Genomic DNA, 288,358 nt, shown 5'->3' on the forward strand with positions numbered 1-288,358 from the left:
TCTTCTTGTTTCAGTTTTGGTAGTTTAGATGTTTCTAGAAATTTGTCTAATTCTTCCAGATTGCCCAATTTATTGGTGTATAATTGCTCATAATATTCTCTTATTATTGTTTGTATTTTTGCAGGGTTGGTTGTGATCTCTCCTTTTTCATTCTTGATTTTATTTATTTGGGTACTTTCCTTTTTCTTTTTGATCAAACTGGCTAGTGGCTTATCAATTTTGTTAATTCTTTCAAATAACCAGCTCCTGGTTTCAATGATCTATTCTACTATTTTTTTCATTTCAATAACATTAATTTCTGCTGTAATCTTTATTATTTCCTGTCTTCTGCTGGTTTTGGGTTTTATTTGATGTTCTTTTTCCAGTTCTTTAAGATGTAAGGTTAGGTTGTATATCTGAGACCTTTCTTCCTTCTCTAGGAAGGCCTGAATTGCTATATACTTCCCTCTTAAGACCACCTTTGCTGTTCCTAGAGATTTTGGGCTGTGGTATTAACATTTTCATTGGCTTCCATGTACTTTTTAATTTCCTCTTTAACTTCTTGGTTAGCCCATTCATTTTTCAGTATGATGTTCTTTAGTCTCCAAGTATTTGTTGTCTTTCCAAATTTTTTCTTGTGGTTGATTTTGAGTTTCATAACATTGTGGTCTGAAAATATACATGGTATAATCTTGATCTTTTTGTACTTTTTGAGGGCTGATTTGTGTCCCAGTATGTGGTCTGCTCTGGAGAATGTTCCATGTGCACTCAAGAAGAATGTGTATTCTGCTGTTTTGGAATGAAATGTTCTGAATATATCTGTTAAGTCCATCCACTCCAGTGTGTCATTCAAAGCCATCATTTCCTTGTTGATTTTCTGTTTAGATCATCTGTCCATTGCTCTATGTGGGATGTTGAAGTCCCCTACTCTTATGGTATTATTATCAATGAATTTCTGTATGTTTGTGATTAATTGATTTTTATATTTGGGTTTTTCATGTTTGGAGCAATGTTTACAATTGTTATATCTTCTTGGTGGATAGACACCTCAGTTATGATATAATGCCCTTCTTCATGTCTTGTTACAGTATTTTAAAATCTAGATTGTCTGCTGTAAGTATGGCTACTCTGACTTTCTTTTCATGACCATTAGCATAACAGATGGTTCTCCATCCCCTTACTTTCAATCTGATGGTGTCTTTAGGTCTAAAGTGGGTCTCTTGTAAACAGCATATAGATGGATCTTGTTTTCTTACCCATTCTGTTACCCTATGTCTTTTGATTGAGTACTGAAAGATATGAATTTATTGCCATTGTATTGCCTGTAGAGTTGGAGTTTCTTATGGTGTTCTCTGGTCCTTTCTAGTCTTTGCTGCTTTTGGTCTTTTTGGGATTTCATCTTTTCTTCCATCAGGGTCCCTCTTAAAATTTCTTGTGGGGCTGGTTTAGTGGTCATGACCTCTTTTAGTTTGTTTTTATTTTTTGTTTTTTTTCTGGGAAGCCCTTTCTCTCTCCTTCTGTTTTGAATGACACCCTTGCTGGATAAAGAATTCATGGCTGTGTATTTTTCAGATTCAGCACATTGAGTACATACTGCCACTCCTTTCTGGCTTGACAAGTGTCTGTGGATAGGTCTGCTGTGAACTTGATCTGTCTTCCCTTGTAGGTTAAGGACTTTTTTCCCTTGCTGCTTTCATGATTCTTTCCTTGCCTAAGTATTCTGTAATTTTTACTATAATATGCCTTGTTGATGGTCGGTTTTTGTTGAATCTAATGGGAGTTCTCTGTGCTTCCTGGATTTTGATGCCTGTGTCTTTCCCCAGGTTAGGAAAGTTTTCTACTATGATTTGTTCACATAAACCTTCTGCCCCTTTTTCTCTCTCTTCATCTTCTGGAACCCCTATGATTCAGATGTTATCCCTTTTTAATGAGTCACTGAGTTCTCTAATTCTTATATCATGTTCTTTTGCCTTTGTTTCCCTCTTTTTTTGGCTTCATTATTCTCCATGTTTGTCCTCTATATCACCAATTCACTGCTCTGATTCATCCATCCTTACCACTGTGGCATCAATTCAAGATTGCATCTTAGTTATAGCATTTTTAATTTCATCCTGATTAGATTTTACTTCTTTTATCTCTGCAGAAAGGGATTCTAATCTGTTTTCAACCTCAGCTATTATTCTTATTATTGTGATTTTGAAGTCTGGTTCAGACATCTTGCTTGTATCTGTGTTGATTAAGTCCCTGGCTGTCATTTCTTCCTGTTGTTTCTTTTAGGGTAAATTCCTTCATTTAATCATTTGGAAGGAAGAAAAAGAATTAATAAAATTAAAAAAAAATAAAAAGTAAAAAAAAATTTAAAAAGAACACAAAAATATTAAATAAAGGATGCTAGATCCTAGGTGTGGTTTGGTCTGGTTCTTGAAAAAGGCTTGATAAAATAGAGAAGAAAGGGAAAGAAGAAAAAAAAAGGGAAAAAAAGGGAAATGTTTGAAAGTTAAAAAAGTAAATATAATAAAATAGAATAAAATGAAATTATGAAAGTAAAATATACTTTTAAAAGTTTACAAAAAAGTAAAGAATATAGTAGAAAAAGTAAAGAAAAATTGTTATTATATAAACAGAAAATAAAAATTAGTTTTTTTTCTCTTTTTGTATTCAAGAATAAGAAAAGAGAAGAAAAAGAAAAAAAAATGAATACATGGACCAGCTATGAGAATGAAATTGATTAAAAATACATCAATTTTCCCCTAGAAGTCAAACTATGAAACACTTTATAGTTCATAAACTAAGCAGGTGGAGAGACTGTGGTGTTCCTCTAGAGCGAAGTTGGATGAGGCTTGGTGTAGCGATTCTGTTCTACACTAGATGGCGCTGCTTAGTTGACTGGGGTGGATCTTTGTGGCACATGTATGCATGTATGTGCATGTGCAGGAGGGGTCAAAATGGTGTCATCCAGTTACACAGTCTCTAGTATCAGAACTCTGTACTCTTGCTGACTGGCAATCCAACACCGCTCTTTGTCTCTGGCTTCCATCCACTACCTGTTTCTACCTTGTCTGTGACCATGCTGTCAGCCTGCCAGGCAGCACCTCCCTCCTGAGTTTTATTTCAGATGGGGCTGTGTTTCCAAACCCTTCACTTCTGAGAGCCGTGCAGCTCTGAGCACTCAGACCCTCTAGGGGAGGATCTCCCTGAGCAATGGCCGGATACTAGCTTTCCCCCAGGAATGTTCATGAGACCATGCTGCTGCAGATGCCCAGAGACTCTGGCCAGGCACCAGTCTGCTCCAGAAAAAGTTTGCATGATCATCTAGCAGCAGCATTTCAAGGATTATGGAAAATCACAACACACATCTGGTGACAGTCTTCCCCTTTAATGTTCTTGTTCCAACACCAGCAAATGTGGCTGTTCTCCAGGGTCCACTGGGACATTTGCCTGTGGGGAGGCCATACAGCCTCTACAAAATGTCCTCCCAACAAGGGAACCACCTCTCCCCATGTGGCCTGAGGGCCCCTTGGACCTCACTGTCTGCTCCTGGGGATTTGCCCTTTCCACAAGAGCTGCAGAGTTTCAGATGATGTGCTCCTGTTTATAGAGTCTTAATGGAATTTAAACCATCTCCTTTCTCCTTTCTCCCTTTCTTGTTCAGTCCTTTTTAAATGTTTCCACTCTTTCTCTTTCTCTCCAGCTACTTTCAGGGGGAATGCTTTTCCTGTACTCTTTCCCTGTCTCTGTCCTCTCTCCACAAGCAAAAATAGCTCCCTGCCCTCTGCGGCTTCTCTCTCCCCTAGCTCACTTCTCTGTGCCACATTCCTGCCAAATTCTGTGGTTCAAGTTGTGCAGATTGTTGTGTTTATCCTCAAATCAGTTTTCTAGGTGTTCAAGATGCTTTGGTCTGATCAAGCTGCATTTCAAGGACGAGAGAGGCAAAAAAACCCTTCCATGCTGCTCCACCTTCTTGGCCCTTCTCCTAAGGTTTTTCAAAAAAAAAAAAAAAAAAATCTTTTCAAAGAACCAGCTCAGTTTCATTGATCTTTTATATTGCCTTTTTAGTGTTAATTTTATTTCTGCTCTGATCTTTATTTCTTCTACTAACTTTGGTCTTCATTTGTTCTTCTTTTTCTAGTTCTTTTAGGTGTACAGTTAGATTGTTTATTTGAAAATGTTCTTGTTCTTTGAGGTAGACCTCTATTGCTATAATATTCCCTCTTAGAACTGCTTTTGCTGTACCCCATAGATTTTGGTATGTTGTATTTTCATTTCTATTTTTCTCAAGGTGTATTTTGATTTTTCCTTTGATTTTTTTCATTGATCCATTAGTTGTTCAGTACATGTTGTTTAGTCTCCACATATTTGTGGCTTTTCATTTCTTCTTGTAATTTCTAATTTCACACTATTGTAGTTGGAAAAGATGCTTGATGTAATTTCAGTCTTCTTGAATTTAAGACTCATTTTTTGGCCTAACATGTGATCTATCCTGGACAGTATTCTATGTGCAAATGAGAAGAATGTGTATTCTGCTAGTTTTGGATAAAATGTTCTGTATATATCTACTAAGTCCATCTTTTATTGTGTTGTTTAAGGCAAATGTTTCCTTATTGATTTTCTGTTTGGATGATCTATTCACTGATGTAAATAGGTTCGTAATGTCTCCTACTATTATTGCTGTCAATTAGATCTGTTAATATTTATTTTATATTTTTAGGTGTTGCTATGCTGGGTGTACAAATATTTACAAATGTTATATCTTCTTGTCTAATTCCCCTTATTATTATTAATTAATGCCCATCTTTGTCTTTTATTAGTGTCATTGTTTTAAAGTATTTTGTCTAAGTAAAGTTACCCCAGCTTTCTTTTGGTTTCCATTTGCCTGAAATATCTTTTTCTTTCCCTTCACTTTTAGTCACTTTGTGGTCTTCCATCTTAAGTGAATCTCTTATAGGCAGATATAGGTGGGTTTTGTTTATTTAATCCATTCAGTCACTCTGTCTTCTGAATGGATCATTTAATCCATTTACATTTAAAGTAATTATTGATAGCTTCATACTTATTACTATTTTGTTAATTGTTTTCTGTAGATCCTCTCTGTTCCTTTCTTTTTCTCTTGATATCTTTGCTGTGGTTTGGTGACTTTCTATAGTGTTATGTTTAGATTTCTTTTGTGTTATCTTTTGTGTATCTAGTGTAGGTTTTTGCTTTGTGGTTACCCTGAGGGTCACAGATAAAAGCATATATATAAGAGTCTATTTTAAGTTGATAATCTAAATTTGAAAACATTCTAAGACTCTGCATTTTTACTCCCCCCACCCCTGCAATGTTTTGTTTATAATGTCACATTTTATTTATTTTTTTGACTACATTAATAAAAGAAAGGATGAGAACCATATGGTCCTTTTAATAGATGTAGAAACAACATTTGACAAAGTACAACTTCCATTCATGGTAAAAACCCTCACTAAAGTAGGGTTAAGGGAACATACCTCAACAAAATAAAGGCTGTATACAAAAAACCCAGAACTAATATCATCCTCAGTGGGGAACAACTGAGAGCTTTTCCTCTACAGTCACCGAACGAGAGAAGGATGTCCACTGTCACCACTGTTATTTAACATAGCGCTATAAGTCCTAGCCATAGTAGTCGGACGACAAACAGAAATAAAAGGCATCCAAATTGGTAAGGACAAAGTCAAACTTTCACTATTTGCAGATGACATTATACTCTATGTAGAAAACCTGAAAGACTCCACAAAAAAATTGCTAGAGTGGTGCATGAATTCGGTAAAGTTGCAGGGTACAAAATCAACATACAGAAATCTGTTGCATTTGTGTACACCAATAATGAAGCAGCAGAAAGAGAAATCAAGGCATTGATCCCATTATAATTGCACCAAAACCCATAAGATACCTAGGAATAAACCTACCCAAAGAGGTAAATACTTGTATTCTGAGGTCACATTTTAAATCTTTTTATTTTGTGTATCCTTAGCTAATTAGCTAATTATTATGGTTATATTTTATTTTTACTGCTTTTGTCTTTTAACCTTCATACTAGCTTTATATGTGATTAGTCCACTACTTTTACTATATATATATATATATATATATATACACACACACACACATATGCATATATATAGACACACACCTTTATATATAGTATAAATAGTATAGTATATACCATACACACACACACACACACACACACACACACACACACACACACCTTAATCAGCAAGGTTTTTCCTTCCATATGTTTTCTTTTTCTTTTTTTAATTAAAAAAAATTTTTTTTAACGTTTATTCATCTTTGAGAGACAGAGACAGAGCATGAGCAGGGAAGGGGCAGAGAGATGGAGATACAGAATTGAAAGCAGGCTCCAGTCTCCCAGCTGTCAGCACAGAGCCAAACGCAGGGCTTGAGCTCATGAACTGCGAGATCATGACCTGAGCCGAAGTTGGACGCTCAACTGACTGAGCCACCCAGGCATCCCCCATATGTTTTCTTATTAGTAATTATGGCCCCTCTTCAACTTAAAGAAATCTCTTTAACATTTCTTGTAAGGCTAGTGGTGACAAACTCCTTTAGCTTTTACTTTTCTGTAAAACTCTTTATCTGTCCTTAAATTTTGAATAATAACCTTGGTTGTGTATTCATGGTTGAGTTTTTTCCTTTTCATACTTTGAATATATTATGGCACTCACTTCTGGCCTGCAAAGTTTATGCTGAGAATTCTGCTCTTAGTCTTATGAGGGAGATCTCTTATATGTAACAAGTCATTTTTCTCTTGCTGCTTTTAAGATTCTCTCTTTTATCTTTAACTGTAAAGATAACTTTAAAGTCTGGGTGGCTCAGTCAATTAAACATCCTACTCTTGACTTCAGCTCAGGTCATGATCCCAGGATTGTGGGATGGAGCCTGGAATTGGGTTCTCATAGCATGGAGCCTGCTTGGCATTCTTTCTCTTCCTCTCTCTCTGCCCCTTCCCTGTTCTCTCTCTCTCTCACTCCCTTTATCAAAATAAATAAATAAACATTAAAAAAAAACACCCATGCTGCATAGATAATGCAGATAGTTCTATTTATCTGCTTAATGGGATAAAAGCAAGCACTTAAGGTCTTCAGCTCTAATCTTTTGTTCATTTCTTAAATCTTTTTCTTTTTTTTAAGTTTATTTATTTGAGAGAGAGAGAGAGAGAGAATATGAGTCATGGAGGGCAAGATAGAGAATCCTAAGCAGGCTTCAGTGCTTCCAGCACAGAGCCCCATGTAGGGCTCTATCTCAGGAACCATGAGATTATGACCTTAGCCAAAGTCAAGACTCCCATGCTTAACCAACTGAGCCACCCAGGTGCCACTCATTTCTTATTGCAGGGATTTCATATTGATTTTTTCTTGTTGGATGACTAAACCTGATCATGGTAGCAATGGTAAGCCGCATTTACTCATCCCCACTGTGCTCAGCCTTGGAAGCTGACGAAATCTCAGCTGGTGGATCCACTGCTTTGCCATCTTGTGGTTTAGAGTTTTCTGGGCATCTGCCTCTGTAATTGAAGTTGCTGCGGTACCCAGGTTGAGGTGGCTGGTGATTTTGGGTCTCATTTCTTTGATTTTTCCTTATCTTCTTCATTGTTCTCTGGACTGTCTTTAAAAAATTTTTTTTTGTTAATATTTATTTTTGAGAGAAAGAGAGACAGAGCACGAGTGGGGGAGAGTCAGAGAGAGAGGGAGACACAGAATACTAAGCAGGCTCCAGGCTCTGAGCTTCAGCACAGAGCCCGATATGGGGGTTCACACCCATGAGCTGTGAAATCATAACTTGAGCCGAAGTGGGATGCCCAACTGACTGATCTGCCCAAGTGCCCCTAGGCTGTCTTTGGCAAGGAGGACCCCTTGTGGAATCATGATCTATAGCCCCAGTAATATTCTGTCTCACTTTTTTATCTTCTGTTGCAGCCTGCTTGGATAGGGAGGTTGAGAATACTGTGGTCCATGCCCATAGGGCCTCTGCACATAGTAAAGTGGAATCCAACCCACCATCTGTGGTAGGGCCTATGCTATGTGGCCTGGCCTTTGGGAGCACCTCCAATCCCTTCTTCTTTTCCTACTCTCACTATTTTGGTAATTCTGTGGGTAAATGCATGAAGGACCCCTGTGACATGGATAGCGCCTATAATGGTTATGGTATGCTGCATTCTTACTGCCTTGCAGTGGAACTCCACTGAGGCCTGTCACATTAGCTGCTTCTGAACCCTTTTCTCCTTTGACAACATCAAACTCCAGCCTCTCTGTCTCCTGCACTGGGAAGATACTTCCTGGGTTCTTCTTTATGGTAAGCTGGTGTACATTGTCCTCTGTGTCATTCCAGTTGATGAAACCATATCCGTTTCTTCCATATCCGTTGAACCATTTTACTGTTCCCAAACCTTCCATTGCAGTGATCTTGTGGCTGCTGGCTAGTGTCCCCCATGAGGCCACTGCCCATCGTACCGGGCTTGGTGTCAGCAGTGCTGAGGGCAAGGACTGCGGTTGGCTACTGGGTCTCAGCCTCCGTGCTTACAGCTATGGTGATGGTGACTGGGGCCAGATTAGGTAGCTGGGCTCCTCCTGGGGTGTGATGATAACTAGGCCTGTGGAGGCAGTGGGACTGCTCAGGGCTCTCTGGGGTCCACTCTCTTTTCCTACTTCTGATGGAACTCCATTTTAAATTAATTTTTGTGAGTGGTGTGAGTTAGGGGTCCAATTTCATTGTTCTGCATGTGGTTCTCTAGTTCGCCCAGCACTATTTATTGAAAAGACTATCTTTTCCTTATTGGGTGTTTTTGGCTTCCTTGGCAAATATTAGTTGGCAGTATATACTGGTATTTAATTCTGGGGTTTCTACTCTGTTCCATAGGTTGTGTCTATTTTTGTGCCAGTACTGTTTTGTTTTTGTTTTTGTTTTTGTTTTACCATGGCTTTGTAGTATAGCTTGAAATCCAGAAACATGGTACCTCTGTCTTCGCTCTTTTTTCTCAAAATTATTTTGCCTATTTTAGGTCTTTTGTGGATCCACACAAATTTTAGTGTTCTCTCTTCTGTTTCTGTGAAGAATGCTATTGGTATTTTGGTTGGGGTTATGCTGAATGTCGAAGGCTTTTGGTATTATGCCCATCTTAACAATATTAAGTCTTTTGATCCATGAACACAGGATATTTTTCCACTTTTTGTGTTGATTTCTTTTAGCTAAATTTTGTAGTTTTTGTTGTATATATCTTTTACTTCCTTGTGTTAAATTTATTCCTAAGAACTTTATTGTTTTTGATGGTGTTGTGAATGGGATGGTTGTATTTATTTGTTTTCAGATTCTTTATCATTAGTGTAAAAGAATGCAATTGATGTCTATATGTTGATTTTGTATCCTGGGATTTCAGTGAAATTGTTGATGGATATTTTTATTGTTGCTAGTAATTAATTTTATAAATAATTTCACAATAAATAATGTTTGTATATCATTTTGTACTTTTCCAGTGTATATTCGGGATAAATTCCTAGAGGTAGAAATGTCAAGGGTAAAATCATGTTTTTGGGTAAATATGTTAACAGACTTTAAGTTTTAGAATGGTTTTATATTCACAACAATATTGAACAGAAGGTACAGAGATTTCTCCTAAACCCCCTGCCTCCACACATCCACAACTTGCCCTTTTATCAAAATCCCTGACCAGAGTGGTGCATTTGTTGGCAGTGACGAGCCTACATTGATACATTATTGTGACCCAAAGTCCATAGTTTACATTAGGGTACAGTCTAATTGGTTTTGTGAATTCTATAGATTTGGACAAATGTATAATGACATGTATCCATAATTATAGTATACAGGGCATTTTCCCTGTCCTAATAATCTTCTGTGCTTTGTCTATTCATCCCATGCCCCCAGGCCCCTAGTGACCACTGATCTTTTTATTGTATCCATAGTTTTGCCTTTTCCAGAATGTCATATGATTGGAATCATATAATAGTACTTCTTTTACCTAGTAATATACACTTAATTTTCTTTCATGTCTTTTCATGGCTTAACAGATCTTTCTTTTTAGTGCTGAATATTAATCCACTGTCTGGATGTATCACAGTTTATCCATTCACCTATTGAAGAACATCTTGATTGCCTCAAAGTTTTGGCAATTATTAATAAAGCTGCTACACACATTTTTAATGTAGATTTTTTGTGTAGACATACATTTCCAGCTCCTTTGAGTAAATATCAAAGAGTGAGATTGATGAGTTGTATGGTAAGAGTATGTTTATTTTAATAAGAAACTGCCAAAGTATCCTCCAAAGTGGCTGTAGCATTTTGCATTCCCACCAACAGTGAATGAGAGTTCCTGTTGCTCCTCACCCTTGCCAACATTTGGTATTGTCAGTTTTTTCATTGTTAGATCAACTGATTTTGATAATTTCTAATAAGTGTGTAGTGGTTTCTCAGTTGTTTTATTTTGCGTTTCCCCAATGACATCTGATGTGAAACTCTTTCATATGTTCATTTGCCATCTGTATATCTCACTTGGTGAGATGCCTGTTGAGGTCTTTGGCCCATTTTTTAATTGGGCTGTTTGTTTTCATGTTGTTGAGTTTTAAGTATTCTTTGTATAGTTTGGGTAACAGTCCTTTATCATGGGTTTTCTGCAAATATTTTCTCTCAATTTGTGGCTTGTCTTTGCTTTCTTTTGATAGTATATTATGCAGAGCAGAAAGTTAAAAAAATTTTTTTTAAGTTTATTTATTTTGAGAGAGAGAGAGAGAGAGAGAGAGAGAGAGAAAGAGAGCAAGAACAGGGGAGGGGCAGAGAGAGAGAGAAAATGCCAAGTAGGCACTAAGCTGTTAGTGCAGATCCCCACATGGGGCTCTATCTGATGAACCGTGAGATCACGACCTGAGCCGAAATCAAGAGTCAGACGCTTAGCCAACTGAGCCACCCAAGCGCCCCAGAAAGTTTTAATTTTAAGGAATTGCAGCTTATTAATTATTTCTTTCATGGATCATGCCTTCACTGTTGTATTTAAAAAGTAATTACAGACATAAGGTCATCTAGATTTTCTCCAATGTGATTTTTTAGGAGTTTTGTAGTTTTGTATTTTACATTTAGCTCTGTGATCCTTTTTGGGTTGATTTCTATAAGGGTGCAAAGTCTGTGTGTAGCTATTTCTTTTCCTTCTCCTTCTTCTTTTTGGTTTGGATGTCCAGTTGTTCCGGCACCAGTTATTTAAAAGACCATCTTTTCTTCATTGTATTGCCTTTGCTCCTTTGTCAAAGATCAGCTGGCTGTATTTATGGGGTCTATTTCTCAGCTCTCTATTCTGTTTCATTGATCTGTTTGTCCATTCTTTCACCAATACCACATAGTCTTATAGTAATCATGAAGTCACATAGTGTCAACCCTTTGACTTTGTTCTTTGCCTTTAATATTGTGTTGGCTATTTTGAGTCTTTTGCCTCTCCATTCAAACTTTAGAATCGGTTTGTTGATATCTACACAATAACTTGATGGAATTTAGGATTGTACTGAATCTGTAGTTGGAGTTGGGAAGAACTGACATTTTGACAATATTTGAATCCTTCTATTCATGAACATGAAATGTGGTGTCCATTTATTTACTTTTTTAATTTCATTGACCAGAGCTTTGCAGTTTTTCTCATATAGATCTTGTACATAATTTTGTTAGATTTATACCTAAGTATTTCAGTTTTTTGAAGGTGCTAATATAAATGACAATGCGTTTGTAATTTCAAATTCAACTTGTTTACAGATCGTTGACCTTTTAACTTTCTATTCTGAAAGCTTGCTATAATCACTTATTAATTCCCTATTTTTTCTATATATTGCCAAACTGTTATCTTAATGGCTGTTCCAGTTTGCATTTCCACTAGAAATTGAGAAACATTCCCATTCCTAACATTTTCCCTGACAGATTTATTGTCAAACTTAAATATTGCCAATCTGATAGGCAAGCAATATTTTGTCACAATAGTGGTATTTAGAATTTTTCTTATTAAGGGAGATTGGCCATTGTTTTCTTATCTTTAAGAGTCATTTCTGTGTTCTTGTTCTGTGAACTACCTGTTCATATTCTTTAAAAATTCTTCTGTTGGATTGTTGGTCTTTTTATTTGAGAGTTTGGGGAGCTCTTATTATATCGTTTATGCTGGCCTTTGTTCCACTTCCTTTTATTAGTTATAAGTAATTTCTCCAAGTTTTTATGTACATTTTAACTTTGTTTACAGTGTTTCTGCTCTGCAGGCTACTTTTAAATTATTAATTATTCATTCTTCTTTCTTGAATTGTAATTGGGTATTGAGATAGTTGGGAAGTTTCCCTGACCCCAGGTTGAAAGGTATTCATCTATATCATCCTCCAATTCATGTAAAATTTTTATTAATTTTTTCAAGATTTTATTTTTTAAGTAATCTTTACACCCAATGTGGGGCTTGAACCCACCACCCCCAAATCATTGCACGTTCCACTAACTGAGCCATCCAGGTGCCCTGTAAAATTTTAATTTATTTTTTTACTTTATTTATTTATTTATTTATTTTTTTACATTTTATTATTATTTTTTTATTTATATATGAAATTTATTGTCAAATTGGTTTCCATACAACACCCAGTGCTCATCCCAAAAGGTGCCCTCCTCAGTACCCATCACCCACCCTCTCCTCCCTCCCACCCCCCATCAACCCTTAGTTTGTTCTCAGTTCTCAACAGTCTCTTATGCTTTGGCTCTCTCCCACTCTAACCTCTTTTTTTTTTTTTTTGTTCCCCTCCCCCATGGGTTTCTCTTAAGTTTCTCAGGATCCACATAAGAGTGAAACCATATGGTATCTGTCTTTCTCTGTATGGCTTATTTCACTTAGCATCACACTCTCCAGTTCCATCCACGTTGCTACAAAAGGCCATATTTCATTTTTTCTCATTGCCACGTAGTACTCCATTGTGTATATAAACCACAATTTCTTTATCCATTCATCAGTTGATGGACATTTAGGCTCTTTCCATAATTTGGCTATTGTTGAGAGTGCTGCTATGAACATTGGGGTACAAGTGCCCCTATGCATCAGTACTCCTGTGTCCCTTGGATAAATTCCTAGCAGTGCTATTGCTGGGTCATAGGGTAGGTCTATTTTTAATTTTCTGAGGAACCTCCACACTGCTTTCCAGAGCGGCTGCACCAATTTGCATTCCCACCAACAGTGCAAGAGGGTTCCCGTTTCTCCACATCCTCTCCAGCATCTATAGTCTCCTGATTTGTTCATTTTGGCCACTCTGACTGGCGTGAGGTGATATCTGAGTGTGGTTTTGATTTGTATTTCCCTGATAAGGAGCGACGCTGAACATCTTTTCATGTGCCTGTTGGCCATCCGGATGTCTTCTTTAGAGAAGTGTCTATTCATGTTTTCTGCCCATTTCTTCACTGGGTTATTTGCTTTTCGGGTGTGGAGTTTGGTGAGCTCTTTATAGATTTTGGATACTAGCCCTTTGTCCGATATGTCATTTGCAAATATCTTTTCCCATTCCATTGGTTGCCTTTTAGTTTTGTTGGTTGTTTCCTTTGCTGTGCAGAAGCTTTTGATCTTCATAAGGTCCCAGTAATTCACTTTTGCTTTTAATTCCCTTGCCTTTGGGGATGTGTCGAGTAAGAGATTGCTACGGCTGAGGTCAGAGAGGTCTTTTCCTGCTTTCTCCTCTAAGGTTTTGATGGTTTCCTGTCTCACATTCAGGTCCTTTATCCATTTGGAGTTTATTTTTGTGAATGGTGTGAGAAAGTGGTCTAGTTTCAACCTTCTGCATGTTGCTGTCCAGTTCTCCCAGCACCATTTGTTAAAGAGACTGTCTTTTTTCCATTGGATGTTCTTTCCTGCTTTGTCAAAGATGAGTTGGCCATACGTTTGTGGGTCTAGTTCTGGGGTTTCTATTCTATTCCATTGGTCTATGTGTCTGTTTTTGTGCCAATACCATGCTGTCTTGATGATGACAGCTTTGTAGTAGAGGCTAAAGTCTGGGATTGTGATGCCTCCTGCTTTGGTCTTCTTCTTCAAAATTCCTTTGGCTATTCGGGGCCTTTTGTGGTTCCATATGAATTTTAGGATTGCTTGTTCTAGTTTCGAGAAGAATGCTGGTGCAATTTTGATTGGGATTGCATTGAATGTGTAAATAGCTTTGGGTAGTATTGACATTTTGATAATATTTATTCTTCCAATCCATGAGCAGGGAATGTCTTTCCATTTCTTTAAATCTTCTTCAATTACCTTCATAAGCTTTCTATAGTTTTCAGCATACAGATCCTTTACATCTTTGGTTAGATTGATTCCTAGGTATTTTATGCTTCTTGGTGCAATTGTGAATGGGATCAGTTTCTTTATTTGTCTTTCTGTTGCTTCATTGTTAGTGTATAAGAATGCAACTGATTTCTGTACATTGATTTTGTATCCTGCAACTTTGCTGAATTCATGTATCAGTTCTAGCAGACTTTTGGTGGAGTCTATCGGATTTTCCATGTATAATATCATGTCATCTGCAAAGAGCGAAAGCTTGACTTCATCTTTGCCAATTTTGACGCCTTTGATTTCCTTTTGTTGTCTGATTGCTGATGCTAGAACTTCTAGCACTATGTTAAACAACAGCGGTGAGAGTGGGCATCCCTGTCGTGTTCCTGATCTCAGGGAAAAAGCTCTCAGTTTTTCCCCGTTGAGGATGATGTTAGCTGTGGGCTTTTCATAAATGGCTTTTATGATCTTTAAGTATGTTCCTTCTATCCCGACTTTCTCAAGAGTTTTTATTAAGAAAGGGTGCTGGATTTTGTCAAAGGCCTTTTCTGCATCGATTGACAGGATCATATGGTTTTTCTCTTTTTTTTTGTTAATGTGATGTATCACGTTGATTGATTTGCGAATGTTGAACCAGCCCTGCATCCCAGGAATGAATCCCACTTGATCATGGTGAATAATTCTTTTTATATGCCGTTGAATTCGATTTGCTAGTATCTTATTGAGAATTTTTGCATCCATATTCATCAGGGATATTGGCCTGTAGTTCTCTTTTTTTACTGGGTCTCTGTCTGGTTTAGGAATCAACGTAATACTGGCTTCATAGAATGAGTCTGGAAGTTTTCCTTCCCTTTCTATTTCTTGGAATAGCTTGAGTAGGATAGGTATTATCTCTGCTTTAAACGTCTGGTAGAGCTCCCCTGGGAAGCCATCTGGTCCTGGACTCTTATTTGTTGGGAGGTTTTTGATAACCGATTCAATTTCTTCGCTGGTGATGGGTCTGTTCAAGCTTTCTATTTCCTCCTGATTGAGTTTTGGAAGAGTGTGGGTGTTCAGGAATTTGTCCATTTCTTCCAGGTTGTCCAATTTGTTGGCATATAATTTTTCATAGTATTCCCTGATAATTGTTTGTATCTCTGAGGGATTGGTTGTAATAATTCCATTTTCATTCATGATTTTATCTATTTGGGTCATCTCCCTTTTCTTTTTGAGAAGCCTGGCTAGAGGTTTGTCAATTTTGTTTATTTTTTCAAAAAACCAACTCTTGGTTTCGTTGATCTGCTCTACAGTTTTTTTAGATTCTATATTGTTTATTTCTGCTCTGATCTTTATTATTTCTCTTCTTCTGCTGGGTTTAGGCTGCCTTTGCTGTTCTGCTTCTATTTCCTTTAGGTGTGCTGTTAGATTTTGTATTTGGGATTTTTCTTGTTTCTTGAGATAGGCCTGGATTGCAATGTATTTTCCTCTCAGGACTGCCTTTGCTGCGTCCCAAAGCGTTTGGATTGTTGTATTTTCATTTTCGTTTGTTTCCATATATTTTTTAATTTCTTCTCTAATTGCCTGGTTGACCCACTCATTCGTTAGTAGGGTGTTCTTTAACCTCCATGCTTTTGGAGGTTTTCCAGACTTTTTTCTGTGGTTGATTTCAAGCTTCATAGCATTGTGGTCTGAAAGTATGCATGGTATGATTTCAATTCTTGTAAACTTATGAAGGGCTGTTTTGTGGCCCAGTATATGATCTATCTTGGAGAATGTTCCATGTGCACTCGAGAAGAAAGTATATTCTGTCGCTTTGGGATGCAGAGTTCTAAATATATCTGTCAAGTCCATCTGATCCAATGTCTCATTCAGGGCCCTTGTTTCTTTATTGACCGTGTGTCTAGATGATCTATCCATTTCTGTAAGTGGGGTGTTAAAGTCCCCTGCAATTACCACATTCTTCTCAATAAGGTTGCTTATGTTTATGAGTAATTGTTTTATATATTTGGGCGCTCCGGTATTCGGCGCATAGACATTTATAATTGTTAGCTCTTCCTGATGGATAGACCCTGTCACTATTATATAATGTCCTTCTTCATCTCTTGTTACAGCCTTTAATTTAAAGTCTAGTTTGTCTGATATAAGGATGGCTACTCCAGCTTTCTTTTGGCTTCCAGTAGCATGATAAATAGATCTCCATCCCCTCACTCTCAATCTAAAGGTGTCCTCAGGTCTAAAATGAGTCTCTTGTAGACAGCAAATAGATGGGTCTTGTTTTTTTATCCATTCTGATACCCTATGTCTTTTGGTTGGCGCATTTAATCCATTTACATTCAGTGTTATTATAGAAAGATATGGGTTTAGAGTCATTGTGATGTCTGTATGTTTTATGCTTGTAGTGATGTCTCTGGTACTTTGTCTTACAGGGTCCCCCTTAGGATCTCTTGGAGGGCTGGTTTAGTGGTGACAAATTCCTTCAGTTTTTGTTTGTTTGGGAAGACCTTTATCTCTCCTTCTATTCTAAATGACAGACTTGCTGGATAAAGGATTCTCGGCTGCATATTTTTTCTGTCTAGCACACTGAAAATCTCGTGCCAATTCTTTCTGGCCTGCCAAGTTTCAAAAGAGAGATCAGTCACGAGTCTTATAGGTCTCCCTTTATATGTGAGGGCACGTTTACCCCTTGCTGCTTTCAGAATTTTCTCTTTATCCTTGTATTTTGCCAGTTTCACTATGATATGTCGTGCAGAAGATCGATTCAAGTTACGTCTGAAGGGAGTTCTCTGTGCCTCTTGGATTTCAATGCCTTTTTCCTTCCCCACTTCAGGGAAGTTCTCAGCTATTATTTCTTCAAGTACCCCTTCAGCACCTTTCCCTCTCTCTTCCTCCTCTGGGATACCAATTTGCGTAGATTATTTCTTTTTAGTGTATCACTTAGTTCTCTAATTTTCCCCTCATACTCCTGGATTTTTTTATCTCTCTTTTTCTCAGCTTCCTCTTTTTCCATAACTTTATCTTCTAGTTCACCTATTCTCTCCTCTGCCTCTTCAATCCGAGCCATGGTGGTTTCCATTTTGTTATGCATTTCGTTTAAAGCGTTTTTCAGCTCCTCGTGACTGTTCCTTAGTCCCTTGATCTCTGTAGCAAGAGATTCTCTGCTGTCAGCTATACTGTTTTCAAGCCCAGCGATTAATTTTATGACTATTATTCTAAATTCACTTTCTGTTATATTATTTAAATCCTTTTTGATCAGCTCATTAGCTGTTGTTATTTCCTGGAGATTCTTCTGAGGGGAATTCTTCCGCTTGGTCATTTTGGATAGTCCCTGGCATGGTGAGGACCTGCAGGGCACTTCCCCTGTGCTGTGGTGTATAACTGGAGTTGGTGGGCGGAGCCGCAGTCAGACCTGATGTCTGCCCCCAGCCCACCGCTGGGGCCACAGTCAGACTGGTGTGTGCCCTCTCTTCCCCTCTCCTAGGGGCGGGATTTACTGTGGGGTGGGGTGGCCAGTCTGGGCTACTTGCACACTGCCAGGCTTGTGATGCTGGGGATCTGGCGTCTTAGCTGGGGTGGGTAGGCAAGGTGCACAGGGGCAGGAGGGGCAGGCTTAGCTTGCTTCTCCTTAGGTGATCCACTTCAGGAGGGGCCCTGTGGCAGCAGGAGGGAGTCAGATCCGCTGCCGGAGGTTTGGCTCCGCAGAAGCGCAGAGTTGGGTGTTTGCGCGGAGCGAGCAAGTTCCCTGGCAGGAACTGGTTCTCTTTGGGATTTTGGCTGGGGGATGGGCGGGGGAGATGGCGCTGGCGAGCGCCTTTGTTCCCCACCAAACTGAGCTCTGTCGTCCGGGGGCTCAGCAGCTCTCCTTCCCTTTGTCCTCCAGCCTTCCCGCTTTCTGAGCAGAGCTGTTAGCTTATGACCTCCCAGATGCTAAGTCGCGCTTGCTGTCGGAACACAGTCCGTCAGGCCCCTCCGCTTTTTGCAAGCCAGACTCGGGGGCTCTGCTTGGCCGGCGAGCCGCCCCTCCGCCCCGGCTCCCTCCCGCCAGTCCGTGGAGCGCGCACCGCCTCGCCGCCCTTCCTACCCTCTTCCGTGGGCCTCTCGTCTGCGCTTGGCTCCGGCGACTCCGTTCTGCTAATCCTCTGGCGGTTTTCTGGGTTATTTAGGCAGGTGTAGGTGGAATCTAAGTGATCAGCAGGACGCGCGGTGAGCCCAGCGTCCTCCTACGCCGCCATCTTCCCTACCTATCCTATTTTTTTACTTTAAATATATGATCCTTTTGAAGTTTATCTTAGTGCATGGTGTGAGGTGCAGATCTAATTTTGTCTTTAGCCAAGAGGCTTTCCAGTTGTTCTAAAGCCAATTAAAAAGTTTGCCAGGTAGTGAAGTCTTTTTAACTTTCCCCCATACATTTAATTCCAAGTTTGGCAATTCATAGGTTTCTGGAGAGTAACATTTTCTTTCTTGTTAAAGAAAAATAAAGTTGACAATTGATTTGTGAAAACACAAATCGTAATTCTCTATGTATTCCATTAAAGACTTTTCAATAAATGAAGATCAAATATAAAGTGGCTAGTTTATTTTATTTTTTTTTTACTTTTTATTTTTCTTAAGTTTATTTTTGAGAGAGAGAGAGCGAGCAAGCAAGTGGGGGAGGGACAGAGAGAGGGAGAGAGAAAATCTCAAGCAGGCTCTGCAAGATCAGTGCTGATCCAGTTGTGGGAGTTGAACCCACAAACTGCGAGATCATGACCTGAGCCGAAGTCAGACACTTAACTGGCTGAGCCACTCAGGTGTCCCTAAACAAGTAACCAGTTTTTAATAAGCAATTGGACATATTTCAAGCTAAAAAATTCCCCCAGAAAAAACCCAAGTTTTTCTTAAAATAACAATTTAATCCAGATACAATGTTGTTATTGATTATAGAGTCTCACAATGTGGTTTAAAGCAAAGCTGTTTTCATCTACCCACTCTGAAAATCAGCATGACTACAGGAGATTAGAATCAAATAGATAGTCTGTATTTTCTGAGGGTACAATTATTGCCCGTATTGATGCTCTCCAGCTAAAGACTACTAGGAACACACCTGTCGTTGGACAATTTAGATTTCTGCTGTCATGAGCAGTTGAAGGAGGCCACACAACTGGTGCTGGGAAATCACAGGGCATCTCAGTAAGTGTTGGAAAGGACTTTTAAAATAGGATTTCAGTGTTGGTTAGGTGATTTGGGGGAAGATATAAGGAATTTTAAGTCTTTGTTCTGAGGCTTTTTTTTTCTGGATTGCATGCTGTCAGGAAGCAGGGTTTCTCCTGATTGGGTATTTAGAATATCTGACTTAGAAGGAGGGAAGACTAGAGGGAAGCTAAAATGAGCAGCATTCATTCATGTTACTCGAGATAGGGAGATGTTGAATTGAATTGTTTGGACAACATTTACATTTTTCTCTGTCTTCACACATGATTACAGAGTGGTCTGGTTTCTGTCTTTATTTTTATAAATTTGAGTATGGTTGACACACAATGTTACATTAGTTTCATGCATAGAGCATAGTGATTCACCATCTCTGTAGGTTATGCTGTGCTCACCACAAGTGTAACCACCATCTGTCACTACTGAGTACCATTGACTGTGTTCCCTATGCTGTACCTTTGATTCCCCTGACTTATTCATTGCATGGCTTGTTTCTTTCTTGATATCATAGTCTGAGAATGCTTTGTCCAATGTTGGTGTTCTGTGAGAAAGTGTTCAGGATAGTTTCCAGGTGTCAGGAGCTGCTTTTTTTTTTTTTTTCTTTTATGCTCCAAATAATGCAGAATTTTCCTTTTTAGTTCAATTTGTACACAATAACATATACCTGTATTAGTCAGGGTAACTAGTTCCAGCTGCTGTAGCAGATAATCCTCAAATCTCTGTTGCGTCATATTGGGCCAATCTTCAGGCTTCATCCATCTTGTGCACCACATGTAGCTATCCTCCACATGTGGCTTCCAAATATGCCACAGGAGGAGAAGACAAAGTGGAGAGAGCACACCAGGTAATTAGATACCTCACTGCAGAAGTGACACGCTTCACTTATCCATTGGCCAGGATTAGTCAATCACTCCACATAGATTTAAGGGGTATAGTAGTTAGGGTTCTCCAGAGAAACAAAACAGCTGAGGGTGTGTGTGTGTGTGTGTGTGTGTGTGTGTGTGTGTGTGTGTGTGTGTAGAGACAGAGAATGAGAAAAAGAGAGAGAGAGAAAGAACAAACTTTATTTTAAGGAATTGGCTCACATTATAATAGAGGCTGGCAGGTCCAAAATCAACAGGGTAAGTCCAACAGGCAGGACACCCAGGGAAGAGCTGAGGTTGCACTTGAAGTCTACAGGCTGTCTGCTGGCAGAATTCCTTCCTGTTCTGGGGAGGGCAGTCTTTTTTCTATTCAGGACTTCAGTTGATTGGATGAGGCCCACCCACACTACAGAGGGCAATCTGCTTGACTGTAAAGTCCAGTGATACAAATGTTAATCTCATCCAAAAAACACGTTCATAAAAACATCTAGAAAAAATGTTTGACCAAATATCTAGACACCAGGACCCAGCCAAACTGACACATAAAGTTAATCATCATAGGGAGGTATGTGATTTCCATCTGGATTTTCTGCCAAGCCACTTAGAATTGGCAATTTGCAGCATGAGTCTTTGGTTCCCAGCCAGTTTTCTTGCCAAACAGTCCTTTTACTAATATATATGTTTTCAATAAAAATGCATATTTTATAAACATATGTTTATTAACTCAAGGCATTTTCATCAATGCACAAACCTTACATTTATCTAGCACTTTACAATTTTATATTCTGTGTGATAGGTAGGATGTGTATTGTTATTTCCATTTGACAGATAAAAATCATGAAACTAAGGTGACTTATGCAAGGCTGCATCGTAAGGAAGTGAAAGGCCCAAGACCAGAAGTCCAGTCCTCGTTCTTTTTATTTGCCACAGACACATATATAACGAAACATACCAAGATAAAACAAATCAGTCTTGGAACTTTGGATTTATGTCATCTGCTAGTAGGGAAAAATGTCTGTAACCTTGCATAGTTTTAAGAAGTAAAAATAACTGACCTAATTTCAGTTTTTTAAAAAAAATGTTTAAAATTTTTAATGTTTATACATTTTTGAGAAACAGAGAGAGATTGAGCAGGGGAGGGTAGAGAGAGAGGAATCCGAAGCAGGCTCCAAGCTCTTAGCTGTCAGCACAGAGCCTGACGCGGAGGCTCGAACCCGCAAAGTGGGAGATCATGACCTGAGCCGAAGTGGGACGCTTAACTGACAAAGCCACCCAGGCGCCCTGACATAATTTCAGTTCTTATAGTGTAATGGCCATATCACGAAGGAGCAGGCTTTCTGTAGTATGTCACTGTGAGGAATGGTTAGTCCAAAAGGTGACAAGGTGGCATGGTGTTGTGTGTTAATTGTAGTTTGGTCTTTTAATAATAATTGAGCTCACTAGCATGAGATTTCTAAGAGGTGCACAGTTGTGAGCAAACTCAGTGGACCTGCCAGACTTTCTAAAATAAGTACTAGCCGATTGCCCACTTCTGAGTTTAAGAGCCAGTGGCAGAATTATGCGGATGATTCCTGTGTTGCGTCTAGGAGACTGCCAAGAATCATGCAGCCTGCAAAAACTAGTTTCAGGAAAACCACAGTCTTCATAGCAGTTTCAAGAATACGTATTATATACACGTTAAATACAACACAGTCTGAATTCATGGTGATCACCCTTTTTAATTCCTTTAAAGATGGCATATCCCTGGCATACAGGAAGGTAATGCCAGTGAATCAGAAACATGCCAGCAGGAGAAGATTTGGTTCAAAATAAGCCCCTGGGGCATTTTGGAGAAAATCACATTTAATCACGATGACAGCGATTTAAAATAGCCTCTTTTCATCGTACCAGTCTTCTACCTCATATCCACCTTTTACTAACAAGGCCAAGGAGTAGGTCATTGACAAGAGACTTCTGTGACTTTAGTAGGAAACAGATGTGGAAGTACTAACCCTACTTTTTCTGGCACCCGAACGGACAGTCTACGGGAGGGAAGTGACATGGAGAAGCCATGGGGCTGACTATAAGAGTGAGCAGGTGCCAGCCGGGCAGAGCTGAGGGGAACGCCAGGCTCACTGGATGACTGCATGGGTATGAACTATAATACATCACAGAAATTCCCTAAATTGTTCTCTCTCTCCCCAGTCTTTTCTATTGATTCATGTTTGTTCTGTATTTATTTCTGCTGTTAAGAATGACACAGAAAAAAGGGGACTGTGGGTAGAATCAGTACTTGGGACTTAAAAAAAACCTTAGCATTATTTTCTTGGCTGTCACGTTTCACTGATTCAGAACAACTGGTGATTTCTCTCTCTATAGCTTTAATTATGTTTGCTGTCAGAGACCTAAGCCGTAGGAAAGGACAGGACAGCAACTTTATTTTAAGCTGGATTGAGTATCACTAAATCTCCCCAGTTCCTATCAGCTTGAGAATTATAGTTCTTTTCTCTAGGAAATATTATATACTTAAGTTTTTTGAAGTTTAACTTTTGTGTTGTAAAGTAACCATTTTACTCTTAAAACATTAGTCAGAGTGGGGATAGAACTATAGTAACTACGTAATATTTTATAAATATATACCAAGAGGGTTTACTGTTGTGGTAGTAAATCCCCAGATTAAAAACTTTTGAGCATCTGTAAGGAGTAAAATATATGTGTTAAACACTCTATTTACATGTAATATGCAACAGACTTTAAGCAACTTCTATTTAACACTCACAAGGGAATCCTTTCCTTATATATGGAAATCCATGGGACTTCAAAGTATCTACCCAAATAGATAATGTGTGATAAATACGTATTTAAAATGTCTAATTTCCTTCTCTGATGTAAGATTGAGATGAATGTTCATATTTTCTTTTTTCTTTTTTTAGGGATTTTAATACTAGTATTAGTATCTTTTCTTTTTTTCTTTTTTTAAAAATTGAGATATAATTGACATACGACATTACATTAGTTTCAGGTATATGACATAATGATTTGAGGGCTTGATAAAATAGTTTCTCTTGTGGACAGGCCTCATTGAGACGAACAGAATACTTTGGGCCTATTACTTTTCCCCTCCCCTGCCGGAGGTGAAGCACATTTTCTCCAGTTTTCAGTGTGAGATTCTGGTGGGGATCCTGGACAAAGGTTTGCGGTATTTCATTCAAACTGAGGATGGCTTACCACCCAGCACTCTGTCACAGCATTTATGGGGAGTGTGTCACTGGTTTTCCAAGTAGGGCCATAGGCACCTCCTTGACCCCACTAAGGAATACACTAGCTGTCTCTGCATAAGCGAGGACTCAAGTCTACGAACACGCAAGGCCCTGAATACCTTTTTTATTTTTTAATTTTTATTTATTTTTCAGAAAGAGAGAGAGAGACACAGTGTGAGTGGGGGAGGGGCAGAGAGAGAGAGGGAAACACAGAATCTGAAGCAGGCTCCAGGCTTCCAGCTGTCAGCACAGAGCACAATGGGGGCTCAGAGACTGTGAGATCATGACCTGAGCCCAAGTTGGCTGCTTAACTGACTGAGCCACCCAGGCGCCCCAAGGCCCTGCGTACCTTACCTGAAATAAGAGCCCAAGACCCTATCCAGTTTATGCTGAGAGCCCCATCTCCTTGTTTTAAGATAACCTCCTGAATTTTGCTTTTTTCTGATGGTAAGTTTCCACCCCCAAGTGAAAGTAGGATGTCTGTTGCATATATGTTTGCTCAATGTGTATGTTCTGTCTTTCCTGTTGAACTCAATGAATAGTCATATATTCCTGACCTTTTCATCAATTTGTATGTAATGTCAATCTCTATGATTATAAAAAATCTGGAAGGCAGATTTGGGAATGCTCTCCAGCCTTTTCATTAGGCTTCCCTTCTGATAATAAAACTTTTTGCTTCAAAACCAAACAGAAATTATAATGATTTGATACTTGTATATAATACAAAATGATTACCACAAAATATATAGCTAACATTCATCACCATACACAGTTACAGAATTTTTTCTCATAATGAGAACTTTTAAGATCTATTCTCTTAGCAACTTTTAAATATGTAATACTTTGAAATATGCAATACAGTATTATTAATTGTAGTCACCATGCAGCACATTACATCGCCATGATTTATTTATTTTATAACTGAAAATTTGCACCTTTTGACTTCCTTTATCCATTTCACCTCCCAGCCCACCCTTCACCTCTGGGTATCACCATTTTGTTTTTTTATGTTCTCTGTATCTACAAGCTTGGTGTTTTTGTTTTTGTTTTTAGATTCCACATATAAGTGAGATTATATGGTATTTTCTTTTTCTGTCTGACTTATTTCACTTAGCATAATGTCTTCAAAGTACATTAATGTCACAAATGGCAAGATTCCATTCTTCTTTATGGCTGAATAATATTCTAGTGTGTGTGTGTGTGTGTGTGTGTGTGTGTGTGTATCTCACATTTTCTTTATTCATCTGTCAGTGGACACTTAGTTTGTTTCTATGTCTTGGCTATTATAATGCTGCAGTGGACATAAGATACATGTATCTTTTCAAGTTAGTGTTTTCTTTGAATAAATACCCAGAATTGGGATTCCTGGATCATATGGTGGTTCTGTTTTCAGGTTTTTTGAGGAAGCTGTTGACTATCTGTATGTTTTTTTTGGAAAAATGTCTGTTCAGGTCCTCTGCCCATTTTTTAAATGAGATTGTGGTTTGTTGTTGTTGTTGTTGTTGTGTTTTTGCTATTGAGTTGTATGAGTTTCTTTATATAATTTGGATAGTCACCCTTTCTCAGATATATGATTCATAAATATTTTATCTTATTTAGTAGGTTGACTTTTCATTTTGTGATTGTTTCCTTTGTTGTGCAGATTTATGTATTTATTTATTTATGTATTAATTAATTCATTCATTCATTTATTTTTAGTTTGATGTAATCCCACTTGTTTATTTTTGCTTTTGGAATCAGTTACGAAAACTCATTGCCAAGACTAATATCTTCTGAAAAACAACTTCTGTGATCCAATTGGATGCCAGTGGGTATGCAGAATTGTGCATTCAATGTTGTTTTATAACATTTTTCCTCTTTGGTGATTTTGTTTATTTGTAGGAGATTCTCATTCATTTTTCTATCATCTAATAAGAGGACTTATCACTCTTTTATGTACTACTTATGCCTGAAGAAGTGTTACTTGATGTTGTTGTTCAAAGAGAGTATCATACAAAAGAATTCTATAGCACATGACTTCACACAAAAGCACTGTGGTATTTAGTTTGTAAAACATAAATCCCATTTTGTTAATGCAAAGGCTATGTTCAAAGAGGAGCAAGAAGCCAGTGTGGCTTGAATAGAAGTGGGAGAGGTTGAAATATATAAGACATTTAGGCCATGATTAGGAGTTTGAATTTTCTTTTGCATAAGTTGAGAAGAAGAAAGACATTGGCAGATTTTAAGCAAAGGAGTGAAACTATCTGATTTTTATTTTAAAATGTTCACTGTGTAGAAAATTGCCTGAAGCACAACAAAAGTGGAAGCAAGGAGAAGCAATAAGAGGTTCCTGGAATAGCCTGAGTTATGAAGGTGGCTCTGTGGTGATATGTGCTGTGTTTGTGGTATTTTTTAAAGGTTGAACTCTCAGGACTTACTGATGGATTAGATGTGGGTGCATAGGCATGAGAACAAACAAGATGACTCCTAGGTTTTGAGCTTGAGCAAATATATGGAGTGTGGTACTAATTATCAATTATAAAACTAGACTAAAAACTTAATTGACTTAAATTTATTAAAACATGCAAAATATAACATTAGTCATTCAGTACCATTACCTTTAAAAGTCAGAAAGGTATATAATGTATGGTCAACTAATTATCCTGCATTGACATTGAAAAGTATATCGTTAGAAATTTGAAGATAAAATATCTCATGGAGTTCTAAAAGACCGCCATGCTTTCTTATAACACTTCTGTTTGTGACACAGTTGTAGTAGATTCCTGGGTAGATGGGCAATAGGATTGAGTCAAATTACATTACAGACTCTATTTCTATCCTCCACTAGCTTTATTTTCTTCTTTGTGGGATTTTTACATAATAAGACAGGTAGGTTTCAAATAGGATTCTGTTAGGTTGAATCTTCCAGAAAGAGTCATAAAATGCTAAGTGAAGGCAACTTTCTATTGCATTTCAATATTTCCTATCTGATATTGAACTTGACCAGAGATGGAAACAAATTTAGAGGCATTGTCAGGGTCCTTTGCCCTGTATTCTTAGATAGATCTTATATTCAAAGAACTGAAATAGAAGCGTATAGGTCTCTAATGTTTAATTGCAGAATGAAGTAGAGTTCTGCTCCGCTGAATTGGTAAATTTTTATTTATGTCATCCAATTTTACTTTTTATTGGAAGAAAGGTGACACATAATATGGTTGGCACTATGTGTTCTCTTCTGGGCTTTCCCCAGATAATGAAGAACAACAAATAGTTTATCTGATTTTACATTGTGATAAAGATGATACACATTGCCTTGTAGTCTAAACATTGATGTTCAGAGCTGTAATCACATCTGACTGGTAGGCAGACCAGTTGTCTTTGTCTTCAATCTCTCCTGTTGTAATGCTATGAAGTGCTGTCACAATGACTGATAGGGGGATTGAAGCTGTAAATTCAGGAGAGTGATTCTGTTATACAAACAGAAATGGTATCTTTCTTGTAGAGCAATCCTTATGCGTAAGTAGGGTGGAAACCACCCACATGTGAGTGGTTTCAGCTCTAAGGGGAGACGGCTTCAGTGTATTCCAAAAGCTCTCTCTTATTCCCTTGATGATGCCCAAAATGACAAAGATGAAACTATAGTCTTTAATTCAAGCTTAAGTAGGGATGTGGATAACTTAAATAGGTAATGTGTTAAGATCAAATGGCTGCCATGCGTTTTGAGATCATGGAGAAGAATACAAATTCATCAAACACTTGGAGCTGGGGAAATGGAATTGTTATCAGAGCAAAAGGAAAAAGGCATTGAAGAAGAAAAATTGCCTATATCACAGTTTTGTCTTGCATTGACCCTATAATTTTTCTCCAAGTAGTAGGTTGCCCTATGAGTTTAGCTGTCTATATGCATCTGTGATTTTCTGTCATTGCTTTCTTTTAATTGTACCATGTATCCAACAGAAAAAACATTAGAAATCTTTCCTATCTCTTCAACTTAGTTGATTACTACTAATTTATCTGTTTCTGACATATTCTCTTAAGGAGGAGTCTTTCTAAACATGTAAAGTGTTACACCTTTGACAAAATATTTGATAAAATTGCTACCTGGCTAGTTCTGGCCATGTTTGCAAAGTTCTTGAACATTTCCAATGCAGAATAAAAACACATGGGGCGCCTGGGTGGCGCAGTCGGTTAAGCGTCCGACTTCAGCCAGGTCACGATCTCGCGGTCCGGGAGTTCGAGCCCCGCGTCGGGCTCTGGGCTGATGGCTCAGAGCCTGGAGCCTGTTTCCGATTCTGTGTCTCCCTCTCTCTCTGCCCCTCCCCCGTTCATGCTCTGTCTCTCTCTGTCCCAAAAATAAATAAACGTTGAAAAAAAAAATTAAAAAAAAAAAAAAAAAAGAATAAAAACACAGGATCACAGGATTTTAGAAAGTAAATGAAATTCATTGAACTCTTTCTCCAGACTTACTCTACCACAGAGGCAGCTTGAACTGATGAGACCAGTTGGTTGGGGGACATGTATTCTATTTTTTGCTATACAATTTCCATTTCTACATTTAACCTGTTTCATCTTATTTGAAAAATGGGAATAATATCAGCTACTCCTCAACTCAAAGCAAAGTTATAATCAAGTAGATTTTTAAAGTTTATGCAAAGGGGGCAGGGACTTTTAGAATGGCAGAATATGGGTCTTGGTAGACTCTCTTCTTAAGAAACAACAATTTATTGATGAAAATGATGAAAAATTAAGGCTTTAACTCCCTCTAGCTCCCAGTCTAGGGTTAAAGTTTCACTTCTGGAGGGAGAGGTTGCCATTTCTCATCCCTCCCAGACAGAATTGGATGTCCCTTTTCCTACCTAGCCACTGCTCAAAGGGCAAGAGCTCCACTTCAATCTGATCCTATTAGTCTTATGAAAATGTAAGAGAACCTGAATAGCCAAAACAATTTTGAAAAGGAGTATGGGAGAATTCACAGTTGATGATTTAAAAGCTTACCACAAGCCTATAGTACTCAAGACAGTGTGGTACTGGTATATGGACAGACATATAGATCAAAGGTATAGCATTGAGATTCCAGAAAGAAACTCGCATTTACAATCACTTGATTTTTGACCGGGGTGCTAAGACAAGTCAGTCAGGAAAGAATAATGTTTCAGCAAATAGTACTGGGAAAATGAATATCCAAATCAGAAGAATGAAGTTAGATCCCTACCTCATACTATGTCCAAAAATAGTACAAAATGGATTATAAACCTAAATGTAAGAATTAATGCTTTAAAACTCTTAGAAGAAAAAAATCTTCATGATTTTGCTTTAGGCAATGTTTTCTTATATACAACAGCAAGAATATAAGCTACAAAAGAAAACAGGTAAATTGGATACATCAAAATTTAAAACTTTTGTGCTGAAATCAATGTATCAAAGAAGTGAAAAGATAATCCACAAAATGAGAGAAAATTTTTGCACGTCATATATCTGATAAGGCACTTGTATTTTATCTATCTATCTATCTATCTATCTATATTATAATTCAATGATAAAAACACTCAATAACTCAATTTAAGAAAAATGACATAGAATTTGAATAGTCATTTCTTCAAAGAAGATTCATAACCAGTAAGCACTTGAAATGATGCTCAGCATCATTGATCATTACAGACCTGCAAATCAAAACTCCAGTGAGGTAATAATTCATATTCAATAGATCTAATAAAAAAAGACAATTGCAAATATTAATAAGAACATGAGAAACTGGAACTCTTTTATGTTGCTAGTTGGAATTTAAAAAGCTTGGCATTTCCTCAAAATATTAAGCACAGAGTTTTCATATGACCTAGCAGTTCTACTTTTAAGTATCTACCCAAGATAGATAAAAACATATATCTACACACACACACACACACACACACACACACACACACACACACACACCTGTACACAAAAGCTCAGAACAACATTACTCAAAATAGCCAAAAGTAGAAATAAGCCAAATGTGCATTCACCGGTGAATGGCAAAGGAAAATGTGGTAGAACCATGTAATGGAATATTACTCAGTAATAAAAAGAAATGAGGTACTGATACATGCTACAGAATAGATAAAACTTGAAAACATGCTACGTGAAAAAGCCAGTCACAAAGACCTCATGTTGTATGATCCTATTTATATAAACTGTCCACCACTGGTAAATCTACAGGGACTGAAAAGGGGTAAGTGGTTGCCGAAGGCTGGGATGGAGTGGGGAGGGGAATAAGGGCAAAGGCATTTTTTGTTTTGTTTTGTTTTTGAAGGAGACAAACTTGATCTAAAATTAGATTGTGATGTGGCTGCATAACCCTGTGACTACTGTAGTAAATAAATATCAAATTGTATACTTACAATGGACAAATTGTATGTTAATTATATCTCAAGAAAGCTTTTCAAACAAGTAAAAAGGTGAACATTTAAAAAACATTTATGTAAAAACACTTAAGCTTTTAAAATTGATGTACTTTTTGATATTTATGTTTTTCTTACAAGGAGAAAAGGCAAAGCCTTTGACTCCAAGAAATAATTTAAAGTTATTATACTATTTAACTTAAAGAAGTTAATTAGAACCTAACATGTTTCCTCCTTTGGCATATTTCATATTTTAATGAGAAAGTAAGTTCGTGGTAAATGTATGGAAGAAAATAAATCCATTTTTATTGTATAGGAATTTTTATTTAATTAATTAATTAATTAATTATTATTTTTAACAGTTTATTTATTTTGAGAGAGAGACAGAGATAAAGCATGAGTTGGGAGGAGCAGAGAGAGAGAGAGAGAGAGAGAGAGAGGGAGAGGGAGAGAGAGAATCCCAAATAGGCTGTGCACTGTTATATGTGGGGCTTGAACCCATGACCCATAAGATCATGACCTGAGCCAAAGTCAGATGCTTAACTGAGCCACTCAGGCACCCCTGTATAGGAATTTTTAAAGATGCATCTACATCTGTGCAACTTGGTAGAAAACAGATTTTCTCTTTACCTAAGACATTTCAGTGAAAAGATTTCCTAAGAAAAAATTTTTTTGAGCAAGCGAGTAACTTTCATCCTATAAACAGCTTTATAATTTTCAGTACCAAGGCTATGTTTTTACAAAAGCTCAAATCGACTCAATAGTTAAAAATGAAAATATAAATTATAATTCTTATATAATATGATGCTTGCTATTATTGAAATATGTTGGATTTGTAATTTCTTTAAATCTTACCCATCATTTCCATTCCAAGACCGTTTGACCTATGGTTTGTGTCAGCCACTGCGGCCAGGTAAAAGTGTCTTGAAAATGAACTCAAGAGCAGGTTCTTTGCCAAGAAAGACCAAATGAAGACTTGAAAAGAGTGTATGATCTAGTTGAATACATTTTTAATAAAATCAAATAATTAAAGTAGTAGATACTAAAAATAAGAGAAAATGTCACTTGAAGAAAGATGATCTGAAATAAACTCTTTAATCTGCAAATGTTTTTTTAAATAAATTAAAAAAAAATTTACTTTAAGTAGGCTCCACACTCAATGTGGGGCTCAAACTCACAACCCTGAGTCAGCCAACTCTACCAACTGAGCCAGCCAGGTGGCCCTCTGTAAATGCTTTTAATAACCACCAATTAACTCATTCTAACTTTGATGTCTTCTCAATCTGATGAGAACTCAGACTGAAACTTTGGCTATTGAAAAAAGAGTTAGTTTTAGGCCTGCTCAGACTTTCTTGTTTCCTAATTCTTTTGTGTTCTGCTGGTCAAAGTAGCCTTCAGAGTAAGAGTTGGCAAACCTTTTTCTATAAAGGATCAGGTAGTAAGTTTTTTTTTTTTTTTTCCTCTCTATTCTAAATTGCTCTTTCCTAGAAACTTAGATGTGTCTATTAGGGAGAAAGTTGATTCCTTTGAATATGAGACAGGAAGTTGGCCTCATGATGACGTTCATCCAGTCAGGAAAACTACCATCACTATGTAAAAACAAACTGTTTTTTGGTGTTCACCAAAAGTAAGGGGAACTCTTATATCAGGGTATTTCCTTTAGAATGTTTGTCACCCTGTTCTTCATTTTAGGTTATTAAGTGAACTTTAAAAACTTTAGCAATTATAATTTCTTACTTTTGCCCAGAAAGTTTGTATTTTGTATTTATCTTTCAGGTCTTTAACAATTGATTTATACCTGGGTTGCCATATTTAGCAAATAGCAATATAGGATTATCAGTTAAATTTAAATTTTAGGTAAACAACAAATAAATTTTTTGGGTATTTTAAAGTTATTTATTTTTATTTGTTACATTAGTTTCAGGTGTAAAACTTAGTGATTTGGTGGGTTTATACATTATGCTATGCTCACCACAAGTATAACTATCATCTGTCCCATTACATTGTTATTACAATATCATTGACAGTATTCCTTATGCCCTGATTATTATTTCTGTGACTTATTCATTTCATAACTGGAGGCCTGTATTTTCCTTTCCCTTTCACCTGTTTGGCCCAACCCCTTACCATCCTCCCCTCTGGCAACCATCACTTCTCTGTTTTATAGTTCTGATTCTGCTTTTTGTTTGTTTATTTTTTTAGATTCCATTTATGAGTGGAATCATATGGTATTTGTCTTTCTCAGTCTGACTTATTTTACTTAGTACAATACCCTCTAGGTCCAATCCATGTTGTCTGAAATGGCATAGTCTCAGCCTTTTTTATGACTGTGTAATATTCCATTGTATATATCTACCACATTTTCCTTATCCATTTGTCTATTGATGGACACTTAGGTTGCTCCCATATCTTGACTATTGTAAATAATGCTGCAATAAACATAAGGATACATATATCTTTCAGAGTTAGTGTTTTCATTTGCCCTGGGTAAATATCCAGTAGTAGAGTTACTAGATCATGTGGTATTTCCATTTGTAATTTTTTTGAGAAATTTCCATATTGTTTTCCATAGTAGCTGTACTGATTTACATTTCCACCATCAGTGCATGAGGGTTTCTTTTTCTCTACTTCCTTGACAACACTTGTTGTTTCTTGTTTTCTTGATTTTAACCATTCTGACAGATGTGAGATGGTCTCATTGTGGTTTTTGACTTGCATTTCCCTGATGGTTAGTGATGTTGAGGATCTTTTCATGTGTCTGTTGGCCATTTGTGTGTCTTCTTTGGAAAAATGTTGACTCAGGTCCTCTGCCCATTTTTTAATCAGATTTCTTTTTTTTTTTTTTTTTTTTTGATGTCAAGTTGTATGTATTATCTATTTAGGATACTAACTCCTTATCAGATATATCATTTGCAAGTATCTTCTCCCATTCAGTAGATTGTCTTTTTGTTTTGTTGATGTTTTTGTTTGCTGTGCAAAAGCTTTTTATTTAGATGTAGTCCTAATAGTTTATTTTTGCCTTAGGGGCAAAATAGTTTTCCTTGCCTTAGGGGATGTATCTAGAAAAATGTTGCTATGGCTGATGTCAGAGATTACCATCTGTATTCTCTCCTAGGATTTTTGTGGATTCAGGTGTCAAATTTAGGTCTTCAATCTACTCTCAGTTTATTTTTGTATATGGTGTTTAAAAGCACTTCAGTTTCATTCTTTTTTACATATAATTGTCAAGTTTTTACAGCACCATTTATTAAAGAGACGAATTTTCCTCATTGTATATTATCATCTCCCTTGTCAGAGATTAATTCGACATATATTTGTGGGTATATTTCCATGATCTCTACCCTGTTCTGTTGGTCCACATGTCTATTTTTGTGCCATCATACTGTTTTGATAACTACAACTATACTACAACTGTATAGTGTGTCTTGAAATACGGAATTGTTATACTTCCAGCTTTGTTCTTTTTTCTCAGGATTTCTTTGACTATTTGGGATCTTCTGTGGTTCCATGCAAATTTTAGTATTTGTTCTAGTTTTGCAAAAAATGCTGTTGGCATATTGATAGCAATTGCATTGAATCTATAGATTGCTTTAGTTAATATGAACATTTTGATAATATTAATTCTTCCAATCTGTAAACGTGGGACATCTTTTTATTTGTTTGTGTCATCTTCAATTTATTTCATCAGTGTTTTATAGTTTTCAGAGTAAAAGTCTTTCGCCTCTTTTGTTAAGTTTATTCTTAGGTATTTTATTACTTTTAGTGCAATTGAAAATGGTGTTTTTTAAATTTCTCTTTCTGTGACTTAGTTGTTAGCATGTAGAAACAGTACTAATTTCTGAGTTAATTTTGTATCCTGCCACTTTACTGAATTTGTTTATTAGTTTTTTTGGTTGAATCTTTAGGATTTTCCTTGCATAGTGTCATGTCGTCTACAAATAGTGACAGTTTAACTTCTTTACCAATATTGATACTTCTTGTTTCTTTTTCTTGTCTAATTGCTGTGGCTAACTAAGTTCATGCAGTGTTTGGGACATCAAGATAGAAGTCTGTTGCTTATCTGAAATTAAAATTTAACTGGGCATTCTACATTTTATATTGCAATGGTAGTTTATCTTCCATCCCAACACTTTCAAAACATTCAGAAAATAAGTTTTCAGTTACCATTATAGGGGTTATATCATTCATCATTATTAAAGTTTGCTCTAAATGTCCTTTCAACTACTTTTCATATATTTTACTAATGTAAAATATATCTCTTTTCATAATGTATTTATTTTTCAAAATATATTTGATTTCGTATTAGTTTCAGACTACCTACTGTAAACAAAGCAAATTATACATATTATTTACTGTCAAGGAGTTTAGCAACAATTTCCTATGTAGATGTTTATTTTGTTTCTTGTTTCCTAGTTTTCCAAACTACCCAATCAACCAACCAAATGCTCTCTTACTTTATATGCACCAATGTGCTACAATCTCCTTTTTATCAACTTATTTACTTTTTTTCTAGTATTTTATTTTTTACTACCTAGGCAATGATTTGCACCTCATACCACCTGCATCTAGACAAAAGCAAGACACATAGTTTTAAAATTTTATTACCACTTAATTTTTTTTATCAAAATAGTACCTGTACATTATTTAACAGGTAAACCTAGTAGGCTAGTATTTTTTTAAAAAATTTAACATTTATTTATTTTTGAGAGACAGAGAGACAGAGCACAAGCAGGGGATTGGCAGAGAGAGAGAGAGGGAGACACAGAATCTGAAGCAGGCTCCAGGCTCCAAGTGCTCAGCATAGAGCCTGATGCTGGGCTTGAACTCATGAACTGTGAAATCATGACCTGAGTCAAAGTTGGACACTTAACCAACTAAGCCACCCAGGCACTCCGAGAAGACTAGTATTTAATAATGGTCATGTGCCTTATTCTCTTCTCTCCTGGTTTCTACTACCTTTTGATAGCCATGCTCACATATTTTTAGTTAATTATTCTGAGAAATGTCCTCTGTTTATGTTGATATTTCTTGATTATTCGGTTTTACATATTATTTATTAACCTTCTATTTCTCTCATTTATTCAATACAGTTACGTTACAATATTTGCTTATATCGACATTCAGTATTTACATTTTTATAATAACATAACCATTATTTACTGATGACTCAAAAAGTATTCTATAATTATATTTCTTGTTAATTTTTTGCTTTTCCTGGAGTTACTTTCTAATGTTGGAATTTATCTCATTTTCTATGTATTCTTTGGTAATTAATCTGCACTTTGTTTGTAAAGCCTTCTTCTAAAGTTCTTTAAACACAGTTCATATTTTACCAGTTTCATTTTCATCTTGGATACCTTTCCTTCTGCCTCTGTCTTCCCATTTCGGTTGGGTAGGCTGACCTCTGTTTTTTGCACAGATTCATCTTATGCACTTCCTTAACCATCAACCTGAAAATTCCTTATGACTTAACGTGCTCTATTTTTTGTTTCTTGGATCATTTTGGTTTATTCCAGAAGTTTAATCTGTTTAGGTTGTATATGATATTCCTTTGAAACACCTGCATCGAACTGTGTAGTAAGCAGTTAGAGGGGGCTTAGGAGTGAGGTCTGTTCTCTAGGTAAATATTTGTTAACCATTAACATATAATCTATGTAGATAGTAGAGGTCATTAATGTATAATGTGACCACCCAGAAAGAGTGTGTGGATTAAGAAATTTTGCATTCAGAATGAAATCTACATGTATATTGACAATTAAAGAACTGGAAGTAGAAGATGATTTTGTAAACTGGGCTGAGATAACACAGGCAGAAATATTAAAGGAAAATCAAGAAAGTGTGGGACAATTGAAGCCAAGAAAAAAAGTGGTCACCTGTATAAAAATACTGTTGGATGATGAAGTTTGTTGCATTTAGCAGCACTCAAGACATGGATGAAAGTAATTTAGGTGGAATTATAAGAGATAATTTTAGTGGTTAGGTAATTATAAAGTAGGAAAGAATTGTGATCATAGTTAAATGCTAAGGAGGAGTTAGAAAAGGGAGAGTTTGGAGATACAAGGAGGAGGAGAGAAAAGCAACAGAGTAAATGACAAAGAAAAGGATGACTGATTATTAATGCTTATACTTTGTAGGTTTTTGTTTGGGAACATGGCGGGGGGTTCTCTTCTTATCATTTGTATGATAAAAATAAGAAAGGGTCAAGTTGAGATTTCAGGAGAATGGTGAACTTTTGTGAAGAATGAAAGAGTGAGTTAAAAAGAACATTAATATTTCTAAGCAGTAAAGGAGGATCCAGTTGATGTTGGTGAGCACAAATTTATACTTGAATCAGTTTATCCAGTTATAGATATTTTCTAAGGTGAAGATACAGAGAAGACAGACATTTTTGTTAATTCAATGTAAAGTGTTTTGGGGTGGGGGCATTAGGAAGGAAAGGAAAACAAAGGACACTGAGAATATTTGCAAAATTATAAAAATTAGAATTACTAAGGACAAAAAAAAGCCCATAGGGTCAATAGTCACTATGATAAAAAGGTAAAAGATAAAAGATAAAGGTCAGTATCTTAGGAGTGCTGATGAGATTAAAGGATTGGTATCATAGGAAATGATTAAGTGAATGAACTTGGAGGGTAAAAGGCTGTGTTTAGAAAGTGAGATAAATGAATCCATTATCAGTGGAAACCCTGATCCAGGTGATGAAAATATGTGTGTACACTTATGGAATGTGAGGATGAAGTGGTATTGAGATCACTGAAGTGGGACAGTGAAACAACTGATTGGATGAATTGGTGAATTGATGATACATATGAACACTGAAAGCATCCAGGTTGAATATAGGTCATGTAAGAGATGAAATTCCAGGGCTTGTGTCATCAAATGGCATGATTCTCAAATGAGTATGGTATATGAGGAGCAGGGAGGGGATGGTAGATTTGGGATCTCAATTCTGAGGCATTTATGAATACATAAATGAATGCACTGCTCAGGAGAGAACTCAATAAGAGATGTTTTTATTCAAGAGTGTATTAGTCAGGATAGGCTAGGTTATGCTGCTGAAACACACAACATCTAGGTCTTAGGTTTTACATAACAAGAGTTTAGCACAGAAAACTCACTGTCAGGTTGAGTGACTCTCTAGGACAGCTGTGCTTCATGGGGTGGCTCAGTATTCCTGCATGTTTTCATGTTATGTAACCTGAACATCAAGATAAGCTTCCACAAATACCACACTAAAGGAAGAGAATAGAGAGAGTCACATACTGGCTTTTAAATGCTCATCCAGGGGCACCTGGGTGGCGCAGTCAGTTAAGCGTCCGACTTCAGCCAGGTCACGATCTCGCGGTCCGTGAGTTCGAGCCCCGCGTCGGGCTCTGGGCTGATGGCTCAGAGCCTGGAGACTGTTTCCGATTCTGTGTCTCCCTCTCTCTCTGCCCCTCCCCTGTTCATGCTCTGTCTCTCTCTGTCCCAAAAATAAATAAACGTTGAAAAAAAAAATTTAAATGCTCATCCAAAGAAATGCAATGTCTCTTTGATTCACATTTCACTGGACCGCAAAAATTACATGGTCTATACCTAACTTCAAGGGGGTACCCATACATAAACATTCAGGGAGGAGAAGAAAATAGGAAATGTTGATGATCATTAGTAATGTCTACTTCAAGTGGTAAACAAAGGTTTCAGTTAAAACCATGTAATAAAAGGAAAATTCATTCAAGGGGTGAAAGATTTTGGGAAGTTTGTTAATCATGGAATGCAAGTTCCGGGGTACATAGTAGATGGGATTGGAGAGGGGTAGTTAAAGACTGTTACAGAAGATAAGTACCCAGCAGAATCTGGACGAATGTATAGTGAATATAAATGGCTGGATGGGCTTATATTAGGGTATTGACTTAGGAATATAGTAATTATATAAGTAAGGAAGGATCAGCTGGCCATCACTTTGCCAAAGATCAAATGTTATGGCTTCTCAAATTTGTGCACTGAGGTTGGTTTGGGGACTTCAAGGGATGGACAGATCCATTCAAATATAATACACAGGGGTAAGGTGGGAAGTTTTCAATGTGGTTCACAAGAGTGATACAATTGGTAGCTTAGTAGTACTTTGTTCTCAGGATTCCTCCATGTTTGTATTTCTATTCTGTATTTTCTTTTTTTTATGTTTATTTTTGAGAGAGAGAGAGAGAGACAGAGTGTGAGCGGGAAAGGGGTAGAGAGAGAGGGAGACACAGAATCCAAAGCAGGCTCCAGGTTCTGAGCTGTCAGCACAGAGCCCGATGTGGGGCTCAAACTCACAAACTGAGATCATGACCTGAGCTGAAGTAGGATGCTCAACTGACTGAGCCACCCAGGCGCCCCTATTCTGTATTTTCTAATTCGTTTCTTTATATATATATATATAAACTGGGGTGCCTGAGTGGCTCAGTTGGTTAAGCATCTGACTCTTGATTTTGGCTCAGATCATGATCCTCAGATCATGGGATCGAGCCCCATGTAGGGCTCTGCACTGAGTGTGGAGCATGCTTGGGGTTCTCTCTCTCTCTTCCTCTGCCCCTCTCCCCACTTCAGATTAAAAAAACATACTAATGTTCACTTATTTTAATTTATTATTTTCAAATTCAATCTTTTTCAGCATTCTTATTCCTTAAATTCTATCATTCTCTATTTTAGTCTTTCCTTTATTGAGTTTCCTTGTATCATTTGGTCTTGCTTTCTAGAACTTATTTTCTCCCCTTCTCAATGACCCTAGGGAAGTTTCATTTCTTGAATTCATAAAGAGTGAAGTATTTTTGAAGTTTCACTTTGAGGAGATAAACAGACATGTGAAAATAAAAAAACTTGAAACCTATAGGTTGGCTAAACACTAGAGAATTAGAATCTAGTATTTAACTGTCTTTAATCAATGTGGCCTCAATTGTAAGCTTTTGGTTTGAAAATACATTCATAAGAAGTTTACACTTTAAGAAAAACATTTTGAGAAAAGAACAGTTATATGGGTCATGTGATCACGATATTGTCATCAAAGTCCTTGAGAACCAATATTGCCCTGAAATTCCAAAGATAATTGTATGTGGCCTACCCCACACTTAATTTAGTATCTCAGAATTTCTAAAGTGGTTTTCAACTGTGACAATGTGCCATTTTTAGACTGTCACATTGTTAAATGTTAAAATATAGAGTATATGAAAATCAAATGGCTTCTAAACTGCACACATCTTCAATATGCTTTGATAAGAAATAATTTCATTGTTTTAAAATCCATTAGAATAATGGATGCAAATGACTTGTGACACTAATTTTTTTTCTATATCCACTTTAGTTCACTCTGTAACCCAGTTCAGTCACCCTAATGGTTTAACACGTTACAAAGACTTGCTGATTGGGGAGAACACTGTGGTTAGCAGTAAACAGCAAAGCTGAAAGGGTCGCAAGACACATCTGTGAAGCACCTCGTGGAAGTAAAGAGCTGTTTCTAACTCAAGAGAACTGAAGTCTGTGAATTCAGAAAGTTTCCTGAATTATAAGGGAAAAATGGTGGAAATTGAAGAGACAGAAATAGTTCAGTTGTTTTTTATATTTGAAACCAACTCAGTATAACTGTCTAATGGAAACAATTAGAATTGATATTTGATGTCTTGCCCTCTGATACCACATCAGATTGGTGGGAGGCTCTTGGAAAGGGTTAGATGGTGTGTAATACATAAACTTTCACCTTAGTGTCTCAAAGCATTTAGGAACTTGGATACTTGGAATTTAGGTCTAGCTCTGCCATTGACCAGTTCGGAGACCTTTTGGATCTTCACATAGCTCATATAATTCACCAGGGAACTATGTGATAATAGCTACAGTTTTCCCACCAATACTCTTTGAGCCATATCCCATGTGAAATGCACACAGAGCTGACCTTTCAGCTGGTCAGACTGATCTGAAAACATTTCTGGTCATTTTTCTTTCCTTTTCCCTTCCCTTTTCTTCTTTCTTACTTTCTGCTTCCTTATCCTTTTATTCCTTTTCTCTTATACAAACACTTACGGAATAGGTATTCTGTGGTAGGCATTGTGCTAGCCTGTAAATACTACATTGTTTCTGAAGAAAAACATACCATTGAACACTTATAACACTAGTTACTTTTACTTGAAAGGACTTTATAAGGTGGATGGCAGCCCCATTTCTCTTTCTCTCTTTTCCTCATATGCATGTGTCAGTGCACACTCACATGCACACACAAAAAGAGAATTAAAGGCCCAGCTATGCTGTTCCTACCATGCAATCCCATGTGATTTATGGGAGTATATGGTAATGAGAGATTGTTGCTCTCTCTGCAAGGTAACAGGATTTATGTAGGATCGGCTTCATATTTGGCACTTAAAAAAATGAGAACGGGAGGATCCTGGGAAGATGGCGGCATAGGAGGACACTGGGTTCACTGCGCGTCCTGCTGATCACTTAGATTCCACCTACACCTGCCTAAATAACCCAGAAAACCGCCAGAAGACTAGCAGAACGGAGTCTCCGGAGCCAAGCGCAGGTGAGAGGCCCACGGAAGAGGGTAGGAAGGGCGGCGAGGCGAGGCGGTGCATGCTCCACGGACTGGTGGGAGGGAGCCGGGGCGGAGGGGCGGCTCGCCGGCCAAGCAGAGCCCCCGAGTCTGGCTTGCAAAAGCAGAGGGGCCAGATGGAGTGTGTTCTGACAGCAAGCGGGACTTGACATCTGGAAGGTTATAAGCTAACAGCTCTGCTTGGAGAACGGGAGGGCTGGAGGACAATGGGAGGGAGAGTTGTTGAGCCCCAGAGAACAGAGCTCAGCTTGGTGGGGAACAAAGGTGCTTGCCAGGGCCATCTCCCCGGCCCATTCCCCAGCCAAAATCCCAAAGGGAACCAGTTCCTGCAAGGGAACTTGTTTGCACCGCGCAAACACCCAACGCTGTGCTTCTGCAGAGCCAACCCTCCGGTGGGTCTGACTCCCTCCTGGTGCCGCAGGGCCCCTCCCGAAGCAGATCTCAGAAGGAAAAGCGAGGTGAGCCTGCCCGTCCCGTCCCTGTGCACCTTGCCGATCCACCCCAGCTAATATGCCAGATCCCTAGCACCACAAGCCTGGCAGTGTGCAAGTAGCCCAGATGGGCCACGCCACCCCACAGTGAATCCCGCCCCTAGGAGAGGGGAAGAAAAGGCAGACACCAGTCTGTCTGTGGCCCCAGCGGTGCCTGGGGGCAGACATCAGGTCTGCGGCTCCGCCCACCAACTCCAGTTATACACCACAGCACAGGGGAAGTGCCCTGCAGGTCCGCACGGCTCCAGGGACTATCCAAAATTACCAAACGGAAGAATTCCCCTCAAAAGAATCTCCAGGAAATAACAACAGCTAATGAACTGATCAAAAAGGATTTAAATAATATAACAGAGAGTGAATTTAGAATAAAAGTCATAAAATTAATCACTGGGCTTGAAAACAGTATAGAGGACAGCAGAGAATCTCTTGCTACAGAGATCAAGGGACTAAGGAACAGTCAGGAAGAGCTGAAAAACGCTTTAAACGAAATGCAAAACAAAATGGAAATGACCACGGCTCGGATTGAAGAGGCAGAGGAGAGAATAGGTGATAGAAGATAAAATTATGGAAAAAGAGGAAGCTGAGAAAAAGAGAGATAAAAAAATCCAGGAGTATGAGGGGAAAATTAGAGAACTAAGTGATACACTAAAAAGAAATAATATATGCATAACTGGTATCCCAGAGGAGGAAGAGAGAGGGAAAGGTGCTGAAGGTGTACTTGAAGAAATAATAGCTGAGAACTTCCCTGAACTGGGGAAGGAAAAAGGCATTGAAATCCAAGAGGCACAGAGAACTCCCTTCGGAGGTTACTTGAATCGATCTTCTGCATGACATATCATAGTGAAACTGGCAAAATACAAGGATAAAGAGAAAATTCTGAAAGCAGCAAGGGATCAACGTGCCCTAACATACAAAGGGAGACCTATAAGACTCGTGACTGATCTCTCTTTTGAAACTTGGCAGGCCAGAAAGGATTGGCACGAGATCTTCAATGTGTTGAACAGGAAAAATATGTAGCCAAGAATCCTTTATCCAGCAAGTCTGTCATTTAGAATAGAAGGAGAGATAAAGGTCTTCCCAAACAAACAAAAACTGAAGGAATTTGTCACCACTAAACCAGCCCTCCAAGAGATCCTAAGGGGGACCCTGTGAGACAAAGTACCAGAGACATCACTACAAGCATAAAACATACAGACATCACAATGACTCTAAACCCGTATCTTTCTATAATAACACTGAATGTAAATGGACTAAATGCGCCAACCAAAAGACATAGGGTATCAGGATGGATAAAAAAACAAGACCCATCTATTTGCTGTCTACAAGAGACTCATTTTAGACCTGAGGACACCTTTAGATTGAGAGTGAGGGGATGGAGAACTATTTATCATGCTACTGGAAGCCAAAAGAAAGCTGGAGTAGCCATACTTCTATCAGACAAACTAGACTTTAAATTAAAGGCTGTAGCAAGAGATGAAGAAGGACATTATATAATAGTGACAGGGTCTATCCATCAGGAAGAGCTAACAATTATAAATGTCTATGCGCCGAATCCCGGAGCGCCCAAATATATAAAACAATTACTCATAAACATAAGCAACCTTATTGATAAGAATGTGGTAATTGCAGGGGACTTTAACACCCCACTTACAGAAATGGATAGATCATCTAGACACATGGTCAATAAAGAAACAAGGGCCCTGAATGATACATTGGATCAGATGGACTTAACAGATATATTTAGAACTCTGCATCCCAAAGCAACAGAATATACTTTCTTCTCGAGTGCACATGGAACATTCTCCAAGATAGATCATATACTGGGTCACAAAACAGCCCTTCATAAGTTTACAAGAATTGAAATTATACCATGCATACTTTCAGACCACAATGCTATGAAGCTTGATATCAACCACAGAAAAAAGTCTGGAAAACCTCCAAAAGCATGGAGGTTAAAGAACACCCTACTAAAGAATGAGTGGGTCAACCAGGCAATTAGAGAAGAAATTAAAAAAAATATATGGAAACAAATGAAAATGAAAACACAACAATCCAAATGCTTTGGGATGCAGCGAAGGCAGTCCTGAGAGGAAAATACATTGCAATCCAGGCCTATCTCAAGAAACAAGAAAAATCCCAAATACAACATCTAACAGCACGCCTAAAGGAAATAGAAGCAGAACAGCAAACACAGCCTAAATCCAGCAGAAGAGAAATAATAAAGATCAGAGCAGAAATAAACAATATAGAATCTAAAAACACTGTAGAGCAGATCAACAAAACCAAGAGTTGGTTTTTTGAAAAAATAAACAAAATGGATAAACCTTTAGCCAGGCTTCTCAAAAAGAAAAGGGAGATGACCCAAATAGATAAAATCATGAATGAAAATGGAATTATTACAACCAATGCCTCAGAGATACAAGCAATTATCAGGGAATACTATGAAAAATTATATGCCAACAAACTGGACAACGTGGAAGAAATGGACAAATTCCTAACCACCCACATGCTTCCAAAGCTCAATCAGGAGGAAATAGAAAGCTTGAATAGACCCATAACTAGCGAAGAAATGGAATCAGTCATCAAATATGTCCCAACAAATAAGAGTCCTGGATCAGATGGCTTCCCAGGGGAGTTCTACCAGACGTTTAGAGCAGAGATAATACCTATCCTTCTCCAGCTTTTCCAAAAAATAGAAAGGGAAGGAAAACTTCCAGACTCATTCTATGAAGCCAGTATTACTTTGATTCCTAAACCAGACAGAGACCCAGTAAAAAAAGAGAACTACAGGCCAATTCCCTGATGAACATGGATGCAAAAATTCTCAATAAGATACTAGCAAATCGAATTCAACAGCATATAAAAAGAATTATTCACCATGATCAAGTGGGATTCATTCCTGGGATGCACGGCTGGTTCAACATTCGCAAATCAATCAATGTGATACATCACAATAATAAAAGAAAAGATAAGAACCATATGATCCTGTCAATGCATGCAGAAAAGGCCTTTGACAAAATCCAGCAACCGTTCTTAATAAAAACCCTTCAGAAAGTCGGGATAGAAGGAACATACTTAAAGATCATAAAAGCCATTTATGAAAAGCCCACAGCTAACATCATCCTCAATGAGGAAAAATTGAGAACTTTTCCCTGAGATCAGGAACACGACAGGGATGTCCACTCTCACCGCTGTTGTTTAACATAGTGTTGGAAGTTCTAGCATCAGCAATCAGCCAACAAAAGGAAATCAAAGGCATCAAAATTGGCAAAGATGAAGTCAAGCTTTCACTTTTTGCAGATGACATGATATTATACATGGAGAATCCGATAGACTCCACCAGAAGTCTGCTAGAACTGATACATGAATTCAGCAAAGTTGCAGGATACAAAATCAAGGTACAGAAATCAGTTGCATTCTTATACACTAACAATGAAACAACAGAAAGACAAATAAAGAAACTGATCCCATTCACAATTGCACCAAGAAGCATAAAATACCTAGGGATAAATCTAACCAAAGATGTAAAAGATCTGTATGCTGAAATCTATAGAAAGCTTATGAAAGAAATTGAAGAAGATATAAAGAAATGGAAAAACATTCCGTTCTCTTGGATTGGAAGAATAAATATTGTCAAAATGTCAATACTACCCAAAGCTATCTACACATTCAATGCAATCCCAATCAAAATTGCACCAGCATTCTTCTCGAAACTAGAACAAGCAATCCTAAAATTCATATGGAACCACAAAAGGCCCTGAATAGCCAAAGTAATTTAGAAGAAGAAGACCAAAGCAGGAGGCATCACAATCCCAGACTTTAGCCTCTACTACAAAGCTGTCATCATCAAGACAGCATGGTATTGGCACAAAAACAGACACATAGACCAATGGAATAGAATAGAAACCCCAGAACTAGACCCACAAACGTATGGCCAACTCATCTTTGACAAAGCAGGAAAGAACATCCAATGGAAAAAAGACAGTCTGTTTAACAAATGGTCCTGGGAGAACTGGACAGCAACATGCAGAAGGTTGAAACTAGACCACTTTCTCACACCATTCACAAAAATAAACTCAAAATGGATAAAGGACCTGAATGTGAGACAGGAAACCATCAAAACCCTAGAGGAGAAAGCAGGAAAAGACCTCTCCGACCTCAGCCGTAGCAATTTCTTACTTGACACATCCCCAAAGGCAAGGGAATTAAAAGCAAAAAATAACTACTGGGACCTTATGAAGATCAAAAGCTTCTGCACAGCAAAGGAAACAACCAACAAAACTAAAAGGCAACCAACGGAATGGGAAAAGATATTTGCAAATGACATATCGGACAAAGGGCTAGTATCCAAAATCTATAAAGAGCTCACCAAACTCCACGCCTGAAAAACAAATAACCCAGTGAAGAAATGGGCAGAAAACATGAATAGACACTTCTCTAAAGAAGACATCCGGATGGCCAACAGGCACATGAAAAGATGCTCAACATCGCTCCTCATCAGGGAAATACAAATCAAAACCACCCTCAGATATCACCTCACGCCAGTCAGAGTGGCCAAAATGAACAAATCAGGAGACTATAGATGCTGGAGAGGATGTGAAGAAACGGGAACCCTCTTGCACTGTTGGTGGGAATGCAAACTGGTGCAGCCACTCTGGAAAACAGTGTGGAGGTTCCTCAAAAAATTAAAAATAGACCTACCCTATGACCCAGCAATAACACTGCTAGGAATTTACCCAAGGGATACAGGAGTACTGATGCATAGGGGCACTTGTACCCCAATGTTTATAGCAGCACTCTCAACAATAGCCAAATTATGGAAAGAGCCTAAATGTCCATCAACTGATGAATGGATAAAGAAATTGTGGTTTGTATACACAATGGAGTACTACGTGGCAATGAGAAAGAATGAAATATGGCCCTTTGTAGCAACGTGGATGGAACTGGAGAGTGTGATGCTAAGTGAAATAAGCCATACAGAGAAAGACAGATACCATATGGTTTCACTCTTATGTGGATCCTGAGAAACTTAACAGAAACCCATGGGGGAGGGGAAGGAAAAAAAAAGGAGGTTAGAGTGGAAGAGAGCCAAAACATAAGAGACTCTTAAAAACTGAGAACAAACTGAGGGTTGATGGGGGGGTGGGAAGGAGGGGAAGGTGGGTGATGGTTGGGTGATGGGAAGGAGGTTGAAGGTGGGATTGAGGAAGGCACCTTTTGGGATGAGCACTGGGTGTTGTGTGGAAACCAGTTTGACAATAAACTTCATATATTGAAAAAAAAATGAGAATGTATATCATTAATCATCCTGTCTTCATCTGAACAGTCATTAAAGATGCGATCGGAGGTGCCTGCACAATCCCTAGGTGCATAGTGTGCACGGTAACTCTACTTAAACACAATTACTCTGTGGCTTATATCTGTATACCATGCTGCTCTGTCAGCTGCTGCAGCACCCTGATCAACTATGTGGTGCTTCATCATTAATTTTGATGCCATGGGGGTTTTGCTATGATGTGTATCACATTTGTCCTGGTAAGCTTGTTTATTACTCATAATCTTGTGCTTCTACATTAGGTTCATTATGATTTGGAGGAGTTTGAGAAGCTTTTTGTGTTATTGATGGTTGATCCAGATCTCCTAAACCGGAAACATTGTCTTGGGTTTAGTTTGGGATATATCGATGTTACCAGAATCACTTTTTAACAAAAGCCTTTACTTAACACAAATTTTTAAATCATGATACCAGTGGAAAGTGTTTTGCCCCAGAAGCTTAGAATTTAGGGACAGTGTTTTGCATTGGGTTTTAATAAAAATTTTAGCTTCTATGGACAATTCCCTTAATGTGTTATGGTATGAAATACCTAACTGGCACTTCATACTACTGTATTCAACTGTAATATTGTGCATGATTAATTGCACATCATGCACTCTCTTTTGTGCACCTGGCCAAGTTCCCAGGTGAGTGGCTTCATGGTTCTGGATACTGTCCTTTGCCTGCTGACTTAGAAAATGGAGATGAAAAACAGCACAGAGTTTTCTTTTGAGTCCCAGGTGTCTGTCAGGGCCTGTCCCTCTCCAATGTGCTCTGGTCCTGCTGGAAGGTCACTTAGGACATACAGGTTTGGAAGGATGTAGTGGTGCTTACTGATTTCTCATGGCATGGACAGGAGCCAGGCAGAAGGACTGGCTTTGGTACAAAGCAATCCACAGCTTTGAGAGCTTGCTAATAAACTGTGAATAATAATAAAAATGATCCTGATGATATCATTTCTTGAATATTATTTCTATGCGCTTTACATGCATTAATTTATTTAACACACATGTTACCACACATAGACCTTATGACAAATGTAGTATCTTCATGTCCATTTTGCAGATGAGGAAATTGAGGCACTTGGAGTTTAAACAACTTGTCCATGGTCACAGTGTAGTGAGTGGCTAGATAGGAATTTGAGCTGAGGCAGTCTAGGAAAGCAGCAACAAGATGCAACATTCTTCGGAGACACTCGAGTATCCCTTCTCTGCTCCTTGTCTCCTGCCTTCTCTTGTCCCATTGGCCTGAGTCATTTTGTGAGCTGGTGCCTGACTTGCCTGCTTCGTTTGTCATATGTTTTCCTGTTCCTTCCTTCTTGTGTTGTGTCTTATTTCCAGGTCTGGCCTCAGGGTTAGGACCCCCCACTCACCCATTAACACCTCTGTTTGAATTAGAAGAGATTCGTTTTTTAAGTCCAATTTCTTTGACAATATTATTATCCAATCTGCAGAGCCCTATGTGGGAGTAGCTGGTTGTGTGCACACACCCACTCCCTTACCCATTCATGCCCTTCTAACTTCCGTGTGTACCTGCCACTAGCACTGCACACATTCCTGACACCCCTCCTGCCACCTTCTTTGGAGGTCAGGAATTGAGTTCTCTGACCTTTAGGGCAGGTGAGGACTGGCCAGGACTTAGCCGTGTGTGTGTGTGTGTGTGTGTGTGTGTGTGTGTGTGTGTGTGGTGTGTGTTTGAGCATGTGTATGAGATCCTATGTGCAAACTTTAAGGGTCAGTGCTTATGTAGGAAGGTTTCTTTTCCTCTTTCCAAGACTCATTTGGAAGCCTCAGGACCTCTATTCCTTCTCTTCCACACTCATGTAAGTTAGCAAAAGTCTAACATGTAGGGAGGTAGTACTTTTGAATAGTACTACCTGAATGCCTATATGCCAAGCCCTGTACTGCCCTCCCTTTGAGAACATGCCCTAAGTGTAGCCTAGAAGACAAAGTCTGTGGCCTGGTGGTGAAATAGGCTTAAATTTTAGGTACTCCTTTGATTTTTAACTTATTTTTTATTTTATCCTTTAAAATTTTCTACTTTTGTATCTGTTACATAATAAATACTCATGACAAATGAGTGTACAAGAGCTTTTTGATTACTAATTCAATCTCTTTACTAGTTATTTCTCTGTTCAGATTTTCTATTTCTTCCTGACTCAGTTTTGATAGTTGGTGTGTTTTTAGAAATGTATCCATTTCTTTGAGGATAAATTTTATGTAATTTGTTGGCATATAATTATTTATAGCAGTCTCACGATCTTGTATAAGTTGCAATGTTACCTCTTTTATTTATAATTGTATTTATTTGAGTTTTCTTTTTTTTTCTTAGTCTAGCTAAAGGTTTGTCAATTTTTATCTTTCCAAAGAACATCTTAGTTTTGATAATCCTTTCTGTTGTTTGGGCTCTTTCATTTATTTCCACTCTGATCCACAGCATTTCCTTTCTTCTGCTACTATGGGCTTAGTTTGCTCTTTTCTTGTTCCTTAAAGTGTAAAGTTAGGTTTTTTAATTTGAGAACTTTCTAATTTCTTAATATATGCATTTGTTTTTATAAACTTTTTTCCAAGAATTGCTCTTGCTATATGCCACAATATTTGATGCACTCCCATTTTCTTTTTTTTTTTTTTTTTTTTTTTTTTATATAGTAGCTCTGCATTGTAGAGCCATTTTGTTTTCTTTTTTTTTTTTTTTTTCAACGTTTATTTATTTTTGGGACAGAGAGAGACAGAGCATGAACGGGAGAGGGGCAGAGAGAGAGAGGGAGACACAGAATCGGAAACAGGCTCCAGGCTCTGAGCCATCAGCCCAGAGCCCGACGCGGGGCTCGAACCCACGGACCGCGAGATCGTGACCTGGCTGAAGTCGGACGCTTAACCGACTGCGCCACCCAGGCGCCCCGTGCACTCCCATTTTCATTTGTTTTGAGATGATATTTTTATTTTCCTTTCATTATGTTTTCTTTGATCCAGTGGTTGCTTAAAAGTGTGTTGTTTAGTTTTCACGTATTTGTAGATCTTCTCATTTTCCTCTTGTTAATTTCTAGTTTCATGCCATTGTGGTCAGAGAAGATAGTTGGTATGATTTCAATCTCCTTAAATTTGTTAAGAATTTTTTTTCTTTTTGCCTATTATATAATCTATCCTGGAGAATGTCCCCTGTACAATTGAGAAGAATGTGTATTCTGCTGCTGTGGATGGAATGTCCTGCATTAGGTCCATTTGTTCCAAAGTGTGGTTCAGTTCCACTGTTTTCTTTTTGATTTTATCTGGATGATCTATCCATTGCTGATAATGGAGATATTGAAGTTCCTACAACTATTTTATTGTTTTCTATTTCTCCCTTAAGATCTATTATTACTTGCTTAATATATTTTGGTGCTCGTGTGTTTGGAGTGTATATGCTCATGATTGCTATATCTTCTTGATATAATGACCCCTTTATCATTATAAAATGACCTTCTTTGTGACTTATCACCCTTTTTGGCTTGAAGTCTATTTTGTCTGATATAAGTATGGCTAAGTCTACCTTCTTTTCATTTTTGTTTGCTTGGAAATCATCTTCCATCCTTTCATCTTGAGCCTTTATGTGTATTTAGAGCTGAAATGAGTCTCCTGTAGGCAGCATATAGTTGGGTCTATTTTTTTTTTTTTTTAACCCATCTAGCTACCCTGCCTTTTGACTGGCGAGTAAAATCCATTTACATTTTGATTATTGATATGTAATGTTATGTACAATGATATGCACATTGATATGTAATGTACAGAGATAAAATGCACTGCTATTTTATCTTTGCTTTCAGGTTGTTTTGTCTCTCCATTGTTTCTTTTTCCTTCTGTTTCTGTCTATCTTTGTAAGTTGGTGATTGTCCATAGTGATTTGCTCATCCTCCCTCCTTTCTTATGTTTTGTGTGTCTGCTCTACAGTTTTGCATTGTGGTTACCATGGGGTTTGCATAAAACATCTCATAGATAAAATAGCATTTTTCTGTAGATAGCAATTTATCTTCATTTGCCTTTAAGGTTTTCATCCTTTTACTTTTCCCCTTTTATATTTTTGAGGTCAGATATTCTTTTTTTTTTTTCTTTTTTTTTTTTATTTATATATGAAATTTATTGTCAAATTGGTTTCCATACAACACCCAGTGCTCATCCCAAAAGGTGCCCTCCTCAGTACCCATCACCCACCCTCTCCTCCCTCCCACCCCCCATCAACCCTTAGTTTGTTCTCAGTTCTCAACAGTCTCTTATGCTTTGGCTCTCTCCCACTCTAACCTCTTTTTTTTTTTTTTTTTGTTCCCCTCCCCCATGGGTTTCTCTTAAGTTTCTCAGGATCCACATAAGAGTGAAACCATATGGTATCTGTCTTTCTCTGTATGGCTTATTTCACTTAGCATCACACTCTCCAGTTCCATCCACGTTGCTACAAAAGGCCATATTTCATTTTTTCTCATTGCCACGTAGTACTCCATTGTGTATATAAACCACAATTTCTTTATCCATTCATCAGTTGATGGACATTTAGGCTCTTTCCATAATTTGGCTATTGTTGAGAGTGCTGCTATGAACATTGGGGTACAAGTGCCCCTATGCATCAGTACTCCTGTGTCCCTTGGATAAATTCCTAGCAGTGCTATTGCTGGGTCATAGGGTAGGTCTATTTTTAATTTTCTGAGGAACCTCCACACTGCTTTCCAGAGCGGCTGCACCAATTTGCATTCCCACCAACAGTGCAAGAGGGTTCCCGTTTCTCCACATCCTCTCCAGCATCTATAGTCTCCTGATTTGTTCATTTTGGCCACTCTGACTGGCGTGAGGTGATATCTGAGTGTGGTTTTGATTTGTATTTCCCTGATAAGGAGCGACGCTGAACATCTTTTCATGTGCCTGTTGGCCATCCGGATGTCTTCTTTAGAGAAGTGTCTATTCATGTTTTCTGCCCATTTCTTCACTGGGTTATTTGCTTTTCGGGTGTGGAGTTTGGTGAGCTCTTTATAGATTTTGGATACTAGCCCTTTGTCCGATATGTCATTGGCAAATATCTTTTCCCATTCCGTTGGTTGCCTTTTAGTTTTGTTGGTTGTTTCCTTTGCTGTGCAGAAGCTTTTGATCTTCATAAGGTCCCAGGAATTCACTTTTGCTTTTAATTCCCTTGCCTTTGGGGATGTGTCGAGGAAGAGATTGCTACGGCTGAGGTCAGAGAGGTCTTTTCCTGCTTTCTCCTCTAAGGTTTTGATGGTTTCCTGTCTCACATTCAGGTCCTTTATCCATTTTGAGTTTATTTTTGTGAATGGTGTGAGAAAGTGGTCTAGTTTCAACCTTCTCCATGTTGCTGTCCAGTTCTCCCAGCACCATTTGTTAAAGAGACTGTCTTTTTTCCATTGGATGTTCTTTCCTGCTTTGTCAAAGATGAGTTGGCCGTACGTTTGTGGGTCTAGTTCCGGGGTTTCTATTCTATTCCATTGGTCTATGTGTCTGTTTTTGTGCCAATACCATGCTGTCTTGATGATGACAGCTTTGTAGTAGAGGCTAAAGTCTGGGATTGTGATGCCTCCTGCTTTGGTCTTCTTCTTCAAAATTACTTTGGCTATTCGGGGCCTTTTGTGGTTCCATATGAATTTTAGGATTGCTTGTTCTAGTTTCGAGAAGAATGCTGGTGCAATTTTGATTGGGATTGCATTGAATGTGTAGATAGCTTTGGGTAGTATTGACATTTTGACAATATTTATTCTTCCAATCCATGAGCAGGGAATGTCTTTCCATTTCTTTAAATCTTCTTCAATTACCTTCATAAGCTTTCTATAGTTTTCAGCATACAGATCCTTTACATCTTTGGTTAGATTGATTCCTAGGTATTTTATGCTTCTTGGTGCAATTGTGAATGGGATCAGTTTCTTTATTTGTCTTTCTGTTGCTTCATTGTTAGTCTATAAGAATGCAACTGATTTCTGTACATTGATTTTGTATCCTGCAACTTTGCTGAATTCATGTATCAGTTCTAGCAGACTTTTGGTGGAGTCTATCGGATTTTCCATGTATAATATCATGTCATCTGCAAAGAGCGAAAGCTTGACTTCATCTTTGCCAATTTTGACGCCTTTGATTTCCTTTTGTTGTCTGATTGCTGATGCTAGAACTTCCAGCACTATGTTAAACAACAGCGGTGAGAGTGGGCATCCCTGTCGTGTTCCTGATCTCAGGGAAAAAGCTCTCAGTTTTTCCCCATTGAGGATGATGTTAGCTGTGGGCTTTTCATAAATGGCTTTTATGATCTGTAAGTATGTTCCTTCTATCCCGACTTTCTCAAGAGTTTTTATTAAGGGTGCTGGATTTTGTCAAAGGCCTTTTCTGCATCGATTGACAGGATCATATGGTTTTTCTCTTTTTTTTTTGTTAATGTGATGTATCACGTTGATTGATTTGCGAATGTTGAACCAGCCCTGCATCCCAGGAATGAATCCCACTTGATCATGGTGAATAATTCTTTTTATATGCCGTTGAATTCGATTTGCTAGTATCTTATTGAGAATTTTTGCATCCATATTCATCAGGGATATTGGCCGGTAGTTCTCTTTTTTTACTGGGTCTCTGTCTGGTTTAGGAATCAAAGTAATACTGGCTTCATAGAATGAGTCTGGAAGTTTTCCTTCCCTTTCTATTTCTTGGAATAGCTTGAGAAGGATAGGTATTATCTCTGCTTTAAACGTCTGGTAGAACTCCCCTGGGAAGCCATCTGGTCCTGGACTCTTATTTGTTGGGAGATTTTTGATAACCGATTCAATTTCTTCGCTGGTGATGGGTCTGTTCAAGCTTTCTATTTCCTCCTGATTGAGTTTTGGAAGAGTGTGGGTGTTCAGGAATTTGTCCATTTCTTCTAGGTTGTCCAATTTGTTGGCATATAATTTTTCATAGTATTCCCTGATAATTGTTTGTATCTCTGAGGGATTGGTTGTAATAATTCCATTTTCATTCATGATTTTATCTATTTGGGTCATCTCCCTTTTCTTTTTGAGAAGCCTGGCTAGAGGTTTGTCAATTTTGTTTATTTTTTCAAAAAACCAACTCTTGGTTTCGTTGATCTGCTCTACAGTTTTTTTAGATTCTATATTGTTTATTTCTGCTCTGATCGTTATTATTTCTCTTCTTCTGCTGGGTTTAGGCTGCCTTTGCTGTTCTGCTTCTATTTCCTTTAGGTGTGCTGTTAGATTTTGTATTTGGGATTTTTCTTGTTTCTTCAGATAGGCCTGGATTGCAATGTATTTTCCTCTCAGGACTGCCTTTGCTGCGTCCCAAAGCGTTTGGATTGTTGTGTTTTCATTTTCGTTTGTTTCGATATATTTTTTAATTTCTTCTCTAATTGCCTGGTTGACCCACTCATTCGTTAGTAGGGTGTTCTTTAACCTCCATGCTTTTGGAGGTTTTCCAGACTTTTTTCTGTGGTTGATTTCAAGCTTCATAGCGTTGTGGTCTGAAAGTATGCATGGTATGATTTCAATTCTTGTAAACTTATGAAGGGCTGTTTTGTGACCCAGTATATGATCTATCTTGGAGAATGTTCCATGTGCACTTGAGAAGAAAGTATATTCTGTTGCTTTGGGATGCAGAGTTCTAAATATATCTGTCAAGTCCATCTGATCCAATGTCTCATTCAGGGCCCTTGTTTCTTTATTGATCGTGTGTCTAGATGATCTATCCATTTCTGTAAGTGGGGTGTTAAAGTCCCCTGCAATTACCACATTCTTATCAATAAGGTTGCTTGTGTTTATGAGTAATTGTTTTATATATTTGGGCGCTCCGGTATTCGGCGCATAGACATTTATAATTGTTAGCTCTTCCTGATGGATAGACCCTGTCACTATTATATAATGTCCTTCTTCATCTCTTGTTACAGCCTTTAATTTAAAGTCTAGTTTGTCTGATATAAGGATGGCTACTCCAGCTTTCTTTTGGCTTCCAGTAGCATGATAAATAGTTCTCCATCCCCTCACTCTCAATCTAAAGGTGTCCTCAGGTCTAAAATGAGTCTCTTGTAGACAGCAAATAGATGGGTCTTGTTTTTTTATCCATTCTGATACCCTATGTCTTTTGGTTGGCGCATTTAGTCCATTTACATTCAGTGTTATTATAGAAAGATATGGGTTTAGAGTCATTGTGATGTCTGTATGTTTTATGCTTGTAGTGATGTCTCTGGTACTTTGTCTCACAGGGTCCCCCTTAGGATCTCTTGTAGGGCTGGTTTAGTGGTGACAAATTCCTTCAGTTTTTGTTTGTTTGGGAAGACCTTTATCTCTCCTTCTATTCTAAATGACAGACTTGCTGGATAAAGGATTCTCGGCTGCATATTTTTTCTGTCTAGCACACTGAAAATCTCGTGCCAATTCTTTCTGGCCTGCCAAGTTTCAAAAGAGAGATCAGTCACGAGTCTTATAGGTCTCCCTTTATATGTGAGGGCACGTTTACCCCTTGCTGCTTTCAGAATTTTCTCTTTATCCTTGTATTTTGCCAGTTTCACTATGATATGTCGTGCAGTAGATCGATTCAAGTTACGTCTGAAGGGAGTTCTCTGTGCCTCTTGGATTTCAATGCCTTTTTCCTTCCCCAGTTCAGGGAAGTGCTCAGCTATTATTTCTTCAAGTACCCCTTCAGCACCTTTCCCTCTCTCTTCCTCCTCTGGGATACCAATGATGCGTATATTATTTCTTTTTAGTGTATCACTTAGTTCTCTAATTTTCCCCTCATATTCCTGGATTTTTTTATCCCTCTTTTTCTCAGCTTCCTCTTTTTCCATAACTTTATCTTCTAGTTCACCTATTCTCTCCTCTGCCTCTTCAATCCGAGCCGTGGTGGTTTCCATTTTGTTATGCATTTCGTTTAAAGCGTTTTTCAGCTCCTCGTGACTGTTCCTTAGTCCCTTGATCTCTGTAGCAAGAGATTCTCTGCTGTCAGCTATACTGTTTTCAAGCCCAGCGATTAATTTTATGACTATTATTCTAAATTCACTTTCTGTTATATTATTTAAATCCTTTTTGATCAGCTCATTAGCTGTTGTTATTTCCTGGAGATTCTTCTGAGGGGAATTCTTCCGCTTGGTCATTTTGGATAGTCCCTGGCGTGGTGAGGACCTGCAGGGCACTTCCCCTGTGCTGTGGTGTATAACTGGAGTTGGTGGGCGGAGCCGCAGTCAGACCTGATGTCTGCTCCCAGCCCACCGCTGTGGCCACAGTCAGACTGGTGCGTGCCTTCTCTTCCCCTCTCCTAGGGGCGGGATTCACTGTGGGGTGGGGTGGCCTGTCTGGGCTACTTGCACACTGCCAGGCTTGTGATGCTGGGGATCTGGCGTCTTAGCTGGGGTGGGTAGGCAAGGTGCACAGGGGCAGGAGGGGCAGGCTTAGCTTGCTTCTCCTTAGGTGATCCACTTCAGGAGGGGCCCTGTGGCAGCAGGAGGGAGTCAGATCCGCTGCCGGAGGTTTGGCTCCGCAGAAGCGCAGAGTTGGGTGTTTGCGCAGAGGGAGCAATTTCCCTGGCAGGAACTGGTTCCCTTTGGGATTTTGGCTGGGGGATGGGCGGGGAAGATGGCGCTAGCGAGCGCCTTTGTTCCCCACCAAACTGAGCTCTGTCGTCCGGGGGCTCAGCAGCTCTCCTTCCCTTTGTCCTCCAGCCTTCCCGCTTTCTGAGCAGAGCTGTTAACTTATGACCTCCCAGACGCTAAGTCGCGCTTGCTGTGGGAACACAGTCCGTCAGGCCCCTCCGCTTTTTGCAAGCCAGACTCGGGGGCTCTGCTTGGCCGGCGAGCCGCCCCTCCGCCCCGGCTCCCTCCCACCAGTCCGTGGAGTGCGCACCGCCTTGCCGCCCTTCCTACCCTCTTCCGTGGGCCTCTCGTCTGTGCTTGGCTCCGGTGACTCAGTTCTGCTAATCCTCTGGTGATTTTCTGGGTTATTTAGGCAGGTGTAGGTGGAATCCAGATATTCTTTTTATGCTGTGATTGTGTTAGCAAATTATAGTAGGTAGCTATTTGTAATACTCTTTTCCTTTAATTTTATTCTATAGTTAAGAATTTAATACGCTATTCTAAAAAAGAGTCAGAGTATTCTAATTCTATCACCTTTTTTTTTTAATTTGAGAGAGAGAGAGAGAGAGAGCACATAAGTTGGGGAGAGAGGCAGAGGGAGAGAGAGAATCCTAAGCAGGCTCCATGATCAGTGTGTAGTCTGACAAGGGGCTCAATCCCATGACTCTGGGATTATGACCCAAGCCGAAATCAAGAGATGGACACTCAACTGACTGAGCCACCCAAGAACCCCCTGACTATCATCTTAATCACAAAATCAGAATTTTGTATACTTTTGTTTTTTTGTTTCAGCATGAAGAAGTCCTTTAAACATTCCTTGTAATGCAGGTCTAGTGGTGGTGAACTCCTTCAGCTGTTGTTTGTCTGAGAAAGCCTTTAGTTACCCTTCGTGTCTAATTTTTTTTAATGTTTAGTTTTGAGAGAGAGAGAGAAAGAGAGAGAGCATGCAAGTAGGGAAGGGGCAGAGAGAGAGAGGGAGACACAGAATCGGTAGCAGGCTACAGGCTCTGACCTGTCAGCATAGAGTCTGATGCAAGGCTTGAACCCATGAACCATGAGCCAAAGTCGAACGCTCAACTGACTGAGACATCCAGGAGCCCCTACCCTTCATATCTAAAGATTGCTTTTGCTCAATAGAGTATTCATGGCTAGCAGTTTTTGTCTTTAAATATTCTGAGTATGTCATTCTACTCTCTCCTGTCCTATAGGGTTTCTGATGAGAAATCTGCCAATCTGCCAATAGCCTAATAGTGGCATACTGGTTTGTTTGTAGATTGCTTTCTTCTCTTCTTTTTTTAAATCTCCCTGGCTGCCTTTAAGTTTTTTCTTTATAGTTGATTTTTGACAATTTTAATATAATGTGTCTTGGAGAGGTATTTTTGTGTTGGGATAATAAGGTGTTCTATTAGTTTTGTGGACTTGTATATCCGGTTCTTTCCCCAGGTTTGGGAAGTTATCACCTATTCTTTTTAAAAATAACCCTCTCTTCCCTCCTCCCTTGCTTCTCCTTCTGGAATACCCATTATTCTTATGTTGTCTTTTTAAACGAAATCAGATAGTTCTTGTAGGGTTTCTTCACTTCTTAAAAATCTTGGTTCTGCTCTCCCACCTGAATTATTTCTATATTTCTACTTTCCAGCTCACTAATTCTCTCTTCCATGTTATCTTCCCTATTTCCAATGCATCTGATGCACTCTCCATTTCATTTATTGAGTTATTCAGCTCCAGTATTTGTTTGGTTAAGTTTTAGAATTCCAGTCTGTTTGGTAAAGTACTCCTCCTGTTCACTGATTTTAGATCCATGAGCATTGTATTGACTTTCTGAGTTTCCTTGTAGCTCATTAGATTTATTCATAGCAACTATTTTAAATTATCAGTTGGATTGTAATATTCCATGACTTTGCATTCAGTTACTAGAAAATTTTCATTTTCTTTTTGCGATACTATATTCTGATGTTTCATGGTATTGATGAAAAGTGCCTCTGCCACTACATTTGAAGCAAGAAAGACCTTTATTATTTAGGCAAGATTTTTCTTTACTTTGATTCAGAATCAGTTTACCAGGTTGGTAATTAGAAGCCTTATTTTTGTTTTCCAGAAGGTGGCGATATAGCAGAAGGTTTTAGTTTCCCTGACAATGTGACTCACTGCTAAGATTGGATTAAAACAAACACACATACACACCACAAAGGGGCAAAGAGTGATGGCAGAGTTGGAACAGAGGTGTGCAAGGAGGCATATGCTTAGCACTTGAGGCTTTGGGTGTGCCTACTGCCTGCTACAGGTATCCTGAAGGTGCAGGAAGGGTCCCAAAGGTCTAGAGTTAGCCCTCTTGTTTCTAGAAGGAGACATCTATCTCCAGTAGGAGACTCTTGTTTTCAGCTTTTTTTGCTTTTTTCCTTTCCTTTCTCTCCTGGCATCACTGTGGCCTCTCCTCAGAGATAGCGACTGGTATCTCCAGCTACAGTATGTATGGCAGGGCAGATCCCCACTCATGGCCTTCACCTTCCAACCTCTTTGCAGAAAGATCATGCCTGCTTGCTGCCAGATGGGCTGTAGCCTTCTTCGCCATCACCACCTCTGTCACCACCTCCCTTGCTCTGCTGTTCCTCTGCTGTCCAACCCACCCACTTTTGGTGAACAGATGAATGGATCTTTGAGGTGTCCTGGTATGTTGTACAGAGGGACTTTTCTTTTTTCAATTATGAACGTTGGATTAGTTGCACATCAAAGGGGAGAGAAAAAGGAATGACTCATGCTGCTTTGATGCTGATGTCACAATATGATATTGTCACCATCATTGTTATTGTCATAAATAGTTCAATTTACATAGCTGTTATCTTACATGTACCACACCATTTAATTTCCAAACTAACCCTGTGGCATAGGAGTTATCTTCATTTTACAGATGAGAAAATTGAGGCCCAGAGAGGTGCCATGAATCTCCCAAAGGTACACAGCTAATGAATAGTGGGGCAATGGCTGGCCCAGGTTCATTCAACACCAAAGCCTATGCTTTAAAATATTATATGCAGCTGCTTCCCAGCAGGGTTATTATAATAATGTACACAAATTGGTTAACTTCCATTTGAATTTTGTTTGCACAAATTTAAGGAAGCTTGTTGTTTTTTTTTTTTTTTCATTATATGTCAATCTAAGAGATGGGATCGCTAGTTCTTCCATTTCCCTCAAAAGCAAGTCAATAGAACTATGGGATGAAGGCAGTCACAATATATTGAGACATTATCAAGTAATTGTATAAGTGCTCTTACTATGACTAGTAACTCCTTATTTGAAACAACAAAGCAATTTTGCTTTATTAGTAAACAAAAACCTCTTATTAGGAGGAAAAATTTAAACTTACAATGTCTTCCTCATGACAGAATATCACCATACCTGGATAACACATGTTAACTGCAACTGTAACCTCATAACAACCCCCCTTTCAAGTTCTCTTTTGCCCATTGTCTCTTCAGAATATCATATCACCCTGCTCATCAACCTTCTTCCACTATAGCTCACATTTTACATGTATGTGCTAGCAAAACTTTTAAATTTATTTTTATTATACTGTATGAGTTATAAATCTTCTCCCAGACTCACTTTAGTATCAGCTTTGTCTTCTCTGAGTGTGTTTCCTATCACCTTTTAATTTTACCTCCTGTTCAGTTACTGTAGTTTTTCTCTACTAACCTAAGTTTGCTGCTTAATTACTCCATCCACTGATTTCCAAGCCACTCATGTCTGAAACTAAAACCCATTTACAACCCAGAGGTTCACTTATAATACAAAGTTACTGGAACTATAATAAAGAAAAGGATATATCTAATTTAAAAAATTATTTATTTATTTTGAGAGAGAGAGTACATGAGTGAGGGAGGAGCAGAGAGAGAGATAGGGAGAGAGAGAGAATCCCAAGCAGGCTCCGTGCTGACCCCATGAACTGTGAGATCATGACCTGAGCTGAAACCAAGAGTCAGACGCTTAACTGACTAAGCCACCCAGGTGCCCCTGGGTGAATCTCAATTTAATCTGATATTTATTGAGTATCATATGCAAAGTAGTGGGTGCTAAGTACCATCTGAGAAAGAATAAATAAATGAGCAGGGGGCTGAGGTCAGGCAAGAAGTGCTGACTTCAGTGATTAAGTTTTGCAAGAAGACATTAATCTTGAAGGTTGCCAGATGTTCCTAGAAGTGAGAATGTGGCTTGGATAATGTGACTAATAATTGCAAGGGATTCTCTTCTATGTTGCTAGGACTTAGAAAATTAGAACTAAAAGTATATGAAATAATCTCCAAAGGTGAAATTGTAAAGGATTATGACAGTTGGTGGGCTGAAAAAGAGAGATGATGTAATGACTATAGCAAACAATAGAGGGAATAGAGGTGGAGAACTCATGGTCCACTATTCCCACCACTTTGTCTGGTGCAGGTGCTGTGTTTGGTAACAGGAGTCACCTGGTATGAAGGATATGGATTTGGGAGAAATGATCTTATCAGACAACTTGACCTGATAAACCAAATGGAGGTATACTGAGAAACTCTCATTTTATATTCCTGAAGTGATGCTTTCATGATTAATTATTTTTCTAGATATCTCTATGAGTCATACAAACAAATGTTTTCAGAACTAGTTAACCTGGGGTAAAAAAAATGACTAATCAATTATAAGTATAAAATTGGGAGTTAGGGGTGAAATGCTGCTTTTACCATTCTTATTAGAGAAGACTTACATTAAGGTATGATCTCTATTTTTTTTTTTTTTTAATTTTTTTTTCAACGTTTATTTATTTTTGGGACAGAGAGAGACAGAGCATGAACGGGGGAGGGGCAGAGAGAGAGGGAGACACAGAATCGGAAACAGGCTCCAGGCTCTGAGCCATCAGCCCAGAGCCCGACGCGGGGCTCCAACTCACGGATCGGGAGATCGCGACCTGGCTGAAGTCGGACGCTTAACCGACTGCGCCACCCAGGCGCCCCTAATCTCTATTTTGATAAAGCTGGTTGACGATTATTGTCCCCTGTGGTATTGACATGCTTCACCCATAGTTTCCAGCTAAAGAATATTTGCCAATCTGAGGGTATTTACACTATGGTGTGGTTTCAAAAAATTATTATTATTTTTTAAAATTTTCTACTCCACTTTTACCCTCGTATATTTTCTCCCTTTAAAGAACATGAAAAATGTACCAGTCTAATATTGCATCTTAGTTTTAGTATTGAAATTATAAAGCCAGTAGACTATTAGTTTAACAGCGCTTTGTCCCAAGTGTCTTAGAAAATATTGATGTGTAATTTGTAAGAGCTTTCTAAGGCTAACTGCAGGCTCTCCCCAGAAAAGTTTGAGAACTTACTACAAAGGAAGAAACATTTCCCCTCATTGATTAACAAATACCAATTCCATTATAAATATACATGCATGTTGACCTTTTAGTTTGTTTTCCAGAATACAAATTCAGTAGAGCCCCCATACTGTTGCACATGCTGTGAAGGTATTTTGGGGGCACTGAAACACAAGTGGGGACATCAATCTACCCACTCTATTTTGGAGCCCCTATATGAAGCCTTATTTCTTACTCCTCTGTGGTACTGGAACAGAGCTCTTGCTAATCAGTAGGCCTGGGGTTTAAAGATTTCTTCATATTGGAGCTCTGTAAGCTTAAATGAAGAGCAGAATAGAGTCTTACACAAATAAGATGAATACTGACTGGCTTATAAAGTCTTCCCCCTTTGATTTGAAAAACAAATATGCTTGCATTGTTAGACTGTATGTACATTGACATAGGCTTATATAATACAGCTGGTAAGCTAAGGAAACAAACAAAAACAAAAATGAAGCCCCAATTATTTTTTCCATAGATAGAAAAGACTAATTCTCATTTGTGTGATTGTGAAGGACTGCCTTAAGTCTGGTACCACCAATCAAAACACAAATTGGGAGATTGAATAACACAGCACTTCCATTTAGAAAGGTATTTTAAGATTCCTTATACTAAAGTTTACTCTGTATGAATAGTTGCGGTATAATTATTGCTTCCACGTACATACTGACTTGCCAGAGTTAGACACTGTGCTATTGTCTTTATATTTTGTATATGTTATCTATAATTTCCACAAGAAAATTCTTATTTTCCTGATTTTAACAGAGGAATCAGAACCTAGAGAAGTAATGTATAAATTCCATGTTCAGATTCTGATTTCCTACATACTCTCAGTATAAGAGTTTCTTAGCCTCTTTGGGCTGTAATTTCTTCAACTCTAAAATATAGACAAAAGTCTTACCTACTTGTAGATTCATGTGGAAATGGAGATGAAATGAGTCAATGACATGAATAGACATACATAAAGCCCTTAATACAGTGCTTGGCACATAATAAGCATTATACAGTGCTTATTATTATTATCATTATTATTATTATTATTAACAACACTATAATAGACTATGTTATATATTTCCTGAATATCTATGAGTTTTTCATGTTTTAATAATTTCTTTGCTTTAGGCACCTGAGATAGCAGAGAATAAAATGAAACTAAAAAATTCTTCTTCTCAAGAAGCTTCATCCTAATAGAGATGGACAGTTAATGAAGAATGTAAGTAAAATAATAGTATGTTATATGGTGAAAATGCAAAAGAAAAAAGCTGTGGAGGAGGACGGAATATGAAAGTTGGGGTTTATAATTTTAAGTATTGTGATCAGGGAAAATCTTTCTGAGAAGACAGTACCTGAAAAAGACTATATATACATAAAGAGGTAAAGGACTGAGTCATGTGGATATCTGGGGGAGGAACATTTCAGGACATGAGGGCAGCAAGTGTGAACACTCTGATGTGAAAGCACACCTGGCAAGTCTGAGGGGGAGCAAGGTGCCCAGCAGGATGGAACATAGGGAGAGTGAGAGATTACAGGACAAAAGAGTGAGCAGGGAGCAGATCCTATAGGGCTATGGAAGCTATTGTAGAAACACTGGTTGTTGTTTTTTTTTTTTTTTTTAAGTTTATGTGTTTATTTTGAGAGAGAGAGAGTGAGTGGGGAAGGGGCAGAGAGAGAGAGAGAGAGAGAGGGAGACAGAGAATCTCAAGTAGGCTCTGCACTGTCAGTACAGAACACATTGTGGGGCTCGAAATCACAAACCATGAGATCAAGACCTGAGCCAAAATCAAGAGTTGGATGTTTAACCAACTGAGCCTCCCAGGAATCTCAGAAACATTGTTTTTGTTTGTTTGTTTGTTTTTAGTTTTTAAAAATGTTTTTATTTATTTTAGAGAGAGGGAGGGAGAGAGAGAGAGAAAGAAAATGCACATGGATTGGGGAGGGGCAGAGAGAGAGGGAGACACAGAATCCCAAGCAGGCTTGAGTCTCGGAGCTGTGGGGCTCAAACCTGCCAATTGCAAGATCATGGCCTGAGCAGAAGTTGATGCTTAACTGACTAAGCCACCCAGGTGCCCCCAGAAACACTGGTTCTTAATTTGACTGAGATATCAAAGACTTCCAGCAGAAGAGTGAAATGATCTGTCCAATTTATACATGTTTTCCTGGGATTCCTGTGGCTACAGTGTTGCAAATTCATGGAAAGAAACAGGGAGGGAAGCTAGGAGGCCTTTGCAAAAATGTAGGCAAAATGTAATGATGGCTTGGACCAGAATAATAGCGGTGGAGGTGGTGAAAAGTGGTAATACTCTGGATATATCTTGAAGACAGAGTTAATAAGATTTGGTGTTGGATGGGATAAAATAGAAGAGTGTATATGTGTGAGAAGAAGAGTCAAGAGTGACTCTAAGGCGTTGGCCTGAGCAACTGGAAGAAAGGAATTGCTCACCCCTGAGAAAGTGTTGGTGGAAGGTTTGGGGAAAAGAACCAGTTTGGGAATTCAGTTGAGGTATTTTATGCTGGAGATGCTTATTAGACATGCATGTAGAGGCACCGAGTGGCAGTTTGAAGTGGAAAGGTAAGGTGCAGGCTGGAGATTAAATTTGGGAGCCATCAGCATAGTGGGAATAATTAAAGCTTGGATGGAATCACCAAGGAATAGGTGTAGCGGGAAAATAGGTGAGGTTTAGGGATCACCAAGTCCTGGGTTATTCCAGTGTTAAGAGCTTGGTGAGCTGAGGAGAAACTACCTTAGAGAGTGAAAGGAGTGCCTGGTGAGTGATGAGAAAGTCATGGGAGTGTGGGGTTTTGGAAACCATGACAAGGAGGAGTAAATGATCAAATATGTTAAATGCTTGGTGAAGTACGTTGAGGATTGAAAACTGACTCTTGGATTTAGTAATGATGAAAATGTGTTGACAACCATAAGAAAAAGAGGACTTTCCATGGAGTCGTGGAGGCAAAAACATTATTGGAAAGAATTTAAAAGAAAATAGGGAGAGAGAAACAGGACACAAGTAGGCACAGGGACTTCTGTATAGGTATTTGCTACAGCGGGAAGGAGAGAAAGTGGTCTGTGGTTGGCAGGGGGGGTGAAGTCCAGGGACAATTTTTGTGTATTTTAATGGGGGAAATAATACCATGCCTGTGTGTTGATAGAAGAGAGGTACCAGAAAAAGTAGCCTTCATAATGCAATAGAGAGAAGAAATCAGCCATACCAATATTCTCAAGCAGGCAAGATCTGATGATACTCCTTGCTAAGTAGAACAGTTAAGCTTAGCCAGGGACATTGACATTAGCTCACTGTAATGAGAGAAGAAAGAGAGATAGGTGGGAGGATATAGTAGTGAAACTTGTGAAACTCATCTGATTGTTTCCTTTTTCTCAGGGGAAAATAAGAAGATAGTTCAGGGAAGAAAAATGACCAAAGAGTACAGGGTTTCCTGTGATGAAGACAAAGAAAGTAATGAAAGGCATTGTGAAATTAGTCCCAAGACTAGATTGGACCATCAGTGTTGAGGCAGGACAAAAAAATGGCAGTCTTACCTGGAGTTGTAAAGTTTCGGTGCTTTAACCTGACACTAAGCAGTGAAGGTGTAAAAGACCAGGGGTGTTAGGCTTACTATTAGCACTTGGGGACCCCTCTGGACCCTGTAGATGAAAAGCTTGGGGAGGCCAGAGGGCGACCTTACTTTGAACATGAAGGTCTCTCTGTGCAAGCCTCCCTCTTGACCCCTGTTGGTGGAGGGAGCTCTCCCCCAGCCCATTGCTCCATAGTTCCTCAGCACTTGGTGTTAAAGGCAAAAGCTTTAGATCTGAATAAAACATAAAGGGATTTATGTAGTGAAGTAATGCTACAATAATAATATTGAATAGTCAGTGTCCAAGGACTAATAAAGTATGCAGATCCAGGGAGCTTATGTTTTGGATTAGTTTCTCATTTGTACTTATTTGATCCATAGCATGAGGTCAGTCCTTTCCTGTTTAAATTAAATTGATTTCCATCATTTAAACATTATCTAAGTAGGACAGAGAATTTTGAAAACTTAGGGAAATTATCCATCATTAATGAGGGACTTCAAGGTTTCCATTGAAAGTGGAAAGGTTTGATTTCGTGAGGTAAAGCAGTATTCAAAGATTTAATTACAAGTAACTATAAAACAATCAGACTGATTTTCTTATACTGGGCCAGTGTCACTTTTTTTAATAGGCAGAGATATTATATTGTATATTCATTTTTTAAAACAGCAAAGCTTTTTGTAGTCTCCATTTGAGAGTGAAACTAGCATCATTTGATTTTAAAAATGAAGTTTATCATTAAGTTCCCAAAGAAGAGGTAGTAATAATGATAGTTAGCATTTGTTACATGGGTACTGTGTCCCAGATATATTATCTTTTTTATTCTTTAAAATAATTGTGGGACATAGGCACTATTAATTCCACTTATAGGAGAAAATTTAAGATCAGATGAGTAAATTGCTCAAAGTCAAACAGCTAGCAAATTGTAGAACAGTGACTTAACTCCACATCTGTCTGCTTTCAAAGTCTGTGCTAATATGGCATTCTTTCAACTCTTCTACCTTGAACTACTCACTCTGGACAAATCAGCCAGGACAGCTTTATGAGTAATCAGGGTAGATGATTGCTTAAGCTCAAAAAAATTAACTCTACTTCCTTTCAGTTCATCATTATAATTTCAATCTTTTGGGTCATAATGTGTTAGTCTTTGAGAGTCCATTTATGTTTAAAATGCTATTACTTGTGGGTCATTCATTCAGCCATTATCAACTCACATCTTTATTACTAGTCAACTATGCAGCATTAATTACCAGAGAGTTTGACTGCTGAAGAGTGAAAATATTCACCCAGGATAAGATCTGGAGGCTGGAGAGAATTCTGGGAGGAATGTGCCAAGAGGAGAGAAATATAAACTGATAGGGAGGTTGTAGGCCAGAAATTGATTGAGTTTCCTCTATCAGGTCACAGTAGAGAAATTTACAGCTTGAATGGTTCTTACAGATCAAGCACTTCAATACTCTTATTTTGTAGATTACAAAGCCTAGCCCCCAGATCACACAGTGGGAATAGAGGTAGAGGTAGGATTACAATCACAGATCAGAGTCCTTCCCATTATAAGGCTGCCATACTAGGTTGTTGTCAAACTATAGCCTTTGAATCTTAATGCATTCACCCTCCTTCCCTATTTTGGAATCTGAGTCATGTACCTCTCTTTCCTCATTTCCTTCAATGTTTCTCTGACATGTAAAGCACTGAATTGCTGTTTAGTTCCCAATTTCTCCTACTTCTGGGTGTCCCCAAATCCAAGGCCATTAATATATAAATTTTTACCCCAGGAGCTGCTCAAAAGAGACTCAATTACTGCCACACAAACAGATCTAAAAAAAGGATGCAAAACTATGTTGCATGATCTTACTTGAAACAGTTCCCACTGTCAGTATTAGGGATCCTGTTAGCAGTAAGAAAATGCATAAGCAGCAATTCCAGAAATGCTCAGAGGCAATTAACTCATAATCAGTCACCTCAAACGATTGTCTTCCAATAAAAATTCAAAATCTTCTTTGTTCTCAATTTCTGGCAAGGTTTTGATTTTAGAGTATGAATGGAAAATGAATAGACAGTAGTAGGTGTTAAATATACAGAGAATCTGCTTTTGCTTTAGAAGCTATACAGGGAAGCCTGTGAAATCTTTTTAACCAGGCAGCTTTAACTGTCCACGTCCAAAAGAATCCTCTGAATACTCTAAATTCCTGCACATGATTCTATTAACTTCCAAACTTGATGTGTTGTCCAAATTCTACCAAATAATAGAATTGACTCCTACAACCAACCATCATTTATCTAATCATTTCTAAATCCTTCTGCATCTACTGTGGATACTCAGCAGTACAGAAATGAATAGATTTAATGTCCTTTGAGGTTATGTGGTATTTGAAACTATTGATGGGAATTTACCTAAGAGTTAGTCAATAGGTCATTTGTCTGGGAGAAGTTGTAACCAGACAGATATTGACCTTTGTATCTACCTCTGGTCCTCAACTTTGAGTCCAGCTCAAGTCAGACTGACCAAATTGATGATAGTCTAGCATCTCATTGCCATTTTATATAGGTGGTTGGCCTGTGCACAGAAGGAAAGGGGAAGTCTGGATGTGGACAACAGGGCTTAAAAATATGCTTGTAACTTGATCTGATCTCATTCTTGAAGACATTCTTGAATGTAGAGAAGAGAGAAGAAAGGTTTCTTCTTTGTCTCTAGGGAAAAATTCTGTTTATTTACTAATATTGGTGGAAAGGCTGTTTCTTTACATGGCTGAAATAGTTATATAAATGTAGTTCTAGTTGTGGTCATAAGCCAGAGTGTTTCTGCTTACAGTGATTTCCTATTTCCTAGAGGAGTATTTATGTACGATGTGGTAGGCAGCTTGTGACACAGCTCTCAATGAACACTTCTTCCCGACTCTGTCTCCATAACTGTTTCAAGTAGGGGGCATGCCCTCATGAAATCCCCTCCCCTTGAGTGTGGTTGGTCCCTCATGACTTGCTTCTAATGAACAGAATGTGACAAAAGTGATGCCTATCACATGTGTGATTAGATTACAACAGGTAATCTTGGTTTGATGAAGTAAACTACCATGTTGACCATGTGCAAAAACAGTAACGACAAAATAACAGTGAAGGAGGTCTCTGGCCAAAAGCTCATTAAAAACTGAGGTCTCAAACAAGCTGTAAGAAATTAGATCTTGCTAACAACCATCTGAGAGAGTAAGAGACCCTTCTCAGTTGAGCCTTTAGATGGCTGCAGCCTTGTGAGAAACTCAGAGCCAGACAACTCAGCTGTCACCCAGGTTCTTGAATCACAGGATTCTGTGTCTTTTTGAGCCGCTAAGTTTTTGGGGTAACATTATCTAGTAATAGGTAAATAATGTGAATTGTGATTAGGACACTCTTATAGTCATAGATTTCTTCAGAAAAATGTGGAAAGTATAGTCTCTATCAAAACACACTTTAATTCTTCCATTTGAAAAATATTTATTGAACACCTATTATGTGCCAGCAGTTTTGGAGGCTGGGCTGAACCTGTGGACACAGACACAAATCCCTGTAGACTAGGCATGATCTATGTAATCCCAGCTGATAATACTAGTCATCAGTGTTTTTCTAGATAAATTAAATTTTTCATTATTCATCCACCAAACCTTTATTGGATGCTATTTCTAGGAAATCAATGATAAACTTACTATATCACATGAGAAATAAAAATCAGCACACAAATTACTTTAAGACAAATATCATTATAAGCAAGAGGTCCTTAATCTGTTATGGCCCTCTGTTAGGTATTCCTGACTTTTGTGACTAAATAAATGCTATTTCTGCAAACAAAGGAAGGAAGGAAGGAAAAGGAAGGAAGGAAGGAAGGGAGAGAGGAAGAATGGGTATAATTATAGATAATTTGTAGGTGGAGGATGAGAAATTGAATGGATTCACTTCTCATTCTCTTAATTTTCTGAGAAATGAGGAAGGCAGGCAGGCAGGCAGGCAGGAAGGAAGGAAGGAAGATGTTATTTTTCAAAGATTAAGTAAAAGAGGAAGAGTAGATTTAAGTTTAAAGAGGATGAGTTTACTTTTCAATTTGTTTGAATTTGGGGATATCCAGGTGGACATATCAAGAAGGAACTTACAAGTGAGTTTTGGGTTAGAAGCGTGCCTGGGTGGCTCAGATTAAGTGTCTGACTCCTGATTTTGGCTCAGGTCATAATCTCATGGTTTGTGGGTTCGAGCCCCACGTCGAGCTCTGTACTGACAGTGCGGAGCCTGTTTGGGATTCTCTGTCTCCCTCTCTCTGCCCCTCCCCTGCTCACACACTCTCTCTCTTTCAAAAATAAATAAACACTAAAAAAAGAGTGAGTTTTGGATTGGGAATAAACATTTGGAAGTCATCAGCTTGTAAGTGGCAATTGAAACCATAGATTTAGGACTTGTCCAGGAAAATGTATAGAATGCAAAGGAGCACACATATTTAAGGAGGGAATTCATGGCTACAAGGAAGTGTTGAATAGGTAGGAAAATGGACAGGAAGGGTGTCTTTATAATATACCAGTGGAGGAGGGGATTTCATGAATGGGAAAATCTAGTGTTCAATCACATCAGAGACTATAAAATAAAGGCTAACAGATGTTCCTTTCATATAAGAATAAGAAGAGATTGATGGCCTTAACTGAGAGTAGCTTCAATGGGGTGGTGAGGGCAGAAATGAGAATGGAGTGAGTTGAAGCACAGACATATATGAAAAAGGAATTTGCAAGATGAAGCTCAGAAACGTTGGATGTAATAGTTATATGTCTTTTCATTATATCGTGATGGAAGTTTTTCTTTTTATTTTCTGTTTGGATGAAAATATGTTCTTTTTTTAGTTGTAGAACTAAATGGAATATAACATAAATTTTACAATTTCATACAGTAAATCTCATGTCTTTTTGAAGTTTTATCTTTTTCCTGACAGTTGAAATACAATATTTTGGTTGGTGCTTGTGTTGGAACATTACAGTGAAGTTTAGGAATGTTATTTTGGCATACAGAGGATGTATGGGCTCTCATCTATTTCCCTGGTTCAGCGCTTAATGATGAGTGATAGGAAGAAGAAGGGAAGTCAACACTGTTGCCTACTTTTGTCTGTGAAAAGATGGTGATTAATGAAGATGCAACTAGTGGAGACGTAGGTCTGAATATGAGATGAATATGTATGTAGAATGAGGATAGAAGTAGATGAAAGTCAAAGTTTGAGAGTTTAGGGAAGAGAGGGACATGTGATTGAAAATCAAAAGCAATGAGTTAGCATAAGATCTGAAGGACTTATAGAAAGAGAGACACTTCTAAAACTGAAGGTAGTAGATAAGAATGGGTGTAATTATAGATAATTTGGAGGTGGAGGATGAAAAATGGAATGGTTTCATTTCTCATTCTCTTAATTTTCTGAGAAATAATGAGCTCTTGGGCAGTCTGAACCCATGCAATTTCTCAATTTTGCAGCTCAAGATTGCCTTTCTTGTTTAAAAAGTTTTTTCCAATTCAAGGAAAAATGTTGCTAAACTTGGACCAATTTTAGGGGAGTACTTAGCTTGAGCCCATCCCCAAAGTACTTGTTTATAATAAAATAAGTTGAGTATTACACTAAGGAGAACCTGGGAGATAGATTGCTAGATAAAATATAGGTAACCTACTTAAATTTGAATTTTAGGTAATAAAAACATTTTTTTTAGTGTTAAAGTATATATGAATACTGCATGGGACCGACATAAAAATATTCATTATTTATCTGAAATTCAAATTTAACTTGTAGTCCTATATTTTTATTTTCTAAATCTGGCAATCCAACTTCAAATAAGAAGGGAAGCTCTTAAATACTATCTTGAGCATCCATATTCTTTCTTTTTCCTGTCTTTCTCAATTAAACACTCATTCACTCGCTCATTAGGTTTTAGAAACAAAGTGTGGTGTAATCTCATCTTTAAAAAATAAATCTGGTTTCCTTTTTGAGTCATGCTTTTCCAGTTCTGTGAAGAGAGGGCACCATATCATGCCTGAGGGAGGAATGTGGTTGGGCAAGAGAAAGTGCAACTTTGGGAAGAAAACTCCTAGAGAAAGAATATGCAAAAAGATTGTGTGATGTGCATTTAAACTGATTTCCCCAATACTGCAATTCAACCCAGATGGTGACAGAGAAAATTCATGCCATTAGACTAAGGTGTGTTTTGTTTTGCAGTGAATCTAATTATGGCCAAAGGAATTTAAAAATAATGCAAAATGTATTTAAAAATTATTAGAACAGAAGGAGAGCATGCTCTCAAACAAACAGGTACTGATGTATTTCTCAGAGGCTTAGAAAAATACTACACACGGCAAACAGCCTAGAGACTCTAAAGTCTTCTAGTTTGTTCTAATTTTTAGTATGTATCTTACAGCTGTTTTAAAAGGAGAAAGTGAACCTGACCCTTGAGTAGAGTCTACTGCTCATAGAGAGTGATGTGTCTAAAATAAGCCAATCTGAGTAATAGGAGGTGGTTTAGCTTTATGATGTTGACCTTATTTTTAAATTTTATTTAGTTCTTTGTTATACATCTATATCCATATCCACAATAAAAATAATGACTTTATATTTACAAAATGTTTCCAATTATGCTTGTTATTCTTGTCAACTGGAGAGTAAGAAGCATGAGTACATGAAGTTGAATCATTGAGCTCATTAGTATAGTTGCTTGGGAGTTTAGATATATGTTTTTAGTATTAGAGTTGTTTCTTTAAATATTAATTATATTTTAATTACTGTGCTGATATAAAATAAACTTTGCTTTAATTATGGTCCACTTAGCCTCTTCTAAGACTTCTCTCCTCCTCTATAAAATTACCAAGTGTATTTAAGAAACTCATACCAGCTTTTAAATCTCTGGGGTATTCTTCAGGTATGAAACAATGATTTAAAAATGAAAAGAATGAAGGATAAATTATAAATTATTAGGATAAATTTTAAAAAATAGGCTGACTTTAGTCTTTTTATCCATCTTTAACAAACCTGAATTCATCTCTCTGGACTTATTGAAATAAACACATCTAGAATAGAAGGTAGACAATTCTTAAGGCTCAAATAGAATTCGTGAAAGATTTCTGTGTTAATTATTGTAGATAGAATGTAATTGATTTGGCAATGGGGGAATGGTGGTAAAGAGAGGAAGTAAACCTGTTCGAAATAGATTTTTAGAAATAAAATACCATTGAGTGATAAAGAATAACACTTAGGAATAGTATGTGTAGGAACCATCTGTACTCATAGACGTATGACTCACTGTTCTACAACCAGTTGACATCTAATACCTAAATACAAAGTGTGGCACAAGAACAGACACTCAGATCAATGGAATAGAATAGAGAATCCGGAAATGGACTCAAAAATGTATGGCCAACTAATCTTTGACAAAGCAGGAAAGAATATCCAATGGAATAAGGACAGTCTCTTCAGCAAGTGGTGCTGGGAAAGCTGGACAGCGACATGCAGAAGAATGAACCTGGACCACTTTCTTACACCATACACAAAAATAAACTCAAAGTGGATGAAAGACCTCAATGTAAGACAGGAAGCCTTCAAAATCCTCGAGGAGAAAGCAGGCAAAAACCTCTTTGATCTTGTCCACAGCAATTTCTTACTTGACACATCCCCAAAGGCAAGGGAAACAAAAGTAAAAATGAACTACTGGGACCTCATCAAAATAAAAAGCTTCTGCACAGTGAAGGAAACAATCAGCAAAACTAAAAGACAACTGACAGAATGGGAGAAGATATTTCCAAATGACATATCAGATAAAGGGTTAGTATCCAAAATCTACAAAGAACTTCTCAAACTCAACACCCAAAAAACAAAGAGTCCAGTGAAGAAATGGGCAAAAGACATGAATAGACACTTCTCGAAAGAAGACATCCAGATGGCCAACCAATACATGAAAAAATGCTCAACATCACTCATCATCAGGGAAATACAAATCAAAACCACATTGAGATATCACTGCACACCTGTCAGAATGGCTAACATTAACAACTCTGGCAACAACAGATGTTGGCGAGGATGCAGAGAAAGAGGATCTCTTTTGCATTGTTGGTGGGAATGCAAGCTGGTGCAGCCACTCTGGAAAACAGTATGGAGGTTTCTCAAAAAACTAAAAATAGAACTACCCTACGACCCAGCAATTACACTACTAGGCATTTATCCACAGGATACAGGTGTGCTGTTTCAAAGGGACACATGCAACCCCATGTTTATAGCAGCACTACCAACAATAGCCAGAGTATGGAAAGAGCCCAAATGTCCATCAATGGATGAATGGATAAAGAAGATGTGGTATATATATACAATGGAGTATTGTTCAGCAATCAAAAAGAACGAAATCTTGCCATTTGCAACTATGTGGATGGAACTGGAGGGTATTATGCTAAGTGAAATGAGTCAGTCAGAGAAAGAAAAATCATATGACTTCCCTCATATGAGGACTTTAAGAGACAAAACAGATGAACCTAAGGGAAAGGAAACAAAAATAATATAAAAACAGGGAGGGGGACAAAACAAAAGAGACTCATAAATATGGAGAACAAACTGAGGGTTGCTGGAGGGGTTGTAGGAGGGGGGATGGCTAAATGGGTAAGGGGGATTAAGGAATCTACTTAAATCATTGTTGCACTATATACTAACTAATTTGGATGTAAATTTTAAAAAATAAAAAATAACGTTAAATCAAAAAAAAAATACAAAGTGGTAGTTGCATGTTGGGTGTGCTCTTTAGAGCTAATGGGGTGATTCTACATTACTAGAAATTAAGGGGGAATGTTGTCTCTAGAATGAGGTTGTGAAGGTTGCTATCTGGTCTGTCAGCACCATTTACTGGTGGGGTGATACCCCTCACATCAGTGTAGTACAATAAGAGCAGTGAGCAGAGAAACTAGTGAATTAGTATATTTGTTGAAAATACACCTTTTAATTTTTACATGTTTGTGAACAGGAATAGATTTTGTGCTGAGAACTCTCCCACATCGTGCTGGTAGACACAGATTCCATGACTAAATAACAGAGGACTTTTGCGTTTGTGCAAGGTGAGAAAGAAATCTCTATCATTGTGTCTTACCAAAGAGAAAGGGGAAAGATAGTCATGTTTCTGTAAAAGTACACAGGAACACTAGTAAATTGTGGTTAATAGTATAATCTTTTAGTACAGAAGGGAAGAATGTAGCAAACATTAAAAGATGGATTTTTGACCATCTGCATTTGCTATAAAGGTACTTACTTTTAATTACACATAGTTTTCTTAAATAAAGAAAACAACAACCACTTCTCCCTTCTTCCCTTCTGTCCCCTCCTCTCTCTGTCTCTTCTCCTCCCCCCCACCCCCCGCTCTGTTTTTGTTTTTTGAAAGTGGGGGTGAAAGAGGCATTGAGGCAGTAGTTGTCAAGATAAAACATACGAGAGGGCAGATATAAACTTCTTTTTCTCTATTTTATTTGACAGAAAAAAATAAAAGGTAGTAAAGGAAGGTAATAATTATTGACCCTCAGTATTAACTTTGTTCTCTTGGGTAAGCACATAATTAGGTTGTTCTTTAAAATGCATATTATGTAGTCGGCAGCCAACTCTGGTTTAGATCTGATAACTCCTTATGCAGGCAGCTTTTTAAATGCACATCATGTACCAAAGGAACTTTTCTGGTCTATTGGGTAAATATGTATTAAAGTAATTTTTAAAATACTTATGTACTCAATAGGCTGGAAGTGGTCAATGGTTTAATGAATAGTCATGCATTTTTAAACATGTATTATTATTTATGCACTGACCCAAGTGAGAAAGTCTTTTAAAAATGGCATATTCCTGATGACTGTGTAATTTTGCAGTAAAATCTTAAAAGTATTTCAGGAGAACAGAAGCCAATTTTAAAATTACATTATCTCATCATCCCTTCACCTCATTTTTCCTGGCTGCTCTTCCTCTTATGGGATGTATTATAATAGGCTCATTTATGGCCTCCCTGCTGGCCTAATTTCATTTTCATATTAAAGCTGATTTACATTTGAATTGCAATTTTAGTGCTGAATTTATCCTATGTTGACTCAGTGTCTGGCACATAGTAGGCACTCCGTCAATATCTGTGGAATGAGTAGTTTTTATATTTTTGTGTCATTCCTGCAAGAAAACATGTCTTATGCCTGCTGTATGCTAGGCACAGTGTTGGGTATCAGTCAGCTTAGCACAAAGATAAGACATCTATGGGTCACAAATGGATTCAAGCCTGACTTCCAGCCTCATCACTTACCAGCTGCCTCTCCTTTGACAAAGGAGCTCCCCTTCTCTGGAACTCAACTACACAAAGGGGAACAACAGCTCCAATCTGGCAGATTTCTTATACAGTGCAGTTGAAACTTCATATGGAAGACACCAAGCATAGTACCAGGTACCTAGTGAGCTCTCAGTCAGCACTTTTTCTCTCTTGACCTGTTTTCCCAGCCAGAAATATGAGAAACATTCATTTCTAGACAGCAGAGGCTTCCAAACTATACAGTGCTCTCATCACATATATCAAGAAGAAAATTTTAATACCCATAACAAGCCTCATCCTCTGGTGTCAGGAACACATTCACTAATTCTTGAAGTTCCCTTTCCAGATGGGGGCCTCGTGTGGGCACTGACTTCTGTGCACCAAGACTTACCTGGGCATCCTCAAACCCTGCATGCTCATTTTATTCCTGCCTTCTGTGATGGCTCCACCCCGGTATTTGGGTTCTTTCCCTCCCATGTTCACAATCTTGCAGGATCAGAGGAAGGCAGTCCTCAAGGTCCCTTCTGAATTCCAGAAAGTTCCACAAAAAACCCTCCAAAAAGTCAGATTTTCTAAGAGCAAACAGGGGTAATGATATCTCCTGCAGCACAACGCGGTAAATAGGGTCTTGAGAATAAGCATTATTAACATGCTCACTGAGCTGCCTCAAATCCTATTTGGAGGGAGTCATGGTATAAATAAATAAACATGCTCCCTGGATCTTTACAGTCTGAGCTTTAGTGAGCCACTTCAATCTCAGAAAGGCATTAAAATCGCTGGTACATAATTGGATTTGTTTTGCTATTAGGTGCAGCTCTCTAACTTTTCCTTTGTAGGCCACATTCCCAAACAGGAGAGTCTCATCCTGATGGAAATGCTATCAATGATATGACTCCTGGGATCACCTGAAGGGTAGAGAAGGAGAATCAGGGGACGCAAACTCTTTTGCTCCCTCTCATTCTCACTGCATACCTGTTTTTTCAGCAGATGCTGGGTAAATGGACAGTGCTCATCACTATTGTGTAGGCATAGGGTCTCTCTTCATTATGAAGTTGTTGATTCTTTATGGTATCCATGGTCTTGGATTAGAACCCTTTGGCTTGTTAAAAGACTTAATTTGAAATGGAAATCTCATGTTATTTATTTTTTGCCTATTGGAAGATTATATTTTAACATGTTTAATCTGAAGAAAATATATATATTTAATCTGGTGTGCCGTTCTAAAAATCTGTTGCAAAGGTTATACGTAATGGTTTAAATAAATTATTATAAAGTAGTTTTCTTTTCCTAGTAAAAAATGGAGAGACAGAGAAGAGTTGGACGTCTTTCCAAATGACTATATGAAGGAAAAATCAGATGTATCTAGGGAAAGTTGATGTTATACTGGAGGGATCCATTTAGAGACAAATTTGGGTCCTGTCAAAACTTTGGGGTGTATACAAATATTGACACAAAGAGCGCAACCAAAATGGATTCAGGGAAGAAAGAACCCAGAGACCTGAGAGGGAAATTATAGTTTTGAGGTCAGTTCTGAGCAGATTTATAGGGAAAGAGTGATTATAAGTTTGAAAGGAAACCTCTCAAGTTCGAGCTCTGGTTCTCCAAATGAGGGAGCACAATTTCATTAGTGGAACTATAGTTCAATCTGGGGATAGCCAGGAGGACACAGTCTGCCCTGTTTGTTAATAGAATAGCTTATCTCTTTCAGAGGAACTGAGAGGACAGATATAAACTAGATTAGGTAAAGAATGCATCACTGCAGCCATGGACACTGATGTACCAGAAACTTTGTCACTGTAACTTCTGAGCCTCTTGCTTCAGGATAAAAAAGGGGCTTTTACAGAGGGCGCATTGAAGAGTATGAGTTGAGGTGGTAAGATGAAGTTAGCATGCATGGCATGAATTGTTTAAAAATGGGGGCATGTAAAAGAGACCTAAGGAAAGTCCAGAAAAGATTGTTTTACAAGAAAGGCAGATGCATGCCAGAGGCAAGGATATTATACGATAAGCAGGTATGACCTAGATGCACTCAAAATCTATAATCTCAGATAAGAAAGGTGGTTCTGGAATCAAGACCAAGAGGTCACAGATGGGCCTAGGAGACCAAGATTCTTATGATAAATATGAACAAAATAGCAAAAATGTGGAGACGTGTCTGTTAGTGGAATACTGATAGGCACACTTCAACACAACTTGCAGAGTCTTTAGGGAAAAGCAAAGACTAAATGCACAATTGCTGAAGAATAAAGCATACCTTGAATACCCTGCTTGGACATTGCTGGAATCAGAATCTCTTGTCTCTTTTATATTCATTTAGAGCACCTATTCGTTAGGCAGTACCTTCTCTCTTGGTTTCTGCCTGGCTGTGGGAAGGATCAAGTTACAATCTTAGATCTGATTTACTCCTCCCTTCCAATTAATGTAGTATTACCAAACCAAAATTTCTACCACTAACCACTTAAGAAGAGATTACCTTTGTAGCCAAGGAAAGAAATTGTACCAATAGGACTATTGTCTTCACATGGGTTGAGCGGACTGCCGTCTGTGTCTGAACCATCCTTCACCTCTCACTGCTGCAGGCCTCAGGCCACAGGGATGCTTGAAGACAGGAAAATAAGGGCCTGGCCTGCTGGGGAAGAGAATTCCAGAATATTTGTCCCTGGGCTGGTCCCTCGAACAGTCTTGTTTTTATAGTGTTCATAGTTTCTTAGGACTAGAAGACTGATACCCAAATAGCTTCTGGCTTACTTACTCTTTGGTAAGTCTGAGAATGTAAAACAAAGTTTTCTCTAATCACTAGAAGGCAAGGGGGCTAGTTGGTGAAGTCAACTATTAAGTAAACCCTGGGATTGATGGTAGTTCCTGCCATCTTCAATGGCATGCTATTGCTGAAATTGAGAAGGCATAAACCAGCCCAACCCAAGGAAGATGTAGGGCAGTAATCTTTGTTCTTGATCTTTGCTTCTGTCCTTTATTTATTATCACTTAGGGCTGTGCCTCCATAATAGAAGAAAAAGAACAGGGTGAGCATGGTATCCTGTGGATTATAAGAGGTTACAGGTATCTTAGTGAGTGGATTTAGTAAGATCAAAAGTTGTAGAGCATGGGAGTGAGTGGTAAAATGGCAGTAACAGGCCTAGAACTTCCTTTAAAAAGAATGAATGGAATGGAAACAGAGGGAAGGTGTGACAAAGTCTTCTCCCACCTTTTTTTTTTGTTGTTGTTGTTAATGTGGGATCCTTTGTGTGTTTAAGGACAGAGTAGTCAGTACATAGGGTGTGTATGAAGGTATTAATGTGAAAGGGGAAAAGTAAGTCCTGACTGCTAGTCATTAGCACTGTGACAACAAGAAAGGTACTACTCTTACATAATTCTATTTTTAATTTTTATAATAAAATTGGTGGTTAGTTTAGGTCAGGGGTTCATCACAGTGGTAAACATCAGAATTCCCAAGGGGCTTTTTCATAATACTCTAAAAGTTGAGGTTGGAACATGTATATGATTACAAAGCTTCCTGGATGATTTGGATATACAGTTTCTGTGGCTTAGAAGTCAAGGCACAGCTTAGCAGAGTCACTTCTAAGACTGAAGTCAAGGGGCTAATTGGTGAGATCTCATCTGAGGTTTGATTGGGGAAGGATTTGCTTCCAAGCTCACATGATATTGGCAGTATTCATTTGTGTGTGTGTGTGTGTGTGTGTGTATGTGTGTGTGTGTGTGTGTGTGTGTATGTGTGTGTGTGTGTGTGTGTATTATTGGCTTGAGAATCTCAATTTCTTGATGACTGTTGATTAGGAGCTGCCCTCAGTTTCTTGCCATGTAGTTCTACCCCAATGATTTCTTCCTCAAAACCATCAATGAAGGGGGAGTCTCCTCACAAGATGGGCATTGCAGTATTATGTAATATATTTATATGCTTGTAAACAAATATATCCCGACACCTTTGCTGTATTCACTTGGTTAGACATAAGTCACAGGTTCCATTTATATCATGGTGTAAAAACCAGATGGTAGGAATCATAGGTGCCACCTTAGTCTAGTCTTTCCACTACACCTGTTATCTAAAATCTTGTTGAGGCACCTGGGTTACTCAGTCGACTGAGTATCTGACTTCAGCTCAGGTCATGATCTTGTGATTCGTGACTTCAAGCCCTACATTGGGCTAGCTGCTATCAGCCTGTCAACACAAAGCCTGCTTCAGATCCTCTGTCTCCCTCTGTCTGCCCCCACCCACTTGTGCACTCTCCCACCAAATAAATAAATATAAAAAAAATATATAAAATCTTGTCAATGCCTCCATTTTTAATTACTATAAATGACTGAGGGTTTTTCACTTTTTCATTCAACAAATACTTCATATGTCAGGCATGGTCCTTAGATACAGCTCTTGCCTTCAATCACAGATACATGAATAATTATAATATAGTGAGAAGAAACTGTAAGAAACATGGGGAGAGCCTAGGTATGCCTGATGTTGACAGGGGTAGGTTTTTATCATCAAATTTGGGCATGACTCTAGGCGAGATTATTAAACGGATAGTTTGGTGCACCGTGAGTAGAAAAGCAGCATTTGTAAAAGCTGTCAATTGTCAGTGGGCTGAAGTTGAACCCTCATTTGTTTTTTTTACAGTAAGAGTTATAAGGATAGTATGGTAAGCTTAGAATGTTTGGACCAGAATGTTTGGAAAGCTCTTGCTATGCCTGTTTGGAAATCATTTGGAAATATGGACTAGAACCTAGTACAACTAAATAAATTAATTGCTATTGAAAGAAACGTACTCAAAGGATACAATCAGTGCTGCTCAACCAATGAACCCATGTCATTGTCTGGAGGAAAATTCCTGCTGTCAGTGCCAGAGCTCCATCTGAGTCTTTCTTCTCTTGAGCACTTTTATTAGTGACGTGAATGAATATAGAGAAGGCACAGAAGCAGAGAGGACTAGAAATGATGACAGAAGCAAAATCCAAAATGGTAATGCAGTAACAGTTGATCAACTCTAATTTGATAGATATTTCTAGTAACAAATGCAATGTCCTTTTCTAAGAGCCAAAAGTTGGCAGCAGTTATAAATTTGTGGAAAGCAAGTTGTTCATTTAGGAATTTTAGGTTACCTAGGTTAAACGTGAGCTATTTGTGTGATAAAAATGCCACAAAGAGCAGTACAAATAAAATATTAAAATACAGTCATTTAAGTATAGCATCTAAATTGAGTGAAAAGTAGTTTTGATCTCCCAGGTTCTGAGATTTCATTTGAAGGATTTCATCTGTTCTGCGGATGCCTTTTAAGAGCAGATACAGACAAACCATAATGTGTTCAGATAGCAAGAACAGAGCTGGTGAGATGGATTGCAAATGTTGTAATACAGGAAAAGCTTAAAGAGATGAAGGTGTTGAGCCTGGAAAAGGGTGTGTCAGAAGTGAATCTAGTTGAAAAATTCGAAAGGCCATCTTGGGTGAAGTGAATTGGACTTATTTTCAATAGCTTCAATGGAAAGACATCAGACCAATTTCTGAAAGTCACCATGAGACTGATTTTGGAGGAATTTCTTGGATCCTGAACTGTCTAAAGTTGGATAAGGTTGCTTTGGAAAATGTGTTCATTGTCATTGAGGGGGTTCAATAATATGCTGGACAGCTTGATAGGGTGTTATTGATTTGATTTAAGAATTAGATATATAATTAGGCACATGAGCTCCCATCACAAACCATAATTACAGTTCCATGTCACTATCATCTGTAGAGTTTTAAAACGGGTATACACATCTGTGTTCCACTCCAGCCACATTGTATAGTCAGAATTATTCTATATCTTATTTCTATAGAATTATTTCTATATGTTGAAGAAATTCCATACGTAAATTTGCAGGTCAGTCAGAGTTGGCTGGAGAAGGATACAAAGGAGCATTAAAAAAGTGTTTCATACTTTCTTTACTCTTGCCATAATTCTGAAATACAAACACCATTAACTATTTCATCCCTTTTGCCCCCCTCACTTTGGTGGTAAACATTGTCTAATCACGTGTTGATTCTAGTTCTCCCCTACAGAAGACAATAATGATACAGGCATTTAAACAAAGAGGCTTGGATTGAGAAGAAAAATATCAACTACTGAAATTGTCTAAGAGGAAGGAAAAAGGAATTCAGAAGCTAATGGATGAAGAAGATATCTTGAGGACAGACCACTTTTCCCTATAAAGTGTTTCTCCAGAAAACACCTATTAGAACAACTTGCTTAAGTAAAATAAAGTTGTGCTGATTTTCTGGGTTCTTCAATTAATCAACTAATACTACTGTTTGTTTTTAACTGGCTTCCCTGTGCCCCTGGGACACAGAAATGATAATGTGCTTTATTTTCTCTAACTTATATCTTCTTTCTTCTTTCCTCTTCTGTAAAGATGACTCATAATCAATGAAAGTATTGATATGTGAAAGACTAGAGGAAAACAAAATTGTTAAAATAACCCATAAAGAATCAAAGCACTTTCAGAAATTTGAAAAATTAATAGAAATAGCTTTTTAATAGAAACAGTTAAAAGGGAATCTAGAAATCATTTCCAATAATTATGTGGATGTTTTTTCTTCTTAGAAGACTTCCTTGATGAAATAAGAACTCTGTAGGTATCTCATCTCCCTTTATCAGTGGAATCAAGTCATGACCAGCTATTTTGACTAGCACTGAGATAGTTTTTGCTTTATAAATGAGAAAACTAAGTGAAATAGATCTTAATTTCCTCCAAATAAATCTTTAGTCTTTATTCAAGTATGCAGCACCTATGTAAAACCTAATTAGACCATTTTGTCATTATCTAAAAATTTTTGGGGGTAGATGTGGGATATTGTTTCCTATTTCTGCTTTTTGAAGAAAAAATTAACAAGTTTGTGAATGAGAAAGCTTAACATTGTAAAGATGTTAGTTCTTCCAAAACTAATCTATAAGCATAGTGAAATTCTACTTAAAATTCTAATGTCATAGTTTTGAGAATTAAACAAAGTAACACTAAAATTTATGGAGGAGCAAATGTCAGTTGATAGTTAAGACCCTTCATAGCCACCAAAGTAAAGAGAGAGGATTTACCTGATCAAATAATAATATTATTTTTCCAGATAGATAATCAGATCGTGTATATGTATAAATATACACATACACGTACATACACATATATGTATCAAACACTCATATGTATGTATATTGGCACATCCACAGTAGTGATGTAAGTAGAAAAATGATTACTTAACAAATACTATTGGGAAATAGACTTCATCCTTGCACCTATAAAAAAATTAATGTCAAAATTGATTAAAGACCTGTGCATAAAAGGAAATGTTTACAGCCATTAGACCAAAATTCAGAATCTCATTATGACCTTGGGCCTGGGAGATATTTTTTAAATAAAAAACAAATGGATTGATCACAAATAGGGGAAAAGTAATAGATTTGGTTATAGTAATATTAAAGACTTCTGTTTAACAATGGGAAGCAAATATAAACATTAAAAAACAACTGGAGAATATTTTTTTAAATATGTGAATGAAAGGGGATTAATAGTGTAAAGTGTAAAGAACCTGCGAGTCAAGAAGAAAACTGTCAGGCAACCCAGTATAAAAGTGAACAAAGTGGGGCATCTGGGTGGCTCAGTCGGTTAAGCGTCTGGCTTTGGCTCAGGTCATGATCTCAAGGTCTGTGGGCTTGAGCCCTGTGTCGGGGTCTGTGCTGACAGCTCAGAGCCTGGAGCCTGCTTCGGATTCTGTCTCCCTCTCTGTCCCTCCCCCACTCACACTCTAGTCTCTTTCTGTCAAAAAATAAATAAACATAAAAACATTTTTTTTAAAAATTGAACAAAGTGTACGAATGGATAATTCACAGGGAGAAAACTTGAATGGCTAACATTATAATAGATGTGTAGTACAATACCATTTCGGTAAATTTAATTCTCAAGTTCAGGTTGTTGGAGTGGGGAAAGGAATAAGATGGGAAATTGTGGCTGTGGAGATGAAAGAAATGAAAACATAAAAAAAACATTAATTGATTATTGAAAATAACATGACACAAATGATATTTTATAATCCTAAGAGTGCAAAAGTTCTCATAGGGCCTACTCTCTGCAAGAATTTTGCAGATTCTAGACCCTCATTTTAAAGAGGAGTTCTTTTTATTTTTTTAAATTTTTAAAAATGTTTTATTTAATGTTTATTTATTGGAGAGAGAGACAGATCATGAGAGGGGGTGGGGGGCAGAGAGAGAGGGAGACACGGAATCCAAAGCAGGCTCAGAGCCTGACGCGGGGCTCAAACTCACAGACCATGAGATCATGACCTGAGCCGAAGTTGGACACTCAATCGACTGAGCCCCCAAAAGAGGAGTTCTTTTTCTTTTCCATAGCCTCCATGACCATGCAAGAGTACCCACGGTTTCAAAGCTCACAGCTGTTTTGAATCAAGGAAATAGAAGAATCTCATCCTACAGATGATCTTGGTGGACTTTAGGTGAAAGGATATGTGTATGGAGGGTTTCGAAAAATTCCACATTAGCTCACACAGGAACAAGGAACAGAATTCAAGAAGGGATAGTGACAATCAGGCCAATAACTGGCCTAAGAAATATGTTTTAAAACTTTGGAGCCTCTGAACAGAGGGTAGCCTATTATAAGGGTCACTGCCTCCCCTTGACAAAGACTTTTTCCTTGACAAAACATTTGGCATGCTCCTCTGAGCCCTTTTTTTTTTTTTTTTTTTTTAACTAGGTCTCATCCTTGGGCCCTCCCTTCAGTCTACTGAGTCCACTTTTAGGGTGAATGCCATTAAGTCAGTTTAGTGAGAACCTGCTCACCCTTGATCCCTGATTACCCTGGCCTGCCGTCAGCAATTATCCTGTTAGGTCAGTTTAGTAGGATTCTCCCTACCATACTTGTCTCCTCTTAGTATTTTTCCATCCATGGACACCCTCACTGGGTATAAATCCCCAGCTTTTTTGCTGTATTCAGAATTGAGCCTGATCTCTCTCCCCTATTTTGAGAGTCTTGACATCTATCACAATAGTCTTGAATAAAGGCTTCCTTGCCATTTTAACAAGTGTCAGAGCAATTTTTTCTTTAACGACCTGAAACAAGAAGATTTAATGGTAAATAGTAATCATGGGAAGGGAGGGTAGGATGTCTTGGGAATGTAGAGGATAAGGTCTTATTGTTTACTGTATGCAAAGGATCTAACAAACTCCAGGCAAATGCCCCTCTTTAAAGGGTGCCAGTATTAAGCCATATATGCTACAGCTATAAGGAAATATAAATCACATCAAACACAGGTGTAGTTCTACCCCCTCTGACCTCTGGAGGAAGACATCTAGGCATGACTGGTGATGGAAAGCACTGTTTCCTCATTCCTTGTGCATCAGAAGCATATGCTGTCAGTAGTCTCTGATCACCATGATTTTGTCTCCATATGTACAATGATAGTAGCCTCTTAAAAGGAAGCAACTTTTGAGGCAGTTGTGAAGCCTGCCATTTCAGTAATCTCCAGAGGCATTCTTTGACTTTTTCTGTAGTGCTGTGGCATGTTGACAGGGAGTCTGAAAACCAAGAGATGACAGGGAAAGATTCTGCTTCTCATCATCCTCATCATCTCTGTGTCAGAATGTTTTGCCTCTCTAGGAGTTCCTTATTTTGAGCTTTACCAGTGGAGCAAAGGGCTTTGGCTCTCCACAAAGGCTGTGCATCTTCTGGCCAGATGTATGCGCCTGTCTGTATTGCCCTCCTTCTGGAGGTGAAGAGGAAGGTAAGCACTTCTGCCTACTGAGCCTGTTTATGTGATTGATGCTGGGACTTCCAATTTTGAGGACAAATGATCCATTAGTAGAAATGGGCACACAGGAAGCCTCAGTGCCAATAAGTTAAGTGCCCATCACTGTACTCAGTGAACAGTCTGCTGATCTCAATTGTAGGCAATTAACAGTGATTAGCAAGTGCGTGCTTGGTGGGTGGCACAATGAGATTCTTCTTACTGATGAGGCAAACTCACAAACAACCCAGAGAGGTATTGCTATGAAAATGCATCAAAAAAGCTCAATCACTGTGCAAGGGGGTCTGACCAAAGGAGGACTCTTGTGAATGTTTTAATTTCTCCTCTTAAACCTCTCATTAACTCTCAGACAATCCAGTAATATGGGGGGAGGGCCGGATATTCGTTTAGAATCAGATACTCTTTATGCATCCTGAGTTAGAGAAATTAGAACGAGAAGAAAATAAATCCCCACAAAATTGTGCAACCCTGGGGAGCACAGCTATTTCTTACTTCTCTTGTATTTCCTTCCAAACTAGCACAGTGCCGTGCACCTAGGACAGCTCAGTAAATGTTGGTGAAAGTGAATTGAAATCAGGTCTGCTTGTCCTAGCTACCTATAATCATGTTAGCCTTTTCTTGTCTCTTCCATTATTTTATGTGTTGCTTTTTAAATTAGTTTTTTGCTACCCTTTCTTTCTCTTCTCCCCTTTTTTAATCAATTAAAACTATATTTGTAATGTGTTTTTGTGTTAGATATATATTTGAGAGGTTCGCAAAGTAGAAATTCAATATAAATTTTTATTTTCCTATTGACTTTTATTATAATTTCATAGTAGTAGTCTCATCAATATATTTGGACTCAAAGGCATGGTGAAGAACAACAAATATCTGTTTCAAATAACTTTCTGCTAGTGGCAATTATCAGTGCCCACAATCAGTGGGCAATTATTCTCCCCTATAGCAAGAAAATAATCAAGTAGACAATTAATTTACATTTTCTTTAAACACCCATATATTAAAACACATTATACAATTTCCACTTCCTTGGGAGTTCTCACTGACTTTATGAGACTTGCGTGTCTAACTAACCACATGAGTTATACCAGGTATTCAGAGAAATTCACTAAGTGGAGGAAACTTAACACTGTTTTCAAAAATGTGAGCTATATTATTCCACCATTAAGTGCAGAATGATCTATGAAGGCAAAGTCTACTTCTACACGTTCACTCTAAAATTCCCAGTGCCTAGCCCTAGCACAGTGCTTGACGAGTAGTAGAGTTGAAAGAATAAATTATTTAATTACTCAATACCAAAGCAAAACAAAGATATTACTTCATGAAAACCAAAATACATCCATTCTTATTATTCCTTCTTAAAACTTAATTACCACCTTAAAGTCTTATTTAAACCTATGTACAGCTACATAGTAGAAAACAATACGTTATGCCACTGAAATCATCGATCATGCTTGAAGATGGAGAACTTTATTGCTTAAAACGTACCTTTGCTCAATGTGTAATTTGAATAAGTGATGATATGACCTGCAAGTAAACTATGCATCTTAATATTTAGGGCCAAGGTAAGAAAATGCCTTAACTAATGTTAACAAGAATCAATGCCTAATGGATGGAACTAATTGTAACCTGACTTTTGTTGCAATGTAGGTCAAATTATCCTTACTTTAATGAAACACAGTCTTGCCTGTATTCTAACTATAGTTTTACCAAGCAGTCCTCTGATTATGAATCCAGTTTTTTTTATTATTTTATTTATTTACTTAATTTTGTTTATGTAATTTTATTTTTTAACCACTTTAATGAGATATGACTGACATACAAAAATCTGTAGATAAAAACTGAGAATAAACTGAGGGTTGATGGGGGGTAGGAGGGAGGGGAGGGTCGGTGATGGGCATTGAGGAGGGCACCTGTGGGGATGAGCACTGGGTGTTGTATGGAAACCAATTTGACAATAAATTTCATATAAAGAAAAGGAAAAAAAAAAAGGAAAAAAAACCCCAAAAGCTGTAGATATTGAATGTATACTACTCAATATTTTTAGAGATAAGTATATACCTATGAAACTATCATCACTATCAATGCCATAAACCTATCTGTCATGTCCAGTTTCCTCACACACCCCTTGGTTTTTGTTTCCTTTCATGGTAAGAGCACTTAACATAAGATCTACCTACCCTCTTGGCAAATTCATAGCTATATAATACAATATTATTAATCATGTGCCCTGTGTTGTCCCATAGAACTCCAGAACTTACTTATTTTGCATAACTGACATTTTATACCCTTGGATTGTCACCTCCCTACATCCCTCTCTTTCCAGCCACTGACAACCACCATTCTACTTTCTGCTTCAATATGTTTGACTATTTTATTTTTGAGAGAGAGAGAGAGAGCAAGTGAGGGACAGGCAGAGGGAGAGGGAGAGAATCTTAAGCAGGCTCCATGCTCAGCGTGGAGCCCAATGTGGGGCTTGATCTCACAGCTGGAAGATTCTGACCTGAGCTGAAATCAAGAGTCTGACACTTAATTGACTGAGCCACCCAGGTGTTCCATGTGTTTGGCTGTTTTAGATTTCACATGTAAGTGGGATCATGCAGTATTTGGCTTTCTGTGTCTGACTTATTTCACTGGCGCATAATGTCCATGCATGTTGTTGCCAGTGGTAGGATTTCCTCCTTTTTTTAAGGCTGAGAAGTATTTCATTGTATGTACATAGCACTTTTCTTTCTTCATGTGTTCATTCACGGACATTGGGTTGTTTCCATATCTTCCCTATTGTGACTAATTCTCCAATGAACATGGGTGTGCAGGTATTTATTTGAGATTCTGATTTCAATTCAGAATATATACTCAGAAGTGGGATTGCTGGGTCAGATGGTGATTCTCTTTTTAACTTTTTGAGGAACCTCCATACTTTTTTCCATAGTAGCTCCACAGATTTACATTCTGATCAACAGTATACAAGTGTTTCTTTTTCTCCATATCCTTGCTAACATTTGCTAACCTGTGGTTTTTAGATAATAGTCATCATAACAGGTGTGAGTAATATCTCATTATGACTTTTGATTTGCATTTCTCTGATGATTAGTGATTTTGAGCACATTTTCATATACCTATTGACTGTTTGCAGTCAATTGTCTATTCAGGTCCTTTATCCATTTTTAAATTGGATTATTTGTGTTTTTTATTTGCAATTGAGTTGTATGAGTTCTTTATATATTTTGAATGTTGACCTCTTATTATATATGTGTATGATCTATTTCAATTTTTTTGAAAATCTTCTTAGTGAAAATGTAAATCTTAGCATTATGTTTTATATGTTATCCAATTTTGAACGGGCTTAGCATTAACTGGTTTTCTAGACATCAAATCATCCCTGAGTGAAATGATTACAATACAGGTTTTTGTTTTTGTTTTTGTTTTGTATGTGTGAAATTGAGGAATAAATGTACCAAGACACAACTAATTTATTATTCTGTCCCCAAATTATCCAGAATAGACTATCTTGCCTTTTACAAATTATCCATCTTAACCATACTCAGTAACCCTTGATCATCATTTAATACAAAATCATTCATGCCTAAACTATGTAAAAGTCTAGGTTTTCTCTGACTTCTGCAAAGCCCTGATTTTGAATAATCTGAGGCCAGATTAATGAGGATTAATTGTATGCCTTCCCTGATGTTCTTTTGACCTTTTCATGTGAATGAATCACGTTAGCCTTCAGCCCTTCTGACTGCTATTTATAGAAGTCTGCAAATATCTAGTAATGAGGTGATTGAAATTGAACAAAGAGTGTTCCAGAGCTCATCTTATTGGGGACAATTAATATCTCCCATCATTATCACCTTAATAACATTTAAATATTAGATCAAAGATTTCTTTCTATGTGCTTTAGAGATGCCTATTTGATTGGTGGGCTTAATAAAAATGGTCAAGGATAACAAAGTACATTTTTACTTGCTCCAAACAGACTTTATATCAGGAAGCAATAACAAAACTATAACAAAGCAAAACAAATAAAACTTCATTATCATCAAAGATATGTAGGTTTTTTTTTTTTTGAATTTGAAATTTAAAATGGGCACTTTGGGTAGCTTCTGTTGATGTTCCCTGACGGAGGACCCTTTTGGATCTGTTATTGAGCCAGGGAGTCAACACTTGTCTGAAGAGGTCCAAGAAGTCTAGTTTTATACTAACTCAAACTACAAAATGTCCTAGGGATTGGCCAATTTGGGGGCTTCCTAATAGGTTACTTTTTTAAACTAAGGAAAAGTTTTTTTCAGACCAAACTGTGACCCAGTGAATCTAAGCTGCAGGTGAATTTTTGGCCTTGCTATAATTTGTTTCTGATGTTTCTGACGTTGTTGCTGCCTGTAACAGCAACAATTCTTGCAACATGAATATGAATACCAGTTAGGGAAGTAGATTTGTTTGGCCAATGTCTCTTGAATGTCATGGCTGGAAAAAACTAATCAAAACAGTCTCTTTGATTTTTGCTTGCCCAAGCAAAAGAAGAGTATTGTGAAATTTTATACTTTAATTTAAATGGAGTGCCCATCATATACAAGTTACCATGTACTCTGGAGGACACAGAGCACAAGACCTTTTCCCCCCAAAACTCACAATCTATTATATATATAAGATATGGATAGATAATTACAATGGGAAGTGTTACCTTACATTTGTGTTCACCAGGAAATAACATAAAAAACAACCCAGTGAATTATGAGTGATTTTGAAAATACTTTCAGTGTTTTCCTGGGGTTGAATATTGTAAGTACGGAGAACTTAACACATTAAGCTTTGTTTAAAAAATTGAACAGCTTCTCTTATATCTTAAATATCCATTTTGTTTTATTTTAACAAACCCAGATATTTAAGTAGAAATTTCATTATGAAACAGAATTTTCACTTATGATGAAATTTAGAGAGGTGGAGAATGGCCAATGAGCACTAATTGTTAAGTTATTATAATGAAATGAAGACAAATTGTTCTGACACTTTAAAATAATTATAAAGCTGACTCATTGCTGTACTGAAAAAGCTGAGCCTACATATTGCTTCGTCTTTTTGTTCTAATTAGATTTTATTTATTTCCAATATCTTTGTGAGAGACTGAGAACAGATCACAAAAAATGGTCCATTATGCACCTACAGCATTTGAACTTTTTAAAGACAAAGTAATTCTTGATATGGCAGAAATCCATATGACGCCCAGGCTTTCCTCAGTAAACTCATAAACAAATGGCAGCAATAACATCTTTAAATCACTTTCTCAAGTGCTTCTCAGCTGCAGTTTCGACAAATACACATTACACCACTGGATGTGTAATAACTGGGAACAGTATTTCTAGGAGGAAGAACAGGCTCATCAAAATTCAATTCAGAAAAATGCAAAACAAAACAGAAAGAAAAAGAAAGTCCACAAACTCAAAAACAATCTATGAGGAATCAAATAAGAACTTTGGGGAAGACTTTGTTGATTTTATTGTTGAATATGCTATAAACAAATATGACCAACATTCTGTACGCACTCTTTCTGGTCCTTGGTTTAGAATAGTAAATTGGCTTAGTGTCTATTGTTTCCTAGCATATTAACTGAAAAGTCTTTAACTAAGACCCTTATTTGAAAGCGCTGGGTATTTACATGCTTAAAAAAAGCCTTGGACTGGAGAATAGTGAGATGGGTGAGTGGCAATATATTCAATAGCCGTATGGAATGGAGAAGGACCAGCCATAATACGAATATGGCGCTCTGGTGCATACCAGCTGGATGTCAGGTCTCATTGTCTGGTGTTTGTTAGATTTTGCCTTGAGGTGGCATTTACTCAGGAGAATAAGAAAAGATTAGATTAATGGGAAGCAAATCAAACTGTCCTTTTGCACACAGAGGAGCAGTATGTCAGAGGCTCTGGTGATTGCATCGTTGCACGCATATAAAGGAACAGCTTGGAAATCATTTTAGTTGTTTAGCAAACACCTATTAAATAACTATATATTGTTAACATGGGAGTCTATTAAAGTTTTCCCGTTACATACTCCATTTTATTCAAAAGAAATGATGGAAGTGGAAAGAAATTTGAAGGTCATCTAATAAAGTCCTTTTATTTTACAAATGAAGAAACTGAGGCCCAGATTGATTAAGTAACAAATATTTCTGGAGCATCTACCATGGACAAAGCACTTTTTTAGGTGCTAGGGGTAGAGTGGGGAACTAATGAATCACGGGAAGAACCCGTCCTCTCACAGAGCCTATATTTAGGAGCAGAGAGAGGAAAAAACAGAAGGCAAGATTTCAGAGAGTGATGACAGCCAAGAAAAAGAGGAAATAGTGGAAATAAAGTGACTGTTTGGGGATTGGCCACTTGAGAGTTAGTGTTTAAGGAATTCTCCCTGAGGAGGTAACAAACTGAGACCCGAAAGAGGAGAAGTCATGCTTCCAAAGATATGAGGCAGAACACTTAAATCAGAGGGACAGCAAGGGTAGAGACTAGAGTTTGCCATGCAGGAGAAACAGAAATAAGGCCTGTGTCTCTGGAGTGTGAAGAAATTGAAGAGGTGGGAAGGGCCAGATCGCTGAGGCCTTTCAGGTATTAGTGAGTAGTTTGATTTTTAATTGTGGAAATTTGTTTATATTTATACTCACATTTATTGCATAGTATACACAGCATGTGTATGGACACATATGCATGGTGTGAGAATAAAATCTACTGTATATTTCTGAAATACCATTCTGGCAGAGGGAAGATAACCTAGTAGGTTATTATGGTTGACCCTTGAACAACATGTGTTTGAACTGCCTGGGTCCCTTTATAGACAGATTTTTTATTTTCAGATAAATATAGTACAATACTATAAATGTATTTTTTCTTATGATTTTCTTAAGGCTTTCTTTACCTTAGTTTACTGTAAGAGTACATATAACAAACTATGCGCTAATCAACCGTTTATGTTCTCAGTAAGGCTTCCAGTTAAAGGGAGGCTATTAGGAGTTCAGTTTTGGGGGAGTCAAAAGTTATATACATGGACTTTCAACTGTGTGGGGACTGGTGCCCCTAACCCCTGTGTCGGTCAACTGTATGGCTAAGTGAAAGGTGATAATGATAGTGGGAGATGTGGATTTGAGAGAAGAGCATGGTTATCATATATTTTGAATATCAAGGTGAGGCAAAAGAGAGAAATTAGGTTACCTCCTAGTTTTTTGCTTGATTATCTAGGCTGATGGGGATGCTGGTAAGCTGAGATAGGTACACTGGGGAAAGAATAGATGTATTGGGGAAGACACTGAGAATTCTCTTGTGGACACATGAACTATGAGATGCCTGTGAGATATATCCATAGAGATTTTCAGTAGGCTATTGGGCTGTTAGAGTGTATGTCTGGAGCTGAATGAGGTCAGCACAGCAGAGAGAAATTTGGGAGTCATCTGCATGCTGAGGGTATCGGAAACCCTGGGGCAAGATAGGGTTTCTTAAGGAAGGAGAGCAGATGGAGTAGAAGACTGAAAGCTAAGTCCTGGGCCCCTCCAAAATTCAGATTTTGGAAAGAGGGAATAGACAGGAATAAAGGCTGAGGAACAACAGACACTGAGGTAGAAAGAAAAACAGGGAAGGTAATGTCAAGGAGGTCCACGGGCAGGCATTAAATCCTAGGTTACCTAACTTTTAGACAAGTCGTGTCTATAATGCCATGCTGCCCTTTTCCTAATTCTTAATAATGGTTAATATTTTACTGCAAAATAAAAAGTGAGAAGCTGAGGCAATCAGTGTCTAAATCGAACTTAATCTCTTGCCCGGTGTTAATGCCTGATGTGCTTGTTTTTGTTTTGGTTGACTTTGGTCATATTTTTGTCACATATTTGAAACTAGATTTCTTGAATTTGGAGTGCCGTCTGGTCTATTTTTGATGTGCCTATTAAGGCCTGGTGATGGTCAATCTGGTGATGTTTGGAACCAGGGTAAGATGCGATTTTTTTCCTTCTTCCTGTCCTTCCCACTGTAATTATCTCCTTAATAGTATTTCACAGGAGGCAGCAGCTTCGAGTTTTAGTCTTTCTGACATCCAAACCCCAAACCTCAGCGATAGCTTTATATATCTTTGCCCTTTACTTGTTGCATTGATTGCCAAATCTCACTGCTTCCCTTTATATTTGTAGCTTTTTTCTCTCCCTCCACTGCTGCCCAGCTCTCTACCTGAATGATTCTCTTCACTGAAACACTTTGCTTGTAAGCAGTCCATCTGTTCCATTCCTGCCTACCGCCAGTGTTCAAATGATTCTTTCTGAGGTTCTGGCATTTCCATTCTTACTCTTAAATCCCACAGCGGCTTCCCATTCCCTAAAGAATTAAGTTCACAGTCTTTGCCCTGTCAGGTGTTGGAGCTCTGAATGATTTCCTTTCTCTCGTCCCATTCAACATGTCTGACTTCTTTCACTTTTCCTAGGTTTTCAGAATTCTTTTGTTCACAATTATTTTGAATTTTCCTTTCATCAGGCCTATTTTTTTTTTTTTAAAGAGCCACTGGAAATACAAGAAAAACAAGATGACTTTTGTCATTTCTTGCTGAAGTATAATCTGTTACGATATGTATTTAATGTGTTAAATTTTATCTAATAAAGTTAATGTGCAGCACAGCTAGAATTATCTTACCTCATGGCTCCTCTTAGAACTGACTTAGTTCAAGCCAAAAAGGACCTGACAGAAAATGACCTAATGATGCCTTTCAGGAAAGTACAAATAAAAGCCTTGCACAAATGTGGGGCTCTGAAATGAGCCAATAGGGTGAATGGAAAAATGTTCTCTCTTACAAAGTGCCTATTTTTACTTTATTTACTTTGACCCCGGTTCCTGTTAGGCAGCATTAATATATAGGCAGTAGGGTGCTCAAAACGAAAAGAGGAACTGAGTTAGTAAGCACCGGTTGCCATGTGGGTAGAGACCTGTTTGTGTCACAGATCTTGGCAAAGATCAAACCGGAGATCAAAGGCTTTGATAAAATATGACTGAGCTTAGCAGCTTGTCACCTCTTCCCACAGCCATGGGGAGTAGTTTGTGACTGTGACTGTCTGCTGCCTGAGGTGTGCCTCTGACAGGGAGTCGCATGAGAGCTGCTGGCTGGGCCTGAGGTCAGCCTGGGTGGTAATGATGATGATCTGGGCTGATAGAAGAGTTGAGGTGCCAGGTTCCAGCAGGAGTTAACAGATACCAGGGTATTAAAGCAGCCGAGCTTACTGTGATCTCAGACAGATGTGACAGCAGCTGGAGAAAGCTATAGGAGCAAAACAAGCAGCAGTGGCTTCAAAGAGAGCTGAAAGATTCCAGCTTTATGTTCCCTTTCCGACAGGAAAGGCGTGGGCCTCCAGTTTTCTATCTCTGCCACTATTTTTAGTGGGCTTACCGTTTGCCGGCTCTGACTATTCCTTATGCTTATACACACCACCTAAACCCACCCCTGAAAGGCATGTGTTTCCATGGGCCTGGTATAGATAATAAATACTTGGCATTCACCATAAACATCTGCTGAAGGAAGGAAAGAAGGAAAATGGGAGGGAAGTTTGGATGGAGGGTAAAACTTATGTGTAAATTTCCAGCTAAGTAGTACTCAGGAGACCAAGACTGGTGTAGTGAGTAGGTTGCAGGCAAAATGGCAACATCTGAGGAAGTAAACTGTTTCTTCATTTTCTCCACAATACCTGCCTGTGAAACTTCCACTGTTACATATTTATTCCCAAATGGCATAAACCTCTTCAGACTTCAAGAGTTTCTTATAAAAAATGTAAATAACTCTTGTGATGGAATGCACTTAACTGTATGTTTGGCTGAGAACTAGTTATGCGCAGGGCCATTTTGGAAAGGAACACAGATGGGATATCTGGGTAGGTGTACTTCAGATTTCAAGAGGAGTGTCGATTTCAATCCAACTCAGAAGAGTTAGGAGCAGCTACTCCCATTTTACAGTCTGGATACAGCTAGCATGGACAAAAAGAATCTGGTCTCACCTGCTGTCACTATAGAAAGAGACCTGTAACCTTATTTCAAATGGTACATCTGATTCATTCCATAGAAGTATTTTTGTCTTAGAGCAAAGTGCAAACTATACAAGCAAAGGTACATATATATGCAAAGATATACATGAAAATGAGTTTGTGTGTGTGTGTGTAGTTGGGGAAAAAGTTCACAGGGGTTTCTTTGAGCTTGTTAGTCTGACCGATAACTCACAGAGCCCAGATACAGAGTTTCAGACACTGCCACATTACCATACTATATTATTTACCCAGGAAGTAAACCTGGAGGGTCAGCACCTCCAATGACATGATGAGCCACCGATCTCATTTATCAACCAATCAATATCAACCAATCTCATGTATTGGTCTTACTCTCACCTTTGAATAGCTATAGAAAACAGTTCAGATTTACAAAATGGGTGACAGAATCATATTCCACTTCTAGACGCTGATGGGTCTCTAAAGCAGCATCAGGGAATCTGGTTGGATTTCACTGTCACTATTATTTTCTAAAGGCAATTTGCGAGCCTGGTAAAGTGCAGAAATTAACGTGCAGTGAGTGTAAATTCAAGTTTCAAATAATTAGCCTCCTGTGGAGCAATTCTTCACCTTCAAAAAGTATTCCTGTACTCTCCCTGTTATTTTGACGAAGGCCAATTGGCCAAGACTTTGAATTGCTTGGAAAAATTCCTCCCGGAATGAAATGAAGAAACTGTGAGAAATGAGTAATTTGTATTCATTGTTTTGGTACATGTTTGTGACACAGTGCTTTGGGAAATATTCAAACCTATGCTAATTTGAGATTTTGGTTGCTCTGTGACCCTGCCGGTTATTTCCCACTGTTTTGCCATTATCATACTCGGCTGGCCCAGTCTGGGTTCTGTTTCGGAAACAAATGAGACTGGATTTTGCTCAACTTCTGCCTGAAGTTTTTCATTGTTTGTAATTGGCTAGATGACTTGGACTATGTTAAAAAAATAAATTTTTGAGCATATTTGATCAATAATTTTATAATTCAAGGGTGGTAAGTATCCCAATCAATTATTCAATATGGGCTTTGGTGCACGTCCTATCTAAGTATGAATCTCAGCTCTATCACTTGCTAACTGTGGTTATTGGACAAGTAATTTAATCTTGCTACACCTCAGTTTTGTCATCTGTAAAATAGGCATGGTACCTCAAGAATCTGTGTTGAGCACAAAATGAAATAATGTACATAATATTCTTAGCTATTAACATTTTAAAACATATTAGGTGATGGGCTAGAACAGCTGTGTCTGGTAGAAATATAATGCAAGGCACACATTTAAAATTTTCCAGTAACTGCATTAAAAAGTAAAAAAGAAATAGATAAAATTAATTTTAATTATACATTTTATGGACTCCACTATGTCCAAACATCATTTCAACATGTAATCGATAAGAAAATTATTAAAGAGCTATTTTACTTTTCCCTCCCTTATTACCAAGTCTTCACAATCCCATATGTGTTGTATACGTACAGCACATCTCAATTTGAATGGTAAATTTTCAACAGAGTAAAAAGTAGTCCTGGCAAAACAGTAAAGTCGTATTTAATGAAAAACTATTTTGCTCTGCTTCAGTTTATAAATTAAAATGAATTAAAACTAAATAAGATCAAGAGTTCAGTTTCTAGTTGCACTGGCTGCATTTCAAGTGCCTAATAGCCACATGTGGCTGGTAGGTAATGGTATTGGACATCTCAGGGCTAGAAAGTAGGTGCCCAGAGCCTGTGGACCTCAGCATTCACCTGTTTAGTTTCATTAAAAGCCTTAGCTACTCACTTGTCTCTGCTCTACTTTTCCTACTCATGGAGAAAAAAAAAAAAACAACAAAAAACAGAAAACGAAAAAAGAAAGAAAGGAAAGAATTAAGTGGTTGCTCCTTGACAACCATCTGCGTCGACCAACTATTGGAAAAGATGGAAAGAGAAGTTGAATTTCATGGCAACGTTTGTTGTTTGGGCCAGATCTCCTGCCTTGAGAGTCTCTCCTTGGAAGGTGGAAGCAGGAACATTAGTGACGCAAGCAAGCTCAGTGATCATGGGTAACCCTGTAATATTAACTGTGGCGACAACACAGGTAGGGCCACAAAGAACGAAGTGAGTCCTGGAAGAAGCCCAGGTCAGAATGTTATTGTGATTAACTTTTTTTTGCACTTGGGAGGCCAAGCTGAGCTGCAGTGGGTTGTGACCATGAAGCTGAGAGCCTTGCTGCAGAGCAGATTTACAACGGTGTGGTGATCACAGCAGTAGCAGGGAGATCGATTCAGTTGTTTAACAGAGCCTTCTACCACCCAGTGATGAAGGAAATGCAAACACCCCAAAGCCACAGTCCCTGCTATCTTCCATTTATGGATAGTATAGGTGGGGAGATCAGACATAAGCAAGGGAAGATTTTAATTCCATATGGGATAAAAATGCACAACAGAATTAGAAACATGGTTAAAAAACCAAGAATACTATTAATTACTAAATTGATGGTATCAATAGTAAAGGATGTTGGAGTTCACATGTAAGGAGATTAAGACTGGGTTCATCTAAGAAGGCAGGCAAAGCCTGAGGATTTTTTTCTCTGAAGTCAGACTGAGCAAAAGCACTGGTGAAAGTACTTTGTATGCTGGTATGGAGAATTCAGAAGCGAATAGTCGGAGCTAAAAATGTGAATAGGTGTGTTCAAGATGCTTTTTTTTTTTCCCCAGACAATGGACAATCCTTGAATTTACAAAGCATGAGTGATAGGATCAAAGAAAATTGATTTTATTTTTTTAATTTTTTTTTCAACGTTTATTTATTTTTGGGACAGAGAGAGACAGAGCATGAACGGGGGAGGGGCAGAGAGAGAGGGAGACACAGAATCAGAAACAGGCTCCAGGCTCTGAGCCATCAGCCCAGAGCCTGACGCGGGGCTGGAACTCACGGACCGCGAGATTGTGACCTGGCTGAAGTCGGACGCTTAACCGACTGCGCCACCCAGGCGCCCCAAAGAAAATTGATTTTAAAGGAACATAACTGTTATATACGTTGGTACAGGATTGCATAAGTTTTCTGAGTGATTGAATTTATAATTTATCAAAATCCTCATTAATAATTGTGTCATAAAGACAAGCAGGTGTAGTTATCTCCATTTTTATATGAAAAAAATACTCAAGATAAAGTGGTTAAGCTAATTGTCCAAAGCCACAAGACTAGTGAGTGGTCACTAAGGACTAGAATTTGGATATCCTCATATTCAGTCTAGGGCTATCTCCATTATATATCAGTATGTCTTTTAGAGGTAGAGTTTCTTAACAAAGGTGACATCCCTGGGTAATTCCTGCACTCTTTGATCTATTAAAAGCAATTATTTGGACTATCGTCAGACAATATTATCAATATGAAAATTTGGCCATTAGTGTTCTCCTTTCAGTTTTTCAGCCTCCCTCTAACCCTTCACTAAGCCCAAATTCCTAGTGTCTTCATTGTATAACCAGAATGGTTAAGATCTTCTGCTCCTGGGACAAAAACCTTGCTTCTTGACCATCTTGCCCACTTAAAATGTATCCGTCTCTTATTTTTTCTGGAAGTGCCCAACAGTTTGTAGCCAAGTGTAGTTACCAGGCAATGTACATTAACCTCTGATAACATTTTAATCAGCGAATTTGTTGCTTTTCCTTTATAATAATGCTTAGACTTGTTTATGTTTATGATCAGGACTTTATCATTTCAAGTATTGGGGTATGAGTCAGTAGAAATACTTTTACCCCTCTCTTCTTTCTCAGGCTGGCCTCCTTTCTTTCTTGCATGTGCCCCATCTTACACTGCTTACTGAATTCTGGCCAAGTGCTAGCCTGTTCAAGCTCCATTCAAGAAGCTTTACACACATTTGTTTCTAACCCTGTAACGACCCGGCAAGTTAGCTGTGATCAGCTGGTATTTATCTGGGTTCAAAGCCCAGGCTTTCCCCCTATGTTAGATTGCTTAATGAAATTTCCAAATGGCAGCTGCTCCGGGATCTTGTCTGCCTGATTATTTTAACTCAAAAGGCAACAACCCAGCTGTCAATTCCTACTACTAATTTCTAGGGCAATATTCAAAGCTGCCAAATCCTCATGTGATCTGATCTACTCTGGAAACTTTTTTCCTTCTCATGGGCAATATCCTTTAACGATAGATATGAAAAGTCTTTCAAGTCCAAAAATTCCTGCCCCAGTGTTCACTATGCTCTAACCTCATTGGTGCCGAACTGATATTGTCCATTTTTAAGCTAAATTCATTGATGTTGATGCTGGTTGACTAGTAATGTTTGCCACCCACTGCGGTCTAATCAGTGGTTTTGCTTTTACTCCAGGTTTAACACTGATGCTTCTTGTCAGTCCTCCTTTCCTTTTGCCTTCATTTCATTGGTGTGCATACAAATAGATGTGCAAAATTCTTGTTCTAGGGTTATAATTCTACCAAGCTAATCAAGAATAGATTGGCACCAGGGCACCCGGTGGCTCAGTTGGTTAAGTGTCAGACTTTGGCTCAGGTCATGATCCAGCGGTTCGTGGATTTGAGCCCCATATCAGGCTCTCTGCTGACAGCTCGGAGACTGGAGCCTGCTTTAGATTGTGTTTGTGTCTCTCTCTGTCCCTCCCCCGCTCATGCTCTGTCTCTCTCCCTCTCAAAAATAAATAAATAAATAAATAAATAAATAAATAAATAAATAAATAAATAAACATAAAAAAAAAAAGAACAAATTCTTTTGATTCAGAAGTAGATGAAACTTGTTCCAGATATGTTTTGTTTGACTCACAAGGCATTATTTATGCATTTGAAAAATTAATCCAACACTACAGACATTTGACAAATTCACAAAATACTAAGGATTTTTTGTTTGTCTTGAAAAAATGGCATGTTTGGCCACATTGAACTCACATTTCCAAACGATAACATTTGAATGGAATTGAATATTAACTATCCCCTTTGTCTGATCTATCTGGGCTTCTATTACTCATCCAATATATTATGCATTACAAATTGTATGCAGTCTCCTTCACTCATTATTATTTCTGTGACTTTCTTAGGTATGTGAGATTGTAACCTTTTCTCTAGACATTTATTTACGTAGCAAAAAGAATATTTTGCAGTTAGATAGATGGATATCCAAATCTAGGTTTTGCTCTTTATTAGCAGGACGCGTAGAAGTTATCATACTTTTTGTAATCCAGCTAGGGTTCCTAACACAATATCTGGCACGTAGAAAGTGTTTATTACTTGGTAAGTGGTTTTACTGCCTCTGCTACTATTAAGTACTGTTACTATTACTGTTGCCATCATTACTACTATTGGAGTCACATTTCCTAGATTCTGAACAGAGGAGTCCTACCCTGATAATCCTCAGAGTTCTCTGTTTCCAAGAGACATCACCAGGTTAGTAACTCTTACGGGGTGCAGTAGAGGTGTTAGCCTGGTCGTCCTCGAACTTGTAGATGATGCCCTGTGCTGATCTTGAAATGTTTGTCCTCAGAGAATAAGGTGGCACCTGTCACTTGCCATCCACACTCTTTCATGTGATATTAGGATATGGTGAGAAGTTGTTTTTTTAACTATTTGAGATCTTTCATTACCAACCTTATTTTCTATGAAGGAATTGCCTCTTGCTTGAAAAATCAGAATTTTGTCATCCAAAATAAAAAGTTACCATGGTTTAACAGGGTTTTAGCTTTAGTTCCTTAATAAAAAGAGACAGTATTAGTTGTAAAAATGTCTTTCTTAATAGGTCATAATGAGCAACGTGGACTTTGTTAGCAAAATTTCATTAGCGTAGTATTATTAGTTTTGTGAGAAGGGAATACTCCACTTACTTGAGTAATACCAGGGTTATATTTCCTGGAAATTTTGGGCTTTATTATAAATGGCATTATTTGAAATAATTATCCATGCAAACAATATTGCAAATGAGAACTTGGTCCCAAGAGAAACTCATTTTTATTGTATCATAAAATAAAATTTTACTTTCTCATTCACTGTGATAATTACCTCAAACCTCCAATTCAATCTTTTCTCCCTTTCCTCAGAACTACCCCATATTTTAGCCAAGAAATTTCCAAAGTACACCTGCTTATGAACCCACACCCTGGCTTTCTTCATATCAGATTCAATGAATTCTCTTTGTTATTGCCTGTGACCAGTGTCTCTGCTTGGTCATGGGATTTCGTCACTCTTGCCTACTTAAGGTCTCTGCTCTGGTAGTTCTTCTCCCTTTCCGTCTCCTCCCTTAATCAGTTTCTCCTCTCCTGAAGAATTCTTATTAGTACACGTCTTCCATTAAGGAAATCCTTCCTTGATCCATTGTCCTTCCCGTGACTGTCACATGCCTCTGATCTCTTCTAAAGCAAAAATCCTGAAGGAATTGTCTCTACTTACTTTCTTCACTTCCTAATTTCTAGTCATCTCTCTAGCCCATTCCAGTCAGTATTTTGTCTTCACTAAAAGTCCACTGAAACTGGACATATCTATTGACTGCCATCTTGTCAAGTCCAATGACCCATTCGCTGTCCTTTTCCTACATAAGGTCTCAGCAGACTATGACATGGTCCAATACAGTTCTTCTATAGAAGGTATAGAATCACTCCACATTTTCTCTCTACGGTTCTGCCAGCCTTTTATCAGCCTCTTTGGTAATTTTCCTCCTGTTACAGTCTCTAAATGTGCAGTGCCGTAATTCAGCTATAGGTCTCTTCTTTTCCTAGACTCTCTCCTAGGTCATCTCATTCAGTTCTGTAGCTTTAAATTTCATGTCTCTGCTGGTGACTTCTGAACTATATGTCCATCTTTAGCTTTTCCTTTGGTTTGCTCTATATTCAACCTCTGCTTGAATGTCTAATAGGCATCTCGAATGTTATGTGTTAAATTGAACTCTTAATTTCCACCTTATCGCTTCTCCTCTCCATGTTGAATTACTTTGAGTAAATGGTACCACCATTCATGTATCCCTACATGTATCCCTACACCATTTTTATCCCCACAGTCCCTTCTCCACATAGAAGACAGAGTGATTCTCTTTTAAACATAAATTAGATCAAGTAAGTTTCTCTCTTAAAGCCCTTCTGTATCTTTACATTATATTCAGAATAACCTCTAAATTTCTTATTCCTCTGATAATATCTTATATGATCTGGCTCCTGTCTCTCCAGCCTCATTCTACCACTCTCTCACTTGATCATTCTATTTTAGCTATACTGGCCTTCTTGTTACTTAGACACTCTAAGCTGGTCCTTGCTTTGCTTTATAACATAGGCATTTTCTATGCCACGTGGAATATTTCCTCCACCTGAGCTTGCCTCATTGCTATCATTCAGGGCTCTGCTATGGACTGAATTGTATCGCTTCCAAATTCATACGTTAAAGCTCTAATCCTCAGTGTGGTGGTATATGGAGATGGGACTTTTGGAAGATAATTATGTTTAGATGAAGTCATGAAGGTGGACCCTTATGATAGGATTAGTGTCCTTATAAGAAGAAATACCAGAGAGCTTTCATGCACTTACTCTTTCTCTCTCCTTACCATATTAGGGCACAGTGAGAAGGTGCACATCCAGAAGCTAGCTATGTGCCAGAAGCTGACCTCACTGGTGCCCTATTTGAATATCTAGCTTCCAAACCATGGGAAACTAAATTTTTGTTGTTTAAATCACATAGTCTATGGTATTTTGTTAGGATACTGTTTAGATGATGTTTAAAGAATGCATAGGATGATAATCCATATCAAGGTCACATTAAAAAAATCTTACAATAATTTAGTTTTAATATTTCCGTTGGGTCCATTATCAGCACTCAGGAGTCTATTAAAACTGAATCCTTTTTATGCCTGAGGGGCTTACGTTAGACGTGCTGTGGAGGGTTGACTATGCTCCACGGCTGCACAATTAGTTAATTCATGGAGATTTTTAACACCACACCAAATCCTATAATGTCAGGTCTAAATCTTACCAAAAAGGACCAAGACATTGCAATATGAGAGCATAAATTTGATGAGTAAACACAGGATTTGTTCAATTGTTAATATTTCGGTGTGAATTATAATGGCAATATTTAGTGTTTCTGTATAGTTGTTCTAGAATTATGCACAAGCAGATCATCAATTTCTAATTAAATACCACACATAAGTTATCTTTTTAAGTTCAAGGTGACTGTGAAATTCATGTGTTTTTCAAGTATTTCATTAGTAGAATGGACAATGTTTTGAAGTTTGCATTTGAAATTACTTATATTGCTCATGTATTAGTAAAACAAACATACATACTGAATTTTGAAACTTTTTGTGTTGAGATTAGATATGGCATTTCCATTGTCTTTCCATTCAAACATTTTGCCTTTGGTTTTTCAAAGACCATTTCTGAAAGGGTTGCCCATTAATGGTGGTTTAAAATGAAACAAAACATCAACATTGCTCATTGGTTTCTCTGGTTTTCTTTTTCCTTATTTCATTTTTAGTTCTTTTCTACTTGTTTATTGTAGTGACCATTTTTTTTGGGGGGGGGGCGATCTCCAATTTGCCAGCCTCTGCCAGAGGTCAGATGCAGGATGCAGTTATATTTTCTGGATACTTACTAGGGACAGGAGGAGGCATGAGGAGACTCAGTGGTATTCCAATGGCCATGGAGATGGATCTGGGGATAAATGTCATTATCTTTGTTCTCCTAACACCACACTTATTGAACAAAATGTCTATTTTGAAGGGAATAGAGGAGACAGGAATTAAGCTATTAATTGAACTCCTTTTCTGGGACTTAGTTATGACTCTATGAGATTGCGTGTTACCTATCTCCCACTTATAATTGTTAGGGCTCAGAAATGAAATTCAAGTAGCATCTCTGATAGTCCCAGAATTCCCTTAGTATTTTTAAAAAATGAGTTGCCTGTTTGGGGAGACAATTGCATAAATTAGATTTTGCAACTATGCACTCAGTGTAAGAGAGTCAGGATTTGTACACTGGGCTGGCCATTTAGTAGCAGTATAACATTAGACAAATCACTTTATTATTATGGACCTCTGTCTGTAAAATGAAAGTAACATCTGTCTCATTTATTTATTCCATCAACATTTGTTGGATGTTTACCTATGAAAAGATTAAGTTTGTGGTGGGGATTAAATAACCCAGGAATGTGTAAATGTTTAATGTAATGCCTGTCAGATGAAAAGTGATACATATTTTCATGGTATTAGCATCGAAAAAGGACCAACATGTAACTAATAATTATATTTTTTTAGAGTCTTATTCTGATTGAAAGTTAACTTGGAGTAGATAGTTTAGGGACTCTAGGAGTTCTGAGTACCAAAACTAAAAATACTCCCCTAACAGATGAATCAGCTACTGGGCCTTTGCTGAGATACTACATCTTCTGTTATAAAAATATGTGTATTTTCTGTTCATTCTATATTTTAGTCACTATCTCCTTCAGAAACAGAGGCCTCCAACAAAGTTAAATTGTGGGCCATCTGGCTTCTGGATTGTGAAGAAAATCCTCTTTCTGAACTTCAACCCAATTCTGCTCTTTCTGCTTACTTTATAGTATTGTTTTATGTGCCGGCTGCAAGAGGCTAAAAACTGAAATCTCTTCATTGCTGCAAAAACGAAGGACAAATAGCTTACTAAAGATATGCATAGGTTTCTTATAGTTTGCAAACGGTCAAATTTCAATTGGTTTAAAGGGCTATCAGTGTCATGGTGAATGTTCAGTTGATTAGCTCCAGTGGCTGTTACTGAATGCTCAGTTGATCCTAAAAGGATGAGGAAAAGTTGATTCTTCGAATGGAGGCTCTGAAACTTTCTGTATCTGATTTTCAGTGCTCAGTCTATACGGTCGCTTTTCTTTGAGACTTGAGAGAATCTTAGACTTATGGCATGTACCAGATTGTTTTATTTATGATAATGTTTTAGTAATGCAGACACAATTGTTGTTTTGCTTCACATAGTTTTAAAGTGGTAAAATCCTGAGGCTTAAACAATAAACATAAAATAGGTCATAGAACGGACAGGTTTCCCCTGCTCTCTGAACACAGAGCTTTCATATGAAACCTCTCTCATAAGCCAAGATGGCAGAAAGTGAAGTAGCAATTCACATTAATTATATGGCAAGTTTTTTGAGCCTTCTCAGAACCCCCCCAAAATAACCTCTCTTAAGCTTTTGTGATACCTTAGGACACATCTTGCTAATGGACACACAAAAATAAAGATAAAGCCCAGATACTCACAGACACAGTTCAGAACAATGATGGCTGGATGCTGAGATGCTGAGCATAGTTCCTGGAAAGGAGCCTAGTGAATGTGCACTGCCTCTGGAGGAGCTTGCTCCAAAACCAGTGATGGATGCCATTTCACTTTCTGCCTTTTTTCATAAAAGTGAAAATCCTCTTCTGATTTCATTCAGTCAGAGAAAACAGGTACAAATGTTAGGTCTTTCATAAAAAGTGAAGTGGCATAATGCGAACTTTTGAAAAGTGCTGGGGTTACCTGTATTGGTTTATTTGTTGTCTCTCAAATCTTTTGGAATAATTCTCAAAAGCCTTCCTAAGTTATTACTGCATTTTACCCTTTGAATTCAAAGTTGGAATTTGGTCCAAAAAACAGTGGTCAACCAAGTGGATAAAAAGGAATTTATAGATCATCTGAAGATATGATACATCCACTTTCCCCATTATCTTGTTTATTAGTTGATTCCAACTGATTACTGCTCCCTGAACAATCTCATGCAATTACCAACTAGGAATATTTCGCAGTTTCATATACAGGCATTACCACAAATCTTCAAATTTTAACAATTGCTATTTTATTTAAAAATTTTTTTTAACATTTATTTATTTTTGAAAGAGAGCGTGAGCAGAGGAGGGGCAGAGAGGGGGAGACACAGAATCAGAAGCAGGCTCTAGGCTCTGAGCTGTCACCACAGAGCCCAATGTGGGGCTCGAACCCACAAGCTGGGAGATCTTGACCTGAGCTGAAGTTGGATGCTTAACCTACTGAGCCACCCAGGTGCCCCTAACAATTGCTCTTTTAATCACAGGATTGCATTGAGTGATAGGAAGTCTTGGCTATATTGTTTTCTCCAAAGTAGTTTACTTGGTGATCCCAGGCTAGTCACTTTTACCCCGTTTTCCTTATTTGTGAACCAGGGTAATGCCACATGCATGTGGTGAGGATTAATTAGATAAATATCAGTGGAGCCCTCTGAGCTCTTTAGGATTGAGGTGTTTATCCATCCGAGGTATTATTATCATTATCATGCCATTCTACTTTGATCATAAATAAAACTCACGGTTGATAAAGACAGAAAAGGTTTTGTTCGCTTGCCAAATCCCACCCACCACCTCTCAAACTAGCCGGGCAAGACCGAGTGAGTCCCTTGACAGAAGACATATAATGGATTAAACTGATACTTCACTTGATCATAGCCAAAAGGTTTGTGTTAATGAGCTTAATAGTATTTACTTGGTGGGTATCCAGAACAGCTGTCCTCTTTTGTTGCAGGTGCCAGAACCAAAGCCAAAGCAAGTCTGGATTTAGCAAATCCAATTACTTTTCAGGATTTGTTCCCTTCCAAGACAGCACTTATCATAATCACTCGTTGGTAATAGATACCCTGTTAAATTGATAGTGGATACCCATAACCAGATTCAGGGATCTATTTTCTTTCTTAAAAACACTATTCTAACTACACTGTTCTAACTATGTAATAAGGCTTATCTAGACATGTTTTACATTTAGAGTGAAAGTTTGGCTTTGATTATGATAACACCAAACAACTAATTCCAGATTTTCTTGATTTGATAACACCCCTACAAGAATTGCATTTTAATTGTTTCTGAGCTTCCAGATATTTCTTGATTGATTTTTTTTTGTCTGCAGGAGCAAAAGGGAATTCAGAGGACATCCTAATTAAAAATGAAAATGGATCATCACACAAGTAGCTTATTATGAGATGTAAAACTCCATGGAAAATGAATATAATCTTTCTCAAGCAGGGTAAGCAGTGTGTATGTTTTAATAATCCAGAACACCTGGACATTTCACATCCAAAACGAAGGCAGAAATGGAAGGTGAAAGTGACCTTGTAATAAGGAAGAATTCGCGTATGGAAGGAGGATGCCTGAATGAGCAGACTAACTGGTGACTGAAATTAGAAAGCCCTTCCAATCAGTGTGAGGCAGAGAAAGCATATATTGGTGGCATGACTGAAATGACATTGACGACCATAGCTCTCTGGCTGCACACACACAAGTGAGCTTGTGAGGGTGCCTTTCTTAAAGAACCTGCTTTTTCTATTCATTTTTTTTTTCAGAGAGAAAGGGCAATGAGAAAAGGTGTATTTGGTTTGAGAATGTGCAAACTCCATTTTAAGCCTTGTCTTAGCTAGTTTACATTTTCTGTCATTAGCCATTTTCTTTTCTTCTCTAGGTGACACAGCCTTGCTTTAGTGGATTAGTTAGACAAATGCTTCATCCATAAAATCATGTTAGTGTTCCTAGATAAAAATCCCTCTGCCCATTTGTGGCACAAGAGATATTTCAGTAATTGATTTGGTTAATTGCAGGTTTCCCAAGGTAACACATTTTCAGAACATTAGAAGACTTTCAGTATCTAACTACTGATGTTCCAAAGCTTTTGAATTAAAATAATATCATTTTCCTAGTCAGTTCTCTGACTCTTGAATTTTATTTTTTCCTTATGCCTCTCCTTGCCATGGTCTCTAGCTTTGCAATTTCCCACAGTTGTAAAGATCATATATCCCAGACTTTCAAAAACTGTCCCAATTTTTCCCTGCAGGTTCACAAATCACTGAAATGTCCTAAGCATCCAAATAACATTTGCTATACTGCCTATCCCATCAGGAAGCTGTACAAAATTCCTGAGTCAGGTGTGTTCTGATTCCATTTATAAGGAAAATATAGTCTCTGTCCCTGTGTAAGGCATGAGCTTGAAAACTTCAGTCGATCCACCCACTTGTAGGTTGTGGATGCTTTACTTCAGCCAATAAGTATGTGTCCACCAACATAATAAGTTTGGTGGTGTCTGGGTTGCTCAGTTGATTAAGTGTCCGACTTCAGCTAAAGTCATGATCTCACAGGTTGTGGGTTTGAGTCCTTGAACAGGTTCTGTGCTGACAGTGTGGAGCCTGCTTGGAATGCTCTCTCTCTCTCTCTCTCTCTCTCTCTCTCCCTCTCTGCCCCTCCTCAACTTGCACTTTCTCTCTCTCTCAAAAGTAAATAAACTTAAAAAAAAAAGTTTGTATAGCACTATCTTCAATTAGGCCTTCAGTGTAGGCTCTCTTTCCTTTCTTAGCCACAGATTCAGTTCTGAGTTCCTAGAATAAAGAGGTCAAGATGTGGGCTGAATGGCCCATGTCTTAACATAGTCATCTCAAAGATTTTTTTTTTCCCTAAAAAAACCAGTAAGAAAAACTTGAAGGAGCATAAATGCCATTATGTACCTGACGAAGTCCAAATATCAAAAAGTCTGAGCCTGGAGGAAACTCTTTCTAAATGGAATTTGCTGAAAGAAGGTAGGAAAGGGTAGAAACTAGTGATGGTTTGGGGACAGGGACCTCCATCCTCTCCTGCTTGACTTTGTTCTCTGTTTGGCAAACGGTATGTTATTTTTAGAAATCTAGGTAAAAAGAGGACACTCTGCTAACAGATTAAGAGCTTTCACCAATTTTGATCTTATGTCTTAATAAGTATTTGTTGACTTGCTTCCATATATGACAATGATTGTATTGCTTTTTTTGAGAATTTGTGAAGAAGGATGCTTCCAAAATCATCATGTTCTAGCCATTTGATTATTGCTTTTGACATTTTTTAGTACCTGGAAACTGAGATTGGCAAATGAATATTGTTTTTTTTCCCGCATGGATTCTACTCTCCTAATCTTGACTAAACTAGAACTTTGGAACAGGAATAAGCAAAAACATTCAAGAATATAATATCTTCAAGAACATAATTATCTATCTATGTATCTATCTATCTATCATCTATCTGTCTATCATATATCATCATCTATCATCTGAGAGCACTAGCTAATTAGATTACCCTGGATTCCTATCTGATATTGTCTTCCATGATGGAGTAGATGGAGTGATTTTTCTATACATACTATGCCCCATTCCCTCCTGAATTATTTATGAAATTGATCCTAGCATATTCTTTTGTCATTTCTATCTCATCTGGTCTGCCATGTGCATTCACATTTCCCTGAGTATTTCTGCCTCTTTAATAGCAATTTAAAAGTCTAGCAGCATAGTTGGTGGTGGTAGAAAGCAGATTTAATTCCTGGTAAAGTATTTCTGGGTGCCATTAGTTCTGCCCAAGGTTGCATATTATTTTCTTATTGTATTGTTACTTCACGGTTTCTACACATATGCTCATAACTACATTAAAGATGAATTACCAAGAAAATAAGTCCACCTATTTGAGGACCCACATTCATTATAGTTTTATTCATAGATTCATTTTATGTTCTTGTGGTATTCAACATTCATCTCTCACATTTGAGAAATCCAAAGTTGGAGTGATTCAGGGATTAGTATAATTCCATGATTTCCAACTTAAAAAAAATAAATCCTCCTCTGTGGACTCTATCTCTCAGACAAACTGTCTTTATAAACTAATAATTAATTTGTAGTCCCATATTTTTATCATTAATAAAATAGCAAACTTCCAAGCAGAGCTTCTGATCAATCTTAATAACCAGATTGAAAAGCAGTTTAATTTATTATGTTTTTGTCACATGTCAGGCACTGAGAATGTAAAGGTGAATAAAGCATATTCCTTCCTTCAAGGAGTTTATAATCTAGTGGGAAAGATATACATCAATGTACTCTGAGTTCATACAGTGTAGTCCCAAAGTAAACTCATTAGTTTTAAGATGTTCTATAGCCTCTTATTAGATAAATTTGATTTTCATTAAATTTTTGAAATTAGGTCAAAGCTCTTCATGTCTGTTTTTGAATGGGTTGTTCCTAGCCACACTGTGATGAATTATCATTAGATGAAGTAGGTTTGCATTATGGGGAAAACACTGGAAAGGCAGTTTTTGTTTGTTTTTTACAGTATTTCATGCAGTGGTGATACAGTTGAAAATATTAGATTTGCTCCCAGTCTGTCAAATGTACCCAAACCACAGGAGGGAGAAACTACTGTTTTGCAAGAGGAATTCTAGAAGCAATCTCTTTTGTGAATGCTGGTTGGCATTTTTTACCTGGGCACAGCCTCAGGGGAGAGTATTCTCTAGTGAGCAATGCAGCAGAGATGAACAGTGAAAATCTGAGATTTATTACAGTCAGGTAAAATATAACTCTATGTGTTCTAGACTCCGATTTCTTTTACTGGCTAATACCAGAAGTTTAGGGGGAAAAAGGGGGAAAGTTTCACTCCAAGGCCTCTGTTAATATACATGGCTTGTCTTTCTCCTTCACACAAACACACATAAGCACTCATATTTAAACACACACACATTTATACACAAAGCCTCCAGTGATTTGGACAGAGCTATTTATGGAAGTGGTAGGCTCTGGTTCCTAAATCCCACAGTAATTACTTTATTTCTTGAAGCATGAGATTTGATTACCCATATATTATTATTATGCATGCTGTGTAGTGTTTTTGACTGTCACTTCATGCAGCTCTTCTTAAATAAGAAAGTCTCACAATTAGCTAAGGAAGACCAATGTTTTGCATAGACAGGGCATATAATGGCAAGCTGTACCAAAAAATCCATAGGGTTTTAGGAAGCCCTGAAGTAGAAGCGTTTTCCAAGGGGAAGAAGTTTGGACATATGAAAAGATGAGTGAATTTGAGGAGGGGAACAGGTAGCTACTAATTAAACAACACATATTAAATGTAGTTTCTATAGCTTAAGTGAAGGTTGAGTCCCAAATGAGGAGACGAAACGTAGGCTAATTACTTTCCTTTACATACGATGCAATAGCCAAGACTAGGGCTAGGGCTAGTGGCTCGGTGAAAACCTTGTACCATTATGAACTCCTCCCCCACTATGAAATCTGTGTATTTTGGGAATATGATGGATAATGAAAATGACCAGAAAGCAAGGGGAAGGGACAGTTACAAATGGCATTAGAAAAGTCTGATTTCCGGGGCGCCTGGGTGGCGCAGTCGGTTAAGCGTCCGACTTCAGCCAGGTCACGATCTCGCGGTCCGTGAGTTCGAGCCCCGCGTCAGGCTCTGGGCTGATGGCTCAGAGCCTGGAGCCTGTTTCCGATTCTGTGTCTCCCTCTCTCTCTGCCCCTCCCCTGTTCATGCTCTGTCTCTCTCTGTCCCAAAAATAAATAAACGTTGAAAAAAAAATTAAAAAAAAAAAAAAGTCTGATTTCCTATATCGGGAAAAAATAAATCTGATCCCTGTTTTACCAATCCAACAGTAAATCTGATGGATTGAAACTATTATGAAAAGCTAAGTATCACTTATAGGGAAACATAGGAAATATTTTGTAATTTAGGGGAAGGGAAAAATTTTTAAATGAGATTCTCAAAGCACAAGTTCTAAGATGGGAAATAGTCAGATATAGTTACATTGAAGTGAAATATTTTTGCTCAGTAAAGGATGCCATTGACCAAATAAAGTGATAAATTGCTCCTCAGGAGACAACATCTGAATTTTGTAAGATGAAGAAGGGCTCAATTTCTAGACTATAAAGTGAATTCTTTAGAAAACAATTCTTTAAAAAAATAAAATTCCTTTTTAAAAATTTATTTATTTATTTAGAGAGAGACAGAGACACAGTGAGTGGGGAAGGGGCAGACAGAGAGGAAGAAGACAGAATCCCAAGCAGGCTTTGCACCATCAGCACAGAGCCTGACGCAGGACTTGAACTCATGAAATCTGTGATCATGACCTGAGCCCAAACTGAGAGCGGGATGCCAAACCGCTGAGCCACCCAAGCACCCCTAAAAAATAAAATTCTTTTAAAAAGGCAGGGAATCAAATGGAAAAATAGGCAAAGGATAAGAATTAGCAATTTACATAAGGGAAAGCCTGATTTGCCACTGAGTATACAAAGTAGTAATCCAAGAAATGGAAATTAACACACTGAGATACAATTTTACATATACATTGGTTTAGTCATCATTAGAAGGAAGTATGCTGCCAAGGTTGGAGAGGATGTAGGAGACTACAATTTTTATTGTGCTATGCTTGAGAATGCAAATGGTGCATTTTTTTTTTTTTTTTTTCCTGGAAGCAGAGTGCCGGTCCTTAGTAAGATTAAGAATATGCATGTTTCAGGACCACTTCACCCCCATGGATAAATGCCAGGAAATTTTTCCACAGGTCACTAAGGAAGCTTGTATAGGAGTTTTTACCAGGCTATTGTTTGTGGTAGTGGGGAGATAAAGGTAGAGTAGGCATCTATCACTAGGAGATAAATGAGTAATCTGGTGGCTGCACAGTAAGGAAAATCTCATAACAACTGCAAATGGTGAACTAGGTGTACGTGCAAATCTCGAACAAGATACGGACAAAACAAAAATAAGGAAGCAGAATAAGAGTCACAGAATAAGTGCATTTTTATAAGTTAATACATGCCTTTTTGTGAGCACCTTGGGTGTTGTAGGTGAGTGCTGAATCACTAAATTGTACACCTGAAACTAATATTACACTCTATGTTAACTAATTGGAATTTAAATAAAAATTAAAAAAAAATTAATGCATGACATAGAAACCCATTTGTGATATTGTGATTTATAAAAAGAAATATGTATTTAATCTTTGTCTTTGGCTCCTGGCCAGAGCTCCTAAAACCTTTGTAACTTCTTAAGTGATAAAGGTTCTGGGAGTATCTTTTGTTCTAATATTTGGTATTGGCCCTGTTCCCAAGACAAAGTTTCTAAATCTCTTGGAATTTCCTAGGTGTTGGGAGCATCTCTTTTTTCTAGCAAGTTTGCTCTTGGTGGGCTCCTGGAGAACTTCAGGATGGGGGCTGGTCATCAGGAAGACCAAGTCATGTTTAGAAGCTTGGAGCTTCAAGCCCCATCCCTCATCCTCTGGAGAGGAAAGAAAGGCTGGATATTGGGGCGCCTGGGTGGCGCAGTCGGTTAAGCGTCCGACTTCAGCCAGGTCACGATCTCGCGGTCTGTGAGTTCGAGCCCCGCGTCGGGCTCTGGGCTGATGGCTCGGAGCCTGGAGCCTGCTTCCAATTCTGTGTCTCCCTCTCTCTCTCTGCCCCTCCCCCGTTCATGCTCTGTCTCTCTCTGTCCCAAAAATAAATAAAAAACGTTGAAAAAAAAAAATAAAAAAAGAAAGGCTGGATATCGAGTTAAGAATTAGTTGTGCCTATGTGATGAAGCTTCTATAGAAATCCCTGAACCACAGGGTTTGGAGAGCTTCCAGGGTGGTGAACACATCCACATGCTGGGAGGGTGTCGTACCCCAGCTCCCCAGGGACAGAAGCTCCTATGCTCAGAACCCTTCTGGCCGTTACAGCATGTCTCACTTTATATGGCTGTTCATCTGTATCCTTTATGACATCCTTTATTATGAACAAACTAGTAAACGTAGTATGTATTCCCCTGAGTTTTAGGAGTCATCTTAACAAATGATCTGACTAGAAGAGGGCATCATGAGAACTCTAATTCATAGCCAGTTGTTTAGAAGTACAGGTGACAACCTGTGTCTTGCAACTGGCATCTGAAGTGGGAGTGCTCTTGTACAATCCTTGTGGGATCTGACATTAACTCTCTCTAGCTAGACAGTGTCAGAACTTAATTGAATTGGAGGGCACCCACCTGGTGTCAGAGAATTGGTTGGGGTGGGGCAAAAACCCACACATTTGGTGGCCAGAAGTATTGTGAGTAGTTGAAGAGAAATATGGGAGTTTTTTCCATGCATCATTTTGTAAGCAAACATGCTAGGTTAAGGACAGATGTTGAACACAGTAAACAGGTGCCTGAGGGGCAGGAGTGTGGGTGGTGGGGACAGGAGTGGAGAGCAAAGATGAATGGGGAAATATATCACAGAAACAAATAAAAGGAATTCTATGTTTCCTCCTGGCACTTCTCAAACAAAGATGGACTTTGAAGTATTGTGTCATGTTTTAAAAAAATTGGCATTCATCTTGGAAATAATGACGGAAGGAGCCGAAGATCCAGGTTAGAAAGCACGCTTTTGTTCTGAGTCTGTTATAATCAGTAGAATGATCTTGGCTTTTGGATGCTCATATTTCTCAGCTCCAAAATAATGATCCTACTAATGCTCCCCAATCTTGAGGCCCATTAAGTGAGTTCTAGCATGTAATACTTCTTTGTAAAGTGTAAAATGCTTTTCCAGTGTTAACCAATTTCATTTTCCTTGTAGCAAGTTTATTCACACAGAGAAGCTTTGTGTCTTTTTAATAAACCAAATTGAAAATTGAAAACCGAGCTTTCCTTTCACTCTCATGTGGCTCTCGATTCATCTTGGAGCAAGTATTGATCAGTCTTCTTTTTCCTGAAAGGGACAGTTTAGCGAGGTCATAGTCGTTTAGAGCTAGCCTCAGGAGTCAGACTGTCTGGATTAGAGTCCAGCTCCCACCTGATCTGAGTGACCTGGGGCAAGTGACAAATTTTTATGTGTCCATTCTCTCATCTGTAAGGTGAGGGTAGTCACACTGACCTCAGGGCAGACCTGGGAGGAGTAAATAAGCTAAAGAATATAAAATACTTAGAATAGTCCCTGTCATATAGTCAGTGCTCAGCAAATGGCAGTTGCTATTGTTACTATTATTACTTAGGATAAACCTCAGGGACTGACCTTGGCCACTCTACTTACATTTTTTTGCTAAAAATAATCCAAATTGCTTCTAGGAAATATCAAAGAAGACAAACAAGCAAAAAAGATAAAATTGATGAGGAAATGGTCCAGATATCTTCCAAAGTATAAAAGCATTTATGGCAGTTATGTTTTACTTACCAAAATGATCAATGTTCACACATTTTGGAGGTTGGATTCTAGTCTACTCGGTTGTTTCCAACAGTGGGAAACATTTAGTTCAGTGATCTCTCTTTCTTATTTCTTTTAATTCTGCTCTTCTTGTCTCTGGTTCAGAGTTGATTTAAATCGATGGCCACATCATATCCCCTCAGATATTTCATTTTTAATATCCATATTTTTTAATGCTTTAAATACAATAGCATTCCTTAGACTGTTCTGATTTAAAGAGTAATATGTTTATGGTGGGACATTTGGAAATAAAGAAAGGAAAAGGATAAAATTGAAATCATTCATAGTCTATCTAAAGAATGATAGTTTACGTTTTAAACTAAAAACACTAAGTGTAACTTTACTTGGATTTGACAGAAGGAAAAAGATACTACAATGTAACTGAAGGGGATAATAACCTTTAATTACTTGAAAAGATATGTATTATCAGTTGCTAGAAGTTCCACTAAAGTTAAACTAAAATACTAAGAAAAAAATGAAAAGATTTTAGATAAAGTTTTATTGTTGTGGTGGTGTTTATTAAAATTTTTTAAGTTTATTTACTTATTTTGAGTGGGAGAGAGCACACACATGTGAGCGAGCATGAGTGGGGGAGGGGCAGAGAGGGAGGGAGATAGAGAATTGCAAGCAGGCTTCCAGCTACATGCTACCAGCTTGAAGCCCGCTACTAGCATGAATCCTGCTACCAGCGTGGAGCCTGACTCAGGGCTTGAACTCACGAACCCGTGAGAACACGACCTAAGCCAAAACCAAGAGTTGGACGCTTAACTGACTGAGCCGCCCAGGCACCCCCGTTGTGGTGGTGGTTATTAGTGAGACTTGGAACTACGCATTTTTTAGCACAGACTGGTTTCCAGATAATAAAACTTAAGGTACTATCAGTTATTAATAAAAATCAGATAATCCTTCGTTAATTTAAAAACAAGTTTAAAATTTAAGACTACTTTTAGGATCACTCTTTAAGAGAAATTAATATGAAAAGACTGATCTGTAAGCAAAATGTATGGTAAAATGACAAATCACTTTTAGGAAACATACAAAGAACTATACATTGTGAGTATCAGCTTGGTCTTATTTGTCTTTCTGAGTTACATGACTACGTGGCTTCATTATTTCTGAAAGTTCTCATAATCTTAGCTGCTCAAAATTATACCATGTATTACTTTGGATCATAACTTTTTATGTTTATTTGTTGATAATTAAAAACTTTCTTTGTGAATTAAGAAGAGAAATACTTTCTCATTAAGGGCATGTTATAATTTATACACTCTTCCTCAAAAATTTGTATAGTAGTATCTAGTCTAATTTTGAAGGCAGTTTTCACAAAGTTCGCAGACTTCCTGCTCTGGTTGGAACCATTTTTTGCACTGACACAGTGTTCCTACAGAGATTTCTTTTTTAAACTGCATATCTTAGGTGCTATGGACTGAATTGTATCCTTCCCTGCCCCTCCACCCTCCAACCAATTCGGATGTTGAAGCCCTGATTCCCAATGTTACTATTTTTGGATATAGAACCTTAGGAGATAAGTAAGGTTAAATTAGGTCTTCAAGGTGGGTTACTTATCAGATAGGATTAGTGTCCTTATAAGAAGGGACCATAGAAAGCTCATTCTTTCCACAGTGTTCAAAGAAGTTACAGGGATATGGTGGCCATCTAGTTCTCACTAGAAACTGACAACCCTGATCTCAGATTTCCAGCCTCCAGAGCTGTGAGAAAATAAATTTCTGTTGTTTAAGCCACCCAGTCTATAGTATTTTGTATGGCAGCCCAGGCTGACTGATGCATTAGGTGATTTCACCATTTCTTGGATCCTATGTTTGTCTTGTGGACTGCGTTTTTATTCTGCTGGAATTTGTCCAGGAATAAACCTTTTTAGAAGGAGTATGTGGATGGTGAACTTTCTGGGTCCTTGAATATCTGAAAGTATTATTTTGAACTAAGATATAATGTACTGTATTTATCCATTTGTTTTTCCTTCTTTATATGTAAGGTCAAATTCTTTCACATTTTAAAATACAGAAATTGGCATACAAAATTTAATCAATAACAAAAGCTCGTAAATTGTGAAACAGAAGGTAGAAAAATAAATACAGCCAAGTTGATGCAGACCTTAGTGATGGTTGAAGTTATTTATTTGATGATCGCTTCAGTTACTTTTATGTAATAGTGTCATCATGTATTTCTATAGTAGCATACATTTGTACAAAAAATTGTCATTTAAAGTCATTGAGTTCTGCATTAGCCCTTGTATTGTCTACTTGAAGACATGTTGTGTGAGATAGTTAAATGTCTTTATCACTTTGCCTACCATTAGCTGGGATTATGTTATTTGCACCTAAATGAAGGCTATGTGATATACATCATGGATTTAGTTGTATAATTTCAAACTATATTCTTCAACCATTGCAATGGAAGAGTGAGACATTGGCAGTTATGCCATCATGGTGACCCAGAGTTTTTTCTTAGCTCACATTTGCAATCTTGAGCATTATAACAAGCTTACAATTATATGATATTCACATTTAGTAATCTCAAGGTTTATTCTTTGGTAAAACTTGCAGTTTTAATTTTTTCTTAATTGAATGGCATGTCACAGTTAGTTAAAAAGCTTCTCTTAAAAATCAACCAGTGAGTCCTGTTAAATAGATGCAATGGTTAGAATTGTAGTTCTTCATTTTACTTGAACTAATTACATAAAAACTTTTATTCACTAGAAATTCTTTCACATATTCTGAATTATGGCACATGCCCGGCATCTTATATCCTAAAATAGAACCACTTTTTATTTCAATGCTTCAGAAAATTTTGTACAATATTGTCCCATTTTATAAATCAGAGAATGACAAACTCCTCTTTTATAAGTATATGAGTGTGTGTGTGTGTGTGTGTGTTAATATACATTCATGCTAGGAAATAACTGATCCATCAGCTTTACTTATTTATAGACCTTTTCTTTTGTATTTGTCCAGGGCGAAACTGCGGTTCACATCTCCATCCATCTCCCCTACATGAGAAGTAGAACTACTAGTTCAGAATTTCCATTGGTACAATTATTAATTACCCACAATTTGCTTTCACCTTCTGTACTTGATGACTCTGTGAGAAGTTAATCCAGAAGTCTGTTGGAAAGAAAAGCTCTTATTTTTTTCAGATCTTTTATGTCTTTGGCCTACATTTTTCTGGGCTCTTATTTCTCCATCTAGCTAATGCCAGAAGCTCTGTCTCTCTCTTCCAGAAAGTTCTCATAACTACTTGCCTGGGTAATTATATTTTAAAGAGCATTTGAATTAATTTTGGTTATGTTTTCTGTCATTTCAGTGGGATTTTGGGAAGGAAAGGAAGCAAACACATTTACTCTTACCTCCTTCTTGTACTAGATGTCTTTCTTTCCTACATGATTCCCCACATTTATTCAGTTAACAACTTTAGGGGCTCCACCTAGCCATCATATTTTTCTTGTTCCTCAGAACAAACAAAATTACCATCCATGAGGCCATCAGTTCTCCTATCACTTTTGTAGCATCTTAGTGGGGAAAAATATGTTTACTACTCACAAATTATACTTTTCACCTCTGACATTATGGAAAATTTGTTATTTGTTTCTTTTTTGGGAAATTAAAAAAAAAGTTACTTCATTTAAGACAAGTACCCTATACTCTAATTTAGGTCCTATATATCCTAAATATATTCTTCAGAAGTAAACTTTACTTCTAATTTGGGCTGTAGAACACCATGATAAGAAGTTAAATACAGGAAAAGAAGTAAATAAAGATCCCTTAAAGTAAATATGAAAACTCCTGGCTTAGAACTTTAAACACATCAAACTTTAAAGACATCGAGTTGAATAAACTTTTATGGATAATAAGGAAGTTAAAGTAATTCCTATTGTACCAGGACCTCTTTCAGGGATTGAATCAAAATGCCAATATTAAAATGCAAGGCAGACTCACTGTGCAAACTCTTGAGACCATGGCTATACAGGTTTTCAAGAGAACTGTAGTAACATTGGTGATTTATGGCTGGCTGAAATAATGCTGTTCCTGTCATGAGCCACTCTGGACAATCCCAGGAGACTAAAGCTTCCCTTTTCCCATCAATCATTACCGGGGTATTGAATGGGAGGCTAATGATGTTGTTGGCCTGTGGTTATATTCATGTCTCTTTTTTGGAGAACAATAATCTTCACATTTCTGCCTGTGTCCCTGGGCAGAGCTGGAAATGAGAATAAAATTTTCTATTTCCCATCCAAAGGATGGAAATGCTGCCCCAGAGTCTGCTCATGATGAAAGCTGAGACTACTGTTCATTCTCAATTGGTGCTCACCTCCTCACCAATAAATCCATAGTTTCCAAACTCCTAGTGGAAAGTTGAAAAATAGCACCTCATGTTACTATTGATCCCAAATTTGGGTTCCTTGACAATTAGATGGTTAATTGAATAATTATTGCTGGCACTGATAATGTAATTACTACTGCCCAGACAAAGTCACCACAGTAACCTCAAAGCTGTGATTCATGATAAAGAACAGTGGTGTTTTCTGACTTAGAAAAGACCGTGCTGATTTAGGCCCTGTGCTGAAAGAGCACTCAAGTGATGACAGGTTGAGTATGAGCAAGGTAGCCCAGTGACATCAAACTATTTACATCAGACATAGAGAAAAATAGGTCACCTAGTGTAGATATGTCATTGCCATACTTTATAGTCTTTTTCCTTTTTTTAAAAAATTCTGCAGTGTCTATCTTTTGTTCCCATCCAATATCATATTTTCCCACAGTCTTCACATCATTCAATATATTCATGTCCATGAATACTGTGTATTTTGTTTTTGCTGTTAAGTAGAATACTGCTATGAATTTACTCTTCTGATCCGATCCTTAGTATTTATGTAAATTGCCCAGAACTTTGGGCATTTCTACTTCTCATTTTCATTCCCTTTATTAACTGTGGGATATTGGGTGAATTGTTTAACTTCTCTGAGTGTGATCGATACGTAGCATGTGAGGCAATTTTGAACATTCTACAAATTAAAGTTCTACAGGTTCAATTAAAAAAACATCATTTCTGTTCTTTCTATCAACTTCTAGCACAATATCTTATGCATAAGAAACATACTGTGAGTTCATGAGATTAACTAAATGAAGACACAGCCTTTGCCCTCAATAAAAGGTTGATTGTTATAAATGTGTGACATCAGTTGGGAGCTACTATAGCCTTGTGTTACTTAGCTGAGAATGGTGACTTCAGTTCTCCGATTCTATGGTCTGTAGAAATTCAGAGCCTTTATCAGTATGTCTGTTTATTCTTTGTGTAGAGAGGGCAATGAAAAACTTAGGTAGCCTGGAACTCTTCAGTTTTTTTTTTCTTCTTACTTTGTTTTTGTTCTTCAGTGTATCGCTCCAAGGTGAAATCTAGCTCTTTAATTGATTTTTCAGTGCCAAAATATCACTCGAGCAAGTATTCATGAGTACAATAGACTTTATTTGTGTTTCTCCGTTAAATTAAAAAAAAAATCTTTTGTATAAAATTTCCCACTCACATCTACTTTCCATGCAAATCTACCTTCTGTGTCCTTATTTTTATACAAACGCATATCATAAAATGTATGGTAATATGTAATATAGTTTGTTTTTAATATGTTTAATATATATGTTATGTATTTAAAACATTCCTACAGTGGCATTTTGATGTACTTCTCATTCTACATCTGATATTTTTCACAAAACTTTAGTTTCTAAGATCTATGTTGATATATGTAATTTTAGCAATCATACCTAACACAACATTTTATTTATCTTTCAACTTGGATAGTTAAAGATGCTTCCATTTATGAAACAAAACAAACAAGCAAAGGGGAAAAAGAGAGAGAGGCAAACCAAAAAACAGACTCTTGGTGATAGAGAACAAACTGATGGTTACCAGGGGACAGGTGGGTGGGGGGATGGGTGAAATAGGTGATGGGGATTAAGGAGTGCTGCCCTTGTCCTGATGAGCACCCAGTGATGTGTGGAAGTGTTGAATCACTACACTGTACACCTGAAACTAATATTACACTGTGTGTTAACTGGAATTTAAATAAAAACTTAAAAAAAGATGCCAAAAGTGGAGTAGGGCACAGGGTGTGCATATACTTGGTTTCACTAGTCTATCAAACTCGTGTACCTCAAAATGATCCCAATAATTCATAACCCCACAGTCCTTTCTAACATTTCATGTTGTCTAAATTATCATGTTTGTGAGTCACATTGGTGTAAAGTGGATATGATAACTATACATGGATGGATCTCTGCACACACATGGATCTGTTTCTAGATCTGGCTTCTTTCCTATTATTATAACACTGCCCTAATTACTATAGCCTTGTGAAATATCTTAATATCTTGTTGATTTAAGATCTGCTATTTTCTCTCCTTATTCAGAATTATACAGTTATTTTTAGAACTTTCTTTTTTATTTTAAAATTTGCAAATTATGACTGCTACATCCCATGAGTCCAAGGGTCACCATTCATGTGGAATACAAACTATGACAATATGGTCCTGTGGTAAATTCCTTTAAACTCTTTAAATGTTTTGACTGCATTTGCCACTGAATGTGAAGGCTAACTTGGCAGAAATAGACATATTTATTTTATTATAGGCTTCATGTAGTTATATATATATAATCTATGAGGATACAAATTTTCCTTCGTTTTCTTTTTCACTGCTGCAAGCTAGATGAGAGTCTGACACAGCAGGAACTCAATAAATAATTGCTGAATGAATTTCTATTCATTCATTCATTCATTGATTCATGTGTATGGGATATCTCTCCACCTATTTTGGTCTATCTGGATGTATATTAAATGCCATTTAACGCCATTTACCTGTTTTCCAGAATGGCTTTGTGAAAGCTTTTGTTAGGTTAAATCCGACCCTTACAGATCTTATTGTTATTATGACTGGCATATTACTCTAAATAGTAACTATTGGCATAGAGTAACTTTGCTTTTTTTTTGTATGACGTTAAGTTTCTTTTTGCTACATTGTTGTTAGTTGTAGAAGTTTATCCATTGATTCTCCTTTTTTTCAATATTCATGATCCTATCTTTTTGAAATGACATTTTGATCCTTTATTTGAATATTTAAGTCTCTTTTTATCTTGTTTGATTGTATTGGTCTCCATGAAGCATGCATGATGTTTGCAGTATGGTTTTCTAGGCACCTGAACACAGTTAAAGATTTCCTCTTTGTCTATTTTGCTAAGAGTTTTTAAAAAATAAGTAAAAGTTACATTTTATTGAATATTTTCATTTTTACATTATTTGAAATGACATATTATTCCCCTTTAATCATTTACTGTAACTAATAAGTTACCTAATTTTGGAGCATCTTTAAATTTGTAAAATTAGTATAATTTATAAAAACAATAGAACTTCTAGTGTCTACAAAATACTGTTGGACTCATTTAGGTAATCCTTACATAGAAGTTTTGTAAATATATTCACAAATGGAAATGATTTAAAACATTAATTTTTTAAATGTCTAATTTTGTCATATATGTTATACTGGTCTTATAAAAATTAGAGGCCACTTTGTCTCTATTTCTGTACTCTAGAAAAAAATTATAGAAGCTGTAGGTTATTATGTGTTCCTTGAATGGTTAGTAAAAACTGCCTGGATAAACTATCTGGGTGGAGACTTTCGAAGAGATGTTTTCATCTATCATCCTATTACCTTTTTTTAAAACAAATTTTTTTAGTCTTTATTTATTTTTGAGAGAGAGAGAGAGAGACAGAGTGCAAGCAGGAGAGGAACAGAGAGAAAGAGACACAGAATCCGAAGAAGGCTCCAGGCTCTGAGCTGTCGGCACAGAGCATGATGGAGGGCTTGAACTCACAAACCATGAGATCATGACCTGAACCAAAGTCAGACACTTAACTGACTGAGCCACCTAGGTGCCCCAATCATCCTATTACTTTTAATGGTTACTTACCTTGTCTAGTCCTTTTTCTTAGGAAATATTTCCTGGCCAATCTTGGCAATCAAAAGATTGATGATGATGATAATAATAATAATAATAATAATAATAATAAATAATAATAATAATCTCTGCTTTATAAGCAGTGAGTTTCCCTCTTTCATTCTGAATCTTGCTTATTTATCAGTGTTTTCTTTTTTCTTCATGAATCTTACTAGAGAATTGCCTTATTAGTTGCCTTTTAAAAATAGATTTAGTTTTGCTAATCCTTTCTCTTCTTTTTCCATTTCATTGATTTTTGCTCTTATCTTAATTATTGGTTTCTTACATAGTTTTAAAAAGTATTATTGCAAAAAAATCTTCCATTGCTTATTTTCTAATTTTTGAGTTGAATGCTCAACTAATTTTAGACATTTTATTCCCTATTAGATGCTTTCATCTACATTTTACTTTATATATGTAACTTTGCTTTCAAAATTATGGTGTGCAGTCCTCTCATGATACTTTAAGTATTTCATAATATGAGCTATTTACTCTGACCCATTGATTTGGGGATATAGGATAATGGGTTTTCAATTATATGGTATTTCATTTTCTTTTGCTATCCTTTTGATTTCTAATTGTTTTAAACTGTAGTAGCTATTGGAGGCCTTAACAGGCGAGGGTGACACAGTCTGTGGTAGGGGCAGGTCCCGTTTGGAAGGCACCATTCTCAGGTCTGCAGGAAGAGGAGAAGGATGAGGAGCTTTGGAGACTGAGGTAGGCGGCCAAAGCCGTGACAGTACCGGGTATTACCAGATGAGCTCCCATTCAGGACCTTTGCTGGCCTGACGTTCCCGATTTCAGATTGGCACTGTGCATTCAGGTTTCTGTGGCCTTGGACCTTCGCAGACATGGGATTGGGGACCCAGGGTTCAGTGCCAGCAGCCTGGGTTACCATCCCGGTGCCTTTGGTCTCTGGAAGGTGAGAGGCTTGCGCTGCAAGTATGAGCAGTTCACTCCCCCATTCCGATTTCTGGTAGTCCTGCCCCTGAACTGCTTTTGGGCTAGAGCTTGGTCCCTTACGCTTGACTGGGCCCGTGGGGTGAGACACCACCGCATCGTGACTCTGATTAGGGCATTTGGGGAGGTGTCCATGAGGACTGGGGTTTGCTTGATAGGTGCCATGTGTCGGGCTCCTCAACTATGAGTCTGTGATGAGAGACCTCTGGCACCTGTGGCACTCAGGTGTTTCTTATCCAGTCCCCACAGATCCTCTGAGATCCCGTGAGATTAGGCTTCCTCTGGGGAGAGTGGTGTCAGCAGCAGTGGCTGGGGCCCGCTCCTGCCGTTCTCTCAGCTGCCTCTGTTGCTCTGCTCATTTCAGCTTTTCCTCTCCTTGCCCTTCCATCTGGAATCACACTCACTGCCCCTCACACACCCAGAGCCACAATGCAGACCCCGCAGGCTCCAACTACATCCTGTTTGCCTCCCAGGGAAACCTCACGCTCCACTCACCGGGACCAGACCTCAGCCCAACCTGCCTCCATTGCCTGTGATTTGTGTGGATGTAGAGCAAGTGGGGTTTGGAGGGGACCATACACAGGGCTGCACGAAGACGAGAAAGAGGAGAATGCTGACTGACCTTGGAAGGTGGCCGAAGCTTCCAGACCCCGGGTGTTATCAGGTAAGCTGCCATTCTGGTCCTCTGCTGGCCTGACACACCTTATTTGATGATTTCAGGATGGCATTGCACATCACGTTTCTGCATGCAGCCTTGGACATTGGCATTTGGAGGATTGGGCCTCTAGGATTCACTGCAGTGGAACGTTTGTTAGAACTGATGAACCTACTTTGACACGTTATTATCAACTAAGGTCCATAGTTTACATTAGGGTACACTCTTGGTGTTGTACCTTCCATGGGTGTGGACAGATGTGCCATGGCATGTATCTATGTAGTATCATAGAGAATGGTTTCACTACCTTGAAAATTATGCTGTGCCTAGTCTTCCCTTCACCCCTTAACTCCTGGCAGGTAATAACCTTTTTGCGGTGTCCATAGTTTTGCCTTTTCCAGAAATGTCATATAATTGGATTCAGACAGTATGTAGCCTGTTCAGATTGTTTTTTCACTTATTAATTCCTCCATGTGTTCTTCAAAGGAGAGCTCATTTCCCTTTAGTGCTGAGTAGTATTCCACTGTGTGGATGCACCATAGTTTACCCATTCACTGAAGGACATCTTGGTTGCTTCTGAGTTTTGGCAGTTACGAATAAGTGGCTGCAAACATCAATGAGCAGGTTTTTGTGCGGATATAACTTTTCAAAATTTTCAGTGACTGCAAGGGACACAACTGCCATATCATGGTAAAAGTTATTTAGTTTTGTTAGAAACAACCTGTCCTCCAAATTGTGCCATTTTGTACTCCCACCAGCAATGAATGAGAGTGTCTGTTATTCTGTTTCTTCACCAACTTTTAGGGTTGGTCACTATTCCAGATTTTGGCTGTTTCTTGTTTTGATTTGGGTTTCCCTGTTGACATGTGATGTGGTTGGCCTTTTCACGTACTCATTGTTATCTGTCTATCTTCTTTGGTGGGGTATATGTTAAGGTCTTTGGCTCATTTTTAGTTGGGTTATTTGTTTTCTTGTTGAGTTTTACAAGGTCTTTATATGTTTTGGGTAACAGTCCTTTGTCAGATGTGCTCTTTGCAAATATTTTCTGCCAGTCCATGGCTTGTCTTTTCATTCTTTTTACAGTGTCTTTCAAAGAGCAGAAGTTTTTAATTTTAATGAAGTCCAGCCAGTCAGTGATTTCTTTCACGGATTATGCATGGACATCTAGGTTTCTTCTATTTGTCTTTTAAGAGTTTTATAGTTTTGGGGCGCCTGGGTGGCGCAGTCGGTTGAGCGTCCGACTTCAGCCAGGTCACGATCTCGCGGTCCGTGAGTTCGAGCCCCACGTCAGGCTCTGGGCTGATGGCTCAGAGCCTGGAGCCTGTTTCCGATTCTGTGTCTCCCTCTCTCTCTGACCTTCCCCCGTTCATGCTCTGTCTCTCTCTCTCTCCCAAAAATAAATAAAAAAATGTTGAAAAAAAAATTAAAAAAAAAAAGAGTTTTATAGTTTTTTTAATTTTTACATTTAGGCCTGTGATCTGTTTTTGAACTAATTTTTACGAAGAGTGTAGTGTCTGTGTCTAGATTCATTTTTTTATTAATGTTCATGTCTAGTTGTTCCTGCATCATTTATTTAAAAGCCAATTTTTTTCCCATTATATTTCTTTTGCTCCTTTGTCAAAGATCAGTTGACTGCATTTATGTGTGTCTATTTCTCAGTATTCTTTTCTGTTCCACTGATCTGTTTGTCTGTTCTTGCACCAAAACCACACTCTCTTAATTACTGTAGGTTTATAGTAAATGCTGATGTCAGGTAGCCTCAGTCCTCTTTTTCTCCTTCAACACTGTGTTGACTATTCTGGGTTTTTGCCTCTCCGTATAAACTTTAGACTTAGCTTGTCAATATTCACAAAATAACTTGCTGAGAGTTTGATTGGGATTTCTTTGAATCCCAAGATGAAGTTGGAGAGAACTGATGTCTTGATAATATTGAGTCTTCCTATTTGCGAACATGGAATAGCTCTCCATGTATTTAATTCTTTGATTTTGTTTATCAGTTTTGTAGTTGCCCTCAGATACTGTACATATTTGGTTAGATTTATACCTAAGTATTTTTGTGGGTACTAATGTAAATGGTATTGTGTTTTTAATTTTTTTTAAAGTTTATTTTATTTTTGAGAGAGAGAGAGACAGAGAGAGAGAGAGAGAGAGAGAGAGAGAGAGAGAGAGAGAATGGGGGAGGGGCAGAGAGAGAGAGGGAGACACAGGGTCTGAAGCAGGCTCCAGGCTCTGAGCTGTCAGCACAGAGTCTAATGTGGGGCTTGAACTCATGAACCTCGAGATCATGACCTGAGCCAAAGTTGGCACTTAACTGCCTGAGCCACCCAGGCGCCCCTTGTGTTTTTAATTTCAAATTCCATTGGTCATTGCTGGCAAATAAGAAAGTGATTGACTTTTGTATATTAATGTTGTATCCTTCACTTCTTGCTATAATCACTTATTAGTTCCAATAGTTTCTTGTTGATCTCTTCACATTTTCTACATATATTATCATGTCATCTGTAGTGATAGTTGCAGAAAACAATGCTGGTTTTCTTCTTTGCCAAGTTGTATATCTTTTATTTCCTTTTGCTGTTTTGTTGCATTAGTCAGAACTTTCAGTATGGTGTTGTAAAGGATTGATGAGAGAGGACATTTTTTGCCTTGTTCTTTATCTAGCGGGAAAGCTCTGATTTTCTCACCACTAAGTGTGATGTTAGCTATAGGTTTTTGTAGATTTTCTTTATCAAATTGAGGATTTCCTCTCTATTCCTAGTTCATATCATGAAAGTTTTTATCATGAGTGGGTATTGGATTTTGTCAAATGCTTTTTTTGCATCTATTTATATGGTGACATTTCTTTTTTAGCCTATTGATGTAATGGATGATAGTAATTAAATTTTGAATATTGGACCAGCCTTGTATACCTGAGACAAATCCCACTTGATCATGATGCATGATTCTTTTTATACATGTTGGACTCAATTTGCTAATATTTTGTTGGTAATTTTTGCGTCTCTCTTTATGAGAGATATTGGTCTATAGATTTCTTTTCTGTCTTGTTTTAGTATTAGGTAATGCTTACCTCATCAGATTACTTTTTAACCTGATTCATGATGGATTTTTGAGTATATTCTGTGTATGTGAAAAGAATGTACATTCTATGTTTACTGGACCTACTTTTTTTGATATATTCATTAGGTCAAAGTTGAAAATATAATTCTAACACCTAAAGCTAATGTAACATTGTGTCAACTATACTTCAATAAAAAATCATAAAGATATGCTTCTAATCTTTTTTTTTCTTTGCTTGATCTGTTGGTTTTTATTTTATTTTTTTAAAACTTTTTAATGTTTATTTATTTTCGAGACAGAGAGATACAGAGCATGAATGGGGGAGGGTCAGAGAGAGAGGGAGACACAGAATCTGAAGCAGGCTCCAGGCTCTGAGCTGTCAGCACAGAGCCTGACGTGGGGCTCAAACTCACGGACCTCGAGATCATGACCTGAGCTGAAGTTGGGACACTTAACCGACTGCGCCACCCAGGCATCCCAATCTGTTAGTTTCTAGATGAATGTGTTTGAATTTCTACTAAAACTAAAGATTAATTTATTCCTGGTATTTAAGTTTTTGCTTTGCATGTTTTGAGGCCCTATTATTGAGTGTCTGTATTTATGATTATTAAGTTATTAGCATGTTGTTTCTTTTTCCAGGGTGAAATGCTCATCTTTATCTTTTATGGAATTTTTTTTACCTTAAATTATATTTTGGCTGGTACATGTTGCTTAACATATATTTTCATCCATTTGTTTTGCATCTTTTTACATCTATTTCTTTGTTATTGAGACTTCTAGAATAACATTGTTGGATTTATTTGTAAAAAATTTATTTTGAAAGTTTTTATTTCATAAAAAGTGAGTTTAACTCAGGGCACCTGGGTAGCTCAGTCGGTTAACCATCCCACATCAACTCAGGTTATGGTCTCACGGTTCCTGCGTTCTAGCCATGTATTGGGCTCTGTGCTGACAGCTCAGGGCCTGGAGCCTGTTTCAGATTCTGTGTCTCCCTCACTCTCTCTGACCCTTCCTGCTCACACTTTCTTTCTTTGTTTATCTCTCTCTCTCTGTCTCTCAAAAATAAGTAAACATTAAAAAAAATGAAAAAAAAAGTGAGCTTAACTCTACTTATTATAATTAATGTAAGTCAGGACTTATTTCTACAACTTTATTTTGTATTCATACTTACCGTGCTTTATTTCTTTCCCACTTTTGATTGGAGATAAAATTTCCTTTGTTCAGATTTGTTTTTATTTTCTGGATCCTTGGGTGGAAAGAGTGCATTCTCTTTTTATTTGTCTATTCATTACCACTATAATTAAGATCCATCGTTGTATTTATTTTTTCCTATCAATGAAAAGCAACAACCTCAATTCAGTTTCAGTTTTAATTCCATTCTTCTCTCCCCACTGCCCCAACCATGCTTCATCTTCATTCTGATTCTTCATCTGATGGGTTTGGTGCAGTGGAGGGGATCAATGACAAGTGCCTTCATTTACTTTCTAGGGTGGACAATCAAATTGACTTTGGTGAAGTTATTTTGAGGAGTGAGATTTTAGGAATGAGTAACAATTCATAATCCACAGACTGTTGTCCCCAGCTTGGTTTCTTTTCCCCTTCTTTTCTCTCCCTTTTCCCTTCTTACACTTCAGTCCTAGATATTCTCCAGAAGCTCCAGAGACTTCTATTTCTGTTGTGCAGAGATGTATCCCCTTACTATTGAACTTTTACTTCAACTAATTATATTCAGTCTCTTGTGGAAGACTCTATTAATATTACAAATCGATGAATTTTTCCTAAAAAAAATTCCCTTTAAGAGGATATGTTGTACTACTTGGGGAAAAAATGGAACAGTGTTATTATTATTATTACTATTATTTTTTACATAAGATAATTCTTGTGTAATTAGGAGGAGTAAAATCAGAAAAGAAAGTCTATTTAAATATTTGTATTATGGATCAATGAAAATTTGGAAGGAGCAGAGTCCTTGCAAACATCGCTAATGAGCTTTAGGATTTTTTTTTTTTTTTTTTTTTTTTTTAGCAGTGAGATATTCTTCTCTGTGCAATTTGGTTCAACTAAAATCTATAGTGTAACAGATGATACATATTTGGTGTGCAAGGTTAATGTATTGGCAGAGAAAAGACTCTTTAGGAGGTGAGTCCCCCCCTCCCCCCCCAATCTCTGGCAGATTGCAATGAGCAATTTTTTGGAAGAAAAGAGTGGTTAAAGCAGAGGGAAGCAAAGCAACAATAGGTTTTTTATTGATGGTTATGGTGCTCAAGTAAGTAACTTATACTCTGTATTTCTGCATTATAGGACTTGAAGACACTACTGAACTTGAGTCTCAAGATTTCCAAGTTTTCAACTGTTAGTAGGAAATGCTAGGATAATTACTTGCTGGTAAAGTGCTTTGAGATCCTTAAATAAAAGCTTTCAGTGTGTGAGTTTAGAGCTTTACTTTAAAGGGACAGAGAGAGAACCTTTTGGTGGTAGCTTTATCCATTTTTTTTTCTGTATTATAATTTTTTTTTTCAGACACATTAGGGTTCTTTTGTGGATTGCTTCTGTCTTTATGGAATTCTGGCTTTTAACTCGTACCCAGGCAGCTTTTGGAAACAAAATGATGACAAAAGCAACATGCAGTCACTTCTTTGTTGTGTGGGGTTTTTTTCTCCTCCTTTAGTCTTTTATCTTTATATGTTCCTTTCTGTCTGACATTTCTGCATTCATCACCCTATGTCTAGTTGCAATAAGGCTATTATAAGATGGATGGATGAGGAGATGGCAGGAATACAGACAATTCACGTTTTTCATTTCCTTTGTAGCTGAAGTTTTAATAGTTTTCTAAATCTGTATTGATCTTCTTATCAAACCTCCCCCTTTTTAAAATTTTTTATTTATTTTGGGGGAGAGCACAACCAGGGGAGGGGCAGACAGAGGAGGACAGAGGATCGGAAATAGACTCTGTACTGACAGGCTGACAGCAGCAAGCCTGATGTAGGGCTCAAACTCACAAACTGCGAGATCCTGACCTGAGCCGGAGTCAGATGCTCAACCGACTGAGCCACCCAGGTGCCCCCAGAACCCCTTTTTAAAGCAGGTAGATAGTAGTCCTTCTTTCTATCTCATTCCCAAAATGTTTTCCATGATTCCTCTTTTTACAATATTAAATAAGTCTATTGCAAAGATACGGAGATATAGATTCACTTATGATTCAGCGAACTGACAACTTAGTATGTGCTCAAAGGCTTCAGAACCCCCTTCTCTAGAAGTTAAGGTCATTGTACTCCTAGGCTTGCTTTTTCTAACTCAATGAGCAGGAGCCTGTGGAACAAGTATTCAAAGGGAGGTTTTCTGATGGGTGGTCTTGTCATCCAAGTTGTGATCTTCCCGTTGAGTTGGAAACGGAGCTCAAATCAGAATTTTTAAATGAGTAAAATATTTCCTCCCTAGAAAGTCAAAGTCAATTACATGAGAATCACCTTTGGTAGGTTGTACATTTATTTTTTTAAAACAGTCCTGTTGTTCGCTCTGATTTCATTCAGAATTAATATAAAAAATGTTACAGCACAAAGACACTATAAAATAATTGAAAATGAATTTCCAAAAGTAGATGGTACACCAATTTTATTCTTTCCTAGGTGGACTGTTTTTTTTTTATATTTGGAGGAGGCACTTACAGATTATTTGAGTACAACACAGTATGTGTAAGACAGTCACAATTATCTTTTCCCATAGCACCAAGATGTCCATAACCAACAGTGAAGGTTCAATCTATCGTTTGGCTATTGGTCACCTTTATGTCATATATATTTAGAAACATGTGACTTGAACTAATGCACATTTCAAGGTTATTCTATGTGTTTGTTCAGGTAGAATAAAATACCTGGATAGATAACCCTTTCACTGAAATACAGTTGGTATGGTTTACCTTGTTGTAGAATTCCACCTTCCTTAGCCTTTGCAGTCCTTGCTGTTTTTGGCTTGCAGACCTAGTGTTGCCAATTCTCTCCACCCCTGATGGTAGTCTGTGCTTTAGGAAGTCCATGGCCAGCCACAGTGGAGGCTGTTATTCATCGTGCTGTAATAGGCCTGGTGTTTGTAGTGCATAAAGTTAATCCTGGGACCCTATAGTCTCTGATAGGAAGGCTTTTGTAATCCCCATTGTATTTTCCAAATTCATGTGGTTGGGTTTCTGCTTTGATTTTGTTATTTTTTTCATTCACTTCTGGCAGGATGTCACTACGCTAGGTTAGGGCTGTGACACTGTATAGTTTTCCTTTGTCACCATTTCTTCATTTTCTGTGGTTTCTGGGTCCTATTGTCAGTTGCTCAGCTCTAAATGTTGCCATTTCTTGAAAATTTCCTCTGCTTCCCACCCACTATATTGGGTTATAGACCCCTGCAGATATTGAATTTGAGTTCACCGTACAGTTTGTATGCTATTTTGGATCTCTCCTGAAATCTAGTCCTCCATGCTTATCGATTGTTTTATATTGACACCATTCATCTGTAACTTCCTTTCCTTGCACCATCTTGTGATGTGATACTCTGGTATTTTATTTTTTTTTAATTTTTTTTTTTTTTCAACGTTTATTTATTTTTTGGGACAGAGAGAGACAGAGCATGAACGGGGGAGGGGCAGAGAGAGGGAGACACAGAATCGGAAACAGGCTCCAGGCTCTGAGCCATCAGCCCAGAGCCTGACGCGGGGCTCGAACTCACGGACCGTGAGATCGTGACCTGGCTGAAGTCGGACGCTTAACCGACTGCGCCACCCAGGCACCCCTACTCTGGTATTTTAGAGATGAATCAATTAAAGCTAGGACATTCTTTTTCTTTTTTTAATTTTTAATTTTTTAAATTTTATTTAAAGCCAAGTTAGTTAACATACAGTATAATGATGGTTTCAGGAATAGAATATAGTGATTCAGCTAATATACTTGATACATGCTACTGAATGCAAGAACAGATTTTCTTCTCTTGTGGTAGATGTTAGAGGTTAGATGTTTCAATAAAAGACATTACTTTCACTTGTATCTAATTCAAGATCTTTTTAAAAAATCAAATCCTAAAAAGGTTTATATATAGTTTTCCTTAACAAGAACTTTGAAGAAATGAATTGGAAGTACTCTCTTGACAGTCGTAGGGTTGTAACAATACTGACTACATCTCTGGCCCTCAATCTTGTTCATGTTTGCTTGGCCACCTCTCTTGGGGCTCCGTGTTCCAGGGTCCTTGAAGATTAGTATGTGTACCTTAGAAATGCCTGCTGAGGATGGGACAAAGAAGGCTTGCTCTGGCCTCCCATGAATCTGTTAGAGATAACGTAGTGTTGCCCCTTCCTAATGCACAGGTGGTGCCACAGGATCTAATTAAAGATTAGCCATCTATTAGGTGCATGCAAGTCCTTTGAGGTGCAGGTGGAAACCCTTGCCCTCACTACCATGCATGTCCTCTTTATAAAATGTGTGGACTAAGGTCTGGGCTTTGTGGAAAATAACTGCAGCTGCCATGGACTGTCCTCCAGCTGATACCAACCCCCACTCCTGTCACTTAGTTACCCTGAATAAAACTGGTCTCAAAATGGCTTCTCAGTTTGGGGAATACTTCAGTGTTTCTCCTCCACTTCTAACAATATTATCTTTTCAGTTTCTGGTATCATTTTACCTCATTTTACTGGGTGTGTGTGTGTGTGTGTGTGTGTGTGTGTGTGTGTGTGTGTGTGTGATCCCAATGCTATCCTTGCTTGAAATTTTTTTTCCAGCTCTATGGAGGTATCATTGACAAATAAGATTGTAAGATATTTAAAGTGTACAGGGGCGCCTGGGTGGCGCAGTCGGTTAAGCGTCCGACTTCAGCCAGGTCACGATCTCGTGGTCCGTGAGTTCGAGCCCCGCGTCAGGCTCTGGGCTGATGGCTCGGAGCCTGGAGCCTGTTTCCGATTCTGTGTCTCCTTCTCTCTCTGCCCCTCCCCCGTTCATGCTCTGTCTCTCTCTGTCCCCCCCCCCAAAAAAAAGTGTACATATGGTAAGTAGATATATATATTGTGAAAGGAGTCCCACCATCTAGTTAATTAACTTATCCATCACCACACACATTTATCTTTTTTTCTTTTGCTAAGAATATTTAAGTTCTACTTTCTTAGCAAATTTTGATTATATAATACAGTGTTATCAATTATAGTCACCATGTTTTATATTAGATTCCTAGATTATATTTATTTTATAGCTAAAATTTTGTACCCTTTAACCAACCTTTCTATTCCCTCCACCCCACAGTCCCTGGCAACCACTGTTTCTAAGAGTTTGACACTTTTTTTTTTTTTTAAGGTTCCACATGTAAGTGATGCCATGCAGTGTTTGTCTTTCTCTGTCTGGCTTATTTCATTTAGCATAATGCCTCTAAGATCTATCCATATTGTCATAAATGGCAAGATTTCCTTCTTTCTCATGGTTGAAAGGTATTTCATTATATGTATATATACTGCATCTATTTTCTCCATTCACCCATTGATAGACACTTAGGTGGTTTCTATATCTTGTCTATTATAAATAATACAGTGAACATGAGACTGTAGATATATCTCTGAATTCTTATTTTAGTATTTTTAAAATATATATCTGGAAGTGGAATTGCTGGATCATATAGTAGTTCTGGTTTTAATGTTTTTGAGGAATCTCCATACTGTTTTCCACAGTGGCTGCCCTATTTGTGTTCTTCCCATGGTCCACAAGTATTCTCTTTTCTCTATATTCTCACTAACACTTGTTTTCTCTTGTCTTTTTGATGATAACCATTCTAATAAGTGTGAGGAGATAAGTCATTATGTTTTTAGTTTGCACTTACCTGATGTTTAGTGATGTTGACCATCTTTTATATACCTGTTGCCTATTGCATATTGCATCTTGCATATTGCAAGATGCATATTGGATCTTTTATATACCTGTCTTCTTTGGAAAAATGTCTGTTTTCTGTTCCTCTGCTCATATTGTACATACTTGAATATTTTAATAAACTTTTTACAGAGATAGAGCCCTTGAAGTAAAAATATCAAACCCCAGAAAGCTGTCATTAACTTACAAATGTTTCCATCTTTTCCTGTTTACAAATTGATTATATGTTAATATTCCATGTGTATGTAAAAGTCTGATATATGACACAGTTGCCAGTAGGAGAAAGACAGATTGTTTGATGGATGGTATAGGGCAAACCTTCTCAATAAATGCAGAGAAATAAAGCTAAATGCCTACTTGGCACCCTAAATAAAGTCTTCCAGTTTGATTAAAGATCTAAATGTAGGAGGCAACTGGTGGCTCAGTAATTTGAGTGTCTGACTCCTGATTTCAACTCGGCATGATCCCAGGCTTGTGGAATCTAGCCCAATGATGGTCTCCACGCTTAGCAGGAAGCCCGCTTAAGATTCTTTCTCTGTCTTCCTCTGCCCCCTCATCTCTCTCTCTTTCTCTCTGTCTCGCTCTGTCTCTCTCTGTCTCTCAAATAAATAAATAAAATAACTAAAAATAAAATATCTAAATGTGGAAGTAAAATTTATGATTGTATTTCTAAACTTTATTTTGTACCATTGTTTGTTTTGTTTGTTCCTGAGTAAGCATGATAATTATTTTTATTATTATGGCATTTATTGTCTGCCTTGATATTTGGTAAAATGTTTCATCTCTGTATTTTTCTTTTTCTAAGTTGAATTAGTTATTTAATAGCATTTATCCTTCCATATAAATTTAAGAATAGGTTTGCCAAATTCCTCCAAAGATCTGACTATAATACTGATCAAAGTTGCAATGAATATGTGAACTAATCTGAGATAATTGACCTAGTAAGTGTTAAGTCATTCTCTGTATATATGTGATATGTATCTGTAGATGATATGCTTTTTAAATCAAAGTATAGGCTAATTTCATGTGTTTTAATAGAGTTTTGATTTATTTATTAAATTTTTTTTTTAAAGTTTATTTATTTCTGAGACAGAGAGAGACAGAGCATGAGTGGGGGAGGGGCAGAGAGAGAGGGGGACACAGAATCCGAAGCAGACTTCAGGCTCTGAGTTGTCAGCACAGAGCCCAACGTGGGGCTCGAACTCACAGACTGTGAGATCATGACCTGAGCCAAAGCTGGACGCTCAACCGACTGAGCCACCCAGGCTCCCCTGATTGATTTAAAAGACTGTTACATAATTATTAGATTATTTAAATTTTATGTTGCTATTTTGGATGATATTTCAGATTGCACAAGATTTTCCAGTTAGCCATTACTAGTATATAGGAATAGTATTCATTTTTAGGTTGGATTTGCAGCTTGCAATATTATTGAGCATTCATATTAGTTTTAACAGTTGGCATACTTCAGTGTCTACATAAATGATGATAACATCTGCAAACAGCAAAAGTTAAATTTATTTTCTTTTAATTCATAAAATTCTTTCACCCTTTTATTATAATAAAGAGTTGCCTAAGCCCTCGAATGTTATGTTAAATAGTAATGCTATTTGAGGACATATCGTATTTGCCTTATCTTAATGGGAAGGCATCTAAAGTTTTGTATTAAGAATATAAGTTGTTCTAATAAGAAAACAGTCAAAAGCAACAACAAAAAGGAAAACTGTAGATCCATATCTTTTGAATATAGATGAAACAATGCTCAACAAAATGCCAGCAAAAGAATCTGGGAATATAGGAAAAGTAATTATACACCAAGACCAGGTGGGATTTATCCCAGGAAAGCAAAGTTGGTTTAGCATCTGAATGTAATACATCATATCAGTAGATAAAGAATAAAAAAACAACAACTTGATAATTTTATTAAATGCAGAAAAAGCATTTCTCAAAATCCAACACTATTTCAACAAGCTAGAAATATAAGAGAATTTCCTTAACCTGATAAAAGCTATCTGTGAAAAACCCACAGCTAAGATCATACAGAATGGTAAAAGACTGAATATCTTACCCCTAAGATAAGAAGCAAGACAAAGATGTATGCTCCTGCCACCTCTATGCAATATTGTTCTAGAGATTTTAGCAGAGAAATTTTAGACAACAAAATGAAATGACAGGCACTCAAATTAGAACAGAAGAAGTAAAATTTTCTCTAATCAAAGATGGCATGATAATGAATATAAGGAATTCACTAAAACTTTTAGTAGTAATAAATGAGTCCCTCAAGTTTAGAGGATTCAAGATCGATATACAAAAGTCAACTGTATTTCTATACACTAACGATGAACAATCCCAAAAGTGAAATTGAGAACATAATTTTACTTAAAATAGCATATAATTTTCAGAGTACAGGCCTTTGAGCTCCTTGGTTAAGTTTATTGCTAGGTATTTTATTCTATTTAGCATAATTGTAAATGGATTTCTTAATTTTTCTTTTTTGCTACTTCATTATTAGTGTAGAGAAACACTAATAATTTTTTTCTTTAAAAATCTCTGTTTTAATGTTTGTTTAGTTTTGAGAGAGAGACAGAGCATGAGTGGTGAGGGGCAGAGAAGAGAGGGAGACACAGAATGTGAAGCAGGCTCCAGGCTCTGTCTGAGCTGTTAATATAGAGCCTGACATGGGGCTCAAACTCATGAACTGCGAGATCATGACCTGGGCCAAACTCAGATGCTTAACCAACTGAGCCACCCAGGTGCCCCAGAAACACTAACAACTTCTGGGTATTAATTTTGTATTGTGAAACTTTACTGAATTCATTTATTCTGATATATTTTTGATGGAGTCTTTAGTGTTTTTTATTTATAGTATCATGTCATCTGCAAATAGTGACAGTTTAACTTCTTCTTTACCAGTATGGATGCTTCTTTTTTCTTTTACTTGTTTGAGTGCTGTGGGTAGGACTTCCAGTACTATGCAAAATAGAAATTGTGAGAATGAACATCTACCCTTACCTTGTTCTTTATCTCAGAGGCAATCCTTTCAGTTTTTCGCCATTGAATATGATGTTAGCTGTGGATTTTGTATATATGGCCTTTATTATGTTTCTTCTAAACATACTTTGTTGAGAGTTTTTATCATGAATGGATGTTGAATTTTGTTAAATTCTTTTTTCTGCATGTATTGAGATGATCATATGATTTTTATCCTTTATTTTGTTGATGTAGTATATCACGTTGATTGATTTGTGAATATTGATCTATCTTGCATCCCTGGAATAAATCCCACCTGATATTGGTGAATGATTCTTTTAGTGTTTTGTTGAATGCAGCTTGATAATATTTTGTTGAGGACTTTTGCATCTATGTTCATCAGAGATTTTGGCCTGTAGTGTTTTTTTGTTTGTTTGTTTTGTTTTGTTTTTGTGATGTCTTTGGTTTTGGTGTCAGGGTAATGCTGGCCTTGTAGAAGGTATTTGGAAGCTCTCCTCCTCCTCCTCCTCTTTCTTCTTCTTCTTCTTCTTGGAATTGTTTGAGAATAGGTATTTACAGCAAAAGGAATATGGTCAGTGCTAGTTAACAGTATTGTATGGTGACAGATGATAGCCACACTTGTGGTGAGCATAGATAACATATGGAGAAGTTGAATCACTATGTTGTACACCCAAAGCTAATGTAACATTGTGTGCCAACTACACTCAAATAGAAAAATTAAAAAAATAAAATAGCATCTAAAACAAACACTTATGGATAAACTTAAAAGAGGAAATGTTAAATTTATACTCTGAAGGTGATAAAACATTGCTGAAATAAATGAAAGAACATCTAAGTAAATGGAAATACATCTCATGTTTATAGAGGATTGATACTTTTAAGCTGAAAATACTCCCTAAATTGATCTACAGATTCAATGCAATTTCAGTCACTATCCCAACTTTATTCTTTGTAGAGACTGACACACTGATCTTAAAATTCATTTTGAAATTCAAGGATCCAAGAGGCAAAATGATCTGGAAAAATGGAGCAAATTTGATGGACTTACATTACTAATTTGAAACCTTACTGCAAAACAACAGTAATCAACACAGTGTGGTAGTGGCATAAGGATAGACATTAAGATCAGTGGAATATAGAGTCCTCTACATTTAAGGTCAATTGATTTTCAATAGAGGTGCCTAAATAATTCAAAGGAGAAAGAATAGTCTTTTCAACAAATCATCCTGGGACTAAGGGCTATCCACATGCAAAAGAATGAAGTTGGACTCCTGCCTCATCCTGAATACAAAAATTAACTAAAACTGGATTACAGACTTAAGCATGTGAACTAAAATTATAAAACTCTTAGGAGAAAATTATTTGTGTAAATCTTTGTGACTTTAGATTTGGCAATGGCTTCTAAATACAACATCAAAACTACAAGCAATATGACGCAAAAATAGATAAATCGAGGTTTATTAAAATTAACATTAATGTGCATCAAAGAGCATCAAGACAGTGAAAAGATAAGTTATAGAATGGGAGGCAATATTTGCAAATCTTGTATCTGATAAGAGACTTGTCTCTAAAATATTTAAAGAACTGTTAGAACTCAAAATCAAAAAAACAAATGACATAAAATTTAGGCAAAACATTTGTTTAGAAATTTCTCTGAAGAAGATATACAAATGACAAATAGATAAATGAAAAGATTCTTAATATCATTAACCATCAGGGATTTGGAAATCAAAACCTATGTGAGATAACACTTCAAACCCACTAGGATGGCTACAATGGAAAAGAGATAATATGAAAGACATGGTCAGGATGTGGAGAAATTAAAACCCTCACACCCTGACTGGTGGGAATGTAAAATGGTGCTGTCACTTTGGAAAACCATGTTAATTCCTCAAAAAGTTAAACATAGTGGGGTGCCTGGGTGGCTCAGTGGGTTAACCGTCTGATTTCGGCTCAGGTCATGTCATGTTCATGAGTTTGAGCCCTGTGTCGGGCTCTGTGCTAACAGCTCAGAGGAGCCTGCTTCAGATTCTGTCTCTCTCTCTGCTCCTCCCCAGCTCACACTCTGTCTCTTTCTTTGTCTTTCTCTCTCTCTCAAAAAAAGTTAAACATAGAGTTACCATTTGATCCAGAAACTCAACTCTGTGGCATTTATCCAAGCCAAATGGAAGCATATTTCCATACAACTTGAACGTAAGTGTCCACAGCAGCATTTATCATCATCATCATCATCATCATCATCATCATCATCATCATCAAAATATGTAATTAAGTGTAAATTTATTATTTATAATAACCAAAATGTGAAACCAACCCAATGTCCGTCAACCAATGAACAGATAAACACAATGTGGTGAATCTATACAGTAGAATATTATTTGGCCATAAAAAGAAATAAAATACTGAACTATACTAAGGCATGGATGGACCTTGAAAATATTTTGCTAATTGAAAGAAGAATGTCACTTATGTGAAGATCACATACTATATGATTACATTGAGATAAATCTATAGACACAAAATTTAAATAATAGTTTAACTGCAATATAAAGTTCTATGTTGAAATTTATTGTCTTTCAAAACTTTAACATGTTGCTCAGATGTCTTATTGACTGTTATTATTAAAAAGTTTAATCCATAATTATCTTTTATGAGTGATCTTTCTTTAAAAGCTTTTCAATTTTTTCTTCCTTTTTGATACTGTTACATTTCATATAATGTGTCTAATATGGATATTTTTATTGTTTGAAAATTTGTTTAATAATCTCTCCTGTCTGGTATTCCATTTTTCTTTTAACTTTTGTGTTTCACATCTTTAGTTCTTAGTCATTATTTATTCAAATATCAGTCATTTTATCTTCACTCTTGGGACGTCTCTTATATAAGTGCTGAAAATTCTTTCATCCTTCGCACCTCTCAACATTTCTGTTTGTGTCACTTTCTTTCTTCCCAGTATCTTCTGAAGAGTTCCTCAATCTAATCTTTCAGCCATTAATTTGTTTTTGGACTTTATTGATTAGCTTTTTGTCCTCATTATTGAATTTATAGTTCATATATTACATATATGTTTTTGAAAAATATTTCATTTGGGGACATATCAAACATACACAAATGTAGACAGAATAGGAAAATAGACCACCATGAATATATCACTGGCTTAAAAAAATTATCATTTTATGGCTAACTTATTTTTATACTTGCTAATTTTTCTCTTTCCCTTTAAATGATTTTGAAGTAATCTAATAACCTCATAACATTTCATCTATAAATATTTTTGAATGTGTCACCAGAGATCTGAATTATTTATTCCTAAGCATAACCATAGACCATAATCTTTTCTGAAAAATTGACATTAATTCTTCAACATTATTAAATATCCAGTCAATATGTAAAATTGGTATTTACAACTAGTTATTTCTTTAATCTTTTATAAGTTTAATCCTTTAGTTAATAATTTAATAATCTCTTAATATTTTATTCCTTTATATTTTATAGTTTATTTGGTAAAATTAGTTTTGAAATATGGAGCATATATGCAATTGTGTGAGTTTTCTCTTTAATCTCTTTAAATCTATAGATCTCCCTTAATTTATTTACCAGAAAAAAAATCAGTTTTTTGTCTTGTATAATTTCCCACAGTCTGAATTTTGTTAGTTGCATCCCTGTGGTGTTCTTTAAAATTGTTTCTATGATGCCTGAATTTGCTAAAAATTAGTAGTGAGAAATAGAGGTTTGAACATATTTAGTTTAGAATTTTGGACAAAACTTCTCAATGACTGGCTCCTTCTACCAGAACCATAATGGCCTCTTTAGGTGTTGGATAATATCAGTCATTGATCGTCATTGTTTAGGTTCATTGTTTCATTAAGAGTTGCAGAATGATGATATTTTATTTCCTCATTTATCCTCATTTATTAGCTGAAATAGTGTATGTTCTGGATTAAGTTGTATACCTCAATCCCTGTACCTGTGAATGTGACCTTGTTTGGAAGTAGCATCTTTGCATATGTAATCAAGATGAGTTCATTATGGGGTGCCTGGGTGGTTCATTTGTTTGTGTCCCACTCTTGATTTTGGCTCAGGTCATGATCTCACAGTCGTGAGATCAAGCCCTGCATTGGCTTGGTGCTGGGCATGGAGCCTGCCTAAGATTCTCTCTCCTCCCTCTGCCCCTCCCTTGCTTGTGCTCTCTTTCTTTTTTTAAAAAAAAAAAAAAAAAAGAGAGTTCATTAGGATTGGCCCTTAATCTGATACGACTGGTGTTTTTATAAGAAAAGGAAAATTGGCTCTGGAGGGAATATGGCCTTACCAATATTTTGACTTTGGTTTTCTGGCCTCGAGAACTTATGTAGAGTAAGTTTTTTATGTTTTTAGGCTTCCCAGTTTGCATAATTTTTTTTATGGTAACACTAGGAAACTAACTGTCTACAAAGAGAAACTTTCCCTCAATTCTTTTTTTTTTTTTTCAGTGTTTGCTTGTTTTTTTTTATTTATATATGAAATTTATTGTCAAATTGGTTTCCATACAACACCCAGTGCTCATCCCAAAAGGTGCCCTCCTCAATACCCATCCCCCACCCTCTCCTCCCTCCCACCCCCCATCAACCCTTAGTTTGTTCTCAGTTCTCAACAGTCTCTTATGCTTTGGCTCTCTCCCACTCTAACCTCTTTTTTTTTTTTTTTCCTTCCCCTCCCCCATGGGTTCCTGTTAAGTTTCTCAGGATCCACATAAGAGTGAAACCATATGGTATCTGTCTTTCTCTGTATGGCTTATTTCACTTAGCATCACACTCTCCAGTTCCATCCACGTTGCTACAAAAGGCCATATTTCATTTTTTCTCATTGCCACGTAGTACTCCATTGTGTATATAAACCACAATTTCTTTATCCATTCATCAGTTGATGGACATTTAGGCTCTTTCCATAATTTGGCTATTGTTGAGAGTGCTGCTATGAACATTGGGGTACAAGTGCCCCTATGCATCAGTACTCCTGTGTCCCTTGGATAAATTCCTAGCAGTGCTATTGCTGGGTCATAGGGTAGGTCTATTTTTAATTTTCTGAGGAACCTCCACACTGCTTTCCAGAGCGGCTGCACCAATTTGCATTCCCACCAACAGTGCAAGAGGGTTCCCGTGTCTCCACATCCTCTCCAGCATCTATAGTCTCCTGATTTGTTCATTTTGGCCACTCTGACTGGCGTGAGGTGATACCTGAGTGTGGTTTTGATTTGTATTTCCCTGATAAGGAGCGACGCTGAACATCTTTTCATGTGCCTGTTGGCCATCTGGATGTCTTCTTTAGAGAAGTGTCTATTCATGTTTTCTGCCCATTTCTTCACTGGGTTATTTGCTTTTCAGGTGTGGAGTTTGGTGAGCTCTTTATAGATTGTGGATACTAGCCCTTTGTCCGATATGTCATTTGCAAATATCTTTTCCCATTCCGTTGGTTGCCTTTTAGTTTTGTTGGTTGTTTCCTTTGCTGTGCAGAAGCTTTTTATCTTCATAAGGTCCCAGTAATTCACTTTTGCTTTTAATTCCCTTGCCTTTGGGGATGTGTCGAGTAAGAGATTGCTACGGCTGAGGTCAGAGAGGTCTTTTCCTGCTTTCTCCTCTAAGGTTTGGATGGTTTCCTGTCTCACATTCAGGTCCTTTATCCATTTTGAGTTTATTTTTGTGAATGGTGTGAGAAAGTGGTCTAGTTTCAACCTTCTGCATGTTGCTGTCCAGTTCTCCCAGCACCATTTGTTAAAGAGACTGTCTTTTTTCCATTGGATGTTCTTTCCTGCTTTGTCAAAGATGAGTTGGCCATACGTTTGTGGGTCTAGTTCTGGGGTTTCTATTCTATTCCATTGGTCTATGTGTCTGTTTTTGTGCCATCCCTCAATTCTTCAGTTTACCCTAAAGTTAATTAACATTGGAAAGGAAGAATATTTGCTTGATTTCTTTTCATTCATTTACCAGTTTTTTTTTAAATTTTTAATGTTTATTTTTGAGAGAAAGAGAGAGAGAGCAACTAAGCAAGAGCATACAAGTTGGGGAGAGGCAGAGAGAAAGAGGGAGACACAGAATCTGAAGCAGACTTCCAGGCTCTAAGCTGTCATCACAGAGCCTGACATAGGGCTCGAACCCAAGAACTGCGAGATGGTGACCTGAGCCAAAGTAGGATGTTTAACCATCTGAGCCACCCAGGTGCCCCCATTTACCAATTTTCTAAGTAATGATTTCAAAACCTGGCATCTTCCCAAAGTGACAAGTGAGGTTATTTTCATTTTGCTTTTTTTTTCTAAGTATCATTATGTTATGCATTATATGCAAATGCATTTAAATATATTTGATGTCTTTAAATGCATTACAGTTTTTCTTGAAGTTCTTATTGCTCTATATTTGGCCAGTGGGAGCCTTTCGATTGGCTACTAAGTGCTTTTGGCTCACTCTCAGAGGTCTTTGGTAATTTCCTTGTTTAGTGACTGATAAAATATTTCAGCTTTATTTCCTAGTTCAGATCTCAAATCATGTATTTCTTTAAGAAGCTGTAGTTTCTTCTAGTGAAAAATGGTATTTAGAGACCACAAATGGGCACCAAGGGAGTTTGTTGCTTCTGGGTTGGTCTTTATTATACCTAAATAATACATATATTTTTAGAATAAATACATTATGAATTCATATTGATATTTCTAACTCAAATTCAAGACTAAAGGGTTTCTACTTAAGCTCATCCATTTACATTGATTTTCTCCTTTTCACATGCTTCTAATTCCAGTATCTCTATATAAGTAACATACTACTATAACGGTTATAGATTCAAGTCTCAATACTACCACCTAAAATATGATTATTGAAAATTTTTTTCAGTTCTTTTTTGTCTTTATGATATATTGCTCTTAGGATGTAAAATCAAATTTCTTTGTGTAATTTTGCCTTAAAACTTTTAGATTGCTTTTTGATTAGTTTTTTTTGTATGATTGTGTACATCATGTCAAAACCAAATGGGTATAACAAAGTATATTTAGGTCCACCTGCTATTCATAATCACTTCAACCTACTTCTTCCCTCTCCTATAGATAATTATTTTCCTACCTGTAATTCCACTTTGTTCTGTTTTTATAACTGTTTCCTGCTACTACAGACTGATCCTATTCTTCCTTAAATCTTTTATAATGAGTTTATCCTCATTTTATGTTTTTTATATTTGTGTTATATTTACAGTTTAGATTGCTCAGTTTGTTTTCTGTCATTGTATCTAACCCTCTCCTGCGACATCCAGCCCCCATCTGCTCCAGACTTTGTTTTCCTCTCCATGCGGTTTCACAACAACCTTCTGTCTCCCCAGGGATACCTCAGGATCTTTGATTTTTTTTCAGATCTTCAGTGCTTTTCTTTTAGCTATGTGGTATATCCAGGGATTGGACTAGGAAAGAGAAGTAGTAACCCAACAGGTCTACTGCCAACAATTAGGAGCCCCAATTAGTTATTTTGAGTATTTTTGAATTCAAAGGATGAACAGCAAAGACTATTTGAATATTATCAACTCTTAATGGGGAATGGATTTTATTTATTTAGAAATAAATGACAGAAATTGCTTTCAGTTTTATGTGTGTCCAACTTTAGTATACACATGAATTGGAACAACCAGTTACATTCCCGTTGAATTGTTGGCTTTGTTATTTTATTACTGTATTATGTAAGGAATATATTTATCTTTGCATTTTAATACCTTCTTGCATAATATATTTTCTTGCGTTTTAAAGTATGCTGTATGTTTTGATTATCAGCATAAAGTGGGGTTTGGAGCATGATGGACTTGAATTAAATTCCAGCTCTGTACTAGCAAGATCTGTGACTCTGGGTCAGTTACCATAATAATTTTATAAGTATAGTACTTGATGCCTAAAGAATGTTCAATTAATTTTGGCTTTTATGATGATGATGACAGTAAGTGATGCCTATGATGACAAAGATGACAATGATGATGTGAGGCTACACTTCTGTTTTCCATATACCTTCAATTGTAATGAAAGGTAATAAGTAAATATGACTAAGTAATGAGTATATATAAACTATCAGAAATACATCTGTTCAGTGAAATTAGATAGATGTTACAGTATATATGCTTTTATCTGAAATAAGATCCTGAAGTGAACAATTTGATTCCAACAATATCATAACTTACACTAGCCTTTGTCTTATAATTTGTACTAATTTAGATTTTAAGGAAGGAATAGTAGGCTTTTGAGAATTTTGTCTTTTGAATAAAAATACATAAGAAAAGTATTCTCTATTTCCATTTGATTTTTAATAGATAACTAAAATGTTAGCTGTGTTTCAGTATTAGTTTTGAATTCTTGGTGAATTTCCTGCTTGCGTATTTGCTTATATATATCTTGCTAATATTTATCATTGTAAGCTGCAGAGACTGGGAAGAAATTAGGTACCTTGAATTTTACTGAAGGAAAAAAAATCCCTCTCATCTTATTAAAAGGCATTTAGCTGTTGTTTAACACAATCCATACTTTCTGGGATTTGGAGTTTTCTAAATTCTCATTCTAGTAAGTTCTCTAAGTTTTTTCAACCTGTGTCAAGAATGAGTGTTCATTTGCCTGCATTTATTTAAAGAAGGCGTAGGAAGGCAGAGTAGGACAAAGCTGAAGGAAAGATGGATAATGGTAGAGGTGATGGGCTGAGTGCTGCTCACTGGGTCCCCATGCGGTCTGGGGTTATGGCCTCTTCTGCTTCCTTGGATGTGACTTGGAAAGATGAACTACTGGAAAGAGAAAATAAAAATGTGTTTTTGATTCAGATTTTGATTGCTAAAATGTCTGTTAGCAAAAATTGATTATACTGCTTTACAAGGGGATAAATCCTGTTTTAGAAAAGACCATTATACTTCTCTGTAAGACTAAATGCCCTTAAAATAGTTTCAAATACCTAGATTTAATACCATATCCTTCAATTGTGTGATATTTATATGATAGGTATATTTAAACAAAACCTGCCTTCTTTATTTTTTCCACATGATTTTGAACTAAGTTGGCAAATTCTTTTACTCATTTATTCAGCACATACTTATTTATTAAATGCTTACCGTGTGTGGGTATTTTCACTTGAAAATCAGAATTCACTTAACGACAATTTAAAAGCAATCTTTTTGAATCTCAAATGGATTCAGTGCTTTTTATTTAGTATGGTTAAGATGCTTTACCCACACAAACCCCAAAGCTGCTGTTTATGGCAGAGCAGTTATTTAGCATTGTCTTTTTTTTTTTTTTCCTCCCTAGAGGTAACTACAGGTTTGAGCTGTTTGATCCATACTATGTATGAACAGCAATGGGACTTTCCTGGCTAGATACAGGGGTGAAATTCATGGCCCTGGAATAGAACAAAGGCAGTTACTCCATAGGACTGATATTAATATTGTGTTCTAACCAACTAAGCTAAACAATCTCAGACTTTGAAAAGATGTTCTTTGATGAGGAGAAAAGCAAACTCAACACATTTCAAAAATTTCAACAGACTCCACAGATTTCAACAACCAAGCATTTAAAGGTCAACAATAAAACAACTTTATTTGTCTTGCAGCTGTTAATCTGAATCTGCACTTAGGAGGCAATTTCATATTTTAATTTTTGGGGGGGTTTACCTGTTTTTCTTTCCCCAAGCAAACATGCTAAGAGTTGGAGGTGAACCATCATCATTGCTGATAAATATATTCTCAGACCTGAGCTGGCTGTACAAATAAAGTCCACTTTCCATGGTAATCAGGAGCAGCAATGTCTGACTATGAGAGGTGGCTAGCCACATCCACAGACAGTACAATCTAATTCCTTTTTCCACAAATGTTGATTAAGCTGAAGGAGGATCCTTTGCAAAGTTAATTCAATAGCACCGTCTCCTTTCCCTAAAGGCTGGAGGATGATCTCACTATCACATGAGGCCATTAGCTTTCCCTGCAGCAAAACTCGCCATCTGGCCATCTGGTCTGGCCTCTGCTGATTGGATGGGAGCTTTTCTGACACCCTCACTCAGTCTTTTGGTGGTGAGTGTGAGAGTAGAAACTGGAAGGGGCAGCTGGACAACATATGACTGCTGTTATCTTGGGGGGCAGGGGGAGGCAGCCAGGTGAACTCTAAGTGCTGCCTGATATTATCAGGGCCTGCCTGGCACTGATTGTCTATTGTCCAGCATTAGTCTCAGATGACTTGGTCATTTATGATCAACGTGGCATGGTGGACAGATTAAAAAAAAAAAAAAAAACCAAAAAACTATTCTTTATAACCTTACAATCTTGACTTTTAATCCTGTTACTGGACAGCTGATCTAGGAAAGTCACTGAAGCATTGCTTTTATTAGCAATGGATCGAGCATTTTCAAAATAACAACCAGCCTTAAGCCTTGAATCAAATCTAAGTTTGCTTTGTTAACATTCTCTATGTCAGTTCTGAAGATAGTCCCTGTTTTACCATCTCTTGGCATTACAGAATTAGAATTCTGATTGGATTGTTGGGAATAGGGGGCAGAATTGAGTATTGTGTTGCCTTTGTTGAATTCCATTCAGGGTTAATTGCTGTTAATTATGCAGCTGCTTTTTGGTTCATTTCTATATAGTTCTACAGCTAAACACAGGGGAAAGAAGAAAACACAGAGAAGCTCCAGAAAAAGTTAAGACTCCACGAAAACAGCTGAGCATAGCTCACATGTAAGACTGAAAATCTGTTATTTTACATATTTTTTAAAGGTTTTGGTCCAGATACAGAATGGAATCAGTTAGTAACAACAACATTTAGTTGTCAACATCTAGGAGTTGGTGGTACGGTCACTGCTGGGTGGAATGTTTAAATATTATTCCTGGGGGGTGGGAGGGAGGAGACGGTGGGTGATGGGTATTGAGGAGGGCACCTTTTGGGATGAGCACTGGGTGTTGTATGGAAACCAATTTGACAATAAATTTCATATATTAAAAAAATAAATAAATAAATAAATAGAAATAAATAAATATTATTCCTAAAGTGAATAAAAAAGTGAGTCTAATTACTAATGACATGAAATAAAAAAAGGTAGGATAGTGGGGCTGGAAAAAAGGCTCCTCAGCTCATTCTGACTGATGTTAAATGGCTATACTGACAAATCAGGGACTCAGTATCATGTGTTCAGCAAGTTAGGTTTCGAATTTGCTGGGTAACTTAGCTTAATTTATTTGACAGAAGTAGTAAGTCTTACTCGATTGGCAAAATAATAAATGTTCCCTTTCTTTTGGATTGTATATTTATTTACTTGACTTTGCACATCAAGTGCATGAGTTGATGCAAAATTAAACACCATTAATTAGTGAATTTACTGTAATTGAATCGGTGTTCAGTGTGATGTACCTGAAAGGCACCGTGGATTTTTAAAACACTAATTACAACAAAAGGAAGAGAGAAGGAGGTATGGTAGGAACACATGCTATTCATAGATCGGGGCGGGGGGGGGGGGGAATCTATATTGGCAGAATCCTTATAATTTCTTTATTTTCTCCTCATTCTAACCTTACTCCAACATGGCCTGAGTTCTCTATTCAGCTCACATGAGAGAGGTCTATGATGCAATGGAACCAGTTCTGTCTGATTTTTTCCTGAACCAAGCCATGCAATGTATAACTTTTATATGTTAAAGTTGACCCTAGGGGTGCCTGGATGACTCCGTAGGTTAAGCGTCTGAATTCGGCTCAGGTCATGATCTCACCGTCCATGAGTTTGAGCCCCGTGTCGTTCTGTGCTGACAGCTCAGAGGGTGAAGCGTGCTTCAGATTCTGTGTCTTCTTCTCTCTCTGCCCCTCACCCACTCATGCTCTGTCTCTGTCTCTCTCTCTCTCAAAAATAAATAAACATTAAAAAAAAAATTGACCCCGTTGACAGCAATTCATTTAGGTCCTCCTGTTACAATTCCAAGGCAGGTAAAGGGCAGTTACAGTCAACAGGATGTCAGCATTGCTGTGGCAGAGATGGAACACATGCAAATGACAGAATGTAGATGAGAGCTCTGAGTGCTGCATGGCCAGTGAAGAATAGTTTTAGCAAAGGAGTACATTTGAAATAAGATTTCATGGGACCATTGGCAATCCTGAATAGGAAAAATAAAGGTTTTCTTAAAAATGAGTAGTAAGCATCCACTGAGTGACAACTATATGTGAAGCATGATGAGCTTTTCTATTCATAAATTCTTTTAATCTTTGCCATAGTCTTGTCCTATAAGGATTATTAGCCTCATTTTACAGAGGAGGAAATTGAGACTCAGGTATCACATCTAGGTCACATAGCTGGAGCAGGATGAAATTGGAGTCCAGGTATTGGCCCCTGTAGCCCTGTCCCCTTCCATTTCCATTGCATCGTGGTGGCCTGTCCTCATAACATCTAAACAGATACAGTGCCAGCACTGGAAAGTGGAAAGCTACGACCTTTTCCTTGACCCCAGAGCACCCAATGCTTTCCATAGTGCTTGCTGTCATCATTACCGTTGCCTGCCTACTCTACCTCTTCTGGTCAGAGGAAGCCATAGAAAGGTTCTCATACCCATGAGGGTTCTCATACCCATCATACCCCTGTACAGGCACTGATAGACCTTGGCAAGTTGCTTCATGTTCTATAGTTCTCAGCAGCCCTCTTCTTCTCAGCTTTCACCTTCAACATCCTGCACAGCATGCCTGTGGCAGCACTGCTAATCTGCTGTCAGACAAAGGGGGAGAAAAAAGCAGGACACTGACACAATACTCACTTTAGGTAAATCTTTCCCCAGTCAGTACTTCCTATCCTGGGATTATTTTGTGAACACAGATTTTGTTAGAAAGCGATTGATCTAAACATCTGGGGGCTCATGCACTGACATTAGCTCCTTCTAATTGCTGTAATGTAGCTCCATTCTGATTTCATGCAAGCAGTGCAATCTTCATGCATAAACTATTGATTAATTACACATTTAAGGCATCTGAGAGCATTGGTCTAACGTATTTGTGGTTCCCTAGGATTTTCTTTTTATTTTTCCTGTTTGAACTTTTTCTTGTTCCTTTACCTCCCCACCACCTCCTGCCTTTCTAATTAGTCTCCAAAGCATTCACTTTATGAACAGAAAATCAGAATTGTGCTTTACTATTTATCTGTTAACTCACATTGGAATTTGGGAGAGTGGCTGGTGTGAACTCTTACAACTCATAAGAACATTATTTTTTCTTCTCTACTGAATAGTCCCATTGAAACACATTTGGATAGGAAGACATTATTGATAAATACCCACGGCCCATGGGTTAGCAGATTGTTTACACGTGGGCACATGTGTGTGGTGTGTTACTGCAGTGGCTGTACATTCCTCCAGGAGAGGTTCTATGGTTATGTGTGTTATGAAATTTCAAATAAGGGAAGAACAACAGCTGTAATGGGTCCAATCCAATGATGGCAAAAGGTGAATAAAATTACTCCCTCTGGGAAGTAAAACGTTCATTTAGTGGAGGGAAATTATCATTTCCAAGTAGAACATTTGGCTTCCTGAGAGTGAAAGTGGCTGCACAGCTTGATAATAACACCTTGGGCTGTAATAGTACCCTTTCCCTTCTGAGAGCTGGGCTCTTTGCTCTTAAATTTATCCTTACAACATTCTTTTAAGGTGGGTAGGCTCAGATGTTATTGGCCATCTTTTATGGATAGAGAAACTGAGAGGCTGGAAAATTCAGTACTTTATCCTTGGAAGCTCAGAAATCAATCTTTAGGCCTGGGTTTCTCCACTTTGGTGCTATTGCCATTTTGTCCAGCTAATTCTTTGTGGTGTGGGCTATCCTGTGTACTGTAGAATTTTAGCAGCATCCCTGGTCTATGTCCCCTAGATGCCAGAAGCACCTTCTAGTTGTGACAACCAAAAATGTCTCCAGATATTGTAAATGTCCCCTGGCATGGAAATCACCTCCAGTTGGAAACCCCAATCTTCTGTAGTTTGTAGAAAATCTTAGGCAAATTTGAAATAATTAAAATTTGCTTTGACATTCATAGTTTTTCCTGTCTGTAAAGACAGTTCTCATGTAGGATTCACCATTATAGTGACTTTATGTATATTAGTTTAGTTCATTCTCACAGCAATCCTATTTAATTTCATTTTACACGTAAGAAAACAGAGACATAGAGAGGTTAGTTGCCCAAGTTTACATAGCTAGGCAGCAGGATTGGTTTCATGGGCATGGGCACCATGTTTAGAAGGACCTGATGTTTAATTTAATGGTCTGCTTTTGCCATATTGAAATTCTTAATCATTTTTGAACAAGGAGTCCCACATTTTCATTTTGGCTTGGGTTGCACAAATTATGTAGCTAGTCCTGCTAGGAAGTGAGAGAACCAGGATTTGAATCCAGATAATCTAAAGACTATATGCTTGACCTTTTTACCATAGTGCCTCTCATTCTTTTACTTGTTCATTAACTCATTAACTCATTCAGTAAATTGTACCATGAGTTTATTGTGAGCCAGGAACTAGGCTTGACAGTGAGGAAACAATAGAGACACAAAGATACGGCCCCTTCTCTCATGAAGCTAACAGTGTCCCAAGGGTTGTAGACCAATAAAATGGCATTTGTGATTCAGCATGATTACTTGTTATGACAGGAAAGGCATCATTGCTATGGGAGCTTATAGGAGGGCACTTAACACCACCTGGGGGGATCAGTTTATAAGCTGAGGTGTAAGGGCTGAATAAGAGTTTCACAATTAAAAATGGAGAACAAGTGTGATCTACACAAAAGGAAATGGCAGTACTAATGCCAAGAAGTGAGAAGTGTGGCACAGTTAGGAAATTAAAAATAGTTTAACGTGGATGGAATGTTGAGTTAGTCAGCTTTCACTATTATGGTGCAGTAACAACCCACCATCTCAAGTTGATTATTACAACAAAGGCTTGTTTCTCATACATATTGCAGGTGATCTATTGGGCTGTGGTGCTCCTCACCGAGTCTCCATTTTAGGACCAAGGCTGGAGGAGCAATTAATTCCTAACAGACATGACATTCTCATGACAGAGGGAAGAGCTAGAAATGATTGAATTACAATCCCATTGGCTCATACTCCATCAGTTAAGCAGGAATGTGGCCAAGGTAGTCCTTATGGAGCAGGGAAGCATTCCTCTTCCCATTGCACCATAAGTCACATGGCAACAGGCAGCGGTATTATATTCCTCTTAAAGAGAGGGCAAAGATTAATTGAAAATAATAATATATATTCTACCAAGTCAGGGTGAAAGGAAAGGAATTGTAGAAGACTCTTTTAGAAGAGAAGAAGTTTTAGAAATTAGTAGCAGCTAAGTTATATAAAGTCTTACACATCATATCCCAGTGTTTGGTCTCAATTTATTACTCCTTTCTCTACTTTCTATTAAGTCTTAAGTATGTTACTCAAAAGCTGTTTTCAGATTCAACACAAATCAAGAACAATAATAACAATAAAGAATCAAACAACCCAAATATAATAAACTCATTACACACTAAAGTACAAATGATTCATATAGGATATTTATATTTTTACAGAAACAAAGGAAAGAATCACTAATTGTGGAATGTCATAGTGGTAATAATGTGTTGGTAAAAGGCGATTTTTTTAAATTAATAAAGTATAGTTGACACACAATGTTATATTACTTTCAGGTGGAGAGCATAGTGATGCTACACTTCTATGCAGTGCTCAGTGCTCATGACAATAAGTGTAGTCATCATCTATCACTCTACAACATTTTTACAATATTATTGACTATGCTGTAGTTTTTCATCTCCATGACTTATTTTATATTTTGAAATTTCTACCTCCTTTTTTTAAGTTTATTTTTTATTTTGAGAGAGAGAGCATGTGCACAAGTTGGGGAGGAGCAAAGAGAGAGGGAGAGAGAGAATGCCAAGCAGGCTTTGTACTGTCAGTGTGGAGCCCATTGTGGGACTCAAACTCACAATCCATGAGATCATGACCTGACTTCAAAATTAAGAGTCAGTTGCTGAACCGACTGAGTCACCTCCTTCATCTGTTTCACGCATTCCCATACCCAGCTTGACTCAGGTAATCATCAGGTTACTCTCTGTACTTAAGTTTGTTTTGTTTGTTTGTTTTTGTTCATTTGTTTCATTTTTTAGATTCCACATATAAATAAACTTGTACAGTGTTTGTCTTTCTCTAACTTATTTGGTGAAGTGTGAATTTTTATTTTATCTGTGAAGGAAGGAGTTTTTTGAGGTCTCAGAAATCCTGTCTTCCTATAGCTGACTTCTAAGTGTGGTTCTACTGATATAGACCCATCCACTAACATTTGTCAAGTTCGTTTTATACTTTCAGAACTGTGGTGATTTCTGCATTTACAGCTTTCAAATGCATTTAAAACTGGTGACAGGCAGCCTAGTAGACAGAAAACTGAAAATCTTGACCTCTAATAGACCTACCTTTGACCCTTGATTCATTCAGTTAATATCTGTATACATTTGCGTAGTTATGTAGCATCTTTGAGCCTTGGTTTTCTCATCTGTAACATGGAATTTTAATACTGCAGATCTAACAGCAGTAACAATGAACTGTTATTGAGTACTCTGTGCATGCCTGGCACAGGGCTAAAAACTTTGCATTATGATGTTTAAACTTTTTCACAACCTATGAAGTGAAAACTATGATTGTGCACAGGAGGAGACTGAGAATTAGAGTCAGTTAAACAGCTTGCTCAAGGTCAAGCATTTAGTATGGCATGGAATCTGAAAAGGATCCCAGTTACATCATGACCAAAGCTCAACTCTTTATTATCACATAGTACAAATAATGATGAGAACAATAATAGTATCCAGCCACTCTTCCAAGCCCTTTAAAAAAAAATTAAGACGTTTAATTCTCAAAAAAACCCTTCAGAAGATGCAAGTGTTAGAGAATCTCAGATTTAATATTATATACATGTAACCATTTATACCCATTTATGTATGTCTCTTTATTAATTAAGCACCTTTCTCTTCTTGATCAGGGATTTTAAGGGAACGTACATTAGGCTGTGTAAGTTTTTAGACATTAACATATTTTCAATGGAAAAATTCTAATCTGCAAGTTTGAGAAAACCTGATAGCTTATTAACATTGTCCCTAAAGAATAAATAAATTTTGATGAAGATGTAAGGTTCTCATTCTCAAATACAAGGTATAAATGATACCAAGTAGACTTTTTCAGGTATTTAGACTTCTCAGAGGTATCTTTCTTACTTTTTCTGGGTTCCTGGCTACACTTTGGATATTTGAAATGTGAGGTTAAATGACCTATGGATGAATGAATTATTAATATAAGTTATTTTCACAACATTTTCCTGACTCTGTTTCTGTGATTTTCCCCCCAGGGGTCAAATGTAGCCTCTCTATTAGATTCTCATGCACAATAGATAGCCATTGGCTTTATTTGTCCTATTCCCAGACTCATCTCACAAACAGGAATGTCCTATACTTTGCCTGACATTATTTGAGATGTTCCATATATGGGTTCTCTTTTATATGTGTCTTTTCCCCCCCTGAAATCAAATTGAAAGAAGTTACAAGTTGAAAACAACCAGTCTGCATATGCTTTATCCTCCAGCATAATATTTGACTGGCATTTTCTAATTAAAACAAGGCTTCCAGAACAGTCCTCTGATGCATTCAGCTCAATGGCTCTTGTGAACTTCATTTATAATATCGTAATAAAATCTGAGGTTGAATAACTAACAATTTTAAGATTTAGTTATGAGGCCAAATGAAGTATTTATTCTAGCCTCAAGCATCCCTGCTGTCTTTAAAAAACAGCATTATATTTTCTCACCCACAATAGTAAAATGCACATTATTGGCTTATTTCACCCATGCTAACAAAAGGATTCACCACGACTGAGTGGGTATTTACTTAACATAATGTTTCAGTCTCAAATCTTAGGATTTTGTAATGTGCACCTTTGATAAATTCCTCAGAAGATTCTTATGTATACTAATATTTGAAACCCACAATTTTAGGGATTAGAAAAAAAGATATAACTTATTTTGTCAACATAGATTTATCAACTATAATGCTGCTGGATTCTTTTCAGATATTTTAGTTTAAAAATATAAACCCTAATACTCATTAAAAACAATTTTACTATTTGTTGTTTGGAGTTAAAAAGGAGTCTGAGATCTGAATACTCGATGTTTAAATTAATCTAGAAAATTCATCAAACCAATGACATAGGACAAAGGGTGCTGGTTGTGAAAAATTCTAGTGTGCATTTTCTAACAGGTTGCAACTCAAAGTGTGGTCCATGGATTAGTAGTATCAATATCGGAGCTTGTTAGAAATGTAGACTCTCATGGGGCGCCTGGGTGGCGCAGTCGGTTAAGCGTCCGACTTCAGCCAGGTCACGATCTCGCGGTCCGTGAGTTCGAGCCCCGTGTCAGGCTCTGGGCTGATGGCTCAGAGCCTGGAGCCTGTTTCCGATTCTGTGTCTCCCTCTCTCTCTGACCCTCCCCCGTTCATGCTCTGTCTCTCTCTGTCCCAAAAATAAATAAACGTTGAAAAAAAAATTAAAAAAAAAAAAAAAAAGAAATGTAGACTCTCAGGTCCCACCATTAATTTACTGAATTAGAATCTGCATTTTAATAAGATGCCCAGGAGATTCATATGCACGTTAAGTTTCTGAAGCATTGCTCTAAGAACCTTGTAGTTTTTAGAAAGTGTAGCTTAAATATAGGCTCAGAACTGTTTGTTTACACAGGAGGATTCCTATTATAGTTAAAATATTAAAAAGTACACTTACCAGAAATGAATGGTCCTTGCAATAACTAAGGGGCAAACAATGAACCCTGGAATGTTAAGATGTTTGATGTTTAAGGACTGCAGCATTCGCTGTCTACATTAGGTAAATGTGTGAGCAGAACTGACAATGGTTCCATAGAATCATGGAGACAGTCGTTTGAATTGTTATTTTTTAATTTTTAAAAGAGCTTTCTTTTCTGGTGTGCACTATACAGAATATAATGCATATTAAATATGGAAAACTCACAGATGACAGGAACGTTTGTGCGGCTAAAAACTTGGTAAAGAGGATAGAGTAAATGCATAATGGGAATCACTGTATTTATGTTGGTAAAGGAGAACTACATTTTTATAACTTATTTTTTGTCTGGCGTAATAAAGAGAGGATTTAACAAATGAAGTGCCTGAGTCCTTCAAGGGAAGTAGGAGAACTCCTTGGAATTATTTAAATATGAACTGGAAAATCAGTTCTTTTGGATATCTGGGGGTGAAAGAAATGTGTCCTGATAGGGAAATTTTATTCCATGTCCAAACCACTCATGTTGCATAAATTGGGCAATGTTACTGATGACCATGTAGTCAAATTATCTGGATAAGGCTTCAGCTGAAATACTGGTTAATTTGCCCTCCCATGTGCCAGAAATGTCTATGTGAGAGGTGAGCTATGGACTTTATAAATCAGGTTCGTAATCACTAAGCCCACACAACTTCAGGGTCATCTGTCCTTGACCTAATTTTATGACTTAATAAATAGGGTTAGAATATTGGCTACTGTGAAAAATGCAGCAATAAATATTTAAGGATGTTTACAATTTGGTTTCATTTACAGGTAATTTTTCCTTTTAGTGAATGCCTCTTCTTAAGGATAGGCCATTTTAACAGAGGCTATTAAGATGACAAATGTTTTAAAACATTGGGAAGTAAGTCCCCAGACTGGTCATTAATAGGTAAAACAAAATGGAGATTTTTAAAAATGCAAAAAATAGTAGAAGCTATTTAATAAGCCACTGTCCCTTCTTAGAAAATATTTACCTTAGAAGAATTGATGTAATGACACTACAAAGTATAGTATTCATCAAATAGTGGCAGTCTAGAGACTTGCGGAAGATGGCGGCGTAGGAGGACGCTGGGCTCACCGCGCGTCCTGCTGATCACTTAGATTCCACCTACACCTGCCTAAATAACCCAGAAAACCGCCAGAGGATTAGCAGAACGGAGTCGCCGGAGCCAAGCGCAGATGAGAGGCCCACGGAAGAGGGTAGGAAGGGCGGCGAGGCGGTGCGCGCTCCACGGACTGGCAGAAGAGAGCTAGGGCGGAGGGGCGGCTCGCCGGCCAAACAGAGCCCCCGAGTCTGGCTTGCAAAAAGCGGAGGGGCCTGACGGACTGTGTTCCCACAGCAAGCGCGACATAGCGTCTGGGAGGTCATAAGTTAACAGCTCTGCTCAGAAAGCGGGAAGGCTGGAGGACAAAGGGAAGGAGAGCTGCTGAGCCCCCGGACGACAGAGCTCAGTTTGGTGGGGAACAAAGGCGCTCGCCAGCGCCATCTCCCCCGCCCATCCCCCAGCCAAAATCCCAAAGAGAACCAGTTCCTGCCAGGGAACTTGCTCGCTCCGCGCAAACACCCAACTCTGCGCTTCTGCAGAGCCAAACCTCCGGCAGCGGATCTGACTCCCTCCTGCTGCCACAGGGCCCCTCCTGAAGTGGATCACCTAAGGAGAAGCAAGCTAAGCCTGCCCCTCCTGCCCCTGTGCACCTTGCCTACCCACCCCAGCTAAGACGCCAGATCCCCAGCATCACAAGCCTGGCAGTGTGCAAGTAACCCAGACAGGCCACCCCACCCCACAGTGAATCCCGCCCCTAGGAGAGGGGAAGAGAAGGCACACACCAGTCTGACTGTGTCCCCAGCGGTGGGCTGGGGGCAGACATCAGGTCTGACTGCGGCTCTGCCCACCAACTCCAGTTATACACCACAGCACAGGGGAAGTGCCCTGCAGGTCCTCACCACGCCAGGGACTATCCAAAATGACCAAGCGGAAGAATTCCCCTCAGAAGAATCTCCAGGAAATAACAACAGCTAATGAGCTGATCAAAAAGGATTTAAATAATATAACAGAAAGTGAATTTAGAATAATAGTCATAAAATTAATCGCTGGGCTTGAAAACAGTATAGCTGACAGCAGAGAATCTCTTGCTACAGAGATCAAGGGACTAAGGAACAGTCACGAGGAGCTGAAAAACGCTTTAAACGAAATGCATAACAAAATGAAAACCACCACGGCTCGGATTGAAGAGGCAGAGGAGAGAATAGGTGAACTAGAAGATAAAGTTATGGAAAAAGAGGAAGCTGAGAAAAAGAGAGATAAAAAAATCCAGGAGTATGAGGGGAAAATTAGAGAACTAAGTGATACACTAAAAAGAAATAATATACCCATAATTGGTATCCCAGAGGAGGAAGAGAGAGGGAAAGGTGCTGAAGGGGTACTTGAAGAAATAATAGCTGAGAACTTCCCTGAAGTGGGGAAGGAAAAAGGCATTGAAATCCAAGAGGCACAGAGAACTCCCTTCAGACGTAACTTGAATCGATCTTCTGCACGACATATAGTGAAACTGGCAAAATACAAGGATAAAGAGAAAATTCTGAAAGCAGCAAGGGGTAAACGTGCCCTCACAAATAAAGGGAGACCTATAAGACTCGTGACTGATCTCTCTTTTGAAACTTGGCAGGCCAGAAAAAATTGGCACGAGATTTTCAGTGTGCTAGACAGAAAAAATATGCAGCCGAGAATCCTTTATCCAGCAAGTCTGTCATTTAGAATAGAAGGAGAGATAAAGGTCTTCCCAAACAAACAAAAACTGAAGGAATTTGTCACCACTAAACCAGCCCTCCAAGAGATCCTAAGGGGGACCCTGTGAGACAAAGTACCAGAGACATCACTACAAGCATAAAACATACAGACATCACAATGACTCTAAAGCCATATCTTTCTATAATAACACTGAATGTAAATGGATTAAATGCGCCAACCAAAAGACATAGGGTATCAGAATGGATAAAAAAACAAGACCCATCTATTTGCTGTCTACAAGAGACTGATTTTAGACCTGAGGACACCTTTAGATTGAGAGTGAGGGGATGGAGAACTATTTATCATGCGACTGGAAGCCAAAAGAAAGCTGGAGTAGCCATACTTCTATCAGACAAACTAGACTTTAAATTAAAGGTTGTAACAAGAGATGAAGAAGGACATTATATAATAGTGACAGGGTCTATCCATCAGGAAGAGCTAACAATTATAAATGTCTATGCGCCGAATACCGGAGCGGCCAAATATATAAAACAATTACTCATAAACATAAGCAACCTTATTGATAAGAATGTGGTAATTGCAGGGGACTTTAACACCCCACTTACAGAAATGGATAGATCATCTAGACACACGGTCAATAAAGAAACAAGGGCCCTGAATGAGACATTGGATCAGATGGACTTGACAGATATATTTAGAACTCTGCATCCCAAAGCAACAGAATATACTTTCTTCTCGAGTGCACATGGAACATTCTCCAAGATAGATCATATACTGGGTCACAAAACAGCCCTTCATAAGTTTACAAGAATTGAAATCATACCATGCATACTTTCAGACCACAATGCTATGAAGCTTGAAATCAACCACAGAAAAAAGTCTGGAAAACCTCCAAAAGCATGGAGGTTAAAGAACACCCTACTAACGAATGAGTGGGTCAACCAGACAATTAGAGAAGAAATTAAAAAATATATGGAAACAAACGAAAATGAAAATACAACAATCCAAACGCTTTGGGACGCAGCAAAGGCAGTCTTGAGAGGAAAATACATTGCAATCCAGGCCTATCTCAAGAAACAAGAAAAATCCCAAATACAAAATCTAACAGCACGCCTAAAGGAAATAGAAGCAGAACAGCAAAGGCAGCCTAAACCCAGCAGAAGAAGAGAAATAATAAAGATCAGAGCAGAAATAAACAATATAGAATCTAAAAAAACTGTAGAGCAGATCAACGAAACCAAGAGTTGGTTTTTTGAAAAAATAAACAAAATTGACAAACCTCTAGCCAGGCTTCTCAAAAAGAAAGGGAGAGGACCCAAATAGATAAAATCATGAATGAAAATGGAATTATTACAACCAATCCCTCAGAGATACAAACAATTATCAGGGAATACCATGAAAAATTATATGCCAACAAATTGGACAACCTGGAAGAAATGGACAAATTCCTAAACACCCACACTCTTCCAAAACTCAATCAGGAGGAAATAGAAAGCTTGAACAGACCCATAACCAGCAAAGAAATTGAATCGGTTATCAAAAATCTCCCAACAAATAAGAGTCCAGGACCAGATGGCTTCCCAGGGGAGTTCTACCAGACGTTTAAAGCAGAGATAATACCTATCCTTCTCAAGCTATTCCAAGAAATAGAAAGGGAAGGAAAACTTCCAGACTCATTCTATGAAGCCAGTATTACTTTGATTCCTAAACCAGACAGAGACCCAGTAAAAAAAGAGAACTACAGGCCAATATCCCTGATGAATATGGATGCAAAAATTCTCAATAAGATACTAGCAAGTCGAATTCAACGGCATATAAAAAGAATTATTCACCATGATCAAGTGGGATTCATTCCTGGGATGCAGGGCTGGTTCAACATTCGCAAATCAATCAACGTGATACATCACATTAACAACAAAAAAAGAGAAAAACCATATGATCCTGTCAATCGATGCAGAAAAGGCCTTTGACAAAATCCAGCACCCTTTCTTAATAAAAACTCTTGAGAAAGTCGGGATAGAAGGAACATACTTAAAGATCATAAAAGCCATTTATGAAAAGCCCACAGCTAACATCATCCTCAATGGGGAAAAACTGAGAGCTTTTTCCCTGAGATCAGGAACACGACAGGGATGCCCACTCTCACCGCTGTTGTTTAACATAGTGCTGGAAGTTCTACCATCAGCAATCAGACAACAAAAGGAAATCAAAGGCATCCAAATTGGCAAAGATGAAGTCAAACTTTCGCTTTTTGCAGATGACATGATATTATACATGGAAAATCCGATAGACTCCACCAAAAGTCTGCTAGAACTGATACATGAATTCAGCAAAGTTGCAGGATACAAAATCAATGTACAGATATCAGTTGCATTCGTATACACTAACAATGAAGCAACAGAAAGACAAATAAAGAAACTGATCCCATTCACAATTGCACCAAGAAGCATAAAATACCTAGGAATCAATCTAACCAAAGATGTAAAGGATCTGTATGCTGAAAACTATAGAAAGCTTATGAAGGTAATTGAAGAAGATTTAAAGAAATGGAAAGACATTCCCTGCTCATGGATTGGAAGAATAAATATTGTCAAAATGTCAATACTACCCAAAGCTATCTACACATTCAATGCAATCCCAATCAAAATGGCACCAGCATTCTTCTCAAAACTAGAACAAGCAATCCTAAAATTCATATGGAACCACAAAAGGCCCCGAATAGCCAAAGGAATTTTGAAGAAGACCAAAGCAGGAGGCATCACAATCCCAGACTTTAGCCTCTACTACAAAGCTGTCATCATCAAGACAGCATGGTATTGGCACAAAAACAGACACATAGACCAATGGAATAGAATAGAAACTCCAGAACTAGACCCACAAACGTATGGCCAACTAATCTTTGACAAAGCAGGAAAGAACATCCAATGGAAAAAAGACAGTCTCTTTAACAAATGGTGCTGGGAGAACTGGACAGCAACATGCAGAAGGTTGAAACTAGACCACTTTTTCACACCATTCACAAAAATAAACTCAAAATGGATAAAGGACCTGAATGTGAGACAGGAAACCATCAAAACTTTAGAGGAGAAAGCAGGAAAAGACCTCTCTGACCTCAGCCGTAGCAATCTCTTACTCGACACATCCCCAAAGGCAAGGGAATTAAAAGCAAAAGTGAATTACTGGGACCTTATGAAGATAAAAAGCTTCTGCACAGCAAAGGAAACAACCAACAAAACTAAAAGGCAACCAACGGAATGGGAAAAGATATTTGCAAATGACATATCGGACAAAGGGCTAGTATCCAAAATCTATAAAGAGCTCACCAAACTCCACACCCGAAAAGCAAATAACCCAGTGAAGAAATGGGCAGAAAACATGAATAGACACTTCTCTAAAGAAGACATCCGGATGGCCAACAGGCACATGAAAAGATGTTCAGCGTCGCTCCTTATCAGGGAAATACAAATCAAAACCACACTCAGGTATCACCTCACGCCAGTCAGAGTGGCCAAAATGAACAAATCAGGAGACTATAGATGCTGGAGAGGATGTGGAGAAACGGGAACCCTCTTGCACTGTTGGTGGGAATGCAAATTGGTGCAGCCGCTCTGGAAAGCAGTGTGGAGGTTCCTCAGAAAATTAAAAATAGACCTACCCTATGACCCAGCAATAGCACTGCTAGGAATTTATCCAAGGGACACAGGAGTACTGATGCATAGGGGCACTTGTACCCCAATGTTCATAGCAGCACTCTCAACAATAGCCAAATTATGGAAAGAGCCTAAATGTCCATCAACTGATGAATGGATAAAGAAATTGTGGTTTATATACACAATGGAATACTACGTGGCAATGAGAAAAAATGAAATATGGCCTTTTGTAGCAACGTGGATGGAACTGGAGAGTGTGATGCTAAGTGAAATAAGCCATACAGAGAAAGACAGATACCATATGGTTTCACTCTTATGTGGATCCTGAGAAACTTAACAGGAACCCATGGGGGAGGGGATGGAAAAAAAAAAAAAAGAGGTTAGAGTGGGAGAGAGCCAAAGCATAAGAGACTGTTGAGAACTGAGAACAAACTAAGGGTTGATGGGGGGTGGGAGGGAGGAGAGGGTGGGTGATGGGTATTGAGGAGGGCACCTTTTGGGATGAGCACTGGGTGTTGTATGGAAACCAATTTGACAATAAATTTCATATATAAATAAAAAAAAAACAACAAATAGTGGCAGTCTATAGTCCTATAAATACTGGTTCTTTATCTACTTACTCATGTAGACACTTTGCACTACAATGCACATATTTCGACATTATAGATGCTTATTCATATTTTATGATTTGATCACAGCAGGAGGGGACAATTTTAAACGTAGAATAGAGAATAAGGAGAATCTCTCTCTGCTGCTCAGTTCATGCTTTCTTCAGTGAACAAAACCATCTTTTTAGAATGTATATTTAATGATAAGGTAAATAATGTGCTCCCAAAGTGGCAAAATAGGTGGATTAGGGAGAGCCTCTGTCATTCCTGGGAGGTCTTTAGCCCAGGAAAATGACTTCCTGTACTCCCCCATATGAAAAGACATCGTCTTTCATTATCCCATGATCCTCTCTCTTTTTCCTCTCTCCTCCTTCCATTTCCATCTCCAATAGGAAGAAAAAAACCCCACAAAATCTTTAGAAAAATAAATTGTCTTTCCTGGGACATGAGATGAATAAGAGTTGGCATTTTTTTGTTGTCACTTTAGGTACAAGGGTCAAAGGTCATTATCTAACAGGCATCCAAATGGAATCAATCTCTCCTTCATAGATCCTGTCAGACGCACCTGAGCCTCTAGAGGGTTGCACAGAGCAGTTCATGGTCAAAGGCAGGAATGGATATCGGCACTCCAGGGGAGGCTATATTTTTCTGTCAATAGACAGAAGATTGCAGTGTCCTAGACAGGTAATCAGTTATCAAGCACTACAATCAGTTCACGTTTAAACATTAAACAGGTGGGGCAGGAGACAAGGAAAATTTGTCATGTTTACCAGGTTTGCCAACAACAACCAAAGAACTGCTTTATCCTTTTAAATCAGTTCTAATCTGTGCTTCTTGCTATCAGTTTTTTGAAGATATTGAATGATTTTTTTTTCTCCTTGCAAATGCTCGGTGGATTCCCAAAGTGTCAAAAGTCTATGGGATCAATTTTATTTATATATATTTATAAATATATATATATAATCATATATATGATTTTTATTATTTATTTATTTTATATATATAATTATATTTATATTATATATATATTTTAGTAATTCCCCCATTTTCCCCTTAGCTTTGGTTAACTGAATCCTAACATATTTACGAGTCAGCCCCAATAACCTCCAGCTTCTATGTCAATTTGATATGGTGAGCACATGGAAGAGCATAAAGCAAAGTTTCCTCTAAGATTAAACACTATCTCACTTGTTAAGAATTCTTCTTTCCCACCATTAAAAGTAAAGAAAAATACCTTTTGTTTTTTTTCTCCCTGATTAGAGGTCTTCACTGGATTTGTGGCAAATAAATTGACAAGTGAGGGTACCGATGACAAGAGAGTGATAATTGATGGTGGCAGGTGGGGGCCTGGTGTACTGGCATATCCTGTGGAGGGTGAGCCAAGGACATCTATCAATCAAATTGGTGACAGCAGCCAGGGAGACTTAATTGGAGATTCATTGAACCTTTAATGATGTGACAGAGAAAAATAAGGATGCTTAAAAGGCTCCTGGGCTATTTCTTTTCCTTCATCCCAGTATTCTCATAGAAAGAGTAGAAGAAAGTGGACATTGCTCCAGGGTTGAACATTCATTGTTTCCATCAAAGTTAATCACACTGTTTTGAGAAGCAGAGTAGTGAAAGTATTTACCATAAATCCAATGTAAAATTAAATCCTTACCTGGAGATTTAGAGATTTGACTGTCCCATGACTTCAGCGTAATCAGAAATACTTCACAAGTGCTGGGATACCATTCACAAAACACTGAGTTACAACTAGGGTGAAGATACTGTCTGCCAGGATATGGATTCCAAACACAATGAGGAAAGAAATCCTTAGTTTAATTTAAGTTTTTTAAACCTCATTCTTCTAAATAGTTCTCTGTACTAAACAGAGGTAAATATTTTCTTTCTTTTTTTCCCCAGAAGGTTCAAAAAATTTTATTTCATTTGAGAAAGGAAAGGTCCTACAAAAACACTTGTCCTGTAGAAACAAAGATTTTTCTTAACATTAGCTGTGCAAGAAAGGAATCTTCTAGTTTCAAGGCACTGTGCTTGAATATAATGTGTGAAAAGATATGTAGCATGGTTTCTGCCATCCATGATCTTGTGTTTTCATATTTATGAGTTTATAAATGTATTGATTTATTCTAAATTACAGTTTTGAGCACCTACTATGCACAGTGCATTTTCCAAGATCAATGAGGCATGGAGGAATTTATAGTCTAGTGTGGGAAGACAGATGTGTACTTTACAATGTTACAATGTTGTAGGTAATAGTTAAAGAAGGTCGTGAGGTGCTGTCCGGGAAGGAGACAGTGTAGGTATAAGGCCATTTGAGTAGCATTCTTGAAAATTCACTGTAGTCATTGTAATATTTGCTATAAAAAATTGGGGAAGGAAGAAAATATCCTGGACTTGTTGTGTCAGAGATTTTATACTTAATGGTGTCCAAATTTAGCAAAACTTGGATCATCTTATACATAGATTTTCTCACCCTTTATTCAGTTTTAAATTCAGCTTCTTGTCTTGCTTTCTTTGCTCCGCAAGTCAATGTCCACAAACAGGACCTATGAATTACTCAATGGAGAAAAAGGAACTAATTGTTTAGAGTTCCCAGAAGGTCAGCATCTTGTTCCACCTAACAAGAACTTGCTTTTCCCCATGCAGAGATCTCAGTTCAACATTTATTCCCCATATGAAGTTAAGAATTTATTTCTTAATTAGGAATTGTGTCTGTTTGGAGGTCCTCTTGTGGCTGAATTGTGCATGGGTTGCACTCCACCCCATATCCTCCTGGACAAAAAAGTACATTTATCAGTAAACTATGCCACAGCAAAGAACTTCTCCCCTCAACACTGAGGACAGCTCCTACTGGCCAAGTGTACACTACACTTTCCTGAAAAAGAAAACTGGTTAAAATAATTTGGGGTGGATTCTATAGAGGAATAAAAGCATGTCAATTATAAGATGTGGAGGTTACATTTGAAAAGGAAGACTATAGGTTAAAATTTTATGTAGTTTTATTGTGCTGCTTTCACTGAAAAATTTTTATTAGAGTATAATTAACATACAGTGGTATATTAGTGTTAGGTGTATAGTATAATGATTTTACAATTCTATATATTGCCCAGTGCTCATCATGATAAGGGTACTCTTAATCCCTTTTACCTGTTTCACCCATTGTTCCACCCACCTTCCTTCTGGCAACCATCAGTTTGTTTTCTGTATTGATGGGTCTGTTTTTCTTTTGTCTCTTTTTGTCTTTGTTCATTTGTTTCTTAAATTCCACATATAAGTGAACTCATATGGTATTTTGTCTGACTGATTTCACTTAACATTGTATTCTCTAGGTCCATCTATGTTGTTGCAAATGGCAAGATCTCATTCGTTTTTTAATGACTGAGTAATATTCCTGTGTGTGTGTGTGTGTGTGTGTGTGTGTGTGCATGTGTACACCACATCTTCTTTATCCGTTTATCTATTGATAGACACTTGGGTTGCTTCCATATCTTAGCTGTTGTAAAAATGCTGCAAGAAACATGGGGTGCATATGTCTTTCTGAATTAGTGTTTTCATTTTCTTTGGGTAAATATCCAGTAGTAGAATTACTGGATCATATGGTAATTCTATTTTTAATTTTATGAAGAATTTACATACCATTTCCCACAGTGGCTGCACCAATTTATATTCCAACCAACAATACATAAGCCTTCCTTTTTCTCCACATCTTTGCCAATAGTTATTTTTTTTATCATTTTGATTTTAGCCATTACGACAGGCATAAGGTGATATCTCATTGTGGCTTTGATTTGCATTTCTGTGATGATTAATGATGTTGAGCATCTTATGTCTGTTGTCCTTTTGTATGTTTCTTTGGAAAAAAAATGTCTATTCGGGTCCTTTTCCCTTTTTTAATCAGATTATTTATTTTTTGGTGTTGAGTTTATATATTTTGGATATTAACCCCTTATCATATATATCATTTTCAATTATCCTCTACCATTCAGCAGGTTGCTTTTTTGTTTTGTTAACAGTTTCCTTCGCTGTGTAAAATTTTTTAGTTTTAGTATTATCTCGATAGTTTATTTTTGCTTTTGATTCTCTTTCCTGAGGAGACATGTGTAGAAAAATGTTTTTGCAGCCGTGTCAAAGAAATTACTGCCTATGTTTTCTTCTAGTAGCTTTATGGTTTCAGATCTCACATTCAGGTCTTTAATCCATTTTGAGTTTGTTCTTATGTATGGTGTAAGAATGTGGTCCAGTTTTTTTCTTTTGCATGTAACTGTCCAGTATTCATTCCCAGCACCATTTGTTGAAGAGACTGTCTTTTCTTCATTGTATATTCTTGCTTTTATTTTTTGTTTTTTTTAGATTAATTGACCATATAAACATATATATAAACCTTATAAACATATAAACCCAATAAACATGGGCTTATTTCTGGGCTCTCTATTCTGTTCCATTGATCTATGTGTCTATTTTTGTGCCAGTACCATACTGTCTTGTTGTTATAAGAATTCTGTCACCTATAATCCTTTATTCATGCCGATCAAATATTGTAATTAATTTTCTTAGGTCTTAGAAAGATCCTGTTTCTAGGTTAGAAAATTATCTAAGGAATATAAGTTGTTCATAATCCATCAGCATGAACAGATTCATCTCCTGTGAAACATAGACTGCCAAGGTTATAATAATTCTTTATCAGTATTTTGGTCAAATCATCACTGAGGTATTTGAATCTCCCTTACCACATTCCCATCAAATGATCATCTATTCCAAGTTGTACACCTGCAGCAAGGCAGACTCTATCTCCAAAAGCAGCTCATTCTACCTTTCAATGGTTCTGCCTGTTAAATACTTTTCCTTATGTTGGCTTGCTTGTAGCATCCAGATTTTGGCCTGGAGTCATCCTCTCTTTCAGTATATTTAGAGTAAACAGTGAACAGAACAACTGGACATGAGAGTTGTCCTACTTTTTAAAGATTATTATCCTATTTCATCTATGTTTCTCATTAAAAAAAAATTCTCATTTCCCGTAACCATCCTTCCCATGTCTTTTCGTGATCAAAACTGCTTTACATTGTGCCGACCTGATTATGGTCCAGTGTCTCTGGATTCTTCCTAGAGCACTTCACTGAGAATTGAACACAACTCCTGGGAAGGTATGACCAGGTTTGAGCAGAGTAGGGCAATGTTTTCTCCCCTGCTAGTTGCATCTCTTAAATTTCTGCTTGCTATATTCAGTCCCAAATGACAGCATGGATATTCCGTCATTGTGGTTGTGCCGTCTAATATATATCTTCTTTAACTAGCTTTGTGTCACCTATGAGTTTCATAGAAACAACAGAGGTGTATGTGTTGTCACAAATGTAAGAACAATGGACTTTTTTCATGTTAATGATTATAAAATTGATTTGCTGGATATAGTTCTTTATAGAGAAACTTCTACAATTAGCTGATGATTATGCTTATCAGGTGAAGGATTTAAAACATTAACACTGCATCTCAGCTCCCTCTGGTGTACACAACCATCTTAGACATTGTTCAATATGGCGAATTACCGAGTACAGAAATATATATTATTGATACAATATAATGGGATTTGGCTTGCTGTAACTCTCCTTTTAAATATGCTGTTTGCATAGCCATGGATTATGATACTCCTTTTGAGATTTTAACTATTTGTGATACTCTGAGACTCTCTCTTCACTGTGACATTTCGTGATGACTTAGGAAAGTTGTGCTATGATACTGAAGATATTTAGGGGAAAAATTGCATAGAACAAATATAAACATTATGTTCATAGATGTCTAAGCCAGAACTATAAAAAACACTTGCTAACACAGTCTTTATTATAATAAGCAATAATGAAACATCTTGGACTTTATTTTTATAATTCTGTTGAAATTATAAATCCTAACCTGGTACTTATCAGCTATTAAGATTAAGAACCTATTATGAAAGAGTATGGATTAAACTAAAGGAAAAAATCCCATTTATAATAAAAATTACTAATGATAACTATTGAGAGTCTATTATGTTATAGACATCATGTAGTTACATGGGTTAATATGCACTTCATGATAACTTTCTAAGCTAATTCTTATTTAAATTTTTTTAAATGTTTATTTATTTTTGAGAGAGAGAGAGAGAGAGAGAATATGAGAATGAGCAGGGGAGGGGCAGAGAGAGAGGGAGACACAGAATTTGAAGCAGGCTCCAGGCTCGGTGCTGAAAGCACAGAGCCTGATGTGGGGCTCAAACCCAGGAGCCATGAGATCATGACCTGAACAGAAGTCAGACATTCAATGAACTGAGCCACCCAGGTGTCCCTCTAAGCTAATTCTTTTGATTTCCATTCTGTATTTAAGGGGTCAGAAAACTATAGCTTGATATGGTCAGATCTCACATATTTGCCTTATAGGCCAAATATAGCCTTTGTATGGACAGATTTTGTATCCAGTGATTAAGAATATTTTTTACATTCTTAAATGGTTGGAGAAAAAATCAAAAGAACAATAATATTTCATAACGTGAAAATTATATAAAATTAAAATTTTCACAAAGTCTTTTTGGAACACAGCTACATTCATTCATTTATCTGTTGTCTATGGCTGCTTTCATGCTGCAATGGAAAAGTTGAATAGTTGCAGTAGTGATCATATAGTATATAATGTTCAAATATTTACTGTCTGGTCCTTTACAGAAAAAGTATGCCAACTCCTGCTATAGATAATAAAAGTGAGGCTTTATATTTTTAAATTATTTCTTTAAGAAACATTAGGTTAATTAAAGTAATAATTTCTCTTTTAATTGATTTCTTTTGTATTTCAAGCAATTTTATAACAGAAACTCATATCTATATATATAGAGAAGATATAGATATATCCTATCTATCTATCTATTTATCTATCAAGAGGAATGGAAGTGAGAACAGAGTTTACTTATTAAATGTTAAATCTTAGGACTGATAAGTGTTATGTGTGTCAGTGTGCATTCAAAAAGAAAGAAGCAGCCTCGCATTGGGCTCTCTGCTGATAGCTCAGAGCCTGGAGCCTGCTTAGGATTCTGTGTCTCCATCTCTCTCTGCCCCTCCCCCACTTGCGCTCTCTCTGTCATCTGAAAAATAAACAAACATTAAAGAAAGTTTTAAAAGAAAGAAGCATATATGTTGACAGAAAAGCAATTGAAGAATGTAGAGAATAAAATGATGATGGAATGGGCAGATGTCAACTTTTAAGTCCTATAACCACTTACTAAGTTTTCATTTTCATGGTTGGTACTCAATGCAGTAGGAAGGCTTTTTGTCCCATTCTGGATTTACATTTTCCTATTTCTGAACCTCATTGATTGAACCTCCATAATATGGCATTGAAAATGTAATTTGAGAAGGAACATACAGAGATGCTTGGAAATGAGTGGTTCCTGTGTTAATGAAACGGTGATCTCATTAAATAAGATACTGCATATAAGGGCCTGCCAGAAGCTTTAGGAGAAAGTCAATAAACCACAGCCATCATCATTGTTTTAGAAAATAGTGGCTAGAGTATTTATAATCATCAAAGTAATCCCAGTGTTAAAGTGTCTAGACTAGACCCAAGCTGGAGTCACTTATGTAAGCAAATGGAAACAACTGAATTTCTATTCTTGGCTCTCCCAGAAAAGGATGGCCTAGGCCACCCAATTAGCACTTCCTTGCTCAGCTCAAGTTATGTAACCTAGCTCTAAGACTTCCCTTTTCTTGATATAAGGAAAGTAGTCCTGCTTTAACCCAATCAGTAAATTCCCAGTGTAACTTTCTGGTTCTTGCTCAGTTTGATCTATAAAAATCTCTCACCTTAAGCAGCCCTTTTGAGCTCCTATCTACTAGTGATTCATGAACAAAAGCCCATTAGATCAGTAAATTATCTGTGGAAAAATTTCCTTTAACAGCAGAAACCTAGATACTTTGGGGCAGTCTTTCATATCTTCAACATGTTTTATTGCATGTTTCCTTGTGCTAGCTGATGAAGACTCAATATGATTAAAGCAAAGGAGAAATTATTATTTTATTGGAGAATACTGATTAAATATATTTTTCATTTTATAGAGGCTACCAAACAACTAGAAGGTAGATATAAACATGTTTCTTCCTTCTACACTTGGATCTCTGGAGCCAGGAAGTCTTTTTTTTTTGTTTGTTTTGAATATTTATTTTTGAGACAGAGACAGAGCATGAAAGGGGGAGGGTCAGAGAGAGAGGGAGACAGAATCGGAAGCAGGCTCCAGGCTCTGAGCTGTCAGCACAGAGCCCGACGTGGGGCTTGAACTCACGAGCCTTGAGATCATGACCTGAGCCGAAGTCAGATGCTCAACCGACTGAGCCACCCAGGCGCCCCTGGAGCCAGGAAGTCTGAAGAACAAGTCCTTTCCCCTTAGTTTGGAATTTATGTAGAAACCAGGAGTTGGAAGGTACACTCCTTATTATCATTGGTCACAATTCCTTTACCTTAGAGATGTGGAAATTGAGACTTATATAGGTAAGATCATCTGCCTAAAGTAGAGGCAAGGCTAGCACCAGGGTCTGGATTCTTCCATTATACCACCATGTATTCTCTTCGAAGATTCAAAAGTTGGAAATTTTACTCCTTATGAAGATTAAATTCTTTATGCTCTTCTTTGGAGTTTTCATCTAAAGATATTTTTTAATTTCCATGTGTAAGTCATTTTAGAAGCTCTAAGCCTCAGCTAGTATGCCTTATAAATTCCTTCACATCATAATGTCTATATCAGAGCTTTTCCTGAGATATAAAATCCTTGATGATAAAGCCTGACTCTGGAGCAGTAATAGGATTTATCTGTACTGGGAAATGCAAACTCAAATGCCAAGAAGTGTCAGACAAGTAATGACTGTTTATAAATCAGTAAAAGTGTAGGAGATGAAAGACAATAGGGACTAGTAGAGTATGTACTCAACTAGAAAAGAAATACCTAACAAAAGCAGCAGCTGTTACTCAGCTGATCTGATTGTTACCATGCAGGAATGTCATTACAAATTTGCTAAATCCTCAGATAATTCAAAGAACCTGGAAATCTAGACTTTTAAACCTGGAAATGTTCTGATTTTCTTCTTACTGTGTAGAACAAGCAAAAACAATCTGTGGCTTAGTTTGGACCTTTAGGAAAGATCTTTAGCAATGGAAATCCATAAAATTATCATTACAAAATGAGAGTTTTACGTGCAATTTGGTTTATAAGGTTTATAGTTTAATATTTTATGATTTTTCTTTTTCATTCTGGGAACAAGAGCATGCTGTGATTAGGCTGTAGGTCCAGTGTGGTTTGTGGGTGAAACATTAGATTGCATCAAATAGCTCTACTTTTGTTTTCTGCTTGAAAAAAACTGACACTTGTTATGGTTATGCTCACTGTGTGAGCCATCCCCTGTTGACTCCTGGACAATCACTATAAATCTCTATTATTCTGTTGTTATTGTCTTGTTATACTAGAGCTGTTAAAGCATCTTCTCAAGGGAAGTGAGCCCAGGTGTGTACATACAGAACAAGAAATGCTCTCCTTTAAACACATAAATAGCTATTTTATTTGGCATGACAGACATAAATGTTAGTGTAGCCAAAGGAATCTTGAACAGTTATTTGCATTGCAAATATTTCAAAAATGGAGCAAAGGTATCGGAGCTCAATCTGCTAGCCATTTGAGTTTTGTTAGATCAGAGAGTAATCCATCTTTTATTTTTTCCCCAGTAATAAGAGTTGAAAGAGTTGAAATGCAGTCCCTTACAATTGGGCTCCAAGGCATAAGAATTTCTCATAAAAAAAGAATGTATTCTTGTACCCCCATGAAATTCAGTTATATAGACCTCTTTTTATGGATACTCTTTCTTTATGGCCTTGTTCAGAGCAAACGTGCAGAGCTAGGTTCTTTTTGTGCAGAGCTAGATACCAAACATTTCATCGTTTGGTATCAAACTGATGGAATACTGGAACAGTGCTTTCTCGCATTTCTGGGCATGACGGCTTGAAGGTCTTGAAAGCAAAGTGATGCTAACTACTTCAATTGCATGTGTGAATAAAGGCTACCCTTGATTCTGGTTCTTGCCAATTAATGAGGTGGCAAAAGTTTATATAAAACACTGAAGTGCTGATATGAGGTTGTATTTTGGAGAAATGGATGGAATTTTGAAAGAGTTTAATAAAAACTGGAAGTTCAGTGTCTTATTTCTCTAATTAACAGAAGGCTAAATATATGGTTCCAAAAGTAGAGTAAGAAAGAAAGGAGAGATTTTTAGGTAACTGATTTTCTGTTTATTTTTAAGCTAATATATAAGTTAATGGAATCCTTGGTGAGTGTCTGACTTTTCTTTTTAGCTTGTATTATTTTCTCAATTTAGTAAAACAAAAAAGGAAGTTAAAATTACAAATTTGCGTAAAACTTTTGGGGTGAAGTTATAATAAACTGAGATTCCCTCTATCCACTCCTATACTACTACCTCTAAGCACTTTTACATATATATGAGTAAAAAATATACATCTGAACATGCAAATACTTATTATTCTGTGAAAAATAGGATATTATTTAAATTATTCTGTTATTTAACAATGTAAAATGAACGCTATTCTAAGTCAATATGTGTAGATACATTTCATTAATTATGGCATTTTATTTTAACATAATGGTGGGAAAGTAAGGAACTGTGACGCAGGCAGTTTGGTGACATGTACTGATGTTCATCTTCTCCAAACCCAGTTTTAATAAATGATAAAAATGGTAATCCTATTACCTGAAAAGCTCTTTTTTAAAAAGTGTTTATTATTTTGAGGGAGAGAGAGAATCCCAAGCAGGCTCCGCTCTGTCAGCACAGAGCCCAATGCTGGTCTCGATCCCATGACCCTAGGATCATGACCTGAGCTGAAATCAAGAGTTGGACGCTTATCCTACTGAGTCACCTCAAAAGTTGGATGCTCGACTGACTGAGCACCCAGGCACCTCAACCTGAAAGACTCTTGATTTCATTTGAGCTGCCAGGACAAAGGAAACTTGGGCCATCTTGCCCGTTCCATGAAGAAAAAAGATAATTTTCTGGGAATTTTCTGTACTCACACAGGTTTAGAAAGGGAGGGTGGAGGGGTGCAGAAGCAGATACTTTAGCAAGAATATGGGCAGGATAATGTTAGTTATGAGAGTTAAAAAGTCTAAACAGGGTGATGTTAGGGAGAGTGAAAGGGTGTCTTTTTAAATTGCTTGGAAATAGAAAGTCCAGTAGAGAATATCTGATTGGCAAGAAGAAGCCAGACATGGGAATTGCATATTATTCTACACAAAGGGTAAAGCAAAAGAAAATCCTAATATGAAGCAAAAATCCTACATACGTTATTATGATAGTTATCAAACAATGTATTATTAGAATCATGGCCTATATGGCTCTTCCAAGCAATGCAGTGATTTCATTATGAAATTTAAAAATGTAATTTATTACAAGGGTAATTACTTAAAAGCATCCAGAGAAGAGACAATCTGATTATATCTGAAAGAATGACAATTTACATGACAGCTGACTTTTCAATACTAGCAATGGAAGTCAGATGATAGTAGACTGATATAGCCAAAATAGGAAAGAAAATATCTGTTAATCTAGGATTCTATTCTGAACAAAATCTTATTTTTCAGAACAAGAGTGAAATACTTTTTCAGGCAAATGGAAATGGAGACTTTACTAACAATAGATTTTAACTAAAAGAATTTCTAAAAGATCTCCTTTAAGAAGAAGGAAATGATCATTGTGGAAAAATCTTGAATTCATGACATTCAGTAGATATAACAATGGCAAACAAGTAGAAAAATCTGAACAATGACTGACTATATAAAACAATAACAATACTGTCTAATTAGTGAGGATAAAAATCTTAAGACAGAAATTAAATTGTATTCACTAATTTCATATAAGCAAGGAAAGAGTGTAGTTATTGGAATCAAGCATTCTAAGGTCATTGTATTATTCAGAAGGGAAATCAAGCTAGGACTGGTGAAGTTAAATAAGCATGCCAAAATTTCTGGGGAAATAACTATAAGAATAAAATTATTGAAATTCACTTCAAAATCAGAGAAATACATGGAGGTGAACTTAAATTAATTTAAAAGAAGAAAGAAAAATAAGCAACTGCAAAAAGGAAAAAAAAGGACAAATGAAAAATAAAAAATAATATGGTAATAATAAATCCAAATTTATAACCAAGATGAATGAGATAAACTTTTCACCTCAAGACTGATACGGCTGAATTAAAAACAAAAATTCAGTTATGTTGTTTATAGTATGTAAATCTAAAGACAATGCTTTGAGAATGAGTCAGAGCACATCATTCCATTTTTCAGAATGCTGAGATGTCTGTCCAAGTTACACAGCATTAATGTCAACACTTTATGGTGGCTTACAGGTCTTACATGATGTAACCTGTTAACCTTGATTTTGTCTTTCCTGGGCTCACTCTGCTCCAACCCCACTGGCCTCTTTGCTGTTTCTGGAACTCACCAGACACGTGCCAGATTTAAAGTTTTTCTCTAGTTGTTCTCTCTGCTTGGAATGTTCTACCCCCAGATGTCTGCTCATCTAACATTCTCATCTTCTTTTGTCTTTTTGGCTCAAATTTCACATTCTCAATGAGGCATACTAAATTAATTATTCTTGTAACTGACTTCATTCCCTCCACTTCCTACCTTCTTATCCTGTTGTAATAATTATTGGCACCTATCGACTTTAATATCTGTAAAACTAAACTTTTAAAATTGATTGTTTATTGTTTGTTTGTTTTTCCTCCCAAAGAATATATACTCCAGGGGGAAGGGATTCTTTTTCTGTTTTATTCACAGATGGCTAAAATTGTGTCTAGTACATTTTAGGTGCTTGTTAAATTTATGGAAATAACAAATAAATGCTATTTGTACCTCTAGTTTATAGCACAACATCTGACACTAGTGAACACTCAATAAATGATATTTGAATAAAATAATAAATGAATAAGTACAAAGCCAATAGGAAAATTTGAATTTGTACAATTTGTTTCATATTATAGAATATGCTGAGGATATGAGTATAGAAGGAAAAGATGGGAAGGAGTCAGGGCAACTGAGCCTTACTCCCTTTTCTGCCAGAAGAAATGGCTGGATTGCAGATCCCCAGCGTCCTAGCACTAATGAAGAATTCTCTCATCTTCTCTCTCAGGGATGATCCTTAAAGTAGAGTCTATACTACACAGCTTCAAAATTAATAGGTATATCATAATTAACAGTTTGGAGAACTGTGACCTACCTAATATTGCAAGAACCATCAGTTTTCAAGTCACAACAGGAAAATTTGACATGAAGAATTAGCCTCTCAGTCTGCCTTGCAGACATAGCAGTTGTCTTCTTCTGTGAACTGAATTGTGTCCCTCCTTCACCATCAAATTCATATGTTAAAGCCCTAACTCGCAGTGTGACTGTATTTGGTGATAGAGCCTGTGAAGAAGCAATGAAGATTAAATGAGGTCATAGTGGTGGTGCCCTGATGATATCATTAGTGTCCTTATGTGAAGAGACACCAGAAAGAGCTCTCCCCCTCTCTTTCTCTCTCTCTCTCTGCCGTGTGAGGGCACAGGGAGAGGGCAGTCATCTGCAGGCCAGGAAGAATGTTCTCACCAGGAACCTTAGTCAGCTGGCATCCAAATTTGGGACTTGTAGCCTTCAGAACTGTGAGAAATAAGTTTCTATTGTTTAAGCCATGCAGCCTGTGGTATTTTGTTACGGTAGCCCAAAGCTTTCTAAGGTAACTTTCTAAGTCTTAATCCCTGGATGTATTAACAAAGAAAATTTTGTAAGAATATACTATCTAGCATATATTTCCAAGTAATTTATGCTAAATTTTGTTTTCATGTTTACATACTTGGTATAGAGATGATTTAAAAAAAAAAAGAATGCCTTCTTTTATAATTTAGCAGGATCTCACAAGTCAGAGTTCTCCACTCTACTTATAAAACAAACATATTGTGGACTCATCTGTGGTGATAGAAAATTAAATAAGAAAAATAATGGGGGTAGAAAATTTTATGATTCATAAAGACAGTCAGTGATATAATACCCTAGAGAATGTTGTGGCTAAAATTTTACTAAGCATTTCACCATGTGTAAAGACATTTAAAAAATGCTTTAAATATTTTTAACTCCCTAAGTTTATTCTGTTTCTTAGAACAATCATTTACTTATCAAATAAAATTTATACTTTTCAGACTTTTACACAATTACTACTCTTGGAGAAACTTACTGTATGAGTACAATCTTATAGTCACATTAAATATTTCCAGTTCCTTTTTAAATTTGTTATATTTTTAAATTTTTATTTTTTTTCAAATTTTACTTAAATTCTAGTTAGTTAAAATATAGTGTAATATTGGTTTCAGGAGTAGAATTTAGTGATTCATCACTTACATAGAACACCCAGCGCCCCACACAACAAATCCCCTCCTTAATTCCCATCACCCATCTAGTTCATCCCCCACCCATCTCCCTCTATCAACCCTGAGTTTGTTCTCTATAGTTAAGAGTCTCTTATGGTTTGCTTCTCTCTTTTTTTTCCCTTCCCTTTCATCTGGTTTGTTTCTTAATTTCCACATTGGAGTGAAATCATGTGATATTTATCTTTCTCTCACTGACTGATTTTGCTTAGCATAGTACACTCTAGCTTCATCTACATCATTGCAAATGACAAGATTTCATTCTTTTTGATGGCTGAGTAATATTCCAGTGTGTGTGTGTGTGTGTGTGTGTGTGTGTGTGCGCGCGCGCGCGAGTGCACGCACGCATGCACCTGCATGTGTTTGCATGTATAGATACATCTTCTTTGTGCATTCATCAGTCAATGGACATTTGGGCTCTTTCCATTTGGGCAATTGTTGATAGTGCTGCTATCAGCATTGGGTGGATGTGCCTCTTTGAATCAGTATTTTTGTATCCTTTGAGTAAATGCCTAGTAGTGCAATTGCTGGGTCATAGCCTGTTGTAGGCTCTGGGTCTGGAGTACTCTCTTGTCCAGCAAGAGAGTGGATGCAAAATTAAAATGCTAGAGAGAGGCTAATGTCCAGGAGGAGACAAGAGCCCCGATTAAGGGTCCTTGCTCCATTTTTGTTAGGACCAGAAGGCTTATAAACATGGTGATGGATGTGTGCAAAGAGACAATGAAACTGTGAACATTAACTCATGGGCATGATGGAAAGGGGGTTTTGAAAGTAGGTGGTGTTAGGGGTTTGGGTGAATACAAAACAAAATCCTGGCACTGGGGAAGGTTGCTATCTCAGGGTCAACAAGGCATCTTTCTTTTGCTAATTAGCTCCACTCTGGGCAACTTTGCCTTGCTGTAGTCTATAGCCCTATTTACCTGTTTACTTAATTTGGCCCTTCCTTCCTGTGAAAGCAGCTTTCTGCTATTGTACTAAGTTGGGGGGCATTTCTTCCCTGAATATCTAATCTTGTTTAACCTAATTTTGGATGCTTCCATCCTGAGATTTCCTATTCCTATACTTTTGTCCTATACTGGGGGCCTTTGCCCTGTTTACCTAATCTTAGATGTGTTCATCCTGTGGCTTTCTATTTCTTTACGCTTGTTAACCCATCGGTGCAAGCTCAGGGAATTCCTAAACTTATTCCCCATAATAGGGTAGCTCCATTTTTAACTTTTTGAGGAAGCTCCATACTGTTTTCCACAGTGGCTGTACCAGCTAAATCAATTCTTGATGACACCAGGTACACATCAAGAATACGTGAGAAAAAAGTATAAGAAATAGTCTTACAAAGTTATTTACATTTCTGTTAATTCAAAGAAAGAAGAAACAATTTTTGTTGTCCATGATTCTTCAAGCTGTTTTCCACAGGATTTCCTAGGTGCTGCATCAGGCCATGCCAGCCAAAGTTTACCTTCAGTTACATATGCTCTAGTGAATCTTTCTTGATCAAATTTTAGGTTTGTTTGCTTTTTTGCACCTATGTTGTAATTAGTGTTGCACAGAGCGTTGCAGAAGTTTGTGTGTATGCCACATATAGATCAGACTTACCTTGATTACATTGGTGAAGATCATAAAAATTTAAGCTTTTAGTTTTTACTGTCTTTCAGTATTCCTGATATGGAATGAATTGCTTCCCCCCATTCACATGTTGAAGTGATTGATAATGCCCAATGTGACTGTATTTGGAGATAAAGCCTATAAAGAGTTGATAAAGGTTAAATGAGGCCATAATGGTAGGCTCCTGATATGATATGATTAGTTTCCTTACGACAAGAGAAACCAGAAGGCTCTTTCTCTTCTCATTGTATGAAGACACAACAAGAAGGCAAGCTGGGAAGAGAACTCTTCCCAGGACAAAATTGGCCAGCACCTGGACTTCTAGTGTCTAGAACTGTGAGAAAATAAATTGCTGTTGTTTAAGTCACACAGTATTGGTATTTTGTTATGCCAGCCTGAGCAGACTAATTCAGTTCCCTTCTCCTTTTTGCCATTTTAAAGGTGAGATACTTTATGTTCTGGGCCATATCATATAGAATAAAACAGAGCAGTAAAAACAAGGTACAATATACAGATATATGAACAACTCAAGATAAGTAGGTTCCTTTTCAAAACTGAAAAATAAAATTAACCCCAGAGTAATATCTGTAAGAAAAAAAAAGAGTCAAAGAAAAGGAAAAGCCATGCTTTCTAAACTGCAGAGATAAAACTAGCATTTTTTTCCATAGGTCAAAAAGCTTCCAACAAATGTAATCTATAGTATAAGCAGTCTATTTTTTGCAAATGCGATTTCTCAGCACTACGTATAATTAAAAGCTAATCAGACCACTCAGTGGGAATATAAAACATAAGGGCATATTTAGAGCTTTTGATATATTTAATTCTGACAATATTATATATGAAGGAAATTATTATTCTTGAGGGGAATTTACATGTTTCTTGAGGACATCAAGTAAATAGTGTGTGAGAGTATGATAGATTTTTGCAGAAATGGCCTCAACAATTCACCTCTCTATGTGTGCTCAGAAGTAGTCCTTCACACTCTTACTCTGGACTTGACAACGTGACTTTCTTTGATCAATAAGATGATATCAGTTGTGATAGAAACTGACTTCAAAAGTACAGCTCACTGGGCTTTTCCTTTCTTGCTCCTCTTGGGACCCCTGTGACTATAGCATGCATATAACCTGGGCAAGCCTGCTAGGTGATGAGCTACAGGAGGCTGAATAATCTCTGTGGTCTTTTCTGACAATAGACCAGTGGCTAGACATGAAATAGTCATCCTACACCATCCTCTTCCAGCTAGGATGGACTAGAACAGAAGTGCACCCAGCTGACCCATAGAATTGTGAGCAATAATAAATGTTTTTTTTATTTAAGTCACTAATTTTGGAGATAGATTGTTATGAAGCAAATGCTAATTGATACAAAGAAATAGAAAATGAAATAAAAATAGAACAAAGACCAAGTGAAAACAAAACACCACAAAACAATTGTAAGTATCCATGTACACCTCCTGAATCCAGTGGTGGTCCTATTAATTCATTATATCAGATTCCCAAGATGAAGGAAAGAAAAAACAGTCTTTAAGTTCTAAATCAGTCTTAACTGAGGGAAAATAGCTGTATGCATTTAAAGGTAATAATACCTATCATTTCTGAAATATCTTCCATGTGTCACTCTGTTTACTTCTTTACATATTTCATATCATTTAGCCTTTGTGAGCGCTTTGCAAGGGAGGTGTTTGTAAAGTCTTTTGACTGATGTAGGATCTGAGGCTCAGGGAAGTTTAGAAACTTGCCCTAGGTCTCCCAACTGCTGAGTAAAGGAGATAAAAGTTTCATTTTGACTGCAGTCTTTTGTGACAACACACTATCTGCAGACCACCAGATCTGTGAATGGCAAGCAAAGGAATTCAGGAATGATTATATGAACAATATCCATTCTAGGCATCATTAATGCTATGTGTATGACAGCTTTGACAGAGACTTGAAAAAAATCGTCTATTATAAAATGGAAAGTCTATTTTGATGCAAAGGTTTTTCACTGATTTAAGGGAATTCTACAAAATTAAGTATCAGAATTGTTTTTCTTATTGGCAACTATTGATCTCTGACTGTGCCACTGTCTCATTAACACTTTTATTACCTTGTCAATCAAAGCCCCACCTGCACTAACCAGGGACTGAAAGGATTTGCCATTATTAAGACTATCTGGTGCCCAGAAGCAAAGAAATCCTGCTGAAAGTGTAACGATAAATCAGCAGGGATTTAGATAGCATTCTAGATGCAGAAAGCAATTCAGAAGTTTAAAAAAATCAGAGTATTCTAAAATCATTTGAAGAAACAGGTTTTTTTTTTTTTTTTTTTTTTTTTACTTCTTTAAATGTCTAGGATTTTAGTATTAAGAAACCTTATTTCAAGTACAATTGGTTAAAAGCTTGTGTTATTTTAAACGGTTTTGTGAACAATTTTGTTGTACAAGCTTGCTGAATTGCACTGGTCTCAGGACAAAAGTAATATGTAGGCAATAAATGTTTCTTATGTGTATAGCTAATTTTATCATTTCCTCTAATAGTGGTCTATTAGAGCAAACGGATTAGCAGTTAATTGGTATCCAACAAAGAACTATTTTAGTCATTATTTGCTTTCTTCCCCCACCTTCATCAGTCATCTTAATCAATACCAACACACAGGTCTAGATTCCAGTGCTTGCCATTACCTTTTAAAAATCCTGCATTTAGAATGTCATTATTTGCTAGGTATTCAACAAATTACACACAAATTCACTCTTCTGAAGTTTTCCTTACTTGCCTCCTATTCAGCCATCAATAATTTCATGGTGATTACTTTCTCAGTACATAGGCATTTTCAAATGTGTAAGCAGCTAATTTTGTTTGGGTCTTACGTCAGCTTAACAAGTATTTATTGAATAGATAACCTGTACAAATTACCAATCTAGGCCCATTAAAGGATATCCAGATGAAGATAAGATGGCCTGTTAAAGTATGTACACAAGCAACCATAATATAAAGCAGATATGCTAAATGTCAGAAGAAAGGTATGCACAAAATGTTTCATGGGATCTAATGGAGTGTTAGGTCCAAGTGCTTGAAGGATCAGGCAAGATGTCATGGATCTTAATGCATGAGATGGGATTAGTCATGAGGCAACCGTGACAAAAAAAAAATACAAAAGAAGACAGGATGAGAGTATGTTATGTATATGTGTATGTGTGGTGAGGTGAAGTTTAGAAAACAAAGATGAGTCCTGGCACAGTAAAAGAGAACAGTAAAAAAGAACATATTTATGGGAATGCCAGATTCATAGATTTGAGCCTAATTTTATGAGCAATGAGAAACAATGATTTTGTATCAGAGAATGGCATAATTGGGAGCTTTGTTTTAGGAAAATTAACCTGGCAATGGTATATTACAGCATACCTCAAGTTAAAATAATATATGGAACACTTTTAAACAAACTACTACAGTTCTCTTGGATCCCTAGTGTGCACATTATTTTGAATACTACATAAATATGTATACCTGTAAATCAAATATAAATCCTTATGATTATAGATCTTATGACAATTATAAAACCCAAATAAATTTAAAATTAAATGCCAACTGTATAAGAAAACTAAGATAATTCAAATTAATAACGTTAGACTCTAGACCAAGATATGACATAGGAGGCTCTTGAATTTCCCTCTTCCCGTGGACACACTGAATATACAGCTACCCATGGCGTCCCTTCTGAAATCTAGAAATTAGCTGAGTCCTACACATTGGGTGAAAGAGAAAGCACCCACATTGAAACAGGTAGGAAAATGCTGAGACATACTCCTACCATAAAGCCCACCCTGGTACGGTGCCATGTAATTGGGAGGGAATCTCCAACTCCCAGCTTCTTTTTGAGAAACAGAGTTTGACCTGCACATTCGGTACCTCAACTATTAAGGCTCCCACCTAAAGAATGGGACCCCAAAACATCTACCTCTGAAAGCCAATGAAGCCAATATCTGCAAGACCCACAGGACCATAGAAAACAAACAAACAAAAAAAGAAGTAGTTCTTAGTGGATGCACTAGCACTCACCATGGCTATTCCTACCAAGGCTCAGCACTGAAGGAACAGACAGGAGCACTCATCTCCCAGTCTTTCTTTGGAAGAGATTATACTGTATATTTTACAAACTGCTGCCTAAGAGTCTGATTTCTGATCAGCCAGCATCTAGGTGCTGACCATAATCCTCCACTCTGGGACACTGATGGGTCTTGGTACCCTCTCAACTACTAGGAATCATGAAGAACAAAGGTGGTGACTTGAATAATCATAAAAGTTTGAGAAGTAACCAGTAGCTAAGAACAGGATTATTTACAGAGTTCATATCTTGTATGAGACCAATCTATCAAGATTGGGACTATTGTATCTAAAGCACAGAAATCCACACAAAGAATAAAGGAAAATGAAGAACTAGAAATATGTTCTAAAAAAGAATAAAATAAATCTCCCAAAACCAATCTTAATGAAGTTGAGATAAGAGACTTACCCAATAGAAAGTTCAAAATAATGGCTATAAAGATGCTCACAGAGGTCAGGAAGGCAGTGCATGAACCAATTAAGAACTTCAACAAAGATGGAAAAAAACAACAGAAATCCTAGAGCTGAAGAATACAGTAATTGACCTGAAAAATTAATAGAGGTTTCAATAACAGACTAGATCAAGTAGAATTAAGGATTAGTGAACCCAAAGACAAGGCAGTAGAAGCCATTCAATCAGAGGAACAAAAAGAAAAAAGAGTGAAAAAAAACAAAGGAAGCTTAGGGGACTTCTTTTGCTCCCCTGCCACCACTGTCATGGTTGGCTTATTCCTTGTGACATGTATGGTTGGATTGCCTGGAGCCTTAGTGCCATTCTGTGGGGCAAGGGGTTATACTTCTTAAGAAATTTCTAAAGAGTAGAATGCAGCCCAAATATGTAAGGGGTTAGGTTCTGATGGGGAAACTTTAAACAGTGGAAAACAAGAGATGGGCAGGACCTGTGAAGATTTATACTTGCTTTTGTTTCTCTTCTACTGGAATGTTCCAAGGCACATTTTTTTTTCTTACAACTTCCAGAGATACTCTGCATGGTTGTGCAGATGCTTCTGCTGAATGATCAGATGTGTCTATTCATGGCTCATCAGGAAGCAGTGGCTGGCCCAATAATGTATCACTTTCCATTGCTTGCCATTCTTCATGCCTAACTCCACTTTACCTCACTCTCACTGCCCTGGATTGCTCCCACCCCAAATAGTTAATTATTATTACTTAATCCTTGCTTCAATTTCTATTTTCTAGTAACTTTTGAGCTAAGAAATGTTTAGAACTTTTAGCTCTCAGTCTCTCTTTTCCTCAGAATTATGCCCCATGGGTTATACTTTATTGATTTGTAGGCATTTTGATGTCAAAAAGTAGCAAAAATTAGAGTAGATAAACACATTTGCTTAGTAATATACACCTTATCTAACTTACAAATAGATAAAATTACTCAAATATCTAAAGCTAAATTTTAGGAGTTGTATTTCTAATAAATTTAAAAGTTTTCATTCTTACTTCATATTAATATTTAAGTAATTTTAAAAAATCTAGGTAAATTGATTTTGAGTACATTGAGACTCCCATCATTTACTAAGAAATATTGCAAGTAGTTCTTCAGTTTTATGATATTATTAAAAAGAAAAGAATCTTGGGGACAAAGACGTGGATATGAATTCCAATTCCATAGTTTTCTAATTATTTTTAAAGTTTATTAATTTTTTTGAAAGAAGGAGAGAGGGAAAGCACGTGAGTAGGGGAGACCCAGAGAGAGAGAGGGAGAGAGGGAATCCCATGCAGGCTCTGCACTGTCAGCGCAGAACCTCACAAACTGAGACCATGACCTGAGCCAAAATTTGAGTCAACTGAACCACCCAGGCGCCCCTCATTTTCTTATTATATGACGTTGATTTTCAGGTTTTTTTTTTTTTTGCTGTGTATATCCCCTATTTAAATGTGTGGTAGAATATTATGGATCCATTGTGTATAACATCACTGTACAAATAGCTTTATTTACAGAATTTAGAGTCCTCTAAGCGTCCCAGGTTTATAGTCTTCTCTCACCCCTGGTTTGTCACATGTTCTCTCTTCTTTTAATCAGAAACCCCTTCCTCCTCTTCACCTACCTAAGGTTCAGAGTTAGATTACAATATGAACGTTTGGCCATAAGATCCAAATACTATGTTGATTTTGAGTCACCTGGGGTAAGTCACTGAGCTATTTGCATATCTATTTCCTCAAGTATAAAATGCAAATGGAAACATTTGCTCTCTCCTTATTCCATAATGATCTTTGAAAGAATGAAACAATCACCAAAAGAACCATTTTTCAAGCACAAGGGATGGGGTACACCATTAATAAAATCGCCATTATTTTTCCATTTATTTTGTAATATTAAGAAAACAACAAAAATAAAGAAAAGAATGCAATTACCTGACAAACAAGATGTCCAAGGAGTGAGATGACAAAGCTGTAAAAAATTAGGGGTACTGTTTATCCTTAATGTAAGGAAATGTCCATTTGTTTATCTCTTTTCACTAAATTATGTGACTGATTCTAATTGAAAGATGATCACCCATACGGTACAGGGAAAAATTTATTCAACACACTTTTGGCCCCCAGAGGCAAATTAACATATGGATATAATTTAATATTTTATCTGCAGTGGATATTTTAAAATACAGACATGTTTGGGGCGCCTGGGTGGCGCAGTCGGTTAAGCGTCCGACTTCAGCCAGGTCACGATCTCGCGGTCCGTGAGTTCGAGCCCCGCGTCGGGCTCTGGGCTGATGGCTCAGAGCCTGGAGCCTGTTTCCGATTCTGTGTCTCCCTCTCTCTGCCCCTCGCCCGTTCATGCTCTGTCTCTCTCTGTCCCAAAAATAAATAAACGTTGAAAAAAAAAAAAATACAGACATGTTTTTATTGACTGAGTACTTTTTACATGAAGATTTTTAAGATTTTTAAAAATACATTGCTGTAAGAGTGAAGGAGCTGGAATTTGAAATTTAGCAAATGACTGAATTACCAGTCTTTGTTACATTTTAACCTAAGTTACCAAATGTTTTTATGCTTTTATTTTTATAAATGTTCTCTCATGTCATTTCTTTCCCCCCCTTCTCCTCCCTCCCCCCCCACAAAGAAGTGTTTTGGGGTCAGGTAATTTATGCCCAAACATGTATTTAAAATAGAAAGTACATGGCAAACGTTTCAATTATCCACCTACCAGGAGGTAATTTAGTAGTAATTAAGAGCAGAGACCATGGAGGCAGGCTGACCAGAGTATAAATCTCAGCACCACTCCTTAGCCATGGCACTGACATAGTTGCTTAGCCTCTTTATAACTAAGGATGTCTCATTTGTAAGAGAAGGATAATGATAATTTCTGTGTAACAAAACTATTTTGAGGATTGATTTAGTTTCAAGTGTGCAGAGGGTTTAGCACAATGCTAGGCACTAGTACAGAGCCATATTGCATCCTGAGGCAAAAAGAAAAATCAGTTAAACTGTCTTTAATTAAGGACACTAAAGAGCTTGTCTTTAATTAAAATGTTAATTTTTGTGCATCATGGGACTTTTGCATTTTTGATTTTTTCAAGTATCACATCAAAATATTATCAATCTTATTTATATAGTTTTTTGGCACCCCTTAAATTTTGTGCCCAAGGCAAGAGCCTCACTCACTTCACCCTAGTCCCTGCCTGGTCGGCACATAGTAAGCACTCAATAAGTATTAGAAAATGTTGACATTAGGTCAAACAGACATAGGTTGCTTACTTCACATATGGGTTATAAGTCAGATTACAGGGTGTTTGTGACAGGTAATAAGGGGGCTCTTACCTGCTTTAAGGATTCACAGAGGGTCTCCCAGAAAAAGTAAAATATTAGCCAAGACCTCGAAGATACATAGACTTATGTGAAGAAGCAAGAAAGGTGAGGAGAGAGTAGTACATGGAGGTGATAATTGAGAGAAAAACCTAGGGCATAAGAAGCTGACATAATCTAGTATGGTTGTGGTGCAGAAGTCAAAGGAACTTGACTATAGAATTAGGAAAGTATTTAGGGCCAGACTAATTTATAAATAATATGTAGACTCAAGAGTGGCTTTATGGGTATGAAACCTGTGCAGTTACACAGGATTCTGTTTAGAAGAATCCCATGCTTGTTTTCATGCTCTGTTATCACCATCTCGAAATTCTTTTTGAACAAGGGGGCCCACATTCTCACTTTGTCCTGGGACATGCAAATTATATAACTGGTCTTAGGTAAACTTTACTATCAGTGTCTTTCAAGTAAAGTGACAAGAACAGATGAAAGTTTAGAAAGAACACTATTGCTACTATTTGGTGTGGGCCAACAAACACTGAATGCAACATTATCATTTGGAGACAGTTGCACTCTCCTAGGAGAGAAATACTGTGGCTAAATGTGGGAGAGTGGCCAAAGGAATGGAGAATGTAGAAGGCTATTCAAGATAATGAGAGAAAAGATCTCCAGAATATAGTTGAGATTAAAAAAGTAAATACCTGGGGTGCCTGGGTGGTGGTTGAGTGTCTGACTTTGGCTCAGGTCGTGATCTCTTGGCTTGGGAGTTCGCACCCTGAGTCAGCTTGCTGCTGTCAGTGTGGAACCTGCTTGGGCTCCTCTGTCCCCCTCTTTCTCTGCTCCTTCCTGCTCTCTCTCTCTCTCTCTCAAAAACAAAAAATAAACATTAAAAAAAAAACCAAAGTGTTACATTTTTTTTTTTTTAATTTTTTTTTTCAACGTTTATTTATTTTTGGGACAGAGAGAGACAGAGCATGAACGGGCGAGGGGCAGAGAGAGAGGGAGACACAGAATCGGAAACAGGCTCCAGGCTCCGAGCCATCAGCCCAGAGCCCGATGCGGGGCTCGAACTCACGGACCGCGAGATCGTGACCTGGCTGAAGTCGGACGCCCAACCGACTGCGCCACCCAGGCGCCCCCCAAAGTGTTACATTTTGTGTAAGGGAATTATATTCTTTTAAAAATATTTGCATAAGCAAATACTGGAAAAATATATAAGAAACTAATAAACATGGTTAACCAAGTTTGCAGTAGTAGTTGAACAGAATGAATGGGGCATAGGTGGGAGGGAACTTCTGGGTGGATGTTTATAGTTTTTTATTTTGTTTTGTAATATTTTGATTTTTGAAACATGTGAATGCTTTTAAGTGTCAAAATGTAACATATGAAATAAAAAGAAAGGCATACATACAAAAGAGATATTGACAAAGCACAATCTATGGAACCAGTAGTTGTGTGTGAGGGTGGTAAGGAACAGGGAGAAGTAAACAGTGACTAACTGTAGTAGTCCTCATGTTTGAGTCCCTACAGTTTTTTTCCACTACAAATGACTAGATCAAACCAATGGTCATAATCTGTTCTCCTTTCCAGTGATTTGTTTAGGAATGGATTTATGACCCAATTTTGGCAAACATGATCCACAAGAACATAAGCCTGGGAATGGTATTAGTTTCCTAAATCTGCTGTAACAAATTACCACAACGTGAGCAGCTTAAAACAACAAAACTGATTTAATCACCGTTCCGGAGGCTAGAAGTATGAACTCAAGGTGTCCACAGGGTGGAAGCTCTGAGGGAAAATCTGTTGCATGCCTCTCTCTCAGCTTCTTGTGGTTGCCCACAATCCTTGGCATTCCTTGGCTTGCAGCTGGATCCCTCCAATCTTTGTCTCTGTCTTCACTTGACCTTCTCTCTTTTGTACCTCCTCTGTTCCTCAGTGTTCACATGATGTTCTTTTATAAATTTAAAAAAAAATGTTTATTTATTTATTTTTGAGAGAGGGAGAGCAGAGAGGGGCAGAGAGAGAGAGAGAGAGAGAGAGAGAGGGAGACAGAGAATCCCATGCAGGCTTTTGCTGTCAGTACAGAGCACCACACAGGGCTCGAACCTACAAACCATGAGATCATATCCTGAGCTGAAACCAAGAGTTAGACCCTTAACCAACTGAGCTACCCAGGTACCTCCACATGATGTTCTTATGAAGACACTAGTCATCCTAGTTTGGTGACTCACTGTCTTCAGTTAAAGACAATAAAGGGCTTATCTTTAATTAAAACATTGATTTTTTTTCTTCATGGATTGACATGGCATCACCCTAATTAATTATATTTGCAAAGACCTTATTTCTAAATAAGGTTCCAGTCATAGGTATCTTTTTGTGGGATAAAATTCAACCCATTATGGAGGTCTTTTGGAAAATTCTCATTCCTAAGTAGGAGATGGAGGAAGACACCATCACTTTTTCTTTTCAGGATGTTGTTATGTCTGGAAGTGATGTCTGAACCTGTCACCACCACCTTTCTTTCACCCTGGGGATGAAGCCAACATTCAAAGAAAGATAGTTCCACCAAAACTATAGAGGGGCTAGTGGTAAGGAGAGGTGTTATGTGAGAAACATTTTTTTATTGTCTAAGCCATTCTTAGCCAGGATTTTTATTATTTTCAACCGATAGCATGTTGAGTGACATAATGACACTCAGATTCGTTAATAGTCGATCAGATGTGTGGTGATACTCTGAAAGTACTAAAGCAAAAATGGTTCTGGGGTAAAAGATGGCACAACTATGTATGTATGTATGTACATATGTATATATGTATGTATATATCAAGAGAAAATGATACCTTCTGGAATAATGTTACTTTTTCTCATAGAAATATGTGATCAAATGACTTTAATTAATAGCTTATAAATTATCTATTTGTTTATTTATTTATTTATTTATTTATTTATTTATTTTAATGTCCATCTATCCTCGAGAGAGAGAGAGGCAGAGTGCGAGCGGGGGAGGGGCAGAGAGAAGGAGACACAGAATATGAAGCAGGTTTCAGGCTCTGAGATGTTAGCACAGAGCCCAAAGCGGGGCTCAAACCCATGAACCATGAGATCATGACCTGAGCCGAAGTCAGACGCCCAACTGACTGAGCCACCCAGGTGCCCTGTAAGTTGTTTTAATTAAGGGTTTCTCTACAGGACATTCCCACCCACAGCCAACTTCAGGTTAATTTGTGATTCTACAATGACACTTGTGGAGTTTGACCAACATGGAGTTCTATTGTCATTAAAACTTCCACAGAAGATACTGTAACTGTATGAGATTTGTAGTGCAAGCACTTTGCCATATGTATGCAACCACTTGGTCTGAAGAACCAGAAAGCAAGGGGTTGCATAAGGAGGCTGCCGTAATGGTCCCTGAGAGAGGTGACAAGGGCTTGATGTAGTGAAATAGTGAAAATGCTATTAGAGAGGATAGGATATACTTTCAGAGGAGGAATGTAAAATTTTGGAAGTACGCTAGAAAATGGAAATAGACAAGGTAGGGAGAAGAGCTATATCTGCTGCCACGTGTTTGAACCCCTCAATAAGTCCCTTCTTTACAGGCTGTCAAAACTAATCAGGCCCGCTAGGCTTGTGAAATTGGTTTGGGGACAGTTTGTTTGATGTGATGTTTGATTTCTTTGATTTTGTTTCACAAATAGTAAGGAAGGAAGTCATTTTTATTTAAGCTTTTATGTTAATTTGTGCAGTGTTGGGTCCAGATGGAATAACAATGGGTTTCCTTTAATCTCCCATTAACCTAGCAAATATCTTTTTAAAAGTGTTCATCATTTCTAACAGTTAGGATTTCTTAATGGCTTGGGTATGGTTTGATGTCGATCTGAATTCTTTTTTAGGTCTCCTTAAAATCATGAATAAAAATGGTATTTTTATAGAAACCATTTTGTACATATTTAAACAAGTTACTATGATACCAACCAATTAGTACAATTCTTAGGAATAATGCATAATATCATTTTGTATGACAATATTTCTTTTCATGAAAACACAATGAAAACATACTTTATTTATGACATACCACAAGTTGTTTTAATCTCATTTTCACATTTAGGTTAATTTCTGAGAGCAATTAAGAGCAGTGAACACTGAATCCCAGTAAACATAGATTGGGCACCATTCTGCACACTTTTATCTTTGTGCTAAAATTCATGCTTTCTTGCTGCTTCGGATTCTTTGTTCTGTCAGTAGTTTTCTTGTTTTCCTGTATCTTCAACATTTAACCTTTACACATGTTTTAGTATTGCCTATATTTATAAAATCCTTCTATAAACCTTTGCTTCCTCTATTTAATATTTTTGTTTCTCGACAGCCACTCTTTCATTTATTCAACAAATACTAATTCAGTGCCTATTATTATGACTAGCATATTCTAATTTCTGCAGGTACAGCAGTTAATAAAGCAGATAAAAATTCCAGCTTTGGTGAAGTTAATGTTATAGAGTGTGGAGACATATGATAAACTGAGAAGTAAATAAAATACATAGAACTTTACATAATGGTAAGTACCAGGGAAAAGTAGAAGAGGAGGAAAAATATGTAGAGAGATACCTGGGGGGGGGGGTTGCATTTTTATATTCATTGCTCAGGGAAGACCTCCCTGAAGTAGTACTATTTGTGCAAAGATGTGAAGGAAAGGAAGAAACAAATTACAGAAATACCTGAAAGCCACAGTATTTTAAGAAGCAGGAACAGCATGTGCAAAGGCCCTTGGGCAAGACCACATTTGACTTATTGGAGGAATATGAGAAGGCCACTATGGCTGGAATTGAGTGAGGTAAATAGGCAGTTGTAGAATTTGAGGTCAATAAGGCAGGTAGGGGACAGATCGTGTAGGGTATTGTGATCATCGCAAAGACTTTGAGTGAAAGGGAAGCTGCTGGTGTGTTTTGAGAAGTGATATTTCAGCTAGAATATTCTTCTTCTTGTGTGACAAATAGACTTGAAAGAGGCAAGAGTGTAAGCAGAATGGCCAATTAGAAGGGTGTATTGGCTATCTAGAGGAGATGGTGGTGGCTTAGATTAGGGATAGCACTGAAGGGAATGAATAGAGGTAAGACGTGGGCACATTTCCAAGAGAATGGAAACATGATGTCTGGATGGATTCAGTATCATTTTATTGAAAAAATTGTTCACATATGCAAAATTCTCTTCTCACCTCTTTGTTGCTCTCAACTTGCTAAATTTGAGGTTGTTGTTTTGTTTTATATTTTTCTTTGCCCCTTTGCTTGCCCTGAAACTGGTATAAAAAAATCATTAAAACTAATAGGTGTTCCTCAGTCTTGATGTTATATCACCACTTTGTAGCATTTATGCTGTTCTTTCTCCTTCCTTCTTCAAACTCTCTTCTCCCTAGACCTATGGGTGAGTCTCAATTTTTCTTGGTATGTCAATCTCTGGTCTGATTGCTCTTTTTCAGGGTGCTAAATGGGCTTTTCTTTTTCAGGTGTTAGTTCAAATATCACTCTTTCCGTGAGGCCTTACCTGAGCAACTGATACAAAGTTGCAAACTCCTGAGTTTTCCCTGAAAACTCGCTATACCTAAGGGATTGAATAAGGTTGCATTTTTAAATCATTCATCACTGTTCAGAGATTTAAACTCACAAAATTGCTCATTGATGTTGGGAGCACTGTGTCTGTATGTAAAGAGATGATATTGGCCTGAAATTATGGGAATTTCATATATTACTATTGTAGTTATAATTAGTATTAGAATATTATAATTGTGATATAATATATCACATATATTACATGTGGACTCTTCATGGTGAAGTCCTCAAATGGAGTTATGCTTATCCATGACATTATGTTTAATGTTAATAATGGCCCATGAGAAGACAGTAAATAGTGAGGTTAAATCTTGTCTCAGAAATTAAAGAGATATCCATAATATAAATAGTGACTTTTTATTGTACAGGGGAAGGGAGATCCCTATTAATTGATGAATTGTTACTTGAGCAAGATACCTTCTCTGAGTTATAATTTCAAATTTAATAACTTTAAAATTGTTTACTGCAAAAGGTTATTATAAAATTAAATGAATTTTCATGTAAACTCCAGTTTGACAAAGAATTATTAAGTTTCTTGATGATTTAAGCATTGCTCTAAGTGCTAGAGATATAATGATAAATATGATAGCTCCTGCACTCAATTAGATTGTTATCTGGTTGAAGCAATGAACTTAAAACCAACCGTTACTAAACATTTCAAGTACTCTATTAAAAGTTGTTGGAGTCAGAGAGGGATGAGTGACTGAGTCTTTCTTGAGGAGGTAATAATTCAGTTGAGTCTTGAAGTTGAGATGTTATCTTGATAAGGCTGGAGAAAGGAACCTAAGTTAGCAGAACATCATACCCAAGAGCATGTAGGAATGAAATAATAGGTCTCATCCATGTTGTAAGAAGCTCAATATTGAAATCAAGGTATATTTAAAGAGGTTGTAAGACAGAATAAAGATTTAGGTAGTGGCTTGTACAGTAAACTAAGAAATCTGAACCAAAAGTCAGTGTTACTATGAAGGATTCTAAGCAGGGGATTAATGTGATTATATTAATAATATTAAAAGGTTACTTGAGCAGTGAGGAGGATAGATTAGAGGGACTCTGAGCTGGAGAATGGGGAGAATTCTAATATCAATCAAGAAAAAATAATGAGGTATGGATTAAACAGCAGTGATAGAAATGGCATAAATTTGAGGCATAGGTAGGAGGTAGAATAGACTGACTTTAGTAACCAATTGAATCTGGAAGCCTCCAACTTTCTCTTTTAGACTGTGGATGGATGACATGTTTCACTAAAAGATAGGAAGTAAAGGGGGAGTAATCAGAGTTCAAGGTGAAGAGAGTTTTTTTTTTTTCTCTCCCAACGTGCTACATTTGAGCACTTCATGGAATATCCAGTGATTTTTGTATAAAGATACAATTACTTAACATAGTCCTCAAGACTATGTTTTTGTCCCTCCCTTCTAGTCCAGTCTTATTTATATGACTGTGTTCCCTAATGCTCTCTGTGGGAGCAACGTATGTCTTCTTTTCTCCCTTGTATTTACCATCACAGAGCCTTTGTACAGAATATTCTTTCAGCCTGGATTACCCTTCCTTCTCTTCATTGCTCAGTTTTTTTTTTTTTTTTTTTTTCTCCTTATGTCTTGGCTCAGCTTCAGATTAAATCCCTTGGGGAAGCCTTCCCTGCCTTAACAAGATCAAATGCTATAGAATTTTGTTACACTCTGAGGCCGTCCAGACTATATTAACTGTGGAAGGGGTAAATACTAAAAGAAAGACAAAGTGGCCAAAACACAACAGATTTCCTTACATTTTTAAAAATCTTGTTTACCAGTGTGTGTCTAGTCTCTGGGTTCCAAGAATTCCTGGATCTATTCATATCATTGTTGATTGCAACAGAAATCCAGAGGAAGAAACTGGATATGGAGAATATCCCAAGGGAAACAATGATAGGATTTGGTGACTGAACAGATATGGGTATTATGGCTAGACTTTTCTTTCTGAGTAATTAGAAATGTTGGATGATAGTAGCATTGACAGTAACAGGAGAATCAGGAAAATGAATTCATTTTTCAGGAAAGAGGATTAAAAATAAATGTGAACATTGAGAAAATTCTAAAGGACTCCATGCTAGCTGTGAGACTGATAAATCCTAGCAACTGCACCTCTTCATTAAAATTTAATAAAAGCTTTATAGGTTGTTAATGATTCCTTTCTTTAGTGAGGTAGACGGCTCATCGACAAGGAAGGTCTTTTTCGTGAAAACAGTGGCTGCCTTATAACTTCCAACCTCTTTTTATCAGACCTATTATAGAAAATATTAGTTGAAAGAAGTCATGTTAGGTAGTGATTTTGTTTTCTTTCTTTATTGGCAGCATTAATTAACCTATTAGGCGGGTTATTCTGATGCCTGTTATTAGGACACATTAGGAGTTTTATTGCACTGGGATATGCTTAGCAGACATGACCTCCTGCTCTACTTTTCCAAACATCTGTTCTTCAGAGTTCACCCATAATGTCACTACCTAATTAGACTCTAACAGCATGAAAGTTTTTCTGCTAAATAGAAAGTGCTTATGATAAACCATGACATAGGAAAACTAGAGACCTGACTTAAAGGAAAGGAAAGGTTATCTTCAAGCTTAAGTCTTTTATTAGTGAGTAGATAATGCTGCTTTTGTCCAAGCGTCTTTTGAAAAAGGATTACACATCACTCATATAGCTCATTTTTCAAAGAGAAAGGTGGTATAGAAAGGCCACAGGCGGGGTTATGAACTGGATTCTGTGGGACCCAAAAGACAAGGGGATCTTCAGGATCTAGTGACCTGCCATAGAGTTGGTTCTGATGCTTCCCCATAGTCTGTATAAGACATGGTAATGGCTATTTCAAAGGCTTCACTAACCCTACATTTGTATATGATGCTAATTTCCAGTGTTTCCCTCCATTTTGGGGAATAGTTCTTTACACAAGTACTCAATAATAATATAGTCATGACCATATGAACTCTCATTTAATAAAATTTACCAATCAATATTCAGAGTAACATAATTTAAAGTTTTTTAGTGACTTGATGTGGTGTTTGTTTCAAATTCAGTGCTATTTGGTGTTATTTGTGATTGAGTTGCTACTGGAAAATGATTCCAAAGGAAATTACTATAATTCTATAATCAGGTTACCAACCTCTGGTCCCCGAATATACATTTATTTATTCACTAAATATCTGTGAACACCTAGTGGAGAGAAAAAAAAAAGATATCAAAGAGTTTTCATCCCTGGATTTCTCTGTTTGGGATAATTTTTACTAGTAGTTTATACAGCAAACCCTGGGATTTATGCTTTCCTTGTACATCATGATTTTATTTTACCACCAATATTAAGTACCCCAGGCCTAATGGAAGCTAGAACAAAACTTAAAATTTGTACAATCTACTCCAGAATAAATGTGCTTTTAATATTTATAATTAGGATTATTTTTATTAATAAATAGTGAGTTGTTATGGGTTATGCCTACAGTTATTCATGGAATTACCATGTATTTACACAGACTTTTATATTGATATGTTTGGTTTTTTTTTTCCCCCAACATTAACAATATCTGCAGTTCTGTTTGGGTTCTCTCAGAAACTATCATCATGTTACGCTTTAACACATTAGAAATCCTGTGTGCTTCCTTTAACTTTGGTATAGACTACTGAAGGAGCATGAATATGCGCTTATCGGAATATGTATTAAGTAAAATTTACCTTAGAAATAAATTCATATTTTCACTCTAAGATCTGGGAACTGTTACAAAAATTGATCTCAGGAATGGATGTCTAAATATCTTCAACTTGCATTAGTAGTAGATTTAGAAGTGAGGAGGGTAAAAGAATAGGAAGGTTATTGAGGGTTCTCAACAGTTAAATGTCTCATAAAAAGGATCCTTTTCTACACATGTTCTTACTCACTGCACATTGCACACAGATGATTCTAATCACCATTACTCAAATCACCTGATGCCTCAATTACCTTGGCTTCAATGAGCACATTCCAAACGCCAGAGCACCCATATACGTACCCTGATAATAGGCTGCCAATTAAGTTATCTTTCTCTGGAAACTTATTATGGCAGCTCAGTGAATATAATATCATTAGCACCCTTATATCATCATAGCCGGGGCAGTTGCTGACACCGCATGAATATAACTGCTAAGCTATCAAAGTAGCTGCTCAACCACAATAGCCTTGAAATTATTAAAAAAAAATCTGTAACTATGTGTGCTTGTGTACATATATGTGAAGCCTGCAAATGTGAGCGTATGTATTTATGCATGCATGGGCAAATAAATCTCTTGTAGAAAACAGGTGAGGAAAAATGATTGTCATATGCAAGGAAGGCACAAATACTTAGATAAATTATTAATAAAATTTTCCTGATAAAGCTCTTGAAACTTTGCCAACAATAAAAATGACATCAGTCATAGCTATGGTCTGTATTTCTGTGACATGGAATGCTCCCAGATTGAATTATGTCTTGTAAAAACATTCTATAAGGTATGTTGCTTCCACACAGGATCTTTAATTAGAAACTTCGAGAAAAGTGTGAAAGAATTTTTGAGAATGTCTAAACTGTCACTCTATAACTAGAAGTAGAGACATTTTTTTTGTAGTTAAACATGAGGTTATACAAAAATTACTATTGTTGTTTACTGTGATTCCAGTGTAAGTTGGAATCATTCTTATTCATTCTTGTTAATTAATTTAATTGACTCATTTTTATTAAGGAGCTGGTAAAAGCCATCAGGAAAATCTGTTTTATCTGGACACTATTTCTCCTTAGAGTGGTGGTAAAGAGCATAACAGTCTTTTTGACGGGGTCAGAATCCAATTTTTACCACTTATCCTTGGTAAATTCTTTGTTCACACTAAGTATCAATTCTACATTTGTAAAATGGACATGAAAATAAGCACTTACTCTATCAGTTCATTGTGAAGTTCAATAATGCAATACATATAAAGTGTTTAGCGTGGTGTCTGGAAAATATTAAATACTCAATAAATGATAAATTCCACTTCTGTGATTATTTATATTTAAAGTTATTTTTTTTTAACATTTACAAATTCCACTGACTCTTTTTTGGTAGTTCTTATATAAAACTGGCCTCTGCTGATTTGTTACAATTTAGATTAGACCCATTATTACAATTTGGTCTTTATTGTTACATTTTTTCAATGTTTTCCTTAAGCAAAATGTTTATTAATCATATTAATAAGGAGAATTGCTTCCCACAAAATGACTGCTGTTTTGCCATTTTATTTTGTTGTAAGTTTTTCTATCTTTTTTTTTTTTTTTTTTTTTTTATAGCTTTAGCTCTGTTCTTTAAGCTCCCTGGCTGATTGCCTATGTGTTCAGTTCCTTTGTTCTCTGCTGCGGTACAGCAAAATGAAGGGTACTTAAAATACCTCTTAGAGGGAATGAGTAAGTTCCTAAATGAGGTTTTCATGGAAAAAATTGTCACTCTTGCACCTTCCCACTCCCTGCAGAGAAGTATGGACTGCATAACACTTCCAGATGAAACCATTAATCTGACTTTCTTGGCTGTATCAGTTCAACGTACCCTTGTGCCTGAAGATATGCATGATATGCTCACTTAACCCTTTCACATGCACTGTTGTGTAGGCTGAACTTCAGCTTTTCTCCTACCGTGTATAGTCTATGTGGTAACAAGATATTTTACATGTTTCCGACCACAGACAAAAGACTGTACAATAAAAGAGTATTTAAGATAAAAACAATTCTAAAAATCAACACAAATTCTTAAAAGCTGAGACTAATTTTATACCATTATTTCCTTGGACTACTAAACTATACTCAAAGTATTTAAGTGTTACATTCTGGAAGACTCTGTTGGCTGTAGTTAAGATAAAGAGGCTTTTGGAAAACATGGGGCTAAATGTATTTACACATGGTCTAATAATGTAGGAGTAGAGTATTGCCAAATCATTCATCAAATATATACCTTTTATCATATGCCTTAAAACATGACACAATACTGTCAAAACAGGAATCCCTTTCATTATGGACCACAAAGGAGATATTGCAGTGCGAGATTGTGAAATGCCTTTACTGGTAGGAGGTCATTCTCTCTGCTGTAATTAAAAGCACTACCGAGCAACGGGTCCTGATGCCAATCATTGTGGTTGAAACTAGAATATGGTTAGGAAAATAATGATTGGCATATTGGTTTCTGTGAAACTATCATACTGAAAGCATGGCATAAGATTCATTATTCTGTAAAAAAGAACATCTTGCAGAAGTTCTGTGTGAAAATCAACTGCCTATCAGAGAAGTCAGGGAAAAGGGTGTTGTGGGGGAATCAGAAGAAGCTGTTTCATCATCAGGTTTGGCTTTCATGCCTTGCATTCGACTCATAATGCAAGTAGTGCAGAACATGAAGAGACAGGAACAACAATACAGATTCCCACTAGGCAGTTCCTTTTGATAGCCATCTCATTAGTAATAATTTAAGACTCTATTCCTTTCAGCATTCAGCTATCTGAATGTTATAGGGCATGGCAGTACCATTCATGGGAGTAGTGGAAATATGCTTTACCTAATCTTGATTTATGCCCCTAAATTTGTAAAGCACTGGCCTTCACTCTGCTGAATCCCCTCATGCTTCCTTCGGTGCTCATGCATGAAAGTCTGAACTCTGCTTAAATTCCCCCTGTGGCCATCCAGTATATGGAACATCTGACTATTATTTTCAAAAAATAGTGGAATACAAAAATGATAGGGAAGTAAGCAGAAACCCTTTCTGAAAGCAATATTAAATGTTGATAGTAAAGGGAAAAATAATTATTTTTTGAAGTCTGTTTAATTTCAGAGGACTTCTCTTCATATTTCACCTATATTTCCAGGTGATACAGACCAGTGATGTAATTCTTTCTATCTCCATAGACGTGAAGGTGAGGTAATGGAAGTCACTAAAATGCAGGAGGCAAGAATGGGAGAGAGGCCATATCAGAGCTTTGTAACTGTGTCATTAAAAAAGTACCCAAATGAATCTTCCCAAGGAGGATTGGCTGAGTATGAGAACTCATTGAGGAGGCCCAAGATTCTAGTAGGAACTTCCTGGGCAAACCTGAGGAAGAAAGGTGGGTGAGCACCTGGGTGGCTTAGTCAGTTAAGCGACCGACTCTTGGTTCCAACTCAGGTCATGATCTCCAGGTGCGTGGGTTCAAGCCTCGCATTGGGTTCCAACTGACAGTGCAGAGCCTGCTTGGGATTATCTCTCTCTCCCTCTCTCTTTCTCCCTCTCTCTCAAAATAAATAAATAAACTTTAAAAAAAAAAGGAAGGAGGATGCACTCTATACTGAATGAATCTTTGGATAGACATCTTGATACTGGGCACTGTAGGAATTCCAAAAGGAAAAAAAAATATGACTTTGGACATTTAAAAAACTAGTTATAGAAAAGTTAAGCAAGAGGGATTTCGAAATAGGGCAGGAGTAGTGATTGTGTCCATAGGCACACATAGCATCTAAATTCTGTATACGTGGCTACACAGGCAGTGACCATAGCCTTGGAGTCACATCTAATGAGTCCTCAAGTTTTCTTGATTCTGTTCCTGCAGTAGTTCCTAAATTCATTTCTATTTGTATCAACTCTTCCCAAAGTTCCCCTAGATTGGGGTGCCAACATCCCTCACTTAATAATCTCCAACTTCCTATATGCAGCTAAGCAGCCTTCCCGCCACCTTCTTCACGCTGCCGCTGGAGGGGCTTTTCTAGAATGCACAGCCGATCAGACTGTTTTTTCCCTTAAAACCCTTCAGTTTTGTCTCCATCATATTCAGAATAAAATCTAACTTTCTAACGTACAAGGTCAGCCCCTCCATTGTTTGGCCCCTGCCTCCCTCTGAGATTCATCTTTCCCAGCCTGTGGTGTGCTATCCACAGGTCCCCGGATCCCCATACTTTTACTTCCATGTGTCTTCACAGGAGTACCTTCTCCCTCCTTTGCTTCAAGTCCGCTGTTAGTGATCCAGCTGTGTGTCCTTCCCTGTGGGCCATCTCTTTTAGTCCCTGGAGACTGTAGTTCTTTCTCCAGGGTGTTCTCACTCTGTGCTCAAACCTGTTGTAGCATAAAAGTACTGAAATCTCCTGTGAACTTGTCTGTCTCCCTCATTAGACTCTAAAAATTCTTGATGCCTATATCTTATCCATTTTTTACATTCTCTAGACATTAGAGAATATTGTTGAATGAATACACTGAAAGAACAAATGAAATACTTGTTGAATCAACCTATTCATAGTGTAGCCGGTCAATGAATTTTCTGGGCCGATTCACAACATGTGAACTAGATTGAGATGACCCCTGCTTTCCTGGGCTAGTGAGTAAGAAAATAAAGAAAGAGAAGAGTGCAGAGCATTGAAGAAAAGGGAGTGAGGGCCAAATGAGAATTTGGGGGAAGCGCCCTCAGAAAGCATAGGAGACAATGGTGCCTTCTTAAGAAAATTTCCTAAATGGGTCTGAAGTGACATGCACAACTGTGGAAATATGTTCCTTTTTAGCAAACTAAATGAGACTAATGTATAATTACTGTGGTCATAAGATCACATGTGAGAGGATGGTTGCAACCTAGAAGTATTTGCATGGAAAGAGAAAAAGTAGCATCTGTATTATTTCCTACTCTGCTTAAAGCCAATTTGTGTAACATTTGTATAAAATCCTGCTCGCTTTCTTTTTTTGATATGTGTAATTGGAAAGAAAGTTGTTCCTCCGTATCTCACATAGGGCCAAAACCCTTTTATAATGTGATTTCAACTTTGGCCGACAATTTCTGCTCCAGGGAAAGTAATAATATGGTCTTTGCTCTTTGCTGGAAGTATTCCTTATCCTTCCTAGGACCTTAAGAACCTTTCTGTAACCCACCTTAAGAACCAGCGAATCACGCCAACTTTGGGAACATAAAACTGGGTAATAGAAAATTCCCTTTACAGATAGAAGGCTGTAAGCGTGCAAATACTATTTGGACTTGATATTGCTTAGCAGTGGTAAGGGCCTGTGAAATCTGATGAATCTTTATCTCTTGGTATCCTGAAATTTCTATCTCATTGAAATAAAAAGAATTGCCGCATTTTCAGCCTTAGAGAGATGAAGCATTGTGGCATGCCACTGGTTAAGAGTACGGGACCTGGAGTCAGGCTGCCTACGGTTGGAACTTAGCTCCCCTATTCCTAACAGTGAGACCTGGGGTGAGTTTTTCACCGGCCTCAGTTCCTTTGTCTGTAAAATGGGACAATAATGGTGTCCATTTTTTGAGGGTTATTTTACTTCACTTTAAAGTTTGTTTATTTATTTTGGAGAGAGTGAGAGAGAGTGCGAGAGAGAAAATGTGCACACACATGGAGTGGGGCAGAGAGAGGAGAGTTCCAAACAGGCTCTGCACTGACAGGCGGAGCCCCACATGGGGCTCAAACTCGCAAACCTTGACATCATGACCTGAGCTGAAGTCGGGCGCTTAACTGAGTGAGTCTTGAGGGCTATTTTAAAGATAAACTGATAAATATGTAGAAAATATCTGGAACAGAGACTGTTACAAAAGGAATGTCCAGTAAATGTTAAGGGCTATTGTGGTGGTTGGTGCCATTGTTGTTACTGTTGTTCTTTGTATTATTTCCCAGTTTGTCAGACCTACGATAAAGGCATCAGGAAAGACTTTTCTGTGGAAATGAAGTTTAAATGACAAGAGCAGGGTAATGCTTTTCAGACAGAGTTAAAAGCAAATGGGAAAACCTAGAGACAATAGGAAGCTTGGTGTGCTCAAGGAATGGAAACAACAACAACAGCAACAACAAAAACTCAAAACCCTGTCTAGCTGGTGTGTCAGGAGCAAGGAAGAAATTACTAGGGGTTGAAATCAGAGAGGGAAGTGAAAGCCAGAACCTTTATGGTCTTAGAAGCCTTATATGGTCTTATCGGCCATAGAAAGGATTTTATCCATTTTATTCCAAGATTAATGGGCAGCTCTGAAAGGTTGTAAGTGACAATGCTGGTAAGTGACAAAATGGCTAGAGATTGCATACGACTTGGAGTGGATAGATGAATTCTATCCCAAAGGGTGGGAGAGGAGGGATATGGTTTGATAGAAAGGTATAGGGATCTGTATCCAAAGTGAGAATTGGTGGTGTCAGTTGTGGTGTCTCAAAACTTGAGGCTAGGGGTTTGTTTGAATTTTAGAGCCAGTGTAGAGTCACTTGAGCTGTCTGAGAAGCAGACAGTATAACAGAGGAGTCTAAAGAACCTACCAATGAACATGCTTAGAGAAGACTGTACCCATGGAAGCCTCTGATGCTGTTGAAGCCAGTCAGTTGTGCTAAACCCAGCATACCGTCCTGAAAGGGAAGAGATAGCTAAACTTGAACTTTCTCTGTCACTGAGGATATAAGAGAAATTATATGAAGAAACATTTTATGAGTTGTCTAGCTTTTGGACTCTTGTTTGGAACACCGAAAATGTGCTCACATATGCACATATAAACTGAAAAGCAAGTGGGCTTTTCCTACCTTTTCTCCTACCCTAAGGCAGAAGCTGCACATGGCTGAGGGTCCCACAATTTGTGGTTAAATACAAGTCTCCATTTTGGCTTGACTCTTTCTCTCCCAGTGGTTGTGGCTCTAAGCAAATCCTTCTCCTGAGTCCTAGCTTTTTCCTCTTCAAAGTGGGAATCAGAAATGACAATATTTGAGAACTATTTCATAAACCTTGGGAAATAAGGCCTTTGTGTGAGGCAAGAGTGGCTATTGAGGCTCCATGGGATAGATAGAACATCCAGTAATCAACCTTCCTCCTCGGGCTGGCCCCTACCTTCTCTGCTTTGGTGCCCTTGATGTCAGCCTCCAACATGCCCTGGGGGGCTTCTTCTCTTTTTTCTCCTTCCAGTTACTGACCTGCTCATCAATCACTTCCTTTTTTTTCTTTTTTTCTTTTTTTTAGTGATCTATGTAACTATCCCACCACCAGTTGTATACAGTTAAGAATACTGTAGCTGTGGAATAAATCTCAAAACAGTAAATTGATGCCTTCCACTTTATTCTTCCTTTTCAAAATTATTTGAGTTTCTCTCCTTTTCCATATAATTTTTTTTGAATAACCTGTCTATACCTACAAAAAAAAATCTTGTTGGTATTTTTATAGGAATTGCTTTAAATCTGTATATCAATAATCAACTGACACATAACTATCCTCCAATTATAGAAATCCTTACTGAAGACAGAGCTGCTATTTAGGCATGACAAAAATCTATATAGGATACGAATAATTTCCTTCTTAGCCATTCTATAAGAATTGGTGTTCTAGAATAGCCTCTAAAATTAAATGGAAAGAAATTGGGAAGAGGAAAATGGACATTATTCTTTAGTTTGTGAGGTTCTCAGAACTGATCCCATTCTAGAAAAGTCCACCTTAGTACCAGTTTGTCAGATTCTCCCAGATCCCAATCCAGTGTTAGACAGGGACAACACATTTGAAGAATAAGGCATTAACATTTGTGAAAGGAGGCATTGAAAAAACAGTGCTCCTTGGATTTTCCCATAGGAACAACCTAATTACATCTCTTATTTAATTTTCTGCAATTCTAAATGTAAATTGGAGAGAGCTAGTAGATTTTACAAGTCAGTGTCCTTGTTTCAGTGATATAATGATAAACCATGCTGAAATAATGGGAGGTTCCACTTCATTACACCACTGTTTATCATTTTTAACGTTCTGCAGAAAATGTATGGGACATATGGCATTTGAAAGAATTCACTGCATCCTTATCTGACTTCCAAAGATCCTTTGAAGCATCAATGTGGTGGTCTTAAGCGTGAGCCCATTGACTGAATTTTAATTTTAATGGGAATCAATGAAATTTTGATATTTTATTAGCTGTTTAACACTGTCAAGAAAAAAATGTTTTTATTCACCACTAATTATTTATATTTAGTATATACTGTGCATTTATAATCATTAAAGTGTAATAAACAGTAGTCAATTATGCACAACAAATACCTTTTCAGATATAGTGCTAATAAAAGCTAGGTATGCATACTTACTGGCAGTTTATAATCCATAATGGACCATGCACAATAAAATTATGAAATTATATCACTTAATGGTTTCATTAACCAGCTTTTTTTAATTGAAAAAGTAATTTATACTCATGGTAAAAAATTTAAGCACTGCAAAAATGATACAATGAAAGTAATTCTTGTTCTTTCTCTAGACCCCTCCAGCACTCAATTCTCTAGTGTGGAGGGATAGCTGTAGGCCCAACTTCTATTTACAGTATTTATGTGATAAAAAGTAGTTTAAAACCTCACTAACTCACACTAACTGAAAGGAAGGTCACTGCAACTTGATGTAAAATCTGAATTATAGTATGTTTCAAGAGAAATATAGCTTTACTACTTTGGGCTATACTGAGTAACTCCTAACTGAGGGGGCTGATGGAGCTGAGCATTTATTTTAAAGTGTCCATTTGTGTCTTTCAAACAGATTTTACTCATATTAATTCTTTTAATGCAAAGATTCTGATACTGTGGTACTTTAAAATAGTTTGCTGTCCTTCACAGTTAAGTATGCTAAGTATTTTCCATGTTTACAATATTCTTTGCTTATCAAATTTCATTTACAGAAAGCACAAAAGTAAATTCTAGCTCAAAACCTGAATTGCACTCATGTCCATTCATATACCACACATTTCAAAGTATTGAACTTATATAGATGCCTTGCTATGTTTCTATTGAGGGCTGCATATGTTCCTTGTGAAAATACTTATGGAAACATGAAGATGTCTTATATAATTCTTTTTAAACTTTATAAGGTGTTTTTGAATACATTACCTTATTTTATTCCTACAGCTCCCACATGGCAAGCATTAGAACGCTAATCTCTAAAGTGAGGCAGTTGTTCTTCTAAGGGGATCTTACTGGGCAATCAAAATTTGGAAAAGACATTGATAAAGAGAAATTAATCATTTTTTAAAGTTTATTTTATTTAAAAAAAATTTTATACATTTATTCATTTCCGATAGAGAGAGATGGAGCACAAGTGGGGCAGGGGCAGAGAGAAGGAGACACAGAATCAGAAGCAGGCTCCTGGCTCTGAGCTGTCAGCACAGAGCCTGACGAGGGGCTGAAACTCACAAACCACAAGATCATGACCTGAGCTGAAGTTGGACGTTTAACTGACTGAGCCACCCAGGCGCCCCAGTTTTATGTTTATTTAATTTTGAGAGAGAGATAGAGAACAAGTAATGGAGGGACAGAGAGAGAGAGAAAGAGAGAGAGAGAGAAAGAATCCCAAGCAGGCTCCACATTGTCCCCACAGAGACTGACGTGGGACTCGAACTCACGAACCATGAGATCATGACCTAAGCTGAAGTCACGAGTTGAATGCTTAACTGACTGAGCCACCCAGATGCCCATAAAGAGAATTGAATCTTGGTAGAGAATGTAAAAGTAGTGAAGGAGGAAAATGTAGGGAAAGTCATAGAAGTAAAATTTTATAAACCATTGCATATAGGACTGGAGAAGAGGGCAATGGAAGTATATTGTTCTAGAGTTCTTACATTATTCAAAAGAGTATCCTATTATTTGAAAGTAGACTGTGGTAAGTTAAAGATGCAAATATAAACAGATAAACACTAAAAATATAAAACAGTAGAAATAATAAAACAGTGAAGATAAATGAAATAATTAAAAAAACCCTCATTTAATACAATGAAAGCAGGAAACAGACAAAAAAAATAAAGAAAAAATGGCCCAAATAGGAAACACAGGAAGATGGTGGACTTAAACGCAAGTATATCAATAATTACATTAAATACGAATAATCTAAACACTCCAAGTAAAAGTCAGAGATGACCAGACTTCGTTAAAAAAAAAAAAAACAAGTACTAACTGTATGCTTTTTGTGATAAAACACAAATCAAAAAAAATTGACATATAATGACAAAGATAAATCAAAAGTAAATAATAAAAAATTTACAATGTATAAACCCTAATCATAAGCAAATACAATATCTATATTAATAACATATAAAATAGACTTTAGCATGAACATATTTCCAATGATTATTTTTAGCAATGAAAGCATTAGTTTATCAAGACATACAAATTTTATGTAGTTTATGACAAATTTTGAAAACATGAAGCAAAAACTAAATATGTTAAATAAGAAATAGATAAATCCTGCTATTTGTGATGACATGGATAGAACTAGAGGTGATTATGCTAAGTGGAATAAGGTAGAGGAGGATACACACAGTATGATTTCACTTAATGTAGAATCTAAAAAAACAACAACAAATGAACAATAACAGAAGAACCAGGAACAGACTCAGAGACACAGGAAACAAACTATTGGTTACCAGAGTCAGGAGGGGCTGAAGGGTGGGCAAAATATGTGAAGGGGATGAAGAGGTACAAATTTCCAGTTATAAAATAAATGAGTCATGGAGGTGTAATGATTGACATAGAGAATATAGTCAATAATATTGTAATAACTTCTATGGTGGCAGATGGTAACTAGACTTACCATGGGGGGGGTCATTTCATAACGTATAAAAATATCAAATCACTCTGGTGCACACCTGAAACTTAATAGGATATAGTATGTCAATTATTCTTCAATTAAATAAATCCACGATTATTGTTGAAGGTTTCAACACTGTTCTTTGGAAATTCAAGACTAGGAAGACAGAAAAATCACTAAAGAGATAAAGTATTTGAGCATGCCATCAGGAAACTACACCTAGCAATTGTCAGCTAGACCTTGACAAATATGGAATATTGTATACAACAACAACAGAATGCATGCTTTTTTGAAATGGGCGTGGAACACTCACCAAAATACACCATATACTAAGCATAAGATACCTAAAATATTTGAAGTCATAAATAGTATATTCTTTGAGCGCAAAGGATATAAATTAAAATTATTTATTATTTTTTTTTTTAATTTTTTTTTTCAACGTTTATTTATTTTTGGGACAGAGAGAGACAGAGCATGAACGGGCGAGGGGCAGAGAGAGAGGGAGACACAGAATCGGAAACAGGCTCCAGGCTCTGAGCCATCAGCCCAGAGCCCAACGCGGGGCTCGAACTCACGTACCATGAGATCGTGACCTGGTTGAAGTCGGACGCTTAACCGACTGCGCCACCCAGGCGCCCCTAAAATTATTTAATAATACAAAAATTTCTTCACATATTTATAAAAATTTCTAAATAGAAAAACAAATTACAAAGAAATTTGGGAAATATTTTGAATTGAATGATAACGAAAACAAAAAATTTTTTTTTTCATGGAGTGAAAGGAGTGCTTAGTGGGAAATTTAAACTTTAAATGTTTAATATTAAAAAAGTAAAAATGTCTAAAATTAATGCACTAAAGGCAGAATAATAGAGGAAATCAATGAAATAAAAAAATCTGTAACAATGAAAGCTTATCCTTTGAAACCATTTAATTTGATAATCTGGCCAGATTTATGACAGTCAAAAATAGAGAACACACAAAGTGCCAACATCAGAAATTAAAAAGGAGACTTCAGTCCAAATCCTACAGAAATTAAGATAATAATTAAGGATTATTAGGAACACTTTATGCCACTGAATTTGACAGATTAGGGGCACCTGTGTGGCTCAGTCGGTTGAGCATCCGACTTCAGCTCAGGTCATGATTTCACGATTCAGGGATTTGAGCCCTGTCTCAGGCTCTGTGCTGACAGCTCAGAGCCTGGAGCCTGCTTCACGTTCTATGTCTCCTTTTCCCTCTGCCCCTTCCCCACTCATACTGTCTGTCTCTCTCTCAAAAGTAAATAAACATTAAATTTGACAGAGTAGATGCAATAGACAAAGTTCAAAACTTGCACAGTAAGTCATAGGAAATCTAAGTAGCTCTATATTAAAGAAATTGAATTGATAATTAATAACTTTTCCAGTCATCTTTCATGATTTCTATATTAAGCATATATGGAAAAAGAAATAGTTCTACACAGTTCTATATAGATATTTCAGAAAATAGAGAAGTGACATTTATAAAGGCATTTTATGGAGTCATAATTATACTGATACTAAAACCAGACTGATTACATTACAAAAACACACAAATAACTACAGAAGACTATCTCTTGTGAATGTAAATGGGAAAAAAAATTCTTAACAAAATCAAATCAAAGAATACATGAGAAGGAAATATATCATGACAAAATGGGATTTTCCCAGAAATACAAAGTTATTTAAACATTTGAAAATCAGTGAATGGAATTCATTATGTTACTAGAAAAGAGGAAATTAACAATATAATCATCTCAAGAAATTAAGAAAAAGCATTCAACAAAATTAAATAATCATTAATAAAAACTTTCAACAAACTAGGAAAAGAAGAAAACTTCCTCAATCTAATAAATGATATCTATAAAAAACCTAAAGTGAAGGTTATTATTATTAATGTTGAAAGACTGAATACTGCTTCCCTAAAATTGGGAACAAGATAAGGATGCCTGCTTTTTCACCACTTTTATTTAGCATTTTAGTAGATGCCCTAGTCAGTGTAATAATGAAAGGAAAATAAAAAATATAAATAAACTTAATAGGAAGAAGTAAAACTATTTTTATTCATAGATAACATGTTTGTATATGTAGAAAACCTTAAGGAATCTATAAAAAAGCTATCAGAATCATTATAGACAATAGTCAAGCTATTTAGAGAGCCCAAATATTCACTGACTGATGAACTGATAAAGATATATACAATAAAGATATATGCAATGGAATATTACTCAGCCATCGAAAAGAATGAAAGCTTGCCATTTGCAATGACGTGAATGGAGCTAGAGTGTATTATGCTAAGCAAAATAAATCAGAGAAAGAAAAATACCATATGATTTCACTCATATATGGAATTTAAGAAACAAAACAGATGAATATATGGGAGGGGGGAATAAAGAGAGAAGAAAACAAACCATGAGAGACTTTTAAAGATAGAGAGCAAACTGAAGGTTGATGGAGGGAGGGGGTGGGAGATGGGCTAGATGGGTGATGGTGATTAAGGAGGGAACTTGTTATGATGAGCTCTGGGTGTTGTATGTAAGTGATGAATCACTGAATTCTATTCCTGAAAGCAATATTGCACTGTATGTTAACTAATGAGAATTTAAATTTTAAAAAATGGAAAAAAAAAAGAATAAATAAAAAAGCTATCAGAGCTAACATGAATTCAGACAGGTTGCAGGATACAAGGTCAACATATAAAAATCAATTTCATTATAATGCATATGCAACAAAAATGGAAAATAAATAAAAACACCATTTACAAGAGTGTCAAAACATAAAATATTAAGGGTGAACTTTAAAAAATATATGCAAATCCCATATACTGAAAACTGCAATATATTACTGAGAGAAATTAGAGACCTAAGTAAATGGAAAGATATGCTATGTCCATGAATTAAAAGACTTAAAATTTTAAGATGTAAATTGCTCTCACATTGAGATATATATACAAGCAATTCTATTCAAAGTATCAGTGGATTGTTTTGTGTATGATAGAAATTAGCAAGCAGTTTTTATAATTTGAAAGGATATAAAAAGCTAAAACAATTTTGAAAACGAAGAAATTTGGAAAATGTATACCACCTAATTTCAAGACTTACTAAAAACCACAGAAATCAAGACACTGTGGTATTGGTATATGAAAAGACATGTAGATCAATAACCAGATGGAGTGCCCATAAAAATATAGAAACACACATATGGTCAAATAATCTTTAGTTAGTGTGCCAAAGAAACCCAAAAGGATAGTCATTAAAACAAATTGTATTGGAAAAACTAGATATCCACATGGAAAAAAAGTGTGCCAGTCCTCTTATTTCACATCTTACACCCTTAGGTAAAAGCAAAACGTGTAATTATAGAAGAAAATATGGAATAAAATCTTGATCTTTTCTTAGATATGTCACAAAAAGCATAAATTATCAATGACAAAATTTAATACATTGGATTTCATCAAAATTAGCAAGTCTAGTCTTCAAAAGACTTACACAAATGAAAAGGCAAGTCCAGATTGTGAGAAAATATTTGCATTAATACATATGAAAAAATGGATTGGTATGTAGAATATAAAACAAACCCTTACAGTTCATTAATTCAAATAGTTCAATGTAAAAGGTGCAAAAAGTTTGAATAGCTCACAAAAGGAGTTATATAAATCACTGATAAGCACGTGTAACGATGCTCAATATCATTGATCATTAGGGAAATAGAAAATAAAACCAGAATTGAGATCCTCTTGCATAGTTCCTAGATAGCTAAAATTAAAAAGACTAAAAAAAGACAAAATGTTGGTGAAGATGTGTATCAACTGGAACTCTCATACATTGTTGAGAAGACTAAAATATTACAACCACTTTAAGAAACTTTTTGACAGTTTCTTATAATATTAAACATATAAGTTCTATATGATCCAGCAATTCTACTCATAGGTTTTTACTCAAGAACAGTAAAAAAAATCGTATACACACACAAATTGCATAAGATGTTCATAGAAGCTTTATTTTTAAGAACTAAAAAACTAGAAATAACCTCAATGTCCACCAATAAGTGGATGGATAAACAAATTGTAGTGTATCTATGCAATGAAAACTAATAAGCAATAAAAAGGAATCAGCTATTGATACAAGCAGCAATATTGATGAATTCCTAAAATGCTATATTGTGTAAATGAAACCAGTGTAAAAGGATATGTACTTTATGATTCCATTCTTGTGAAGTTCTAGAACAGGCAAAGTTAATTTACAGTGACAGAGAACACTTTAGTGGTTGCCTGTGGCTGGGGTGGGGGTAGTTCTAGGGAGGGGACTTAATTGCAAATCAGTAAAAAGAAATATTTTGGAGTGATGGAAAAACATGTTTCTTTTTTTTTTTTAATTTATTTAAGTTCCAGTTAGTTAACACGCAGTGTAATATTAGTTTCAGGTGTACAATATAGTGATTAAATACTTCCACAAAACATTTAGTGCTCTTCACAAATACACTTTTTAATCCCCATCCCCTCCCTCTCCTCTCTGGTAATCTTTGGCATTCTTTAGCTTGTGATATTGGAAATATCTTAATTGTGGTAATGGTTATATTTGCCACAACTTCTTGGTATATTTATGCATTGATAAAATTAAAAAGAATCATGGAGATCATCTAAAATAAATCTACTTTCAATAAATAACGGTATATTGCTATGATCCTATCTCTTCAAAATGCCCTTTAATTTTTTTCTAACCTATCCAGATATTCTCAGGTTCATTCAACAAATATTTATTGAATATATATAATGTGCCACAAGGTACAAAATGTGCCTTATATATGAAACAAGAATAATAAATGTATATATACTAGTACAGTGTTGAATAATGTCCCTCTCCCAGAACTTGTGAATATGATCTTATGAGGAAATAAATTCTTTGCAGATGTATTCAAGTTAGGATGAGGCCATACTGGATTACGGTGGGCCTTAATCCAGTGACTGGTATTTTTATAAGAAGAGGGAAATTTGAACACAGAGACATGCACAGAAGGGAGATAATGTGAGACACAAGGAAGATAGCCATGTGAAGACAGGCAAAGCTTGAAGTTATTTATCTACAAGCTATGGAATGCCAAAGACTACCAGTAACTACCAAAAGCAAAGAAGAAGCAAGAGAGTCTCTTCCCCTAGACCTTTCAGTGACAGCATGGCTTTTTCAACACTTTGATGTCAGACTCCTAGTCTTGATATCTTAGAGAAAATACATTTCTTTTGTTGAGCCACTCAGTTTGTGGTGCTGTAACAGCTCTAGAAACTGACACAATATTCAGTTTTTAGGGTGTGATGCAAGAAAATATGGAGCTTTGGAAGAGTTAAAATAATATCAGTTTGGATTCCCAAGGAAGATCTCTTAATGAAACGATCTCTAGTTCAGATGGAGAGGTGATTAGCAGTTAGCAAGATGAAGATGAGGGCAATGAGCAAGAGAAGGTGTAACCAGGCAGAGAGATCAGCATTTACAGAGTCTCTGAGTAAGGAAAGATCTTGCCATATTTCTAGGCTCAGAGAGAAGGCAGCCTGCTGGAGAGTGGAGAGTGAAGGGAAGAGATGAGATTGGAAAGTGATTTGATTCAGAGCATGCCTTTTAGGGACACATTAGGAGTTTCAATTTTATTGTAAGACAACGGAAAGCTATTTTATGGTTTTGAGCAAGAGATTGATGTCATCACACTGAATGTGGTTTTTTAATTGATCTGCTGTATTTCTCTAAGAAGAAATCATAGGGATACAGGAGAATGGGCAGAAAAGGAGATTGGGAGAAATTAAGAGGGTAACTACTGTGGTAATTTAAGTGACAGACATCACTGGCTTAAACTATAGTGGAGAGTCGGTGAGAGGCAGACTTATTTGAGATCATTTTCGGAGGTAGACCAATCAGAAACTGGTAATGAATTGGATGTGGGGGTGAAGGAGAGGGAGGTATTAAGAACAACTCCAGGTTTCTGGCATGGACAATTAAGTGGCTGAAAATTCCATTTACAGTCATGAGAAGACTGAGGGAGAAACAGTTTTGGCAAGAGAGGATCAAAAGTTGCATCTTGGACCTTTTAAGTGCAGGATGCTTGTGTGATATCTAAGTGAGTATGTCTAAGCGATAGTTGGACAGATAAACCTGGAGTTTACATTTAAGAATTGTAAATGTAGGGGTGCCTGGATGGCTCAGTTGATTAAGTGCCTGACTCTTGGTTTCAGCTCAGGTCATGATCTCACGGCTTGTGAATTTGAGCCTTGCATCAGACTCCACACTAACAGTGCAGAGCCTGCTTGAGATTCTCTCTCTCCCTCTCTGCCCCTTCCCCACTTGCTCTCTCTGAGCGAGGAAAGAATTTAAAAAAAGAATTGTAAGTGTATGTGTTGTTTTATATATATATATATATATATATATATATATATATATATATACATATATATATATGTATATATATATAAACATATATATAAACTTATATATATAAACTTATTTATTTATTTATTTATTTATTTATTTATTTATATTCCATTATAGTTAACATACAGTGTTATATTAGTTTAATGTATACAATATAGTGATTCAACAATTCTATACATTACTCAGTGCTCATCATGGTAAGTATACTCTTCATCCCCTTCACCTATTTCATTCATCCCCTCACCCACCTCCCCTCTGGTAATCACCACATTGTTCTCTATATTTAAGAGTCTGTTTTTTGGTTTGCCTTTTTTCTTTGTTTATTCCTTAAATTCCACATATGAGTGAAATTATATGGTATTTGTCTTTCTCTGACTGACTTCTTTCACTTAGCATTATACATTATACCCTCTAGGTCCATCTGTGTTGTTGCAAATAACAAGATTTCATTATTTTTTTTGTGGATAGGTAATATTCCATTGTATTTATATGTACACACACACACACACACACACACACACACACACACACACAAAACATCTTTATCCATTCATCTGTTGATGGACACTTGGACTGCTTCCATAATTTGGCTAGTGTAGTATAATGTTGCAATAAACAGAGTTGCATATATCTTTTTGAATTAGTCTTTTTATATTATTTGGGTAAATACCCAGTTGTAGAATTACTGGGTCATGTGGTAATTCTAGTTTTAATTTTTGAGGAACCTCCATATAGTTTCCTGCAGTGTCTGCACCAGTTTATACTTCTACCAACAGTGCATAAGGGCTTCTTTTTATCTATATCCTCACCAACACTTGTTTTTCTTGTCTTCTTTATTCTAACCATTTCTTTGATGATTAGTGATGTTTCATGTGTCTGTTGGCCATCTGTATGTCTTCTTTGGTGAAATATTTATTCATGTGTTTTTCCCATTTTAATCGTATTATTGTTTTTTGGTGTTGAGTTGATAAATTCTTTATATATTTTAGATACTAACCCTCTATCAGATACGTCATTTGCAAATATCTTCTCCCATTTAGTATGTTGTCTTTTTGTTCTGTTGATTGTTCCTTTGTTGTGCTGAGCTTTTTATTTTGATGTATTCTGTATGGCAATATTTAAAAATTTTTTTAATGTTTATTTATTTTTTGAGAGACAGAGAGACAGAGCTCGAGAGGGGAAGGGCCAGAGAGAGAGGGAGACACAGAATCCAAAGCAGGCTCCAGGCTCTGAGCTGTCAGCACAGAGCCTGATGCAGGGCTCGACCTCACAGACTGCAAGATCATGACCTGAGCCAAAGTCGGATGCTTAACCGACTGAGCCACCTAGGCACCCCAAGTATGGCAATATTTTAAATCATGAGAGTGGAAAGGAACATATAGGGAGGGAGTCTATAGTCATGAAAGGCCTTACACTGAACCCTGAGGAATTCCAAACTTCAAGGGTTGGGTAAGAAAAACACTCAGCAAAAGTGCTAAAAAAAGAGCAGCCAGAGGGGTAGAAGGACTACTTGGAAAGAATAGTATCATGGAAGCCAAGTGATGAGAATGTCACACAAATGAGAGTATATCCAACTATGAAAATATTTGAGATGCCACACATCCTAGACTATCTTACTCTTCACCAATGTTCATTGTCCCTCCCTGTTAAAGTCATGCATGTCTATGGACTTGCTTTGACCAGACATGACATGAGTCATTTCAAGCTAGCATATACTTCATCTATCCTTTTTCCTTTAGTCATGGCACAAGCAATGATCCAGGTAAAGGATGCTCTACCAGCCTGGCTCCTAAGTGAAGACAAAGTGGAACACAGCCATAGCTGATCTGTGATGGACATGTAACATGAGTGAAAATAAACCACTGTTGCTTTTGTTGTTTGGGTCTTTGTTACTGTAGGAAAGCTAGACTATTTTGAATGATAAACCAAGTAAGATCAAGCAGAAAAGAGTATCCTGGCTGATAGCAACATAGATATTTAGTGATGCTGGAGAGGGCATTATCAGTAGCATGCTAGGAGTAGGTATCAGTTTGCAATTAGGTGAAGAATGAATGGGAAATAAGAAATTGGAGATAGTCTAAACTCTGAAGAATTTGTGAAGTGGAGCAGAGAAATAGTGTAGATACTTATGATGGGGGATATGAGATCAAGGTTTTATCTTTTTAAGGTACAGATGGAATTAAAGCGCATTAGGACATTGAAAAGGATGAATCAGTAGAGCAGGAGAGGACTGAAGATGTAGGAGTATAGCCTCTAAGAAAAGGAAAGGAGAGAAAAAGTGGGTAGACTGGAATCTGATAGGACCTGTGCTTCAACAGGAGGGAAGAAGGAACAGATGGGGTTGCACATCCAGGGCTGGGAAAATTTGCAATTCTAAACAAAGGCAAATGTCTTTTAAAAATATTCACATTTTAGGAACTAATCTTCAACTTACTTTTATAGCTCCATTTTAGAATGTGGGGATTTGATACAGTTTCTTATGTAAACTCTCAGTCCAAAAAACTAAATTTGGTTTAAAAAAATCCCATTAGGTTTCCATCTGCTTCATTCAGATTTATAGGGTAATTCTACTTGAATTTATAAAATTCTTTTCCTTTAAGATACCTTGGTCAAAATCTAGGAGGTGCTGGAAATGTCTCATCTTTGTGAGTCAGACAAAGTGATTGATCCTTTAAGCACAGTTTTACTGATTATATTCATTTATGCATGCCCTGCCCTACTCTATACCCCTAAGCATCAGAGCCTCCTGATCCTTCCATCCAAAAGTGTTTCCAGAATCTCCTTAACAGCTTACAGCACTCTTTGCTTTGGGGACTGATGGAGAAGACATTATAAGTGTTTTGGGGGAAAGTGTGGCTATAATTTATTTTCTGGGGAATAAATAGTATTGCACACGTCATGATAAAAATGGATGAACATGAAATGATTTATTTCCTAAAAGAATATAGGGATGCTTTATAAGATGCAGTGTAATTGTTGAGATTTGTCCCTGGCCCAGTCTAATGTTGACAGGGACACAGCCACTATCTGTCTGGAACATTTTCCCTAGAGCTTATTGAATGGCAAATGTAATTCCTGAGGGAAAGCTTGATGCTCATAGTCTCTGAAGTGCTTGTAGTTGAAAGTCAGAATAAAAGCTTATTTCTATGGCTCTGGCAGTGTGTTGGATATATTCAAGCTAGATCTTGTGGGTTCTTAATATTTGTATTTTCACAATACCAATTGTAATACCCCAAGCTTTTGTTAATTCCAATTGCGTTTACAGTTGACCCTTGAACAATATGGGGGTTAGGGATATTGACCTCCTGCACAGTCAAAAATCTGAGTATAATTTTGATTCCTTAAAAGCTTAATTACTAATAGCCTATGGTTGACCAGAAGCCTTGCCAATAAGTAGTTGATTAACACATATTTGTATGTTATATGTATTATTACATGTATTATGTATTAGAAAAGAACATGTTATTTAAAAATTGCAAGGAAAACACATTTACAGTAGTATACTGTATTTATCAAAATAAGTACATATATAAATGGACTCCCGAAATTCAAACCTCTGGTGTTCAAGGGTCAACTCTCTACAATTTTTTTGACCATTCCTGTATTGAAAGAGCAGGGAAACGCATAGATAGGTCTGGTGAGATCTCTTTATATTTGAGGGCTCAGTGGCAGGGAGGGTAAGAGAACTTTCCTGTTTCTTCTCTTCCTCCTCTTCATCATATTCCTTTTCCTTTTTTCTCTTCTTACTCTTCTCCTCCTTTTTATTCTTTTTCAACTTACATGTTATCTAAATTAAATATCCAGTATAAATAATCTTACAAACTATATTGCTCCATAAATTAATAAAATTTCTTTAAAAAGTCTGCCATATTATACCTCTATTGATACTAAACATTCAGTAAATTTCAGGTGTCATTTACACTCATTTGGATATTATCTCCTGTTGCATACGTATATGAATGGCCAAGTACATATGCAATGTGTTTTATAGAAGACTAATTCATGCTAATACTTTTAAAAAATTTATAAATGTCTAACAATCTCTTTCTTCATATAAACTTATCTTAGCCTCATATTGGCTTCTGCTCAAGTATTACAGGACCTAAAATTTTAAGTGCTGCTTTGACATTTTTGAGCCTCACAGGGCTCCAGAGTCCTATCCATGAGTTTCCCTGCTCTTGTCAGATATACTTCCCATTAGAGGAAAGTCTCCCCATCCAGCTAGTTTCCACATCAACTAGACTAGCTGCCTTCCACCTGGTCCTCAACCTAATGGATTTCACTTCCCTTTTAGCCCATAAGTTATTCAAACAAGCCAATCACATTCTACAGCAGGAACAAAGGGGCACCTCACCCTCTTGTTATAACAAAGCCTGCCTCTCACATGGCCACTTTTGGTTCACTCTGTTCCTGAGAGCAACCTGTATGTTGTCCTGCATGGTATGCAGTGTCCTTTTCCCCTGAGCTGTGTGTATATGTAACTGACAAACTTCTCTCAATCTCATGTGTCCAATGTCATGTATCATGTGCTAGTCATCTTATAATACTTAGAGTGGGAGAGCTCTCTTTGACCAATCAGGTAAATAGGAGAATACCAGAAACATTTCACTTCTATCCTCACAGAATAAGAACAGACATCATATGCTGCTGGATTTTAATCAAGCTTAGAGTCTATTCTCCCTATCATGAACCTTATTGTGCTTTTATTTTCATATATAAACTTCCAAAGAGTGGAAATTTTTGGACACTATTTAAAAATTCAATAAATTTCATATATAAATAAAAAAAAATTTGGGTTTAGATTTAGGCCATTGCTTTTGTCCTTTTCAGCTATTTTCAATAATTTATATACATATGAATACATGCATGCATATTTTGAGCTACTTTAGCTTTTATAATGTTTTTGAACATACTAGAAGTTGCCTTTGTAACAATTTGATTAAAAAAGAATATTAAAAAGAAAAAAATACAAATGATCAACTTATTTAAAAAATTATTATCAAAATGATTGCTCAACTCAAACAAGTTCAGGTGTGTGTGTGTACATCTAACAGTGATCCTCTTGTCTAGAAAAACTATTTTGGAAAAGAAAGAGTTAGTGAGTCACTTTAAAACCTAAATGGAATGAATGGTGGCTAAGGCTTTCAATAACATAAACTATAGTAAAAGTTATAACTAAATTTCTCGACCCAAATTATACTTTCTAAATGAAGCCTTAAATTAATCAATTCATTCATTCATTCATTGATTCAGCACGTACTTATTATGCTTCTGTATGTACTAAGTTTACTACTTTGATAGTTTTGAGAAGATACTCAATGTTGTGTAGCATACCAGACTAAGAAATAAAGCAAAACTCATAAAATTGCAGAGTTGGGAGGGACTTGAGAGTTTACAAAGGCTCAGAGAGTCACAGGGACTCACCCAAGTTCACACAAATCCTGTCAGCCTGATGGGCTGCCATGTGTGTTTGCAGGACTGCATTCTGAAAGTGATCCACTGACCATCAGTGACATGAAAGACAAATTCTCTTCCAAGTGCCAAAACATGTGAAGCAATCAGAAAATGTTATAGGAAATAAGAGATTTATGTAGATAGTCCTCATGTATGAGACTCCATGAAGAAGGTAGATTTCAAGCTGAGCCCCAGGAATGGTTTAATATAATTTTCATATCAAAGCAAAGGATATTTTATTAAAAGGGCTGTTAGTGGCAAAGTTCTGTATAGTTAGGGATGTGATTAACATACACTTGGGTTGGTAAGATGACTGACTGAATTAGAGGTTAAATTGCTTTCTAGAAATAAGAATAGACAGTAAAATAGTTAGAAAAATCACTCTAATTGAGTAAAAATGTTAGTAAAGTACTAATATTTCCATGACTTTAGAGAGTTAATGTGGCTGTGGAATAATTCTAAAATAAACAAAAAGAAGCTTAGAAACCTGAGGAGTCAAGCTCAGCATTGTTTACTGTCTGCTTAGTGAGATGTAATTGAAAGACCAATTTAATTTCTGTGGGCGTTGGAAAAGTTTTTCTAACCCGCCTTACCTCATCATTCCCCATCCCACCTCACCATAATTGATTCCTGTTAATTATCAGACCTGCTTATAGTTGTTTGAACCAATCTTAATAATGATTTTCATTTATTGAACATCTACTGTGTGCTCATGCACTGTGATGCAATTAAAATACTTTTGTATGGGAGAAAGTGGTATCTTGTTAGGATAGATATATGTTTTTCTCTTTTTTAGCTAGAAAATGAAGGTCATCCTTCATTCATGCCTAGAGGGAGGAAGGGAGGTGCACATTTGGGACCAGCATTTTGAGAGTAACTCACCTTGGAAATTGACTCATATTTGGGCTTTGAAGCTGTCATTTTCCCTATGAGAAGATAATTGTAATAGAGCCAGAACTGACAAGTGGGGTTTTGATGTAAACAATGAACAAACCGACAGATCGATAAATGCTGAGCAAGGCATGCTTCACCTCAGATTATATTGACTTACTGCAAAAATAATGGAGTGACAAAATGAAAATGTGTTATGTTTTATCTGAGTTATGGTCGTACCAATATATAAGGTAATAGATTAACTCAGATAAGACTTGCAGCAAAAGAAGCATCAAGAACAACTATAAGAAAATCAATTTGCAAACGCCTTCATGAAAGCAAGTTTCTAAGGAACAATCAGCAAGCACACTTTACTGAAGAAAAATACTGGTCACACTTGTCTTCTATCTGAACTAGACAACTAGATTGGCTAGGAATTAAGTTTTTATTCTAACTTAAGGATTCGACCTTCAACAGAGGTTATTTTAGTAATTTTATTACTCAGAGGCCTTGCCAGTGTCCTAGTGGGTCCAAAATTCAAAATCTTGAGTGCTTTTTGACAAGCTCCGGGAAATATAACTGTGACAGACAATGATAGGGACCATTGGACTGTATGTAAGTAGACAGTCATTGCTTCTTAACTCTTTCACTTCTGCCTCAGCCTTTGAGTTAAGATCATATTCTCAGAGTGGCCTTAATCAGTGACTAAACCAGATTGTGCTATAAAGGGGAGGCTGCTTCCCCAATATGGGACTGCTCTAACAGGCAATTTTTATATCAGTGTGACCTGTTGACTGCCAGAGACTTTGTCAGACCTTCCTGCTCAGTTTCATTTTTTCTTTTTTCCTTTCATAGGTGTTGCTTGCCCATAAAGCTTTTGAATTCCTATTTTTTCCTCAGGATCTGCTTCCTGCAGAACTAAACTGACACAGTGGTACTAGAACAGATCCAATAAAACAGCCAGTAAGATGGAATTTTGGGTCTGGATGGCCCACCATCTGGTTGGCAATGAGAATCTTATACCAGGCAGTATCCCTGGCACAAGGGCCCTATTCTTGGCATAACGTGGTGGTGGCTTGATGGCTAAACCTGTCAGTGGAGCTCAAAATGCTGATAACCAAACTCAGGATTTAATAGCTACCGAGCTTCAAAGATGACTGAATGCTCAGCCAAGGCAGGACTGTTGGGCCAAAGTCATCATCCTGCTTGGGAAAAGCTGTATCCTGACACATCTGGGTGAATGTGCCTAAAGCATTTGGCTCCACAAATTCTTCTGACTCCCCAGAGACTCCCAGAGGTGACTCATGCTTCCTTATCAAGGGCTAGCACATCTACATGTGGGAAGATACTGCTGAGGTCTCTTCCTTGCAAGGCTGCAGGGACCCCTCTCAGGATTAGTCCCTACTCCTCTCTTAGCTTTCAGGCCAATAAGTAGTGTTAAGTTGAAGGACAACTAAGCTGGAGGCATGCGGAACATGATGTGGGAGAAAAGAACTTTGTACAAAAGAATCTCCAAGAATTAACCAGCATGAACCAGAAAGAGTTGCAGGAATTTACTTGGGATTGGATTTCCAGGGTGCCAGAATTAAATCAAAGAGGCTAAAATACAAGTTTCAATAAGGAAGAACATATTGACTTGGAACATACTCTCAGGATACTTGCTTAATATCCTACCAAGGACTGAGGTCAGGGAACAGACTTGCTGCAAAGGTGACACTTAGATGCAGCAGCCCTTTTTGAATAAAGTTGAAATGTCTGAAATGCCATAAAAGATGGCAGAGGAAGAGATTTAAAAAGCTTGGAAATTGATACTAGAATGGAAATATTATATGAGTTTAGAAGACTCTTGTAAAGCTGGGAAGCCATACCATTCCCCAAACCCATAAAGAATGCTGCAGAGACAGTGCCTGCATCCCTCCTCTCTGTTGACTCATTTAAAACACGGTGATAATTTTCCCTACTCACACCTACTCTTCTGTAACAGGGTCATCCCTGAGGCCACTCTCACTCTGCACCACTATCACCAATGCAGCTTACACCAACACCACTGTGGTTTCCAGGGCCATCCCTTCCACACCCTTATGCCCCACCCTCCAGCCTCCCTGGTCTTCTCATAGCCTGGCCATCACTGTCACCCCCCAGCATGATCATTATCATGGTCACTAAAGCAGAACCGTTAGGACTTGCCAAAGATTCCAGAGTGTTGGGTTGGGAAGAAAAGAGACTCAATTGATTTGTCCATGGAGCTCCACTCAGACCCATAGAATGAACATAGTAGATGGAGGCCTTCTGGAAGGTGTGGAGGGGGGTTGGATAGGGAGAAGGAAGAGGTATATAATGGAATATTACTTGGAGACCAAAGAGAATGAAATCTTGCCATTTGCAACAACATGGATGGAACTAGAGTGTATTATGCTAAGCAAAATAGCCAGAGAAAGATAAATGTCATATGATTTCACTCATATGTGGAATTTAAGCAACAAAACAAATGAACATAGGTGAAGGGAAGGAAAAATAATATAAAAAGAGAGAGGGAGGCAAACCATAAGAGACTCTTAAATACAGAGAACAACTGCGGGTTGCTGGAGAGGTGTTGGGTGGGGAGATAGTCTAAACAGGTGATGGGCATTAAGGAGAGCACTTGCTGGGATGAGCACTGGGTATCAATGTAAGTGATGAACCACTAAATTATACTTCTGAATTCATTATTACACTATACGTTAACTAACTTGGATTTAAAAAAAAATTAAAAAATAAGTTAGGCATAGATTCCAAAAGCATCTCTTCCACATTAAAGTATCCTTATTGAATACCAGAGTTACTACAGACCAACCAGAAATCATATTTTCTGTAACTATAAGTCAATGTATCATAAAATTATCTGGAAACCATCCCTTAAATTTAAAAAGTGAATTATATACATACATACATACATACATACATACATACATACATACATATTTTAAAAATTTTTAAAAGAATGCATTAGTGAGAAGGAATCCTGCATCACTAAAATGTTTGGGAATGACTCGCCTCTGAAAGTCTGGGCTTATGGGAGAGAGGTTCTAATTGCAACTATCTTTTTGATAGCTATGGGGATGATATAGCTCAGAAACAATATAGGCCGTGTAGTAGCAGTTAAATTCCAGAAACCAGGAGTCATAATTATTATAACAACTATAAAGGTCAGAGTGATAGCCCAGGGGGGGCTTCACCCACGGAGAGCTGTGGAGATGGTTAATGGAATGCAGTATGTCTAAAGGCAAAATAAGTGGGCAGCTAAAAAGGATATTCCTTAACATATATAATCAAAAGAAAGCAAGAATGGAAGAATGGGAAACTGAAGACCATAGCCTCAATAAATTTGCTCAGTTTCCACACTTATGCCAATTTTCAGTCTGGGAACCCACTGATTGATGAGGTTGCAAGGCCTTGAGGGAAAGCAAGATATAATAGCACAACAAACATGTTCTGTAATGATTTCCTCAGTCCTTTCTCAAAGGACCAATAGCCACTTACTCTGGTGACTACATATTGGGAAAAAAAGAATATTCAAACATTTCGAGTATGGACAAACAAGGCTTCAGCTATCCTTGATACCCAGAGGGGTGATGTATCATTATTGTTATAGCCTCTATTTACATGAAGGCACATGGAAGCTATACAATAAATATAATCAGTCTTAGCTAAATGTATATTAGAGTGGATCCATTGGGTCTGTGAATCCAACTAGTCTTCATTTCCTTTGGACCCTGAATGTATAATTGGGATTAGCCTTCTTGACGAATGGAGGAACTCTCACATTGGGTTCCTGGTCTGTAGTGAAGAAGGCCAAGCAGAAGCCCCTGAATCTGCCCCTCACTGTCCAAGGTGGTAGAATTGAGATTAGTGCCACCTTTAAAGACCTAATAAACCTCTATAATATGGCCACTGAGGAAGCCGGATGTATCCTGGAGAATGACTATAGCCTACTTCAGTCTCAACCAAGTGATGGCCCCAATTTTCAACTGCCATACCAAACATGGTACTATCCCTAGAGCATATTAGTGTGACCTCATATACATGGTATCTGACCATTAAGTTGGTGAATGAATTTTTTTTCCCAATAGAGAAGGAGGGTCATAGTTTGTATTCATATGGAACAGAGAACATCATGCATTCACAAATTTGCCCCAGTACTATGCTAAGTCTTCTGCTTTCTGTCATAATAGCATAGTATCCCATGAGGCATCGTATTGATCCATTACATAAACGATACCATGCTGATCAAGCAGGGTGATCAAGAGGTAGCAAGAATGCTAAAGGCCTTCATGAGGCACATGCCATCTAGAAGATGAGGAATCAGACCGACAATAAGAAACCAAATATGAATCTTTGAAATGATAGTATTCTTTAAGAAGATCAAACAACCACTTGATATTAATTGTCTTAGGCTTCTTGTGTCCTAGAGACCCCAGGAATTCCTTCTCATAAGACTGAACACTTACCCTGGCTGCTGTCTTACTTTCCTGAAGAGCTTCAATCAATACCACAGTCCAACAGCTTGTGAAGTACTTGGTTCCCAGGTAGTGAATCCCTATAATATAGTTCCCGACCAAGGGACTGACTTAGTGAAAAAGATAAGGAGGTGGGCCTATTCCCATAGGATCTATTGTTTGAATTATAAAGATTCTTTTTTTGAAATGTTTAGTTATTTATTTTGAGAGAGAGAGAGAGAGAGAGAAAGAGAGTTCATGTATGAGCAGGAAAGGGGCAAGGAGAGGGGGAAAGAGAGAGAATCCCAAGCAGGCTCTGAACTGTCATGTCAGCACAGAGGCCAACGCAGGGCTCAATCACACAAACCATGAGATCACGACCTGAACTGAAATCAAGAATTGGACCCTTAACCGAATGAGCCACCCCAGTGCCACTATTATTTGAATTATATACTGCAGAACCCAGAAGCAGCCAGCCTGATAGATTGCTGGAATGGGCTACTGAAGGCACAGCTGAAGCACTTATTCAAAAGCAGTAGTTGTGGACATGGGGGGGGGGGGCATACTACAGGTTATAGCATGCCCACTGAGTCAAAGAGTCTATATGATATTATGAGCTCAGTTAATTGGTCTGGGAACAAAGGGGTGGAAACAGGAATGCATCCACTTACCACTATTTCCAAATACCCACTGGGGGATTACATTTACTTTCCCTGGAACTTTGGACTCTGAAAGTTAGAGGCACTGGTTCTCAAAGGGACCTTACTCTTATTAGGGGATGCAGCAAGGATTTATTTGAACTACAAGCTAAAGTTGCTGCCTGAGCACTTCGGACTCCTTATGTCCAGGAGCCAGTAGTCAATAAGAGGAATTAAGATATTGGTAGGGATAATGGACCTGATTATCAAGAGGAGGCAGGGCTACTGTTACTATGGGAACAAAGAATAATATATGTGAAACTCTGCACTCATTTGAGTGCCTATTGGTGATTTCTTGACCAACTGTGATTATAGACAAGATTATAGATTATATAGCAACCCGTATATAAGAATGATATATTACAGCACAGACCTTTAAGAAATGAGGATATAGATCATACCCTCAAGTAGGCCATTGTGACCACCAAAGGTAATAGTTTATGCAGGGAAAATTTAAATAGTGGAAGAAGCAGATGATTTCAGTCTTGGAACCAACTGCAGTGACAGGGGTTGTATGTAGTTCTTTTCCCTAATTCATCTTTTCTAAGTTTTCCTTTTGTAAGAAAGTTCCATCAGAGTCCTGAAGCTCCCCACACATATATGGAGAAGTGGATCCACATGGTGCAAGGAGGGGACTATGGCAGAGATAGAGTTCTCAGATTGCCCCTCAAGAAAGAGCTCATGGCCCTGCTTTCCAAACTGTGTTTAGCTAGCAGACCCTAGCTATTAACTTCTTTGGGCCCACTTCTAGGTCTTTTTTTTTTTTTTTAATTTTTTTTTTAACGTTTATTTATTTTTGAGACAGAGAGAGACAGAGCATGAATGGGGGAGGGTCAGAGAGAGGGAGACACAGAATCCGAAACAGGCTCCAGGCTCTGAGCTGTCAGCACAGAGCCCGACGCGGGGCTCAAACTCACGGATCGCGAGATCATGACCTGAGCCGAAGTCGGCCGCTTAACCGACTAGGCCACCCAGGCGCCCCTAGCCCACTTCTAGTTTTGAGTGAAGGTAACCTTCTTCTGGTTAGCCAATGACAGAGAAAGATTCTGGTACAAAGGCCTACACATTTTTGCCCAATGCATTAGAACTATTTAACGGATATTCTTCCCTTTGGAGCTTCTCTGGTGTTATCTTAGACTTTGTCAAATCTGCAATTCAGGCTAATGGCTCCCCTACCCAGTCCTGCTTCCTCTTTTTTCCTTACACAGGTGTTACTCCTTGATAACACTTTGAATCTTCTCAGAAAGCTCAAATGGCTCACAAACCAAAGCATATACTGTATATATATTAAAACTTGTGAGACACTCCAGCACTATTCCCTAAGATAAAAAAAAATCAGGACATGTTCCAGATCAGTAATTAGAAAACTTTAGGGGAGGGAATGGGTAGAGAAAAAGTGGCAAAGAGGTATTGTATGAGAGCAGATGAGAAATATTAGGGGTAAACAATGTTGGAAAATGAGGACAGGATAATAGTCTAATGCTGATTTGTTTTCCATATTCTGGAAAACTCAAACTAGGGAGCTACTTTAAACCTTAATGGGAGTAAGTTTAAAACTAATAAAATAAATATCTTTTTTTATTATGTGTAACTATAGACTTAGGATAATAGTTACTTCTGAAGAAAGTTGAGACTGAAATACAGGTTCAAAAGACCTTCCAAATTTTGTGATGATAAATACATAATCATTAATTGAGGAAATGTTTGAGGCCATAAATTTACATTTATTTTTGAAGTTGATTTTTGGGAATATACCCATTCTTTCTTTCAGTGAATCCTTTGGATTTGCTATCAGAGACAGAAAGCTGTGTGGGATGCCTGAGGTCTGGGGGAAGTGGTACCCAGATTTATATGTTCTTAGACATGGGTGTTCTCTTTTCCAGGCTAAATATCATTAACTTCATTCCCTGAAGGAATATAAGACATTTCTCTTAGAAGAAAATAAAGCATAATGACTGTCTTCAAATAGTTGAAAGGCTGGTACTATGGCCAAAGGGTAAATAGTGGAAGGAAGGAGATATTAACCTAGTGCAGGAAAGACCTGCACATAGAGATATCTTCACAAGGTGTTAAGCTCCCTGTCTCTGGGAGTGTTCAAGCAAAGGAGGGGCAGACATATCAAGGAAGTAGTAGAAGAAAATTTGGGAGGGCATTTATCTAGGTGATGTTAAGACTCTTTCCTAGTCTAAGTTTAAGGAGTTGAAATTAGGATCTAACATCACACGAGGGTCTGCTCTTCAGATTGCATTACATGGACTTCAAAACAAAAGAAAAGGGGCTAAGACACAGAAGCTGTAATACCTATGGAGGCTATAGGACAGATTGTATAATAAACTAGCAGCAAAAGTACTAAAGGTACATTATAAGGTTGTCCAATATCTTTCTCTAGAGGACTTAAAATGTATATAAAATCCTCAGATGTTATCTAGAATAACTGAATTCTGGCCCATTCTGAGGAGGTTGAGATACCAAAGGTGAATATATTTGAGCGTCTTCAATGTCTTACTTGGTCCCAAGATTTGATTCTTTGAATTTGTGCTGTCTTTAGAAAAATAGGTAATTTATCAATGAAATGTCTAAGTTAGGAGAGCCCCATTACAAATGTAACAAAGAAGGTTATCATCTATAGTGTTGGCTATTATGGTATAAGGAGAATATTTTATTTTATAACATACGTGCGTATGAAGAATAGGTCTGGTATGGAAAAACATATACAGGCATACTTTGGAAGTATTTCGAGTTTGTTTTCAGGTCACTGCAATAAATCTTTACTGTGAATATCACAATTAAGTGAGTCAAATGAAGTTTTGGTTTCCCAGTGAATATAAAAGTTATATTTACACAATACTCTAGTGATTAAGGTAGTATTTGCTGAAAGTTGGGGTAGCTGTGGTGATTTCTTAAAGTAAGGCAACAATGAATTTGCTGTACCAATCGACACTTCCTTTCACAAATCACTACTATGTGTCATGCAAGGCTATTCAAGAGCCTTTTACCTATGGTAGAACTTCTTTCAAAATTGGAGTCCATCCTCTCAAACTCTGCTGTTGCTTTATTAGCTGAGTTTATGTAATATTATAAATCCTTTGTTGTTATATCAACAACCTTCCAAACATCTTCTCAAGGAGTAGATTCCATATCAAAAAACCACTTTCTTTGCTCATCCATAAGAAGCAACTCCTCATCCTTCAAAGTCTTATCATGAGATGGCAGCAATTCAGTCACATCTGTTCACTCCTTCCACTTCTAGTTCTGTTGCTGTTTCTACCACATCTTCAGTGACTTCCTCCACTGAAGCTGTGAGCCCCTCAAAGGCATCCATGAGGGTTGGAATCAACTTGTTCCAAACTCCTGTTGATGTTGACACTTTGACCTCTTCCTGTGAGTCATAAATGTTCTTAATGGCCTCTAGAATGATGAATCTTTTCCAGAAGGTTTTCAATTTACTTTGCCCAGATTCATCAGAAGAATCACTGTCTTTGGCAGCTACAGCCTTCCAAAATGTATTTCTTAAATAATAAGACTTGAAAGTTGAAATCACTTCTTGATTCACGGGCTGCAGAATGGATGTTTTGTTAGTGGGCATGGAAACAACATTAATCTCTTGTATATCTCCATCAGAGCTCTTGGGTGATCAGGTGCATTGTCAATGAGCAGTAATATTTTGACAGGATTTTTTTCTTAGCAGTTCTCAATAGTGGGCTTAAAATATTCTGTAAAGCATGTTGTAAACAGATGCTGTCATCCAGGCTGTGTTGTTCTATTTCTATAGCACAGACAGAGTAGATTTAGCATAATTCTTAAGGGCCCTAGGATTTTTGGAATGGTAAATGACTATTGGCTTTTACTTAGTCACCAGCTGCATTAGCTTCTAACAGGAGAGTCAGCTTGTACTTTGAAGCTTTGAGGCCAGGTATTGACTTCTCCTCTTCAGCTAGGAGAGTCCTAGATGGCATTTTCTTCCAACAGTAGGCTGTTTGATCTACATTGAATATCTGTTGTTTATGTAGCCACCTTCATTAATTATCTTAGCTAAATCATTTAGATAACTTGATGCAGATTCTACATCAGCACTTGAGGCCTCATCTGGCACTTTTATTTTTATGGAGAATGGCTTCTTTCCTTAAACCTCATGAACTAACCCCTGCTAGCTTCAAACTTTTCTTCTGCAGTTTCCTTACCTCGCTCAGCCTTCAAATAGTGAAGAGAGTTAGGGTCCTACTCTGGGTTCATCTTGGGCTTAAGGAAATAGTGTGGCTGCTTTGATCTTTTATGTAGACCACTAAAACCCTCTCCATATTATTAATAAGACTGTTTTACTTTCTTATAATTTGAGTGTTCATAGGGGTAGCACCTTTCATTTCCTTCAAAACCTTTTCCTTTACATTCACAACTTGACTGCTTGGTACAAGAGACCTCCCCTTTGGTCTATGCTGGCTTTCAACATGCTTTCCTCATTAAGCTTAATCATTTCTAGTTTTTGATTTAAAGTGAGAAACACGTAGCTCTTCTTTTCACCTAAACACTTAGGACTGTTGTGAAGGGTTACTAATTCTCCTAAGTTCATTATTGTTGCATCTCAGGGAAAAGGGAAACCATGGGGGGGGGGGGGTGGAGAGAGAGAGAGAGAGAGAGAGAGAGAGAGAGAGAGCTAGAATAGCCAGTAGGCAGAGTAGTCAGGACACAGACAGCATTTGTTAATTAAGTTTGCTGTATTTATATGGGCATGGTTTGTGGTGCCCCAAACAATTACAATGGTAACATCAAAGATTGCTGATCACAGATCACCCTAACAAATATAATAATAATGAAAAAGTTTGAAATATTACAAGAATTACAAAAACATGACACAGACACAGAGTGAGCAAATGCTGTTGGAAAAATGGTGTTGATAAAGATGCAGGTTTGCCCCAAACCTTCAATTTGTAAAAAATGCATTATCTGTGAAGCACAATAAAGTGAAGCATAATAACATGAAGTATGCCTGTGGTGGAGTTTTATTATATTTAAAGAAACAAAAATGAGGATAAATCCATATTATGTTCATAAAGCCAATACAAAATGAAATTATGGATTTAGAAGTAGTTTAAAGCCTATTTGAAAGCCTTTAAAGCCCAAAGAATAGTGATCAAAATAATTCACAACAGTTTGTCATTTGTTAGATTTTATTTTCATAGTTATATGAAAATTCCAGTTTATATTTACCCTTCATTGAGATGCTTATACGTGGATTAAATACCATTTAGATTTGAGTGAGTGACTTCAGAAATTGTATGACAGAATAAATAGGCAGCATGAATTTAGAATGCACTCTGCTTCAGGGGATTGGTTGTAACATTAGAGGGAAAAAAAAGACATGAGGCTTTCAGTTGTGAAAATTGATAGTAGGAAAATAAATTAACTTCATTTCATCAAAACTTTGTTGTTTTAGCAATTTGCTCTGTGCTGTGAGCTCTATGCTGCTAGGAATCACCAGTCTAGTGTTTCTAGCATAGTGTTTCCCTTAGTTTGGGAAATAGGACTCATCTTCATAAAGAGATACATAGTAGTGTCAGAAATAACATGAGCTCTGGAGTCCAATTTTGTTTAAAAAGAGGTTAAATAAGAGTAAATATGGCTTATTTCCACTTGAGCAGAGCTATGTTTTTGTGCTTAGTCAAGTAGAGTGAACATTCTAATAATTTTGAAAAATTATGAAAAATTTTATCATGCTTGGGCTTGATTAGTTGGTCAGATACAGAAACATTTACAATTATAGTTTGGTGGAGTTACCTATATGGACTAATTAACATGCCTGAATACATTTGGGAAGCATGTATTAAAAATAGAAAAAAAATGGATCTTGATAAATATATCAGGTCAACATTTCGACATTAATTGAGAAAAAAGTAGCAGAGGAGGCTACAAGCATGTATTATATCTTTCCCTTTGTAACTCACTCCCATTTTTATTCTTGTTGATGGTTCATTAAATCTCTTAATTGAATAGTTCCTCTACTTCGTTGATCACTAGAGTCCATTTCCATTCTACCTCTACAAAACACCAATATGAATTTAGTCTTTAGAAGGCACGCCCCACCTCTGAGGTCTAGAATTCACCACCCCTCCACTGTCTACAATCTCCTTATCTCTCTTTGCTCATATTAATCTACACACATCAGGCTGGGCTGACTCACTCTCTCCACACTCAGCATCCTGCTTGGATTGTTTCACTTAGTCAAAGATATAATTAGTTGTTGTTCTGTTCTGTTTTGTTTTGTTATTTGTTTTGTTTAGGCAATGGCTAAGCCCCCTTTTAAATGTGAGAATATTTCATTTGAGTATGTAGTTTTTGTAAATAGTACATATTGGATCACACATTCATTGCTACATAATGAAAGCATTAACTTTTAAGAATAAAGTTATTAATTACATCCCTGTCAATCTGAGTGAGGTTTTTGGATTGTAAATAACATTTTCAGAAGAGAATTCATGGGACTAAATAAAAAGGAACTCTTGGTCAATATATCATATGGTTTGTAAGGTCATTTTTAAATGTCTTATTGGTGCTTATCAGTATTGGAATCCTAGAACAATGTTATGGTGAAACTTGTCTTTGGTAGATAAAGAAGTGAATTTTAAAGCACATCCAATGTTCTATAAATAAAGTCTTCTTTTGGATAAGTAACACTCGTGAAGATACTTAATTATAGTTTAAAATCTGCTACCAAATAATTTACTCTTGAAATAGAAATGAATTATTTCAAGAAAAGAAACAGACTTTAGAAAGAAATTTCATAGTTTTATTAGAGGAGGCCACAGATTATATGTTTAATAAACATATTTCCTGAGGGTATGCAACATAGAATATCTATCTAACTATATCTACTACATCTAATCGTTATGTTGTATATTCTTCACTCTTTTCTGTGCCCCCACTCTTGCCCTGGCTTGTGTCCCAGGAGGCTGTCAACTACAGTTTGTATTACCTTGATTTTCTTTTTTTCTTATTGATATCAGCCAGTGGAAGGCACACACAAGCAAGAGATCACATGACAGGACACAAGAGAGGTTAGGATATTTATCCCCATTCTCCTTTCTCTTCCCTGCCTTTCTGTGATTCTGTCAGTGGCTGGTTCTACAGTTAGGGCTTCTGTCATGTGGTTCCTCTTGTACAACCCCAACACCTCTCTCGGCTTCACTAATAATCATTTCTTCCCTACATTCCTCAACTTCCAGGGACTGCAATGACTTCTTGTTAGTTCTTGTGTGCTTCACTGTGGCTTGCTTAAGATTCTCTTGAATCTACTTAAATCCCTGTAAATAGTCCCTTTGTTCAAGAAGCAATCAGGATTGCCATGTGTTTCTTGGCAGAATCCTGAAAATTAATACCTTAATTTCCTTTTTCTTTTCAATATAACTAAAATTATATTGGAAATATGTACTTTTTTATTGAAGTATAGTTGACACTCAATGGTACATTAGTTGTAAGTGTACAAAATAGTGATGCAACAACTCAATACTTTATGCTATGCTCACAGGAGTAGCTCCCATTTGTCTCCATGCAGTGCTATTGCAATACCATTGACTCTGTTCCCTGTGCTGTACCTTTATTTCATCCCTGTGACTTATTTGTTGTATAAATGGATGACTCTCTTTCGCCCATTTTGCCCATTCCTTCACCTTTTCTCCTCTCTGGCAACCAACAGCCTGTTCTTTGTATTTATGGGTCTATTTCTGGTTTTTGTTTGTTTTGTATTTTAAATTCCACATATAAGTGAAATCATACAGTATTTGTCTTTGTTGGACTATATATCACTTAGCACTATCACTTAGCATAACATCCTCTAGGTCTATCCCTGTTGTCACAGATGACAAGATCTCATTCTTTCTTTTCTGTTGGAGTAATATTCTGTTGTGTAAATATGCCACAGCTTTTTTATCCATTCATCTATCAGTGGATACTTAGGTTGCTTCCTTTTCTTAGCTATTGTGAATAGTGCTGCAAAATACATCGGGGTGCATATATCTTTTCGAATTAGTGTTTTCATTTTCTTTGGGTAAATGCCCAATAGTGGAATTACTGGATTGTTTGGTATTTCTATTTTAATTTTTTGAGAAAATGCCATACTGTTTTTCACAGTGTTGGTACCAATTTATATTCCCACAAGCAGTGCACAAGGGTTCCTCTTTCTCCACATCCTTGCCAACACTTGTTTTTCTTGTCTTTTTATTCTCACCATTCTGACAAGTGTAAGGTGATATCTCATTGTGGTTTTGATTTGTATTTCCCTGATGATGAGTGATGTAGAGCATCTTTTCATCTGTTAGCCATCTGTATATCCTCTTTGGAAAAATGCCTATTTAGATCGGCTATTCATTTTTTAATTGGATTATTGTTATTTTTAAATATATTTTGGATATTAATCCCTTATCAGATATATCCTTTGCAAATATCTTCTTCCTTTCAGTAGGTTGCTTTTTCATTTGTCAGTGATTTCTTTCACTGTGCAAAAGCTTTTTATTTTGATATAGTCCCAATAATTTATTTTTGCTTTTGTTTCCCTTGCCTGAGGAGATACATCTAGAAAAAATGTTGCTAAGACCAATGTCAAAGAGATTATTATTGTCTATGTTTTTTTCTGGGAGTTTTATGGTTTCAGGTTCACATTTAGACTTTTAATCCATTTTGAATTTATTTTTGTACATGGTGTAAGAGAGTCATACAATTTTATTCTTTTGCTTGCTGCTGTCCAGTTTCCCCAGTACTATTTACTGAAGAGACTGTCTTTTCCTTATTGTATATTCTTACCTCTTTCATCATATGTTAATTGACCATATAAGTATATGTTTATTTCTGAGCTCTCTATTCTGTTCTATTGATCTGTGTGTCTATTTTTGTGCCAGTATCATACTGTTTTGATTATTATAGTTTTGTAACATATCTTGAACAATGGGGTTGTTATACTTCTAGCTTTGTTCTTTCTCTGATTGCTCTATTTGCAGTCTTTTGTGGTTCCATAAAAAATGGAGGATTATTTGTTCTAGTTCTCTTAAACATGCTATTGGTATTCTTATCGGGATTGCATGAAGTCTGTAGATTCCTTTGGGTAGTATGGCCATGTCAACAACATTAATTCTTCCAACTTATGAGCTTAAATATCCTAATTTTCATGTATATTACAGATAGTTAAGAAAAGGTTGAGAAGATAACATTTTGGATATGAGTCAGCCTTATATCACCTTAAGATTTACCAGCTTCATGGAACTGAAATAATACCTTAGCATAATATACATATGCCGAATAATGGAGACTGCTTGAGGACATTATGAATTAAGGAATCATTCTGACCACTTGACTAATCATAATACTATATTATGTGGAATATAGGTTCAGTTAAATAATAATGAACACTGATCTTATTTGACTTGTGCAGAGTAGAACCATCCTCACTGATGTGTTAAGTATAGATTGAATCTGCCATAGTTGCATAATATCATGAATATATTGTTGATTTGCTCAACCAGTCTTAATAAATTTACCCACAGGGGTGAGACTTAGCCGATGGGCATGTCAGATGAGTGTATCAAAACCCAATTTACTTTCTACTCTGTTATATTCCTGTGTCAGGGTGACTTGATAGATGGTTTCACAGTCTAAAAATTACCCTGTGTTTTGGGTCTAAAATATCAAAAAATCTTGGAAATCTGCAGCATACAATTCTGATTATTAAATTTTTTTTTGAATTACTGATGTTCAGTATTATGAGTTTGGCAAATCATGTTACATCCAGGTCATAGGTCAACTTAATTTAAATAGTGGCCTTTTGATATAGGCTGCTGAGGGTAGCAAAATGGAAGTGCTCCCTGCTTAATTACCATCTATGTGGTGTTATGGCTAATAATGTTACATGCACTCTTGCACCTCTTGAGATTTAATCCCCTTCTCAGCTGGCATTTTTATGTTTGAATTGCTGTGACTACTTCAACCAGATTGTAACAGCCCCGGGCAGAGACCGAGTCGTCTTCTAAGTCAACACAGAGCAGAGCACGTTGTCAGTGTGTTGCAAATGATTCAGGAGTAAAATTTTGCAGAATCTTACCTTACTGACACCAGCTGAATAATGAAGGTGATAGCAAAGAGACAAAAATAGATTCTTGCTATAATGTTCTTAGTTTTTCTTGGCTGATATCATTAAAATTGTTTTTTCTTTTCTATATGTCTGTGGACTGAGTGTTTGGCCTATAGAAAGAGGGGCTTCCTTAGTCCTTTCTGCTTCTTTTTTGCTATTTTCCTTTCTGATTTATAGTGCTAGGCTTATGGCTCACAAACTCTCACACTTCCCATTCAACATCTGTCCCCCTATTATGGCACCCTTCAGAGAACTGAGATTGAAAGGAAATATTTTAATCTTAATAAATGGGTAACCTGTCTGAGACATGGAGATATTCCCCGTGCATAAGCTACACTTTAGAAATAAATGAGTTGGTCTAATTTGCAATTGTCCTTGAAAATTAATGGTATGCAATTAATAATATGCTAATTCATTTTATTCTCTGTTCCATATGGTATTGGCTTGAGTTTCATACTAGGTTTGCCCTTTTGAAAAGGGCTGAAAAATAATTTCTTACCATTGAGAAGTTTTAAGTAAGAGGCAAGGCAATTTATTGAGTGGAGCCCTAGACTAAAAGTACAGAGATGGGTTTTATTTATATATTTATTGCACGATCTTGGGTGGGCTACTTACATTTAAAGGATGTTGCCTACTGGGAGATAGAACTAACTTGATCTTTTTGTAGATATTCATTTCACAGTTTTCCTCCACAAAAGATGAACAAACTATATACCTTGACATGGGATTGCTAACAAGCCCACTTAGTTGAACTGTGAACAAATTCAGGATTTCTGTCTACTCTCTAGATACCTTGTCACTGTGAATGTAAGAATTATCTCTACTTCAAGGGCCCAGACTCACATTTGGTCTCATTCTGTTTAAAAAACCTAAGATTTCTGCTTGAAATCACCATGGGCAATTAGTTTTTCCTCACCAAGACCAGTTGGCCGTATAAATGAATGGTTTTGCCAAGTGTTCTGGTGGCTGATAACTTTCTGTGCTTTTCCAGTGTTTACAGTTCTTCATACCTCTGGATTTTGAACTATAGCTCATCCTATACTTCTAGTCTCTCTCCTACTAGTAATTATGAAGTTACCACATACATTTAGGGGCATCATATTCATAACCTGACCAATCACAAGAGAGACCAGCTGTAAACAACTGGAACAGCTGGGCAGACCAAACCAGCTGAAGATCAGCTCTGCTCTTAAGCTAAGATTATCTTATCAAATGCTGAGTATAAGCAACCCCATGGCTGCTCTATGTCTCCTCTGTATTCAGTATTTCATTACATGCCCCGATGTCTTACTGTCTTTCTGCCTGAGGGCTTTCATTCAGTCTTTGCACAGGCAGACAGTAGGTTCTGGAAAATTAATGCCACCAGGAGATTCTTAGTTAATAATGAATGAAAATTGGAATAGAAATACTGCAGTGTTCTTGTCCCTTCAATTAGGCAACTCTAAGGTATATTCCACACTGTCTCCCAGAGATCCTTAGCAGGATTAAGTCCCTGTTGTCCACAGTGATATCTTGCTTATTAACACACACTTTGCTTCTTGTGTTATATCATCTCTCCCCTTGCTTCTTGAAATTGCTCCGTAAAACAGATAAGGCAAAAATTAGGAGGTGGCACTGAAATCTAGAGAAGACAGTGATTTTTCCTCACTGGAATTTATATGTATTCTTGGTGTGAGTTTCTGTTCTTTGCCACATTCTTGATTGGCACCATTATATGAGAACTCACAGATATGGCATCGTGTTATATGGCATATCATATTGCTTTGGATAAAGGAAACCAGTTTTTTGATGAAGGAGGCATATGATCATGAAATTCACTGGTTCTATCATACATCTCTCTTATCCTTGAAGTGGCTGACCTAATGGAATTTTGGAATAGCCTTCTAAAAGCATAGTGAACTACAGCCCTGCAGAACTGGGGTATTATGCTTCAAGATGTGGTATAACCTCTGACCAATGGCTACTATGTGATTCTGTATTTATGAAGAATACATGAGTCTTGGAACAGGGGTGAAGGTCGAAGATACCTTTTTCATTATTCCCAGTGACCTAATTGGAGAGATTTTGCTCTCTGCTGGGTTAAAGGTCCTGATTTCTGGGGAAGAGATGGGTATTTCTACCAGGGGACACAGTAATGGTCTCACTAAATAGTTGCCATCAGATCATTTGGAGCTCTTTGTGCTATTAGATTAACAGGCAAAGGAGTTACTGTGCTGATATGTAATTAACCCACATTAAAACAGGGCGATGAGGTTGCTGCTATGTCATAAAGACAGGGAGGAGTTTGTTTGAAATCCACAAATTCTTGGAGATTCCTTTTGAGTCATTAACAGACTTTTAAAACAAAGATTGTCATATCCTCTTGTTGGATTGGTCCCTTTATCATTATGTAATATCCTTCTTTGTCTCTTATTATAGTCTTTTGTTTGAGGCTTTTAAAACAACACAAAGATGTAATCAGGGCTTGAACTTCTCAGGGACAAGCAGAAGTACTTGCTAAGGTACTTAAAGTGAGTAAAACAACACAAAGATATAATCAGGGCTTGAACTTCTCAGGGACAAGTGGAGGTACTTGCTAAGGTCCTTAAAGGGAGTAGAGTGAGCAATAGCAAGAGATGTATAATGTCAATTAGAGCCTCAGTGTCAACTGCTTTAGTGAGGACTGTAGCTTACTCCATTATATTTCCTGTTTTAAATCCCCATTAACCTTCTCACTGCAAGTCTTATTTGTTTTTTAGGAATTGTTATGGACCATCAACTTGCAGAAGCAGTGATGGGACAAATTGAACTTATCCTGGGAGTTGAGTGAATCTGTTCATCACAAGTGGCACACTATAGCAGATGCTATTGATGCCCCAAGAATATACCCTTTAATATTCACTGTTGCAATAGCACTCATTGTTTTGGTACAAGAACACATTGATGATGATCTGTTTTTAAAATCTTTTGGCTCTCTGCCTGAGGGCTTTCTATTAGCCCTTGCCCAGGGCAAATCACAAGTGATGGGGGAGTCAATATCTCTTAAGAACAGTTCTCACCCAATGAGGAAGGAGAATTGGAGCATAAATGCCCATAGATTATAACTACCTACAATGGGATAACTCTGACGCTCTTTTCACACTGTCTCCTAGAGTTTCTAGCAGGATTGAACCCCAGTTGTCTGCAGTGGTAGCTTGCTCATTAATGTACCTATATTGACTCTTTTTCTTCCCTTTCTCACTTCCCCACCACTCCCATGGTGCTTCTTAGGATCAATTTCTGACCTGCCAAATAAACCACTTACACTCAAAGCTGCTGCTGAGTTAAACAAAGTCAAAGAGGTGCCTTGAATGCTGCACTTCTCATATTTTATCGTTCAAGTGCACTGTGTATCAACAAGAGGAAGACGTAGAAGAACTTGTCAATCTTTTTCAACCATATTACCTTTTTCTGTAATTCTTTTTCATATATTGAAGAAATACAAATTCTTTGGAAAAATACATTAGAAAAATTTAGAGAATCATTTGGAAAAAAAGCATCTCCATGGGAAATTAAAATTTTCTCAACTAAATCAAGATCTTTGTAACTGTCTTTTAAGAATTTGTAGGCATAAATAGTCACCATCTATGTGACAGCCAGAACCTTCTTCACCCTCAGTCAGCCTGGACATGCAAAACAGAAATAATAACTTACTTTCTACATTAATATGATTTTGCAATTCATTACCATTTCTTTGTTCTTCCAGGGCTGTTCTGCTTCACAAATGGTATGATTGTTCATTACAGGAACTTCTCAAAGGACTCATCTACTCTTCAGTGGACAATATCAACAGACAGTTTATGTCCAGAGATTCTTTGAGTCCCTCAAAATCCTTGCCTTGCTATTTCTACCAAGCCTGGATGGTTATATTTCTACCTAATCCCAATCATGTGCCTGAATTGAAAGACTCACCTTAAGCCAAACTAAATAAATTCTGACTGCACTTTCCTCCTTTGAAACACCTATGAAAGTTGGCCTAAGAGTGAAGTTGTATATTACAGTAAAACCTTCGATTGTGAGTAACTTGGTCTGTGAGTGTTCCACAAGATGAGCAAACATTTCTAATAAATTTTAACTTGATAAATGAGCAGTGTCTTGCATTTGATGCTGAACCTTACGATTGAGCCAATGGTTCTTGAAATTTGCTTTGATATACAAGTACTTTGGATTACAACTATGTTTCCAGAATGAATTATGCTCACAAACCTAGGTTTTCCTGTGTTTACTAGGAAAAGAAGATGTGGCAAAATTAAAGCTCAGCCTCACTATGGGTCAAGTCATATGCTGAACACTTTATATGTACTATTTCATTTTATTATCACGAGAGACTGAATATACAAGTAGACATAGCCAGACTTTACATAGCAGTAGAACTGTGACCCACATCCTCAAACAACCAACCTGGGAAACCAAATCTCAGTCTCAGCAGTAATCAGCTCAGAAGGACCAGAACTTGATCCATCCGTAACAGCCAGTTTCCCTATTCCACAACTTCACAACCTCCTTCCCTCCCCGCCAAATTCCAACTGAGGAATAACAAAAGAAAGCAAATATTGTTCCTCAAACAAATGACATAAGATGATCTGCTTCTAGTTGTCCTGTCCCCAGCTTCCCCATGCCAACAACCTGTGATAAGAGCCTACCTGAAGCCTTCCCTTCTTTTCACTATGAAGCCTTTTTGCTCCCTTGTGTCTCTATCTTTGTGTCTCTGCCAAATGTAAGTGATGGTGGCTGATTCCTTTACTCTAGCAAGCTCTGAACAGATAGCCTGTTTATCCTCATGTGCATGGTCTTTGTTTATCTATGCTATCATAGCAACTCTATGAAGCAAGTACTTACGACAAATGAAAACATTGAGCCGAACAGAGATTATGTACACTGTTCAAGTTTACAGAGTGGTAATGACAGAGCTAAGATCTGAAACCAGTTTATCTGAATTTATAGCTTATTTTAACCATTTACCCTTTTGGAAATAGTGCTAATTTGGTGTTCTGGAAAAGTACTATCCAATAAAGTTGAACTTGACTGGAGCCTTGTGATACTGGAAAACAGAGGCAGTTAAAAAAATTCCCGACCCTTTGTTTTCAAGATATTAGCTTACCACAAAGAGCCACCTTTCCTCATATGACTTAGATATGACTCATGGATGCCCCCCTTATTTACCTATGCCAAAACTGGACACATACCCTCCAAATTCCCATTTATTTGCCTCAGAAAAGATTAGCTGAACTGTTTGTCCCAACTTATCAGTTGGAACAAAGTGCTTATTAATTTACTTACCAATTTTAGTTCAACTTCTTTCCTTCTCCTGAGCCCATGATCTTTGACTCACCCTCAACCTGAACCAACATACAACCCTTCCTTACTTATTCTTCCTGAGACACAGCTGACCACAAAGAAATACCTTCCTTGATCAACTGTCCTGATTTGCCATCAACTCCCCGCTACCCAGTTCTTTCTAGCCTTCTTTTTACCCCTCTCTGGAAAAAAAAAAGTCCTTTCTGCCTAATCTTTGAGATTCCTGCAGAGCTCTGTGGTCAGAGCTGTCTTCTTATTGCAGTAGTCCCACTTGTCCTATTGCGATTTCCTTTCCTTTTAGTATAATAATTCTTTCAAATTCTCTTCTTACTCAAATCTGGATTTGTTTTTATTTAACATGTGCAGTTGAAATGGAATGCCAGTCACGATATGTAATATAAAATTTTCTAGTAACACATGGAACAAAAAAGAAACAGGTGAAAATGATTTTAATGATCTATTTTATTTAGCAATATATTCAAAATATAATCATTTCAAAATGTGGTCAATATAAAATTATTAATATGCTGTTTTATGTTCCTTTTTTCAATTATATTTTTGCTATTCTCACTGGGCTCAACTTAGCTGCTGCTGCTGCTTCTCTTCCTGCCTCTGATCCCCCTCCTCGTTGTCCTCCTCGTCCTCCCACCTCCTCCACCACTACCATCACCAGCACCTCCCTATACCACCACCACTATGGCTGCTACTTTAGTCTTGCTTCTCCTTGCTTACTTAAGAAGACTGCAGGTGTTTAGTTTCTGGATTTCACTGCATGTGACAGAATTTTTTCTTTCCCCAGCTTACATAGATACCTGAGTTCTTTCACATTAGAAAAGATTAAGGATACAAGGCAACATGTATGATTATTGCCTAATGTCAGATTCTCTCATCTCAGCTGGGGGGAAGGACATAGTCCTTGTTTATCCTATCCAACTATCCTGAAAACAGTATAGTTATTTAACCCATATGCACAGAAATATAATAACCGCCGAATGTCTCATAATCAGGCACACTTAGTGAGTTAAATTCGTTGGGTATTCAGAATTGAGTATTGGGGTGATAAATAGTGGGAGTGGGGCTTCCCAAGGAACAAGGGGATAATTGTACTTGACCAAAAAGTGCCAATATATACCTTCTGTGAAGTTTCTGTGTCTTGTTCTCTTTTAAAAAAAATCATAAAAACAACACCTGATGCTTCAGTATTCACATTTCGGTCCAGATCATCTGTGCAAATAGAACAATAGCTTAGGATCTCCTGCTGCAGCTTGAACGCATCTCTGGAGATTGCTTTGAAATATCACTACATACTCAACATTTGAGAAACTGAAATTGATTTGAGAAGGATTGCTGCTTCAGTGGTCCATGTTACTCAACACGTTTCCCCAAGTGCCCATCCACTGTCATCACTAATGTAGCATCGTTCACCAACTGAACACACAGGAGCTCTTTGCTTGGCTTGCCAGTTAGAAAAATGATAGATGGGCCAGTGTCCAGGCCTCCTTTCTCTATGGATAGGTTTAAAATCATGTTCTTATTTAGATTATCTTTCACTTCATCCTCTTTTTTCTTTCTCTCGGTTTCAGCTATCATAAAGCAGCATAAACTTCACACTATGTAAAAGAAATTTAAAAATTATCTTATTCCACTAAAATGTATTCAGAACCTAGTTGTGTCAGGCATTGTGTTAAGCACTGGATATGAACAACTGAATAAAATACCCCAGAATTTGATAAGTTAGAAAGGATAGATATAGAAAAATATATATATAACTATAATAAATATATGATCAATACCACAATAGAGTTGTTTTTAAAAATGTGGACATATCAATGAGTGAAGTTAATATCATTGGGTGGTGAGAGTATAGGGAGAAACCAGAGCATGGTGGTTACATTTCATCTGAATATTTAAGGGACATCATAGAGACTAGAAAACAAAAAGATGCTCCAAGAGAGAAACACCAGCAGGGACACGATGTATTCAAGGTGAGTAACTAGAGGTTTGGGTGGGGTGGAAGAAAGCAGTAGATAATGTAAAAAAAATTTTTTAATGTTTATTCATTTTTGAGAGAAAGAGACAGAGCACAAGCCAGGGAGGGGCAGAGAGAGAGGGAGACCCAGAATCTGAAGCAGGTTCTAGGCTCCAAGCTGTCAGCACAGAGCCTGATGCAGGGCTCAAACTCACAAACTGAGATCATGACCTGAGCTGAAATCGGAAGCTTAGCCAACTGAGCCACCCAGGCGCCTCAAGTAGATAATCTTAAAGTTATAAACTGTGGATAGATTATGTATCTTCTTGCAAGCCATGGTTTTGTATCTGTTGGTGAGCCATACCATTGTAAGGAGTTGGCCATTTTTTAGTAGTTCATTGGGAACGGAAAGAGATTGTGAAGACGACACGATGTGACCTGTGACTTACAATTGTGATTTTGGAGATTTTGCAGAATAGTATGTAAGGAAATCCTAATATAATATGTAGAAGATACTTTAATTTAGGCATTGGCAAATGTATCTTTTTAATTCCATCATGTCATTTTAATTCCATAATGTCATTTTAAGTTCCATAATGTCATTTTAATTCCATAATGTCATTTTAAGTTTCAGTTCCCTGTCCAGGTGATTTTGTACTCGTTAATGGGCAGCCCCTTTGTGTCCAGTTACATGGGACTGTCCATGTCACAGGGAATCTGCATATGAGGCATGATTCCTCTTGTTCTAGGACTGACCACTTTGGAGGATCTTCAGTTATCCTCAATAGTCAATCAAGGTTCTTAAACAACAACAACAAAACAGTATGTATTAAAAACAATCTCCCTGAAAATAAATTGATGATAGATTATCTGAATCTCTAGTGCAGTGTATGTTTGTGTGCATGTATCTATCCAAGACATACAGACACACAAATACACTCAGAGGTGATGAGGCTAGCCAATATTTATTTAATAGAGACATATACACCACAAACATGTATGGAGAGTGAGAGATAACAACAACAACAAAAACAACAAATAAAAAAGTGAAAAAACACCCACAGAGGGAGACACATACACTTGGATACATACACTGAGTGTAGCCCAGTATTTGTTTGAAAATAAAAAAGAAACAAGGTACATATATGCTACAACATGGATGAACCATGAAAATATGTTAAATGAAAGAAGCCAGACAAAAAAGGCCACTAATTGTGATTCAGTTTACATGAAATGTCCAGAATATGTAAATCCACAGAGGCAGAATGATCAGTAGTTACCAAGGGAAGTTATCAGAAGTTACCAAGTGGAAGGGGGAAATGGGGAGTGATTGCTTAATTGGTACCATCTTTCTTTTTGGAATAATGAAAATGTTCTGGACTTAATTAGTGGTGATGGTAGCCCAACATTGTGAATATACTAAAAAACACTGAATTAAACTAATTAAAATGGTGAATTTTATGCTACATGTATTTTTTCTCATAAAAAATGAGTCACTTCCTCTCCCCCCCAACAAACCTCGTGGAGAGAAAAAGCATAAATACAGTAGCCACATACCACACACACAGAAGAAAAACAAAACTTAACTACACAAACATATCCAGAGAGCTACATAGAGAATAAGGCAGAGACATAATCATAGACAGACACACAGAGAGAAAGAAAAGAGAGGAAGAGACTGCATAGGAATCAGAGTTGAAGTGTGGGTGCAAAATATTATATTGAAATATAATGAAATCAAGGTAAATAGTAACCTCAATTTGTAAATAAATTACTTAATTAGGTAATATTGATGTGTCCCAAAAGGAGATTTAGGCTATATAAAAGTGATCTTTTTTAAAGATGACATTTATTAGACTGTGGCAATGACACAATATGTAAAATGATATTTGAGTCACTTAAACCAGTTATTATAGAATAAGAGAATATATGAAAGAAAATGATTGGAATTTGAGGCTTGTGGGAATATTTGTTTTAGTCATACAGAAGTATTCATTTTTAATATCCATGACATTGCATTACAAGTAAATAATCAGTGTTTGAATACAGTGTGGAAAGGAATAACATTCTTTAGGAATAAATTAAACTAATTTTCTGTATATAATATTTGGCCTTGATTTTCTTACAGTAGAAAGTAGCTTTATTATCTCAGTTGATTTTGTTTTCCTGATAAAGGACTGTTCTAATATTGTCATGCCTTGTAGCCCTGCTATTAATTTTAATAAGAATTTAATAAGTGTGAAATCCTTTGGGAATTTGCAGCTGAAAGTTACCAGATGTTCTGTGTGAGGACAATGTTGTTTAGGTGTAACTGAAGGCTGTTGAGCTGTTCTCACCTTTAAAAAGGAGTTGAGTATCCTGCTAATCTACAAGGTTCTTACTTAGTTTCCCTCTTTTTCATTCAGATCGCATCATTTCCTATTTTTATGATGAAAACTCAGGATTAGTTCAGAAAATATGTTGTCACTTCACCACTGAGTATTGCGAGAAAAGAAGAAAAGTTTGTCTTATATACTGGGGTTGGAAGAAAATAACTGTTCTCTATAGTGGTTTGACTTCACCTTATCTTTCCAAGGTTATGCGCCTTACTACATTCTTGAAAGAATGCTTCCAGCAAAGTGCCTCCTTATTATGAATGGAGTCCTCTTATTGTTCAGGGGAGTGCTGGAAGCCACCTTTTTTTCAGCTCTACTTCTTTTATTATCCTCTTTTATCTTGCTCACTTTCATCTCATGCTTTCTCTTTGGCTTATAAAATGAGTAAGCTGCACCCAAGGAGAGGTAAAGGCCATGACTCAGACAGTGGCCAATGGAAGCTTCTACAAAGTCTAAATCTTTTGATGAAGGTTGCAAAGTAAAACATAAAGGTGCTGCCATTTCTATAGAAGAGATGAAAGACTGTTTGAAGGGTAATATATATATGTCCAATTAAAGATTACTAAAATTAATGTTTGAAAATTTGACATTTGTTATGTTGTAGAATGACTGTTGATAAAGAGAAATGGGCAAAACTTCAACTGATCTTAGGGACCAAAGAATTTCAATGAGGAGGGAAAAGGGCTTTGTTTTATAGCATCTATTTTAATTCATGAGGACATGAAATAACAGAGACATGGGAATGCATATTGAATAAATGGAAGGAAAATTGTTTTCCCATTGGCATCTGGTGAAGATCAATATCGACTAATTGGTGAAATACGTTAAGCAGTTATGTGATAGCTACCAAATTTTTAACTACTACACGTTACCTGTCAACCTCTCTGATTTTCTGCAGGATACGACACTCTTGAGCAACCACTTTTCGACTTTCTCTCTTCACCTCCTTAGCACTTCACATTCCTGATTCTCCTCCTGACTCCTTAGCTATTGTTTTCACTCTTCTTAGTCTGCTTTTCCTCCATCTGACCCTTAAATGTGAGTGTTTTAGATCTTGGTGATATTCCTTTCTTGTGATATCTATTCTCCCTAGCAGTATGGTTGCTGTGGACTCTTATCCTGATGGTTTCCACATTTCATGGGTGAGCCCACTTATAGTCATGGTTTTAATGGGCACACATGTATTTATAATCTCCAGATTTCCACCTGCAACTCAGATTTCTTCTAAACTGCTTCACCTTATTGAATGTTTCATGGGAATATCCCACAACCTTATTAAACAGTTTAAGACTGGGCATTTATCTTAAATATAGTATGTTCAGAATGAAATAATATATTCAACTTTATTTTAAACTTATTCTTTTAGTTTATAAAATATCAAAATATTTCTTCACTTGACAACTTGTGAATCATCCTATTTACCCATTTTCCCTTTTGCTCAAAATAACCTCAGCATTGTGCTCGTTCAATCACTTTCCCATCTCTTACCTCAGTATTGTACCTTTTCATTCATTTTTTGGGCAAATTTCTTATGAACTTATATCTTTATTATTTCAGCTCCTTCCTAATTTTACCCTCTCTAATTAATCTCCAGAACCATCCTTAAAAATTGCTGTTATGACCATGTCACTCTCAAGTTTAAAATATTTCAGTGGGTTTATGTAACTTGAAGGCTACATTCCAGAGTTTTCTGTGTGACATACAAGATATATCATCTTATGGTATCTATTTATTTATGCACTCTTGTCTTTATTACTTCTCTACCTTGAACCCAGAGGCCCAACACTAATGAACATCTTACAGTTTCTCAAATAGTTTGCCTTTTTTCTTACGGTCTTTCATTCTCTTTTCCCTTTTTAGATCTGCTTTGAATGGCTTTTATTATCCATTATTCAAGATCTAGATTGAGCATCATCCTTCTATAACATCTTCCCTGCCCATCTCTCCCTCCCAGAATATTTTTTCCTTCTTTTACTAGCATAGTAATTGTTAATTTATGTAATGTCTCTCATACCCCATTATACACTACATTATGAATTTATTAAAGCAGGAATCTTGTCATTTTAATGATGATAACAGTAATAGTAATAACATTAGTCCCACTGGACAATTTTTGAGGACACTATCTGACATAATTATAAAAGATCACTGTGGAAGCTGTGTGTAGGGTAGTATGTAAAACAAAAGACTAGCTCTTGTAATAATGCAGATGAGATGTGATAATGGTTTAAATCAAAGATGGTTGTGGGAGAGACAAGAGAGGAGTAGTTGATAAAATTTGCTGCTGGGAAGCTGATGGATGAGTATGTGTACAAAAGGAAGGTGTCAAGGATTTGTGCCTGATGAAATGGATGCATAGAGTGGTCACTCATCAAAACGGAAAGACAGTGGGATAAATGAATTTTAGGAGAATCAGGAGTTGAGTTTTGACATGTTAAGTTTCAGAAATCTATCAGCTATCTAAGTGGAATTTGTTGAGTTAGTAGTTAAATATGAGTCTGAAATTCAGGGTAGAATTCTGGGATGACATAAATTTCAGTATTAATGTATAACAAATATTTAAAATTGTGACACAAGAGATTATATAGGAATAAAAGTAGATATGTAGACATGAGGAAAAAAGTAGAAAGTGTAGACATGAGGAGAATTCAACAAAAGAGTGGGAAGAAGTGGGCAGTAATAGAGTACCAAAAGAGCCAAGAGAAAAAAGTGTTCCAAAGAGGTAGTAATCAAATATGTCAAATGCCATTAATAAGGGATGATGATATCTGAGACTTGATCATAATTTTTAAATTTTTTTTTCAACGTTTTATTTTTATTTTTGGGACAGAGAGAGACAGAGCATGAACGGGGGAGGGGCAGAGAGAGAGGGAGACACAGAATCGGAACCAGGCTCCAGGCTCTGAGCCATCAGCCCAGAACCTGACGCGGGGCTCGAACTCACGGACCGCGAGATCGTGACCTGGCTGAAGTCGGACGCTTAACCGACTGCGCCACCCAGGCGCCCCATGATCATAATTTTTAAATGGAACCTCACCATTTGTTTATTCCTTCATTAATTCCAAGAATGTATTTGAGAAAATTGAGAAGTACTGGTATGGAAACTCTAAATCAAATCTGAAGAAAACATGTACAGAACAGGAAGCAAATGGGACTCCCAATCAATTTCAGAATACATGTATATTCATGCATGTTCCTGTACCATCAGAGAAATTTGATGCAAAAGGTGACATGAGCGAACCTAAACCCACCCTACAGTCTGTGGAAAAATTGCCCAGCACATTTCCTGAATTTTCTTCAGTTAGAAGAAAGGAGGCTACTATTTCCAACTTTAACAATGTGGCTTTTCTCTGAAGCAATATTGAGAGCTTCTATAAAACAATTAAATGTTGAGTGAAAGAAACCGGAAGAAGTTTGTTTGACATGATTAGAAATGGTAGAGTAGATCTGAGTAACATCTGATATTCACTGGCACTATGTGAACATGCATGCATAATGACATTTTTTAAAAAGGTTAATGCATGTATTATGTAAGCATGGCTTACTTTAAAGCTGTGCAAATTTTTCTCAAGAAATAAAAAAGAAAGTCAGTCTCCATTCTATCAATACTAAATATAAAAGTTCTAATACAAAACAGTTGAAATACAAATAAATTACATTTAAATTTTTTTAAATCATGAACTGTAGAACAATTCTTTTAAGGGAATTAGCAGTTGTTGAGCTTGTTTTCCCCAGTTTAAAATAATTAAAAATAAGGAACATATTCAAATGGCTTGAAATTCAAATGAACTAAAGGGGAGAAATTTCTGTCCCATTAATCTCCTCTAGATGCTTAGGTTTTTTTCCTTCCCAGAGACAGTCAAAATTATTAGTTAAAAAGAGACACTTTATGTTCGTATTAACAATTATTTGTCAAGTGATTTCTTTTTTTTTTTTTTTTTTTAAATTTTTCTTTCAACGTTTATTTATTTTTGGGACAGAGAGAGACAGAGCATGAACGGGGGGAGGGGCAGAGAGAGAGGGAGACACAGAGTCGGAAACAGGCTCCAGGCTCTGAGCCATCAGCCCAGAGCCTGATGCGGGGCTCGAACTCCCGGACCGCGAGATCGTGACCTGGCTGAAGTCGGACGCTTAACCGACTGCGCCACCCAGGCGCCCCTGTCAAGTGATTTCTATAAACCATGTTCTGTGTCAGATGCTGTGGTATCAGTCTTAAATGAATTTGAAAAAAATCAAATCTGACTCTCAACAATGTGCTACCACTACGACTCCACTCTGGGGTGGCTCTAAAGGACAGTGATAAAAAGAAATCTTCCTAGTCAGCAGAACTTTAAACCTTGAGGAGAAATAGCTAGAACACTGGCATCAGTGGCTGTTGGTTAGATTGGATGGTCAGGAATTGAGAAAGAATACAATTAGGAAATTTAACAAAGCGGTAAGGGGTAGAGGTATGCTGATCTCTCTGAAAGGGCACAGTCTGTGAAGTCACTCAAATACCATGTGAATGTTGTGCACAGAGCAACATCAGAAGAGGAGCTTAGGGTCGCCTGGGTGGCGCAGTCGGTTAAGCGTCCGACTTCAGCCAGGTCACGATCTCGCGCTCCGTGAGTTCGAGCCCCGCGTCGGGCTCTGGGCTGATGGCTCAGAGCCTGGAGCCTGTTTCCGATTCTGTGTCTCCCTCTCTCTCTGCCCCTCGCCCGTTCATGCTCTGTCTCTCTCTGTCCCAAAAATAAATAAACGTTGAAAAAAAAAATTAAAAAAAAAAAAAAAAGAAGAGGAGCTTAATAATAAGATACACAAGGTAGTACATTCTCTCTCTAGCCATTCTTCTTCTTGCTCAATGGGCTTACGGATTTTCCATGGTATTGAGAATGGAGGTTAAGCATGGACTCAATAAATGGACTTCCTGGGGTGTCTGGGTGGCTCATTTGGTTAAGTGTCCAACCCTTGATTTCGTCTCAGGTCATGATCTCATGGTTTGTGAGTTCAAGCCCTATTGGGCTCTGTCCTGACAGTACTGAGCTTGCTTGGGTCTCTCTCTCTCTCTCTCTCTCTCTCTCTCTCTCCCCCTCCCTCCCTCCCTCCTTCCCCCACGCTCCCTCTATATTTCTGCCCCTCCCCACCTCTCTCTCTCAAAATAAATAAACTTAAAATAAAATACATAGACTTCCTATTACCAAGGACAGATGGCTCTGGCTACTGCTGAGTGCCCAATCTGTCAAGAGCAGAGACCAACAGTCAGTCCCCAGTATGACAAAATTCTTTGTGGTGATCAGCTAGTCAACTGTGGCAGGTTGGTTATACTGAATAATTTTCCTAATGGAAAGGGCCAGGGTATGTTCTGATTGGGACATATCCTGGACATACGTCCTAAATTGTTCTTCCTTCACATGGACCTACAGATAGACTTAGTCACTATCATGGTGTTCCCCTCAGTATTTTTTTCTTTTTCTTTTTTAAGATGTTTATTTTTGAGACAGAGAGACAGATTGTGAGTGGGGAAGGGGCAGAGAGAAACAGAAACAGAATCTGAAGAGGACTCCAGGCTCTGAGTTGTCAGCATAGAGCCTGACGCCAGGATCTAATCCATCAGCCATGAGATCATGACCTGAGCTGAAGTCAGTCGCTTAACTGACTAAGCCACACAGACTTTCCTCCACAGTATTTTTTCTGGCTAAGAGACTCATTTTACAGCAAATAAAATGTGACAGTGGTCTTATAATTATGGAACTAACTGGTTTTGCATGTTCTTTATCACCCTGAGGTATCTTACTTGATAATACATAGAATGGTGTTTTGAAGACTCAGTTTTGGTGCCACTTTGGGCAACAACTTGCAAGTTAGGATGATGGCCATCTGGATGTTTTTTATGCTCTAAATCAGCCATCAAAATATGTAGGTTTCCTCCCATAGCAGGTTTCATCAGTAGAGGAATGAAGATGTTGGAGATACGAGTGACTTTTCACTCTATTATTTTCAGTGATCAGCTAATGAAATTTCTCCTGTCTCCTTAACAGCTTTTCTGGTCTAGATATTGATTCTAGTTCCCAAGAGAGAAATGTTTCTAGTAGGGCACACAGAAATGGTTTCATTAAACTGGAAGTTGAGATGGGGATAATATTTGGGATTCCTTGTACTTGGAAATCAGCAGGCAAATAAGGTTACTGTACTGGCTTTGGTGATTGATCCTGACCATCATGGGGAAATTGGCTTCCTACTGCCTGATAGGTGAAGGAGGAATCTCTCCAGAGCGCAGGAGATCCTCTGGGATACTCCTTAATACTTTCACTTTCTGTTATTATATTCAATGGAAAAAAATATTATTCGGAAAGGATGACTAATGGCTCTGACCCTTCAGGAATGCAGATTTAGATCCCCTCACAGGCAAGGGTGCTTGCTGAGGGCAAAGTATACATGAAATGGGTGGCAAAAGAAAGACATTATGAGTACCAGTTCTTATCATGCACCCAGTTGCCAAAATAAGGACTATAATAATCACAAATATTTCTTTCTTATTTTGATATAAATGTGTTTGTGTGTATTTTACCCACTTTTACTTTCCTTCTTCCCTTCCTCTATAATCTAACATAACACATGGTAATAATAGCTAACCTATATTTATATTATGGCATTTAAGTTATAGGGCATCAAGTAGAAACATGACTTAGCTAGATGATAAATAAACATTATCTGAAGATGGATAGAATGTCTTGCATCTTTTCTTGGGGATAGGGTTTGCATATTTTTGGTTGTACAAGGGATAGTTGTTTCATTTGAAGTGAATATGTGATTTTGCTCTATTGTTTTATTTACTTTTTAAGTTTTGCTGTTGTTTTTATTGGAGAGTTAAATATGGTTAAAAGATATGTATATGATGCCAAGTTAATAGAGGGCAGACTGTGGTGACTTTGTAATGTGTATACTTAACTACTCTGGGACTGCTTTTCCAGACTTCCTTTTCCTCCAGGTTTCTGGGTTGGGGTTGACCAATCAGAATGTGTGAGATATGAAAGGGGTAAGAGAAGAAGCTGCCACGTGTACACTCAGGATCCTGGTATAGGCCCAGGCATAGCTGCACCACATATACATCATTGTGGATCTGCAGGCTCACCTCTAGGTCTTGCTAGAGCTCCTCCTTTAGCTTCTCCAAACACTGGGAGAGCCTCATATGTAGCTCTCCATGGTGAAGTGCATCAGGTCTACAAGAGATGTGCACTGCTGAAGGGGGAAGCAAGAGGCTTGAAGGATGTACATGGACGAGGCAGGTTCTGGTGAGAAACAGATGCAGGTTGGTTTCTCCTTATAGGTTAAAGCTCATTCTCACAGATTCCAAGTTGTCCTTGTTCTCTTCTGGTTTGTATTTATCTTCCCTTTCCTGACTGCTGGTGCATTTTACTTCAGGCCTAGCACTATATGTAGGCATAACAGATGGATCTGAAGTAAATAAATGTCTAAATAAACCGTTATAATACCCATAGAGGTTCTGCTACTCTGAGGGAACATGACTGATAAATATTCTAGTTGGAAAGATACATGTGTATAAAAATAACTTTAAGATAGTATGTATATTCTATCACATTGGAAGCAAAAGAGAGAGAGAAGCAGGGAGAAGTAGGGAGAGGGAGACAAGGGAGACACCCAGAGATTGGAAAATACTTCATGCGGGGGGTTGGCAATTTGTTCTCTGAATCTTGAAGAATGGGTGGATTTTCTATGGGCTTGATAAGGGAGCACAAATAGAGACAAGAAGGTTGTTATCTAGTGCAGACACACAATTACCAGGCATTGGCACAGGGGGAAACAAGATAGGCACAATTCCTGAAGTTTTGGAATTTATAGTCTAGCAAGCATGATTGACACTGAAAATGTAATGCACTTTATCTGGTGAAAGATTCCAAGTATGTGCTGCATGTTTTTGCTCTCATTGTAATTAAATGACCCTTGAATGACTAGCTGAATCTTGAATGCCCTAATATTTTCCCAGTATGGATAACTTTTTGCAAGATATCACTAACAAGGTGTAGGGAACAAGTCTCTAGGCTTTTGGTTTCCTCCCCTTGTTTCCCATTCCTCCTCCTTCTGCCAGCTGCTCTCTGCCATCTGTCTGCACTATTCTATTGAAACAGCTGTTGCATAGACCACTAATGCTCTAATTGCCAAATCTCATAGACACATGTTTGTCCTTACTTTATTTGACATTACTTTGCCATTTGACATTGTGTTCATTCCCTTTTCCTTTAAATTCTCTCAGCCCCTGACACTCCTGTCTCCTGGTTTTCCTTCTACTTGTCAGCTTCTTCTTAATATGTTCTATTTTTTGTATTTAATAGTTGGTCAATGGCACCTGAATGTGCCAAGAATAACCTGAAAGTCAATTTAGTATTCCTTTTACCATCGGTCTATGCATCCAATTGGTGTTTGACTCTTGAGCTAATAAATCATTAAATTCCTTTTTTGATTTGTGCCCTCTTATTCAGTTGACTCTCCGCATGACTTATTCCTTGGCTGCTATGAGAACCTCTTTTCTTACCCACCTACTTTATTTTTGTGTTCCTCCAATCCATCCTTCATGAAGCCACCAGTCACATATTTCTAAAATACAAATGTGATTGAATAAGTACTCTTCTTACTCTTCAGGGACCTCAGGATGAAGACCAAATTTCTTAAAGTGGCATTAAAAAATACCAACCCTGCACGATTTGATGCCTGACTGCTGTTCAATCTTCAAATTCTAATACATGCTCCCACCCCTCCAACCATGTCAGATAACTTAAACTTCCCCAAAGATTCCATAATCACTTTATCTCCCTAAAAATGACCTGCTGTCTTTTTATCTACTCAGCTGATTCCCACTCATGCTTCAGTAATAAGTTCTAGGGTTATTATTTACTTATTTTTTCACGCAATTGAAATTGATTGACCAACTTTGCTGTACCAGGTAGTTATCACTTTTCTTCATGAAGCCTTCCCTATCTAGTTGCTCTTTTTTTTTGTTTTTTTTTTTGGCTTCCATCCCCATTGTTTCTGACTATCCATTGAATAACACTGGCTATTCCCTGCTATCCATTGAAATTTGGATTCAAGTCCTGTTCTCTGTAATTAAAATCCTGTGCACATAAGTATTGATGTAATTAACTGTCCCATAACTTGTGGTTTCTTTGTCTCTCTTATTATACTGCGGTCTTGTTGATGGCAGGAATTGTATCTTTGTATTTAGTGTGTGTGTGTGTGTGTGTGTGTGTGTGTGTATGTTTCCATCGGCTAATACGACTAATGCTACTTTTATTGTTTCTGGACACATTTTTCTGAATGGAGATGATTTAGAATTAGAAGACCTGATGGAATGAATTGTTTAATCTTTCTGAGTCCTCTCCGTCAAGCAAAACAAAAATAAGTGAGAGAGCAACGATTGCTCAGAACATTTCATGAGGTTTGTTTTGGAATTTAGATGAGACACACTAGGATAAAATATTTAATAAATGGTAAAGCAATATTGTTTTGGTTCACAATGCAGGAGTAGAGATGTTCGGGTGACTTCAACGAATGAGGTTTTGGAAATGGCACAGACTTGCAGTGTTGCTCCAGGGCTAAGCTAAATGCTTCTATTTGTTTGTCTCTGCAGTCTTTCTCTCTCCACCTTTCAGTGCATTATGTTTCTAGTGCTGTCACTGCCTAGACATCCTAACACTGCCTCTGTGCCTTCTGTTTTCCTCTGCTACTCTGACTGAAGCTAACTCTATCTGGTGGGCCAGCGAACAGGGAGAAGGAGGCAGCCTAGCCCTGCCATCAGTATGATTGTTTCTGGCTCTCTTTGGTGTCACTGATTGGACACCTGTTCTTTCACAGGATTTCTAGTTTACCTTGCAAATCTGTTTAATTTTCTTCTCATATCCAATTCTTGCTTTTGTGCTCTCTGTACATGCTTGCTTATTTATTTATTTATTTACTAACTTCTGCTAGCTCAAAGGTTTAATTTTCTAAATAAGCTTATTTACTGTATGGCCTTTTCATAGCCTCATGATCTCTTTTTATATATCTCTTTAATTTCAATCATGAAAATTAATGAATTCTTTTTATATTTTTAATGTCAAATTCTAAAGGATGGCTAAACTTTGGACTAAGTTCCTTTATGCCAAGTCACCCCATAGAACTTCTGGCCAGATTATCAGATACCCATCTCAGGTCCCATCTGCTGGAATATACTGTTGGGTTATATGTAGTTGACATGACCTTTGATGTCAGGGCATTGACCTGGTTGACAGCATGTAAGTATATAGGCCCTAGATATTTTTTTTTGAAAATGATGATGTTAATGATGGAATGAATATATATATATATATATATATATATATATATATATATATATATATTCATAGTGGAGAAAAAAATACTCTAGCAGGCGTATAATTAACTGGGCACTCTCATATATTATTGGTCAACACAAAATTGGCACAGCTTGTCTAGAAATCGTGTTTCAAATATTTTTATTTCTATTTCCAGAACTTTTTCTTAAGGAAACAGTGATGTTCATAAAACTTTATGCACAACAGCATTTGTTGCTGTGTGATTTACAGTAATGAAAAATTATAAGCAATCATGATTTCAAACTATTAAAAACCATTAGCAAGGATTTTGTCTGTTTTGTCCACTGCTCTATTTTGAGTGCTTAAAACAGTAGAACAATTCCCAGCACACAGGAGACATTCAATAAATACTTAATAGGTATATGCTGAATCTTTGTTATGGAAGATTGGATAATCATTAAAGATAATGCAACTATAAAATGGGTTTTAATATGGGGAAAAGCAGTTCTTATAGTATTCAGTGAAAAGGTAAGATTCTCTTTCTCTCTCTCAGAACAAAATCTAAGTGTACTTATTTTGTGAGGTAGAATTATAGGTGATCTTTTCCATTATTTTGGTTTTCTGTATTTGAAAAAATTATTAAAATTTATTTATTATTTATGGCCAAAAATTGTATATTTTCCAATTATTTTTTTCTGACTTTTCTGATTTATTCTTAGGGAAAATGAGATAAAGGAAAGAAACTACTTTATGTTGTGTGTCAGGTGCAATTTTAGGGTTTCGTGTACGATTTCCTAGCATCCTCTCAACTGTGTAAAGTAGGAAACATCACAAGCAGTTAAGTTACTTACCCAAGATCACTCAGTTAATTACATAGCAGGGATTTGAACACAATTCATTTTAATTCCAGAGTATAATTCCTTAACCACTGATCCTATACTGACACTCTGACCAGTCTCCCTTGATACAGACTGACCTCCCTCCCTAATTTTTCCCTTCACTGAAACTACACATTAATTTGACCCTTACACAAATTATTTGGTCACATTCCAATTGCTTCGAGTGACTTACATTTGTTTCTTAATTAGATAAAATAGTAAAAGCATTATTTTATGTTCCTATGTTCCTTTAATATTTTCCTATCACCTAGTATACCTATAAGTACAGTAAACATTTGAGATTTATAATTATTAATATAATTGTTAATTATTAATATAATGAATATATAGGAAACAAAAGAAAATAAAAATGTTATGGATTGTATATTTTTTTTGCCTTGTAAAGGCCTCCTATTGCCAATGTTTTTATTTTTTTTAAATTTTTTTTTTCAACGTTTTTTATTTATTTTGGGACAGAGAGAGACAGAGCATGAACGGGGGAGGGGCAGAGAGAGAGGGAGACACAGAATCGGAAACAGGCTCCAGGCTCTGAGCCATCAGCCCAGAGCCTGACGCGGGGCTCGAACTCACGGAGCGCGAGATCGTGACCTGGCTGAAGTCCGACGCTTAACCGACTGCGCCACCCAGGCGCCCCATTGCCAATGTTTTTATAAACTGCAAATATAATACACTAAAGTTTTAAATTTCATTACTGTCATTTCATATTCATTAAAGGTTCAGAATGTTCAGTTCTTCATATTATATAGAAATGTGAAATCTGCTCTGCTTAGCCTACTTTCCAAGGTATTCCATAATCAGAACCTGGTTATTCTAACCTTACTTTCTATTTCTTCCACTATTCTCTTTCTCAAACACTCTGCTCAAGGACAGATGAACTACTATTTCTGGAATGCTCTAAGCACCCTTCCTTCATATTCTTGCTTGAGTTCTTCCTTTGTCCAGGAACAGTCTTGAAAATAATCTCCAAATGTTCAAATCCTATCTATCTTCCAAGGCCTGTGACTTAGTCCATCTCTTCCTTGAAGCTTTCTTTGATAACCTTGACTCATAGTAATCTTTCCTTCTTGTGAATTCTACTATCATCTATCTTTCCTTTCATCTCACCCTTGTAATTTTTTTATTGTGGTAAAAAACATGTAAGATGAAATCTCTCTTAAGAAAAATTTAAGTCTACAGCTGTTTCCTATATGCACATTGTTATACAATAGATCTTAAGAACATTTTTTGTCCTGTATGACTCAAACTCTATACTCATTGAATCGTAACTTTCCTTCCCACCACCCCCCAGTCCCTAGTAATCACCATTCTGACTACTGACTCTGACTACTTTAGATATTTCATGTAAGTGGAATCATGTAGTATATGTCCTGTGACTGGCTTATTTCACTTGGTGCAATGTTCTCAAGTGTCATCCATGTTGTCACATATGACAAGATTTCCTTATTTTTTTAAGGCCAAATAAAATTCCGTTCTCTCTCTGTGTGTGTGTGTGTGTGTGTGTGTGTGTGTGTGTGTTTAATCACATTTTGTTTATCCATTAATTGGTTAATGGACATTTAGGTTGTTTCACTTCACAGTTGTTAGTGAGCAATAGATTTTTGAATAAAGAAATTTAATGATATTTCCTTTATTCCATTTTTATGGCGCTAAAGATATGGATAAAAAAAAATCAAAGAAGTAGCATTGTTCTCTCCTGACCATCCGTTTCCTTTATAGCTACATTCATGCCTAAATCTTGGGTTATTTTCTTTTTCTCTTTTTGTTTAATATGAACACTTTTGATAAGCAATCATTTTTTCTTAATCCAGGTGACATCTCAACCATCAAAATTTTGCAAATGTTTAGGAAAAATTGATGATAATTTTAGTATATATTTATACTATGAAAAATTTAAGATAATTATAACAAGAAAATTCAGAAATTAGATTTTAAAAGAAGATTGCAAAATACTGAATTTATTACTATTGGTGCTTAGATATGCTGACTAGCTCAACAACATGCGTTTCCAAAGGGGTGAAGTAAAAAGAAAAGGAAGAGAAAGAGCAAAAGAGAGAGAAGAAATAAAACTACAAAGTTTGCTTTACAATACAGAAATGCTCTGTTTCATATTTATCCCATGTTGGCAATTGTACATGTATACACATATACACATCATTTGTGTGTATGTGTATATGTATTATATATAATGTTTCTGCAAGAGCTGCTAAAAGATAAACTGTGGTGTATTAAAAATGTTGAGAGTTTATTTGAGCAAAAATCAGTTCAAATTGGGCAGTGCCAAACCATGAATGGTCAGGAGCACTCCAAGGACAGGAGCTTGGGAAGAGACTTTTGGAGTGAAAAGACAGACACAAAGTAAGGAAATTGATTATTGGCTATAGCTTAAAGCCTAGTTGACTGTGATTGGTTATCCTTAGGTTTCAGTTACATAATTTTGATGCATTCACAGACTTAGATTTAGTTTTGCTTGTGTAGGCTGCCATGACATTAGAGCTACCTTGTCTAATGGCATCATGTTTAATTAATTTAACAATACAAATATAATTTTTATATATTTCTATAACTATAATTATTTGTAATATATAATATATTTATATAAATATAGAATATACATCTTTATATAAGTATAAAGTCTTGTATTTATATATTTATTTATATAGGTATAAGTATATATTATATATAATATTTTCACTGCCAGACTCTACACAATTTATTGAGGGTTACTGTAATAATGACTGAAGACATTGTCCATGACATGCTTCATTTACGTACTTCTCTAACTTGAAGTGTTAATGGATTTTCAGTTTTCCTTTTTTCTTTTAGACTGTTTCATATTTGTGACCTGGGCTATTAAAAATTAATTTTAGGGGCACCTAGGTGACTCAGCCGGTTAAGCATTCGACTTCGGCTCAGGTCATGATCTCACAGCTTTTGAGTTTCAGCACCATGTGGGGCTCTGCGCTGACAGCTCAGAGCCTGGCTGCTTCGGATTCTCTGTCTCCCTCTCTCTCTCTGCCCCTCCCCTGCTCATGCTCTCTCTCTCAAAAATAAATAAACATTAAAAATTTTGAAAAAATTAATTTTACAAGTAACATTTTGGAAAATGTATTCAAAATTTGTTAAGTAGACCTAACATTATAGGTCAAGAATTTGGTGAATTCATTTTATTCATATATAAATTGAATAAAATTCATTGTAAAATTAATATTCTACACCCAGGATCATGGAAGTATATCTTTCTCAGGAAAAAAAAAAATGTATCCTTATTTTCTCTATGCTTTCATAGTCACATTTTGAAAAACTCTTAAACTAAGAAATAAACAAATTGAAGGGATTAGATTTACTTTTGTCTACAAGAAACAAATGACTGAAATCCAATGTTGGAAATAAACCATATATTATTTTTCATTTTTAAATTGAGAATCTTACTTAAATTCTCCTTTCTTATACTATGTTTTGTAATACTATGTGTTTTCATATATCATTCTGCTTGAATTACTTTTCCCCTCCTTGTTTCCTTTAAAAGGATCCAAAACCTCTAGTAAAAAGGTTAATTTTCTGGGTTTCAATATCATTGAATACAGGAAAAATTTGATGTAGTTGACAAAGTAAGTCTTCAAAAAAAGAAGTCAACAACAGGGATTTCAGGGACAGAGTTTCTTGGAAATTCAGACTTGTTCTTCATCATTAGTTTGATCCAGCTGAGAAAACTGTGTGAACAGGTGTACCTTTTTTAAAGAGAAAAGTGTAAAAACTTAGGATGCACTAATCTACATTGCCTTTATAACCATAAGATCCATTGTCCATGTTGATATGATACTTGGTCTTCTGGAAGGTATCTTATCTTTTATTTTTGGCACAGAATTTAACAGGGACTTGATCTTAATCATCAGATTCAGTTTTTATTCATAGCAGAATTGTGTGGTGTGTATGTGTGTGTGTGTGTGTGTGTGTGTGTGTGTGTGTGTGTGTGTTTTAATCTTTTAGTAAGAAACTATTGATTTTTCCCTACTGCCTTGTACCCAGAAATTCTCAAATCAAATAGTAGAGTTTACTTGTAGGTTAAGCAGATATCTCAGTTCCAGGAGAAATGTTAAAGCACACATATTCCACTATCCAATAGATACAAATTAGCTAAAGTCATATTTTTTTGGAAATTAATTGTTAGATTTAGTTGTAGAGCCATGCATATGTGTGTTGTGTGTATATATGTGTATGGATGTATATGTATATACTTAAGATACACACACACATATCTGGGACAATATGGATGAATCTGAAGGACATTATGGTATGTGAAATAGCTCAAACACAGAAAGACAAATGTATGAGCTTATTTAAATATAGAATCTGAAAAGGAAGAAAAGGACCTACAAAACTTAACTCATAATAACAGAGAATAGAATGGTCATTCCTAGAGGTTGGGACATGTGGAAAAATGTAGATAAAAGAAAAATAGAAAGCGGAGTAGTGGTTGACAGGGAGGGAGGGGGTCATGGGGAGCGATCGTTTAATGGTACAAAGTTTCAGTTTTGTAAGATGAAAAGTGTTCTGAAGATGGATGCTAGTGATGGTTACACAACAATATGAATGTACTTAATACTTCTAAACTGTAAATTTAAAAATGGTAAAGATAGTAAAATTTATGTTATATGTATTTTACCACCATGAAAACATTGGGAGGAAAAAAGTGAAATGACCAAGGAAGGTCCTAGATGTCCCTCCCTTAAAGTCTTCTGAATTGCTTTCCCAAGGTCCCTGTAGTTTTTTCTGCTGGTTTTCCATCCAGATCCCGACTGTTAGCAATTGCCTGTACTTATAGGGGTGATGTTGACTGATAATGAGGATTATAATTATGATGGTGGTGAAGATAACGATGCTAACAATGATCAAAAGTGGAATTAATAATTATAGTAACTAGGAGAGAAAATGGAAAAGAGGGAGTGAAAAGAAAATGAATAAGAACAGAAAAAGGAAGATCAAGAAAAGAATTACTATTTTCCAATAGCTGTGCTAGTGGCTTTGTTCTTTCTTTCATTAAATATTTTTGGTATAAAAAATAAAAAAGAGAAAGTGGAAAGCCTATATGTTAAAGTCAGTAATATCATTATTTTAGGATAGATTTTTCTCGATCCAAATGTTCCAGTATTTGATACATATTAGAGCATTTTTAATTTCCAGAACAATTTAAGACAAACTCCTCTTGATTTTTCTTTCAGTAAAGTCTTTGCAATCTAGTTTAAAAATCTAAAAAAGGCCAAAGACCAAGTGTATTCATTTTTTATTCCAAGCATATACTAATGTGCTTGATGTCCATTAAAGTTTTATTTTATTTTTTTTAATTTTTTTTTTCAACGTTTATTTATTTTTGGGACAGAGAGAGACAGAGCATGAACGGGGGAGGGGCAGAGAGAGAGGGAGACACAGAATCGGAAACAGGCTCCAGGCTCCGAGCCATCAGCCCAGAGCCTGACACGGGGCTGGAACTCACAGACCGCGAGATCGTGACCTGGCTGATGTCGGACGCTTAACCGACTGCGCCACCCAGGCGCCCAAAAGTTTTAAATATTTATTGAATTTGAATGAATGAAGTGGCATTATATTAAAATAGCCTCAATATGAGAACATAACAGAGCAGATGAAGTAATAATATTAATTGGGAGAAAGCAATTTCTAATTAATTGAAATGATAAAGAAGACGGGAGTCATTATATGAGGTTTAGATTTAAACTAATAATGTAAGCAGGCAAAGTTGGGCTACTTTTTAAAATGAGTTTGCTTTTGGGATCTGTGGGTAATGTGAATTGATGAGGTCAGAACAAAATTTTTTTTCAGATGAAAGACTTAAAATCATTCTTTGTTTTATTGTGTCTAATTAATATGGAACTGTTTGTCCCTAAAACCCTGTCACCCTATGAGCCCATTATTAACACAAAAACAGAGTCTTTGACATATATTTATCTAATATTGATAGTACAGCTAGATGTAATTTCCTTTTTTACCTAATCTCTCAGTAACTTCACGTGGTGTCACTATCTTTTGTAAACAACAGTCTTTACACTGTAGGAGAGCCCCTGTTCTAAACTCTTAATACACATTAACTCTCTTCATCTTCATATAACAACCCTTTGAGGAAGTACTATCATCATTCCCATTTTACAGACAAGGAATCTGAAGCATCCAGGAGAGGTTAAGAGAACCAGCTAGTAAGTAGGAGAGCTGGCATTTAAATCCAGGTAGTCTGGCTCCAGAGTCTAAGGCTCTTAACCACTAGCTCTGCTGCATCTGGGTTATGCTAAAGAAGCATTTTCCAGAAATGGTTCTTTAGAATATTGTATCATGAGACACTGTGGTAAAAACTGCTATATCCAAACTAGTTTGGCAAATATTTTAGACCATGTACACTTTGCAATGATTTCCTATTGCTGCCATCACAAATTGACTTCAATTTAGTGAATTAAAACTTACAAATTAATTTTCTTGCAGTTCTGTTGATCAATGGGGCTGCATTTCTTCTGTAGGCTGTAGGGGAAAATCTTCCCTCTTTCCTCTACCAGCTTCTGGAGGCCTCCTGCATGCCTTGGTTCTTGGGCTCTTCCTCTATTTTCAAAGCTAGTAGTTTAGCATTTGGACCCACTCAAATAAATAATCCAGGATAAATTTTCTGTCTCAGCTTTCTTAATCACATCGGCAAAGTCCCCTTTTCCACAGAAGGTAATATATTCATAGGTTCCAGAGATTAGAACACAGACATCATTGGAGGCCATTATTCTGTTTACCACGCATTTTTATGCCATCATAATATATTAAAAGCTATGAGAATTCTTCAGTAATGAAGGTTTTTCTTTTTTAAAGCCCATATGTGAGGTATATCATTGATAGTGCCATAAAAAGAAAGAGCACTGCTAATTAAATTGATAAAATATTTTCCGACTAATTTTATTTTATATAATTTAACTTTTATATAAAAGTTTCTTTTAGATTTAGACATATTTTATCATATATCACTCACATATAAATAAAAAAGTGTTAATGAGATAAATGAGTTAAGATAGTCTTAAAATTTCACATTTAGAATCTCATTCTTCTAAATCATTTCTGACTCATGTTTGTTGATGTTTGTGTTTTTTTTTTTTTTTTATCAGCACTGTTCTCTGTGCAATCTAGAGTGTTGGTGATACACTATTGAAAAAAATCTGAAATAAGATAAAACAAATGAACCAAAAAAAATCAATGAAAGAACTAAAACCTGTGCTCTTTGAAATTTTGTAGAGCTAGTATTTTGGGCAAGTTGTTAAATACCTCTGAGTGATCACTTGCTTCACCCAACCCCACAATGGTTTGACTTAGAGTGAAAAGAATGCATCACTATTGATTCTGACACTTTCTTTCAAGGTATTCTTTCAAGATATGCAAAATTCTGCAGATTTTGAAAGTGACACTTTGTGTTACAAATATAAATATGTAATGGCATAATGCATCATATAGCTGGCAGCAATTGTTCAGAGATTTTTAAATTTGAAAAAATGAAGCCTTGAAATTGGCAAAATTATAGCAGTTGAATTTCACTAAGAAGTCGGTGAAATTGAGGGACATTTTGGATAGTGGGAAAGCAAAAGTGCTAGAGGTATATACTGAATCATTATGTTGTACACCTAAAGGTAATATAATATTATATGTTAATCATATCTCAGTTAAAAAAATCAATGGAGTACATCAGTTTGGGGTACAGAGATCAGAGTACCGAGCTGCCTTGAGGGACGCTCATTTGCTTTGTATCAATAGCTAATTGATATAGTAACTTCACAACTCCAAGCTATTATTTTTCAAAGTTTTCTTAAAGATTATCCTTACACCTGTTGGACAATTTTTCTTCGAATTCCCTGTCATTATATGAGGTGAACTAATCTGGAGTTTTAACTTTTTTATTGAGAGACGGAGAAAAAAGGACAGAGAAAGAGGGAGGGAAAGAATCTTAAGCAGGTTCCACATCCAGCATGGACCTCAACATAGGCTCTATCTCATGACTGTGAAATCATGACCTGAGCCGAAATAAAGAGTCAGATGCTTAACTGACTGAGCCACCCAGGTGCCCCTAGAATTTCAACTTTTTAAAAAAATGTTTTTATTTTTGAGAGTGAGAGAGTGCAAGTCGGAGAGGGACAGAGAGAGAGGGAGACAGAGAATCTGAAGCAGGCCCCGTGCTGTTAGCACAAAGCCTGATGTGGGCCTGGACCCATGAAACATGAGATCATGACCTGCAACAAAGTTGGATGCTTAACTGACTGAGCCACCCAGGTGCCCCTAGAATTTTAACTTTTAGTTGAGTTTAAGAAAAAAGAAATGTAAAAATGTGTGTTAAGTTTGGGTAACAAATGGCTAGCTATAGTTACATTCTATGGTGATTGTGCTAAATATAACAACACATCCAAATTTCCAAGTTTTCACTTTAAAATGCATGAAATTATGCTTTTTAACAAGAATTACTTTGTGACCATATAATTTATATTTTTATAGAAGTATTCAGCTTATGATGTATTTTAATAAGCTGTATATTAGAATCAATGAGTCATTGCTTAGGAATGAGAGTAGCGTATAATGAATCAAATTTTATTTTAATAAAGTAAGAGCTAATAGAGATCTTAATAAGAGCTAGCATTTTTGAAATCTTTCCTCCACGTGTTACATGCTTAAATTCATGTAAACCTTACAAGAAACTTAATAGATGTTAGATTTATATATTCATATTCATTTTACAGATGAAAAAAATTATTTTTAGAGTTTTTATGTCAGTTGCCCAAGTTTGCATAACAAGCCAAAGAGGTGAGAATCGAATTTTAGTCAATATTATTAATCACTCTTCAGCACTGCAGTCAGTAAACTGTTTTGCTAAAGAGCTCAGACTCTTTCAAATCGTGTTATTTTGAGTTCTGTCTCTACTGCTTATGCTTCCTAGTTCTATGCATCATTTTCTTTTCTTATAAAATGGGAAAAAATAATCATATTTATCTTTTAAAATTGTTTTTATGTTTAAATGTCATAATTCATGTTTAGCACATAGAACAGAGCCTGGTAGGTAGAAGGGATTCAATAAATACCAGTCACTACCATCATCATCATCCCTGTCATCACTGCCATTTAACAGAATTTAGTATTTATGTGAACACCCCAAAATTACAGTAAAAGGGCATTTATAACAGAAAAACAGAATTGGTTAGTAATAAAGAGCATCTGGTATTGTCTTTCTCCCACTAGTCTGAAATTTCATCTTACAAATAGCTAGTGATAAGAGATTTCAAACTCTGTCTTCCAGTAAATGTGGCACTAGTAATTAAATTGTTTAGAAGGTCTCTGTGCTCTTCTCTCTGCAATGCTGATTTAATCATCTTCAGCATATAGTGTCCTATTGGCAGGATTCCCATGTGTACTTGTAAGTGGAAGGTTATATGCTAATGGATGTTCATTGTGTAATGGGAGCATGGGGATATGTATATCTTCTGGCAGAGCTTGTAACGCAGGTTATTGGTTCCTGTTTGTACTCAGTTGTTAGTTGTTGCACATCTTACCTGATCACATAAAGGCTGAGTTGAATGTAGGCAATCTCTCGTTTGTGCCACCGCAGGGGCATTATGTGCTTTATTGCATTTTCTATTCTAGCGAGTGTCTTTTACCTCTTAATATTCTCCTGAATTCCCCTCGTGATTGAGTGGACTCTTGCCTTTCACAAATTTAACATTTGTGGTTTTGATGAGTCACAGGAAAATTGGAAAGTTCATAACTTGTTAAGTGTGTGAAGCTCTTGATTAAATCGTGTGTCCTTGAGGCCAGCCTGTGGGAAGAAAATCGAGGCTATGAGTGAGCCTCAACCAGCACTCTGTCTCAATATCAGCATGGTTCTGTTGTTCTTAGCTTGTCTTCAGGTATGCAGAAGCCCTCATTAAAGGTCTGAGGGGTTATATAAATGCATCATTACATTCAACAGATTTATGTGAGAAATTATATACTGTAATGACATTTATGCATATGGGAATTTGCAAAGGTCTTTTGACATATTTCTTGTGAATGTTACAAGCTTTTGGCATATGTTAGGTTAGACAGACTGCAGTTTGGCCTCTCCCTATAGAGGATAATCCCAATGATGGTTTTATAATAAATTTCGGGGAGATCAATGGTCGGCAAACTCAGTTAGGATTATTGTCCTGCCTAGGCACTAAAACTGAGATTAAATCGTCAGTTCAATTCAACTGTATTTAGGTGTTTCTCTTTTAAAGTCTTAAAGTTGTTTTGCAACTTGAAATGTTGGAAGCTAAGGCATTAAGAAGAAGAAACAATGCTGTGCATGGGCCAATTTGAATTACATTTGTATAACAGGCAGACACAAAGTGTAGAAGAAAACTTTCACAAGCACCTGCTTTGTGTCAGACTTTGTGTTTCATGCTGTCACATATTATCTCACTAGATTCTTAATACCATTTTAAAGAAAGGTTAGTATGGATTGGGAGAGGGTTTGAAGAGTATGCGTGCATAATTAATTAAGCAAGGCAAGTTAACACTTGTGGGCGCCCCCAAATCTCAGTGCAGAATTTTAATTACTTAAGCTGTAATGTATTGAGACCCCATTCTTAAGCTCTAGAACCAAATCACTGCTTCAAATCACTGGTATGCCTAATGTTCTGTCCAGCCTATTTCTACCTCAAAATTTATACCAGTCTTGGATCTCAACATGAATGTGCCAAAAGTTGTATATACAATGCTATCTTAAATTAATTTCCAAGAATTTGTCCCCATTTCCATGGATATAGTGTAATTCTCCAAATTGATTCTGGGTGTAGCCAAATAACTTGTTTGGCCAATGACATGTTGGCAGACTTGGCACAAGCTAGGTCCTTGAATGTGATTAGACATGCTCTCTTGAATTTCTGCTATGAACAAGACTAGGCCCACTTGCTGGACCCAGGAGGAAGATTCCACGGAACAGAGCTGACCCGTCACAGCCAGGCTAGAGCAGCATTCAGGATACCTGGTACAATAACCCAAGTGGACTCAGCCTGCATCAGCATCAGTCTACTCATAGATATGTGGGAATAAAGAATTATTGTTTTAAGCTACTATGTTTAAAGTACATTGGCTATACAGGATTTTTGTGGCAGTATCTAATGGATACATATAATGGTAAGCAGAAGAAGATATAAGAGGTAGAGAATCTATTTACCTAGTAGGTTCTTTCTTTTAAACCTCTGTTATAGACTGAATTGTGTTGCCCTAAAATTCCCTTATTGTAGCACTAGCCCATCGGTGTGACTGTCTGGAGGAAGAAACTATAGAGAAGTAATTAAATGAGGTCATAAGGATGGGGCCCTAATTCTGGTGTCCTGAGAAGAGGAAGAAACATCAGTGATCTCTCTCTTCCCCCCCCCCCCCCCCACACCATATGAGGACACACCAAAAAGGTGTCCATCTATAAACCAGGAAGAGAGGCCTCACTAGAAACCAACCCTAACAACAAGTCTAGCCTCCAGAACTGTGAGGAAATAAATTTCTGTTGTTTGAACCAGCCAGTCTGGTATTTTGTTATATCAGGTTGAGCCATAACAAAATACACCCTCCTACAAACTTCTCTCTCCGAGTAAATTTGGCCTGAACAATATTCTCAAACTTGAATAAATTGATAGCAACATGTCCTTGATGATGAGGTAAAGTACATGGATTTGATACGTGCTTGAGGAACAGTACGGGGGTGAGTGAGGAAAGGGGAAAATATCTTTTATTTCAAATTTCTTTTCCAAGAGAGGCCAGTATCCTTTTATTATAGGCCCAAGTAATTAAGGTACCAGATCCATTTCCAAAGTCCTCACACTTTACACTAAAAACATGCCAGTATTTATTTGGCATCGACTCTTATGTCAGACATGGGTTACTGTGCTCCACGTGAGCTGGAGGGCAGGTAGAGATGAACAAAAAGATGCAGAATGCAACATGGACATTGAATGTGAATCTCATTTAGTACACCCTTTCTAAATAAGGGATAAGTTTAACTCTTTAGACACTTAGAAATAAGAGGCAAAATTTTAGTCTTAGTCTGGATCCTTCTTTTGGGATTGGCATCTCTTTGGATTCTTAAATGTCTTTCTTTGGGATGACACTTGGATTGAATGTCCCTAGGAACTTTCTAATCCCTTAGCTACCTCAGGGTCTTTTCATCATACTCCTAAATCTTATTTAGGAACTATTTCCGTTAATTTAGAAAATTTCCTTGTACTGCTTTAATGTATTTGTTCATCCATTTCTATGTTTTACATCCATTTCTATCTTTTACATTTCTATCTTTTACATAATGTTGAGCAGGAGGTATTTTTTATCCATCATACAGCTGCCATTGTTTACATATGGGAGACTATACTCATTTTTCTCGGGCTTTGTTTTCCTGTAACTTAACTCATGGATGTGCTGAACCAACTGGTATTCCATGCGTGCGCGAGCGCGCGCGCGCGCGTGTGTGTGTGTGTGTGTGTGGTGTTGCTGTCCTATTACTTCATTTGTAATCTGTGAGTTATCTTCTATTAAATGCACCTTAAAGAGCGATCACAGGATTCTTTTCTCTTTATTTTCGGAGAGGCCACTATGCCTATGGAATGATAGCTTTTCACCATTGGTATCTCCTTGGTTATGCTCACTACTCCGACTGTGGTGTTAGGATTACAATCTCTTTGATTATTTTACTTCTCCATTTCTCATTTATTTTTGCTTTTCACATGATCTTCCATTTCCCCTTATGAAAATTTTAATCTTGTTCTTATGATTCCATTGGGAAGACAACTCCCATGCAAGGATAGCTCTTTCTCCCAGATTTTACACAGATGTTAAGTGTATTCTCATCACTTGAGTGTCAGTCACGTGGCACTTTCTCGAACAGGCCTTCCCTGCCATCATATACAATTATTGTTTTCCCCGTCTGGAGATAACTCTCTCTTCACTGCTTTCTCTATCTTATTAGCGTGTCTTTATTACCTTCAGAATGCTTTGTTGAAATGATCTATTTTTTGCTTGTTTATTGTTCATTTTACTCATATGAATGTAACTTCATGAGAACAACAGTCTTTGTTGTTTTGTTTACCAGTGTAGCCACAGAGGTAAAATTATTGTTGACACATTCTGAATAGCCAACAGATACTTGTTGAATAAATGAATAAATGAATGAATGAAATCCTCTGTTGCTCATTTCCAAAATGTCCCTTTTACATTTATATGCTAAATATATAAAAACCTGGGCTTAGACTGAAACTTATTTTATTCTACCAGGAAATTTCATCAGTAAGTTCTTAAGTATATACAGTCTCATTTTTATGTATTCTACTAGAATATTACAATGTTTGAAAATAATCATTTTATAATTTAAATGCCTTATATTCCAGTAATTCCTTGACCAATTATCTATTAGATTTTCAAGATTTTTTTTTCTTGCTATGGGATTACATGGTACAACATGATTGATAATTTCATTTTTTTGAAGACTAGTATTTATTTATTTATTTATTTATTTATTTATTTATTTATTTTAGAGAGAGAGAGCACAAGTGGAGGAGAGAGGCAGAGGGAGAGAGAGAGAAAGGGAGAGACAGAATCCTAAGCAGGCTCCCTGCTCAGTGTGGAGCCTGACATGGGGCTCAATCCAACGACCTTGGAATCATGACCTGAGCCAAAATCAAGAGTTGAACGTTCAGTTGATTGAGCCATCCAGGCACCCTAAGACTAGTAACAGCCATTTACTAGACATCGAAGACAATATATTAGAAGAGGAAATAAATTAGAGTAGATGCCCAAAGTAAATTCTGAAAACTAAGATAACAGAAATGTTGTTTATTACCAGTAACAATGCATTTTCTTTGTGTATCATTTTATGGCTCTGTTTTAAAGACTGCTATTTTACTTTATCTTCATAATAATTTTATCATGCGGTGATGAAAGACGGTTTCCATTTTCCCAAGAGAGAAATGAAGACACATGAGTTAATAGGTATTAAGACTATTATAGAGTCCCCAACTGCTCACCTAGGACATCTCCATTCCTATCATCAAGCATTAGATTTTTGACACATAATTTGATTTAGCCTAATGTAAAAGCACAATATTTCTCTAGCTGCAAACTATACTTCTGTCTCAGGAGAGGTCTTTAACATTTACAATGGTAGAATGGAAAATATCCTGGACTAGGAATCAGGAGACCAAAGTTAACCTCCAATTTAATGTTATTATAATATTACCAATTATTTGGTTGCTCTTAAGAAAAACAATTTCATTCTTTGGGCTCCTGTCTTGTTCTATGTTTAATCTTCTAGGTTGCATGAGCATTTTCTTCTAAACATTGTGTAACAGTACATTTGACAAGTGTACTATTAGGTAAAAGATCTCTGGTCACAAAATCTTGGAAAATAAAGCAGTCTGTATCTCTTCTTTGAAATTCACAAACATACTTTAGCATATTAAAAGCTTTGAGAAGTTCTGGAATTTAAAAAATAAAGAGAAGGTGGGGCGCCTGGGTGGCGCAGTCGGTTAAGCGTCCGACTTCAGCCAGGTCACGATCTCGCGGTCCGTGAGTTCGAGCCCCGCGTCAGGCTCTGGGCTGATGGCTCAGAGCCTGGAGCCTGTTTCCGATTCTGTGTCTCCCTCTCTCTCTGCCCCTCCCCCGTTCATGCTCTGTCTCTCTCTGTCCCAAAAATAAATAAAAAACATTGAAAAAAAAATTAAAAAAAAAATAAATAAAGAGAAGGAAAAAAAAAACATTGTTGAACTTTATTTAACCAAATGATTCCTTAGCTTATTTTGATCAGTCATAGATGGTCTTACTTGGGAGAAATGTACCCCAGAAACAATTCTCTGATCTAATCAAGTTAGGGAAGTTGAGTTATCTTCTGGTTCTAACAGCCTATAAATCTTTTATAAACTATAATAAGTTCTATTTTATACTAAAGATTGATTTGTTACAAAACACTTGTATGACTTCTGAAAAGAAAGATTATACATTCTTTGAAAGATATTTGAATATAGTATAAAATAATCAAAACCGTATTAAATTCTAACATTTTTGAGATTGTTGGAATAATTTCTTCTTCTGTTGAGGATGTGCCCTTGGCCTAGCTTCAGGCCACTACATGAATCCTTTTCCCTTGACCTGTCATAAAATCCCGTCTTCTCTTTCTTTTCTCTATTCAAATTTGAGGCAAGCTTGGGGCTTCAATCAATTGACAGGCTGTAAAATATTGTTGCCCTAGAGCAAGTGATAGGTTCTTATGGTGGTTTTCCCATTAGTGACTGAAAAAAAGAGAATCTTTTAATGTGGGCATGTGCTGAATGTTTGAACCAGTTCTGTAACTCAATAAACATTTTTCTTTTCATTCCCCTAGCTATAAGCACTGTTCATTGACAACCAAGACAAGGGAAGGGAAGGGAAGGGAAGAGAAGGGAAGGGAAGGGAAAGGAAAGAGAGGAAAGCAAAGGAGGGAAAGAAGGAAGGAAAGAGGAAAGGAAAGTAGGAAGGAGGTGAAGGGGGGAGAGGGATAAATTTATATTTCAACAAATAATACTTTAGCAATTTATGACTGGGACAGATGAAACTCGGATTTTATAGAACAAGTGGAATTGCTGGGATCAAGTCTCAGTTCTGCCACTTAAGTTGTCAATAGAAAAAAAACACAACATTTGGGGCTTAGGAAAGCTAATGTATTTAGTAAACTCATAATTTATTAACTTATTTTCTTAATAACTATGTGCCTTTGGGCAAAATACCCTTATTGATACTTTACCTTTAAAATGATGTAATTGATAGTTATTAACAATCTATTAAGCATTTACTTTAAGGCAGGAGCCACGTTAAATGCTTTAAAAACATTTTTTTTATTATAGCTATATAACATACAACATACAGGGCTCATGAGGTTACACAACTTCTCAAGATCAGAAATGGAGCCCAACTCAAAGTATGTCTTAAACACTCTCCATACCACTTCAATATCAGCATCACAATGCACACATCTGTTTCATGGGATAAAACTTTTAATTCTGACAGCAGTAGAATATTTGTTTTAACATAATTTTCTAGAACACAAATTCAGTATCTAACCTGTTGGAGACATTGATGTTAGTGCTCTTAATTTAGCTTATGGATTTAATTGACTTCAACTCCTTGGAAGTATTACTGATTGTGCAGTTATCCGTTTCCTATACATGGAAGGTACCCAAGTCAAGTACCAAAAATGATCATTCCCTGGAGAATGTTTTCAAGGAAACACTTCCCATAGTTAATGTGAAATGTAAAATAATCGGGCTTCAGACGACCAAAGTATCCCTAGGCCACAGGAAAGAAGAGTCTTTGAACTTAGTTTAACTAAACTATAAGTTATGAAATAGATCTTATTCTTTTTTTTTATCTTATTCTTAAAGTATTTTAAGGTGTCCAGTTCTCTATTATCTTTTGATCTTATCAATATTTAAAAACTATCATATAAGTTTCATCATGATTCATCTTTGTGTTTCTGAATCTGCTATATTCAGACAGGTGACTTAGTGTAAAGACTGAAGAAGGATAAAGGAAACAACTGGAGGATCTGAGCCTACCTGGTTCTCACTCTTTCTGTGGCCTAGATAATATATAGCTCAGGTACCTACTGTGGCTTTGCTTTTTGGCATCTAACATTTATACTAATTCCCTTCATTTAAAGAGCAGTGATATTTATGGGTTAAATAATACCAATATGTACATGAATATAAATACAAATACTAGCCACAGTTTATGGATCTGTATTTTCTGGACTGAATTTCAAGAATTTTGGACTTAATACCTTGCTTAATCTTCACCACATCTTTATGAGGTAGGAGCCATTATTATGCATATTTTATTGCTGAGGAAATGGAGGTTTTTAGAGAACTAAGTCATGTGTCCCAGGCATATGCTGTTACCATCTTTAGGGGATAGTTTCTATTTGAGTATTCTGGTAGATAGGCCTATTTTATTCTAGTTCCTCACTTGCCTTATATATCTTCAAAAGTCCTTTCTAGGGGGCGCCTGGGTGGTGCAGTCGGTTAAGCGTCCGACTTCAGCCAGGTTACGATCTCGCGCTCCGTGAGTTCGAGCCCCGCGTCGGGCTCTGGGCTGATGGCTCAGAGCCTGGAGCCTGTTTCCGATTCTGTGTCTCCCTCTCTCTCTGCCCCTCCCCCGTTCATGCTCTGTCTCTCTCTGTCCCAAAAATAAATAAACGTTGAAAAAAAAATTAAAAAAAAAAAAAAGTCCTTTCTATTATCATGGTGGAGCACTTCATGGGAGCATAAGACATTTGAGGATGAGTACACTGTGACTTTCATGAACTATTCTGTTTCTTCCTGATTGAGAATTTCCCCAACCTGTGAAATGGGAGAAAGGAAGGTAACAACATTCTTTCAGATTTGCAGAAGGTCTAGTATCTATGGTCATTTTCCAACCAAAACATACAGAAGCAGCCAAATTGGTTCACACACATAGATACAGATATTGAATATTTTAAATCTTTTTTTTTTCTCCTTGTGTTAACTCTTTTTGTGCTTTAAAATCACAACCTAAAACATGATTTTCAGTTTTCCCTCGCCTCCTCTTTACCTTGATATTCTGTAACAAAGCATTTTTTCCCAAGCCTAATTTTTCTTTATTCCCCCAAGGCAAATTTCTATTTGTAGCATTGCTGATCATACTTAAAAAAAATTCAGTTTGATCCGACTCTATTACAAAATACTAACTGCTGCTAGGTATGCTTGTTCCATTTTTTTAATTGTGAGAATTTTTTTAATCATTAATGAAATTTCATATGTATTTTGGAAAGTTTGGTAACTACAGTAAAGAAGTAGGAGCATTCATAATTTATGCAAAGATAGCCCTGGCTAACTGATTAAAAATTGTTTTTCTGTTGTAGGCTATACTTAGTTTAAAATACAATGGTATAATAATTAAAAGTAGTAACATGCTCCACCCATAAGACACCCCTTCCCAAAGGTCAGAACTTTCCACATTTCAGCTATATCTCTGGCATTTACACTCATATTTGTAAACAAAATACATATGCTATTTTTTGATTTTTGAATTTGTGATATTACTTATTGATTTTTCTTTTATGGTAGATGAGGATCTTGTTCAGAAACCTTTTGCTTTCAATTAAACCTACAAGTACTTCTGATATGCCCATTCTGAACATACAATTATGACATGTTGAGTAAATGAAATGGTATTAAGGATTTACATCATTACGGATATGTAAAAATTGTTACATCTGAACAAAATGTAAAAATACCATATTATAATTATATTTGCTTTCTTTTGAAACTTCTTAAATCTAGAATTAAAAAATTGCCTCCTCTGTTTTTTCTTCTCTATGTACCCATTACTGACCCTTCACCAACACTCTGACACGCTATAAAATTCTTCTTACTGTCCAGAAGGAATGATGTGCTACTAGCAATGGGCATACCCAGCACACTCAGGTCTTGTTTTCTAAATACCATTTTATAATAGAAGAAATAAGTGTTCCTTGGAGAAATAACCAACTCCAGGGCTGGAACAGGGTAAATGGGAGATTAGCCTGGGACACCTTTTAATACTAGAAAGTAGTGAAGAACTCTAAAAGTAAAAGGGTAGGGTCGTATCAAAGGGCACTAGAGATAACCCAAAAGATCTAATAGCCAAAGCTGAACAGTTTTTACTAGTACTGGGTTATTAAATGAAGTAAAACATAAATGTAAATGAGTTTATATTCTGATATAAATAAATAAGTAAAGAAATGAGGGAGAAGAGACACTATTTATAGAAAAATTCAAATGATATATGAAGATACTTCTGCCCCCTCTTTAAGAGATAAAGGTTAGCCACTAGCTAATCATAAGAAAAATACCAGAGAGACTCAGATATCTGGCTAGTACTCCTTAAGACTGTCACATGAAATACAAGGAAAGATTGAGAAACTATCAGAGATAAGAGGAGACTGTGGAGACATAACAACTCAATGCAATGTGGTAGCATGGATTGAATGCTAGAAGAAGAAAAGAATATTAAAAGAAAAACAGATAAAATCTAATAAAAATCTGGATTTCATTTATTTGCAAAGTATTAATGTCAGTTTCTTAATTTTGGCAAATATACCACCGTTATTCAAGATGTTAACCATGGGGAAGCTAAGTGAAAAATATATAGGAAATATAGGGACTATCTTTGGAAGCTATTCTCTAAATCTAAAATTATTCCCAAACATAAAGTTAATTTAAAGAAAAGAATACATCTCACTAAAGGACAAACATATTATGTAATCTATCAGTGGCTTTTTTCTTTCATTTGAGACATTTTTCTGGTGCTCTTCATGTACCTGGTCCCATGGAGATGGCTAGCTGTGTTGACCTGTTGTTCAGTCATCAACATAGCATTTCCCTCCTTCCATCATCTTGGGAATTCTCTTTACCTCTCTATTAGAACCATTATTTACTGCTTCCCGGGTCCTTTTTCTATACGTCTCCAACCACCATGTTTAGAGTAGCTGTCTTAGGTATAGTACAAGAGAGTTAAAATTTTTGAGCATTCGTCAAAAAATGTCTTTATTCTACCTTATGACTTAACTAAGACTTTCAAGGAAATTTTAGGATGGAGCCCTTCTAAAAAATAAAAATCAACATCCTGTATTCCTGTATTTTTGCTTGTAACTTCATTTATTCCCCACCTCTGCTAGTCATCATCATCATTAACACCAGAAACTTTTAGGATATCTTTATCACCAGAGCTCAGAAACTTCATGTTTATGTGCCCTGGAAGATGTCACTTTTCATTAGTTATGGCGATAATTATTGTAGGTCTTACAGTTTAGAGAAATGTTATCTCATTTTTTGTAACAAATTTGTCCTATTTTCTTTGTACTTGTGTTTTTAGAACTTTCGTTGGTCAGCAATTGGACTTCCTATAATTGTTTTACTTTATTTTTTCTTTCATACTGCCTTTTGAAAGATTTCTCAGTTTTGTCTTCCAAAACTTCAGCTAGAATTTAAAAATTTTTTTAATGTTTATTTATTTTTGAGAGAGAGAGAGACAGAGACAGAGAGACAGCACAAGTGGGAGAGTGGTAGAGAGGGAGACACAGAATCCAAAGCAGGCTCCAGGCTCTGAGCTGTTGGACAAACTGTGAGATTATGACCTAAGCCAAAGTCGGACGCTCAACTGACTGAGCCACCAAGGTGTCCCTCACCTGGAGGTTTAATTGTCATATTTATATATCCAAAAGATCTCTATCTTTTTCTGTAACTGTCCTTTAAAAAATAGCACTCTATTCTTTTTTTCACAGAGCAGTATCAAGAATACTAATTACATATATACCTTTCAAAGCTGACTTCCATTTCCTGTGTTGTATCTATTTCTTTGCATTAGTTTGGTTTTGTATTTGGTTGTTGTTATTTGTTTCTAACATTTATGTTGAAGTTTCTCTTTTAAGTGTTGCGTGATCTTTGACCATCTATTTATATTTAAGGTTGAAACATTAAAAATCAGGGAATCTGGTATTTAGACAGAATTTATTGGCTGTTGGACTTCTCCATGGGTGATTGGGGTAGAATCACCAATTTATTGGGGATGTCCAAATTTCACTATCTGTATACCTTTTCTTTGGGGCTAGATGTTTCTCCAAGGAACATTCTCTGGTTACAGCCTGGGCAATATAACCAGGGTGCCAGAGTCCTGTAGGAAAAATCATAAATTTATATGTGTGATAAGTAGTCTTCTGTTTTCAGTATTAAATTGTGGTCCTATTCTCAGCTGCTACTGATGCCTCAATCCTTTTATCTAGAGTCTAATTCTTTTAAGTCCTCCAAATAAACCAAAGTTGAGAAAAGTCTTGTGAATGGTTAGGGTTAGAAAGGAAATTAGAAGGTCTAACTGCTCCTTTACACTGATTTTCAAATACTCCCCCTATTAGTCTTGCCATGATTTCCCCATCCTGAAATATCTGGTGCTTTCAATTCCTAAGTCTTTCTGGGATTCTGCTACATAAATGGCTGCTTCATGTTGGCATTCTTTCCTGCATGGGCTTCAACTTTCTTTTTTAGGTTTTAAGTTTCTCCTGTTTTAATAACTATTTATCACTCATCCACTTGTTTTTCATGTTCCAAAAAAACTTGTTGACATCTTTTGGCCATTTAACATCTGCTTCTGTTCCTTAGTCTTTTTGGAGTTATTCCTTCCCCCCATCCCCCACCCCCTACCCCTTCCCCTCTCCCTTCCTCCTCTCCCTCCTCCTCCTTCTCCTTCTTCCTGTAATTTTAGTGGCTTACAAGAGAGAGCAGAGAGCGATGCATGCACTTAATCTACAATATTTACCACACATCCTTCTTCAGTTTTTATCTAGAAAACTTCACATGTTCAATTCCAATAGAACATGTGTGCTAATGACAAAGTGTTGATAAATGTAATTAACTCAGGGCTTTTCCTTACTTTTTTGACTGTCTGAATCATGAAAAGGGGAAAAAACAATATCAAGCTATTTTATTTATGAAAATAAATATTTTACTGAAAAATGCCAAAGTTTAGTCTGTCTCCAATTTGAAAGGCAGGGTATTTACATCAAATTACTTGGTCTTTGGAAAAGGCTTGCCTATACTGAAAATGAATTTGATTACTGCTGAATGTGTGATTTGTACTGTCATTTCTGAGATGTTCAGATTCTTGAATGTGAAATATAAAATGAGCTTCAGTAGGGGTGTAAGGCTAACAAATTTCATCCTATTAGTTTGTTTGCAAAAAATCTATAGATTAAAAATAATTTTGGAGGGGCACCTGGGTGTCTCAGTCAGTTGAGGGTCCGACTTCTGCTCAGGTCATGATCTCACAGCTGGTGAGTTTGAGCCCCGCGTCAGGCTCTGTCTGTGCTGACAGCTCGGAACCTGGAGCCTGCTTCAAATTCTGTGCCTCCCTCTCTCTCTGCCCCAACCCACTCGCATTCTGTCTCTGTCCCTCTCAAAAATAAATAAATATTAAAAAAATTATTAAAAAACTAATTTTGGATAGCTCTAATGCCAGCTGATGTAAGTTGTCATCATCTTGAATCTTAAACTCTGAAGCATCGTGTAATAAGAAATTTCAAATTACCACTTAAGCTTCCCCAAGAAGTCTTATAAAAATAGAAATAAAAATACACAGTTGTTTTGAAGGCTTCTGTGGCATCAGAGTATGGGATAGTACTCAGTTAGAAATGACTGTCCATATGGACAGTTTACTCAGTAAAAATGGGTGGAGTCCACAGCAAATGATGGCATTGGTCATTGTAGGCATGCCTATCAAATTTGCTTCCATCTTTTAAAACACTGCATGCAAAGGACCAAAAACACCTTCTTCATATCTTTGAAAGGAGTTCTCTTCCCTTTATTTGGCCCTTCTCTTCCTATGTCAGGTGGGAACTGGCCATGTAGACTTCCCTATGTTTTCCAGAGGCAAAGAGGATGTTCCATCCTGGGTTTTATCTATAAGGCTTACCACACTTGAGGTTTCTACTGTGACTCAAGAAAAAATAGAAGTGAGTAAAGAAGCTTTCATTCATTTGTAATTAAAAAAATGGTGAATGGGAGTTTCTCATTGTCAAAATGGCATTTGAGTTGATATTTTCTAAGTCAAACAACTTGTTTATATATGCTCGAGGCTTATATTACACTCGATTCTGCAAATCTGACTTCAGAAGAATATTAGCTTATTATAATTTCGTCTAAAGATCAGTCTTGCATCATACATCTCAATTAGAGTATTTTAATGAGATGCCAATATATATCTTCTGGTGAAGTTGTGTGTTTCATAAAAGAAAAGTATACAAATAATCATTTTACTTCCTCTATGCCCAGTGGACCTCACATACCATGTGTCAACAAACAGAATCTTCAGATGACAGTATTTAAACAGAGGAAAAATTAAATAATTCCTCTGTGGCCAAATGCAACTCATATCACCATGAATCGATTTTACCTATGTCAAAAGTAGAATATACATGTTTTATACCTCTTTAACGTTTAGTTTGATACTGACAAAAGCATTGTTTTTCATTTAACTTTAGGACTACTGAGAATCATCACACAGAGTCTGTCTTCAACAAACTGAAAACAAAAAGGAAAAGAATTTCAGGTAGGAAAAAAATTCAACATATATGCTACTTGGATATACATATTTTTATGACTCTCATTAAAACTTTCTCTGAAAATTGCTGATTTTATAGCTAAACACATGAAAGATATAAGTCAATCTTTCTTTATTAATTCTGTATTGATGCATGGTATTCTGGATATGGTGGTATTCTTAACATCAATTTGAATTTATAGTAATTTTTCATCAGGGCATTATATTACAGCTTGGGCACTATGGTCACCTCACTGACAGATCAAACTAGAATATTTAGATGGAAAGGGTAGTCAAGGAAGTGCAACCATTACTAATGTCATTCAGTTTGGGGATAAATGTCCTTTATATGGTTCAAGAGAATCTTAGGCCAAAACCTTTTTTGAAAGTGCTATTGTTTATTTTTCTCTGGGGCACAAAATCAATGTGCTATTTCTCCATTTCAGACTGCTACATTAAAATGTCATGACATATGTGTTTAAAATGTAAAATCTATAAAAAAAGAAAAAAATCCACTTAATGTTGATGATATTTTACTTTCACCCTTTCTTCATGGTACAAAAAGTTGTCCTTTTTCTTTTATTCATGACTAAGTTTATATGTCATTTATTTACAGATGCATATGGAGAATGCCCCCTCCTTTCTACTTGGGCAGGGAGGGGACAGAGTGATCCTTTAGCAGGCAGTCTTGTTTCCAGGTTCTGAAAGGTGATTTTTCTTCCTCTACCTCCTGTGAGAGAGTGCTTGACTTTATACTTGATCACTTATTTGCTTTTTAGCTATTCAGATGTTTGAACACATCTGATACAAAAATATAAAAGGTCTATATAGGCTATATATAGACTGATTCAAATTGATGTTTCTAAATAGCCACACTGAAACTAAGATTTAATTTCTGTTCCTTCTTCAACTGGTGCCGGTCAAATGAACTGAGGTAATATTTGCCCTTGTTTATAAATGTGCCAACCTGATGGTTCATAAGCAATCTACAGTTACAATGTCTTTTATATCGTCTCTATATTTCTTTTGCATTTGGAAGATAGAGGTTTTAGTTTAATTTCATTGAATTTAGCTCATTTATTTAAGAGCACACAATGGATTACTGGGACAACATCCTTAAAAGTCTGGGCAGGAACAGGTCTTAACATCTGAAGGTGGATTTTGGTTAATAAAACTTGCCAGAGTTCAGGTTATTTCTTAGATTTTCAAAACTAGTCACAGACATTCAATAGATTTTTGTCTGAAAATATATGTCTGTAGGTTTAACAAAAGGATTTTTTAACTTGAAATTCTGATGTTTAGGTTAGCTGTTCATATGACATCATCTTCTAGGGATCTGTGGCTATATTTAAAAATATAACGTACCATTTGAGAATTCAAAAATATACTTTGGTGCTAAGGTTACTGTAATAATTTATTTGAGTCCCAGGAGGATTTTAATACAGAATAACTTTAGCATAAGTGAACCTGGGGTTGGCCATGGTAGTGGTGCCTACTGTCATAGTTTGTCCATTATATTCATCAACTAATCAGCAGTAGTCTACAAAGAGGTCATCTGAACTTCCTGTTGTTTTAGCTCGGGGAGGCCAGTCCTATCTCAATGACCCAGGAGGACTTACTATAAAATGATACTGTATTACCCATTTACTTATTTGTTCAACACCATGGAGACAAGTATAAAATGTCCCATTTTGTTTTCAGATCAATAAACCCCTTAAAATTGTTAAATAACTGTTCAGTGTCCCTAATATAATGAATAGTGGCTAAAGTTGAAGAGTTTTTTATGACAATATAGAGCAACATAATCGGTTCAAATGAAGTCAGTGGCTGACTGCTAGGGTGAGGGAAAAAGGAGAAGAAATGAGTTTTAAGATGAGCTCAGCATGGAAAGCTCAACAGCTATTCCAATATAGGTTAAAAATACAGAGAAGATTAAAAAATATCTGTGGGTGAGGGTGGGTTTCTCTAAGCGCTGAAATACAAAATAGAACTTTACAGGAAATGGAAAAGAGGGAAGATTGAAAAGAATAGATATAAGCTAGCCATCAAGAAATGCAGGCACACAATAAGAGAGTCAAGAAAGCAAAATGAAATAATGTAGCTAAGGGTCTCAAAGGAAATAAGAAGAGTTTCTATAAATACTTCCAAGAGAAAGAACAAAACAGAGAGAAAAACACTGTGAAGTAAAAATGTTAAGCAGGCAAAGACCCAAGAAATGACCACAAGCCTATCACATCTTTTATTCTTCTCAGTTGTTGGCAAAATCTAGATTTAAAGAAAAAAGACTAAAGAAGGAAATAGAGTTTTTTTCTTTTAAATTAATTTGCATGGGTATGGAGATGAAGAAAGTTATTAATGACAGTAATAGCAAAAGCAATTATTGGGGAAAAATAGCAATTGTGAAATAAAATTTTGTAACATACTCTTTCAAGTTAAAACTAAATGCTTCTGATTATTTTGAAAGAATTGCATAGAGTGTTATAATCTCTAAAAGCTTTCAGTAAAAAAAAAATTAAGATGAATAAAAAGGTGATATAGTCGCATCTAAATCTAGAAATAATTAGAATGAATCAGGGAATATGTCTATGATTAATTAGAATCTTCATCCCAGAATATATGATGCACTTGCAACCATTATTGAAATATGTTCTGCATCACAATTATCATTTTCTCTTAGGTTTTGTTTTATCCCAAAACTTAGAAATTTTTAGGTTGCAGATTTTATTTTGGGGTAAGAATGTAAAAATTTATTTTGTAAGCTTTGGTTTTTTGTTCTTGGGTGGGGGGGGGGTGGCAGGTGATATATTTATAAGTTCAAATAGTGTTGCTAAGAATATACACCATGAGATGTACTGCGATTTAAAATAAAAAGAAAACAAACATAATCTCTAACATTATGGTGTGGCATTAAACTAATGAATTTTCCTTTTTGTACCTTGTTACTTCTGAATGTGTTGAATTACTTTCAAGGTTCACATGGCAAGGAGTTCACATGGGCAGGGCGGCTCTAAAACCATTTCAGTATATTTCACTCCATCCCTGAATAAGTCCTTTTTGCCTCACTATCCTTCCATCATACCTATTCTAGAGTTTATTTGTTCCTTTTAAAGTCAGCTTTCTCTCCCTGTGGTTAGGCAGTTAAATCAGTACAACATAGCATTTATAAAGGTCTTAAAAATCTCTCTCTGTATGGTATATGATGTCAGTTTCTTAGTACTAGAGGGGCTAATTGGTAATGGTACATTAATAAACTGTAGGGTTTTTGCTATCTGGAGATGCCTGTTCCATTACCAGAAACAGAAAGAGAGATAAGACCAACACAGATGGGGTTAATAATTATATCAGAAATAAATCTAGTTGCAACACAGGTAGCTTCAAACCAGATAATTTAGAAATAGTTTGGATAATTGCTAATTAGGTCTACTGACGGCAGAATTTGAATTATTCATGAAAACCTGAAAGCAGAGGATAATTCATTCCTGAATACCTCTAAAACTAATTGGAAAGTTGTTTATTCTATTTTTCACTAGGTGATGTGCTGATAATTATTTCATACTTTATTTTTGAAAATTTTATTTTAGAAATATCTTCAAGTGACAAATAGAACAGATTGTTAAGAATGATCTTGTGCCTCAAAGATTATATCCAAATACTATATAAAAACCTACCTTTAGTTAATAATTAAAATCAAATCTGTGACCTTTCTGAATTCCCTTCTCAAAATACTAGGAAGATTTCCTTGGAAAGGGTTTTTAGCACTTTTCTCTTGTAACTTATTTGTAATATTGATTTTTACTGTTTAAAATACTGCTATTAGTTTATTTGCTATGTATTACATCTATAGTGCTTCTTAGATTCATTTTCATTTTTTGCAAGTACAGAGATATTCAATATTAGCTTTCAGAATTATGCTTTATATTTATAGATTATATGTTTTTTTTTTCATTATTAACCATAACTTGTTTGAGTAAATCTTTAGGAATAGAAGGAAGCAATTTTAGTGATTCAGAGTTTTCAGATGACAGCCATTCCAACATTTATTGATTTAAACATTCAACCATTTTGTTTTTGAGCAACAAATATGTGGCATTCTGCCTTTGCAAAGCAATGGAAATAGTGTTTTGTTTTGTTTTTGTTTTTTTCTTTTTACAATTCAAAATCTAGTGGGGATGTGTAGTAGAGATGGTAGCTAGGGGCTTTTATCTGGAGTTTCTGTTCTGCCTTCATAGTATGAAGAAGTCCCTGGGAGGGAGCTGCCCAATGAGGGCTACATTTCCCAGGCCCTTTAGTGTCCAGGCATGGCCACAGGACAAGATTTTGCCTATGGAACATGAACAAAAGTGGTGTTTGTTAGTTCCTGTTTGGAATTTGTGAGAAGTATAGTTTCATTTTTTTTTTATCTGCTGATATAAACCTTGAGGATGGCAGGGCCATAAAAAGAAGAAGCCCAGAATACCAATCACCACATGGGAGAAAGCCACCCAATTACCAGGAAAATTGTGCTGGGTCTTAGAACCTTCCTGCCATGGCAACCACCCCACTAAAGGCCATGATGAGAGTATGGCCACAAGAAGGCAACCCATCAACATCCACTTGTTAGAAGAAATGGCCAGGGGGTGCCTGTGTGGCTCAGTTGGTTAAGTGTCTGACTTTGGCTCAGGTCATGAACTCGTGGTTTGTGAGTTTGAGTCCCATGTTGGACTCTGAGTTAAAAGCTCAGAGTCTGGAGCCTGCTTCAAATTCTGTCTTCCCTCTCTCTGTTCCTTCTCTCTCTCTCTCTCTCTCTCTCTCTCTCTCTCTCTCTGTAAAAAATAAATAAAGATTTAAAAAATTTTAAAGAAGAATGGCCAGACATACACACACACACACACACACACACACACACACACACACACACATACACACAAACACACAAACACACACACACACACACACACACACACACACACACACACACCCTTTGGGCTTAATACTGAGCAACATTTCCTCTTTTGAAATGCCCACAAATTATTCACTTGTCCCCTCCACCCAACCTGTCTGCCAACTATATCTGGAGACCAATTAGAGAGTCTCCCCCACTTTCAAAGATATCATTTTAATAGAACACTTGTATTCTTCTATATAGTCTTTAAAATTTACTTTCCTTTCTGACACCTTTGATCCTCTGATGAAATAAAAGTGATGGCACATGGGTTCTCTTGCCCACGTTTATAAATAAATAGCTTCTGTTACTTTTGTCCCAGACCGAGTTTTTTCCTTGACAGGAAGTTTAAGAATGAGAAATAAACATTTATTGTTAACATGCTGACATTTTGGGCTGGTTTACTTGGCAACTAGAATAACCTTACTGATACTGGGTGATAGCGAGTAAATAATAATTTTAATATTGTGTTTAATTTGAGTACAAGAAGCCTATGACAAGAAGGGGAGGAAGCTGTGGGAATACACTGGGGTGCCACCTAATGTAGCTTTGGGTGTTGGGGGCAGGGAGGAGTCAGAAAAGGAAACTTGCAGGAAGCAAGATTTCAGTTGGGGTGTGAAAGACAAATAAGGGTTAGCCAGCCCAAGAGGAAATGATGGAGGATGACATGAGAGAGAGTGGAAGTGCAGTCTGCAGAAGGCACAGAGATTAATGAAGGCACAGGGCATGTGCTCAACAGCAATGGGGGTGAAGCATAAGGAAAGTACCATGATGGGCCTTTTATATTATGTTATCTTGAATTTTTAAGTTGTCAATCTAATAACCAATATGGCAAGTTTATGAGGGGTGTGGACAAGATGACAGGCAAGGACACCAGTGAGAAGTCTGTGGCAAGAATCCAGGTGGGAAATAATGAAAGCCTAAGGAATAACCATTGTTAGCAGGAGTAGAGAAAAATGGCTGCAGTTCGGAGCTCTTGAGGAGGTAGAACTTAAAAGGCATGATGCCTGAGGGTCAATCAGGACTAAAGAAGTGGGTGGTGACATGAATGAGGAATTAGTAAATATAAATTAAAGGCACGGGGCATACCTAGGAGAAGAGAGAAGATATATTATTTAGTTTCAGATGTCTCCATGGGGAAGCATCAGTAGAATACCTGAGATATTTGCTTGGAACTCAAGACAGGAGTTTCAGGTAGAAGGATACATTTTAAAGTCATCAGGGAACACATAGTAACTGAAGTTATGGAAGCAAATAAAGACCACATGGGAAGAAAGTTAAAAGAGTGGGTAATGAAGGAAACTGAAGCCCAAACCATATGAGAGCTGTTAAGAAAAAGATCTCTTTGTATTAGGATGGGAAAGATGGGGCAAAGATCAAGAAGAAGCACTGAAGAATTCTGTGAGGAGGTTATTTCAAGCAGAGATGTGGATGAGATGAAATAAATGCAAACTAACAGGAGGAATGGAGATCTTTGTACCTTCATCATGAACAGTTTTTTTTGGAAGGTTGGAAGCAAAGGCACAGTGCAGCAAATTGAGGGCTAAACAGGAAATGAGGATTCGTTTATAAAGGTGTTTGCCTGCGATGGAAAGGAGAACTAGACAGTAGGTGGAGGGAGACTTCAAGAAGATTTAACTTAGTCATGTTCTTAAGTAAAATTAGAGAGCAGAATACCTTTTAAATGCTTGGGGGAAATACCTCATAGAGAGAGAGGGATTGATGGTGCATAGTTGATGGAACATGCTGATAATTTTGTTGGTGGCAAATTGGAAGCTGTCACTCCAGCTACATTTTTCTCCCTGAAGAAGAAAAGAAAAGAAGGATTAAATATCAGATGACATGAAGAATCATCCTAGGAAGCAAAAGGATGATTCATATGTTTTATAGGCTTAATATCAACATTTCTCTTTAATTACATTGATTCCCTTAAGTCTTTCAGACCTTTCTACAGTGGATTTTCTAATCCTGCCTCAATAGCAAAGGTTGCTTCTTTGAATTTCTATGATCATAATATTGGATCCACACAGGGAAGCATATATTGCTGCAGTTTGGAACATTCATAATTTTTGGATAATAGCGTTTCAGTAAAAATTTTTAAGAGATATCCAAAATTAGAAAACAAACATTTTCTGGCTTCAGTATGTAGTGAAGTCATAGAGTAAAATATGTTTTTACTTTATAACATACTCTTATAAAAATAATCTCTTTCACATTTATGGACAATTTTTAAAACTTTAATACCTTGATACCTTCATTCTGTTTCTCATTTATCCTTCTTAACATTTTTAAGACTTTTGCCATAAAAAGTCCCCATTCCATTCAAAATTGCCTTGTCTCTTCACATTTTCCATGATAGCCACACTTTTATTACAATCTCTAATTAGAAGATCCTCTCCACGCTATGATTCCATTTTGTTCTCCCATCATCTTTAAAAAACATTTTAGGTTTTCTTACTCTGTGTGCTTCGGTAACATTTTGGGCTAATGACATTTCTTTCCTTCTTAGGATTATACAGTTGTTATTATGTGTAGCAAGTATTTTGGCCTTTGTTTGCATTCTGTCCTATTTCATGTAGAAATTCTGCCTTCCCTACATGTCAAGAACCTTGAAGTTTTCCCTTCCTTACTTCTGGTAACATAGCCTACTGCTTCCTTTACAAACTATTCCTCTTCTGTCTCATGGCCTTGCAACCAACCACATGGCCCCAATGTCCCCCAAGCATGAGTCTACAAAGCCAGCAACAGCAGATCATGTCTTCAAAACACATCTCTTTGCCTCCTTTTCAATGGTCATATTTCTCTCTATTATTGGGAAAGGTCCTTTGATCTTTAAGAATATATGTGATTAGATTGGGCCCATCAAATAAGGTTCTAACGTGAAGCATATCTATAAAGTTCATTCTGCTGTGTCAGGTAACATATTCACAGGTCCTCATGAATAGGGTATGGTTATCTTTGGGGTGATTATTCTGCCTTCCACACTGTCAGATAGGAAACTTTGTCTAAGAGACAGAGATTGATCATTCGTTTATTCAACTAGTATTTATTGAGCATATAATTTGTGACAAGGACTGACATAGGAACTTGGGATACATCATTGAACAAACAAATATCCCTGATTTTTTTTGAGTATTCATTCTAGTGCCACACATTAGAGACAGGATCAAATCTTACCTTACATCAATGGCAACCCTGGGTCTTCCAGTTTTGTTAATAAACTCTCAATTTTGCTTAAACGAATTTGGGTAGGGTTTTATCATTTGGACCTCAAATGACCCTGCCTAATCCAAGTAGTAATAGACTTAAAATAATATTTATTGTGTGTAATACAATACTACTCCCCCTTTATTAATAGTCTAGCTAAAATTTAAGAATATCTATCAATTTTCAAAATCAGAAGGTTACCCAATCATTTATCCTTTGGTCATTCAAAAGATATTTACTGAATAACCACTGGTGGCAGTAGGAAATTGATGCACATTTGACTAATTTCACGTGGCTTACAGTGTGTCAGATGAAGATATTGAACTAATGAACACATACATACCTAGATACATATATAAGACTTCAAATCATCATATTGCCATGAGAAATTTTCATGAATAAAAAGAATAGCATGCCACAGAATGTCATGAGAGAGATTAGCATAGTTTGGCTTTCAATTGAGTAAGAACAGATTGAGGGAGTCAACTTGACAGATGATTTTCATTTGTAAATGAAATGGAAGCTTCAGGGGTGTTTCAAAGGTAAGGTAGACAGTTGAGGATCTCCAAATTAGCATCAACAATACAGTCAGATTCAGTCCTTGTCATTCTATGGCATTCATCTTTCAAAATCTAAAAATGGTAAGACATCAAGTCTCATATTGATTTGTGTGCTTCATAAAATGTGACTCAAAAGCAGTTATTGTTTTTTGTCAAGTTGCTTTATCCTTTAATTCCTTTAAGAATTCTGCACTCAAGTTTTTCTATCTTAGATATAGACACATAACTTGTAAAACTATGTTAAAAAAAGTCAAAGATGATCAGAGCAAAAATACCTATAGACAGCATTTGCAAGGACTGAATGAATTTGAAAATTTAATAATTAATCAGAACAATATGATAGAAATAACACTGGATTAAGAAATTAGG

The 288,358-nt window shown here is 37.0% G+C and overlaps 1 long non-coding RNA gene and 1 pseudogene across 4 annotated transcripts; one reads left to right on the top strand and one right to left on the bottom strand.

Annotated features, from left to right (window-relative positions):
* Positions 1–8,035: 8,035 nt before the first annotated feature.
* Positions 8,036–20,172, bottom strand: LOC112858708 (Y-box-binding protein 1 pseudogene; annotated as a pseudogene).
* A 1,724-nt stretch (positions 20,173–21,896) lies between these two features.
* LOC147581961 (uncharacterized) lies at positions 21,897–124,845 on the top strand. Of its 4 annotated transcripts, none has more exons than XR_015249803.1 (7): positions 21,897–22,434; positions 60,264–60,359; positions 61,728–61,803; positions 62,335–62,425; positions 73,762–73,852; positions 106,761–106,877; positions 124,277–124,845. It is a non-coding gene; the product is annotated as an uncharacterized LOC147581961 (long non-coding RNA). The 4 variants fall into 4 exon arrangements; XR_015249802.1 differs by lacking the exon at positions 21,897–22,434 and adding an exon at positions 58,338–58,498; XR_015249805.1 differs by lacking the exon at positions 61,728–61,803.
* The last annotated feature ends 163,513 nt before the right edge of the window (positions 124,846–288,358 follow it).

Source organism: Puma concolor, chromosome B1 (genome assembly GCF_028749965.1).
Source record: "Puma concolor isolate L17-30 chromosome B1, mPumCon1.1.hap2, whole genome shotgun sequence".
NCBI classification, from domain to species: Eukaryota; Metazoa; Chordata; class Mammalia; order Carnivora; family Felidae; genus Puma; species Puma concolor.